General features: G+C 43.5%; 10 protein-coding genes and 1 long non-coding RNA gene across 19 annotated transcripts; 4 read left to right on the top strand and 7 right to left on the bottom strand.

Moving 5' to 3' along the window:
- Nucleotides 1-19,282: 19,282 nt before the first annotated feature.
- Nucleotides 19,283-59,684, bottom strand: LOC120062985 (MLX interacting protein). Its single transcript, XM_039013037.1, has 17 exons — nucleotides 59,026-59,684; nucleotides 38,844-38,950; nucleotides 38,437-38,522; nucleotides 37,863-37,952; nucleotides 37,561-37,602; nucleotides 36,736-36,976; nucleotides 36,487-36,576; nucleotides 29,457-29,551; nucleotides 28,693-29,302; nucleotides 28,186-28,292; nucleotides 27,997-28,069; nucleotides 27,594-27,709; nucleotides 27,318-27,425; nucleotides 26,892-27,019; nucleotides 25,832-25,955; nucleotides 22,868-22,997; nucleotides 19,283-22,019 (listed from the first exon to the last, which is right to left on the bottom strand). Exons 1-17 carry the CDS (start codon nucleotides 59,340-59,342, stop codon nucleotides 21,898-21,900), a joined length of 2,586 nt encoding a protein of 861 aa, XP_038868965.1. The 5' UTR covers nucleotides 59,343-59,684; the 3' UTR covers nucleotides 19,283-21,897.
- Nucleotides 59,685-60,524: 840 nt separating this feature from the next.
- Nucleotides 60,525-67,946, bottom strand: LOC120062986 (B-cell CLL/lymphoma 7 protein family member A-like). Of its 4 annotated transcripts, none has more exons than XR_005478449.1 (7): nucleotides 67,699-67,946; nucleotides 66,766-66,847; nucleotides 66,433-66,526; nucleotides 66,165-66,344; nucleotides 63,627-63,730; nucleotides 61,544-61,754; nucleotides 60,525-61,397 (listed from the first exon to the last, which is right to left on the bottom strand). XR_005478449.1 is itself a non-coding variant. In XM_039013038.1 (6 exons), exons 1-6 carry the CDS (start codon nucleotides 67,788-67,790, stop codon nucleotides 61,335-61,337), a joined length of 651 nt encoding a protein of 216 aa, XP_038868966.1. In that variant the 5' UTR covers nucleotides 67,791-67,899; the 3' UTR covers nucleotides 60,525-61,334. The 4 variants fall into 4 exon arrangements, 2 of the variants coding, with proteins under 2 accessions (XP_038868966.1, XP_038868968.1); XR_005478448.1 differs by having other exon boundaries at nucleotides 66,433-66,562; nucleotides 67,699-67,896; XM_039013038.1 differs by lacking the exon at nucleotides 61,544-61,754 and having other exon boundaries at nucleotides 66,433-66,562; nucleotides 67,699-67,899.
- Nucleotides 67,947-67,996: 50 nt separating this feature from the next.
- cfap251 (cilia and flagella associated protein 251) lies at nucleotides 67,997-78,818 on the bottom strand. The gene is made up of 21 exons (XM_039013036.1): nucleotides 78,645-78,818; nucleotides 77,926-78,211; nucleotides 77,690-77,830; nucleotides 77,395-77,504; nucleotides 77,194-77,302; nucleotides 73,166-73,246; nucleotides 72,970-73,047; nucleotides 72,833-72,877; nucleotides 72,520-72,722; nucleotides 72,150-72,338; nucleotides 71,804-72,054; nucleotides 70,911-71,062; nucleotides 70,610-70,783; nucleotides 70,285-70,472; nucleotides 70,050-70,164; nucleotides 69,746-69,909; nucleotides 69,575-69,665; nucleotides 69,309-69,452; nucleotides 68,895-69,123; nucleotides 68,602-68,703; nucleotides 67,997-68,491 (listed from the first exon to the last, which is right to left on the bottom strand). Exons 2-21 carry the CDS (start codon nucleotides 78,190-78,192, stop codon nucleotides 68,343-68,345), a joined length of 2,982 nt encoding a protein of 993 aa, XP_038868964.1. The 5' UTR covers nucleotides 78,193-78,211; nucleotides 78,645-78,818; the 3' UTR covers nucleotides 67,997-68,342.
- An 80-nt stretch (nucleotides 78,819-78,898) lies between these two features.
- On the bottom strand, nucleotides 78,899-81,951 carry LOC120062987 (26S proteasome non-ATPase regulatory subunit 9-like). Of its 4 annotated transcripts, none has more exons than XM_039013041.1 (6): nucleotides 81,791-81,951; nucleotides 80,160-80,259; nucleotides 79,798-79,991; nucleotides 79,547-79,648; nucleotides 79,277-79,365; nucleotides 78,899-79,110 (listed from the first exon to the last, which is right to left on the bottom strand). In XM_039013041.1, exons 1-6 carry the CDS (start codon nucleotides 81,899-81,901, stop codon nucleotides 79,083-79,085), a joined length of 624 nt encoding a protein of 207 aa, XP_038868969.1. In that variant the 5' UTR covers nucleotides 81,902-81,951; the 3' UTR covers nucleotides 78,899-79,082. The 4 variants fall into 4 exon arrangements, with proteins under 4 accessions (XP_038868969.1, XP_038868970.1, XP_038868971.1 ...); XM_039013042.1 differs by having other exon boundaries at nucleotides 80,160-80,255; nucleotides 81,791-81,905; XM_039013043.1 differs by having other exon boundaries at nucleotides 81,783-81,897.
- A 230-nt stretch (nucleotides 81,952-82,181) lies between these two features.
- Nucleotides 82,182-86,990, bottom strand: LOC120062982 (rab5 GDP/GTP exchange factor-like). Of its 3 annotated transcripts, none has more exons than XM_039013034.1 (9): nucleotides 86,863-86,990; nucleotides 85,590-85,771; nucleotides 85,347-85,477; nucleotides 85,003-85,154; nucleotides 84,708-84,777; nucleotides 84,354-84,489; nucleotides 84,097-84,191; nucleotides 83,669-83,925; nucleotides 82,182-83,551 (listed from the first exon to the last, which is right to left on the bottom strand). In XM_039013034.1, exons 2-9 carry the CDS (start codon nucleotides 85,745-85,747, stop codon nucleotides 83,126-83,128), a joined length of 1,425 nt encoding a protein of 474 aa, XP_038868962.1. In that variant the 5' UTR covers nucleotides 85,748-85,771; nucleotides 86,863-86,990; the 3' UTR covers nucleotides 82,182-83,125. The 3 variants fall into 3 exon arrangements, with proteins under 3 accessions (XP_038868962.1, XP_038868961.1, XP_038868963.1); XM_039013033.1 differs by lacking the exon at nucleotides 86,863-86,990 and adding an exon at nucleotides 86,452-86,833; XM_039013035.1 differs by lacking the exon at nucleotides 86,863-86,990 and adding an exon at nucleotides 86,548-86,833.
- A 15,300-nt stretch (nucleotides 86,991-102,290) lies between these two features.
- Nucleotides 102,291-108,170, top strand: LOC120062980 (translation initiation factor eIF-2B subunit alpha-like). The gene is made up of 9 exons (XM_039013031.1): nucleotides 102,291-102,664; nucleotides 102,886-102,987; nucleotides 103,188-103,324; nucleotides 103,517-103,633; nucleotides 103,748-103,860; nucleotides 103,970-104,038; nucleotides 107,010-107,085; nucleotides 107,203-107,328; nucleotides 107,425-108,170. Exons 1-9 carry the CDS (start codon nucleotides 102,652-102,654, stop codon nucleotides 107,578-107,580), a joined length of 909 nt encoding a protein of 302 aa, XP_038868959.1. The 5' UTR covers nucleotides 102,291-102,651; the 3' UTR covers nucleotides 107,581-108,170.
- On the bottom strand, nucleotides 107,838-111,508 carry LOC120062981 (transmembrane emp24 domain-containing protein 2). The gene is made up of 4 exons (XM_039013032.1): nucleotides 111,212-111,508; nucleotides 110,543-110,735; nucleotides 109,107-109,214; nucleotides 107,838-108,904 (listed from the first exon to the last, which is right to left on the bottom strand). The coding sequence occupies exons 1-4, from the start codon at nucleotides 111,389-111,391 to the stop codon at nucleotides 108,780-108,782; spliced, it is 606 nt and encodes a 201-aa protein (XP_038868960.1). The 5' UTR covers nucleotides 111,392-111,508; the 3' UTR covers nucleotides 107,838-108,779.
- Nucleotides 111,509-118,857: 7,349 nt separating this feature from the next.
- LOC120062979 (vacuolar protein sorting-associated protein 33A) lies at nucleotides 118,858-135,951 on the bottom strand. Its single transcript, XM_039013030.1, has 13 exons — nucleotides 135,815-135,951; nucleotides 135,509-135,574; nucleotides 135,220-135,347; nucleotides 126,698-126,884; nucleotides 126,449-126,565; nucleotides 123,350-123,524; nucleotides 122,978-123,174; nucleotides 122,012-122,138; nucleotides 121,690-121,757; nucleotides 121,381-121,518; nucleotides 121,126-121,263; nucleotides 120,648-120,816; nucleotides 118,858-119,798 (listed from the first exon to the last, which is right to left on the bottom strand). Exons 1-13 carry the CDS (start codon nucleotides 135,914-135,916, stop codon nucleotides 119,611-119,613), a joined length of 1,800 nt encoding a protein of 599 aa, XP_038868958.1. The 5' UTR covers nucleotides 135,917-135,951; the 3' UTR covers nucleotides 118,858-119,610.
- Nucleotides 135,952-150,934: 14,983 nt separating this feature from the next.
- On the top strand, nucleotides 150,935-159,937 carry LOC120063492 (rabphilin-3A-like). Its single transcript, XM_039013871.1, has 16 exons — nucleotides 150,935-151,014; nucleotides 151,235-151,364; nucleotides 151,551-151,634; nucleotides 152,182-152,368; nucleotides 152,973-153,017; nucleotides 153,696-153,881; nucleotides 154,010-154,192; nucleotides 157,590-157,669; nucleotides 157,831-157,905; nucleotides 158,175-158,284; nucleotides 158,484-158,610; nucleotides 158,711-158,767; nucleotides 158,946-159,100; nucleotides 159,343-159,424; nucleotides 159,604-159,700; nucleotides 159,807-159,937. The coding sequence occupies exons 1-16, from the start codon at nucleotides 150,986-150,988 to the stop codon at nucleotides 159,935-159,937; spliced, it is 1,758 nt and encodes a 585-aa protein (XP_038869799.1). The 5' UTR covers nucleotides 150,935-150,985.
- Nucleotides 159,938-180,410: 20,473 nt separating this feature from the next.
- Nucleotides 180,411-254,863, top strand: LOC120063491 (probable E3 ubiquitin-protein ligase HECTD4). The gene is made up of 76 exons (XM_039013870.1): nucleotides 180,411-181,054; nucleotides 200,735-201,181; nucleotides 201,215-201,291; nucleotides 208,851-208,940; nucleotides 209,049-209,176; nucleotides 214,271-214,379; nucleotides 216,283-216,421; nucleotides 216,534-216,704; nucleotides 216,804-216,996; nucleotides 219,347-219,505; nucleotides 219,620-219,733; nucleotides 219,839-219,979; nucleotides 220,140-220,372; nucleotides 220,455-220,597; nucleotides 220,731-220,801; nucleotides 220,932-221,037; nucleotides 221,273-221,393; nucleotides 221,528-221,656; nucleotides 222,025-222,149; nucleotides 222,405-222,558; nucleotides 222,746-222,846; nucleotides 222,996-223,200; nucleotides 223,329-223,553; nucleotides 223,677-223,840; nucleotides 223,999-224,244; nucleotides 224,363-224,555; nucleotides 224,637-224,741; nucleotides 224,829-224,917; nucleotides 225,031-225,197; nucleotides 230,183-230,318; nucleotides 230,444-230,585; nucleotides 230,703-230,869; nucleotides 230,978-231,124; nucleotides 231,290-231,474; nucleotides 231,949-232,102; nucleotides 232,247-232,527; nucleotides 232,611-232,800; nucleotides 232,891-232,972; nucleotides 233,103-233,305; nucleotides 235,315-235,450; nucleotides 235,605-235,787; nucleotides 235,982-236,146; nucleotides 237,019-237,188; nucleotides 237,328-237,443; nucleotides 237,577-237,680; nucleotides 237,828-237,989; nucleotides 238,130-238,278; nucleotides 238,411-238,490; nucleotides 238,673-238,836; nucleotides 238,926-239,163; nucleotides 239,801-239,937; nucleotides 240,056-240,182; nucleotides 240,397-240,534; nucleotides 240,785-240,921; nucleotides 241,020-241,180; nucleotides 241,261-241,442; nucleotides 241,987-242,192; nucleotides 242,306-242,436; nucleotides 242,570-242,775; nucleotides 242,915-243,094; nucleotides 243,298-244,679; nucleotides 244,795-245,002; nucleotides 245,099-245,322; nucleotides 245,479-245,624; nucleotides 246,036-246,139; nucleotides 246,331-246,454; nucleotides 247,041-247,231; nucleotides 247,419-247,565; nucleotides 247,775-247,894; nucleotides 247,985-248,140; nucleotides 248,245-248,348; nucleotides 248,916-249,137; nucleotides 249,485-249,651; nucleotides 249,862-250,057; nucleotides 250,827-251,049; nucleotides 252,729-254,863. The coding sequence occupies exons 1-76, from the start codon at nucleotides 180,908-180,910 to the stop codon at nucleotides 252,863-252,865; spliced, it is 13,302 nt and encodes a 4,433-aa protein (XP_038869798.1). The 5' UTR covers nucleotides 180,411-180,907; the 3' UTR covers nucleotides 252,866-254,863.
- Nucleotides 185,478-190,566, top strand: LOC120062978. The gene is made up of 3 exons (XR_005478447.1): nucleotides 185,478-188,028; nucleotides 188,241-188,435; nucleotides 188,895-190,566. It is a non-coding gene; the product is annotated as an uncharacterized LOC120062978 (long non-coding RNA).
- Nucleotides 254,864-256,897: the final 2,034 nt, after the last annotated feature.

Genomic DNA, 256,897 nt, shown 5'->3' with positions numbered 1-256,897 from the left:
AGTTTGTCACTTCCATGAGAGATTACAAATTGTGTAACATCACCTCTTTCCCCCCTTTCTTTTCTGTTGTAGATGTGGTCATTGGCTGTTCTCCTGAAGGGGCAGGCCATGAGAGGACCTAAAAAAAGCCAAATAATAGTCAGATAACAATAACTCAATCCTCACAAGACATCCATGCATCAACCTAAACATAAATCTATGCATCTAGAGGACTCAGTATGTGGGTGTGGGAGTATGTGAACTGTCTTTGTTTGCATGGTGCGGAGTGTCTATTTTGTTCTGTACCTTCTCCTCCTCCACAGTCAACCAGAGCCCACGAAGGACAAAGGACTTGAAGGACCCCAGGTCACCAAAACTATGCACACTTGTGTGGTCATAGTCCATGGACTCTGCCCATGCCAGCTTATGTGTGCTGTTCATTATCACTGCAAAATGGGGGCAGTGAGAGAGAGAGAGATAAATAGTTGTTACTAACTAAAGACACAGAGTGATTTTATAGATGACAGAGGATGAGATCAGTAAAAGCTCAGGTCAGGCGATGGAGGTTTCAAGAATCACCTAGTGGAATCAAATGAAAAGGCATCCTAAGCACGGTCCTGCTTCCCTCAAATATTAATCTAGGGATAGTGTGAGATTTTGGTAATAATTTTCTACTTACCCAGAGTCAGATGAACTCATGGATAGTAGTTTTGTGTCTGTGCGTGCAGTTTGAAGGTAGTTGAGCAAGCCATGCTAACTAGCATTATCGCAATGACTGGAAGTCTATCTTCACATCACAGGCCTTTCTGTAAAGCTTGTATTAAAATTGTAGGAAATTGTAAAAAAACAAGATTCAGTTAACATTTCTGGACAATATCCCTTTAATTAATGTTCCTTGGCCCTTAACAACTCTGCATAGTGTTCTCTGATACTTGGCAAAAGTTATCATCATGATCACACTACCTTAATTTATGATGAGAACCTGCAATACAGGAAGCCTTCTGCTCAGGAAGCCTTCTGTGTGGTAGTTAAAGTACTCATACCCTTTGACACATTTTGTTGTGTTACAGCCTAAACATATATTTAATCCATTTTCTTTTTCTTTCACCCATATACACACACACAAAACCCCATAACGACACAGTGAAAACATGTTTAGAATGTTTTGCATATTTATTGAAAATGAAATACAGAAATATCTCATATACATACCCCAATACTTTGTAGAAGCACCTTTGGCGGCGATTACAGTTTTGAGTCATCTTGGGTATGTATCAGCTTTGCACAACTGCATTTTGAGATTTTCTCAAGCTCTGTGACGTTAGATAGGGCGCAACAATCATCAAGTCTTCTCACAGATTTACAATGGGATTCACGTCTGGGTTTTGGCTGGGCCACTCAAGGACTTTCACATTCTTATTCTGTAGCAATTACAGCATTGCTTTGGCTGTATGCTTGGGCTCATTGTCCTGTTGGAACATAAATCTTTGCCCCAGTCTAAATTTGTTTGCACTCTGAAGCAGGTTCTCATCAAGACTTTGCCTTTATTTGGCTCCATTTGTTGTTTCTTCTATCCTTACCAGTCCCTGCCGCTGAAAAGCATCCCCATAGCATGATACTGCCACCACCATGCTTCACTGTAGGGATGGTGTTCGTCGGGTGATGAGCTGTGCCTGGTTTTCTCCAGACATAGCGCTTTGCATTCAGGCCAAAAGGTTAAATTTTTGTCTCATCAGACCACAGAATCGTTTGCCTTAAGATCTGAGAGTCTTTCACATAACTTTTTGCAAACTCCAGGCGTGCGGTCCTGTGCCTTTTTCTCAGGAGTGGCTTCCATCTAGCCACTCTCCCATAAAGCCCAGATTGGTGAAGCGCTGTAGAGACATTTGCTTCTGGCAGGTTCTCCTATCTCAGCCAAGGAACTCTGTAGTTCTGTCAGAATGGTCTTTGGGTTCTTGGTCACCTCCCTGACCAAGGTCCTTCTTGCCCATGTGCTCAGTTTGGTCGGAAGGCCAGCTCTAGGCAGAGTCTGGGTAGTTCCACATTTTTTCAATTTCCTAATGATGGAGACCACTGTGTTCTTGGAAACTTTCAACACTCTAGAAATTGTTTTATACCCTTCCCCAGATATATGACCACAAGCCTATCTCGGCGCTCTTTGGACAGTTCCTTGGACTTCATGGTATAGTTTCGGCTCTGACATGCACTGTCAAGTGTGGGACCTTATATAGACAGGTGTGTTTCTTTATAAATCATGTCCAAATAATTGAATTGGCTACAGGTGGACTCTAATCAAGTTGAAGTGACATCTCGAGGATGATCAAAGGCTATTGGATGCACCTGAGCTCAATTTGGAGTGTCATAGCAAAAGGGTTTGAATACTTATGTAAATTAATTATTTCTGTATTTAATTTTCAATAAATTTGCAAAGATTTCAAAAAATATGTTTTCACTTTGCCATTATGGGTTGTTGTGTGTAGATGGGTGAGAGAAAAAAAATCTGTTTAATTAATTTTGAATTCAGGCTGTAACGCAACAAAATGTGGAATAAGTCAAGGAGTATGAATACTTTCTGAAAGCACTGAAAGTTGTTTACCATCAATGGAACAATGGTTAGTTTCCAAACTCTCCATTGTCCTGGCTGGGGTGTCTGGTATTGGAGTGTTGGTTGTTTCCTCCTCACAGTTCTCTTTTGGTGTCTGATAGATACCAACGATGCCCCCATCCATCTTCTCCGCTATGTGTGTCATTGGATCAGATGTGGATGCAGTGTCACTGCCAGCCTGCTGTGACCAATCAATAACTAGATTGTAATATGACAATGAATTAAGTTGAATGACTAAACAGAAAAATGGGATATCATGCCTTGTTGCCAGGGGGTGGTTGGCTGAGGAACTCATAGTTGACAAAGTAGCTGTAGCTGACCACAGGGAACTCAGGGGCACTCTCATCCACAGTCAGCAGTGGGTCCGGGACACCCCTGATCCTTCGCACCGTCACTGTTGCCATGGCCTGGTCCACTATCCGGTCTGTGGATGGAACATAACCATCTTACTCTTCAAAAGCAGGCTGATGCATTTTCCCAAGGTTATTTTATTTGGCCCCCCAAGTTTCATTATTTTACTTGTTGGACATAAAAGACTGTAAAACCACCAGCAAATCAGCTCCAAGGGATTTCATTTTGGTAAATCTGTTCCAAAGTATTCCCACATGCATAATACAGAGATACAGTTGAAGTCGGAAGTTAATTTAATGATGGAGTCATTAAATCTCGTTTTTCAACCACTCCACAAATTTCTTGTTAAACAAACTATAGTTTGGGCAATTCGGTTAGGACATCTACTGTGTGCATGACACAAGTAATTTTTCCAATAATTGTTTACAGACATATTATTTAACTTATTTCAACTCAGTGCCTCTTTGCGTGACATCATGGAAAATCAAAAGAAATCAGCCAAGACCCCAGAAAAAAAGTTGTAGACCTCCACAAGTCTGGTTCATCATTGGGAGCAATTTCCAAACGCCTGAAGGTACCACGTTCATCTGTACAAACAATAGTGCGCAAGTATAAACACCATGGGACCACAAAGCCGTCATTCCGCTCAGGAAGGAGATGTGTTTTGTCTCCTAGAGATGAACGTACTTTGGTGCGAAAAGTTTTAATCAATCCCAGAACAACAGCAAAGGACCTTGTGAAGATGCTGAAGGAAACAGGTACAAAAGTATCTATATCCACAGTAAAACGAGTCCTATATTGACATAACCTGAAAGGCCGCTCAGCAAGGAAGAAGCCACTGCTCCAAAACCACCATAAAAAAAAAACGGTTTGCAACTGCACATGGGGACAAAGATTGTACTTTTTGGAGAAATGTCCTCTGGTCTGATGAAACAAAAATAGAACTGTTTGGCCATAATGACCATCGTTATGTTTGGAGGAAAAAGGGGGAGGCTTGCAAGCCGAAGAACACCATCCCAACCGTGAAGCACGGGGGTGGAAGCATCATGTTGTGGGGGTGCTTTGCTGCAGGAGGGACTGGTGCACTTCACAAAATAGATAGCATCATGAGGACGGAAAATTATGTGGATATATTGAAGCAACATCTCAAGACATCAGTCAGGAAGTTAAAGCTTGGACGCAAGTGGGTCTTCCAAATGGACAATGACCCCAAGCTTACTTCCAAAGTTGTGGCAAAATGGCTTAAGGACAACAAAGTCAAGGTATTGGAGAGGCCATCACAAAACCCTGACCTCAATCCCATAGAATATTTGTGGGCACAACTGAAAAAGCGAGCAAGGAGGCCTACAACCCTGACTCAGTTACACCAGCTCTGTCAGAAGGAATGGGCCAAAATTCACCCAACTTATTGTGGGAAGCTTGTGGTAGGCTACCCGGAACGTTTGACCCAAGTTAAGCAATTTAAAGGCAATGCTACCAAATACTAATTGAGTGTATGTAAACTTGTGACCCACTGGGAATGTGATGAAAGAAATAAAAGCTGAAATAAATAATTCTCTCTACTATTATTCTGACATTTCACATTCTTAAAATTAAGTGGTGATCCTAACTGACCTAAGACAGGGAATTTTTGCTAGGATTGAATGTCAGGAATTGGGAAAAACTGAGTTTAAATGTATTTGGCTAAGGTGTATGTAAACTTCCGACTTCAACTGTATATAGTGCCTTCAGAAGGTATTCACACCCCTTGACTTTTTCCACATTTTGTTGTGTTAACAGCTTGAATTTAAAATGGATTCAATTTAAATTGTGTCACTAGCTTACACACAATAGCCCATAATGTCAAAGTGGAATTATGTTTTTACACATTTTTACAAATTAATAAAAAATGTAAAGCTGAAATGTCTTGAGTCAATAAGTATTCAACCCCTTTGTTATGGCAAGTCTAAATAAGTTTAAGGGTAAACATGTGATTAACCAGTCACATAATAAGTTGCATGGACTCACTATGTGTGCAATAATAGTGTTAAACATGATTTTTGATTGACTACTCCATACATACAATTATCTGTAAGGTCCCTCAGTCAAGCAGTGAATTTCAAATACAGGTTCAACCACAAAAACAGGGAAGGTTTTCCTATGCCTCGCAAAGAAGGGCATCTATTGGTGATGGCTAAAAATGTAAAAAGCAGACATTGAATATCCCTTTGAGCATGGTGAAGTTATTCATTACACTTTGGGTGGTGTATCAATACACCCAGTCACTACAAAGATACAGGCGTCCTTCCTAACTCAGTTGCCGGAGAGGAAGGAAACCACTCAGATGAGGCCAATGGTGACTTTAAAACAGTTACAGACTTTAATGGCTGTGATAGGAGAAAACTGAGGATGGATCAACAACCTTGTATTTACTCCACAATACTAACCTAAATGACAGAGTGAAAGGAAGGAAGCCTGTACAGAATACAAATATTCCAAAACACATGTTTGCAATAAGGCACAAAAGTAAAACTGCAAAAGAAATTAACTTTATGTCCTAGGGCAAATCCAACAGATAACTGAGTACCACTCTTCAAATTTTCAAGCATAGTGGTGGCTGCATCATGTTATGGGTATGCTTGTCATCGGCAAGGACTAAGGAGTTTTTATTTTATTTTTTAAAACCCGGAATAGAGCTAAGCACAGGCAAAATCCTAGAGGAAAACCTGGTTCAGTCTGCTTTCCAACAGACACTGGGAGAAAAATTCACCTTCCAGCAAGACAATAACCTTAAACACAAGGCCAAATAAACACTGGAGTTGCTTACCAAGACGATATTGAATGTTCCTAAGTGGCCTAGTTACAGTTTTGACTTAAATCGGCTTGAAAATCTATGGCAAGACTTGAAAATGTCTGTCAAGCAATGATCAACAACCAACTTGACAGAACTTGAATAATTTTCTTAAGAATAATCCAGTTGTTCAAATCTCTTCGGGACTTACCCAAGAAGACTACCATGTATTGACTAACATGTCTTGATTCGGGGGTGTGAATACTTATGTAAATGAGACATTTCTGTATTTAATTTTCTAAAATGTCTAAAACCCTGTTTTCGCTTTGTCATTATGGGGTATTGTGTGTAGATGGGTGAGAAAAAATCTATTTAATCTCAGGCTGTAATCTCTTTTGAATTCAGGCTGTAACACAACAAAATGTCAAATGAGTAAAGCGGTATGCATACTTTCTGAAGGCACTGTATGTGATCGGCTGAATCTAGTTGATTTTTTGGCTAGGGTACTTGGCTCTCATTGATGATGAAATGCACAGGCCTAACAGAGTGATGAGAACACAAGCAACTGCTGGGAAATGCCTGAGATAAAGAGGAAGATAATAACTGGTTTAGTGAGTAGAATGCACTGTCAAGAATCACTGTAAGGCAGGCTCCTTCAATATGAAAATACACTATGTGTCCACATCATTGAACAGGTAAGGGGTGCTGATTCATGCCTGGCGAATCCGATGTACAATCAGATCAACTATCATTTACAACTGCCAGGTCGCAGTTGTAAATGAGAACTTGTTCTCTACTGGCCTACCTGGTTAAATAAAGGTGACAAAAAAAAAAACCAAAAATCTTGTGTGATTAGTGCATTGTTATGTCAGGTGGAGTCACTACTACACAACGCTCATCCCTCAACCGATCAGCGCAGACGTAGTTGTCACACTATAGAATGTAAGACAATGGTGATAGTGTGGTGATTGATAGCTTAACCTCTCATCTTGGCCAGGCCTTCAAAGCGATGGTGATCATCCGGTGTAACCCGTGTGGCGTCCAGGTAGAGCAGCCGCGGGAGGCTGTCCAGGATGAAGCCTGGGTAGGAAGGGGTGAGGGTAAGGGGGTTGCCCTCCAGCACCAAGGTCCTCAGGCAAGGCAGGGTGGCCAGGGCATCCACTAGGGCACGCTGTCCTTGGAAGTCAGACCAGCTCAGGTCCAGAGATACCAGTCGTGGCCTGAAGAGGGAGACAGAATGCAAGGGCTGAGCTGACAACTGGTGAGAGGAAGCTGTGGAACTGCCTCTGTATGTATGGGATCTGTCTTTTCATCACTTATAACAAAATCAAACAACCTGAACAGGCATGGTAAAAAATTTAAAAAGTATGTTTCTCATATTGGGACTAGATGGTATAGCGACTAAATAAATATACACGATAGCTAGTTCATATTTTTATGAAAATAGTATTTTAGTAACTATAATATGTTGTGGCCCTTATAGATAGGCGGCAGGTAGGTTTCGGGCACAGCGTTGGGCCAGTAACCAAAAGGTAAAAATCTGTCGTTCTGAGCACACTGTTCCCTGGGCGCCGATGACGTGGATGTCGATTAAGGCAGCTCCCCGCACCTCTCTGATTCAGAGGGGTTTGGTTAAATGTGGAAGACACATTTCAGTTGAATGCATTCAGTTGTAGAACTGACTAGGTATCCCCCTTTCCTAAGATCCTCCATTTCACCCGCAAAGGTTACTTTTGTTAGAACTTTTATTTTATGATGTGCATAACTTTGTTACTTGAATTGAAAAGCGCTATACAATGAAAGTTATTATTATTCATATGACTGCTAGGGAATGTAATGTCCCTTCCTATTATTGCTAGAGTCTGTTGTCATCTGCTGGTGATTGTGAGCAAGTGCAGATGAGTATTGAAATTGTACTGTTTGTCACTTGCCCTGTGTGTGAGCACTTACCATAGAGTTCCAGTGAGGTACTGGATGTCTGCGGGGGAACCCAGCCTGTTGCAGCCCAGACCCAGATGCTGAAGGCAGGGTAGAGGCTGGCTGATAAGACCTTTAAGGCTAGAAACCTGGTTGGCGTAGAGCTCCAAAACCTTTCAAACGAACACATACAATGGATTTAATTGAAGGACTGTGCAGTGATATCAAAGACGATCACTATATGCATCAGAGTGTTCATAAAACATCCCAATGATATTAAAAGTTACCCTACCAATGTCATGAATAATAGAAAAAGTAATATGGCCTACTTGTTTGAATGTTTTTAGTGATACATCACATCAACATCTGTGAATTTTCTAATCAATTTGACCAAACCCTAGATTCATGTCCACACCGCAGTTGAACCCTAACCCTAGCCATAACCCTAACCCTAACCCTGACCCTACTCCTTACCTTAAATTCATGTCCACACCCCGGCTCAACCCTAACCTTAACCCACCCTAGCTTCATGTCCACATCCCGGCTCAACCCTAACCCTAACCCACCCTAGCTTCATATCCACACCCCGGCTCAACCCTAACCCTAACCCTAACCCACCCTAGCTTCATGTCCACACCCCGGCTCAACACTAACCTTAACCCACCCTAGCTTCATGTCCACATCCCGGCTCAACCCTAACCTTAACCCACCATAGCTTCATGTCCACACCCCGGCTCAACCCTAACCTTAACCCACCCTAGCTTCATGTCCACACCCCGGCTCAACCCTAACCATAACCCACCCTAGCTTCATGTCCACACCCCGGCTCAACCCTAACCCTAACCCACCCTAGCTTCATGTCCACACCCCGGCTCAACCCTAACCATAACCCACCCTAGCTTCATGTCCACACCCCGGCTCAACCCTAAACTTAACCCTAACCCACCCTAGCTTCATGTCCACACCCTGGCTCAACCCTAACCTTAACCCACCCTAGCTTCATGTCCACATCCTGGCTCAACCCTAACCCTAACCCACCCTAGCTTCATATCCACACCCCGGCTCAACCCTAACCCTAACCTTAACCCACCCTAGCTTCATGTCCACACCCTGACTCAACCCTAACCTTAACCCACCCTAGCTTCATGTCCACATCCTGGCTCAACCCTAACCTTAACCCACCCTAGCTTCATGTCCACATCCTGGCTCAACCCTAACTCCACAGAATCACTCCTCCTACTATAGTTCAGTGCAGACGAATGGCGCTCTGAGTGTCCCTGTGGTGGGATTCAATGAGACATGGGTTGATGTGCCACAGCCCCTCCTCTCCCTGTGTTGTGTGACTCACTTGTAAAGTGCAGGGCAGGTACTCTGCTTGTAGTTCAGAAATTTTGTTGGCACTCAGCACTAACTCTCTTAGATTGGAGAACCTGAGCACGCCATCATCGACTATGGAGACCTGATGCACACAAAAATACCCATTCACTGACAGTATGAATTCACATTCAAATAGATAGGAACATATGGGGGAGGGTCTTCCTCTATATAGCTGGTCTTTTGAAAATGCGAGATGACACTGCTGGGACTTATCAAATAATGCATTCATCACACATGGTTTTCATATGCAATCAACCTTGTGCCTGCCCTGCTCAAAGTGATGGCACTTCTTACTATAATTGCCGATTACTGTACAAAATAAAATGTTGGATGAATTGTTTATTTCAGTAGGACAGGTATATAAAGGCTGGTAATATAAACGGGAGCCAAAAGATTTCTCAACAAATAAATCAAGGCTTGTGAGCATTGGCTATCAGACAGCTAAGATACTCACACCCTTGTCTACAATACGTAGAGTGTTGAAGTGGCTGAATATGAAGTTGCCATGGAGAAGTTCAGGTGTTCGCACGGACAGCTCTCTCAGTGTTGGGGCTTGGGGGCTCCATGACCCCTCATGTCGCCATGGGGACAGTGGACTGGTCAAGTGCTCCATAAGGGCCTCCTCCTCCTCCTTGGCTGCACCTTCTCTCCCCTCGTCCTGCTCGCTGTAGCCCCAACTATGTTCCTCAAAGATACTCCCTCTGGATTTGCTCTAAACACAACAGCACAGGAACATGCCATTGAGGTAAAAAGCATTCCATTTCTGTTAATCAATGGTATTTTGGACCACCTCATTCATATCCACTACTTGTACATGAAAAAAGTAGGAAACCACCAAGAGGTGACCTTGCTCGCTGGATGGCACCATCAAGAGCCATGTACTATATATATATATATATATATAGCTCTGGCACCATCCATTACATTACATTGAGACTTAGGATCTTTGAGTGAAATCACACAAGTTTGTCTGCCCTCTTTTGCACCAACCTGATCTGATGTGTGGCCAAAAAAGCTTCATACATAAATGGCTTGTGGACTCACCCAACAGCCATGCCCACATGGAAAGTCCTTCAGACAGAGGCTACGAAGCTGCTCCTCCACAGCCAAAGAAAGTGTCCGAGAGCCCATCCTAAAGCATTAGGGTTGTAGATAAAGAAAAAAATAACAGACCCATTAAAGGGAAAGCCAATCCCATAAAATGGTGTGAGAACCACAGGATCAAACTAATTTACTTTTGAGTTTTTGGTAGAGTTTTTTCAAGGCCCTGTTGCTGGTTAACAATCGCTGCATTTGGCTGTGGAGCCTTCTGAAAGGTTGCCTGGCAACAGTTGACAGAACACATACCAGAGATCTACATTACACCACTTTCCTGTTGTGGGAAGGTACAGTGGCAAGAAACAGTATGTGAACCGTTTGGAATTACCTGGATTACTACATAAATTGGTCATAAAATTTAAAGTCACAACAATAGATCACCACAGTCTGCTTAAACTAATAAACACACAAACAATTATACATTTTCATGTCTTTATTGAACACACTGCGTAAACATTCACAGTGCAGGGTGTAAAAAGTATATGAACCCTTGGATTTAATAACTGGTTGACCATCCTTTGGCAGCAATAACCTCAACCAAACGTTTTCTGTAGTTGCGGATCAGACCTGCACAACGGTCAGGAAGAATTTTGGACCATTCCTCTTTACAAAACTGTTTCAGTTCAGCAATATTATTGGGATGTCTGGTGTGAACTGCTCGTGGTCATGCCACAGCATCTCAAATCGGGTTGAGGTCAGGACTCTGACTGGGCCACTCCAGAAAGTGTATTTTCTTCTGTTGAAGCCATTTTGTTGTTGATTTACTTCTGTGTTTTGGGTCATTGTCCTGTTGCATCACCCAACTTCTGTTGAGCTTCAATTGGAGGACAGATAGCCTTATATTCTCCTGCAAAAGGTCTTGATAAACTTGGGAATTCATTTTCCAGTCAATGATAGCAAGCTGTCCAGGCCCTGAAGCAGCAAAGCAGCCCCAAACCATGATGCTCCCTCCACCATACTTTACAGTTGAGGTGAGGTTTTGATGTTGGTGTGCTGTGCCTTTTTTTCTCTGCACATAGTTTTGTGTGTTCCTACAAAACAGCTCAACTTTAGTTTAATCTGTCCACAGAATATTTTGCCAGTAACCCTGTCGAACATCCAGGTGCTCTTTTGTGAACTTCAGACTTGCAGCAATGTTTTTTTTGGACAGCAGTGGCTTCTTCAGTGGTGTCCTCCCATGAACACCATTCTTGTTTAGTGTTTTACGTATCGTAGACTCGTCAACAGAGATGTTAGCATGTTCCATAGATCTCTGTAAATCTTTAGCTGACACTAGGATTCTTCTTATCTCATTGAGGATTCTGCATTGTGCTCTTGCAGTCATCTTTGCAGGATGGCCACTCCTAGAGAGAGTAGCAACAGTGCTGAATTTTCTCCATTTATAGACAATTTGTCTTACTGTGGACTGATGAACATCAAGGCTTTTAGAGATACTTTTGTAACCCTTTCCAGCTTCATGCAAGTTGACAATTCTTAATCTTAGGTCTTCTGAGATCTCTTTTGTTTGAGGCATGGCTCACATCAGGCAATGCTTCTTGTGAATAGCAAACTCAAATTTTGTGAGTGCTTTTTTATAGGGCAGGGCAGCTTTAACCATCTCAATCTCGTCTCATTGATTGGACTCCAGGTTAGCTGACTCCTGACTCCAATTAGCTTTTGGAGAAGTCATTAGCCTAGGGGTTTACATACTTTTTCTAACCTACATTGTGAATATTTAAATTATGTATTCAATATAGACAAGACAAATACAATAATTTGTGTGTTATTAGTTTAAGCACACTGTGTTTGCCTATTGTTGTGACTTAGATGAAGATCAGATCAAATTTGATGACCAATTTATGCAGAAATCCAGGTAATTCCAAAGGGTTCACATACTCTTTCTTGCCACTGTACACTGAACTCTTAAATGAAGTTCCTTTGGCACACACACAGATGGTCTAAAGATATATAGTGTCTTCAAAAAGTATTCACACCCCTTGAATTTTCCACATTTTATTGTGTTACAAAAATGGATTTAATTGTAATTTTCTTGTCAACGATCTATTCAAAATACTCCGTAATGTCAAAGCAGAAGAAAAATTCTAACATTTTAAAAAAAAGAAAGGGAAAATAAAACACTAATTGATTAGACAAGTAACCCCGAGTCAATACATTTTTAGAATCACCTTAGGCAGTGATTACAGCTGTGAGTCTTTCAGGGTAAATCTAAGAGCTTTGCACGCCTGGATTGTATAATATTTGCCATTTATTCTTCAAAAATATTCTTCAAGTCTATCACGTTGGTTGTTATTCATTGCTAGACAGCCATTTTCAAGTCTTGCCATAGATTTTCAAGCTGATTTAAGTCAAAACTGTAATTGGGCCACTCAGGAATATTCAATGGTAAGCAACTCCCGTGTATATTTGGCCTTGTGTTTTAGGTTATTGTCCTGCTGAAAGCTGAATTTGGCTCCCAGTGTCTGTTGGAAAGCAGACTGAACCAAGTTTCTCTAGGATTTTGTCTGTGCTTAACTATATTCCATTTCTTTTTATCCTGAAAAACTCCCTAGTCCTTTCCTCTGACAAGCATACCCATAACATGATGCAGCCACCACCATGCTTAAAAATATGAAGAGTGATACTCATTGATGTGTTGTATTTGCCCCAGACATAACGCTGTATTACTTTAATGCCTTATTGCAAACAGGATGCCTGTTTTTGAATATTTTTTATTGTGTACAGGCTTTCTCTTTTCACTCTGTCATTTATGTTAGTATTGTGGAGTAACTACAATGTTGTTGATCCATCCTCAGTTATCTCCCATCACAGCCATTAAACTCTGTAACTGTTTTAAAATCACCATTGGTCTCATGGGGAAATCCCTGAGAAGCTGTATCTTTGTACTGACTGGGTGTATTGATACACCATCCAAAGTGTAATTACTAACTTCACCATGCTCAAAGGGATATGTCTGCTTAGGTTAAAAAATGATCTACCAATAGGTGCCCTTTGTGACCCGTTGGAAAACCTCCCTTGTCTTTGTGGTTGAAATTCACTTCTCGCCTGAGGGACCTTATAGATTTTGTTTTGTGTGGGGTACAGAGATGAAGTAGTCATTTAAAAATCATGTTAAACATTATTGCACACAGAGTGAGTCCATGCAATTTATGTGACTTAAGCACATTTTTACTCCTGAATTTATTTAGGTGTCACGGTTTTCTAAAGTAGAACCCAGAAGCAGACCAGGACAAGGAGAGTAAGACGAAGGTGAGTATTTATTTACAAGTTTAAATGTAGTGATAGAAAAATCCAAGTGGCGGAGCGGGCAGCGGAGGTGAGTTGATGGGATTGAATAGGCAGATCCAAGGAAGTAACTGAAGTCACCGACGACCAGGTAGGGATGGGATGAGTGTTCCGGGTGAATGACTGTAGACAGAAAAAACGGAGGTGAGTTCAAGGCAAGCAAGACGTACAAAACAACAAAACAAACTCTATCAAACTGGAGGCTGATACGCTGGCACAACATACTGTTCATGGCTAACGATCCGGCAGGGAATGGATGTCAGGTCAGCGCTTATGAAGTGGAGGGGTGATGATCAGGACCAGGTGTGCAGATAGCTGATGGGATACAGGTGCGGGTACTCAGAGATCCTCCAACTAGCTACGTCGCCCGGCAACCAGACAGGGTGCGTTCCAGGACACCGGAAAAAACACTCCAGGACAGAACACAGGCAAAAACAGACTCAGGAAGCGGGATTCGTGACAGTAGGTTTGCCATAATAAGTTTTCAACCCTTTTGTTGACTCAATACATTTCAGTTTTTCACTTGTAAACATTTCTAAAAACATCATTCCACTTTGACATCATGGGGTATTGTGTGTAGATCAGTCACACAACATTTTAATTTGATCCATTTTAAATTCAGACTGTAACACAACAAAATGTGGGAAATGTCAAGGGGTGTGAATACTGTATGAAGGCACTGTATGTGTTCCGTGTTAATGTTATCACCTGAACTTGTGACTAATGGGGAAATTAAACCGTGAAGGATTTCTTTTTACAAAATGTGCAAGATTACATCTCACATTACACTTTTTCTGTGAGTGGTTTTATTCTAAAATGCCTTATATTTCTCATATTCTAGTGGACATGGATGCAATGCATTATTTGTAATGCATGCAGTTATTCCTATTCAACCATGCTCATTGGTTTGATCACCTGATTCATCAACATCACATTTGCAATGATCATGGAGGAAAGTAGTAACCTAGTCATACCTTCCACTTGCAAACCCAAGTCTGCTGGTAAACACTACGCTGCGATAGGAAAAATTACTACAAGATTGTTTAGTAGATTATGGGATTGGAGTCAGAAACTAAAAAAAACAAAAATTCCATGTAGGTACATTTCCATGTTTGAAATAGACATTAGTCTCATTAATTCAAAAACTGTCAGACATCACTAGACAAGCACTCATTAACACATCTTCAGAAACTTGTGCCATGCATCTCACTCGAGGTAAGACACTTAACACCACAGTCACCTACATAATATAGTTGCCGCAAACAACATTTTTTATTTTTTATTTTTTACAAAGAATAAAAACAAACTAATCTAAGAGAGTATTCATGGGCAATTCATAGACTTTACAAAATGTCTCTAAAATCCTGTTTTGGTAGGATATGTGGAAGTGGATTCAGATAAATTTTTATTTCATTAAAATGGACAAGCCATGCAAAGAGTGACATCAAATGTTCACCTGTTTGTAGTAGTCAGTTAAATCTATTCCAAAAAGGAATGCATTAGGATTTTCATAGTTATTTGATTTACCTCATTGTTGAACAGCTATCTTTCTATGTGAGTTTTGTTTAGGACTACCAATATCTTTCATTGCAACGTTGTTGATCGTCAGCACTGCCTCAAGGCCAATGGGCCAAAATCACCTGAAAAAAGCTGCAAAATCCAAAACTCTGAACTGGCTTGCATCTCGAACACAACACCTGCTTAAAGAATATGTAAGTAGTGGACATCAAATGTTATTTGTCACATGCGCTGAATACAACATGTGTAGGTAGACCTTACCGTGAAATGCTTACTTACAAGCCCTTAACCAACAATGCAGTTCAAGAAATATGAACTACGGACATGGTTATTATATTGTGTAAAAGTGAAATAATGGAAAGAGCTTAGGCCTATACATAATATTTGGTAAAATGATTAGACAAGAAAGAAAACATAAGCTCTGAAAAAGAAAGACTGTAAAATGGTGCTTAAATCCTAAATGTATCTTCTCATTAGGTTAACAGCAATTTCCAGGGAGAAGACCCACAACTAAATTTGACCATTACAGACATCATTCTGCCTGTGACGAGTGTATCTGCCGTTAGATCCTCCTGTGCCATCAATGGATACCTTGGACAACTGAAACAAATGATTCAGCAAGATGATTTGACTGGAGACTCAGAGAGATTCATATCTCAGACTGAAGTCATCAGGAGCCAGTTCATAGCAGCCATGGATAATCAAAACTGTGTGAAACTAGATCTGGAGAAGCCAGGGGACAGTTCATACAAGAGGAAATTAATGGGTTACAAAATCCTTGATAACGTCTACAAGTGGCTGAAGGGATACTAGCAAAACACAACAAGCGTCCTTAGACTAGTCTTGTTCTTTGGAGGATAAATGATAAACTTGATATATGTATTTATTAATTTCAATCTATTTATTAATTAATATATGTATTACTTTTTCACTTGTTTACATAGCATATTTATTTATTTGTTCATGAACCTATAGTAAATTATCCTGTTCAACTGACCTCCCTGCACTCCATTCAAAAAGGTCCAGTTAAGTGCACAGGGGAGCAGCGGCTGCATAAGGTTTTCCCAAAAGTTTTTTATTGAAACTCATTTTAAAACCCATAGTCCATTTGTTCACAAACCATTTGACTGTCATGCTGCTCTTGTATGATTTTGTGTGCAAAATAAATATGTTTTCTTTTATTCAAAGGAAAGGCCATATGTGTTCCCAATTTAATAATTTTGTATCTGAAGGATTGAATTACTTAATTAAAGGAAAAACGCAATATAGATAGCCATAGGTTTTCACATTTTAGAAAAAGGAAATATGATCAACTTAAGCAAGAAACAGGTTGACTAGGGTAGGCCATCATTGTAAATAAGAATTTGTTCTTGACTGACATGCCTAGTTAAATAAAAAGGTTAAATAAAACATTTAAATATGCTAGAAGAAGTTTCAAAACGTATTAGCACAATGTGATCCCGATATGACTGTGAAGGCAAGGGTGGGTTGTGGTTGTTTAGGGTTATGCTATAATGTTGAATAAGTAGTATGGCTTCATATTGTCCAGGACATTTTAGACGAAAATGCATAGTTTGAATTCTGAACATACCAGTTCTACTGGTCGTGAAAACTGGAACCACATTAGTGAAATATTGCAAAATAGTCCTGTTTATGCCAGAATAATTGCACAATAGTTTGTATACTCAAGTACCAGCAACAATGTGAATATCTCGTTCCATACCTTCCAGTCTATTTATTGGGAATGTATTAATTTATTAATACATACATTTATTTGCATTTCCTCAATTTGCATTCTGGGATGTGAATTAGGTTTATTCACAGTACTTTAAGGATATATTCCTTCCATTGACATACTCCCTAGACTTGTGACATGTGCCGTCGGGAATGTAAGAAAGTAGGATATTGAGGTTACCTAAAACACTGTACACAACAAAAACACAAACCATGTAGGAAAAAAACTATTTTCTTTACTTCATAGAGCAAGAAAGAAAATATTTACAACACTTACTTATCTCAGAGGGAACAAACATAGATGATGACTTCTCCCCCGATTGCTCAGTTTGGCCGGGCGGCCAGCTCTTGAAAGAGTCTTGGTGGTTCCAAACATCTTCCATTTAAGAATGATGGAGGCCATTGTGTTCTTGGGGACCTTCAATGCTGCAGACATTTTGTGGTACCCTTCCCCAGATATGTGCCTCGACACAATCCTGTCTCGGAGCCAATGGACAATTCCTTGGTTTTTGCTCTGACATGCACTGTCAACTGTGGGACCTTATTTACAGTAGACAGGCGTGCGCCTTTCCAAATCATATCCAATTAATTGAATCTACCACAGGTGGTCTCAAATCAATTTGTAGAAATATCTCAAGGATGATCAATGGAAACAGGATGCACCTGAGCTCAATTTTGAGTCTCATAGCAAAGGATCTGAACACTTATATAAAGCTATTTATGTTTGTTATTTAAAAAAAATGTGCAAACACTTCTAAAAACCTGTTTTTGCTTTGTAATTATGGGGTATTGTGTGTAGACTGCTGAGGATTCTTTATTTTTTAAATCCATTTTAGAATAAGGCTGTAATGTAACAAAATGTGGAAAAAGTCAAGGGGTCTGAACGCTCTCCGAAGGCACTGTATATATTCCATAAACGATCACTCAACCTTTGCCCTTATGAAATGATTCACAATCACTGATATTTCTCCACAGGGTCATATTTACTAAATCTGTGTGTGAGATTTGAGTTTTCAGAAAGCCTGTGCCAAATACGTTATTCCTACGACTACATTTTGAATCAGGACAGCCCCAATATCTGGTGAATAGTCAGGGAAGCCCCAACATCTGACACTGAAGTTGATCAAATTACACATCTCATTTACTCTCAATGGGAGTAGTGATTACTCACACGATAACAAAAAATGACAATAAAGCAATTTCAATATGCATTTTCGAAAGAAAGAGGAAAGAAAGCATATTGGATGATCTTTATCTCAACCTGCACATTTATAAGCAAAGGCCTTTGCCACTTTGACCAGATCTACACAGCTATTTGACATGGGACTCTGTGGTGGTGAGAACTGAACGTTTATTTTTAACACTATGTTTTGCTTGAGAGGAATTTATATATTGGACACTCAATAAAGATGTAATCTGCAGTCTCTTAGACAAAACATTGCACAATATTGTTTGATCTTATAGTGAAGATAACATGGGTGGTGTAAGTGACTATAGTAGAAATATTCATGGACTTTTAAGGACCAATAGCATTTTGATGATAAACTTACAGGTCAGATATGGGTTGTTTTGGGGACTAACTTGAGTGCTCTCTTTCAGTGTTTTACCTGTTCCTGTGCCTTACTTCACAAGTAGCAGCCTTCCAATGGACACAGATGGCAACATATATGATGTTGCATCATGGACAAAAAGAGTTGGACTACTTGGTATGTTTAGGAGCCTTTTCCTGAGGGTTAAAAGGTTAAGGAAACTAAAACTCCATAAAGAAAAGCAAACAACATTAGCACTGATTAACTGTAAATCATTGCCTTCATCATAAGTGCAATCAATGATGATTATATTGACACTGTAGAACCTTTAAACAGTAGAAAATGACTTCCATTTCTCTTTCATATTCCACTAGAACCAGCCCGGGATTCTTCCCCCTCATACTGGGCCCAACCAGGTAGGCTGGATCCAGGAGCCGAAAATGAACGAGAAGATCACCGGAAAACATCTTTCTGCCTTTCTTTGTTATATGAGTGAAGCTGCCAAACTGAACATGGAAAAGAGGGTGATCAATGGACTCAATGAGGCCTGTCAACATATCAAAGACCTGAAATCCTGGATGTGCAACCACCAAGACTGCCAAGAAGTGTGCCAACTCCCTTTTGATGTGAACGACCACCACGAAACTCTTATGTTTGTGAAGGGGCTTCTCACCCTCTACACAAAATGGTTGATTAAAGGAACAGAGTAATATACAATATGCCTACTTGAAGTCTAGCTTTATTAATAATTCATATATTTATTTATGACAACATTTATTTATTCATCAGTGTACTGATCAGTGTCTTATCAATTGAACACTCTTATTTGGTTCCGGGTCACATTGAAAATACGTTTTTTTTTTGTCAAAGAATTGGTTGTATCATTATGTTATCGTTTGTGTCATACAAGAATGTTACCAATTGTTGGAAATGCCATGTATTGTACCTGATGCACATTAAGTAACATGCAAAAAAATACTACGTTCCATTCATTAAAAATGTTTCCGGAAATTGTACCGTTTGACATACTTCCTAGACTTGTGACATGTGCCGTCGGCAACGTAAGAAAGTAGGATATTGAGGTTACCCAAAACACAGTACACAAGAAAAACACAAACCATGTAGGAAAAAACTATTTTCTTTACTACAAGAAAGAAAATATTTACAACACTAACTTCTCAGAGGGAACAAAAAGGACTTCCAAAAAGTAATCTCATAAATGAAATCTTCCTTAAACAAAATTGTTAATACTTGTTTTATAACTTAAACCATATCATGATTCTTGACAGAGGAATATTTCCCACATGGTAACTGCTTTGCAAACAAAAAAAGTTTAAATCATCATGACATCCATCTGCTCTTGCCCTTTGAGTATTTGCATAGCTCCAATTCCCTTTGAATGGAACAGAAATAAAACTTTTGATCTGAATGACGATAGATGAATGTTAGTTGTGATTAGCCCTAATGCTGTCTGATGTGGACAATAATGTACATGTGGGGCTCAAAATCTTGATCTGTAACAATAACATAGTCCCCAGTCATCGGGTAAAGGGGACTCCACTCTTAGAGTAGCAAAGGGTGCAAACATTAAGTGATCACAGTTAAGACATGTACTAAGGCCTCTCAAAAAACACACTATAAAACCCCCATAAAATATACATTCATGAAATAAACAACCAATGCTGCTAGATTTGACATCATTCAAAGTAAACTGTTGTTGTGCATCAAGTAATAAATACAGAAAAATCATTAGACTGCCTGAGGAGAGTTAACACAAAATGTGCTAAGACATAAAAAATAAAAATAAAAAAATATCACACTGCAACAGTAATACAGTATCCATGCATGTACTGTTCTGGGGTGCATTTCTCATAAAGGAGTAGTCTCTCTAGACAGATGGGATGCCTCCCACAATGTGACAACGTAGGTTGGTGTTTCCAAGACTAATAAAGGAGAGGGGTGTAAAATGTATGTTTCTATATTCATTTCAATATGGCCTATAAAAGTTGCATCTTCGACAAATAAGATCTGAACTAGGAGAGACATGCATCTTTGAAAGGCTAGCATAACAGCGTCATAAGCATGGTTTGATTATGAGAAACAAAAATAGAACATGCATACGCTATGTAACCTGTATGGTTATGACTGACGCTTGTCTTCAGCTTAAAGTATCCTAAATGTGTTTGTTTGGTTAAAGGGTACAGCATAAACACTCACCAGCGCCTCCCTTAGCGGAACAAGAAGAAAATAGCAACATTCACCACATAATGTTTGAATGCTCCTATAACACAACGTTTCTTTGTTTAATTGACTGAATGGAAGGTAGGCTGCAGCGTATGATGTTAAATGTACAGTGAGTGTAGTGTGTGCCCCAAGTGCTTCGCATCGGTCTTCGGACCACTCAGGGTCCATTCCGTAAAACTGCATTTTCCTTAAGTGAAAGGTGAATACTTTTCCATGGATAGCCTTTGGCTTAATATTATCTGAGGATATGAGACTTCTGGTATAATTTGAAGAGTCCAACCCCCCAAGAAAAGGGTAGAATACCCAGGATGTCTGTCCACAAAGGACTGGGACACCCTCCCTCCCTCCCGCTGCATGGACAGAAGAAAACTGTGCAAGAGTTTGAGACCCCACCAGATGCATATGAGCTGAATGATGAGAATGAAAGACCAGTAGCAAATAGTTACTGTTGAAGGCTTTCATGGTACTCAAAGCATACTGCCAATCAATGCTAAGCTTTTGGTTTGTTTTATAGGCTTTTTGATGGCAAGCTCAGTGTATCCACACTCATCGTCATGCAACAGAGTAAACAACAGAACCAACTGAATCTCACTCAACTCCTTCAAGAGATATTTCCCTTTTAAGACAGTTCATAGGCCATCTTATACCTTAAATAATTTAAGAGCTGAATAAAAACAAAAACAAAAAACAAAAATGAGCAAGTATGCTAAATGGTTGAAGCGCCATGTTATTTGCCTGCTGAAGTGAGCCTGAAAACAAGCTGGGAGTTCCCCCGTCAGCAGTGTTGAAGGTTACATTAACAAAGAGCAACAAGGGCAGCAGGTCGCCTAGCGGTTCAAGCTCTGGGCCAGTAACTGAAAGGTCGCTAGATCGAGTTCCTGAGCCAACAAGGTGAAAAAAATCTGAGCAAAGCACGTAATCCGAATTGCTCCAGGGTTGCCTTTTACAATGGCTGAACATGGCCATGACCCCACTCTCTGAGGGTGTCCCAGGGGGAGTTGGGATATGCAAAAAACACAATTACAATTCACACATGCGTATAATACACACTTGTACATGTGTGAAATAGAACAAATATAAGCACCCACATTATTGCTGTGTTCAAAAGATGCTGTAAAGTTGTTCTACGGGTTGTGTGTATCAATCTTCCAAAGTAATGCACCGAGCCTGGGTTGTTGACAGCAAAGCCCAGTCGATGTGTAGGAATGATAGGTCAGTGAGCTGGATAAGGTCACGTATAAAAAGACCCTAAACATCATGTCCTGTTCTGAATGGTAATGGATAGGGTGGAAGACAGAGTAACCTCTTTGGATTACCTTTAAGGCGAACTAGTGCTGGTGCTTTTCCATATTATTGTTTCAAGGTGTTTTTCAATCTGGGGAGGTTAGAGGAGTTTGTGGTAGGGGCCCTCAGTGGAGGGCTCTACTAGAGGGTACTATGACCATGCCCTCTATCTGAACCCTTCTTCCGCTTCCTCTCCGCTGAGGGTGCGGCTAGGAGTCTGCAGAGTGCCTGTGAGTGTTGGTGACAGCCTGGGTAGCTTCCTCAGGCAGCAGGTTAGGGTCAGTAAGGACAGATGTGCTCGTGCTGAGCTGCCGGAGAGTGCTAAGGACCACTGGACAACAGAAAGACCAATCAGCTATACATTCATCAGAGTTGACATTTTGTGTGACAACAAGTTACACAAAACAAGGTCGAATTTTAAATTTCTCTCTCCATAAAATGATGTATGAAACAATCATGAATGAATCGTGAAGTGATAAGTGAGAAAGTTAGAGGCATAAATATCATACCCCTCCACAGACGGTCATGCGCTAGCTGTCTAGTCTGTGTTTTATAAAATGTGCAATAAGCATAACAATATGCATTTATATGAGGAATGACACCAAGATGAAGACAAGGAGCTAGCATGCCTCAGTAGGGCTTCAGATTGTGCAGCTGACTCTTCAGGATCCTACTTCCTGCAGCATGCTAATCAGACAGTAGTAATATAACCTAGTGAACTGAACGGTCTCCAGCAAAGATCATCTCTGACGTCAACATCCCTCCCTCATATCATGAGATCGCTCCTCTGAGTGCAGGAGACAAAGGTTGGCCAAGACACTGAATGTGTTCTTTCTTGTAAATAAATTACAGGAAAAGATTGTGAGTGATAGAGGTTGACAGATCATGACACACCATGACGCCAAACTTTCCTTAGAAAGCAATGGGGGTGGAATGGACTTTTATACATTCTAAAGAAGGAAGTATAGCATAACGTCACACATTCAATCTAACACCTACAGAAAGACAGTCATTCAAGTAAAAATCATAGTGAACTGCCATAATGGAATCATTAGCCAGCTGTGCCTTCTCTACCCACCACCTCCTCACTCTCCTACTCTGACACAGCTACCATTTAATTGAAAACAACAAATGTGTGGATGTGTGAGAGGTTTGGGGTGCTGCGTGGGGTTTACTTACTGGGCCTCAGCACAGGCAGGGAGCAGTGACAGTCCAGCCATTGCAGTGTGGTCTCGCACAGCTCCCCTTTGCTTGTGGTGGAGACCGTCCCATTGAAGGACTCAAACAGGGGCTTAATGATGATGCTGAACTAAGGATGGTGGGTCAAGGGTCAAACACACTATTGAGAAAAAAGATCTGAATTTGCATCCTATTCCTTTCTCACACTGACAAACAAGACAGATATACTCAGATGGCTCATGGAACTGCAGTCCTTCAGTTAGGTCCAAAAGTATTTGGATAGTGACATATTGTTGTTGTTTTGGCTCTGTACTCCAGCACTTTGGATTTGAAATGATACAATGACTATGAGGTTAAAGTGCAGACTGTCAGCTTTAATTTGAGGGTATTTTCAGTCATATCGGAAATTACAGCACTTTGTACATAGTCCTCCATATTAGGGAACCAAAATTATTTACACAAATTCACTTATATGAGTATTAAAGTAGTCAAAAGTGTCGTATTTGGTCCCATATTCCTAGCATGCAATGACTACAAATCGTGTGACTACAAACTTGTTGGATCCACTTGCAGTTTGTTATGGTTGGTTCAGATTATTTTGTGCCCTTATAGAATTGAACGGTAACTAATGTATTGTGTCATTTTGGAGTCACTTACAGTGTAAATAAAACATAGAATATGTTTCTAAACACTTCTACATTAATGTGGATGCTAGCATGATAACAGATAATCATGAATGAATCGTGAATAGTGATGAGTGAGAAGTTAGAAGCATAAAAATCATATCCCTCCAAAAATGCTAACCCCCCTGTATTTGGTACTGGTGAGAGGTTAGCATGTCTTGGGGGTATGATATAAAATGCTAAACCCCCTGTTATTGGTACTGGTGAGAGGTTAGCATGTCTTGGGGGTATGATATAAAATGCTAACCTCCCCTGTTATTGATAATGGTGAGAGGTTAGCATGTCTTGGGGGTATGATCTTTGTGCCTCAAACTTAGTCACTCATCATTATTCACAATTCATTCAGGATAATCCATAATAATGGTAGCAATCACAAGTGTTCAGAAACTAGGGCCTCCCGAGTGGCGCAGCGGTATAGGGCACTGCATCGACCCCAAAATGACATCTCATTTACCATTTGTTTCTATTGGGCCAAAATAATCTGAAACACAACCAAAACAAAGTACAAATGCATCCAAAAAGTTTATCAAGCTTGATGTAGTCATTGTGTGGTAGGAATATGGGATCAAATACTAAACTTTTGACTACGTTAATACATACAGAGCATTCGGAAATTATTCAGACCCCTTGACTTTCTCCACATTTGGTTACGTTACAGCCTTAATCTCTAAAAATTGATTAAATTGTTTTTGACCCTCAATCTAAACACAATACCCTATAATTACAAAGCAAAAACAGGTCTAGACATTTTTGCAAATGTATATTTAAAAACAAATGAAATATCATATTTACATAAGTATTCAGACCCTTTACTCAGTACTTTGTTGAATCACCTTTGGCAGCAATTACAGCCTCAAGTCCTCTTGGGTATGACGCTACAAGCTTGGCACACCTGTATTTGGGGAGTTTCTCCCATTCTTCTCAAGCTCTGTCAGGTTGGATGGGGAGCGTCGCTGCACAGCTATTTTCAGGTCTCTCCAGAGATGTTTGATCGGGTTCAAGTCCGGGCTCTGGCTGGGCCACTCAAGGACATTCAGAGACTTGTCCCATAGCCACTCCTGCGTGGTCTTGGCTGTGTGCTTAGTGTCGTTGTCCTGTTGGAAGATAAACCTTTGCCCCAGTCGGAGGTCCTGAGCGCTCTGGAGCAGGTTATCATCAAGGATCTCTCTGTACTTTGCTCAGTACATCTTTCCCTCGATCCTGACTAGTCTCCCAGTCCCTGCTGCTGAAAAACATCCCCACAGCATGATGCTGCCACCACCATGCTTCACCGTAGGGATGGCGCCAGGTGTCCTCCAGGCGTGACACTTGGCATTCAAGCCAAAGAGTTCAATCTTTGTTTCATCAGATCAGAGAATCTTGTTTCCCATGGTCTGAGAGTCTTTAAGTGCATTTTGGCAAACTCCAAGCGACCTGTCATGTGCCTTTTACTGAGGAGTGGCTTCTGTTTGGACACTCTACCATAAAGGCCTGATTAGTGGATGGCTACAGAGATGGTTGTCGTTCTGGAAGGTTCTCCCATCTTCACAGAGGATCTCTAGAGCTCTGTCAGAGTGACCATCGGGTTCTTGGTCACCTCCCTGACCAAGGCCCTTCTCCTCTGATTGTTCAGCTCTAGGAAGAGTCTTTGTGGTTCCAAACTTCTTCCATTTAAGAATGGCCACTGTGTTCTTGGGGATCTTCAATGCTGCAGAAATGTTTCGGTACCCTTCCCCAGTTCTGTGCCTCGACGCAATCCTGTCTTAGAGCTCTACGGACAATTCCTTAAACTTCATGGCTTGATTTTTGCTCTGACATGCACTGTCAACTGTGGGACCTTATATAGACAGGTGTGTGCCTTTCCAAATCATGTCCAATCAATTGAATTTACCACAAGTGGACTCCAATCAAGTTGTAGAAACATCTCAAGGATGATCAATGGAAACAGGATGTACCTGAGCTCAATTTCAAGCTTTGTCATTATGGGGTATTGTGTGTAGATTGATGAGGATTTGTATTCATTTAAACAATTTTAGAATAACGTAACAAATGTGGAAAAAGTAAAGGGGTCTGAATACTTTCCGAAGGCACTGTACTCTACACTTGTAACCTTTCACAAGTCTGAAACCTGAGGTTAGGGTGCTTTCCAACAGTCAAACGGTGGCTCTTCTTTGCTGATATAGAGCATCTTATCTAGCCTTCTGGTCTAAATAAAATGAACCAGCATAATATTAAAAGTAGCCTGATTGAATCTTATATTATTACGACAAAGTTATGTTCAATGTCAAGGATAAAAGGATACAATCCAAAACTTCCAGTTCTGAAGTGTGCGGCTCTTCACATACTCATCAAACTTCTCCCGCATGTGGTCGAAGCGGTGGCGTGTGATAGGCACTCCCGTAGCAGGCAGCTGCTCCTGACACACACTGTGGCACAGCAATAACGTACAGATCAGATTACTATGTAATGTATACTGACACATGGTATCATCACATATGGTAGGGTGTACACCCACTCTGCCCAGATGCACTTTGGTGATGAAATTTTACTTATATTATAAAATACATTTTACAGAGACAAAAAGTATTATTCATGTTCTGAATCATTCAGTGGGGTCTTTAACATATCATTAACAGTATATCCAAAAAGTCAGATTTTGCAATCTAATACATCCAATAACAAGCCATGAACTCTTGACAAAGCTGTGCAGGTTTCTCTGAACAACGTGAGGATTTTACATTTTGTGGTCGTTCTTCAAAGTTGTTTCCACAGGTCGCAAAAAACTAAATTAGCATGACACGAGTCAAATTAAATGTAAAAGACTGAAAATTAAAAAAAACTTGGTATACGTTCAGTGCTCCGTTGACATTTCACAGAGACACGCTTGTTTTTGTGAGAAATCTTTGGAAAATTACAGGAATTTAGAGTAAATATGAAAAGCTTATACTAAAATATGAAAATACTACGTCTCAAAATCAATATCCATTTTACCTCTATATTGTTTTATGTCCTGCGGATTCGAGAAGCAAGATGAGCTCAATGGGAAAGTAGCGATACAATTTTCTCAATTTTTTACCACTATTTTTCTCTGGCCTCCATTAATTTATTCACCTTAATTCTGGCCACCCTGCAAGGGTACACACTCCAATAACGTTTGAATGTATTATAATAAGAGACATGGGGTTTGGACCATTGGTTTTCTTAGAGGACTATATATACAATTAACATATTTTCCCCATTGGTCAAAAGATGCGTTTTTGATTGGACACCCTACATGTGGCTGTGTACCAATAATGAAACTGTTTCATGAACTCGTCTCCTCAGAGGAGAGTAATAACAGATAACAGTGAGGCAGTACGTACTTTATGGAGGCATTGATCTCCTCAATCTCCTCCCGTAGCCTCTTGGTCTCTTCCTGCATTTGCTGCCTCTCCTGCTGCAGCTTCGCAATGTAGTCAACGGTCTTCTGCAGCGTGCCAGCATTACTGATCTGGTATTAAACACAACAAGAATGGGTGCCGATATTGGGAAGGTCATGTAGAAATATATATATTTTTTTAAATAGTTGAAATAGAAGCTTTGGGGTGCATGTTGGAACATTCAACAGTGTGAGGGTATCCATCTTTCTTTCATTACTTTACTATTTGTACCCTGCATCTGAAAATAACAGGATGTGCATACACAATGCTTCTGAACTGAACTTTAAATAAAAGCCATCAAAAGCTAGATTTGGAAGATATGAGTATGATGACTCAGAAGATGGATGACAGACAAGATAATGGCTTTACATTGGACTGGGACTTGAGAGTGGGAACCAGGCTGCTCAGTGTTTTGAAGCCAATGTTGATGTTAAAGCGCCTCTTCTGTTCAGCAGTGATGTGGGTCACCCTACGGCTCTGGAACAGATAGGGAGGAGAGACAAGTATCATCACAATGATCAGTGTCCACAATGCTTCTACGGCAGGCACACTCAGCACCAGACCTGCTTGAAAAAGCTGAATTTATACAGTCAAAGAAACGCACACAGAGACAGAGAGAGAAGCAGGCATGTGGGCTGATGATACCTGGTTGGACTCGTTCTTAGAGAGGGCTGTGCTGCTGCTGCTGAGGGGAGACTTAGGACTGGAGACCTGCTCTGACCCACACGGTGACCCCTGACCTGAGCCACGCTCCTCATGCCCTGGGAGACACAGATGATCCAGAGTTGCCAAAAACCATCACAACAAAGACTGCTACACCAGTGAGCACCAACTCACAAAGACAAATCAATAATGTTATGGAAAGCAGAAGTGCTGTAAACATTCCAAAACAATGTGTATGAATGTTACCATGCCACATTCTGTATGCATATGTAAAGTTATTAGATCGATAGCTTAGGTTAGACAGGAGGAAAGTACCCTCGGACACTTGACTGAGGTTAGTGTACATACAACAGAAAAAAATAAGGGCTTGGCGTATGTCACTCACCAGTACAGTCCTCTTTATTGATAATGAGCTGGGGAGACTTTGGAGTCTGTGGAAGGATATGAAATCCAGGAGCCTGAGAGAGAGAGGGGGATGGGAAGAAATAAAACACAAATTAAATGAAAACGAACTAACATAAAACTGGGTTCAGTGTAAAGTAAGGCAGGCCCTTCAGAGCAGACACGGTCTTACCCTTGATAGGCTTGAGGAGGCGATGACCACGCCAGTTGAGGGAACCACGTCTGCTTTCAGGGGAGTTGGAGTAACAATCACTGCACTGGTATGCCCTGGGAAGGGGGCTGAGACAGCAAAATATTTGACATTACAACAGTCACAGAATAAATGCTGATTTCCTCTCATTTATTTCATCTCTAATATTGAGCTTGGATGTCATTGATGATCTTTGCTAGGATCATCTGGGCTCAATTGCTTGCAAATATTGACTAGGTTTCATTCAGTTTTTCTTTACAATAGTCTTTACTGACTATAAAAATGACAAACAGTATTGCCACCTTGTGGTGTGATCACAATATGAGATGGCTCTCTAGTGAAGCAGTAATCCCCCACTTCAATAAATGGTAGTGTTTTGGGAGTAGCACCTGCTAGGCATGCATTAATTCAATATTACATTCAATATTAATATCAATACACCATTCTCATCCATCAACAATTAAATAGTTTGGGATGTGATTAACTCACTTGTTAGGATGAGGTGAGATGAGGGGATGGGGTTGGCAGGAACTATCCTTTGCACATGGCATGTCTTTTTGCTGGAGCAAGAAGGCTGGATGGGTCTGGGCAGGGCGAAAGTCTGGGGGTGTTGGAGGGGGATGGCAGGTGAGGGTGCCAGGGGCTGGAGGGGGGGTGGTGGTGGTGGAGGAGCCCGGGTTAAGGAGCTGACCTCAGAGCCCTGACTGAAGGTGGTGGCAGCCTCACTGGGTGTAACAATGGAGGAGGCAGTGTGTGTGATGACAGATGGGGGTGGGGAACCGTCCAGGCTTGTGGCATCGTCCAGGGGTGGGGGGGCTACTGATGTTGCTGTGACAGCACCTTGGCAGGGCTGGGTGTGTGGCAGTGTGGGAGGGGCTGAGGGTTGCATGAGGGAGGAGCCTCCAGCCTGACCACTAGGTGGCACTGGCGCAGTGAACAGAGGCATGTAGTTCTGTACATAGGAGGAACCTTCACCGGTCCCACTGGTTTGATTGGCCATGAGGGAGGAGATAGGCAGGGGGGCTGCGGAGACGAGTCTGTGGTCATGACTGATGGACGGTAGGTCAGCTGAGAGGTGCATGGAAGAGAGAAGCTGGCCCTGTCAAGTCACAAGGACAGGAGAAAAGAAAGCACATTTATAATGTTATCAGTTAGTCAAATTATGTGAAAACATCTAAGAATAAAGGCAGGAGTGTGTTAGGTCTGGGGGTATGTTAGGGCTGAGGTTCACAGTGACTGGGCCTAGGGTTTACCTGGGATTGAGAGCTGCTGCTGGGTAGAGGAGTGACAGATGAGGCAGTGAGGGAAGCAGAGGGGAAGATGGGCTGACGGAGGCTGTGAAATAAGTCTGGGAGAAGTCTCTAGGTTAGTTAAAATTAGTATAACATCCACTCCACCAACATAAGTGTTAGGATATGCCACCTGCTGTATTACAGTCAACAGCATGGGACTAAGAGGTTAGGCAGACATCACGCAATGATTTGGAGCACAACTCAGTACATGAATGCTTTTTGTGTTTTTTCGTCACAAAATAGGTGGCCTATGGCACTTGCAACGCAGATTTTCTCTGCTCAAATTTTGAGAGGGAACGTATTATTCCTTCCATCACGGTGCGGGCACTGTTGTGTAGATAGGGAGGCTGTATTTTACCAACAAACTTGCTTGGTTGAAACATTTATTTTGGTCCTCTTTCTCTTCTGGCACAATGTTGTTTCACAAAAGAATGAACTCTACATTATAAATTCAAACTACTGTAAAAAAATAAGCAACAGTAGCTAACCAATTTGGCGAAAATATTCACATTTTCCCACCAGGTGTGTTTTTCCACCAAACGGACTTATTGCAGATAAAAATCAGTGTGTGATGAGGTAGTGCACACAAAATTATATTTTTTGTTTAAGTTTTCATGTATTGAATAAAACTAAAAGGTTCAATCTGTTTCCATCACATTTCAACTCTACTGTTGTGTTAAATTGCAAATGTTCCTACTATGGTCTTGGCAGATGCATTCTAGCCAACAGCTCAGATATATTGCAGGTAGGCTAGTCTACATGATGAGATTATTATGGATAAGAGACAGAATATTTTGTATTTGTCAAACGCCAGTCAAGCATCGATCATCATGTCACCAGAATAAGGCCCTCTGTATTTATTAGAAAAGAGCATCAAGCTCATCACTGTGCACTTTCACCACACTGTGAAGTTCATTATAACTTATTTCATCTGTAGCCTAATAAACGGCTTGGTTTCCCGAGTCATAGGACCACAAACCATATCATCGCGTGACTCCCAAGTTTATTTCGATATGATGGTTATTATATCAATATTTGCGCTTAAGCCCCCTAAGGTCGATGTCCGCGCCCCCGAGGAAATGTAATTAGCATAATACAAAAAATCCCTGTAAAAATCAGTCAGTTTAAGCTAGAGATATGTTGTTGTTTTTTTACATGGGATGTGACTCATTCCAACGCATCCGTCTATGTCGCACTTCCGCATCAGCAGTGAAAGGTGACAGAGCTAGAGCTGCGAGACATCCCGAAGATCCGTCTTCTCACAAAATCGGCTATAGCGTTCGAACGGTTTGGCCTATAAACTATGAACCCTCTGTGGAAAGATGAGACGCTCACGAACACGATCGTGTTCTCCATCTTTCTCCACGACCCCCACAAGAGTCTTGGGACACGTCTGAAGTAGGTACAGCTGATTGGTCAACTTCTGTCTGTAGCATCCAAACAGTATGGGTTAAACACTGTGCAAAGATGGGACTCTCACGAACACGTACATGCCAGTTGTCTCGCTCTAAGATGCCCACAGGCCTCGCAAGACTCGTCTGAAGGTCCCACGGTACCAGGTGGAATTTAAAAAAATGGAAGTACACATATAGTGTGTGTATATACACTGCTCAAAGAAATAAAGGGAACACTAAAATAACACATCCTAGATCTGAATGAATGAAACATTCTTATTAAATACTTTTTTCTTTACATAGTTGAATGTGCTGACTACAAAATCACACAAAAATTATCAATGGAAATCAAATTTATCAACCCATGGAGGTCTGGATTTGAGATTAACTCTCAAAATTAAAGTGGAAAACCACACTACAGGCTGATCCAACTTTGATGTAATGTCCTTAAAACAAGTCAAAATGAGGCTCAGTAGTGTGTGTGGCCTCCACGTGCCTGTATGACCTCCCTACAACGCCTGGGCATGCTCCTGATGAGGTGGCGGATGGTCTCCTGAGGGATCTCCTCTCAGACCTGGACTAAAGCATCCGCCAACTCCTGGACAGTCTGTGGTGCAATGTGGCGTTGGTGGATGGAGCGAGACATGTTGTCCCAGATGTGCTCAATTGGATTCAGGTCTGGGGAACGGGCGGGCCAGTCCATAGCATCAATGCCTTCCTCTTGCAGGAACTGCTGACACACTCCAGCCACATTATGGTCTAGCATTGTCTTGCATTAGAAAGAACCCAGGGCCAACCGCACCAGCATATGGTCTCACAAGGGGTCTGAGGATCTCATCCCGGTACCTAATGGCAGTCAGGCTACCTCTGGCGAGCACATGGAGGGCTGTGCGGCCCCCCAAAGAAATGCCACCCAACACCATGACTGACCCACCGCCAAACCGGTCATGCTGGAGGATGTTGCAGGCAGCAGAACGTTCTCCACGGCATCTCCAGACTCTGTCACGTCTGTCATGTGCGTGTGAACCTGCTTTCATCTGTGAAGAGCACAGGGCGCCAGTGGCGAATTGCCAATCTTGGTGTTCTCTGGCAAATGCCAAACGTCCTGCACGGTGTTGGGCTGTAAGCACAACCCCCACCTGTGGACGTCGGGCCCTCATACCACCCTCATGGAGTCTGTTTCTGACCGTTTGAGCAGACACATGCACATTTGTGGCCTGCTGGAGGTCATTTTGCAGGGCTCTGGCAGTGCTCCTCCTGCTCCTCCTTGCACAAAGGCGGAGGTAGCGGTCCTGCTGCTGGGTTGTTGCCCTCCTACGGCCTCCTCCACGTCTCCTGATGTACTGGCCTGTCTCCTGGTAGCGCCTCCTTGCTCTGGACACTACGCTGACAGACACAGCAAACCTTCTTGCCACAGCTCGCATTGATGTGCCATCCTGGATGAGCTGCACTACCTGAGCCACTTGTGTGGGTTGTAGACTCCGTCTCATGCTACCACTAGAGTGAAAGCACCGCCAGCATTCAAAAGTGACCAAAACATCAGCCAGGAAGCATAGGAACTGAGAAGTGGTCTGTGGTCACCACCTGCAGAACCACTCCTTTATTGGGGGTGTCTTGCTAATTGCCTATAATTTCCACCTGTTGTCTATTCCATTTGCACAACAGCATGTGAAATTTATTGTCAATCAGTGTTGCTTCCTAAGTGGACAGTTTGATTTCACAGAAGTGTGATTGACTTGGAGTTACATTGTGTTGTTTAAGTGTTCCCTATATTTTTTTGAGCAGTGTACATATATATACACACATAAGTGTGGACACACCTTAAAATGAGTGGATTCAGCTATTTCAGCCACAGCCGATGCTGACAAGTGTATAAAATTGAGCACACAGCCATGGAATCTCAATAGACAAACATTGGCAGCAGAATGGACTTACTGAAGAGCTCAGTGACTTTCAATGTTGCACCGTCATAGGATGCCATCTTTCCAACAAGTCAGTTCGTCAAATTTCTGCCCTGCTAGAGCTGCCCCGGTCAACTGCAAGTGCTATTATTGTGAAGTGGAAACGTCCTGGAGCAACAACGGCTCGGCCGCGAAATGGTAGGTCACACAAGCTCACAGACCGGGATCGCTGAGTGCTGAAGCGCATACAAATTGTCTGTCCTAGCTTGTAACACACAACCAAGTTCTAACCTGTCTCTGGAAGCAACATCAGCACAAGAACCATTTGTCAGGGAGCTACATGAAATGGGTTTTCAAGGCCAAACCGCCGCAAACAAGCCTAAGATCACCATGCACAATGCCAAGTGTCAGCTGGAGTGGTGTAAAGCTTGCCGCCATTAGACTCTGGAGCAGTAGAAACGCGTTCTCTGGAGAGATGAATCACGCTTCACCATCTGGCAGTCCAACGGATGAATGTTGGTTTGGCGGATGCCAGGAGAAAGCTACCTGCCCGAATGCGTACTGCCAACTGTAAAGATTTGTGGTGGAGGAATAATGGTCTGGGGATGTTTTTCATGGTGATTTGGTGAAGGGAAATCTTAACGTTACAGCATAAAATTACATTCTAGACGATTCCGTGCTTCCAACTTTGTGGCAACAGTTTGGGGGAAGGCCCTTTCCTGTTTCAGCATGACAATGCCCCCGCGCATAAAGCGAGGTCCATACAGAAATGGTTTGTCAAGATCGGTGTGGAAGAACTTGACTGGCCTGCACAAAGCCCTGACCTCAACCCCACCGAAGACCTTCGGGATGAATTGGAACACCGACTGCGAGCCAGACCTAATCACCCAACATCAGTGCCCAACCTCACTAATGCTCTTGTGGCTGTATGGAAGCAAGTCCCCACAGCAATGTTCCAACATCTAGTGGAAAGCCTTCCCAGAAGAGTGGAGGCTGTTATCGCAAAGGGGGGACCAACTCCATATTAATGCCCATGATTTTGTAATGAGATGTTCGACGAGCAGGTATCCACATACTTTTGGTCATGTAGTGTATATATGGAGACTGTTTCGTGCTAAAGTAAGGGACCAAAAAAACACTTCAGAACAAACTTCCTTTATATTTTTTGTTGGGGGGAACAACACTACATGTTGTTCCATGTAGTGAATCTGTTATTCAATGTGTTTGTATGGGCTAATAACAGTTTTTAATCAAATAATTGTTTAATATTTTGGGGGGATACTTTAAGGGGTCTTAAAATTCTAAATCAAATAGCTAAATTATCCTTGGTATGACCTTCTTAAAACAATTCCATATAGCTTAGTAGAACCCCCCCCCGGCTTAGACATACGGTTTAAAAGCGTTTCCACCTCTATTTCCCGCATAAAATTGTACCGAAACTTCCTGTTTCCATCACTGCTGTGGTTATTTATTTTTTATACGGTGTGACTTATATGGTGTTCCCAAGAACAATAAGGTAACCTGCCTAAATGACTACCGACCTGTAGCACTCACGTCTGTAGCCAAGTAGTGCTTTGAAAGGCTGGTCATGGCTCACAACACCATTATCCCAGAAACCATAGACCCACTGCAATTTGCATACCGCCCCAACAGATCCACAGATGATGCCGTCTTTACTGCACTCCACACTGCCCTTTCCCACCTGGACAAAAGGAACGCCTATGTGAGAATGCTACTCACTGACTAAAGCTCAGCGTTCAACACTATAGTGTCCTCAAAGCTCATCAATAAGCTAAGGACCCTGGGACTAAACACCTCCCTGTGCAACTGGATCCTGGACTTCCTGACGGGCCGCTCCCAGGAGGTAAAGGTAGGTAACAACACATCCGCCACGCTGATCCTCAACACATGGGCCCGTCAGAGGTGCGTGCTCAGTCCCCTCCTGTACTCCCTGTTCACTCATGACTGCACGGCCAGGCACAACTCCAACACCATCATTAAGTTTGCAGATGACAACAGTGGTAGGCGTGATCACCGACCAGACAGCCTATAGGGAGGTCAGAGACCTGGCCTTGTGGTGCCAGGACAACAACCTCTCCCTCAACGTGATCAAGACAAAGGAGATGATTGTGGACTACAGGAAAAGGAGGACCGAGCACACCCCCATTCTCATCGACGGGGCTGTAGTGGAGCAGGTTGAGAGCTTCAAGTTCCTTGGTGTCCACATCACCAACAATCTAACAAGGTCCAAGCACACCAAGACAGTCGTGAAGAGGGCACGGCAAAGCCTATTCCCCCTCAGGGATGAAAAGATTTGGCATGGGTCCTCAGATCCTCAAAAGGTTCTACAGCTGCACCATCGAGAGCATCCTGACTGGTTGCATCACTACCAGGTATGGCAATTGCTCGGCCTACAGAGGGTAGTGCGTACGGCCCAGTACATCACTGGGACCAAGCTTCCTGCCATCTAGGACCTCTACACCAGGCGGTGTCAGAGGAAGGCCCTAAGAATTTTCAAAGACTCCAGCCACCCTATTCATACTGTTCTCTCTGCTACCGCACGGCAAGCTGTACCGGAGCGCCAAGTCTAGGTCCATGAGGCTTCTTAACAGCTTCTACCCCCAAGCCATAAGACTCCTGAACATCTAATCAAATGGCTACCCAGACTATTTGCATTGCCCCCTCTCCTCTTTTACACTGCTGCTACTCTCTGTTGTTATCATTTATGCATAGTCACTTTAATAACTCTACCCACATGTAGAGATTACCTCAACTAACAAGTGCCCCCGCACATTGAGACTGTACCGGTACCCCCGTGTATAGTCTCGCTATTGTTATTTTACTGCTGTTCTTTAATTAATTGTTACTTTAATTTCTTATTCTTACACATTTTTTAATAAAAAAAATAAGCATTTCACTCTAAGGTCTACAGCCGTTTTATTCGGAGCATGTGACTAATACAATTTGATTTGATTTACTCGCATAAAAACAGTGGATGGAAACTTGGATAGTGTTGCTATAAATCCATGAATACAAAAGTGATGAAAGCATAACCGCCGTTCCTTGATCTGACCTATATGCTATGCATCAAAGTAAATTATTTTGAAGTTATAAACATATATAATCTCAGCAACTGTTCAAACAATATACCAAACAACATTGTAGCCTAATTAGATATTATTTAATTATAAATCAGATTATTTGACATGGGGGAGATGTGGGAAGCTTAAAGGCTAGCTTGCTTGCTAGCGGAGTAGCCTACAGCCAACTGGCAGGCACAAAACGAGGTAATGTAAAACAACACTAAACTTTCATTACATGTAGCTATTAATCAAATATGCAGGTGTTTCTCTTAGAAATGAGCTAACACTGGTGATAATGTTCTATTTGATTTCTAGTCAATTTACCACACCATATGAATCATGACCTTTTGGGTCAGGTGATAGGAGCAGAATTGCAAATTAACCACTCAAGCTATTCGGGGGTCTAGGTACACATAGATGGGCGAGGGTATCATTTTACCAAAAGGTGCACGTTGCTCCCCCCCCAAAATATGACTCCACCCAAGCGAACACACAGTAAATGATGGAGTGATCTGTGGATCGGCCTTAACATGGTGCTACGAGGTCCTGTTAAAGTTTGTGCAAGTGACATTATTTTGGAGTTTGTCGCTGTGGTAGAGTGCATTGTCATTACCTTGCAATGGCTCAAAGGAGTCCATAAAGTCCAGGTTGGGCTGTAGGGGGATGAGTCCAGGCTGGATCATGTCTGCGTTCCCTGCATGAGCTATGGGGAACAGGTGGACACGAATGGGGTGTGAAAAAAAAGTTGTTGAAAAGCAAATAGATTTTTCCAATAGATCTGGTTGAAGGAAGGCTTGGGTGGATCTGAGTAAATAGAAACAGGCTTGGTGTATGGAATGGGATGTTGGTGGCGGGCCCTCACCTATCTCCCTCGGATTGGGCCAGGCCATGGGCTGGTGGGAGGCCAGCGTGGAGAAGAGTGTGTCAGAAAACTCTGACATCAGCACGTCCATGTCAAAGAGTGGGTCCATCTCCATGGGGACAGGAGACTCACGGCTTTTGCGAGCAACTCGGCGCACGGCCATTTCCTCATCCTGACAAAGGGACACACGGAATGTGTCTGGAAAGATCTCCCCAAACAGCAAAAACTGCTCCTCTGGCCCCTTAGGGTGTTCAAAATGCAACAAGCCAGCCAGTCAGTTACACAAAAAACATGCAGTGCACATACTGTACAAACCATATCAAATCATAGAACTAATCTATTTAACAGTTACGAAACATGCAGACTACATACTCAAATTGATTAAAATCAGCCTCTTCAATAAAACACATGCCTCATAACAATCCAAATACAGACCAAGCAGTGTTTGTTTGCACAATTGAAGTAGGGGGGGTGTAACTTGTAACATGTAAAAGTAATAGGAATGTGGATCTGTGTTTGTGTTATTACTTTGATTTTGTTGTTTTTCAAAAATGTCTGTTTTCACATTTCTTAAGGACTCTTGGAAGACTAGCCCTTGGTGAGCTAAGAGATCCTAATAGCATAAATCAAATCAACATAGCCTACAGCTTTCCTACCCACATGTAGTAAATGTATTCTTTGTGCATTAATGGCCTATTCTTTATTTTATTCTTTGTCATTTTCACAGATGTCAAATGTAGTGATTATTTGGGTGTTACCCTTATTTTTTCACTCACACTACTTTATTACCTAATTTGAATCGAGGAAGCACACAAGAATGCATACCTTGAGAAGGCTTGAGAGATCGTCATCCTTGTGCTTCTGTAACTGTGACAAATTGGAAAATCAATGTTATGTGGCAGATTCATATATTGACATAAAATTATAACATGGAGTAGAGCATAGTAAATGTAGTACATTCATCAACTAGTTGCCTCACCATTCAGTTATAGCAACTGACAAGAACCTAATATCGGCCTAATGCTGCTCAGTCTTGAACATTAGCCAACTTTGTTTAATTGGAACATTAATATATACATTTATTTTTTAAAGGCACAATCTGGCAATAACAAAATCCATTACCCTACCCTTTTCTTGAAATATGTCCTCCACTTGTGATACTCTCGAATTACAATTTCAATTCTTCTTTTCCAATATTTCCCCTCTGTGGCTATTGCCTATGGAAGACAAAGGGAGAGGGAGAAAATAATGTGGGGATTGGTTTAAGTGGTAAACAGCAAGGAGAGGAGAGAGACAGAGTGGAACAGAGGAGAGAGAAAAAAAATCATATGATAGATTATGAAGAGGGACATGCAAAGGAGCAGGATACACACGGGATAAAAAAGTGGTCACAGAGAAGAGTTTGGTTAATAGGGTGGAGCAGTGGTATGGTATGGTGCTGCATATTATTTTCTGTGATTTTGTTATTGCCGGGGCGGCAGGTAGCCTAGCGGTTAGAGCGTTGGGCCAGTAACCGAAAGGTTGCTAGATTGATTCCCCGAGCTGACAATGTAAAAATCTGTCATTCTGCCCCTGAACAAGGCAGTTAACCAACTGTTCCTAGGCAGTCATTGTAAATAATAATTTGTTCTTAACTGACTTGCCTAGTTAAATAAAGGTTAAATAAAAAAAATATCCCCCCAATCCACTGCCCTTTCTTACCTCCGCCGGACGATGGTCTTCTATGTCCATGGTCCCATCCAGAGGAGTGACAAAATGGCAGACAGGGTTGTCTCGCTTCTCCACATCTGTAGAGTAGAACACATGCAAGAGCTACCAGTTGAGCAAAAAGAACACACCCCCTATACTAACATAGTAGTGAATAAGATTTTTTTTTATTTTTTTTAAGAAAACATTAAATAGGATTCATACACTGTAGACTATAGTTCTCAATCATAAGGGGATTCAAGTGCCATTCAGTGGCTCTGCAGACCCAACCCTGGAGCAATCGTTAAATCAAATATTTCTTTCAGCCAAGTTCAACCTAGCGTTTATACTATGTTACAACAGTGAGGTTGCTGTTTTTACTGAGAGACAATAGAATATGAAGCTGTGCGTGGAGCTCTTACATTGCATGTACCAGGCCCTCCAGATAGCGTTGTTGAGCCGAATCTTGTCTCTCCACAGCAGCTTTAGGCCTTTGAAGTTCTTCCATTTTGGTGACACTAACTTGCCGCTGAAAAGGCAGAAGATAACACAAGCCTCTTAATGACCTACTCAAGCGGGAGAGGTGCAGATTGGCAAAATGAAGAGGTGATTTTAACAGTTAGGTAACCTCAAACTGATCAGATTCCTGGGGTCGGCAGGTAACCTAGCAGTTAAGAGCGTTGGGCCAGTAACCAAAAGGTGGCTGGTTCGAATCCCTGAGCCAGCAAGGTGGAAAAATGTGTCGTTCTGCCCTTGGCCAAGGCTGTTAACCACCAACAACAACTGCTCCCCGGGCACTGATGACGTGGATGTCGATTAAGGCAGCCCCCCCTGCATGCAGAGCGGTTGGGTTAAATGTGGAAGACACATTTTGGTTGAAAGCATTCATTCAGTTGTGCAACTGACTAGGTATGCCCCTTCCTTTTCCCCTTTTCCTAGAACAATTGTGGAAGTCACCCCTGATTTCAGACAGCTCAACACTATCCTAAGTGAAGGCTACAGGGATGCCTTAACAGTAGACACATAACTCTGAAAAGGGTAACATAACCACTATGTATTTGAAAATCCTAAAATACAGTGCATTTTTATATACAAATAAATACTCCCATGCATTTGAAACCAGGTCTGTTTGTTATTTCATAAAATGTATTTAGAAATAAGTATTTTAATAGGAAATTATTTGAAAATACTTCCAATAGAAGTAGTTCATGATTTGGTCCACATGATTTGAAAATACTAAAAATACACAGAAAAAAGGTAGGCCTATTTAAAGAACAAATAATCAAATACACATGTATTTCAACCCAGGTCTGAACATAACACCTGCATCCATAAAGGGACTAAAGCGCTGTTCACACTGGCAGTTTGAAAAAAAAATTGCACATTCGATTGTGATCTTTTTCCTGGAGTCTGAACAGCCAAAATATCCATGGAATTGGATACTTCAAGACACATTTCAAACCACATTCATAGGGGATTTGAAATCAGATACAAAATCAGATTCATGGCCATGCGACTTTTGTCTGAACAGTTGAATCTGATTTATTTGCCCTCGTGTTTTTTTTTTACTGTTATTTGGCATATCTTGTTGCTTGCTAGTTACTCTGTTGACAGTTTGGCAAGAACATGTGGTAGCTAACTAGCAATTGTTAATTGTTTACAATGAACTTAGTGAATGTGTGCTACCACCAAAAATAACTTATTTTGAAAGTTGGATCGTCTTATCTTTTGAAGCTTTAAAAGTGTTTTTACACTACGATTTCGAACATTCAAAGCAACATTAGGCCGATATGATCTGTTGTCTTTGACTGTAATGAAGGGAATCTGCGGCATAGAATGACATGATACTTAAACTTAATAAATCATAGCATATGCCAAGAGGGACTACCTAAACGAATCGAGGGATCAAATAGATCCCTTTCGGTGTTTGCAAACATTACCGCACGAGGGGATGCGTGCAAGTTGGTGGCAGAACAAGGGTGAGCTCTTATAGAATGCCAGCAAAAAAAGCCCCTATTTACATGTTGCATATGGGTGCATTTCACACTACTTCTGGATTACAATTGGATTTTAATACTCGTATGAATGTCCTGCTTAATATAATGTTTGTGTCATCATTACAAATCAACTGCATTATACTTTCTTTTTTTAAACACTTAAACTTCAACCAGTAAAATGGTTCTTTGGCTAGCTTTTGCAACAGCCTATATCAATGAGCGTTAGCATTCTAGCTAACAACTGCTGCATCCAAAAAAGTTATTTTTGCAAAGACCAAACATAATCTAAGCGACTGTTCAAGTGAGAATTTAAAAAAATATTCTAAGTGTATGAAAACCCCAACAAGTTTTTTTGTTTACAAGTAATAGAAACTTAAAATCTAGGCTGTGTTGAATAGGCGCAGATGGTGATGGCTTTCTTACTCCCACCAAGAGTCGCACACGTCAGTGTGTCGTGTACTGCAAAAGGGTCTATACCGTTCTACTTCAAGCAACCACAACGTTATTATGGCCGTGTCCACAAAACTTTTAGCAGATGATAGCACACAGCCTAGTAATATAATCTGTTTACTGTAAGTAAATGGGCAGTTCATAGGGCTGAGGCGAACCAAGGAAGACAAACTATCAACAGGACAAGAAAAACAAGAAACAGGACATTCAATTTGAAGGACATGTTGTTAATGGCCAGTGTTTAGCTAGCCTAACCTATATCAAATGACCCAATGGATTCACACCCCTTGTCATTTTCCACATTTTGTTGTGTTACCTCCCAAATTTAAAATAGATTAAATAGAGATTTGTCATCACTGGCCTACACACAATACCCCATAATGTTAAAGTGGAATTATGTTTTTACAAATTAATAAAAAATAAAAAGCTGAAATGTCTTGAGTCAATAAGTATTCAACCCCTTTGTTATGGCAAGTCTAAATAAGTTCAGGAGTAAAAATGTGCATAGTAAGTTGCATGGACTCACTCTGTGTGGAATAATAGTGTTTAACATGATTTTTGAATGACTACCTCATGTCTGTAACCTACACATACAGAATTGTAAGGTCCCTTAGTCAAGCAGTGAATTTCAAACACAGATCCAACCACATAGACCAGGGAGGTTTTCCAATACCTCGCAAAGGGCAACTATTGGTAGATTTGATAAAAAAGCAGACATTGAATATCCCTTTGAGCATGGTGAAGTTATTAATTACACTTTGGATGTTGTGTCAACACACCCAGTCACTACAAAGATACAGGCGTCCTTCCTAAGTTTCCGAATAGGAAGGAAACCGCTCAAGGACTTCACCATGAGGCCAATGGTGACTTTAATACAGTTAGAGTGAAAGGAGAAAACCGAGGATGGATCAACAAACATTATAGTTACTCCATAATACTAACCTAACTGACAGAGTGAAAATAATGAAGCCTGTACAGAATACAAGTATTCCAAAACATGTATCCTGTTTGCACTAGGGCACTAAAGTAATACTGCAAAACATTTGGCAAAGTAATTCACTTATTGTCCTGAATACAAAGTGTTGTATTGGATATGCCCCCAGCATAACATTATTGAGTACCGCTCTCTATATTTTCAAGCATAGTGGTGAATGCATCATGTTATGGGTATGCTTGTAATCGTTAAGGACTGGAGAGTTTATCCAGGTAGACAAAAACCTGGAATGGAGCTAAACAGGCAAAATCCTAAAAGAAAACCTGGTTTAGCCTGCTTTCCACCAGACACTGGGAGATTAATTCACCTTTCAGCGGGACAACCTAAAACACAATGCCTAATCTACACTGGAGTTCCTTAGTGGCTGCATTACAGTTTTGACTTAAATCTACTTGAAAATATATTTCAAGACCTGAAAATGGTTGTCTACCAATGATCAACAACCAATTTGACAGCGAGAGTTTTGAAAAGAATAATAGGGAAATGAAGCACAATCCAGGTGTGGAAAGCTTTTAGAGACTAACCCAGAAATACTCTCAGGTGTAATCGTTGCCAAATGGTGCTTCCACAAAATATTGACTCAGGGGTATGAATATTTAAGTAAATGAGACATATTTGTGTATTTCATTTTCAATAAATTTGACAACATTTTTAAAAACATGGATTTTTTCACTTTGTCATTGTGGGTTGTTGTGTGTAGACGGGTGAGAAAAAAATAAATATTTAATCCATTTTGAATTCAGGCTGTATCACAACAAAATGTGTAATAAGTCAAGGGGTATGAATACTTTATGAAGGTGCTGTATATATTTTGCATAGAAATAAAAACTAAATTTCTTCTGCCCCCTGACTAGTGAACTGAAACTATCAGTGGGTTGAGGACATGTCTTTCCACTGAAGCCAAGATGATGGAGCGGGTGATTCTCACGTAATTGTCATTTTAAAAAGGAGCTCTTTGGAATTTTTGAGAATAAATTGACTACCACATTTTCATTTGGAGCAAAAATAGTAAGTTCTAACATCATTATAAATGTTGATTTCAAAGAGTTTAGTCAATGTTTATGTATTTTATAGCATTTTTCACAACTGATTGAAATTTCACATTACCACAACACTAAATATCGAGAAAAGAAGAAACGGATGATTTTTCCATGTTTAAAAAATATATATTGGTATACCACAGAGCAAATCTAAGTTAGATATACAGTTGAAGTCGGAAGTTCACATACACCTTAGCCAATTACATTTAAACTCAGTTTTTCACAATTCCTGACATTTAATCCTAGTGAAAAGTCCCTGTCTTAGGTCAGTTAGGATCACCACTTTATTTTAAGAATGTGAAGTGTCAGAATAATAGTAGAGAGAATGGTTTATTTCAGCTTTTATTTCTTTCATCACATTCCCAGTGGGTCAGAAGTTTACAAACACTCAATTAGTATTTGGTAGTATTGCCTTTAAATTGTTTAACTTGTGTCAAACGTTTTGGGTAGCCTTCCACAAGCTTCCCACAATAAGTTGGGTGAATTTTGGCCCATTCCTCCTGACAGAGCTGGTGTAACCGAGTCAGGTTTGTAGGCCTCCTTGCTCACACACGCTTTTCAGTTCTGCTCACACATTTTCTATAGAATTGAGGTCAGGGCTTTGTGATGGCCACTCCAATACCTTGACTTTGTTGTTCTTAAGCCATTTTGCCACAACTTTGGAAGTAGGCTTGGGTTCATTGTCCATTTGGAAGACCCATTTGCGACCAAGCTTTAACTTCCTGACTGATGTCTTGAGATGTTGCTTCAATATATCCACATAATTTTCCATCATCATGATGCCATCTATTTTGTGAAGTGCACCAGTCCCTCCTGCAGCAAAGCACCCCCACAACATGATGCTGCCACCCCCGTGCTTCATGGTTGGGATGGTGTTCTTTGACTTGCAAGCCTCCCCCTTTTTCCTCCAAACATAACGATGGTCATTATGGCCAAACAGTTCTATTTTTATTTCATCAGACCAGAAGACATTTCTCCAAAAAGTAAAATCTTTGTCCCATTGTGCAGTTGCAAACTGTAGTCTGGCTTTTTTTTAATGGCGGTTTTGGAGCAGTGGCTTCTTCCTTGCTGAGCGGCCTTTCAGGTTACGTCGATATAGGACTCATTTTACTGTGGATATAGATACTTTTGTACCGGTTTCCTCCAGCATCTTCACAGGGTCCTGTTCTGGGATTGATTTGCACTTTCTGCACCAAAGTACATTCATCTCTAGGAGACAGAACGCATCTCCTTCCTGAGCGGTATGACGGCTGCGTGGTACCATGGTGTTTATACTTGCTTACTATTGTTTGTACAGATGAACATGGTACCTTCAGGCGTTTGGAAATTGCTCCCAAGGATGAACCAGACTTGTGGAGGTCTACAATTTGTTTTTTCTGGGGTCTTGGCTGATTTCTTTTGATTTTCCCATGATGTCGAGCAAAGAGGCACTGAGTTTGAAGGTAGGCCTTGAAATACATCCACAGGTACACCTCCAATTGACTCAAATGAAGTCAATTAGCCTATCAGAAGCTTCTAAAGCCGTGACAATTTTCTGGAATTTTCCAAGCTGTTTAAAAGGCGCAGTCAACTTAGTGTATGTAAACTTCTGACCCACTGGAATTGTGATAGTGAATTATAAGTGAAATAATCTGTCTGTAAATAATTGTTAGAAAAATTGTGTGTCATGCACAAAGTAGATGTCCTAACCGACTTGCCAAAACTATAGTTTGTTAACAAGAAATTTGTGGAGTGGTTGAAAAACGAGTTTTAATGACCCGACCTAAGTGTATGTAAACTTCCAACTTCAACTGTAGTAATGAACAAATGACTTATTCGTAAACAAATGTTATTTTGAAGATCTCATTAGCGAAAAACAAAGATCTGAGTCATGACATTTGTGATAATATAACGTAAATTATCTTAACACATTTTGCTGAATAACTACCACAATGTAACTCCTAGTGTTTGCCTGTACTATGGCAAACTAGATAAACAATTAAATAATGAATTGACAATTAATTAAAGTGTTTCAGTAATGATAAGCAGGTTGCGGAAAAGAGAATGAATATTTCGGTAATGAGCATTACTTTTTTGACCAAGAAGTTTTAAAAACATAACGAGTATGCAATTAGCTTTTACCTATGAACCGTAAAAGGGTCAATAAAGAATTGTTCTGAAATATGAGGAATGGGGTATGAGCTTCAAGTACAATTAATCAAGGATAACAATAAATGATCCAAGATATGAGACTTAAACATCAAGATAAAATGAATTAAAATACATTCACAATGTTGGACAATGGTTGTGAATAGGGCTGTTGCGGTGACCCGTATTACCGCCACACCGGCGGTCACGAGTCATGAAGGCAGTCAAATTCCATGTGACCGTTAAGTCACTGTAATTAGGCTTTTCCGAGCTCTGATGCTGCTGATGGCCATTAGTAGTCTACCAAACTTGCTAACGGCCTGGTACTCAGCACTCTATTGTCCCTCTAATCATTCTGACATCGATGCAAATGTAATAGAAAATCTAATCAAAGACTTCATGAGAGCCCATGAGCTCATGTTGCGCAACATTTCTTGTAGCCTGTGAGAAAGACCCGATCACGTGATGGAGAGCCATGTGAGTGAGAGGTGCTCCGGAGCGCGCAGCACCCAGGGAGAAGGGCACAACGGCCACTGGACGCAAAAGGCATGGATTTCTTTTAGGGTGTATTACAGCCACACAAAGGGGATGCCGCCGTGAAATTTGATGCATTATCAAGTGCAATGGAAATAAGTCCCAGACTTTATTGTGTGTTATCCTCGATGATTTTATTAATGTGCATGTATGGCTTTTAAGTTTTATGTGTGCTTGTTTTTTTTAAATGGTCGAATTAATAAACTGTCAAATTGTGAATAAGAGACTGATAGATTATGTACAGCCTGCGCAAAAAACAAAGCAGGGCTCATACCTTTCATCGTTAGAGTCACATCATGCAGCCGTACAATGTATTAAAAATCAAAACCTATAGCCCAATGTTTGTAGAACAACTAAAATTACATTAATCAAGGCTGTATCACATCTGGCCATGATTGGGCGTCCCATAGGGCGGCGCACAATTGGCCCAGCGTCGTCCGGGTTTGGCCAGGGTAGGCCGTCATTGTAACTAAGAATGTGTTCTTTACGGACAGAGATGCTTGTTCTAGGTCCCAAGAAACAAAGAGATCTTCTGTTAAATCTGACAATTCATCTTGATGGTTGTAAAGTCATCTCAAATAAAACTGTGAAGGACCTCGGCGTTACTCTTGACCCTGATCTCTCTTTTGACGAACATATCAAGACTGTTTCAGGGACAGCTTTTTTCCATCTACGTAACATTGCAAAAATCAGAAATTTTCTGTCCAAAAATGATGCAGAAAAATTAATCCATGCATTTGTTACTTCTAGGTTAGACTACTGCAATGCTCTACTTTCCGGGCTACCCGGATAAAGCACTAAATAAACTTCAGTTAGTGCTAAATACGGCTGCTAGAATCCTGACTAGAACCAAGAAATTTGATCATATTACTCCAGTGCTAGCTTCCCTACACTGGCTTCCTGTTAAGGCAAGGGCTGATTTCAAGGTTTTACTGTTAACCTATAAAGCGTTACATGGGCTTGCTCCTACCTATCTTTCCGAGTTGGTCCTGCCGTACATACCTATACGTACGCTACGGTCACAAGACGCAGTCCTCCTAATTGTCCCTAGAATTTCTAAGCAAACAGCGGGAGGCAGGGCTTTCTCCTATAGATCTCCATTTTTATGGAACAGTCTGCCTACCCATGTGAGAGACGCAGACTCGGTCTCAACCTTTAAGTCTTTACTGAAGACTTATCTCTTCAGTAGGTCATATGATTGAGTGTAGTCTGGCCCAGGAGTGTGAAGGTGAACGGAAAGGCTCTGGAGCAACGAACCGCCCTTGCTGTCTCTGCCTGGCCGGTTCCCCTCTCTCCACTGGGATTCTCTGCCTCTAACCCTATTACAGGGGCTGAGTCACTGGCTTACTGGTGCTCTTTCATGCCGTCCCTAGGAGGGGTGCGTCACTTGAGTGGGTTGAATTACTGACGTGATCTTCCTGTCTGGGTTGGCGCCCCCCCTTGGTTTGTGCTGTGGTGGAGATCTTTGTGGGCTATACTCGGCCTTGTCTCAGGATTGTAAGTTGGTGGTTGAAGATATCCCTCTAGTGGTGCGGGGGCTGTGCTTTGGCAAAGTGGGTGGGGTTATATCCTTCCTGTTTGGCCCTGTCCGGGGGTATCTTCGGATGGGGCCACAGTGTCTCCTGACCGCTCCTGTCTCAGCCTCCAGTATTTATGCTGCAGTAGTTTGTGTCGGGGGGCTGGGGTCAGTTGGTTATACCTGGAGTACTTCTCCTGTCTTATCCAGTGTCCTGTGTGAATTTAAGTATGCTCTCTCTAATTCTCTCGTTCTCTCTTTCTTTCTCTCTCTCTGAGAACCTGAGCCCTAGGACCATACGTCAGGACTACCGGGCATGATGACTCCTTGCTGTCCCCAGTCCGCCTGGCCTTGCTGCTATTCCAGTTTCAACTGTTCTGCCTGCGGTTACGGAACCCCTACCTGTCCCAGACCTGCTGTTTTCAACTCTTAATGATCGGCTATGAAAAGCCAACTGACATTTATTCCTGATTATTATTTGACCATGCTTGTCATTTATGAACATTTTGAAAATCTTGGCTCTCTCTAATTTTCTCCTTCTCTCTTTCTTTCTCTCGGAGGACCTGAGCCCTAGGACCATACGTCAGGACTACCGGGCATGATGACTCCTTGCTGTCCCCAGTCCGCCTGGCCTTGCTGCTATTCCAGTTTCAACTGTTCTGCCTGCGGTTATGGAACTGCCACCTGTCCCAGACCTGTTGTTTTTCAACTCTTAATGATCGGCTATGAAAAGCCAACTGAAAATTATTCATGATTATTATTTGACCATGCTTGTCACTTATGAACATTTTTGAACATCTTGGCATAGTTCTGTTATAATCTCCACCCGGCACAGCCAGAAGAGGACTGGCCACCCCTCATAGCCTGGTTCCTCTCTAGGTTTCTTCCTAGGTTTTGGCCTTTCTAGGGAGTTTTTCCTAGCCACCGTGCTTCTACACCTGCATTGCTTGCTGTTTGGGGTTTTAGGCTGGGTTTCTGTACAGCACTTCGAGATATTAGCTGATGTACGAAGGGCTATATAAAATAAACTTGATTGATTGATTGATTGTCTAGTTAAAAAGGTTAAAAAAAATGAATAACTCTAAATTAACCATATAGGAGTACCTATTTCTTTGTTGCTAAACACAATAGCAGCATGTGCACACTCCCTCAAATAATAAATGTGTCTTTGAAATAATGGTTATACCATGTAATTCAAAAATAATTTTTTACTCAAATCACCGCCATCGTACAATGCTGGTTTCATGAGAATCACCCGGGTACATACAGTGCACTCGGAAAGGCTGTTATCACTGCCAAAGGTGCTTCAACAAAGTACTGAGTAAAGGGTCTGAATTCTTATATAAACGTGATATTTCCGGATTTTTTTTATTATACATTTGCAAAAATGTATAAAAACAGTTTTTGCTTCTTTCATTATGGGGTATTGTGTGTAGATTGATGAGGGGGAAAAAAACATTTAATCCATTTTAGGATAAGGATGTACCTTAACAAAATGTGGAAAAAGTCAAGGGGTCTGAATACTTTCCGAATGCACTGTAGCTGCCTAAGCCTGTTGCCTGTGTTCACAAACATAGCCACTGCATGAGGGATCCCTGGGGACACCAGGCTGTAAAACCTCTCCATCTAAGACAGGCTATATGAGGACACTCACTGCCCTACCAATCCCCCCCACCCCCCACCCGCAATTGAAAGGCAACACGCTGCTACTGAGCAACGGTGCGGGTGGGTGATTTATATGCGCTGTGTCATACCATTTGAATGAGTGCCGAGGCTAAGAGAGGACTTGAATATGGTAGACTGGCCCAGTTTAAGGAACCACAACAATTCTTTCAACCTTTTGCACTCATAGTAGTTCCACACTGACTGGGTGCGTCTTTAATTGCAGTATGTTGAAAAAGTGGAGTGAGTTTGATTTTATCGTGGATTCTTCAGGCTATTGTGTTGTAAAAGAGGGTGTAGCTAGATCATCTACAATGTAGTGCACTTTTGTTGCTTTAAGAGAGAGCCAAAGTGCTAAAGGACTCCAGGTTATGGAGCATGTAGTAAAGAGTAAGAGGTAGATATAGCAGACCTTATCTGACATGTCTGAGGAATTAACTTAGGTTAGGAGAATGGAGGTGCACGAAATGCTGCTGATTTGATTGCCCAAGATTATATTGTGTACCTGCACCATGGCCCTACCACCTACATTTAGTTCAGGTTCTCACCATCGGTTATCATTCACTACATGTTGTCCACAGTCAAAGGAAATGATCGTGGACTACAGGCACACCCCCCTTTACATTGTCGGGGCTGTAGTGGAGGGGGGTCGAGAGCTTTAAGTTCCCCGGTGTCCATATCACTAAGGATCGATCATGGTCCAAACACAACAACACATTTGTGAAAAGGGCACAACAACGCTTCTTCCCCCTCAGGAGGTTGAAAAAGATTTGGCATGGGCCCCCACAGCTGCACCATTGAGACCATCTTGACTGGCTGCATCAACGCTTGGTATGGCAACTGCTTGGCATCCGACCACAAGGCGCTACAGAGGGTGGTGTGTACAGTCCAGTACATCACTGGGGCTGAGCTCCCTGCTATCCATGACCTCTATACCAGGCGGTGTCAGAGGAAGGCCAAAAAAAACAACTGTCAAAGACTCCAGCCATCCAGTCATAGACTGTTCTCTCTGATACAGCACAGCACCGATGCACCAAGTCTGGGACCAAACAGGACCCTAAACAGCTTCTACCCCCAAGCCATAAACGGCTAAATAGTTAGTTTGGGTATCTATTTGGTCAACTATTTATCCTGTTGCCTAGTAATGTTATTCCTAGTCATGTGTATATACACTACATGAACAAAAGTATGTGGACATCTGCTCTTCAAACATCTCATTACAAAATCACGGGCATTAATATGGAGTTGGTCCCCCCTTTTCTGCTATAATAGCCTCCACTCTTCTGGGAAGGCTTTTCACTAGATGTTGGAACATTGCTGCAGGGACTTGATTCCATTCAGCCACAAGAGCATTAGTGAGGTTGGGCACGGATGTTCCAATTCATCCCAAAGGTCTTCGATGGGGTTGAGGTCAGGGCTCTGTGCAGGCCAGTCAAGTTCTTCCACACCGATCTTGACATTTATGTATTGACCTCGCTTTGTGCACAGGGGCATAGTCATGCTGAAACAGGAAAGGGCCTTCCCCAAACTGTTGCCACAAAGCTCAAAGCACAGAATCGTCTAGAATGTCATTTTATGCTGTTGCGTTAAGATTTCCATTCACTGGAATTAAGGGGCCTAGCCCAAATCCTGAAAAACAGCCCCAGACTATTATTCCACCTCCCCCAAACTTTACAGTTGGCACTATGCAGTCGGGCAGGTAATGTTCTCCTGGCATCTGCCAAACCCAAATTCATACTTCAGACTGTCAGATGGTGAAGCGTGATTCATCACTCCAGAGAACGCATTTCCACTGCGCCAGAGTCCAATGGCGGCGAGCTTTACACCACTCCAGCCGAAGCTTGGCATTGCGCATGGTGATCTTAGGCTTGTGTGTGGCTGCTCGGCCGTGGAAACCCATTTCATTAAGGTCTCGACGAACACTTATTGTGCTGACGGTGCTTCCAGAGTCCGTTTGGAACTTTGTAGTGAATGTTGCAACCGAGGACAGACGGTTTTTATGCGATACGCGCTTCAGCACTCGGCAGTCCCGTTCTGTGAGCTTGTGTGGCCTACTATTTCTTGGCTGAGCCGTTGTTGCTCCTAGACGTTTCCACTTCACAATAAAAGCACTTACAGTTGACTGCACTTACAGTTGACTGTAAGACAGTCGTGAAGAGGGCACGACAAAGCCTAGTCGCCCTCAGGAAACTAAAAAAATTTGGCATGGGTCCTGAGATCCTCAAAAGGTTCTACAGCTGCACCATCGAGAGCATCCTGACTGGTTGCATCACTGCCTGGTACGGCAATTGCTCGGACTCCGACCGCAAGGCACTACAGAGGGTAGTGCGTACAGCCCAATACATCACTGGGGCTAAGCTGCCTGCCGTCCAGGACCTCTACACCAGGCGGTGTCAGAGGAAGGCCCTAACAATTGTCAAAGACCCTAGCCACCGCAGTCATAGACTGTTCTCTCAACTACCGCATGGCAAGCGGTACCGCAGTGCCAAGTCTAGGACAAAAAGGCTTCTCAACAGTTTTTACCCCCAAGCAATAAGACTCCTGAACAGGTAATAGAATGGCTACCCGGACTATTTGCATTGTGTGCCCCCCCAACCCCTCTTTTTACGCTGCTGCTACTCTCTGTTTATCACATATGCATAGTCACTTTAACTATACATTCATGTACATACTACCTCAATTGGGCCGACCAACCAGTGCTCCCGCACATTGGCTAACCGGGCTATCTGCATTGTGTCCCGCCACCCACCAACCCCTCTTTTACGCTACTGCTACTCTCTGTTCATCATATATGCAGTCATTTTAACCATATCTACATACTACCTCAATCAGCCCGACTAATCGGTGCCTGTATTTAGCCTCGCTACTGTATATAGCCTCGTTACTGTTATTTTTCACTGTCTTTTTACTGTTGTTTTATTTCTTTACTTACCTATTGTTCACCTAATACCTTTTTTGCACTATTGGTTTGAGCCTGTAAGTAAGCATTTCACTGTAAGGTCTACTACACCTGTTGTATTCGGCGCACGTGACAAATAAACTTTGATTTGGTACCCTGTGTATATAGCCAAACTATCCTTAATCATTGCGTATTTATTATTACGCGTTTTACTTTTCTATTATTTCTCCATTTTCCTTCTCTGTGCATTGTAGGGAAGGGCCTGTAAGTAAGCATTTCACTGTTTAGTCTACACCTGTTGTTTACGAAACATGTGACGGATAAAATGTGATTTGATTTGATCCACTAAGTGTAGTCTGCAGTAAAACTGGGGCAAAGGTTGAGGGATGGGCGATGGATAGTTCCAACCCTTGGCAAGCATAGAGCTGTAAAGGGGATGCGATTCTTCTGACACAGGTGTCCTATCATGTGTTGACAGGGGTTGAGGGGGTGCCAAGGAGGAGCAACAATTACTTCTATCGCAAAACCCCTGTCAAAAGTGGTGCTCAGGCTGTTTGCATTGCCTGGGCATCTGGTGTCAAGTGTCCTTCTCCAGACTCAGCACATCAAGCATGGCTAAACAAAGGCTGTAAAATCCCAACTGTTGATTTGAGCAGCAATGCATCAGTCTACTCTAGGCTGATGGGGAGAAGGGGATATTATGGGTGTGTAGCCCCTGCTCTAAAAATACCGGCTGCCCCAAGTTAAAGTGTTGCCTGCAATTTACAAATGCATGTGGAGACCCTCTTGGAGCAGCTGGCCTTTCACCTAAGAGGTTAAGAGAGACAAGCACAGCAAGATGAGCCTCTAACACAGGGTTTCTCTGCTCTGTTCTAGGGAACCTTCTGTGTACATCATTTTCCTTTCTTCAACTAGGCCTATTTCAGATTAGACAGGGTTTAAACATATGATTTGAATAAATCACCAAATTGCTGTAGCTAAATTAGGTTTAACTGTCAAACTGCTAAGCAAACTTTGCAAAGTTACCCAGACCAGACCTGTCCAGTAGCACAGGACCATATTACTGCAACAGCAGACTGTTGACCTTGGGACCACTTCACAACACATTATTTAAAAATGCCTATTATCGCATACCGCCCAAACAGATCCACAGATGGCAGTGCAATAGAGATTGTGTCCTTTCCCACCTGGACAAAAGGAACACCTACATGAGAATGCTGTTCATTGGCTACAGCTCAGCATTCAACACCATAGTGCCCTTGAAGCTCATCACTAAGCTGGGAGTGAACACCTCACTCTGCAACTGGATCCTGGATTTCCTGACGGGCCGCCCCCAGGTGGTGAGGGTAGGCAACAACATATGCATCACGCTGACGATCAACACGGGGGCCGCTCAGGGGTGCGTGATTAGTCCCCTCCTGAACTCCCTATTCACCCACGACTGCGTGACAGTGCACGACTCCAACACAGTCATTAAGTTTGCAGACGACACAACAGTGGTAGGCCTGATCACAGACGACGAGACAATCTATAGGGAGGAGGTCAGAGACCAGGCAATGTGGTGCTAGGGCAACAACCGCTCCCTCAACGTCAGCAAGACAAAGGAGCTGATCGTGGACTACAGGAAACGGAGGGCCGAGCACGTCCCCATTCATATCGACAGGGCTGTAGTGGAGCGAGACGAGAGCTTCAAGTTCCTCTGTGTCCACATCACTAAGGATCTATCATAGTCCAAACCAGGGTTTCCATTAGAAAAATGTTTTTTACCAGCAGCTAGGGATGTTAACCGCTAATTTGACCAGTCATACTTATCGGTCTATAGGGTAATTAGCATAATCTTCTGGAATTCAATTGGTGCGTGTGTATTTTCATTAATCGTCATGCATAGGGCTATGGCAGTCACAACATTTCGTCAGCCGGTGATTGTCAAGCAAATAACTGTCGGTCTCACGGTAATTGACCGTTAATTAACGTAAACACATTTATCATCTCCTGGCTTCCACACAAGCCACTGGTTCTGACCTTTGGAACATCTAAAATAGAAAAGGATATTTTCTCCAAACGATTTGAGGGAGTGCGCACATGTGGCTATTCTGTGTTGAGCAGTTAACAAAGAAATAGGTACTTCTATATGCTTAATTTAGAGTTATTAATCTAACTTTAGTTGTGATACAAACGTTGGGTTATGTTTTGATTTTTAATACATTGTAAGGCTGCATGATGCGACTAATGATGATTTGAAAAAAGTCACTTGAAAGGCATGAGCTCTGCTTTGTTTTTTGTACATACTGTACAGGTTATTCATACTACATCAGTCACGCATTCACAATTTGACAAGCACTTGATAATGCCTAGAATTTCACGGTGGCATCCCCTTTGTGTGGTGGGAATGTACCCTAAAAAAATGAATGCCTTTTGCGGCCAGTGGCTGTTGTGCCCGTATCCCTGAGTGATGTGCGCACACACACACACGGCTCTCCCATCAGGTGATCGGGTCTTTCTCATAGGCTACAAGTGAAGACACATTGGGGATGCAACTGCGTGCATCCTTATCCAAATTCTGAGGTGCATATTGAAGATATTGGAAAAACTGTTCACATTTACTTTGTCAGCCAACAAGATGAGTAGGCCTAACAAACAGCAAAAGCACAAGCCTATGTCAATCTACAATCCCCCATAGTACAAAAGTTGACCTATTCTATTCTGTGCGAGAAATAAATATTCCAAACCGTCTGGGACAGTTGTGGGATGCGATAGATCCCAAATTAACACAACCACTAGCATCAAAAATGTTTTTTTTATGCAATGTGGCTGACAAAACAGATTAATGTTTAGCCTAATAGTTTAACAACATTTTAAGCTATTTCTTCACATTATAAGTGCAGCAATGCGTACAAGGTGGTAGGCCATAAGCCGAATGTTCCATTAGCGGGAAAACACCTTTATAAAAAGTGACCACAAATGCAATTATGCATGTAAAGCTTTTATTATAAAAGGTGCATTTTTATGGTGAAAATTATCTTCCCAAACTGGAAACTCTAGTGCTGTTTATGTATGCCAGTTAGGCTCTACACCCCTTGTAAAGTGGATTAATGTGCTTAGTTTTAAGAAGTTATTTTGGCCACTTCAGTTGTGATACAAACCTTATCAAAACATATAGGCCTATGGTCTAGGCTACATGAGGTGTGTGACTATGATTAGAAAAAGTTGCCAAAAAAAGGCAACGTTTCTTATGCTGGGCTAATATTGTCACCCATCAGACTATTCTTGGTTTAATCTTGTCTTTACATATACATGTTATATTTCTTTTGATATAGAACGGACCATTAGCAAGCATCTGTCTTAAAACAGGGGTGCGGAAAATACATATCTATGCACTTAAATAGCAAAGGGAGGATGCTTTTCTCTGTGGTTTATTTTCATGCCAGCCAGGTAGGCTATACTCCTGTTAAAAAATATAAGCAATGTGCTTAATATTAGGAAAGTTTAAAAAATTAAATGGCCTAGCCTATAGAAAGCTTTAGGCCATCACTCTGTTTTCTCACGCAATTGCATGTTACGCAACATGAGCTCTTATGAAGTCTTTGATTAGATTTTCTATTACATTTGCATTGATGTCAGAGTGACTGGAGAGATAATAGAGTGTCGAGTACCAGGCAGTTAGCAAGTTTGGTAGGCTACTAATGACCATCAGCAGCATCAGAGCTCAGAGAAGCCTAATTACCATGACTAAACGTTCACGTGGAATTTGACTGCCTTCATGACTAGTGACCGCCGGTGTGGCGGTAATACGGGGTCACCGCAACAGCCCTAGTCATGCATCTTATTTATCACACAGGCACAGCATACAGAGACTAGTTTGAGGAGCAGAATAGCCTACCACCTGTCAGACAGCACGAGAGTAGCTCGTCAAAAAGTCTCTAGGCTACTGGAGTGAAACCTGCTTTTGTAAGCCCAGTCATTGCGCAACATAATTATAAATGCAATCACGTGTTACTTGTGGCCATGATAAAAATTTGCTATTTTTATTTCTCAATCTCAACTCGTAATTAAAGCGCACCTCCCATTCGCCATTCAGGTGTATAGGCCATAGTCTGCCTACCATTGACTATCAGCGAGTAACCCACCACTTTGCAATGTGAGCTTGAGGCAGTATAATTGTTTGAAAACTGAAAGTTTTATTTTACTTCAAAATAGCCTTGCAAAAATCCATCCGTAGAAACGTGAAGGCAATTATTTTTTAAAGACTTCCTCATGCCATTAACCAGCATTTCTCCAGGTCTAGTGTTTTTAATATCAACTCTTTTGTTGTCCAGAAGCCAAAGGCCATTATATACAGATCTCTGATAGTATTTTCTGTTGGTCACCAAATTTTACTGTTTGGATTTTTTTTTAACTGTTTCTTGACCGGTTAATGAGGGTCAGTTAGTCGGCAGCAAAATTTACCAAAATATGCATTCCTACCAGTAGCATTTTTATTTACCGGACATTTGAGAAATGTACCGGACTCATATGCGTAGGGTGCATAACCTGATTAGGGCGTCCATTCACGGTGCTCAGAATGACAGAAATCACATTTAGATTATGGTCATTCATATTAACAGAACATGCAAGTCGAGGATGCAACGATGTGCGGTCCTTCTTACCAAATTCTGATGCGCACTTTGAAGATGTTTAGACTAACTGTCCACATTTACTTTTCCTCAGCCTACAAGACGAGAAACAAACATCAAAATCACTACCTTATGTCAAACTACTATCCCCTTTAGTAGAAAAGTTTACCTATTCTATTGGTCAGCTTGTCGAGAAAGAAAGCCTATTCCAAACAGACTCTGGGACAGTTGTGGGACGACAGATCCCAAATTCATACAACCAGCAAACCTAGGCTATGTAAAAACAACTTTAAAAAGCAATGAGTGATGCATCAGTTTAGAACGTTTAGGTTAAAATGTTGAAAAACGAATTCCTAGTGCGCACAGCAATGCGCACAAGGCAGTAGGCTACGCTCGAACGTTTGCTCCAGAATGCAATTAGTTGGAAAACACTTGTCAAAAGCCCACCACACATGCATGCGGTTTAATGTGACAGACTAAATATCTGTTTGAAATCTAGGAAGAGGGGAGATCTAATAGGCAACAACTAGCATGGGTTGCTAATATGACTAGGATTGTGCCTTCGGCTACTGGACAATGAAAGTTGATATAAAATAATTGCCTCCACGGATATGGTCTGATTATTGCTAGGGTACTTTGAAGCAAGGTAAGTATACAGACCCCTTGACTTTATCCACATGTTGTTATGTTACAGCCTTACTCTAAAATTGATTAAATTGTTCCCCCCCTCATCAATCTACACACAATAATGTAAACAGTTTTAGAAATGTTTGCAAATGTAATAAGAATTAAAAAAAAACTTTAATATCACATTTACATAAGTATTCAGTCCCTTTACTCAGTACTTTGTTGAAGCATATTTGGCAGCGATTACAGGAGATGGGAGAACCTCCCGGAAGGACAACAATCTCTGGAGCACTCCACCAATCAGGCCTTTATGGTAGTGGCCAGACAGAAGCCGCTCCTCAGTAAAATACACTTCACAGCCCGCTTGGAGTTTGCCAAAAGGCACCTAAACGACTCAGACCATGAAAAACAAGATTCTCTGGTCTGATGAAAACAAGATTGAACTCTTTGGCCTGAATGTGGAGGAAACCTGGCATCATCTCTACGTTGAAGCATGGTGGTGGCAGCATCGTGCTGTGGGGATGTTTTTCAGAGGCAGGGACTGGGAGAATAGTCAGGATCTAGGGACAGATGAACAGAGAAAAGTACAGAGAGATCATTGATACAAACCCGCTCCAGATCGCTCAGGACCTCAGACTGGGGCGAAGGTTCACCGTCCAACAGGACAACGACCCGAAGCACACAGCCAAGACAACGCAGGAGTGGCTTCGGGACAAATCTTTCAAGGTCCTTGAGTTGCCCAGCAGAGAGCCCGGTCTTGAACCCGATTTAACATCTCTGGAGAGACCTGAAAATAGCGGTGCAGCGACACTCCCCATCCAACCTGACAGAGATTGAGAGGATCTGCAGAAGAATGGGAGAAACTCTCCAAATACAGGTGTGCCAAGCTTGTAGCGTCATACCCAAGAAGACTCAAAGCTGTAATCGCTGCCAAAGGTGCTTCAACAAAGTACTGAGTAAAGGGTCTGAATACTTACGTAATATTTCCGTTTCCCCCCCTCCCAACAATTTCTAAAAACCTTGTTTTTTTTGTCATTATGGGGTATTGTGTGTAGATTGAGGGGGGGAAATAATTTATACATTTTAGAATAAGGCCGTAACGTAACAAATGTGGGAAAAGTCTGAAGGGGGGGATCTGAATACTTTCCCAATGTACTGTATCAACTAGCTATAGGACAAACACTTCAAAACCTTGTTTCTTATGCTTAATTGTTTTACTGTCATTCTTCTACGCTTCCAGTGCTTAAGTTTTGTTTTTGGATATTTTACTTTCGGTTTTGAGCACCAACTTCAAACAGCTGAAAATACAATATTTTTATTTATGGAAAATATGTTTCACAACGAGTTAGATGGTACAATGAATCTACATTATACTTGCTTGTTTTGTCACAAACTGAAATTAGGCGAACCATCCACCCTACTCGTTTTTAATTTAAGTAACCATCTGTAACCATACCAAACGTAACATATACTAATTTGAGCCACTCGGATTTACATTTACTATGTTACTTCTAGTCTATGAGACTATATTATTACGCGTTTTACTTTTCTATAATTTCTCAATTTTCTCTCTGCATTGTTGGGAAGGGCCCCTAAGAAGGCATTTCACTGTTAGTCGACACTTGTTGTTTACGAAGCATTTGAAGAATATAAATGTATTTGATTCTCATCTGGCATTGGACTCCACATGCAACTGTTGCAGTTATTGGAATTATTACATATCAAGCATTAGACTGTATGCGGCTTGTTTTATGGCACTACTGTAGCCTATACTATTTAGAAAATTGTTCTGGAAATGTAGACTCGTGACTAACTACACCTCATGCTTTGTCTTTGGGCGTGGATTCTGATGCTCGAGACAGATACTGGAAAAGTAAATACTCGTCCAATTTGTGTTTTGCTTAAATAGAAAACAAAACAACTGCTAACTTGGGATAATTTGGTAGCTAGGTATTGAAAACCCTTAATTTAATAAACACAATTTTGAACCCAAGTCATAGTTCAAAATGTAGCCCATCTTTAAATGCCATGGTGGTACATGCTTGCATTGTTGGCCTTTCAAAAGCCAGGCAGCTAACTTGATATCTAGTTAGCTAAAGTTAAACTTTTAGTTTATTTACGATGAGAAGCAATGAAGACACAAACCTGTATGCAAGGGTCATGCATTCGAAAAGTTTTGTTAAGGACGCGTCAATGGAGAGATGTGATGTGCTGGTCTTCCCGAAGTGATACGTCCGACAGGTTTGTTTGTTGACTGTGTCAAAGTCGTAGCCTTTTTTTGGTGGGTGTTCAATGTGCGGCGAGGACACCATGAAATGACCACTGTGGATTATCTGTGACTCTCGTCCATCCGATTTCTTAATCCCCAAATTAGACTCCTCCGTGTCCGAGTCATCGTCCTGCTCCTGTTTGACACTCACCGTGGAACGTCGGTATTGTCTTAGCTCCCTAGTGGTAGCCATATCTTAGCTAGCTGTTATTCTGGACCTATTTGCTAGCTGTTCTCATAGTTCGCGAGTTAAAAAAAAGAAAAGTGAATATTATTTATGCATGATACTTTGCTCGTTCGAATACATTTTCCCGTGTTGTTTGACCCTTTGAGATATACACGTTGAATTGTTGGCAGCCAGTCTTTGGAGTATATCCTCTTTTTCTGGTAGGCTAGCATCAGCTAACAAAAGTGTTGCTAGTGTCGAGGGATTTCCAGTGGGACCAACTGCTCCGTCATGTCTGCAAACGTGATTGGATGGAGTCACAGAAACACCCTCCACTCGAGAGCAGCAGGCTCAAAATAACTAGCCTGGTTGCCAGTCTCTGTTCAGCTAACCTAACGTAGCAGGCGTAAATAGCTAGCTATTTAATTCCACCCCATGTCATGTTTGGCAGACATGGAATACAAACAGTAGAATGTTACAGAGACTGGTACCCAGACTAGGAGTATCTGACTTTCGTTGTTTGTAAATTGCATATGTTCAGGTTTAATCTTGATTGCTTTATGGACATAGCTAAATACTTGTTTCATGTGTGTACATCAGGGATAATCAACTAAATTCCGATTTTTTTCTTGAGCGAATGGTCGGGACATAATTACAAATAATTTGACTGCAACAGATATTTGACTAAAACAATGTCAAACCTTGCTTACGTTTGAATACGATCACGTGTCTCTATTTCCAAAATGAAAATAACTTGGTGCTGATTTCCTGGTGTTTTTACAGTCAGGTCCAGCAAGGAAAATTCCGTATAAGTGCACTCGGAAAGTATTCAGACCCCTTCACATTTTGTTACGTTCCAGCCTTTTCCTAAAATTGATTAAATACGAAATGTATTTTTTTTCCTTAATCCATTTTACAATAAGGCTTTATTGTATAAAAATATGGAAAAGGTCAAGGGGTCTGAGTACTTCGCAAATGCACCGTATAAAATTGTTTTGTTTAGAAAACTTCTGGGACCAAATAAAACTACCTGTGAGGCAAACTCAGCCTGCCAGTTGGGGAACCTTGGTGTACATGATATGGCAACATGCTGCCTACACTCTGCATTGTAGCTGTGTAACAGGTTTAAATACATTTTTACATTGTGGAATAAATAGGCTAGTTAGCTAAAACCAACTGAAATGTATGTACAATAAAATAACATAAGGGTCCCAAAAGACAATAGTCAACATTTGACTTTCTGTAGCCAGGCTATAATTTAAAAAGGCATTTTAGTTGGGCAAAGGCTAACGAGGAAACAACTATTTAGGCTACTTACATTTTGCAAATAAAAGGTTATACTTAGTTTAATAATCTATACATAGTGTTGCCAGCACTGCTGGACTCCAGTGAGGTATTCAAAGAGCCATCTATAACCAAACAGCCTACATATACACTGAAAAATGCTTTACAGGTTAACGAAAACTGAGCACTTGTTATACCAGAGTGAAGTATACATACGATTTAAACAAATCAACACGTTTTTCATTATTCTGGTAATTCAAGGTACACAACTAATCTGGTAGCAGGACTATGCTACAAGTGAGTTTCCATAAGAGGAGAAAAGGAAATAGATATGCGACTGACTGAGTGGCACTAAATATGTAGGTGTTGTCTTTAGTTAAATTAACTAAATGTTTTACTGTCAAAGTAATAAACAGAACAGCAGCAGAACCAACAGATTTGAAGAGGATTCAAACAGTGTGTTGACCCGCATGAACAAAAACTAAATCTAAATATATGTACATATACTTAAGAACAAAAATAGCGGATGTGTGGCAAAATGAGATTTAGCTGCAGTTTAGGTCGACACTGCCCCATCCAGCTGATCCTGGTTTAGTTTAAGTTTTAAAGTCTTTTTTGGGGTAGAGGTGGGTGCTGGACTCCACTTGGACCAATTCAGAAGAATAAAGAAATTAAGACACAGGAGGGCTGAGGACATGGCAACAGATCAAGGAATTGGTGATGGTAAAAGATAAGTTAGCTACTTTTGAGGAAATCCAACTTCCCCTTCTTATTGGGAGGAGTGCCATCTTCAGATTCCTGCAAAAATAAAAAATATTTCAAGAAACATTTAAGCTTCTCATATTAAAATACTAATGTCAAAATTAGTTTCATTATACTGCATCAATCACATTTCTAATTGACTAAAACATACAGTTAACTGCCAAAATAAAGGAAACACCAACTTAGTGTCTTAGGGTGTTGGGCCACCACGGCCTGCCAGAACAGCTTCAATGCGCCTTAAAGTTCCAGACACTTGTAGAATGTACGCTATTGGAGGTGACACCATTCCTCCACGAGAAATTCCATCTGGTGTTTGTTGATTGTGGTGGAAAATGCAGTCTCTGGCACCGCTCCAGAATCTCTCAAGTGTTCAATTGGGTTGAGCTCTGGTAACTGAGACAGACACACCCTTTAAACCCCCTAAAAGTCACAGATCTCTTCTAGCCATGGTAATCAAAATAATAGGCAACTGGGCATTTTTATACATGACCCTAAGCATGATGGGATGTTAATTGCTTACTTAACTCAGGAACCACACCTGTGTGGAAGCGCTTGCTTTCAATATACTTTGTATCCCTCATTTACTCAAGTGTTTCCTTTATTTTGGCAGTTACAGTGCATTCAGAAAGTTTTCAGACCCCATGACATATTCCACATTGTTACGTTACAGCCTTATTCTAAAATGGATCAAATAGTTTTTTGCCCCCCATCAATCTACACACAATACCCCATAATGACAAAGCAAAAACAGGTTTAGACATTTTTGCAAATATATATAAAAAAAAACCTGAAACGTCACATTTAAATAAGCATTCAGACCCTTTACTCAGTACTTTGTTGAAGCACCTTTGGCAGCGATTACAGCCTCGAGTCTTCTTGGGTATGACGCAACAAGCTTGGCACACCTGTATTTGGGGAGTTCCTCCCATTCTTCTCTGCAGATCCTCTCAAGCTCTGTCAGGTTGGATGGGGAGCGTTGCTGCACAGCTGTTTTCAGGTCTCTTCAGAGACGTTAGATTGGGTTCAAGTCCGGGCTCTGGCTGGGCCACTCATGGACATTCAGAGACTTGTCCCCAAGCCACTCCTGCCTTGTCTTGGCAGTGTGCTTAGGGTCGTTGTCCTGTTGGAAAGTGAACCTTCGCCCCCAGTCTGAGGTCCTGAGCGCTCTGGAGCAGGTTATCATCAAGGATCTCTCTGTACTTTGCTCCATTCATCTTTCTCTAGATCCTGACTAGTCTCCCAGTCCCTGCCACTGAAAGAAAAAACACAGCATGATGCTGCCACCACCATGATGCTGCCACCACCATGCTTCATTGTAGAGATAGTGCCAGGTTTCCTCTAGACGTGACGCTTGGCATTCAGGCCAAGGAGTTCAATCTTGGTTTCATCAGACCAGAGAAACTTGTTTCTCATGGTTCGAGAGTCCTTTAGGTGCCTTTTGGCAAACTCAAAGCGGGCATTTACGTGCCTTTTATTGAGAAGTGGCTTCCGTCTGGCCATTCTACCATAAAGGCCTAATTGGTGGAGTGCTGCAGAGAAGGTTGTTCTTCTGGAAGGTTCTCCCATCTCCACAGAGGAACTCTGGAGCTCTGTCAGAGTGACCATCGGGTTCTTGGTTACCTCCCTGACCAAGGCCCTTCCTCCTCGATTGCTCAGTTTTTGGCCGGGTGGCCAGCTCTAGGAAGAGTCTTGGTGCTTCCAAACTTCTTCCATTTAAGAATGATGGAGGCCACTGTGTTCTTGGGGACCTTCAATGCTGCAGACATTTTTTGGTACCATTCCCCAGATCTGTGCCTCGACACAATCCTGTCTGAGCTCTACGGACAATTCCTTCGACCTCATGGCTTGGTTTTTGCTCTGATATGCACTTTCAACTGTGGGACCTTATATGGACAGGTGTGTGCCTTTCCAAATCATGTCCAGTCAATTGAATTTACCACAGGTGGACTCCAATCAAGTTGAAGAAACATCAAGGATGACCAATGGAAACAAGATGCACCTGAGCTGAATTTAGAGTTTCATAGCAATGGGTCTGAATATGTAAATAAGTTATGTTTCATTTTCAATAAATTAGCAAAAAATGTCAATCTGTTTTTTCTTTGTCATTATGGGGTATTATGTGTAGATTGAGGACATTTAAAAAATATATAGAATAAGGCTGTAATGTAACAAAATGTGGAAAAAGTCAAGGAGGCTGAATACTTTCCGAATGCACTGTACCTGTACAAAGACATTCTAGTCTTGGATGGTGGTGGAGGGGAGCACCTGAGAATCTTGAGGAGAGTCCGAGGATGGTTCATTCCTTCCTGTGGACCTTCGGTCTCTCTTAGGTGTGCTTGTGTTTGAAAATGCTGAGGGGTGAACATTTCCTGCAATACCAGAAAGTCTGTCTCAGTGAATAACCATGGGAGACAAGATGTTTTCTTATTCTATTTGCTTAAAGCAAGACAAGTGTTTGTATACTATTCCTACTACTTCTGTAACAGTTCTGATTAAAAGAGAACATAAAATTCCAATAAGGGGCAACAAAGTGAATTTGCTGTGTTATTCACTTTCCACAATAGTTTCAACTTCAGAGTCGGCAATCAGTGACCTTGCTTGGTGTGTATTATCGCAGGACTTGGTAGACAAGGCCTGTTTGCGAAATGTCCCAGGAAGATTTATTAACCTGTATTTTCTCCAAAATGACATGACCAATTCTGGGTGATGACACAAATACCCTATTGTAGCTGACTTCAAAGTCTACATTACAGCACCATCTTGTGGCAAGAAAGACAATGTGGAGTCACATCCAGGTACAGAACAAAGGGTTGATATTGGATTATGCTAAATACTCTTTTCAAGGGTGTTTAGCTTATGACGTGGTAATAACTGCATCAATGACAAGTGGACATATTGTAGTTTGAGTTTTGAACTCTGTCCTCAAACGGCATTAGCATGGCAGACCGTTTTAACAGCTCATTACTACAGAAACTACAGTAAGCCTTAGTGAAATCCTTTGTTCAAGCCCACAAGAGGAACCAACAATCTTCTCGCCAGTCTAGTACATAACAGCTAAACTGTTCTCCAAATACACGACATGACCAAGAGTATATGGACACGTGCTTGTTGAACATCTCATTCCAAAATCATGGACATTACTTTGGAGTTGGTTCCCCTTTGCTGCTATAACAGCCTCCACTCTTCTGGGAAGGCTCTCCACTAGATGTTGGAACATTGCTGCGGACTTGCTTCCATTCAGCCGATAGAACGTTAGTGCAGTCAGTGTTCCAATTCATCACAAAGGTGTTTGATGGGGTTGAGGTCAGGGCTCTGTGCAGGCCAGTCAAGTTCTTCCACACCGATCTTGACAAACCATTTCTGTATTGACATCGCTGTGTTCATGGGGGCATTGTCATGCTGAAACAGGAAAGAGCCTTCCCCCAACTCTAACTGTTGCCACAAAGTAGGAAGCACAGAATCGTATAGAATGTCATTGTATAGTGTAGCGTTAAGATTTCCCTTCTCTGGAACTAAAGGGCGTAGCTTGAGCCATGAAAAACAGCCCCAGACCATTATTCTTCCTCCATCAAACTTTACAGTTGACACTATGCATTATGGAAGGTAGCGTTAGCCTGGCATCCACCAAACCCAGATTCCGCCATTGGACTGCCAGATGGTGAAGCGTGATTTATCACTCCAGAGAATGCGTTTCCACTGCGCCAGAGTCCAATGGTGGCGAGCTTTACACCACTCCAGCCGATGCTTGGCATTGCGCATGGTGATCTTAGGCTTGTGTGTGGCTGCTCGGCCATGGAAACCCATTTCATTAAGGTCCCGACGAACAGTTATTGTGCTGACGGTGCTTCCAGAGGCAGTTTGGAACTCGGTAGTGAGTGTTGCAACCGAGGACAGACGATTTTTAAGTGCTTCAGTACTCTGCAGTCACGTTCTGTGAGCTTGATTGGCCTACCACTTCGTGGCTGAGCCGTTATTGCTCCTAAACATTTCCACTTCACAATAACAGCACTTACAGTTGACCGGGGCAGCTCTATCAGGGCAGAAATTTGACGAACTGACTTGTTAGAAAGGTGGCATCCTATGACGGTGCTAAGTCACTGAGCTCTTCAGTAAGGCCATTCTACTGCCAATATTAATCTATGGAGATTGCATGGCTGTGTGCTCAATTTTATACACCTGTCAGAAACGGGTGTGGCTGAAATAGCTGACTCCACTAATTTGAAGGGGTGTCCACAAACGTTTGTATATATAGTGTATTTGACCAACTCTTGTTGCTCAAAGTACATGCTCAGACTTGAACAAATCTCGCCGTAGATGCCCTCTTTTACAATACTGCCATGTTTAGCATTTAATTATATATTCTATAACCTCATCATTGATTATGGTTTGTCAATATGAATCTTTAGATGAAATATTTAAACAAAAACTTGCTCAATGTTTTCAAAGCCATTCTCTGTATGGTGATGGGTTAATTCTTAGAAATGTTGCTTGACATTGGTGAAGACTGAAGAACATTTTGTTCGCCTAATGTTCTTTATGAACCTCATCACTACAAGCCATAACATGTACCCTTTTGACCTTGAGACAGCAGTGCAATTCCGGGATTATGAGGGCTGGGTGAAAGCAGTCTGCCTGTCAAGTTAAACCATATTTTTTGACAAGTTGGCACTACTCTTAGAAAATACCTCGAGGTAAGAACAAGAGCAGGGCTAATGAGGACAAGTTGCAGTTTGTATATGGTATGGTTTAGTTGAAACTAAGGCAGCGCTCTCCCTTTCTGTGCTCGGTAGCATATATACTGACCACTCTTGCTGTCTGTGCTCTTCAGCTGCTCTTTGCCAGGGGACTGACTCTGGTCACTCTTGGCCTCGATGCTGTCACTCTGGGAAGTTGCCATGGCCTCTTGGGTAGGGCTGGCACTGTTGCTGTTCTCCTGCTTCATGGGAGAGCAGTCAGCAATGGAGCTCTGGTTACTGTTATCATCTGAGAGATACAGAAAGTGACAGATGAATTTACAACTATTATTGAACCAAAGAACATCATTTAAAGTATTTTGCCCTTTTTAGCTTACCATGCATATCCATCATTCCGGGAGAGGAGCTGTTTTCTGGTGTTGTGATCTCCGACCCATACTTGTCATTGTTGGCTTTCTTCTTATTTTTGCTCTTTTGCAAGATAGCACATACAATGCTGAAGTGGCGCTATTTATTACAGATTTATTAAGAATTACATAATGATGTACTTTATCTCAATATAATAGATAATTGTGGACCAGTTTGTCATTAGGAATTGGAAAAGACATGAGGAAAGGAAGCACATGGATCTGCAAAAACTATTAAGCACAAGGATCTGCAAAAACTATTAAGCAAATGTGGTGCTCCCAAACACCCTGTGGACGACTTACATCATTTGACTTAGGTTCGGTCACAGGCACCCACTTGTAGATTCGCAAGGATGTGTCGCCGACAGTTACCCATTTCTTCTCCCTGCATTAGTTACACAAGGAATTAATAACACTTGTTTGCAATTGATGTATTCAATTTGAAATGTCAACAAAACCCAATATTTTAGTTAACTATCAATTTAAAAATTACAATTCCCAATAGAAAATGTCATGATACATTTACTTTGGCAAGTTCATTTGAGGTTTAGGAATTTGTTGTTACTTCTTTCTAGACCCAATGACTGCCTATAATAGCCTCAAATCAATTATTTCGGCTAAATTTAGTGGTGATTATACATTTAGGCTACTTGTAAGCAAATCCACATGACAGTAAACTCTATAAATTTCAATTTAATTGAACTATAGGGGCCTATTATTAGTCATGCAAAATAAAATTGTAAAGCAATTCGGGTTTTGCACAGTTCGTGTACCCACCACCACCGCACGCGCTCCCTCTATTTGGAGGACACAAAAGAACGAACCTCTCCAAGCGCTAAATTTAAAACCCCGCGAACATAAACTATTCTCACTATACCGCTGTCGTCGAACTACGGCTCTGAAATTAATATTGATACCATTTGAGCGGTGAAAAAGCAGTAATCTACCAGGCTTCTAGTGCATTACAGAATGCTCGAACAGCAAAGGCTTCATCTAACTGGAACGAAATGGCTTCTAGGTTCAACCCACATTTTTGTATGAATAGATGTAATATTCCTACATTATAATTGTTTTAAGCGGCGACCTCCTCCCAGATCAAGGCGAGAGGGTGCAATACACCTGAGCCGAGGTATCATCCGACAAAATTTGATTTAGTGTGTATTTCGTTCTTTCTTCTCCTGGTCTCTCCTCCCCCACTAGCATTGCTGCTCTCTTAGATAACGCGTTCCCTCTTACCAATTTCGTACTTTCTCAACAGCAGCCATAACCCGCTTGATGTCATCTTTCGCCCTACTCCGTGTCTCCGCGCGGACCGACCTGCCCGACATAGCTGCTATTGGTAAAATATTTTGTTAAACTCGCCGGCAGTTTAGACACAACGCAAACACACCGAAGAGAGCTCTAGGAGGAAGTAACGCGCCTGCGCCGTTAACAGCGCAAAGCGCTTCTAGTTATTTTATTGCTCAATGGCTTGCACGCACACTTTTTGGGTGTTTTTGTTGACAGTCAGGAGAGAAGTTGCACTATTTCAGACGAGTTTTTTGGCATTTATTTTGAAAGTCTCCCAGAAAGTTAGTTAATGCATAGGCTATTAGGCTATTAATTATACTTTTTTACTTGACACAATAAGGTAAACACTGATAGCGGATTAATAAATTAAATACATTTGCAATTAAATGTTTATAAATTTTTAATATATCATAATCTGATGTTTTCAATTTATCTTTATTAGCAAATTATATCAAATAAAAGGTCATATCAAACTACACCCATAAGGAAACGGCTGTCAATCATGTTTGTGGGTGCTTCATGAACTACAATCTTCCCATGAGTCTTTTATAGAATGAGCCCCACACTCTCACATGGAGTACATGTAATTCCTATACAACTTCTGATCCTGAGGGGGACAACATTCCCTCTTGGGAGTGAAGAATATCTTTAATATAAATGGGGAATCCCAGGATATCACTTGCAAATGTTTCCATGGAAATCTTCTCTGGGATCTCACTCTCCAACACATCTTCTGCATCTGTCCAACACACACACACAGTTTTAATGGTAGACTATCATAACCGTGTAATTTCCGTCTCATTATGAGATTTTTAGATACTACTCTAAACTGAACATGGTGATACATACCATCACATTCAAAAGCTCCCAGCTCAGCCCCCCCCCCTTCTGGATTTAGTCCTACCAGTGTGGTGAAACATTCTGCCAGCTCATTTTCAGTCATGTGTTCCCCTGAGGCAAAAACAGGGTTGACATGTTATTAGAATGAAATCCCATCACTGACACCGAACAAAGGAACATAAGTACATAACGCTTGCAAATTGTAGATACTGACACTACCCTGCATAGAATTATAGACACAGCAACCAGAAATGTGTGGGGACTAAGAAGATGCAGATTTACAGGCAACTACACTAGCACACCTCTGTCCTGGAGGAGTTCCAGCAGCTCGTTCTTGTTCACCACAGGCTCTCCCATCACATAGGAGTCACCCAGGACCTGGAAGGTGTGAAGCAGTTCCTTCCTAGAGATGCCAAACGCTGGCCGGTGGTTGACGTAGAGCTTAATGAACTCCTCCAGGTCTACATTGGTCACATATCTCCCAGACTCAGCATACCTGCTGAACTTGACTTCGTTCTGCATGTCCTCCAGCTGGATAGAGTCATGATCAACAAACATTACTCTTTCTATACTGAACTTAACTCATTGTTAGAACTGAAGATGTTATTATCACTGAAAAACAGGTAAGAAAACAGAAAATGATCAAAGACATAGATTGATCAATCGTTTCCAAATTAGCCTAGTCATCACATTAGTCCTCATTGAGGACTTTGTACCTCTTGCTCAGTGGGGAAGAAGCCCAGAGCCCTCATGACAAAGGGGACCTCTGCTAGGGGGATTCGGGTGGACACCTGTCGCATCTCCATGGAGTCAATGCCTTGGTTACGCAGCTGACAGTAATAGAAAAAGTCCTCCATTTCCTAAAGAGAAAAATGAAAATGTCAGAACAAACAAGTATTGCGCAGCCATAACAACTGATGTACCCACTCTATACAGTTATGAATATTGATGGTTACATGATAAATATATCACTTTAACCTACTCTAAAGAGTTCCCCATCTCTCCCTCCATCCAGGAGGCTGTAGAAGGGGATCAGCTCTTTTCCACCCAGGGATGCAGCAGCCTCTAATGCACTAAACACACAACAAGAAATAACGATTCAGTTCAACAGGACAACTCAAGGGTCTATTCAGTGAAGGGTCTACTTACTCACTTTAAACTAATCTCCCATGAGAGGACTGTGCAGTCAGACCCCCCAGCAGTGAAGACATATCGACTGTCATAGGAGCAGGCCATAGCAGACACCCCTGTTGGGTGGCAGATTAGAGCAGAGGACTTGTGGGGGTTCCCATCAATGGGCAGAATCTGGACACCCACCTTGAAAAATAACAATGACAAGTTACACTGAAACCAGTATCTCTTCATTAGGCAACAAATCTGGCCCCTTAAATTAAGACATATTTGATCTAACTTAGGAGAAGGTGGTTTGATATGATTGGGAGTGAATCAACATTTACCTTGTCTTTTGTGATGTATGCCATGTAATGAGCACTAGGGTCATGGTCCTTAGAAAATGGAAGCACGGTCATCTTTTCAACTGGAGACCCGTATGTGGGGCCAAGGAGTGTCTTTCTGCAAGAGAAACCAGAAGTATTCATTTGTGGCCTTCATACTACACCCCAATGACACAGAGATGGCCAAAAATAAGAGTACTAATCATGCTTTTACAGACTATGTTATTTGGCCGCTGACCTGCACATTTTGGTGGTGCTGTTGAAAAGCTTCATTTTGTAAAGGTCCGAGGTGGTGAGCAGGAAGTCCTCTGTGGTGAGGGGTGGATACCAGGCCATACAGGTGGGCACAGCGCTCTGCTCAATGCGCTCAGAGCTCAGGATCAGCAGCTCATCCTTGACTTTGCTGTTCTGCAGGTCATACTCCACCTGGGCAATCACCACCACACACCAAGGCAAAGTTATCCAAAGTGAGTCAGCATGTCTAGTGGTTCAGCATGTGAAGAAACATGGCATGTAAGTAAACCAGAGTCCTCCTATAATAAGTGTGAGGGATTGGGACTCACCAGCCTGCGGTCCATGCCCAGGGAGAGTAGTCTGGGTTGGGTGCTGTCCAGGTACACCCCAAATAGGAGGTCCCTGATGGGCTTATAGTGGGAGTGGTGTCTCCCCAGGTATTTCCAGCGCTGCATGCTCTTACCGGTGTACAAGCAGAACACCATCACCGCTCTTCCAGCATCCTGACAGTAGCAACAAAACAGGAGGGGAAAATGCAACTTCAGTTTGATTATAAGGCTTCAAGGTAGAGGCCTCAAACCTGTTACTTTCCCTATCCCAATGCCAGAACCACATAGTGTGTCTGCTCACCGCTGTGGCCAGGTAGAGGGAGTCTGGAGAGAAAGTAATGTGAGTGATGCAGTCTTGGCTGAAGTTGAAGCGCTCCTCTGCCTCACTCAGCAATGTGCAAGCATCCAGTATATGGACAGATCCACTGGCAAAGCCAACCGCCAAATAAAATCCTATTCACACACAGTGGTGGAAAAAGTACCCAATTGTCATACTTGAATAAAAGTAAAGATACCTTAATAGAAAATGACTCAGTAAAAGTGAAAGTCACCCAGTAAAACACTACTTGAGTAAAAGTCTAAAAGTATTTGGTTTGAAATATACTTAATTATCAAAAGTAAATGTAAAAGTTTAAATCATTTCACATTCCTTGTATTAAGCAAACCAGACTGAACGTGTTTTCTTGTTTTATTCTTTTACGGATAGCCAGGGGCACACTCCAACACTCAGAAATAATTTACAAACGAAGCACTTGTGTTTAGTGAATCTGCCATATAAGAGGCAGTAGGGATGACCAGGGATGTTCTCTTGATAATTGTGTGAATTGGAAAAATGTTCTGTTGTGCCTTCGAAATGTAACTAGTACTTTTGGGTGTCAGGGAAAATGTATGGAGTAAAAAGTACATTATTTTCTTTAGGAATGTAGTGGAGTAAAAGTAAAAGTATAAATAGTAAAGTGCAGATACCCCCCAAAAATACTTAAGTAGTACTTTAAAGTATTTTTACGCCACTGTTCACACACACAAGATAGCCTGGTCAAAGCTGAGCCAACTCACACACGGACAGATATGTTCTAAGGGGAGTTATCCATACACCACAGATTGAATTTGAGAAAATGTGAGATCTTTCTACGTATGAATATAATTTTACTGTATAGGAAATTAAACAGACAAAAAAAGCCTCTGCTGGGTCACCTTGGGGGTCATAGGTGATGCACTGAATATGCCTCTCCTTCTCAAAGACCCTGCTGCAGATGGACACCTTGCGCTCATAGTCCCACACCTTCAGGATGCCACTGTGGCTACCCATGGCAACAACTGGTTGCTGGGGGTGACAGGCCACAGCATGCAGTGCCTCGCAATGCTCGCGCAGCAACGTCTGCAGCACACCACCCTGTGCATTCACATGTACCACCGTCGAGCTGACTGTAGACAGGACAAAGTTCCTACAGACGAGAGGGGGGTTTAGAGGGGGAAGGAGGACAAAGCAAATACGTTACACATACACTGGGGCACAAACTGGCATCACACTGATTCTCACCGGATAACAAACATCTTGGCTTCCAGAGTGCAGTCATCCAGATAACCCTGGCTGCTGTTGGGTGGAACTTCCTTGGAGAAGGAGATTGATGTGATTGGGTCCAGGTTGAATTCACTGTACCAGCTGATGAGCTTGAAGTTCTCATCATAGAATTTCACATGGCCCAGAGTGTCACCAGTCACAATGAAGCTAAGGAATCAAAGACCATGGGGATATACAAGGAGAGCAACAGTTAGAGAACAACAGCTACACATACCAGGCTGCAATACAAATAACAATACTTCAATAATGGTAAGGGAGTTGAACTCCAAGCAGAAAGATAAAGCTCCTGTTTCAGCGTTGTTTGAAACCTTAAATGTTGCATGTTCACCTGTCAGTCAGAGTGAGCACGGTAATGCCATCCTTCTGGAGGGGGATGAGCTTGCTGGCTCTCCTAACGAGGGGTCTTGAGGTAGAGGAGGCCCTAACCATGTCCCACAGCACCAAGTTGCCTGCGGAGGTGGCCGAGAGGGCCTGAAGCCCCCTCCAGTGGAACACAGACTGGCTCAGCATGCCCACAACCTTGTTGAAAGTCTTTGAAAAGATGGTAAAACCACCAGAGAGTGAAAGGTGAGATTATTACATGATTATTACAATGACATGATTACAGGTTCTATAAACAACTAAACAGGTAGCGTCCTTACCTTGTCCAAGAGCTCTGGGGCAATATAATCAAGGTTCTGTTTGTCCTGAAAGATATAACTGACAATCATATACTGTAACGCTAGCTGATAACTGTAGCAGTGTTAAACCCAGAGCAAAACAAAACTGTGGTACTTGCCCTGGTGTAAAATAAGACTTGGCTCTCACTGTTGCTGAGCAGCTGAGTGATGTCGTTGGGATTAAAAATTATGTGATTCTGAAAAGGAATTTAAATCAGAACATGTTGTAAAGTCATACATTATTGCAGATATTATCAAATGAATGTATTCAATTATATACACTATCTTAAATATAGTGAGACCATAAAAGCTTACCTGAAAACCATACTCCGGGTTGAGGTCAGTTACACACAATGGATCCTCTGTCTCATTTGTCCAGTCCCATATACAAACTCGCTGTGAACAGATCAGAAAGTCCTGTCCACTGTTTGTGTGTTTAAGTTCAATTAACAACATACACCTAAACTAGAGGTCGACCGATTATGATTTTTCAACGCCGATACCGATTATTGGTGGACCAAAAAAAAGCCGATACCGATTAAAATCGGCCAATTTTTATATATATATTTGTAATAATGACAATTACAACAATACTGAATGAACACTTTTATTTTAACTTAATATAATAGATAAATAAAATCAATTTAGTCTCAAATAAATTATGAAACACGTTCAATTTGGTTTAAATAATGCAAAAATAGTGTTGGAGAAGGAAGTAAAAGTGCAATATGTGCCATGTAAAAAAGCTAACGTTTAACTTCCTTGCTCAGAACATGAGAACGTATGAAAGCTGGTGGTTCCTTTTAACATGAGTCTTCAATATTTCCAGTTAAGAAGGTTAAGGTTGTAGTTATTATAGGAATTATAGGACTATTTATCTATATACCATTTGTATTTCATATACCTTTGACTATTGGATGTTCTTATAGTATTGCCAGCCTAATCTCGGGAGTTGATAGGCTTGAAGTCATAAACAGCGCTGTGCTTCAAGCATTGCGAAGAGCTGCTGGCAAACGCAGGAAAGGGTTGTTTGAATGAATGCTTACGAGCATGTTGCTGCCCACCACCGCTCAGTCAGACTGCTCTATCAGATATCAAATCATAGACTTAATTATAATATAATAAACACACAGAAATACGAGCCTTAGGTCATTAATATGGTCAAATCCAGAAACTATAATTCCGAAAAACAAAACGTTAATTCTTTCAGTGAAATACGGAAACGTTACGTATTTTATCGAACGGGTGGCAACCCTAAGTCTAAATATTGCTGTTACATTGCACAACCTTCAATGTTAAGTTATAATTATGTAAAATTCAGGCAAATTAATTACGGTCTTTGTTAGGAAGAAATGGTCTTCACACAGTTCGCAACGAGCCAGGCGGCACAAACTGCTGCATATACCCTGACTCTGCTTGCACTGAACGCAAGAGAAGTGACACAATTTCCCTAGTTAATATTGCCTGCTAACATAAATGTATTTTAATTCGGAACGAGCCAGGCGGCACAAGCTGCTGCATATACCCTGACTCTGTCACGCCCTGACCTTAGAGATCCTTTTTATGTCTCTATTTTGGTTGGTCAGGGCGTGAGTTGGGGTGGGCATTCTATGTTGTGTTCTATGTTGTCTAGTTCTATTTGTTTGGCCGGGTGTGGTTCTCAATCAGAGGCAGCTGTCTATCCTTGTCTCTGATTGAGAACCATACTTAGGTAGCCTTTTCCCACCTGTGTTTGTGGGTAGTTGTTTTCTGTTTTGTGTGTATTACCTGACAGAACTGTTTCATTTTCGTTCTTCCTCGTTGTTATTTTGTTTAGTGTTCAGTTTTGATTAAATTTATAAAATGAACACTTACCACGCTGCGTTTTGGTCACCTTCTTCCCAGGACGATCGTTACAGACTCTGCTTGCACTAAACGCAAGAGAAGCGATACAATTTCCCTAGTTAATATTGCCTGCTAACATAAATTTCTTTAAACTAAATATGCAGGTTTAAAAAAAGATATACTTGTGTATTGATTTTAAGAAAGGCATTGAGGTTTATGGTTAGGTACATTAGTGCAACGATTGTACTTTTTTCGCGAATGCGCTTTTGTTAAATCATCACCCGTTTGGCGAAGTAGGCTGTGATTCGATGATAAATTATAAAGGCACCACATTGATGTGCTGTGATTCGTTGATAAAGGCACCGCATTGATTATATGCAACGTTGGACAAGCTAGTTAAACTAGTAATATCATCAACCATGTGTAGTTAACTAGTGATTATGTTAAGATTGTTTTTTATAAGATAAGTTTGATGCTAGCTAGCAACTTACCTTTGCTCCTTGCTGTACTCGCGTAACAGGTGGTCAGCCTGCCACGCAGTCTCCTCGTGGATTGCAATGTAATCGGCGTCCAAAAATGCAGATTACCAATTGTTATGAAAACTTGAAATCGGCCCTAATTAATCGACCATGCCGATGAATCAGTCGACCTCTAACCTAGACATTATAAATTGGGACACACACTTATCCGAACATTCAAAAAAGCACTGGTAGATTTCACAATTTATGTTTCCCCTCAACTTTAACATGGGCCTTAAAAAAAAAGAGCAGCTCGGCTGGTTCAGTTGAATTACACATTATTCTATCTAACTACACTCCCATATGCCATGTCTGGAAATATGCAGACAGATGGATTAAAAGTAAGTTTACATTGTAATACTTCTGACAGCCCATTTCTAGCTCCGCCTACAACTTCTGGACTTTATAGCATTCCCAGAAAGCATGGATTATTGAGTCATTATTAGTCTTACACTTGAGACATGACTCTGCCCTTGTGCTTTAGAATGTGTGAATTTTGTCTCTTATATAATAAATTCTATACATTAGTTTGTAGTGGATTATGCATGCATTTTCATTAACTGTAATTTCGTTAGTTATGCTCCAACTTTCCCTCCATCCTATGTCAACATCAACTCTTTTTATAACTTGGTTCCAGTAGTTTGTATTTTTTTAATAAGAGATTGTTAGTTGGATATGCTCTCTGCAAAGGTCTGGTATATATATTCCCTATCATATGAACATCCTTTTCTGACTCAAATAAGATTCCCTGAAGGTTGCTCTGATGTTTCAAATCGACATTTCGTGATATGTGTAACGGCAGCCCTCCTCCTCTTCGTCTGAAGAGGAGGTGTAGCAGGGATCGGACCAAGACGCAGCGTAGCTCGTGTTCAACATGATTTTAATAAACAAGACAAAACTGAACACTTACAAAATAACAAACGTGGCTTACCGATACAGCCCTATCTGGTGCAGAGAAAACACAGAGAAAGGAAACTACCACCCACAAAATCCCAACACAAAACAAGCCACCTATATATGATTCCCAATCAGAGACAACACAAAACATCTGTCTCTGATTGAGAACCATATTAGGCCAAACATAGAAACAGACAAACTAGACACACAACATAGAATGCCCACCCAGCTCACGTCCTGACCAACACTAAAACAAGCAAAACACACAAGAACTATGGTCAGAACGTGACAATATGTAACTTTTAAGTTGTGTGTATCTAATACTATCTACATTGGTCAGTTCAAAATGTATTTTTAATTCTGTCATGGAAATACATGTATTTCCTGTTACCAAGTCATTGACGGTTTCTGTGACTTTAGTTTTCCATGTAGCCCAATTCATCGATTCATTCTGAAAAGCTATCCAAGGATTGTTCCATAAGGGTGTGTTTTTGGGAGTGATATTGTTTTTTGTAGAATCCATTTCGTTTTCTCCCATACTTTTATAGTGTTCTTCACTATGAAGTTGTTAATGTTCTTAGCTTTATCCTTTGAAAATAGACACGTAAAAAGATTCTGGGGATGAGCATGCACATCTTCAATATGTACCCATTGCTCCTCTTCAGTACATTTAACTATATGTTGCAAGTAAAAGCCTTGGGTAGCGAGTTGATACAATTCCAAGTCTGGAAGGTTAAAACCACTCTCAGACTTAGGAAGATGTAAAACTTTCCTTTTTATTCTATGAAATGTATTTGCCCATATAAAGTCTGTTATGACTGAGTATACATTTTTAAGGAATGTCTTCGGTGAGGTAATTGGTATTACTGAAAATAAATACTAACTTTGGCCGGCATGCTATTTTAAAGAGGTTTTAGATTTAGATATGATACTTTTTCACAAAGTAGTTTGGATGTAGTGAACTACTTTTTAAAAGTAACTTTAGTTAAGTAAACTATATTTTTCTTTAGGGTAGCTTTGTTTAGCTTAACTTCTTCCAGTGTGAAGTAATTGGTAGTTTGGTAAACTATATTTCCATTGTAGGTTCCCCAACACTGAGCTTACCTGAACATCTCCAGCTCCAACTGTTACCAGGTATTTGGATTCCTTTGACAGTGCCAAAACTGCAACACCGCCCTCAGGGTGACTGTCAAATAATGTCCGCACAGGAATCCTGAAACACAAGCCAAACAACCACTGTTTCAGAATAACAAATTGAAACAAATACATCAAAAATATAAATGTACTGCTAGAATATAGTTCTACCCTGAAAAGGAGTCCCAAATGATCACCAGACTTTCCTGTCCTCGGTCTGCTGTCACCAGCCAGCGCCTGTCCTCACTCACGCACAAACACGAAATGGGGCTGCTGTGACCCTGTGGAAGGTGACCTTCAAGTTTATGGCAATACTATTTGCCTTGAACAGTTATTATTGGCTTTACCTTTGCCATTGAACACTGGCATTCCTAACAGCATAGACATAGCACTCACTCCCTATACCCACAGGCTTTTGCCTAATTCTGACCTTTGTGAGTGCATTTAGGCAACTGCTGGGCCTTACCTGAAGGACATGTTGTGAATTTGATGTTTGGTCGTACATGACGGCTACATTGGTGCAACCATACAGGATCACCAGTTGATCCTGGTCCTGAAGGCTGAAGACAGGAAGAGCCCTGTTCATCCCAAAGGCCCACTCCAGTGTCTGTCAAACACATTACATTTTTCAGATATTGTGCTTTTTTTCTTAGATATATAGTTTAATAAAAATGTGTATGATAAAAAGCTAATTTCATTTACCAGTGCATGGGTTTTTACATGAGGGGACTTGGGTAACAGTGTCATTTTAGTGGCTGTGTAGACTTGAGAAACAGTTGGATTCTGATCATCTGTCTTGGGTTCCCCATGCTGTCCACTGACACAGTCACTCATTTCACCCTCCCCTTTACTATCCTCCTCTTTTCTCTGATGTAGATCCTCTTCACCCTTGTCGAGGCCAGTTCTGGCCTGCTGCTCCTCTGGAGGGCTAGGCAAGGGGTCACTGCTCTCGGTTCCAACACCTGACATGACTCAACTCATCACAGGCCTGGTGTATTTTCAGAGAACAGACAAATGCAATTTGAAATGAATGGGTACCATGAGGGCAGTAGCTAGCAACAAAAAATAAACGATTGGAGCACAATGTGCTTAGTTGTCAGTTTGTTGATGAAAAATATCTAAATGTATTACGCCCCCAATCTAACTACGTTTAATAGCTATTTTCTGCAAGTCTAATTTGAAACCTACTTAGGTTCCTACTTCTACGAACGTTAGCAAGGTATGACAGTGTTCAATAATAAATTGGCTAGCTAGATAGCGTAAGCTAACTAGCTAGCTATTAGCAAGTGGACTGTTTCTTTAGAGGTGCAGCAAGTTGTTTCACAACGAAGAAATAAGACGAATAAACAATGTAAAATATAAATGCCCTGTTTTAGCTAAATATTTAATAGACAGTTGTAGTTGATCAGCAAAATACTCACTTCAGAAACGCATGAACCTACAGCACTGTCTTGTATGAAAGCATCTTGTTGCTTGGATACGCTTGCTGTACAGAGAATGGAGTGGCCAGAGCAAACACGTGCCAGACAAGATGTCTGGGGCTTCTCACTTTTTTCATATTTTGGCAATGAATTTGTTGTAACATGTTTCTTCCGGTGAATAGTTTGGCAAAGGGGAATGTCATCTGAAGAAAACAATTTTCACAATGAAAGCAAATGTAAACTCACACAGAAAATAACCTTAAACAATACTTTTATTAGAACATGAAATTAACATTAAATCAGTTGAAAATGGCAGTCTTCGAATCTATGGGCTCAAACATGTAATTAACTCATAGCCACCCTGTGGCATACCAAAGCACAGCTAGTGGTAAGGTTGACCAGAAGATCTTTATGATCCTGCTGGTCACATTGTCCTTATCATTTTTGGATGGGCACAATGTTGCATCTGTTGGAAAAACAATTAATAAGCAGTCAATAGTCAATCTCTCTTAGATATATATGCATCTTGGCATGGCATGTATTTTAACATCCATGCTATCAAATGTGAACTACAGTAAAATTAGATAAAATAGAAATCAGTCTAACATCCAGCTCATAGGTAGGAAACTCACCCCAGTAAACCTCTCCCTGACCACTGCTGTGGGGTAAGGCCCATTTGGGTTTTCTGGCCATTTCGAATCACTGTAACGCTTAATGGTTTCTACGGAGAAAATGGAAAGACAACATGTCATGCCTGGTAAGTTATCACTGTAGTGACTGCATTTCATATTGCTTTCATCATGATACGTGAAATGATCATGATAATGATGAGGTCATTTGGCATATGAACAATAAAATAAAAGCGGTTATAACAAGATTATTCTGATCAGACTGTAACATACCCCTTCACTATGCTGAACCACCGAGGCAATATTCTGCAGGTTCTGGAAGTTCCTTGTGTTGACGGATCCAAACGTTATGATTTCATCATTAACTCGCAGGCCCTATGGGGAAGAAACATACATTTCTCACAACTGAAAACAAAACCACCCTTAAATATCCCAAACAAACACACTAAGTAAATACCCATGCCAGTGTTGTAAAAAAAAATCTAGATACGTTTTAGGTCAATCTAGGCACTGTAAACACTCACAGCCTGACAGGCAGGGGAGCCTTGTGAGACAGCATCCACACGGGCGAAGGGAGAGGGCAGGGTGACCTCCTGCTCCATGGACTCAGCCTGGGACTCTGCCTGGTCCTGGTCCCGCTTTGCCTTCTCTCGAGCATGCAGCCTGTGCAGGGCCTCCTCAATTTCCACCATGATGGCTTTGTGATCATTCTGTAGACCTGCCACGTTGACAAGGTGGTCATAGTAAGCAGAGAAAATCCAGTAGGCAGTAGCACGTGAGCATGGGAACCCTTTACACATGCCAGAAGCAACGTACCGCATCACTGTAAATTGGTTGTCTAACTGTTGTCAAGTAATGTGAAGAGCAGTGCTCTAAGCTCTCTTACAAGAAATACTGTGCCTTGCTGTTCTGATCTGGTACACATTAACATCTGCGCGAGGGAAGCCTTCTGCATCAACTAGAGGACCTTCCATTCCAACATCTTGCTTAAAGAGAACACACAAATGATTAATGAAGGGAAAACATATTTCTTGCAGAATAGATGTTTTTGAACCTTTACTTAATTAGGCAAGTCAGTTAAGAACACATTTCTATTTACAATAACAGCCTACCAAAAGGCCTCCTGTGGGGACAGGGGCTGGGATTAAATATAAAATCAAAATATAGGACAAAACACACATCACAACAAGAAAGACACCACAACACTACATAAAGAGAGACCTAAGACAACATAGCAGCAACAATATTATAGCCCCACAACACGCATGCACGTTGTTTCTTATGTTAGATAAGCAGTGATGTAAAGTAACTAAGCAAAAATACTTTGATGTACTACTTAAGTCGTGTTTTCGGTATATGTACTTTACAATTTATATTTTTGACAACTTTTACTCCACTACCTTTCTAAAGAAAGTATGTACCTTTTACTCCCATACATTTTCCCTGACACCAAAAATACTTGTTAAATGTTGAATGCCCAGGCAGGAGGGCAATATGGTTCAATTCACGCACCTATCAATATCATCCTACTGGCTCTGATCTGGCGGACTCACTAAACACAAATACTGTGTTTGTAAATGATGTCTGAACGTTGGGAGTGTGCTCCTAGCTGACCGTAAATTAAAAAAACAAGAATATCATGTGGTCTGGTTTGCTTAATATAAGTAATTACTTTACTTTGTCAAGTATGACAATTTAGTAATTTTCCCACCGCTGTACCTAAGTACATTTAAAACCAGATACTTTTACTCAAGTAGTATTTTACTGGGTGACTTTCACTTGAGCCATTTTCTAATAAAGTATCTTTACTTAAGTATGACAACTTAGTACTTTTCCCCACTACTGCCGAGAGTGGTGTAAAGTACTTAAGTAGTTTTTTGGGGTATCTGTACTTTACCATTTATATTTTGACAACTTTTACTTCACTACATTCCGAAAGAAAATTATGTACTTCTTACTCCATACATTTTACCAGACACCCAAATGTACTTGTTACATTTTGAATCCTTAGCACAGGAAAATGGTCCAATTCACACACTTACCAAGATAACACATGGTCATCCCCTTTGCCTCTGATCACAAATGTACACAAATATATATTTTGTAAATTATGTCTGGGCGTTGAGTGTGCCCCTGGCTATCCATACATTTTAAAAACAATTAAATGGTGCTGCCTGCTTTGCTTAATATAATGAATTTGAAATGATTTATACTTTTGATACTGAAGTATATTTTAGCAATTACATTTACTTTTGATAGTTAAGTACATTTCAAACCAAATACTTTGACTTTTACTCGGGTAGTATTTCACTGGGTGACTTTTACTTGAGTAACTTTCCATTAGGGTATCTATACATTTACTCAAGTACGACAATTGGGTACTTTTTTCCCACCACTGACTGTTGATAAGACAGACTGAATAAAAGCAGCATTGACTGACATACAACATATTGGAAAAATAACCTAATTTGAGCTCGCTAACGTTAGCTGGTCCAGAATGTAAACGTACCAACTTACATCTTCCAAAACGTCGTAGTAAGCTTTAATTTGTTCTTCCATATTGTCTTTCGTTTTTATAAGACTTTGGACCGCTTCCATTGTCGAATTTCCATTGTTTTCCTCAGTCATCTTTATGATCCCCTCTTGTCCGGAAAGAACTACAACTACGAGTCGGCGAATAGCAAATAAGTCCCAGAACGCGCGAAGTAAGAATTCTTAGGTGCAGTCACTATTTCCGGTTTCTATGTGTTGCAAACAGTCGTAAAAAAAAAGTGTAATACTGTTTTCAATGGGAGACAGAGGGCAGAGCTAAATTGCCTATAAACATCAAAACGTATTTACAAGAAAATCAGCTTCTTGGTTAAAGCAAAATGTTTCCATGGATACAGAAGACAAAAATAAAGTCCACTTTCCTTATGTTTTTTTCTTTAATTAGAGGTTCTGCTGTACATTCACTAACAATATTTCTTCATGATCTTCAGAAACTTTATTTAAAACATGTAAACAAGGTTCTTCACAAAAGTTAGTGCTATTAATGAGTAGAATGATTACATGGAATATAATCAGCTTTTAAACAAGAACAGGTATTGTAACTGTACCTTCAACAGTCTAATATTGGAAAGTAAGACGTAATCCATAATCACAAACATTCAAATGAAGTATTCTACTTTGACTGAGCTACCTCTACTTTACAGGGTTCTACAATAACAGGTTTCACATTTTATTCACAATCTTCATTACTAGTTTTTGCAAAGGCACTTGGGTTTATCTTAATTGAGTAATCTAAGAAATATGATAGCAGCAATCAATAGTAAGTCTGCTCACTACCCCAGTAAGTGCTAAATTACAAAAATAATTGTCCTACTGTCCTGATATTTAACAAACTTCAGGGTGCAAGACATAGCTTTTCTTTGACAGCATATAAGAGCACATTTCTTATAGATAAGAGAGTACTGTACAAACAAATAAGAGAACCGTAGAAACGTTAAACAAGGTCAAGAATGTAAACAGATGACAGCACTTTGTGACCTGTTAAACCAAATAGCAAAAATAATTGCTTGTGTTAACAATGGTTTCAAGATCAGCATTTGTCATCAGGTTGTGCTTTTGGTGTGCAAAGTTGGCATCAAGGAATGTTGAGGTCTGTTTTTCTTTGAGGATCCCACCGAACCAAAAATGTATGCCCTTATTTGGTACCTCCTCTGCTATCAATTAAGCTACTTCCTATAGTCCCACATAAATACTTATTTTAGCCGATCACCTGCAACTCACTAATATTTACCCCACAAAGCTCACACAAGCATGACGAACCAGGGTAAAAAGGTTGCCCACTGTACCCCAGTCTTAATATGGCTAACATTCTGCCTCTGTTAGACAAGTGTTGTTGTTGGACTCTTGACCATCAAGCAACAGCACCGACTGGTCTTTGACATCATCTGCCTGTGTTAGAGTAGAGACAGATTGGCTTTGCAAAAACTCTGACTGGGCTTTAATTTCTTCTTGTGCCAGAGCAGACTGGGATTTTACCTCATCTATCTGTGCCTTGACCGACTGTACCCAATGCTGTAGCTGCTCTTTGAGGGCATTTATTCCTTGGTCCACCTTCTCCTGTCGACCCTTCAGGTCCTCTAGTTGGTCTTGCGTCTCCCTGGTCATCTTTTGCCTCTCACTGCCCCTCTTTGAGGGAGCACGGCGACCCTGCATGTACCCCTCAAACTCCTCTGGGCTTAGGTTGAGTGCTGGCCCATCCAGCTTCTCAATGAAGGCCACTGCGCAACACTACATTAAAACAAAACGATAACATTACCAAAAACAGGCTGTAGTAATCTCAGCACAAGTCATTCAAGACTATTTACAATCAACTAATGTACAGTACGCATGTACATATTAGCTCACCAAATTGGTGAAGTAGTAGCCACTCTCTCCTGCCATCAGGCTGTGAGGGAGGCCGAAGCGGATCACATACTGCATGTTGGAGTGAAGCCGGGGTGGGTTGGCCTTTAGTACTACGTAAATCAGGCCAGACAGGTAGTCGTCAGCATTTGCTGGCTCACTATTGGAAGTGGAGAGAGCCTGGAAGACATTCTGACTGCACTTACATACGCATGTAAGCTTGTCCTGTGGCGCTCGCTTGGCATCCATCTCAATTATGGCTGGGGATTGTGAGTGTAACAGTTAGTACACAGGTGGAATTTGAAAAGGTCTGGAAATGTTTTAGTAAAACTAATTTAGTCATTTGGCTTTCTTCATAATGACATTTCAGTGTTGCTGGTGTCATCTTTCATCCAAATAAAGGAACACTGTCTTCCTTTAAAATAAGTCACCTGTTATAGCAGGCAGAAAGGGATCGCTGACAACCTCAGCCCTCTCGTCAGGGAAAGGCACCCTCAGCATGTGGGGGGTGACCCAGTTTAAGGACCTGTCGAAGTTAAATTCAAATTAAAAACAATGGTGAACTAAGTTGAATCACAATACTAGTCATTAACATTGCTAAGATAGTGTATCTAGCATCACCGAGACCTATGGTACGGGGAGGGGGTTTGGTAATAATGTTACACAAGGTTATGCATGGCAGTCTGACCGTATCCTCCTCTGGAGTGCCAAGTCTTTCACTTCATCGTCACAGCTGTCATGGCAGAACACCCACTTGTGCAGACGCGTCATGATCAGCTTCTCCATGTGCTCCATCATCTGAGAGACCTGAACCTCTGAAAGACCTACCAATACAGCAGACACAGTGAACAAGTATGTGAAGTTGGGGAATAGGGTAGAGTGAAGTGTTCAGTGCAATATGTTGTGTAATGAGACTGATATTCAAGGACGAACAAAATTCTTGTCTATATGTTAAGTAAACAAACATTATAGGCCCACAATAATTAACATCAAATGGGAACCAACACAGCAGCTCAAACAGAAAAATGGCCTCATTACTCACTACTGAAATGCACAGCGATGTTTTGGTAAAAGTCTTGAACAAGGTCAGATTGCTTCTGCACTGGCAGGCCCTGCAGCAGGGAAAAAAAATATAACAAGAAAATGAAATAAGAGAGGCATTATTCGAACTTCAAATATCAAGATAATAGAAAAAGCAGCACAAGCAGCAGGCAATGGAAAGGAATCTGAACTTGACAATTAGAAAAGGCAGTTGTGAGTGCCGTTAAAAAAAGAAGATGAAAGAGAAAAGTAATTTCAGAGATAAGTCGTGGATAAAGAGGAAGGAAGCACATTACGTGGTAAGCCTCCATGGTGTTTAGGAAAGCAGTGCAACGCGACTGCAGACGTTGAGAGGATGGGTTCCTCAGCAGCTTCAGGAAGCTGGTAAAATCCCCTGGCTCAATGCTCTGATAGGCTTTTAATGTAGCCGCCTGGCCCTCTGAAGACTCTGAAAGAGCATAAGGGGTCTCATAAGATCAGCTATTACGGTGTTAGCTAAACATGTTTTTGCTTCGTATCACTTCAGATTATAGCGTAATCCTACCAAAAAAAATGCACATTAAAATAGTCATACAGTTGTGGAAATTACATTATAACCGTTTTCAATGACTGAACTGAGAGGAAGTGCAGAGGGAATCACCTGTGCGTTTAGGAGGGGACGGTCCACCCCAGAAGAGCCTCCTCATCGTATTCACTTTGCGGCCCTTCTCCATATTCTTCTTCTCCTCGAATTTAGAAAAGGTGAGGGGAGAACCTGCATCATTGTGGGGCCTGACAGCAGGGAACAAAAGAAACATTTTTAATATTTCCCAGATCAAAAGACATGATCAGTCTCTGGTGGACTTGTTTTGTCAATATTTATGAACGACAATAAAACCATTACCCAGTCTCCTGCCTGTCCGCCTCTGCTTTGCGGGTTCGTTCTCGCCAGCACTTGGAGCAAAAGCCCTGCCATGCAGGGTTGCCATAATAACCACACACATCCTTGCAGAGAAGCTCTGCTTGAGTGACTCGGATCCCTCTTTGCTGCTCCGCCGCCATACTTCAGCACTCTTTTACTCCCACCTGGTGACATAGCAAACACAATTGTTTAACTGTTTTGAACAACTCATAGACAAAACATACATAAATAATGTAAATACAAACGCAGTAGTGGAAATAAATGGATTTGTTACATAGCATAGTTGCAGTTTGAGTCAAATCTCCCCCTTAAAAATGTGGACCTCCACTTAACTGTCCAGTTGTAATTCTGTTTGTGGAATATCCTAAATTGTTGTAACGTTAGTTAGATCCAATCGTAACCCTGAGTAATATAACGAGGATCAAGTAGCTAGATTTAAAAAAATCCCAATAAAGGTTACCAGTAAATGATACCATTTAATCGAGCACAACCACTGGTTCTTAGCTACTTTTAGCAACGCAGGTGTACTTACATACATTAGCGTTACTTTCAATTGAATTGTTTTGCACAAACACAGACCGCAGGAATACAGAAGTTAAATACAATTGCATTTCAACTTAGTGTCGATATTTTGTCTCAAATTCCCTTCGTCAAAATGACCAACCGTCCTGTCCACAGGCACAGTAAGTTAACGTCACGTTGAAATTGAATTGCATTTAACTTCTGGCTTCCCGCGGACTGTTTTTGTTCAACCTAATACAGTTGAAATATGTAAAAACACGCGTTGTTAAAACCAACTGATTCAGACGTCTTTTCTGACAGTAAAATAAAACATATTCCTTACTTAGCGAAACAAATTATTGTTCAGCAAAGTAACGTTAGTCATATTCCTGGTAAGATAAAATAATGTGTCGCACTTCAGCAGTTGTCCTAACGTTACCATTACTCCAGCTATAAAGTTTAAGATAGCCCAAATTCAAAACCTAGTCATCTAATACATTAAATACAGACTCTGAGAGAAAGCTAACTTGGTTAGCTAGCTAACCAAGAAATTACATGGTGAGCTCACATCTGGTAGCTAATTTGTTGTGCTAACGTTATCTAGCTAGTTCGAGAAGGCTCCAAAAGACTAGAGAAATTAGCTACTTATATAACATGCAAACATTTTAATGACGCAAAACCGAAATTGTTGATATAGTTCGATTTTAGTAACTATAGCTAACACATTTTGATAGCTAGCAAGAAAACGACTTACCTTAGCAGGTTCACTTGGTTGACCGACGTGACGTGTCATCAGCTGCCTGTCTGATGACCCCATAGAATTAGAATACTAGAATGTACACGAACCTTCTTAAGGTGGGATAACGGTCAGCCATGTTGGTCAACCATGGTTTGCCAGTGCTGTGATATTGGGCGCTTTCCAGCGGATCACTTTTGTCAAGAGTTGACCAACGTCTTTCAAACATTGTCTGACTTGCGACTAAATGTCTACTGCATTAACTTTACACAAATCATGTGATCAGGTCATACAGTTTTTGATGAGATCGCCTTCAAGTTGCTTCTCACCAACTGCACCATGCAGCCATCAACTGCATTGTGGGAAGCACTATTTGTCAAACAATCATAAGGGTGTTTTTGTTTGACCCATGCGAACATGGTCAAAGAAAAGACAAACAGGTACCAACTTTTCTGCAATTCTAAAGCTACAGGGGATAGAAGTCAAATGTATATTTGAGACCTCATTTCTAACCAATTAATTGTACACACAAGTTATGTTTTCAGTTCGTGAGTATGTGATATGGGGATATAGAAAAGTTGATTTCGACATTTTATACAGAAATACTTTTATAAACAGTAGCAGCTGTGTTGACACTGCCATGTTGATCTGAGCATTGATGTTGGAAAACTACTAGTGTCTGACTTTTGGCTGTCGCAGCTGCACCTACCACAACTTCACTCTCCACCTTTTGTCTACAGTTGGCATCCTTAGGCTTACCGCTGGAAGACACCCATTGTCTTAAAGGTGCACTATGCAGAAATAGCACCCCCATTTCCTGGTTTCAAAAAGTCTAATAGTTCGCCTTATTTCAGTTTGTGTGTCAAACAAGCAAGTATAGTGTAGACTGTAGAGAATCATTGCACAATCTAAACCGCTGTGAAATATTTTTTACATAACCAAGAATATAGTATTTTCAGCTGGTATAGAAAACCGAAAGTAAAATACAAAAACGAAACTTAATGGGAAGCATAGAAATAGTGTACATAGAATAACTACCGATTCATTGACTTGCTTTCAATAAGAATGACAGATCTATAACTCAGCTACATATTGCAGCTTTAAGTAGTTGAACATGTTATTACTCCAACCTCTCGTGAAAGTGACAAACTGACATGTTTTAATTTGTCAAAAACAACTTTATATATCAAAGGAGTGCCTTTAATTTGACGCCCAGCAGTTCAGCACGATTATGTGCTTCTGCATATGAGCTTAGCTAGCCAACCTCGCCATGACATCGCCTACAAGTGTGATATGGGATTTCTATTGGGAAAAGCCGTTTCTGCCTATCTTCCACAGGAGGCTGCTGAAGGGAGGACGTCTCATAATAATGGCTGGAATGGAGTGAATGGTATCAAACGCATGGAAACCATGTGTTTGATGTGTTCGATATCATTCCATTAATTCCGTTCCATCCATTACTATGAGCCCGTCCTCCCCAATTAAAGTGCCACCGGCCACCTATGCTATCTTCATACTGTACTGTATATGGTGTAATCATTACTCTGATTCAGTCACTGTCGTCCGCTCATTGTTTTCAATCTACTCACGTTTGCATACACCATTTCATGGACCGTCAATATCCGGGTAGCATCTGGTTTATATGGCCCAACTACACATGACAATAGCACTCAGTGTTGCCAACTATTTTTCAAGGAAAGTAGCTGTTGGTTACTCCATTTGTTGCTAGATGACGCGCATGCATGTGCATTACATTTCTATTAAAAACCTCAATACAAAAAAATAAACACCATCTGCTGAAGACATTTCAGGCCCAGTTATCACTCTCGCTTCGCCTCTTCCTCTCTGTTATTAGAGCGGAGAGAGGCGGGGGAGAAGAGCGAAGAGATGCGGGGCTAGGGGTGCAAGTGATGGGTGCACACCAACAATGTATACAGTGCCTTCGGAAAGTATTCAGACCCCTTGACGTTTTCCACATTTTGTTACGTTACAGCCTTATTCTAAAATAGATTAAAATTGTTTTTCCATCTACACACAATATTCCATAATGATAAAGCAAAAGAACTGGTTTAGAAATTTACATAAGTATTCAGACCCTTAGTCCTTTTTTGAAGCACCTTTGGCAGCGATTTCAGCGTCGAGTCTTCTTGGGTATGATGCTACAAGCTTGGCACACCTGTATTTGGGGAGTTTCTCCCATTCTCTACAGATCCTCTCAAGCTCTGTCAGGTTGGATGGGGACCGTCGCTGCACAGGTATTTTCAGGTCTCTCCAGAGATGTTTGATCGCGTTCAAGTCCGGGCTCTGGCTGTGCCACTCAAGGACATTCAGAGACTTGACCTGAAGCCACTCCAGCGTTGTCTTTGGCTGTGTGCTTAGGGTCGTTGTCCTGTTGGAAGATGAACCTTCACCCCAGTCTGAGGTCCTAAGCGCTCTGGAGCAGGTTTTCATCAAGGATCTCTCTCTACTTTGGTCCGTTCATCTTTGCCTCGATCCTGACTAGTCTACCAGTCCCTGCCGCTGAAAAACATCCCCACAGCATGATGCAGCCACCACCATGTCTCACTGTAGGGATGGTGCCAGGTTTCCTCCAGACGTGACTCTTGGCATTTAGACATTTAAATCTTTGTTTCATCATTCCAGAGAATCTTGTTTCTCATGGCCTGAGAGTCTTTAGGTACCTTTTGGCAAACTCCAAATGAGCTGTCATGTGCCTTTTACCTGAGCAGTGGCTTCCGTCTGGCCATTCTACCATAAAGTGCAGAGATGGTTGTCCTTCTGGAAGGTTCTCCCATCTCCACAGAACTCTGGAGCTCTGTCAGAGTGACCATCGGGTTCTTGGTTACCTTCCTGACCAAGGCCCTTCTCCTCCGATTGCTCAGTTTGGCCGGGCAGCCAGCTCTAGGAAGAGTCTCGGTGCTTCCAAACTTCTTCTATTTAAGAATGATCGAGGCCACTGTGTTCTTGGGGACCCATCCCCAGATCTGTGCCTCGACACTATCCTGTCTCGGAGCTCTATGGACAATTCCTTCAACCTCATGGCTTGGTTTTTGCTCTGACATGCACTGTCAACGGTGGGACCTTATATAGACAAGTTCTTCTGTTCACCCAACCTAGAATTCCTTACAATCAAATGCCAGCCATTTTACCTACCGAGAGAATTCTCGTCAGTTTTAGTCACAGTTGTGTACATTCCCCCTCAAGCGAACATCAAGACGGCCCTCAAGGAACTTCACTGGACTCTATGTAAACTATGTATCCGGAGTAGAGGTCGACCGATTATGATTTTTCAACGCCGATACCGATACCGATTATTGGAGGACCAAATATTAATCGGCCGATTTTTTTTTTTTTTTTTTTAATTTGTTATGACAATTACAACAATACTGAATGAACACTTATTTTAACTTAATATAATACATCAATAAAATCTATTTAGCCTCAAATAAATAATGAAACATCTTCAATTTGGTTTAAATAATGCAAAAACAAAGTGTTGGAGAAGAAAGTAAAAGTGCAATATGTGCCATGTAAGAAAGCTTACGTTTAAGTTCCTTGCTCAGAACATGAGAACATATGAAAGCTGGTGGTTCCTTTTAACATGAGTCTTCAATATTTCCAGTTAAGAAGGTTTAGGTTGTAGTTATTATAGGAATTATAGGACTATTTCTCTCTACGATTTGTATTTCATATACCTTTGACTATTGGATGTTCTTATAGGCACTTTAGTATTGCCAGTGTAACAGTATAGCTTCCGTCCCTCTCCTCGCTCCTACCTGGGCTCGAACCAGGAACACATCGACAACAGTCACCCTCGAAGCAGGGTTACTCATGCAGAGCAAGGGGAACAACTACTCCAAGTCTCAGAGCGAGTGACGTTTGAAACGCTATTAGCGCGCACCCCGCTAACTAGCTAGCCATTTCACATCGGTTACACCAGCCTAATCTCGGGAGTTGATAGGCTTGAAGTCATAAACAGCGCAATGCTTGAAGCATAGAGAATAGCTGCTGGCAAAACGCACAAAATTGCTGTTTGAATGAATGCTTACGAGCGTGCTGGTGCCGACCATCGCTCAGTCAGACTGCTCTATCAAATCATAGACTTAATTATAACATAATGTGAACGCCGCGTGTAACACATCCGGTATCAGGATAAATAAAAAGCAAGGTCTGCTAACTTTCTTTAATTATGTTTAATTACCGCAAGCAATGAATGGCAAATGCAATTTTCGTATATACGGGTTCACTGTATCACCACGCAGGGTAAAGCAGGGAACTGGCAGGAAGTACGTAAACAGCTGTTCTTATACCGTGATGACGTAGTTCCAACGCGTCTGTTGGCCTATCACAGTAGAGGCTGAGTGCGGTTTAGACTTTGCCCCGCCTTTGCTGGCCCTCGGACTTGTCCAAGTCCCTTAGTGCTTTCCTTCGTCCACATCTGGTTGCTGGGTAGATTAGATCCGTCTTGTGTCTGTCGATTCTACACTGAAACAGTTCCTAATATGGTATTGTCCAGTGCCCTAACTCCCTGGTTGGCCTAGAGATATGCACCCCTCCCCTCTCCAGATTGACCACAGCTTTTATGGCCTGTCACTCTATGTTGGTCAGTCTTTACACACCTACACACACACACATCTGTATTGTTTGTGTGTGTGTGTAACAAAACAATATTCATCTTCAAACAATATGCTAGCGGGCTATAGTGCATAAACATAAATCCTAACAATTTCCCCCTTTTTACACCCTCATGGGGTGTAACCAACTTATATATCCATTTACTGGGTTGTCGTTGAACCCAAGAACTTGAAACCTTCAACCTAGGAGGATAGTTATTTTCATGAAATGTATCATTTTTATGCAAAACAATATACAAAAAAAACATCGGTGGGGTTTTCGATTCCCCCTTTTGACACCCCCAAGAGTGTCATCACAACAACATGATTACATACAGAATATATATTTAAAAAATTAAACCCTCTGGTCTCTCCCTCTATACATCTTGTACCAGGTGGGCTCCTTGCCACCCGGGAACTTCAAACCTTCACAACAGGGAGGACAAACGTAATAACCTGGATAAAAAGTATATTGTTTCTTTTTATTATTATTATTATAATTTTTTTTTTCTTATACGACAACCTCACCCACAGCAAACCAAGGGTCATCCTCAGTCAGACCCATCTTTCTCCTGTAGTTTGACTCAGTATCAGCATCTCCATCCGAAGCATCAAACAAAGGCATCATACCAGCAGCCTTCGCTACATCTGTAACAGATTTCTTCAAACAAGGTATGATGCAAGCAGCACAACACATTAACATAAGGAATACAATTACTAGGGTCAGAAATCCAGTAACCGTCAATGCAGTGTACTTACCAAACCAACCACCCAGCCAGGGGAACCGTCCACCCTCCTCCACACCTGCAAAACCCTTTATCTCAACAGATAACTTTTCCAATCCGCTCAGAGCTTTTGAAATGCTCCCATCCGGACTGGTATTGTTAGGGATAAACGTGCAACATTGTTCTCCAAACATTTTACATACACCCCCCTGATTAGCCAGGATCATGTCAAGGGCAAGCCTATTCTGCCTAGCTGTCCTGGAGGTCGCCTGCAGTTGTTCAGACATGCCTGTTAGTGCGGTTCGGGTGTAGTTAACAAAACGTTGCTGGTTATAATAGATATAGTTAATCCATGAGGTCTGCCTTGCATCAATTATGACTGAACCAATAAGTGGTAACAAATGCCATAAACCATCATTCCTGCTCAGTGCCTGGAACTCAGGTGGAACCCCTATGGGGACTCCCAGGAGGTTGGTATGGATGTTATCAGTACCTTCAGTCCAGGGTGCGCTATGCCTATGCCTCCCTCCACGCTGCTCCTGGGATCCCCCCTGAGTGAAACCTAGTAGCTGCTCAGCGGTAACATCAATGATAGTTAGAGGAACTATTATACTAGTCAGTGCACACGTGCCTTGCCAATCTCCTTTAAGGATAGGGGTTAAACGTCTGTTAGGACCACACATCCACCAAACATCGGCTACTCCCCTAGTTTGATTTAGGCCATATACCGGCCAAGTGCCATTAATGGTCACATTACTGATACAATCCGCCTCTGGCAAGCGCCCATAGTCAATTCCTCGCCCTATACCAGTAATGCAACTGTAATTACCTCCATATGCCTTGACACCCCATGGTGCTTCCTGAGGAGAGACTTCCGGGAATACCAGTGACAGGGTCTTACAAAGGGAGGAGTTGGGTTTGACATGGTAAAAACTCTCCATTACACACCTCCATCCTTCCCCACTACCTAGAGCAAATGGATGTGTGGCTAGACTAGGCCTAGCATGACCGCAGATGACACAGTCCTGTTTTTTCAATGTTTTAGCGGTATACCTCATATAAGCCAACCACATGTTTTCTCGTCCCTGATATCCTGTTTCAGTACCTAACTGTTCGCTATCCGTCATATCCCTAATGTTAATTACCTGTACAGGGTTAAAGGCCTGAGTGGGTGGGGCTGAAGTGGGTCCTGGAGTGGCGGAGGAGTGTGTCTGGTTCTGGCTCATCTGGGATTGCTGCGGTGGTTTTGGCAACACTTTAATAGAAAACACACCCATCGTATCGGCTCCGGCTCTGTTCTGTCCTAGGGTGTAGAGACCTGCATCAGAGAGCTTAATGGATTTGATGGTTAGTAGGATTTCATCACCTTTACAGAAATAGTCCCTTCCAGAGGAATTCCAAATCATCGAGAATCTCTCAGTTTTAGACGGATCCCCAATTTTATATGGGTAGCCTCTCCTCCATTCCCAAAACTGTCCCACATTAGTTATCATATAGTCCCAATAGGGACACCACCTCCCATTACACAGATAAGTTGGTCGTTTCCTAGCATAGGACGTCAATACATTGCAACCCCCTTGAATGTGTATCGGACAGATATCCCCTATCCTCCTAGCCCCATTTCTCCATGTCCATATCTTACAGGGTTCTAAAGTTAGCACCTGAGATTCCCCTTCCTCTAAATTGATAACTATGCTCCCTGCCGAGTGGGTTACTAGCCCTGACAGTATGGAGATCAACAGGAAGCTTGAGCATCCCATATCCTATGGTTGTACTTTGGCTAGGTCTTCACCTACTTGATCTAATGTTCTTCCTGGGGCTGAATCCCTGGCACAGTGAGTTCGGTGGTACCACGTGTCTTTATGCTCAGTGCTTACCCTCAGGGAATGACTCGCTACCTCTTTCACCTGGAACGGGCCTTTCCACCTGGGCTCTGTCCACTTCCTTGAATGCACCTTCACTCTCACCCAGTCTCCCACCAGGATGTCTCTGTTCTCGTCTGTGGTTTCAACTGCAGTAGTTCGGACCTCCACCACCTGTTTGGACAGTCTTTTGACAAGAGAGGTTAGAGCCTGCATATAGTCTGAGTATCTGATTTTAGCAATGTCTAGTCTAGGCAAACTCATGTTATCAGCAGGCGGACCTGGCATTCTTCTCCCTGTCAACAGTTCATGTGGTGTAAGGTGTGTGTCTGACCCTGGTGAATTTCTCATGGACATTAAAGCCAGAGGTAACGCGTCTACCCATTTTAGCTTCGTTCCTGCCATTATTTTGGCCATTTTTCGTTTCAGAGTCTGGTTGGCTCTCTCTACGAGGCCCTGAGATTGGGGCCGATATACCGACCCAAACTTATGGGTGATCCCCAATGCCTGCTCGACCTCCTTCAGGTGTTTGTTCTTGAAGTGGGACCCATTGTCGGATCGGATCATTCGAGGGACCCCAAATCTTGGAATGAGATCCCTCCTTAGCCACTTGATGACTGCCTTAGCATCCTCTCTTGCAGTTGGAATGGCTTCCACCCATCTGGTGAACCTATCCACCATCACTAACAGGTATCTTTTCCCTTCCACTCGGTTGTCTTGTCCCATGTCCGTGAAGTCAATGCATACGTCTTGAAAAGGTGCATCTGGTATGGGAAAACTCCCAATCACTGCTCCCAGTGCAACCTTGTTGTTATAACCTTTGCAGATTTCACAGCTTTCTGACACTTCTCTTGTCATGTCTTGCATGTGTGGATGCCACCACACAATTTCCAGGGCCTTTGCCACGCTCTTCCAACCCCCATGTGCTTTGTTGTGTTCCTCCCGTATCATTGACCTGAGCAGCTTAATGGGGGCCACCGTTTTCCCATTGTGTGATCTCCAGATTCCTTGGTGATCTCTTCTGGCTCCATGTCTTTTCCACACAGTTTGTTCATACACATCTGCTGCCTCCTGTAACTGTCTCACAGTATCTATGGCTAATTCATCTTGGGTCTCTTCAGTCCGTTGTATCATCTGTTGGGTAGTATAACCACCTGCCTCCTTCGCCACTTGATCTGCCCTGTCATTTCCTTCCCTGATCTTTGTGTTTTCCTTGCTGTGTCCTTTACATTTCATGATGGCCACACTTGTCGGTAGTTGGATTGATTCAATTAATCTCTGTACCTCTTGTTTGTGCTTTATGGGTTCATTCGAGCTAGTCAGATAGCCCCTCCTCATCCATTGTGGGCCATCAATGTGTGCAATGCCGTGGGCATATGCAGAGTCTGTGTAGATGTTCACTCTTTTTCCTTTGCTCAGTTCCAATGCTCTCCTTAGTGCTCTGAGTTCGGCCAACTGGGCTGAGGCCTCAGATGGGTCCAATTTCTTTGCTTCTACCACCTCGTATGTTCCTGCCATTCCTCCTTGCTTCACCACTGCATAGGGTGCTATGTTACCTTCTCCTGGTGTCTGTGACCTGTAACAACAGCCGTCCGTAAACAGGGTCTCTGCTGTTCCTTCCAATGGGACATTCTGTAGGTCCATTCTGACCTTTACTTGTTTTGCTGCCCTGTCCTCACAAATGTGTGGTTCCCCGTTCCCCATTCCATCAGTCATGTTGGTCACCTCTGTCACATAGGTGATGTGTTTGGCCGTTATCATTTTTGTGATATTTGATTTCCTTTTGCTCGATAGGGTGAACAGTTTAGAGCCAATAAATGCGGTCACTCCATGATCTGTGTTGATTTCCAGAGGGTGTCTCATAACGATATGAGCAGTTTTACCAATTGCCTTTGACAGGGCAGCAATGTGTCTTGCACAATCAGTTTGGCCACATTCAATGTTGTCTAATTGTGCACTGTAGTAATGTAACACTCTTCTCTCCCCCTTTTGTTTCTGATAAAGGATGGAATGAACATACCCATCCTGTTCGGAAACATCCAACCTAAACGGGATGGTGTAATCAGGCAGGGACAGAGCCTCAGCTTGGGCAAGGGTTTGTTTCAGTGCAATGAAAGCCGCTTCTGCTTCTATGGTCCAAGTGAGCTTGGCTGTTAGGTTCCTGTTATCTGCCTCCCGGAGTATGGCCCTGAGTGGTTCAACTTTCAAGCAGTATTCTGGTACATGAGTTCTGCTATACCCAGTGAGTCCAAGAAATGACAAGAGATGTTGTACAGTTGTGGGCTTTGGGTGCTCCAGGATAGAAGTCCTCTGGGCTGATGACACAGCCTGACCTCTTCCAGAGAGTACTCTTCCCAGACACTGAACGGTTCTTCTACAGCATTGAACTTTTTCTCGTTTCACTTTGTATCCCTTATCGGACACATGTTTTAGAAGGAGCTCAGTTGCCTGTAGACAGGTCTCCGCAGTTGATGCGGCCAACAACAGGTCATCAACGTATTGGAGAAGGGTGACCCCTTCTGGCAAGGTGAGTTCTTCCAGGTGCTCCTTTAGGATAGAATTGAAAATTCCGGGGGAGTCCCAATATCCCATTGGCAATCTGGAGTAAGTAAGACATTGATTTTGATAGGTGAAAGCAAACAGAGGCTGTGAGTCTTCATGGAGTGGGATACAGAAGAAGGCATTGGCCAGATCAATAACAGAGAACCAGTCCTGGGTTGGAGAGATGTTCTGCAGTGCCAGGTAAGGATCGGGGACAGGTCTCACGTCTGGAATTGTAACATCATTTATGGGCCTGAAATCTTGAACCATCCTCCACTTACCCATACTTCCTTTTTTAACAGGTAAAATGGGTGTATTCCAAGGTGACGTAGTGTGGAACAGCACACTACTATTCTGTAACCCAGCAATAGTAGGTTCAATTCCTCTCACCTTCTCCTCGCTCAAAGGATATTGAGGCCTGTAGACAGGAAGGTGGGCAGGAGTATCTGTCCTAACCTGGATTTTAATAGGCTCCACATCCACCAGACCCACATCTTCTGGACTGGTGGTCCACAGCCTATCAGAAATCCTAGAGAGCATGTTATCCGTGTCTGGATGAGCGGTCATTTCTCTCCCATGGAAACGAGCCCGTCGTACCACTTCAGGGATCGAGGTGTCCTCTACGTTGATCCTTATTGTCCATACCTGGGTTTCCCCCATATGGGCCGTGGACACGTTAGAGATATTCGTTTTAGTCCATGTCAGGGTCTCAGCCAGTTTGATTGCAGGACCAAGAGAACGAGCTTCATATCCGAACCCAACCATCAGCGTAACATGTGGGGCCGAGTCTGAATCCATTGTAAACCAGTTGTCACGGAGATCCACGTCACCATCCATCATTACACAGTTGGTGGCCACTCCCTCCTTGAGAACGTATAAGTGATTGCTGTGCACCGTAGGGCATCTGTCAACCATGTCTTCAAACCATGCCTCATCGTATATTTCATCCTTGTCCATAGAGTAGTTCATTGTAACATGTGGGGGGTCATCCGGTGGGTAATAGGCATTCAGAGTTTGTATCCATGGTTTCCACAGTTGGAACGTACGACACACCCTTGGGGTGTCGGGATCACAATCCAACAGTTTTAACCAGTAGATGTAGGTTTCGTTATCCAGATCTTCTTGTGCGTCCCCTAGGTATAGCATCCTGGGTGGGTCTGAAAACTTTTCCGTCATAAGGATTGGCATGAGTTCACGAGGGGAGATGGTGGTGACATGGAAACCCCTTGCATTGCAATATATGCTGCAGCCCAACTTAGAGAGCAGGTCTCTACCCATTAAGCCAATTGAACACTCATGGTTGTATAAAAATTGGTGAGTGACATTCTGTCCATCCCAGCAGACATCCAGTGGTACTGTAAAAGGCTTTCTCATAATAGTTCCCGAGACCCCTGAGAAAGCTTGTATTTTGTTGGTAAGTGGGTGTTGTGCCTGAACGGATGACCAGGTACATCCTGTGTCAATTAGCATGTGTTGTGGTTTTCCTCCAATTAGGCAATTAACTATCGGTTCTTCACTCGGTGGGAACGTGGAGATGGTGGCACTGGAGGGTATTTGGGTCTCTGGGCGGCTTCATTGGTATGGTTCGGAATGTTGCCCTAGCCAAGCCATGCTAGGGACAAGGTTAGGGTTCGGGACTTCTGGACCGGACCCCACTCCTGGGTTGTGTTGCTGCTGGTGGTATTGCTGTGGCTGAGAACCCCCTTGTTGTCCATACCAGTTACCTCTGCCTCTCGGTGTCCACTGACCTCTAGGTGCTCCCCATTGGCCACGTCCCCGCTGAGGCCCATAGCCTCTACCCCTTGAAGGGCCAGTCATCATTGGCTTGCTTCTACAATGCCTAGCCCAGTGCCCCTGTCTACCACAGTTGTAACAGGAGTAGTCTGTTGTCCACTGAGTCCAGGGCTCCTGACCTTCGGGCCCTGCATATGCATTTCTTTGTAGAGCCATCAGCCCCGCCATATTCTGCACCACAGCTGTAACTGTCTCAGTAGCTGTTGCGTCAGTTGTGGGTGGCTGGGGTGTGCTTACAAGAGGCATCTGTCGGGAGGTTTTTTCCTCCTGAAGTTGTTTTTTCAGGACTTTCTTCTGAAGTTGTTTAAGCTCCTCCTCCTCCTTCCTCCTGCCTTCACGGTACCGTTCCACGTGGTGTTGAGCAATTTCAGTGAATTCCATCACACTCTTTGCTGTTATCCCCACCACCTTCTCACATTCAGCGCGGACATGCTCTGGAAGAGTCTTCAGGCACTGATCCAGGAACATGTGTCTCGTGTTGGTTTTATCTGGTTCGTCTTTCCAAGCCTGTCTCCATAGTGTCCTTGCCTTTTTCATATATAATGGTATGCTCTCGTTCTCTTCTAGAGTCAAAGTTCTCATAATCTGGGGCCTTGACTGTGTTGGGTATTTTCTCCTGATTGCTGCCCATACTTAATTTCGGTATGGGTCGAATCGGGTTTGAATAGGGTATTTACCACTCAGGCCTCCATCCGCCATCAAGTCTTTACATTCCTGGTCTCCCATGCACCTGTTAATGACAGCCACCATGTCTCCCATGGTGAGTTCATCAGAGGCGGTTAGACTCTCAAAGGTCTTCTCCCACCTACATCCCGACTCCTCAGGTAAAGGTAGGGCCTCCACCAGGGTCAATAGATCTCTGTGGGCCCATGGTTTATAAATGGGTTGTCCACCAGGTTGTTGTCGCAGGGGCATCATGTGTCCTTTCAGCCCCCCACCCGCTTTACTACGTGTGTTATGTGCAGGTCCAGTTAGTGAATCATAGAGATCGCCCTCGAATTTTACGTTCAAGTACCATACTCCATCACTTTGGCAGCTGGGCTCCTCCTGTTCCTCTGCTTCATTGCTGTTGTGGCCCAGCTGTATGCAATGTCCACCCTGTCTCGTTGCTTCATCTTGTTGCTTCCTCTTTTCCTCTCTTAGTCTTTGTTCCTCTTTCTTTTGTTCCTTGTCCATTTTATCCAGAGTGTGTTGCATCATTCTCAGTTCCTCCTGGTCTCGTCGTGCATTCAACTGCACTTCATCCCAGAGAATCTTCTGCTGCCTTTCTCTCTCGCGTGCTTGTGTCATGCTGTCTTCTTTCCACATCTGACCCTGGCTCTGTATGCTGTCTTTATCCATTTCCATGCTACATGCACTGGTCACACTTCCTTCTCTTTCATCACTCACATGTATCCTACTTAGTTCTGCCATTCCTTCCTTTAGTGCACGGGCTGTTACCAGTAGGGCCTCAATCTCGTTTTTCCGGTCCTGCGATATTGGGACCCAATCCGTGTCTTGGCTACCTTCTGGCCTCTTATTATAATTAACTGTGGCACTCACATCCAGAACGGGTGCCATCATCTTCGGACCATCGTATGGTGGTGGTGCACTAGGTTTGGGCAGTTCGGGATAGAGTCTCATTGATTTCTGGGTTCGGGGTGTCCCTTCACTACACATTTTGCGCAGTTTTTCCAGCATAGCCAGACCGATCCTTTCTTTCAATTTAGCCTTTTCCATGACCTCTTTTATCTTGCCCTTACTGGGTTCACCACCTTGTTTCCATTCAGTGAGCGCCTTGAGTGTTTTGCGTTTTAATGCATCTAGTATTCTTCCGGGCTCCCCCTCGACGGGGAGACCCGTGGGTGAGATGATACACCCCTCCTCAATCCATTGTTTGTATAGTTTTTCTCTCCGTTTCTTCCAGCCAATAGTTATTTACAAGAGAACTGAATATCCAATATAAAATTAACTCCACCTAGGTGCCGAACCATATACCTACCGGCTCTAAGTCAGGTAAACAATACTTCCTGTGGATATTTTTTCTCAAATTTCGAGCAGCTGATGTACAAACCGTATAGACAACCAGTAGAGTATGTTTAAATGTAATTTTATTCAACATTCAGGCTTGTAAGGAACATTTACATGATTTCGAAGCCATTAGTGTCCGGCTGTATATACCAATTAATTGTTTATTACAGCCTGATTAATCAGACTAAGGAAGATTATGCTGCACTTACTTCTTAACATGAGGTCATTGGCAACTGACAAGATCTCATACTTGCCATCCCCATTTGTTGATGCATTGACGTCCCCATTACCATCTCCAGACTTCTAAAGCTTACAAGGATACAGAAAATGACTGCAGCATATGACGAGGAAGAGATATTTGTTATTAGTTTGGAACATACTATCACTGGATGAAAACCAGCATTTAAACATTTTCTGTGTATCTACTAACAAGTGACAAGGTTGATTACCTTTCCTGACAATGGCTGGCAATTATAGCCAGCTTGTTGGTCCTAGTCATGACTAAGAGGGCATTGCTCATCACCATGACAGCATCCAAACACTTGGACAGGGTGCACTAAGGGAAGGAGAAAGACAATCAAGCAAATTTCAGTCTAACTGGCTCTTTGAAGTGGAGGCTAGCTCAGATATTTGCACAGAGAATAATACTAGTTAAATATCTGGGGTTCTCTATTAGCTCGCTGGCCCCACCATATGAGATTTGCATCCACAACAATGACCAGAAGAATGACTTCATCCTCTGCAGAAAAACACAGAAGTTAGCTTAACAGCTATAACAGGTGGTGAAAGAGATTTGCGTCAGTTCAAATCTGGTATCAGGACAAAATGTGATTCAGAGTCACCGAATATATTTTAAGTATTTTAATTAAACTCAAGCGATAAATGGTAAATGCAATTTTCGTATATATGGGTTCACTGTATCTCCGCGCAGGGTAGAACAGAGAACTGTGGAATGTACTCAAATAGCAGTTTTTATACTATGACAGCTTTAGTTCCAACTCGTCCGTTGGCCTATCATAGTAGAGGCTGAGCATGGTTTAAACTTTGCTCAGCCTATGCTGGCACTCGGACTTGTCCAAGTCCCTTAGTGCTCTCCTCTGTCCACATCTGGTTGTTGGGTAGATTAGATCCGTCTTGTGTCTCCCCCGATTCTACACTGAAACAGTCCCTTATTTGGTATTGTCCAGTGCCCTAACTCCCTGGTTGGCCTAGAGATATGCACCCCTCCCCTCTCCAGATTGACCACAGCTTTTATGGCCTGTCACTCTATGTTGGTCAGTCTTTACACACCTACACACACACACATCTGTATTGTTTGTGTTTGTGTGTAACAAAACAATATTTATCTTCAAACAATATGCTAGCGGGCTATAGTGCATAAACATAAATCCTAACAGTGGCTATTGTTGTTATGACAATAATGAACTGTTATGCCTATTCATCATGCATTTATGTGATATCAGTGATAAACTGTAGTAGGCCAACCTTACTGATTGCTAGTTAACGTTAGCTAGCTAAATTAGTAACAAAGTATACAATGTTAGCTAGCCAGCTATAGTAGCCATTTAATTCCTTCATAAAACTAATTCAAAGCAAGCTTGTAAGCAATTGTTTTCACTAGATAAATGGTACACTCCCAATGTTTAAAAATCAGAATTATTGTTTGAAATTATGATTTATTAAAGTTAATCTTTCCACATACCCGAAGCCATCCCTATAACACAAACAGCTAGCTAGTTAAATTATATTCTAGCGTGCCAAAATTAAAGCCCTGCACAAAAAATAATAATACAATATTGCATGGCCAGGTGCACCTGCTGAGTGGATTTATCTTAATCACCAATGGAATGGTCTAAAATGACAACACTCCGGGCCATGTGAAACGAATTTGACCAACGATAACTATACGTCATCAAATTGCGACATTAGCTACACCATACCAAAAATGAGCAAACGTTTACCTAAAAATCTGTAGCTGTGAAAGTGACAGGATTAGCTAATACACTTATTTTGTCTGTTCTCAGTCCAAAACATAAGAACCAACTCTTGAAATAGCGTCATCCGCGTCAGGAGGAAAAACGTGCTGTTTCATCAGTTCGAGCAAGGTAACGTTACATGGTAGTTAGCCAGCGTAGCTACGTTAGTTGTTAACAATAATCCTTCTGGCATTTACTAGGTTAGCTGCATAGAAAGTTTAATCTGTTCAAAGGTGTCATCTGGCCTGCTTCCTGCTTTTGTTGAGGTGTCGACTTGTTTGACAGAATGGACAAAGATGGTGAGTTGAAGTCTCATTGATGAACTTGATGAGTAGACATGCTAGTCCCAAATGGCCATAGATTTCTGCATGATCTTATAGTTGCTTTCATGGGGGTTGTTTCCATACATGCACACCACTATCCATACAACTCTAAATAAAGGATAAGGTTTTTAGTGAGAGTGTAATCAAGTATAATGTTTCCATTTGACTTTGACTTGCCCATGGCCATTTCCTTTCAGAGCTGGTGGAGTACTTCAGGACACAAGTGAGACAGGACCCTGAGGTTCCCTCTGCTGTGGCAGCTATCCGCACTCTCCTGGAGTTCCTCAAAAGAGACCAAAGTCAGATTTTAATATTTTTACTTTTCTACTCTCCACTTGTTATGCTGATATCTAGTGAATCAGAAGGCTTTTTGTCTGATGATTACTGAAATCAAAATACTTTCATCATTACTGCTGAAGAGTTTGCACTCGATTTATAAATTATTAGCAAACAGACAAGTTGTGGTATTGATTGGCTTATGCTTTATGTCCCTGAGCAGGTGAGACCATCCTGGGCTTGAGAGAGAACCTGACCCAGACCATCAGGCGTCTGGAGGAGGCTGACTCCTCTGTGGCTGTCTCGTCTGGTGGCGAACTGTTCCTCCGCTTCATCAGCCTCACATCGCTGGAGCACCCTGTGAGTAGAGAGAGGGCCCTCACCTATCCTCCTCACTGTAACGCCAAGGCTACTCTTATATGCTCCGAGCCCACTTTAAAGTGATATTACATGTATTCAATACGTGAGAGTAGCTTGAGTTGTCCAGCATACCATCATGATTTAAGATGCCATTTTCAGAAATATTAAGTGTTTTCTTTGTCCCTCAAACAGGATCTCTCTCAATGCAAGAAAGTGATGGTAGAGAGAGGAGAGCTCTTTCTTAAGAAAATCTCCCTTTCCAGGAGTAAAGTAGCAAAACTCTGCCATACCTTTATCAAGGATGGTGCTGTAAGTAATTCTATTGAATTTTTTTATTTTAATGAAGATTCCAAAACTCACTCCACTGGGACACTCATGGTGATTCTGCCTCGAACGAACACTGTTCTCTATTGTCATTCACAGAAAATACTGACACACTCCTCCTCCCGGGTGGTTCTTAAGGTACTGGAGAGTGCAGCAGCTGACAAGAAACGCTTCACTGTCTATGTCACTGAGTCACAACCAGACTCTGCAGGGTGTGTGGTCAACACAAACACATGCGTATGTCTAATGTCAAACTAAGTAAGCAAGCCCTAAAGAGGAACTTGAAAGACTATTCACAAGTGTACCCTTTTCTCTTTCCAGAAGACAAATGGCTGACAAATTACGGAATCTAAATATTCCGGTCACGGTGGTTCTTGATGCTGCAGTGGGGTAAATACCTAAACATTTTCAGTTGATACATGAAAGCCCAGCTCAATCGCACCATGTTTCTTCGAAAGACCATACAGTGCCTTTAGAAAGAATTCATACCGCTTGACTTATTCCACATTTTGTTGTTAGCCTGAATTCAAAATGAATTACATTGAAGTAGTTTCTCACCCATCTACACACAATACCCAATAATGATAGTGAAAACATGTTTTTAGAAATGTTTGCTAATTTATTGAAAATTAAATACAGATATCTAATTTACATAAATATTCAACTCCAAATTGAACTCGGGTGTATCCAATTGCCTTTGATCATCCTTGTAATGTCACTACAACTTGATTGGAATACACCTGTGGCCAATTAAATTATTTGGACATGTTTTAGAGAGAAACACATCTGTCTATATAATGTCCCACAGTTGACAGTGCATGTCAGAGCAGAAACTAGAACATGAAGTCCAAGGAACTGTCCGTAGATCTCCGAGATATGTGCCTCATCACAATTCTATTTGGGGAAGGGTATAAAAATGTATATAGTGTTAAAGGTTTCCAAGATCACAGTGGTCTCCATAATTTGGAAATTGAAAAAAATATGGAACTACCCAGAGCTGGCCGTCTGACCAAACCGGGCAAGAAGGACCTTGGTCAGGGAGGTGACCAAGAACCCAATGACCACTCTGACAGAACTACAGAGTTCCTTGGCTGAGATCAGAGAACCTGCCAGAAGGACAAGTCTCTACAGTACTTTACCAATCTGGGCTTTATTGGAGAGTGGCCAGACGGAAGCCACTCCTGAGAAAAAGGCACGTGATAGCACGCCTGGAGTTTACCAAAAGGCATGTGAAAGACAGATCATAAGGCAAATGATTCTGTGGTCTGATGAGACAAAAATATTCATTTTTGGCCTGAATGCAAAGCGCTATGTCTGGAGAAAGATGGGTGATAAGCTGTGCCTGGTTAACACCATCCCTACCGTGAAGCATTGTGGCGGCAGCAACATGCTATGTGGATGCTTTTCAGCGGCAGAGACTGGTAAGGATAGAGGAAATAATGAATGGAGCCAAATACAGGCAAATCCTTGATGAGAACCTGCTTCAGTGTACAAACGACCTCTAACAGGACAATGACCCCAAGCATACGGCCAAAGCAACGCTGGAATGGCTTCAGAACAAGAATGTGAAAGTCCTTGAGTGGCCCAGCCAAAGCCCAGACTTGAATCCCATTGACAATGTGTGAAAAGACTTGTCAATGGGACCACTCCCTATCTAACTTAACAGAGCTTGAGAAAATACCCAAATCCAGATGTGCAAAGCTGATAGACATATCCAAGATGATGCAAAGCTGTAATCGCTGCAAAAGATGCATCTACAAAGTATTGACTCAGATGTGAATATTTATGTACCATCTAAGGTGCGTACGCAGTAGACCCCGAGACTGCTGCGCAGCTACACCCTGGGACAGCCCTGCAGAAGAAATATCAGCCCACGGAGAGAAGCACGAGATTGAACTTCACTTTTTTTCCCCCGTTAGATAACACTCAACGTTTCCCTTTACTGTGGCAATTGGGATCGAATCGACACAATTAGCCACTTTCAATGCAACATACTGAAACAACTAACTATGCAAGAGATTTTGTTGTAGGCAGAATGCATCGGAATAGGATTCTATTGCATTGACATGCACGACTCAGTCCGTACTATATACACAGACCGGTGCGACATAACCAATCAGAGCTGCACTAGGCCTATATGCAAAAAGACCATTGCCATATATGGATGTGCCATTTACTTTGAACTGGACTGTTTACAGCATGAGCGGTCGTAGATGCGCTTGTTTTGAATGTAGCCACGTGTGCACATTTTGTTAATATCCTTTGCTAGTTAGTGAGTTATTAGCCCAGTTATAGATCATTTGTAGTCAGCAATAGGGGAGTGATTGCTTCCTACAAGAGCACAAAACATGTACATCTCTAGATATCTTTGAAAAGCTAGTCAGGTAAAAAATTGCTTTTTTGTCTTAAATGGGCAGTTTTGTGAGACATGCTTGAATAAGCTAAGTAGTCAATAGGCAGAGGGTAGCATAATTTGTCTGATTCTCTAATGGTAGGGGAATAATAATGATTTCTTTTTTGTAAAATGGTTTCTTGCATCAAACTTTTTTTCAGTCACCTTGTCTGAAAGACAAGTGGATAAACAGGTACATGTTTTTTTCAAGAATCTCATGGAATGTAGGCCACCATTGGCTGCTACTGTAAGCTGAATGATGGAACAGCTATTTCCATGTTAAATTGTTATGGGATGCATTTTCTCCATTGTTTTTGATGGTAGGCCTACATTATGATCAAATAGCCACATTAGGCTACTTAGCCACTGTTAAAACTAACTTAAAGCAGGTACAGCCTCAGTGTTCACAGTAAAGTGCTGAAAAAAATGAGGGAACATTGCTTATGTACGCTGAACAAAAGTGCTGAGGAGTATTTCTGTCGGTAATAAAGTCCTTTTGTGGGGGGAAAAACTAATTCTGATTGACTGGGCCTGGCTCCCCAGTGGGTGGGCCCACACCCACCCATGGCTGCACCACTGCCCAGCATATCTGTGAAATCCATAGATTAAGGTCTAATTTATTTATTTTAGTTGACTGATTTCCTTATATGAATTGTAACTCAGTAAAATCTTTGAAATTGTTGCATTAATATTTTTCAGTATATGAAATATTTCTGTTTAATCAATACATTTGCAGACATTTCTAAAAACATGTTTTGACTTTGTAATTGTGTGTGTGAGAGAATCTATTTTGAATTCAGGCTGTAACACAATGTGGAATAAATCAAGGGGTATGAATACTTTCTGAAGGTACTGTAAATACCCTGTTTTACCTGTACCCACTTTTTGGATTTGTACAGGTAGCCTAAATTAACAAGGCAGTCAGTGAAATCTGTATTTTATTACAGTACTGAATCTTTTTTGTTAAAGGTATATCATGGAAAAGGTGGACCTGGTGATTGTGGGTGCAGAGGGAGTGGTAGAAAGTGGTGGCATTATCAACAAGGTATATTATGAATTGGATAACACACCATTCAGACAGTCTTATGTTGATGTCCTATGACGTTACTATTTACAACACGTAGCGGTTTACCTTTTATTCTGCATGCAATTCACATGACAGATTGGCACCTATCAACTGGCTGTGTGCTCCAAGGCTCACAACAAGCCTTTCTACGTTGTGGCAGAAAGCTTCAAATTCGTCCGACTCTATCCTCTAAATCAGCAAGATGTCCCAGAACGATTTAAGGTAATAGCACCAAAATATGATCAATTGGCAATATAGTGATATTTCTATAGTTATGATGTCCTAACTAGTGGTCTCACTTTGCTCTCTGTATCTCAGTATAAAGCAGACACACTGAAGGCAGTGGAAGACCTAGCAGAAGAACACCCCATGATTGACTACACACCGCCATCGCTGATTACACTTCTTTTCACAGACCTGGGGGTCCTCACTCCATCAGCAGTCAGTGATGAACTTATTAAGCTGTATTTGTAAACCACCATCAAATGAATGACCTTGATGCAGAACTTGATCAAGTCACCGTTCAATACGCATTTCATTAAAAATGTCAGTCCCCCAGGGAATCTGCCTTAAACAAACCAAAAACACTTCTGTTGTGTGACTATTTACCCCCTACTTGTTTTACTGGAGTTTGAAAGCTTATTCTGACCCATACCAGACTCTGTAAAAACCAGCAATCATAGCGGAATACTGTGTGAGTAACTTATTGCAAATTAGAAGTAATCAAAATCTCAAAAGGAAAAAGGAGACACTTTATTATGAACATCCATAGTTTAACTTCTTTGAAAGTTTGTCTGAGCTCTCAGGTGTGTTGGCTCAGATTAGTTATTCACCCTCTGTACCCAAAATAACACATACCAATACAAACTATGAAGAAGTCTGTAGGAAATTGTCCTCATTTGATAAATAGAAATGCTCAAGTGACTACTTAAAACTGGCAACAGCTCCCATACCAAAGCTTTTTTGTACTGCCCTTGCCCCAAAAGGTAGAATCATTACTACAAAGTATTTGCCATTTCTTTGTATTTTTACCATTAAAATGTGCATACTGTGACTGATTGGCACGGGAAGTGTTAAAAGTATTTGTTTATCAAGAACCCCCCAAAAAATACAAGCTGAACAGTTTTATCTAACTAAAACAAATTTAGAAAGAATAACAGATCAAATACAACACTGGGCTTGGAATGATGTGGCTCAGTTGGTAGAGCATGGTGCTTGCAACAGCAGGGTTGTGTGTTTGATTCCCATGGTGGACCAGTATAAAAAATGTATGCACTCACTGTCGCGCTGGATAATGGTATATGACTATGTAAAAGCAAACATTTCCACCACCTACTCATTCTATCCACAGCTATAAGATGAGAAAAGCTCATCATTCTGGCATCCAGCGTTTTGGGGCGGTGGCTTTGAATGTGCAAATACTCAAACCTTCCTTGATCAAAAATTAACAATACCCTCTTCAGTGCTATTGATGTCAGAGTCTGAGGAGTCAATGCAAAGACAGTTTTCCACGAGTGGAAAAACATGCATATGTACCATGGCCTGAAGTACACGAACAGAAAAACAGGAGATTGGACAATAAAGTCTTTGTTGTTTGATTTCCAATTTTGAAGTATGGTGTGGCTAATAGCTCAAGTGAATAGTAAATAATTTGAGGGGGGGGGAAACCTGTTTTACACAACTCTCCGCACTTCGAAAAATCTCTTCAGGTAGTAGATCTGTCCAAGGGTCATGGCTACCAGCACAAGAGCTTCAAAGAAGGACCAAAGCACCACTCGGCTGTTTGTGTTGTCATTAACTGGAGGGGAGGAAAACACAGAATAGTACATTAAACCACTACTGCCACTGAAGTATTTTCACTAAGCTGTCAAAATTGGGTGTTCTTGACAAATGCTATGCAGTTTGAGATAAGAGGTTAGGTCCGTATGTTATTCATTTTCTATGGAAATAGCACATTATACATGGCTGTTATTGAAGTAGCAGCACAGAAGTGGTCTTACTTGCTCTGTGTATCCTCTCTCGGACCTCCATGTATTCCTGCTCGTGTTTTACTGCTGTCATGGCAACTGCTAGCTCATTAATCATCTCTTCCAGCTTGTTCTGGTGGGCTGTGAACAAGAATGGAAAATTAACAAGTAGTACAGTATACAACATTTTGCAGAGTTAAAGAAACCCCAACAAGTACAGGCACATCAAGTAAATCAGGTACAACTTACATCACAGTGATTGGGGTGGCAGGGTAGCCTAGTGGTTAGAGTGTTGGACTAGCAATCGAAAGGTTGGAAGTTCAAATCCCCGAGGTGTCATTTTCTGTCATTCTGCCCCTGAACAAGGCAGTTAACCCACTGTTCCTAGGCCGTCATTGAAAGTAAGAATTTGTTCTGAACTGCCTAGTTAAATAAAGGTAAAATAAATAAAAAAGGTTAGGTTTATTGTAGATGCTGTTCAAAGTAATGAAATGTTCATACATCAAACAACCAGTAAACTGGTCTCCATATCTCTACCAAAGCTTGGGTATACCCATTGTGCAAAACTTTTAACAAATATTTACACTAACCTTACAAATACATTGTCAGATAGCGTGAATGACTTCAATGTGTCTTTAGTGCATCTAACATTAAATAACATCTGCTGTAACACAGCAAACTTGGATTAACATAAAACTAAAGGCACCATTTGAGCTGGTAGTGCTGTGCAAACTGCTGCATTGACTGGACACAAGTGTACTGATTTGATGCAAGATGTATTATTGAAACTGACCAACCAACACTTTTGAAAAACTGAGGGCAAAAGTAATTGACCCAATTTGTTTCATGAATGCCCATATGGCAGAAGCTGAGGGGGGTATAAATTCCTAAATCCATTCACCCACCTCAAGTCATTGCCAGGCAGCAAGTGAGTGTCCATAAAGCAAAAGAAAACAGCACAACCCAGGCAATTAATAAGACTAACTATGAAAATGGTACTATTTAAATTCACTCTGTTAATTTTGTAATTCAGTACTTGGGGTAAGCAACACTACAGAGAAGAGTCCATTTTCTCCAAGGGCATTGAAGAACGACCATCTCTGACCTCATGCAATAGTGTTAACCTACCATCCCAGGTGTCTCCACCACCTGATGGAGGGTGGAGAGCAGAATGAGAAAAGAATGAATATGTAGGTTCTCTGGGAACCTACAAACATATGGTGAGATAATATTCCCAACATCAGTCAGTGTGACCAGAGCTCTACAGTGCAACCATTTTACTTGAATGTGTGCCTAAATATTTTGCTGTGCAATCTGGAATTTTAATTTAGGAGCACCAGTGTGCCTAGAAAAATTAAAGATTCTTGCTTTATTACCTGAAATATTTTTATTAGGTGCACACTTGCTCCTTGTAAAAAAGGTCAGCGTTGAGCCCTGGTGCCCATTGCTGCCTCTTCACCCCAGTTTACCTTCTGTCTCCATGCCGTCTCCCTTGGGGGCCTCTCCAATGTCAATGGTGAACATGACGATCTTGGGTGTCATGGTGGACATCTTATTGCTGAAGCAAAACTTGTATGTGCCATCCATATGGGCAGCCACCGAGTACTTCCCACTGGATTCTCGGTCTCCTTTGTAAATCTGCTTCCCATCTGGACCTGTGATCTGCAAATGAAAAGTACCTACATAGTCATTGACAATCTATTAAACATTAGGCATAAGGTAGCTAGTTACCCATGTTTTGACTGGACAGCATCAGATATACAATAAATGCTCCACAACACCACCATCAGTACAAACTCAGATATGATCAATGGCCCTAACATGAAATCATCCCTTGGCTCCTGATAATTTTTTTTAGAATATAATCTCGCACTGTCAGTCAACCAAGAGAGTTTAGCTAACGAACGTAGCTAGGTATAAAGCTTGCTCGCTAGCCATATGGCACAATTTGAGGGACGTTTGGAAGCATAGCTATCTAGAAGAACGACGTTAACTTAGCTAGCTACTTACCTACATTGTTAATGTTTAGCTAGTTAGGCCCATAATTTGCCAAAGCTAGCTAACAGCTGGGGGGGGGGGGGGGGCTTTCCACGCAATAAGATTAAGAAAGAGGGCACCTTTCACAACTCAGACTTTACCTCCACATCGATGTCTAGGAAACCTCCTTCGGCCACCTCAAACATGAGGCCCATCTTGGTACCAGAGTTGACTCGTTCAAAGAAACACTCTTCTGCATGAGCGTCGATGCTTACGAAGTAACCTGACGCTGTGGCGGATAACATAGCTAAAATTACCATACACTCCGAGAGAGTAAACATGATTGCTGTTGTTTTTCGCTACTGTCTAGCTATGTGAAAAATAAATTTGCAAACAAAACGCTCAGCCGCCGACTTGCGGAGGAGGAGCCAGCAGTAGAAGGGGGACGCAACTTCCTCGAAAATGCTGCCACGTAAAGACGGGAAAACGAGCCGCGTCGAGGTTCAAAAAGCCAATCGATTGTGCCCACTCAAATTGACCTCAGGCCCCTGGTCCAAGACCTGGGTGTATTCATTAGGGCGATTCGGTTGCAAAACGTTTCTTAAACGGAAGCAAACAGAACGAAATGGGGAGGGACCTACCTGAATTTGGCCAATAGAAACTCGTTTTAGTAATGCAACTGTTTTGGACTAATGAGTCAGTGGCGACCCGTCATTCAGTGCAGGTGGGGCTCTTATTATATATTTTTGGTCTTTTTTGGGGGACTTGCCTGTTTTGCATGTTATTTTGGCATTAATATGTGTCACATATCAGTTTGCAAACAATGTAAACAAAATAAAGTATATATCAATGAGTTAATAAAACCGTATACAAACATGGTCTCTTTTTTGTAAGGCAGCTCCAAAATGCAGGTGTTTCAGCCTAGCTCATTGCTTTCTGTGGTGGTGGGGCAGGCCAGCAGAAAATACAGAGCGTTGCGCCATGATTGGCTCAGTGTTCTGTCACTCATGGGGACACTACGTCACCGCCAAGTCTAAGGGTAGAGCTTGACAATTCAAGCCCCTTGAGTGCTGCTATAGATAAAATGCCCATCTGCCTCACACTAATAATTTGGTCCATTCACCTGCCCTGAATGACGGGTCGCCACTGCCAGGGAGATATGTATACTGTAGCTAATACTAAGTGTATGTTGTGTAATAAGCTCTTTGTAGCCCATGTGCCTCACCCTAATAATTTGGTATATTTTCACCTCTTAATTTTGCCTACTGTCCTGACTTGGTGGTGCACATGTAGCCTATAACCTTTTTGAGAAATGTAATCATCGAATATTGTAAGAGCTTTCATTGTCTGCTTATATTCCCCCTTTATTTATCCTACGGTTCTGACTTGGTGTACAGGGAGAAACACTGTAAGAACGGCCCATGTTCTGAATTCTGTCATAGTCTGGGTAGCCATTTGATTAGCTGTTCAGGAGTCTTATGGCTTGGGGGTAGAAGCTATTTAGGAGCCTCTTGGACATAGACTTGGCGCTCCGGTACCGCTTGCCGTGTGGTAGCAGAGAGAACAGTCTATGACTAGGGTGGCTGGAGTCTTTGACAATTCTTAGGGCCTTCCTCTGACACCGGCTAGTAAAGATGTCCCGGATGGCAGGAAGCTTGGCACTGGTGATGTACTGGACCGTACGCACTACCCTCTGTAGTGCCTTGCGGTCGGAGGCCCGAGCAGTTGCCATACCAGGCAGTGATGCAACCCGTCAGGATGCTCTCGATGGTGCAGCTGTAAAACCTTTTGAGGATCTGAGGACCCATGCCAAATCTTTTCAGTCTCCTGAGGGGGAAAAGGTTTTGTCATGTTCTCTTCACGACTGTCTTGGTGTGTTTGGACCATGATAGTCATTGGTGACGTGGACACCAAGGAACTTGAAGCTTTCGACCAGCTCCACTACAGCCCGTCGATGAGAATGGGGGCCTGTTAGGTCCGCCTATTCCTGTAGTCTACAATAATCTCCTTTGTCTTGATCACATTGAGGGAGAGGTTGTTGTCCTGGCACCACACTGACAGTTCTCTGACCTCCTCCCTATAGGCTGTCTCATCGTTGTCGGTGATCAGGCCTACCAGTGTTGTGTCGTCAGCAAACTTAATGATGGGGTTGGAGACATGTTTGGCCACGCAGTCGTGGGTGAACAGAGAGTATAGAAGGGGACTAAGTACACACCCCTGAGGGGCCCCAGGGTTGAAGATCAGCATGGCAGATGTGTTGTTGCCTAACCGTACCACCTGGGGGCGGCCCGTCAGGAAGTCCAGGATCCGGTTGCAGAGGTAGGTGTTTAGACCCAGGGTCCTAAGCTCAGTGATGACCCATAGGGTGATGAACACTGAGCTGTAGTCAATAAACAGCATTCTCACATAGGTGTTCATTTTGTCCAGGTGGGAAAGGGCAGTGTGGAGTGCGATTGAGATTGCGCCATCTGTGGATCTGTTGGGGCGGTATACGAATTGGAGTGGATCTAGGGTATCCAGGAGGATGCTGTTGATGTGAGCCATGACCAGCCTTTCAAAGCACTTCATGACTTCCGACATGAGTGCTACGGGGTGGTAATCATTTAGGCAGGTTACCTTCGCTTCCTTTAAATGAGGCTGAATGAACTGTTTCGCTGCCAGACAAGGCTCTGCTGATAGCCAGGTGTAACTGTGGTATAGTGCAATTAATGTACTGTTTAGTGTTGTGTAGTGGCTTTGCTGGCATGCATCTCACATTTTTTTGTTTGTTGCCCCACCAAGATTTACATGCTAAAATCACCACTGTTGTCCCGTGTGCTCCCTCTCCGGCCTCTAGGTCACCAGGCTGCTCGTTATGGCGCACACCTGTCACCATCGTTGCGCACATCTGCATCGTCAGACTCACCTGGACACCTGGATCACTTCCCTGATTACCTTCCCTATATATGTCACTCCCTTTGGTTCCTTCCCCTGGCGTCATTGTTTCTGTTTCATGTCTGTGTGCTGTTAGAACATCCAACTACAAGCACCCTGATGTGGGTCTGTGGCTGCGCTGCATGAAGCCCACCATGGCATTCTTTTGGTATTGTTCTTAATCCCATTCCCCTTTCCCTAAACTTTAAAATTGTACATTTATAGACCCAATTCCAGCAAACATGGTGTAGTTCGTGGGTGGGCAATTTACGGCCCAAGCCCATTCAATCCAGCCCGGGGGAGATTTAAGTAAAAATAAACAAACACTCCAGGCCACTCTTGAACTTCTAAAACTAGATTCAAGTATGTAGAAAATTATAAGGGACCTATACGTTTTCAAATAACCTAATTGCCCTTTTTCTGGGCCATAAATAGCTTTATACAGTATATAGGTTACTGTGGTGCAGACTTATTTCCCGGTCACTACATAGGCCTAATTTGGAGTACTTTGGACAGGATTCGGGGACATTTGTGGCCACGCATCTGATTCACTTGGAGAGCACTTTGCAAATGACTTCCATGCATAGATACGATTCCAACACTGTGCATCTATTTAGAATGTTTAATGTTGAGTACTTTGAATTTGCACATAAATCCATCCTCTTAGAAACATGGCCAAGAAATAAGCTTACAACATGATCATGACGAAAGCTAAAAAGGACCAGTGCATTGATTAACTGTGATGGGGACTTCTTCATTCTACAGGGGAAACTAAAATAACACAAAGATAATAGATCAATAAATGTTCTACACAATATCACACAACAACGTTCTGCTACTATCTGGGAACATGCCGTTATAGCTTTATTATTTGGTAACATATTTGTCCCAGGTCATGTTGAACACATGCACTGTACAGTGTGGCTATTTCAACAACAGTACACACATTATTTTATAATAGCCATTCTATAGCCTAATAAAGCAACTCATAAAGTTCCCCTTTTTTATTTTGCAACCATGAAGTATGTTGTCCAGCCTGCTAAGAGCAAAGCACCTAACAGAACTGTGTAACTGAAGAGAACAAATTTCAGAAGTTCTTTGAAGGTCCGAAGAAAGCGGATAGACAAGGGCTCCATCTCGTAACGGTATTCCATTTCCCAATGAGTGATGTAGTTTGCAGGATCTGTCTGCTCTGCAATCACAGGCCCTGAAAAGATGAAGGATTTTAATTTGTCCCCCCCATTGGGTATATATACAGTAGAGCCTACAGTGCATTTGGAAAGTATTCAGACCCCTTGACTTAATCCACATTTTGATACGTTACAGCCTTATTCTAAAATGTATTAAATTGTTTCCCCCTCCTCATCAATCTACACACAATACCCCATACTGACAAAGCAAAAACAGGTTTTTAGATTTTGTTTTGCAAATGTATACAAAAAAATGGAAATATCACATTTACATAAGTATTCAGACCCTTTACTCAGTAGTTTGTTGAAGCACCTTTGGCAGCGATTACAGCCTTGAGTCTTCTTGGTTATGACGCTACAAGCTTGGCACACCTATATTTGGGGAGTTTCTCCTATTCTTCTCTGTAGATCCTCTCAAGCTCTGTCAGGTTGGATGGGGAGTGTTGCTGCACAGCTATTTTCAGGCCTCTCCAGAGATGTTCTGTCCAGGCTCTGGCTGGGCCACTCAAGGACAATCAGAGACTCGTCCCGAAGCCACTTCTGCATTGTCTTGGCTGTGTGCTTCGGGTCGTTGTTCTGTTGAAAGGTGAACCTTCGCCCCAGTCTGAGGTCCTGAGCGCTCTGGAGCAGGTTTTCATCAAAGATCTCTCTGTACTTTGCTCCGTTCATCTTTCCCTCGATCCTGACTAGTCTGACTAGTCTCCCCTCACTGAAAAACATCCCCACAGCATGATGCTGCCACCACCATGTTTCACCGTAGGGATGGTGCCAGGTTTCCTCCATACGTGACGCCTTGCATTCAGGCCAAAGAGTTCCATTTTGGTTTCATCAGACCAGAGAATCTTTTTTCTCATGAAGAGAAATCTTGTTTCTCATGGTCTGAGAGTCCTTAAGGTGCCTTTTGGCAGACTCTAAGCAGGCAGTCATGTGCCTTTTACTGAGGAGTGGCTTCCATCTGGCCTCTCTACCATAAAGGCCTGATTGGTGGAGTGCTGCATAGATGGTTGTCCATCTGGAAGGTTCTCCCATCTCCACAGAAGAACTCTGGAGTTCTGTCAGAGTGACCATCGGGTTCTTGGTCACCTCCCTGACCAACGCCCTCCCCCCCCGATTGTTCAGTTTGGCCGGGCGGCCAGCTCTAGGAAGAGTCTTGGTTGTTCCAAACCTCTTCCATTTAAGAATGATGGAGGTGGCCTCCCGAGTGGCGCAGCGGTCTAAGGCACTGCAGTGCTTGAGGCGTCACTCCTGTGGCGGCCGGGCGCATGCACGCTGACATGGTCGACAGTTGTACAGTGTTTCCTCATACACATTGATGAGACTGGCTTCCGGGTTAAGCGAGCAGTGTGTCAAGAAGCAGTGTGGCTTGTCAGGGTCGTGTTTCAAAGGACACATGCCTCTCAACCTTCGCCTCTCCCGAGTCCGTACGGGAGTTGCAGCGATGGGACAAGAATGTAACAATTGGATATTACGAAATTGGGGAGAAAAAGGGGTAAAAAAAAGAATGATGGAGGCCATTGTGTTCATGGGGACTTTCAATGCTGCAGAAATGTTTTAGTACCCTTCCCCAGATCTGTGCCTTGACACAATCCTGTCTCGGAACTCTACGGACAATTTCTTCGACCTCATGGCTTGGTTTTTGCTCTGACATGCACTGTCAACTGTGGGACCTTATATAGACAGGTGTGTGTGCGCCTTTCCAAATTATGTCCAATCAATTGGATTTACCACAGGTGGACTCCAATCAAGTTGTAGAAACATCTCAAGGATGATCAATGAAAACAGGATGCACCTGAGCTCACTTTTGAGTCTCATAGCAAAGGGTCTGAATACTTATGTAAATAAGGTATTTCTGTTTAAAAAATGTAATACATTTGCTAAAAACATCTAATAACCTGTTTTCGCTTCGTCATTATGGGGTATTGTGTATAGATTGATGAGGATTTTTATTTAATTTAATCAATTTTAGAATAAGGCTGTAACATAACAAAATGTGGAAAAAAGTCAAGGGGTCTGAATACCTCCCGAATGCACTGTATATCAGCAACATATATTTACAGCTGAAGAGTGCATTAGTAAAGGCATTGCGACCTATAATTGTAGTTTATGAATAATTCATTTGTCAATTGCTCCAAATGCTTTTGGCATTGATCTCGCGCTTAGCAAATGGTCAAACATTTACTTCTGACACAGTTACAAGCATAGCTAGGCTAGTCTGTAAATCGTATTTGGTAATTAAACTATTGAAATATACCTATTGATATTTGAAGACATAAGAATGAGAAATGTCTAAAATAGCTGTTACTTTCGTATCAAAAGCCCTAATAATTATTTGTAGAGATAAGAAATATTTTTATATTTAGCTTCAACATCCGAACCAATAACAAGATTAGGAAGAAGCTGTTGTTTGTAAACATTGAAGTGCTGGTCCACACGCTCAGACAGGTAAGCAACTTTATCGACAGAAATTATGTTAAAATGTATTTATTTTAAAGTATATAAAGGAACTAAATTCCATTACATATATCTATCGTATACATGTGGACATGTACCTAGTGCACCTTCAAGCTAAATAATGTAATAGCCTATAACAAAATAGTAGCAATAAAATATATTTCTCCAGACGAAATATTTCACATTAGTTGCACAAAAACAGCCATGCCCCACTTTCGCAACTCAAAATATATCTTTCACTTTGATAACCTGCAGTAGGACTGCAGTAAAAATTATTAAATTGTTTAACTATAACCTACTGTTACTGTTGATGTTATATGATTTCATGCTATTTTTCTAGTATCTGAAAGCTCTTAAAATGTAAGCGCATGGTGGATACATAACCTACTCACTGGGCATAGGGCCTATAACGTTACAACGTTTCAATATTTATAAACTGCTTAAATTGGTTACTTACCTTGTCGGTTTATATGAAGGATTTTCAACCTCTTTTAAAATTATTATGTTTAATATACTCTCTGTACACGGGTTTCAATGTGCTGCCAGGAATACAAGGTGATGTCCGTTGCCACAAGTCCTAATGGCAAAGGAGGGGCCAACAACAATTACATTGATTACAAGAGTCCTGAGACCCATGGGGTTTTCCTAATGGAAAATTAAGCCACGTCCTACACCCGCTTCTCTGAGGCGAGACCTTGCCAAATACACAATAGGCTATGCATTTTCTATTGTTTTAGCTCTGAAAATCCTCTGGTGCATGCAAGAACCGCTCATTTCATTTTCCACTCTTTATAAAAATGGTCTTATTATATGTGTAATTGTTAGCATTTAACATACCAAAAGGAATGCAATGTCACATTAATATATCTTCATGAGATGTGATATAGTGAGTTCCTCGCTGTTGGTTCACTAAAATCTCCGACTGCTGTCAATACCCGTCCCCCACTGAGTACAAGACCCAGCTGTCCACAGCGCAGGGCACGGACAAGCCATCGATCAAACCGGAGATCAAACCAAACTCCAACGCACGTATCCTCTACCGGAACATGGAGCAAATAGCCTCCTAATTCAATCAGCGTCCAGCGCTGTCAAATCAGGGGCCCTTATGGGGTAAGATCTCCAGACAGCAGAGGGCCATTATCGGCTGATAGGTAGGCCTGTTATTGGGCTAATTGCTCCTCGAGAGAGCAGGACTGCTGACGGCTGACTGGGCTCTCAACCTTTCCTCTCCACGCCACTCCTCCCTGCCTGCATCCTTTGGTACCATCTTTATTTTCTTCTACAGGATAAACAACTCATTAAGTAACAATACATGTGGCCTAATTCACTGTTATCAAGGCTTTTAGATCCTATATGTTGAAGGTGGAAGAAGGGGGAAAAGGGATAGTGTAATGGAGGTACAGTACAACTTTACATCAGACTTTTTAGTTTCGTTTTCTAAACCAGAAAAACATTTAGCCATATTGTAGAGTGTAAGGATTTTTTTTTTTAAATGGCCAGTTTTTTAGAGACCTGACATTGACTCTGGTTATAAAAGCAGTCAATTACACATTTTATTTACAGGACTACTTTTCCCACAAATAAAGGCAAGCAGAGAAAAACCCTATACTGTATAACACAAAATATAGGTTGAAATCACAAAAATAATAATACAAGCATCTACCTTTCAGCCTTTGTGTTAATACAGTATATATATATTTTTTACAATGATCTTAAAACCTTCCGTCATGCCACAAGTAAGATGATATCTTCTCAGCTCCATACAATGACCAAAGCAGGTGGCAATGGAGATGTGCATTTAGCAAGCTGTTAGAGTTGCAGGCAAAGGACAGGGAGAATCGAGGAGCTGACTCCTGGTCACCTCACACTGACAGTTGCTGAGATCAATCAGACACACCTGCAGGGCGCTGGAATATGGACATTAAAAAGAAGCGGCAAGGTCTTTTGTTCTGACTGTTTGATGTGTCTAGCTGTGCATCTGTTCCCCGAGGGGGCGGGCAGCAGGCTCAGGGGGCCTCCGGGCGGTCCATCAGAGACTTGATCCAGCTGGTACCATTGATGAGCTTGGTAGTGGCAATGATGTACTCTGTGCCACCATCCTCCATCTGAGACAGGAAGCGCAGGGCAGCAATTTCCGCATAAGTCACCCCTCCCAGAAAGAACACCAGGGTGGTCCTGTTCTCCCCCTGCTGGCCTGTGGGACAGAGTGGGGAGAGAAAACAGTCAAACAGGGTGAAGTTCACAGGGTGCACCACTCTCCAAGGGTGACTCAAGGGGAGTTGGGATATGCAATTTGTTATTTATTTATTTCACACACAAATATAAGCACCCACCAAATTATTAATATTATTACTTAGCAGATTGTTTGTTTTGAAGTGAGGTTACTTTAACCTCAAAAACTGATATTAAACATGTAAACACACAAAGAAAGTAAGAGACAGCGCCTCGAGTCAACCCCCATCTACCCATGTCCCCACCCACACACTATTCTCTCAAACAAACTCCGCCCTCTTCCTGCTACAACAGGCTCGTCTATTGTCAGTCTTCCATTATCACCTTTCTACAACAAAGATATGGCAGACATGTAAAAACAAGTCAACTGTCTAATACCCAAACTCACAGTTGTAATTAACACATTGCATGGTGTAAATAAAATCTCATCAAATTAATTATCCTCTTGTCAATGAGATGTCCAAACTGACCCTGGAGTCAGCAACGCATAGTTATAACGCTTAAGATGAGGATATTCAACTCCCTGGTCTCTGAAAGGTCAACGGTGCCTTTGCCTCTCCTCTTTCATACACAAATACATGTACACAAACAATCACCCAAACAGACCCACACTTAACGGTAATGTACAGTTTTGTTCACTGTGTACAATAAATCAACTGCTGCTCGAAGACATTTGGCACGGCAGGGACAAAGCCAGCTCTTATCTACAGCCAGCAGATTACCACACAGGTCATCATTCACCCAGCCTTTCAATAGCTCAGCTTGTTGTGCAAGAGAGCAACCTGCTGCCTTGGTCTCCTGCTGTCCTTACGTTTCTTATGGAGACCAGCAGGCAGCTGTTGTCTCTCCTCAAAGTGTGGACCAGGGAGCATCTTCAGAACTTCCTCGATGCTGCGCCAGCCGGGCCTGGCCAACACCTGGGTCAGACGGATGCTGAGAGGAGCATAACCACTGTACACATAGGAGATGTCATTGGGGTTCTGGAGGAAGATGACACATACACAAGTTGGGTATCAGTACAGACAATACTACATACAAATCCAACTCTCACAGTTGGAGAAAAAAAGTATGTACGTGAGTTTTGGTAAGGTTGTTGTTACATTTGGTTAATGCTTTGAGCTTTTTTTCTCAACTTGCTTAATAAACAAAAACAACCCAACTCCATTATTGTGCAAATACAAAGCAATGACCAAATTGTCACTACAATACTAACAGTATTATTACACAGGTGTAAGTGTTACCCTCCCCCTCCCAGACCACATTATGTCTCCCTCATGGGATTCATTCACCTGTTCGTTGGCATCCTCCATCCAAAGTTTGAGTGTCTTCCTGATGGTGGGGTAGTTATTCCTGGTGCTTGTCTGGGGCTTCAGAAGACCTGTCTTCTCCAGGTTGTTGAGGGTAAGCATGTGTTCGTATCCATAGGTCTAGAGAAAACAGCACAGGTCAATCATGTTGCCACAGTAGCTTTCATCACATCTTCAAATGACCATCACTAGTATTAAAACACTGACTTATTGTAATGTAATCAGAAAAAAATGCACCTGCAGGATCTCTCTCTTGTAGTAGTCCAATATCTTCTGCTTGAGGCCATTGTTGCAGACTGACTGCATACAGACCAGCCGCAAGATTTTGATCAGAGGATCCTTCTGGGCAATACAGTCCTCAATATATGTGTTAACCTGGACAATAGGAACAAGGGGCCTTTGGTCAGCAAGCCATGAAACATGAGCACACACATACACACAGGGACTAAGCAAAACATTCTGTTAATAGTTTTAAGCTTCTTCAAATATTATCAGAGCCAACCTCATCCACACTACAATCTACAAAGCATTGAAAACCTTGTGTACCTTGTCTGTGTCAACTCCAGTCATAAACTCCTGCTCCACTGTCAGGTTATCAAAGAAGGCCTCTGAGGCTGAATTAGAGCGAGAGAGAAAGAGAGAATATCCATTTACCTCTGTCAAAGAGTATCAACAGTAGTCTTTCTCTAAACGATATGCCACACATTTGACAAAGTCAACTACATTAAATGTCACCAAGATCAGATTGTATCAGTTTTTTAGGGTGGAGGGCATGAAGAAAGACAGATTAAGACAGAAGGAAGGGATGATGAATGGAGAGTTGTTAGTTGGACATGAAAGGAGAAGGAGTAAAGGCTGTTCTTCTCACTGGTGATGTCCTTGATGAGTTCAGCTATGGAGGTGTGATTGGCCAGCGAGCTCCGTGCTGCCTGCATGTGGGGCAGCTGGGACACAAACTGCTTTATCTCGCCAACTGTTTTGGCATTATGTCGCTCCTGCAAGACAAAAATCAACAAACTAACATTAACACTGGAAAAAAGAGACTGTGTAGTGTTACGTACAGATGTGAAATGTGAGAGCCGGTTGAGGGATTACTAAAAATCTCCTAGGAAATTACAAAAAAAATCTACTTCTCAATTACACATTAAACAGACACTAAACTCAACGTAAATATGTGGAAATTATTTCAGATTAAACATACAGTATGGAATGCTGTCATGTAGGCATAACAGTAGTAAGAAATTGTTTGATGCCTAGAGAACAGCTGATGCTCTCACTGATATGGTCATCCATCAAACTAGAGAAAATGAACTTTGATTGGGAACAGGTCTGGGCAATACAGAAATGTAAAAATACATAAACTGAAACACCCACAGGTGTGGGACTTTAGTCTAATTATCACATGCAAAGCATCCAGTGACAGTTATGATGCCAAAAGTGTAGGCCTGTAGGGGATGCATAACAAATCATCAGTGGGAGATTACGCATGAACTAAAAACAGTTGCTTTTATCTGCCACTCCTTTATCGTAAAAAGTGTGTTTACTGTCTTGATCGATAATACTAATTGTCAGTTGGCTTTACTTTTTGCCATTGGAAAACCACCTCCTGAAAAGTCTCCCTGGCACATAGAAGGTAATCAATAAGAACACCAATTGATATGATTAGAGAAAGCGGTAGCTAATGTAATTGAGCGGTCTGACATTCGGATTTATCTGAGATTGTAATCCCCAGTTTGTGAAGTGACATTTATAACACATTAACAAAGTGATTTGGATCAAATTAGACAGGAGTGGTTACAAGGAGTGTCTGTCTGTCTGCTTGGATGAAGCCAACCTCAAAGGCAGCAGAGATGATCTTGGCCTTCTTGCTCAGTGCAGCCCCTATGGCGTTGAAGTTTTTGTCCCGTATCTCAGCATACAGCTCCTCCGCTGAGTTGAGCTGCATCTTCTTGGGCTCCGTGGGCAGGTCTTTACCCACCTCACCCTGCTTCTTTTGGGCAGCAAACTTCTCCGGAGGCAACTTCACATAACCTGTTTGCAGACACATGCGCACAGAATAGATAAACAAGCACACAAAGGTCCAAAACCCCATACACAAATCAACAGAGATCCCTCAAGATGTCTTTACGTCAATCAATATGTGATTAAATATGTCTGTATTTAGCTTGCATTGTGTTTTCATGCATTAACAGAGGCCCATCCTCACCGTTGGTGATTCCATAAACTTCGTCAATGAGGCCCTCATAGGTGAGCTGTGTGGCCAGAGGAGTAAGCAGGTCTATGTTGCGGTCCAGCAGCAGCAGTGAGTCGAACACAGGCAGGATCTGAGTCTGACTGCCAGCAAACTCCCTCTTCATCCTAAGCATCATATTAGCTACATGCTGGCCATTGAGAAGAAATCAGGATTTTATTTCTAACACAATTAAAGCATAAATTTACACTCCACATTACTCCGTTACTCATAAAAGTAATCTGATTTAAGTAGCATGTTACTTTTTCAAATTGGGTAATATTATTAGTTACGTTGTCAAACAACACGTGCGCTACTTTCAGAATCATATCTCTACCGGGCACGTGCTTTCATGATCCGATCTCGACTTGTTTCCTCATTTAGTTCTCGAGCGAGTGGAGAAAGGCTGCTTGGAGAAATGTCATCACAGCTGCTGGCCATAGAAACATATAGAGGGCACATCTCTGATATTTGCCATCAATTGCTTCTGTGATAGCAAAGCCCATAGTGGGCTTTCCCATCTAGTGACAAGTGTATACCCTCTATACATCTCTATGGGTCCGTGTACGTGCGGTCTACAACTAGAACCTGTGGCTCAAGAGAAATATTTTGAATGAAAAGATAGGAAATCTGTACAGATTTGCGAAAAGTGCAAATCAATCCCAGAACAACAGCAAAGGACCTTGTGAAGATGCTGGAGGAAACAGGTACAAAAGTATCTATATCCACAGTAAAAACAAGTCCTATAACGACATACCCTAAAAGGCCGCTCAGCAAGGAAGAAGCCACTCCTCCAAAACCGCCATAAAAAAGCCAGACTATGGTTTGCAACTGCACATGGGGACAAAGAATGTAATTTTTGGAGAAATGTCATCTGGTCTGATGAAACAAAAATAGAACTGTTTGGCCATAATGACCATCCTTATGTTTGGAGGGAAAAGGGGGAGGTTTGCAAGCCTAAGAACACCATCCCAACCGTGAAGCACGGGGGTGGCAGCATTATGTTGTGGGGGTGCTTTGCTGCAGGAGGGACTGGTGCACGTCACAAAATAGATGGCATCATGAGGGACGAAAATGATGTGGATATATTGAAGCAACATCTCAAGACATCAGTCGGGAAGTTAAAGCTTGGTCGCAAATGGGTCTTCCAAATGGACAAGGACCCCAAGCATACTTCCAAAGTTGTGGCAAAATGGCTTAAGTACAACAAAGTCAAGGTATTGGAGTGGCCATCACAAAGCCCTGACCTCAATCCTATAGAAAATTTGTGGACAGAACTGAAAAAGCGTGTGCAAGCAAGGAGGCCTACAAACCTGACTCAGTTACACCAGCTCTGTCAGGAGGAATGGGCCAAAATTCACCCAACTTATTGTGGAAAGCTTGTGGAAGGCTACCCGAAACGTTTGACCCAAGTTTAACAATTTAAAGGCAATGCTACCAAATACTAATTTAGTGTATGTAAACTTCTGACCCACTGGGAATGTGATGAAAGAAATAAAAGCTGAAATAAATCATTCTCTCTACTATTATTCTGACATTTCACATTCTTAAAATAAAGTGGTGATCCTAACTGACTTAAGACAGGGAACTTTTACTAGGATTAAATGTCAGGAATTGTGAAAAACTGAGTTTAAATGTATTTGGCTGAGGTGTATATAAACTTCCAACTGTACATTCAAGCAGCTTATTAAACCGGGATAACATTTTAGGTTACATCGGCTAGAACACAAACATTTGCCAGTGCATATTATTTATTTATAAATCTGATTAGCTTCCCACATCGCCATGTGAAATAATCGACTTGAAAATCACTTTACTATCTTGGTTTAGCTTGGCATTAAATAAGCAGCCTACTTTGCATTGAAAACCAAATATCAGTGACTGTTCAAACAGTAAACCAACAATATTGTAGCCTTATTAGAATCCCTCAAAAATGGTTTTTGTTTAGAAGTGATAATGTTATTCTAGGCTATTTTGAAACGCAAAAACAGATAGCCATGTGCTTGTTTTTCTCCATGACTAAAAATCATGACATTCTATTTTAGTTGATATGAGAGTGAATACATTGACGCAGCATATCAAATTAGGATAATGTTGTAGGTACCGACAAGTATAAAAATATTTGCCAGAGTATATTTAATTATACATCTGATTATTTCACATGGCGATGTGAGAAGCTAATCAACTTCAAAATCCCTTCAACTTCAAGATTGCTGTCTTAGTTTAGCTTGGCATTAAATAAGTGGTCTATTTTGCATTAATAACCAAATATAATCCCAGTGACTTTTCAAACAATAAACCAATCAACATTCTAGCCTTATTAGAATCCCCCACAAATGTATTTTGTTAAGAAGTAATAACTACCTGATTGACTACCTAAAAACAGCCCCAAGCCCTGTGCTTTATTTTTCTCCATAAGCAAAAATGATGGCATTCTATTTTTAGCTGATATGGGAAGTAATATATCCAAGCAGCATATTCAACTGGGATAATGTAGGTTACACTAGCAGGTATAAGAATACTTGCCAGGGCATATTATTTCATTATAAATCTGATTATTTCACATGGTGGAGATGTCGGAAGCTAAAAGGCTAGCTTGCTGTCTTTTTAGCTAGCTAGCAACCTGCTAGCGGAGTAGCCTATAGCCAACTGGTAGTCACAAAATTAGGTAATTTATAACAAACCTAAACTTTCATTACAAGTAGCTATCAAATACGCAGTTGGTTTTCATTGAAATTAGTTAACAGTGGTGATGAAGTTTCACACGTGAATCTTCTTTGATTTTATGACAAATGGAAGATAACAAGAAAATCTATGCTATCACACCCTTGTGTATGTTACTATTAGGGAGTCTAAAAACACATGGACCAGCGAGGGTATATTTTTCATGAAAGTAATGCCAAGTAATATATCACGTTACTTTCCACACAAATTAATATTGTAGAGTAACACTTTACTTTGTTAAATGTAACGAGTAAAATGTACTATATTACTTTCCCAAATAACTAATACCAACACTGGCGCCAATATGGAATTCTAAACCTAATGAAGTCCCAAGTGGTTCCCAATACTCACCCGTGCACACTCCCCTTTCCCAAATATCTGGGGGATGGTCCCATACAGAGCCTGAAGAGTCATAAGGCCCTTGGCGGTGTGGTACAGACTTGTCTGGTCACTTTCTAGATAGCATTCCTAAAAGAGCCAGGGCACACGGGTTATTACCCCATATAATACAAATCATAGCTTTGTACCTGAGCCTTACTGGGCCTATACATACACTGGGACATGTGTAGTGTCTTTGTGCATGTCCCTGTCCTAACCTACCCTGAAGGCCCCCTCAGACTCCATGGAGAGCAAGTCTCCATCATAAGGGATGAGGTCTAGGATGTACTCGTCTATGTTGATGAACGAGCCCAAGACCCCCTGCTCCTTCAGCCGCTGCTCACAGAGCATGCTCCGCCGGGGCACAAACAGGATGTGGAAGTCACGTGGGGAATGCATCTTATCCTCACTGCAAGAACACACATTGAACACAAGAGATGCACTATAAGGGGGAAAGCAAAACCCATCCACACCCACATGCAATACTGGCTGCAGCATTACTCCAAAAACAAGGACAGTGTTTAACATAGGGATGTGACAAATATAAAAATGTTCTTATGGTTTATTTTTTTTTTTTTTTTTTACATCAGAAAATGACCAGTTAAATGTACTACAGTCCTGGCTACCTACCAGCTAGACCGCATTCACCTTATCGCTATCCCCCACCTACTCAAATCAAAGATGGTATTAAATGATGATTTATTTTTTTACAACCAAATCTCTATTTTTTACATAAATGGCATGTTATAGAAGGGTCCAGGTATGTTTTTGTGAAACTTAGCCCAAACAGAAAATCACTTCCTCATCCTCGTTGTGTAGTATGGGGGCCCGAAAAAACATGAACAAAGGCTTAAAAAACACCCAAATACGTCTATTAGAAACAGCAAAGCTCTCAGTATAGTGATGAAGGAATATAACATTGCGGATAAAGTTCGGAATGACAACTTCATGTGTACAACATCTAAAGACCTGCATCACTATAGGGAGAGCTTTCCTGTTTCTAAAAGGATGTATTTGGGTGTTTTTGTAGCCTTTTTTCATTTTTTTAGGGGCCCACATACAACACAGGGATGAGGAAGTGATTTGCTGTTTGGGTCAAGTTTCTCAAAAACGTGAAATCACAAAAAAGGTGTCTGGACCCTTCTATAAGATGCAATTTAGATCAAAAGTTGAAATTTGGTTGTAAATAAGTATCCTTTAATGCTGTTTTAGGTTCTCTTTTGTGTGCCTCTCCTCCATGTTCTCAGTTGTCAGTACATGGGACCTTCATGTCACACTTTTCACATCAATGTGATGGCTCGTTGCAGTGATGTATGACAGTGTGTTCATTTCTGTAAAAATGGGTTGGGTCTCACGGTGCCTCCCTTTCAGCATTGCACCTGTACTGCAAATGTAGCTCAATTCCACCTCGCAAAGTTTACATTTCATCATCTTCTCATTTAACTTCTCAAAGTATTGCCCTAGAGGACTTCACTGCTGTCACTTCCCTGACTCACTTTGCCATTTTTCCAACTGTGAGCGATGATGACGTGCGTAGCGCTTTTTATCAGTGGCAAATCATTTGAAAGATGCATATCTCCTACTTACAGCATTGTTGCATTAGGCATTTGTTGAATTTGTATTTTTGCCTTTATGATGATGGGGACCTGTTAGTGGTAGTTTGGTGATAACTGCACTGTGACTTTAATTTGGTTAAAAAAAACATTAACGAGACCACATTCGTTTAAACATTACACCCCTAATGCCAGTGAGATAATGTGATGTTGACCTTTTTCTTCTTGTCCTTCTTTGGGATTGGGTTGGCGGATCGCATCCAACACCGCCACCTACTGTACTGGAGTGTGAGGCCAGCTACGGCCTACCTACATTAAATCCTCTTCATTAGTCCTGTTCCTTCAAGAAAGTGAAATAGCACCCTAGATACACCACTTCCCTCCCCCCACTACACCACCCATACCCCAACCCGGTCTAGCCTCCCTAACCCTTTCACACAATCTCTCCCTATCTACAGTACCAGTCAAAGGTTTGGACACACCTACTCATTCCAGGGTTTTTCTTTATTTGAAATAACACATATGGAATCATGTACTAACCAAAAAAGTGTTAAACAAATCAAAATATATTTAATATTCTTCAAAGTAACCACCCTTTGCCTTGATGACAGCTTTGCATACTCTTGGCATTCTCTCAACCAGCTTCATGAGGTAGTCACCTGGAATGCCTTTCAATTATCAAGTGTACCTTGTTAAAAGTGCCTTGTTAAAAGTTAATTTGTGGAATTTCTTTCCTTCTTAATGCGTTTGAGCTAATCAGTTGTGTTGTGACAAGGTAGGAGTGGTATACAGAAGATAGCCCTATTTGGTAAAAGACCAAGTCCATATTATAGCAAGAACAGCTCAAGTAAGCAAAGAGAAACAACAGTCCATCATTACTTTTTCAGTCAATGCAGAAAATTTCAAGAACTTTGAACGTTTCTTCAAGTGCAGTCGCAAAAACCATCAAGAGCTATGATGAAACTGGCTCTCATGAGGACTACCACAGGAAAGGAAGACCCAGTTACCTCTGCTGCAGAGGATAAGTTCATTAGAGTTACCAGCCTCAGAAATTGCAGCCCAAATAAATGCTTCATAGAGTTCAAGTAACAGACACATCTCAACTGTTCAGAGGAGACTGCGTGAATCAGGCCTTCATGGTCAAATTGCTGCAAATAAACCACTACTAAAGGACACCAATAATAAGAGATTTGCTTGGGCCAAGGAACACGAGCAATGGTCATTAGACCGGTGGAAATCTGACCTTTGGTCTGATGAGTCCAAATGTGAGATTTTTGGTTCCAACCGCCGTGTCTTTGTGAGATGCAGAGTAGGTGAACGGATTATCTCTGCATGTGTGGTTACCATCGTGAAGCATGGAGGAGGTGTGATGTGTGGGAGTGCTTTGCTGGTGACACTGTCTGTGATTTATTTAGAATTCAAGGCGCACTTAACCAGCATGGCTACCACAGCATTCTGCAGCGATATACCATCCCATCTGGTTTGTGCTTAGTGGGACTATCATTTGTTTTTCAACAGGACAATGACCTAACACACCTCCAGGCTGTGTAAGGGCTATTTGACCAAGAAGGAGAGTGATGGAGTGCTGCATCAGATGACCTGGCTTCCACAATCACCCACACTCAACCCAATTGAGATGGTTTGGGATGAGTTGGACCACAGAGTGAAGGAAAAGCAGCCAACAAGTGCTCAGCACATGTGGGAACTCATTCAAGACTGTTGGAAAATTATTTCAGGTGAAGTTGGTTGAGAGAATGCCAAGAGTGTGCAAAGCTGTCATCAAGGCAAATGGTGGCTACTTTGAAGAATCTAAAATCTGAAATATATTTTTATTTGTTTAACACTTTTTTGGTTGCTACATGATTCCATATGTGTTATTTCATAGTTTTGATGTCTTCACTAGTATTCTACAATGTAGAGATTAGTAAAAATAAAAATAAAACATTGAATGAGTAGGTGTGTCCAACTTTGACTGGTACTGTATACAACAGTGTTTGTCTATCCGACCCCCAATCACATCCTGCCACTGCCCTCATGAGGTTCAGCACCTTCCTACACTTAATTTCAATATGCTCAACATGTCTCTTCCACGTAAGCCTCTCACTAAACCACATAACTAAATAATTAAAAACTCTGACACCCTACTTATATCTGTATATTTGCAGCCTAACATCTTTAACCTTCTTCCTAGAAAACACCATAAAGCAGGACTTGGTCACAAACATCCTAAACCCCCATGTTAAGAGACCAATCTTCCACACCTTCTTGCATCTTCCACATCACAAATGTTACATTCCCACCTCTGTTCCCCCATCATCAGCATACCAGGCCATACACTCACTCCCTGTCCCACATCTAAATGCATGCTCTTCAACCGATCACTGCCGCACCTGCCCGCCCGTCCAGCATCACTACTCTGGACGGCTCCGACTTATATGTGGATAACTACAAATACGTAGGTGTCTGGTTAGACTGTAAACTCTCCTTCCAGACTCACATTAAGCATCTCCAATCCAAAATTAAATCAAAATCGTCTTCCTATTTCGCAACAAAGCATCCTTCACTCATGCTGCCAAACATACCCTCGTAAAACTGACCATCCTACCGATCCTCAACTTCGGCGATGTCATTTATAAAATAGCCTCCAACACTCTACTCAACAAATTGGATGCAGTGCCATCCGTTTTGTCACCAAAGCCCCATATACTACCCACCACTGCGACCTGTACGCCCTCGTTGGCTGGCCCTCGCTTCATACTCGTCGCCAAACCCACTGGCTCCAGGTCATCTACAAGTCTCTGCTAGGTAAAGCCCCACCTTATCTCAGCTCACTGGTCACCATAGCAGCACCCACTCGTAGCACGCGCTCCAGCAGGTATATCTCACTTGTCACCCCCAAAGCCAATTCCTCCTTTGGCCGCCTTTCATTCCAGTTCTCTGCTGCCAATGACTGGAACGAACTGCAAAAATCACTGAAGCTGGAGAGTCATATCTCCCTCACTAGCTTTAAGTACCAGCTGTCAGAGCAGCTCAGAGATCACTGCACCTGTACATAGCCCATCTGTAAACAGCCCATCCAACTACCTCATCCCCATACTGTATTTATTTATCTTGCTCCTTTGCACTCCAGTATCTCTACTTGCACATTCATCTTCTGCACATCTACCATTCCAGTGTTTAATTGCTATATTGTAATTACTTCGCCATCATGGCCTATTTATTGCCTTACCTCTCTTATCCTACATCATTTGCACTCACTGTATATAGACTTTTTTGTTTTATTTTTTCTACTGTATTATTGACTGTATGTTTTGTTTATTCCATGTGTAACTCTGTGTTGTTGTATGTGTCGAACTGCTATGCTTTATCTTGGCCAGGTCGCAGTTGCAAATGAGAACTTGTTCTCAACTAGCCTACCTGGTTAAATAAAGGTGAAATAATAATAAAAAATAAAAAAATATCCTGAAATATGTCATCTATCATCAGGGTGAACAACACCAGACTAACCACACTTCCCTGAGGAGTACCATTGTCCACTTCAAACCGCAATGACAATTCTGACCCCAACCTCACCCGTATAACTCGATCGAACAGGAAGTCCATGATCCAGTTATACAGATGTCCCCCAATGCACTCAACTTGATCAACAACCCTTCCCTCCACATGGTATCATAAGCTTTCTCAATGTCAAAATACACAACACTCATCACCTCTTTTATTGTCAGGGCCTTGGCTATCTCTGTAGTAACTGTCACCAGGGCATCAATGGCAGACCTCCCTCCTGAACCTACTCTGTGCTACACTAATCAAACCTCTAACTTCCAAGAAATACATCATCCTACTCACTATCATCTTTCCAATCAACTTACACATGTTGGATGTCAACACGATAGGCCTATAACTGCCCGCCCAAGCGGGATCTTTACATAGTTTTACGAACGGCAACACCACCGCACTGATTCCCGCAACGTCTCCACCCAGCAGGAATCACTGCAGTCCTACACATCTTATTAAACAAACCTAACACTGCTTCCAACACACTGTCCGGTGCATGCTGAAACATCACATAACACATCCTATCTTCACCAGGAGCAGTCCGCCCGCAGCCCTCCAACGCCATTGTCATCCCAAACATAGAAAACTCTGCATCCATAGCTTCTCCTGACTCGCCTTTTTTCTTTAAAACATCTCTATGCTCCTTTAGCTTCCCTCCCTCTTACTCTCATCACACAGGTGCTCACATCTATGAACCACTGCAAATTCACAACCTATGACATTTGCCTTTTCTGTACTTGACACAGCTGTGACGTTTCCTTCTACCAACACTGGAATTGCAGCATTTTTACCCTTCCCCATCATATTTTTTAAAACATTTTCCAAACTACACCAATTTTGGTCCCTCTACCAATAGTGGAGCAAAATTTCCGCCATGCCTCCCTTTTCGCTGTCTTAATCATTCTTCTGGCCGTCGCCCTCTTCCTTTGATTCTCCATGAGATTCCTTCCTGTCAATCCATTCCTTCCGTAGAGCTATATCCATTTCCTGCACCACCTTTGAGCCCTCATCTGCCCACCATGGCACCACCCTGCGTCTTCCTCCCCTGAATGGTCACATTTGCAGCTGATATAATTACAGACGTTACTGCCTCATCGCACTCATCCATCGCACTCTTCCACAGACCTCTCCAATGATAACTTTTGTCCTGCCCGCTCACACAGGTACTTGAACATCTTCCAGTTAGCTTTCTCAAAGCACCACCTCATGTTATTGCCTCTACACCCATATTGACCTTACATCGAACTGGAAAATGATCACTCACTACTGTGGTTTCTCTCATCACTTCCCATTTACACTTCCCTGCCACAGATACCAATGTTTAGTCTAAGGATGACTCTGTACCCCTCGCCACATTGATTCTCATTCCCCTCCCATCATTAACACACACTAATCATAAATTCTTCGACTATACTCCCATTGTTATCTTAATGCGTACTTCCCCAGATTTCTTTATGGGCATTAATAACACCACACCATATTACCTTCCTATCAATACACGTCCTATTAATCCCTTCTACAGTTGAAGTCGGAAGTTTACATACACCTTAGCCAAATACATTTAAACTCAGTTTTTCACAATTACTAACATTTAATTCTAGTAAAAATTCCCTGTCTTAGGTCAGTTAGGATCATCACTTTATTTTAAGAATGTGAAATGTCAGAATAATAGTAGAGAGACTGATTTATTTCAGCTTTTATTTATTTATTCACATTCCCAGTGGGTCAGAAGTTTACATACACTCAATTAGTATTTGGTAGCATTGCCTTTAACTTGTTTAACTTGGGTCAAACGTTTCGGGTAGCCTTCCACAATAAGTTGGGTGAATTTTGGCCCATTCCTCCTGACAGAGCTGGTGTAACAGTCAGGTTTGTAGGCCTCCTTGCTCACACACACTTTTTCAGTTCTGCCCACAAATGTTCTATAGGATTGAGGTCAGGGCTTTGTGATGGCCACTCCAATACTTTGTTGTACTTAAGCCATTTTGCCACAACTTTGGAAGTATGCTTGGGGTCCTTGTCCATTTTGAAGACCCATTTGCGACCAAGCTTTAACTTCCTGACTGATGTCTTGAGATGTTGCTTCAATATATCCACATCATTTTCGTCCCTCATGATGCCATCTATTTTGTGAAGTGCACCAGTCCCTCCTGCAGCAAAGCACCCCACAACATGATGCTGCCACCCCCGTGCTTCACTGTTGGGATGGTGTTCTTTGGCTTGCAAGCCTCCCCCTTTTTCCTCCAAACATAATGATGGTCATTATGGCCAAACAGTTCAATTTTTGTTTCATCAGACTACAGGACATTTCTCCAAAAAGTACGATCTTTGTCCCCATGTGCAGTTGCAAACCATAGTCTGGCTTTTTTATGGCGGTTTTGGAGAAGTGGCTTCTTTCTTGCTGAGCGGCCTTTCAGGTTATGTCGATATAGGACTCGTTTTACTGTGGATATAGATACTTTTGTACCTGTTTTCTCCAGCATCTTCACAAGGTCCTTTGCTGTTGTTTTGGGATTGATTTGCACTTTTCGCACCAAAGTACGTTCATCTCTAGGAGACAGAACGCGTCTCCTTCCTGAGCGGTATGATGGCTGCGTGGTCCCATGGTGTTTATACTTGCGTACTATTGTTTGTACAGATGAACGTGGTACCTTCAGGCGTTTGGAAATTGCTCCCAAGGATGAACCAGACTTGTGGAGGTCTACAATTTTGGCTGATTTCTTTTGATTTTCCCATGATGTCAAGCAAAGAGGCACTGAGTTTGAGGGTAGGACTTGAAATACATCCACAGGTACACCTCCAATTGACTCAAATGATGTCAATTAGCCTATGACATAATTTTCTGGAATTTTCCAAGCTGTTTAAAGGCACAGTCAACTCAGTGTATGTAAACTTCTGACCCACTGGAATTGTGATACAGTGAATTATAAGTGAAATAATCTGTCTGTAAACAATTGTTGGAAAAATTACTTGTGTCATCCACAAAGTAGATGTCTTAACCGACTTCCCAAAACTATAGTTTGTTAACAAGAAATGTGTGGAGTGGTTAAAAACTAGTTTTAATGACTTCAACCTCAGTGTATGTAAACTTCCAACTTCAACAACATAAGAGCTTTGCAGGGGTTATAGAAATGAGCTATTACAATTGTTACTTCTATCCCCACACATTCCAGTATCTCCAATACTCTGTATGTCATCCCCTCTTTAACGAACGTAGCACAACCCCGACACCTCCACTCTATCACACTGTACCAAACTGAGTCCCGGAATCACAAACTCCAGTTGAGGTTTGAGCCATGCCTCTTGTACACACACTACATCTGGTACTACCTCCATGTCATCTACACACTTTTAAAACTCCTGCCCATTAGCTATTAAGCTTCTAGCGGTAAATTGATGGATTGCAAAAACCATACTAAATAGTTTGCTTTTGTAATTCCCAGAAAATCTTTGGCTGCGCGTACCACCACATCTATGCGTGCAGACTTTTTCTTAACCTGATCACTCATATTCATCACAATACACATGAACGCCAAGAAGTCAACCCTGTTCACCACCAACGACCGCATACTGATGGACACATTCCATGGAGACCCCAGTTTGTGCTACTCCCTCACCTCCCCCTGGGATGCTGACCTGATGACATTCTCAGCTATAATATCCATCAGTTCCAGTCTGGGACGGACAAAGAAGATTATATTTTTCACGTCAGCAGCAGGAAGACGCCCCCCTTTGAGGGTGAACATCTTCTCCACCTCATGTTCCTGGAAGATATAAAGAAGACAGATCTGTCAACAACCAGCTTGACATATTGCTATTGCTGTAATGTGCGCCTTTGAAAACACAACGATTAATTGTTGCCATTCTGTCAGACTCGCTTATAAAAAAGTCTACACACCGAAGTACACATTTGAGTCAGTCTTACCTTCAGCAAGGAATATTGTGCTATCAATCCAAAGGGTCCAGTCAGGTATTCATCCCACACAATAGCCTAAGAACAGTCAACAACAATCAATTTTAGTCACATAAATACTACGAGTTCTAAAGTTGAAACTTAAATCGACTGCATCTATTTAGCTACTATGTGGATGACTATGTACCACAACAACCCAATTATTGTTTATGATAGCCTAGATAGCCTAGAATGCTAGCTAGTGTTGAACAGACATTTCGGATTAAAACAAGATAAAAGGGTTTGTAATTTTTAAACGCTTTAATCCAGGCGTTTTACCTTGCTTCCTGCACATTTGTCCAAAAACTCACGGAGTTCCTTCCGCGCTGCTTCCCTCAAAATGTTTAAATTTACTCTTCCATAGGATAAGTGCGCAGACATTTTTGCTCTGACAGTAGGGAGTATCAGGTGACTGCTAGCGGGTGTGCATCATGTGACCAAACAGCGAACTTCTTTGAGTTATAATAAATATTCTGTCCGAAAGATGGCGCTATATCTCCACAATGAACACCCCAGTTATCCCGGAACTGTGAGGTCAGATGCCGAGAAAGGCATTTAGAGATGGGCGGTCCATTTAAAATGAATAAATAAATTAAAGACAAAAAATCGAGGACAACGTGTGGCAATAGTATTAACGATATGCCTCTGGCAACACGTTTTGTAGATGACCAGGGCAAGTTTGATGAAGCCTATAAAACACAGACATGCAATGTGACCTTTTCATGGGGGGGCAGAAACTTCATAATGCTACTCCGACCAGGAGGCGGATTGAGCATCCAAATCCAATCAAATCAAATCCATTAAAATAAGGTTCAATGTTAAAAGTCTAGGCTATTGGAAAGTAGTTTTTTACTTAAAGTGTTTAGTCTACTTTCATTCAGCTAGTGTAGCCATTCAATTAAATTGTAAGTTGCAAGAAAAATGTAGAACCAAGAAACCAAGACAAATCTAAAGTAGAACCAGGCAAGAGTCCACTTGAGCATCAATGGAGGCTACTTGGATGCAGGGGTCTTCTTCCCAGAGTACCAAGAGCTTACCACAGAGGAGAGAGCCCACGCAGGGCGCATTGTGTGGAGATCAGCCCCTAGCGACCGTGTTATAAGGAATTGAAAACGAAGCACCCCTCTTGGCAAAAATATTGCTCGTGACAGGCGTTGCATGCGCAATGAACGGTTTTGCTGTTGATTCCAAGTAGCCTACAGTATAGAATGAGTCCGCGTCATTCCCTGACATCTTCCTTCGAGAGAGGGCTGGAATCTCAGGTAGGCTTGCTATGGTTTTCTAACGGTCTGCATCTATTGTGAGCATTAGGCTGCATTTCACTTCAGTGTGCTTTTATTCAATATTTTTTCCACAACTGCAGTTGCATGAATAAAGGAACATTGTGCACACATATGGGAACTAGCTGATTCTGTCATGAAACATTGATGGAGCGCTCGCTGCGCTTCAGTTTATCTGAATGATCTCAATGAACATTTATTTGAATTCGAAAATTATATAATTATTACATAGACCTATGGTATGCAATAGGATGCTATTTCTGTAAAAGGACCCAATGGAACATAGTTTTTATCTACCTTATGTACGTGTTGAAGATGAAACCAAGTAAATAGATAGCATATTATGTTCAGCTCTAACAAAAGCTTTGAATGAGTGAAATTACTTGAATACCAATAGTATGTATACTGTGCCATACAGCCGACTAAACAGTAAGGTACAAGCTTTACTGACGTCATTTTATGTTTAGCATAAACCAATGCTTCTATAAAACTGATATTAGGCTACAGTCTGTTGTAAAATACAGCGTCATATGTATGCTGATTAATTGGTATAGGCTCATGATTCTTTGACATACTTCAATTTATTATCCATTTCATTCATGAATAATGTGGTCCATTAATAACCACTGATTATGGCAAAGCTTCATGCAGTCTCCATTCCTCCACCAACGTCTCTACACACCCATGTGCATTATGTGCCTCTTTACAATGAGATTGGTGGCAGACTTCAATTCATTCTCTCAGGTCTGGATGATTCCTTGTTGCAGTTGTGTTGTGGGACAAGAGCCCTGGTAAGTCATTTGGGAGATGCTGTGGTTGCAGTAAGCTTCCTCTCATCTCATCCCTGGGCGTTGCTGCAGGATTTGAGAGAAACACATCAGTGTTTGATGTGCTTCCACTCCAGACCTGACTCAGGCAGATTGATTCTAAATGATTGCTTCAAGTCTATGACAAGAGTTGGGGATGGTGGTATTGGGAGTACTATCATAATTTCAGGTTCTCTCGGTATAGTCAGTGTTTCGCCTCGATTATTCCCTAGATTAGACTTGCCTGAATAATGGACCACAGGACCAGTCTATGGTTGGTTTTGGTTTTAACCTCAACATGGCTGTGGTTCAGATACCCATGGCCCCCCACCCCTGTTCTCAATATGCCCTGAAGAGGAGGTTGAGGCATCACATACCAAACATCCCCTGACCAATAGAACAATGGCACAACCATAAGGCTTATGTTTTCCTGATGGTTGTGCCATTGTTTTATTGTTGAGGTTAAAAGCAAGCATGGACTGGTCCTGTGGTCCATTTACTCAGGGAAGCCTAATCTAGTGAAAATCTAGGTGAAACACTGACTATACTGAGAAACCCTGAAATGACCATCTCAAACTCTTGCCATAGTCCTGAAGCATGGCGATTACATGGGGGAGGGGAGATAAGACTGAATGAACGGCTTGCGATATCTGCAGTTGCCTCCTCTCACATGAGCAGCTACTGTAGCGATTGGTCAACACCCTTGCACCCTCTCGTTCTCTTTCTCCCTCTCTGCTTCTCTCTCTACCATGCTATCTATGTACATCAGCTGCTGTAGAGAAAGAGAATGGAATGGCGAGAGAGGAGGAAAAATGTGACCATGTGTGTCAAGAGACAGGGGGAGTGAGAGGGGGAGGAAAAGATGAGCTTCACACCATATACAGTATACACTGAGTGTACAAAACATTAGGAACACCTGCTCTTTCCATGACAGACTGACCATGTGAATATAGGTGAAAGCTATGATCCCTTATTGATGTCACCTGTTAAATCCACTTCAATCAGTGTAGATGAAGGGGAGGAGACAGGTTAAAGAAGGATTTTTAAGCCTTGAGACAATTGAGACATGGAGTTTGTATGTGTACCATTCAGAGGGTGAATGGGCAAGACAAAATATTTAAGTGCCTTTGAACGGGGTATGGTAGTAGGTGCCAGGCGCATGGGTTTGTGTCAAAAACTGCAACGCTGCTGGGTTTTTCAAGCTCAACAGTTTCCTGTGTGTGTCAAGAATGGTCACCACCCAAATTACATTCAGCCAACTTAACACAATTGAGGGAAGCATTGGAGTCAACATGGGCCAGCATCCCTGTGTAATGCTTTCGACACCTTGTAGAGTACATGCCCCAACGAATTGAGGCTGTTCTGAGGGCAACGGGGGGTGCAACTCAATATTAGGAAGGTGTTCCTAATGTTTGGTATATACAGTATATATACAGTTGAACACACTAATCATAAATTCTTCGACTATACTCCCATTGTTATCTTAATGCTTACTTCCCCAGATTTCTTTATGGGCATTAATAACACCACACCATATTACCTTCCTATCCCTACACGTCCTATCAATCCCTTCTACAGTTGAAGTCGGAAGTTTACATACACCTTGGCCAAATACATTTAAACTCAGTTTTTCACAGTTCCTGTCATTTAATCTTTGTAAAAATGCCCTGTCTTCAGGTCAGTTAGGATCACCACTTTATTTTAAGAATGTGAAATGTCAGAATAATAGTAGGGAGAATGATTTATTTCAGTTTGTATTTCTTTCATCACATTCCCAGTGGGTCAGAAGTTTACATACACTCAATTAGTATTTGGTAGCATTGCCTTTAAATTGTTTCTCTTGGGTCAAATGTTTCAGGTAGCTTTCCACAAGCTTCCCACAATAAGTTGGGTGAATTTTGGCCCATTCCTCCTGACAGAGCTGGTGTAACTGAGTCAGGTTTGTAGGCCTCCTTGCTCACACACATTTTTTCAGTTCTGCCCACAAATTTTCTATGGGATTGAGGTCAGGGCTTTGTGATGGCCACTCCAATACCTTGACTTTGTTGTACTTAAGCCATTTTGCCACAACTTTGGAAGTATGCTTGGTGTCATTGTCCATTTGGAAGACCCATTTGTGACCAAGCTTTAACTTCCTGAGTGATGTCTTGAGATTTTGCTTTAATATATCCACATCATTTTCGTCCCTCATGATGCCATCTATTTTGTGAAGTGCACCAGTCCCTCCTGCAGCAAAGCAACCCCACAACATGATGCTGCCACCCCCGTGCTTCACGGTTGGGATGGTGTTCTTCGGCTTGCAAGCCTCCCCCTTTTTCCTCCAAACATAACGATGATCATTATGGTCAAATAGTTATATTTCCAAAAAGTACGATCTTTGTCCCCATGTGCAGTTGCAAACTGTAGTCTGGCTTTTTTATGGCGGTTTTGGAGCAGTGGCTTCTGAGAGAGGTGGTCATGAAAGAGGTAGAAAAAAAGATTGGAAAGAGACAGATAAGTGCTCTGCAAGCGAACTACATAATTTAAGGCTGGAAGGCAGATGTACCCATATTCCAGTATCTTTGGGTTTGTTTCCTTAGACCATGCTTTCTTAAGGGACTGGTTCTTGTTCGATTCTACTTCTAGGACTGAAGGAAGGCCATCAGGCTGGAGGCATTATTAAGGGTTGAAATTCAGGCTCAGAGTTTTCCCAAGCACACGAGTCATTAGTAATTAGTCATGTGTTTTGTACCCCTATTTATTTTTCCTCTGAAATTAGATTTAACGTGATGCACGCACACATACACTCATGCACACACACACACACACACACACACACACACACACACACACACACACACACACACACACACACACACACACACACACACACACACACACACACACACACACACACACACACACAGTATTTTATCAATCTGATTTTCTTCTTCTGATCTCCTTGTTACCATGGTCACAGATGGTAAAGGTAGTTCTGTTCCTCTTCTTCATGTTCCTCGGAAATCCATATTTGGGGAAAAGATAAAAGCCTGAACTGTATCATATTGTATTTGATTTCTGAGCATGAATTTGTGTATTTTTACGTACATGACTGCTGTACACAGTTTGTTGATTGTATAGCTATATGAATGTTTATGTGTGTGTTGTGTCTCCATGTCCAAAGGGAGTGAGATGTTTTTCTTTGTACTCCTCTAAGGATCATCAAGGCGTGGGATCAGGATCGATTGACAGAGTGGGTTCCCCTGGACACTTGTTATCACAGCTCTCCAAAAGCTGCTGTGGTGATGAAGAGAAGGGCCATTGATGAGACAATAACTCCACAGTCCACCCAAAAGAGAGGTTTAGAATCAGAACTGGCCATATCTATAGCCTGGCTTTGATGAGGGTTGAATCTGTGACAAGTGGCTCACACCCCAATAGAGAGAATCAACCGCAGACTCAGTCCAATAGATAAGATTGTTCTAAAATTAACGGAGGATAACAGGCCCTCTTATGTTGCCACTGGCAACCCTTTAGCAGCATAGACAGACCAACCTAAGCTGTGGCGATGGAGAGGACCACTGCTGATCCCACTACATCACCAAGTGGCAGGTCATTAAGACAGTTGGCTCATCAAAAGCCTTTCCTAATGGGGTAATTGTAGAGAGGGAGTGAGTGTTGAGTGGTACTGCCTAAGCTTATCATCAAGTCAGTCACCAAGTGGTTTCCCTTCTAATCAAACTGCTGAACCTACCTTTTTTTAATCAAAGCGTGTCCTATCACGGGTCATTAAATGTTCAAGAAAAGCTGACTGACAACCTCACCCAAAATTGCCAAATCCAAATAAATAAATAATCAATCTTTGCATGTGGAATCTATTTTTGGAATTGATAATTGAAGCAGATCGCAATCCCTACCAGTTTGTCAATACACTGCTTCAGTGCACAAATGATGTATTCATCATCCTGCTGTATGGTTGAGGCTGTTTGATGGGAGGAAGCTGAGGAGTGAGTACATGCAGTATTTAAGCTGTACTTAAACAGGTTGAACATGAATGTCAGGAGTCAGGACACAACATGTCACATCAAGAGGAATGCCTCAGGGTCAGAATTGAGGCCAACTGAATTGAATTTCTTCTGAACTGACTTGCCTAGTTAAATAAAGATTCAACAAGCCACTTAAACTTTAACCTAGACACCTGTCCCTCCTATCTGAATAGCTGAATTCTAAATCGTCTTTCAGTGTATGTTTTTAAAATGTATTTAACCTTTATTTGTTGATTAAGGTTAAACTGACTTGGCTAGTTAAATAAAGGTTAAATAAAATAAACATTTAACTAGGTTAGTCTCCTTGAGATGAAAATCCTTTTTTCAAGAGAGACCTGTGGGTGCGAGGGGGCTCTTTGTTTGCAAACAGGGATCTGTTGAAAAACACTCAGGGACATGGTACCTGCTAGTTTTCTGGCGGGGCCAGAGGGAGTGTCAGATAGCCAGCAGCTGAAGTGTGCCAGCTCCTCATGGCTGATTTCCAGCAGAACAGCCGGGGGCCCACCAGAGGCATCGCCATTATCCTCAGAGAGACAATAGAGACAGAAAGGGATGCGATTCTATTTCCCTCCTCCGCTTAGGCCATGTACAAACATGTCTAGTTTAATAGCCATATTTCAAGGCTTGTGAGTAACAATATAAGCCATGATATTTTGACATTGGAAGATGCGTGGTTTAATGTAATGCCCCATGCACATCTGATTATGCCTGTCTTCCTGAGATGGAGAGAGGTAGTGAGGAAATGAGTGGAAAATGACTCGCAACTCTAGAGTTTAATCTCCACGTCCCTCTTCTCACTTCTGGGGTACGGCAAGGATGAGTCACCAGACTATGAGCTGGGAGCACATGAGGGACGAGGAGCCCATCCTGAAATATAATCCGGTGGATGCTGCCTTTATGATGAATGGTGTCTGCATAATGCTTGCATTTTCAGGTTGCCAAAGTCAAGATTGCAATTGTTCAATGACTCAATTTAAATTGGCCTACACATGCAACAGATAATGTTGGAATTAAATAGATTTTTGCTGAAGATGCCTGTAGATTTGTATTTGTTTTCATCATGCTAAGAGACCATAGGTACAATTGCATCCTATTTATGTGTGAAGTGTTGTTTGTACAGTATGTGTGTGAGTGTGTACTTATCCTTTGTATGTGTTTGTGTGCCAGCCCTCTCCAGTCCCCTCTCTCATTGGCTCTATTTGGATGAAATTGCCGTGTCTGCAGGGTAGCGACAGCGCAAGTGCTTGTTGGTCACAGGAGGGTCTTTCCTGTTTGTTACCCAAAGGGGCTGAATCTGGAAATATGCCTCCCTAGAGGAAGTGGTGGTGGCTGTGAGACCTAGGGAGGGCCATCCTCTCTCATCCGAAGCGAGGTGAAGCCGCCTCTTTGTTCCTCACAGATGGCCACACAGATGGTCCTTGCTGACCCGTTCATATGACTGAAAACAGGGCTAATACTGTATGGCACATTTCCATACAGGATTTACCCCAGTGCTTTACCCAAAAGGCTCAAACTTTCCATCTACGCAGGCCGGCAGCCGTGTCTAACTGGGCCATGGCTCCGGCGGACATGCTCTCACTTTGAGCCAAAGCCAGGCCACTTGTAGTTTTCTGATGACATTTACATAAAAATGGCTAACTGTGAACTTTAACAGCTTCTCACAAAGCAACCGTTTTGATTATGCAGAGGTTGTTGATTCTGCTCTTTTTATTTTAATTTATTTAATTGAATCTTTATTTAACTAGGCAAGTCAGTTCAGAACAAATTCTTATTTACAATGACTCTCTTCACAAGTCTCAGTGTCAGCCCTAGCTATGGAAACACTATTTCCCTATTATAACATTTGGGTGTATACAGTACACTAGTGTAACACTGGTGGTACGGTCGAAGAGCACCATATGTGACATGTAATGTATGTCCTAGACCTGGAAGAGCCCCTCCCCTCCGTTAAACCACAGCCACATCTCTCACCAACAGGCATACCAACAGGCTCCCAAAAGAAGCCCCTTTCCTGTCCTCCCCCATCCCTCCTTCCTGCCAAGCTCTCCTTTATCGCATAATTTTTTCTCCTTCTTCCTTTCCCCCCAGAGCCCACTGTACGTGTTCAGACACACAATGTCTTGCAGATAGAGTAATGAATAACTAAAGTGCACACTAAGGCCTTAAAAAATGAGAACGAGAACCCGCTTCACTGGAGTGAGGAGCAGTGGAGGATGGGGTGGGAGTTGTAAATAATTAAGAAATGCTGAGCGAAGTTTTCGTCCTGCAGTAGAGGGTTACTTGGTGCAGTGCTTTACAGTTCTGTCCATATGTAGGCCTCAGGGTTGCTATCTCACCATCTCACCCCCCTCTTCTGCTGGGCTGACGGAGAATGGGCCTTTCACTCAAACCAATGGCCTCCCCAGTCCCCTGCCCATTTCCCCAGAACACATTAATGCCAGAAGCACTCTTTGATCCCAATGACAAAGATACAATTTTGGAATGCGGCGTTTCATCGGTTGTAATGAGAAAGTTGATTAGATTTAAGGATAACGTAGGGAGTGGAAGTTAGAGGATGAATGAGCCAAAGTGAGTATGAGCATGGGAGAGTGACTCTGACCATGTAAATCATTCATCAAACCTCATAAAAATATTCAAAATGTAATTTCAGCATCAAGTAATGGATGTAAGCATAACCACATTCAGTTGCCAAACACTGAAGATAAAAATTCCACGAATAGAGTTGTTCTACATGTCGGAGAGGCATGTTCGTTCCACATGTTGTTATATGAAATTGTTTCATTGATAATCTGATAGTTAAGAAAGCCCAAAGAAAAACTTCCCAAACAGAAACCACTGCTTTGTTGAAGAGTAGGAAAAAGGTTATTTCAGAGTACCTTTCAAGGAAATACCATGACTGATATACAAACACTTCTGTAAAGATTGCTTTTAAAAGATTGGCTGCATCAGCCCATTGCCCGTTGGATGCTTCAGTGCTTCTTATCACTGAAATATAATTATGTTTTTCGCCAGAAACTTTCATATTCTGAAATGGAAATGTTCATTTCCATGAACGGAGCATTTGGGTCAGAGTATCCATGTGTCTTTATATACAAAGTGTGTGAGGGCAAACAAGACAAGGAGTGGAAGGGCTGTATTCTAGCCAGGTCTCTCTGGGCTTCTAGACATAACACCATCTTCCACTCTCCATCGGTGCACACCCCAGGAGTCCTGACTACCTCCCACCTACCCACACAGATCAGTGATGCCGAAGGCTCTGGTCCAGGACCCCACTACCAAGCATCTCTGCAGCTGCGCTTACTACTGCCAACAGACTCTTTGGCAAAAGCGTGAGCTTTTTTTTAAATGTAGAGAATTGGCTGGTTGAGTCCTCAATCAGTCCCACTGCTGAAACCAGCAAGAATATTGCACCACCCCAATAAAACATTCCTACCCTGGCCACTGTAACATGCAGAATGGTTCGGTTTGATAGTGGGAAAAGGGTTTAATAAGGGGTGGGCTTGGGGGACTTGTCAGCACTGCTACACACAAGTGGTCTTTACAGGGCAACATCCTGTGCCAACCAATCAGGGTGTTTTTTTCCTAATGGCTTTTGTTAGTCCTCTGCTAACATTATTTCCAGGTTTTTATGGCTAAAAGGCCAGTTCAGTTCAGCATAAGGAGGGTGTGGTTGACAGACAGAGGCAGAGCAGAGGCACAAGCCCTTCAGCAGCTGGTTCTGAGGTAGACTTACTGAAGACTCTGAGAGCATGGTGGTCCTTTCTAAGCATATAGCAAATTAATGGCAGAAATGTAATATGTCATGTGGAAAAGTGGGCTTTTGTGCTTCTCACATCAATATCTGTTGTGTGTGTAATGTAAATTAACTTATGGTTATAATGTGATAATATAATCTTGGTGGAATGATGACACAAAGCCCCTTGAACAGAAGAGTGATTAATGCATCAACTTGCCACCAATAGGGATTCAAAAGGGATTGGCTGTGGAGCTCAGCAGTACAGCCCTTTTTTGTCACATCAGCCCTCAGGGAGACAACAACAGCCAATGGCAAGCCATGTAGGTAGGTGGGTGGCGGCTGGTGGCTGTAGCAGCAGTGCCATGAAGCCGGACACAGGCTTTTTCAAGCTCCACCCCTAAATAACTTTCAATTCTGTGAGTCACAATAGGAACACTGCCCCGATGAATTATTAATTAAACCAAAACCAATCGTGGGAGTTTACATTGATCTCAGAGTCTCATTAACCCACTTAAGACATTTCTCTCTTGTCTCAGAGCAGGGCAGAGGAATTCTTACGCTGGAAATTCAGTGCAGAAGGACTCCTGTAATGGTGTATCTCCATTAAAAAATGATATAAAGGTGGGACATAACCCAGTGCCATTTGGAAATGAAAGGAAGTGATTGTGGTCATAATGGTCTTGATATTGTCCTGTGTGCTGTAATAAAAAGATGCAAGGTAGTCAGCTCCCTGTTATATATGAGAGAGAGAGAGAGAGAGAGAGAGAGAGAGAGAGAGAGAGAGAGAGAGAGAGAGAGAGAGATTGAGAGAGCGTCCATTGCAGTCAGAGCTTCAGTAAGGGTACTTACTGTATGACGCCTCTCATGTCTCACCCTCCCCAGTTTTTAAAGATCAAAGCAAGTTTTATAGTCAGTGTCCAATTCATACTACAATGGGAGGGAGCAAGCTAGTCATTCTATACCTAGTAGTGTTTGAAATCTTTTTTTTCTTTGTTTTACAATTTTTTATAATTCAGGAACACCATTGGAACATTGCTGGAAACACGTCTTTATCTCTCCCCTGCGAACAGGTTGGGTTGGAGGAGACGTGAGGCTGGGGTCCTAAATGACACACACTAGTAGGCTTATGGACTATCCTGTTAGTCACTTGATTGAGACACAGGTTTCTAAATGGGTCCTTTCCACCTCTGTATGAGGGGATGAGTGATGGTAATGACGAAGGAGACAACGATGTTGGTGCTCTGGTTTCCTCCATGTCTCCGTCTCTCTTTCTCCTCCCCCATCTCACCCTCTGTCTTCCATTATTCTTTTCTGGCATAGCTTCACATGGTTCTGCATGGTTGTTTCTCCTGTCCCCGGGCACCGCTGTGCTGTGCAGTGCGCAGTGCTGGCTCTCAGACCCCCGTCATTTGGAAAAATGCAGGAGAAAATGCCAGCTTCTTCTCAAGGCACAATACACAGCCTGACTGACTCACTTGAATGAGATGAATGAATGACGAGCTGGTTGACTCTCCAACACTGAATGAGATGAATGAATGACGAGCTGGTTGACTCTCCAACACTGAATGAGATGAATGAATGACGAGCTGGTTGACTCTCCAACACTGAATGAGATGAATGAATGACGAGTTGGTTGACTCTCCAACACAGTATGAGGGTCATAGTAAAGATGATGCAGACTAAGTGCCAACCCTGCATCATACTTATTGAGACTAATCTAATTTAACTAGTCTAATTTAAAGAGAAGGCTGTTGAAGGATGTTGACCAGCATGTCGTGTCCTTTCTCTGAATCAGTCCCCTGAAGGTCTCTGGTAATGAGCTCCATGTAGCCAGCACTGACAGGAAACCTACTTCAGCTGAGGCGTTTTCTCTTGCACACTCACCCCAGTGACGCAACAGTGTCTATCTGCAGCGATACAAAGCTTTGTCTGGGTGAGAGCTGCTCATCCAGTGTCTGTGTAGTGTATGTCTGAGTATCTCTCCACCTCTGCTCCCCCTCCTCTCCTCTCTCTCTATCTGCCTCCCCAGGATAACCATCCTGAACAAAAGAGGGATGATTAATTTTGTGTGCAGTGAAGGAGAATCATAGTTGTGAGACTCAACCTATGGGATGTATATAGTGTTATACATTTATGTTGTTCCCTTCGCGAGCTGGACAGTGGGAAATAATGAATGAATGCTGAGTGTACTTACTGTACTCTACATTTGCATAGTGTGACAGGTTCCAGGCTAATACAATAAGGCATCCTCCCACATGGAAATTGTTGTGCATTCTGCTGGTGATTTCAATGAACAAGCAGTATCAGAATAAGTTGGAGTGTTAACCTACAGGAGTTAATACTGCAGATCAGCATTACCCCCCACCTTTCTCTCTCTCTCTCTCTCTCTCTCTCTCTCTCTCTCTCTCTCTCTCGCTTCTAGCTATGTTCTGCAGTGGTCATCTGGAGTTCTGTGGAGTAATCAGAGCAAACTGAAGACAAATTAGATTGAATGATTTTCCTTTTTCCTCCTTCCTTACACTTTCTTTATTCTCTCTCTTTTTCTGTCTCACCCTCGCTCTCTCCAATCACGCCACATCACATCTCAGTTCCCTGCAACCGTCAGCCTTGGAAGGAGGAGCCTCTAAAACGGAGACAGGCTGCTGTGGAAAGAGGATTGTTGACCCTCCCCACCCTGCTCATTCCCTGAGGACCCGCCCTGTTGCTGGTTGGGTGTCGCTCCTCGCTCTGCCTGGTGGTGGCCCTTAGGAGTTTTGAGTCTTATGAACGTGCACCTACACACACCCGGTGTGTACAGGTACATTCAGTTCACTAAACTCCGATTGATTTCTGCAGGTATCTTTTGTCACTTTGCTCCATTGGATTTAATTGCTCAGTGGTTGCATCACTGTGGCGCATAAACATGGATTGTACTGTAAGAATTGGCTAGACATTGGGAGACATGGTTTATCGATTGTTGCCATAAGAGTTTACACAGATCACGGCTGATATGATTGTTATTCATAGCCCTTGTTGGTATTGTAATGTACTGTATCAGTATCAGACTCTTACATCAATTAGAGTAAGTGTGTGTTGTGACAAGCCAATTCAAGGCCATTGCAATCCTGGCCCACACACTTGGAGCAGACAGAGGGTTCTGCCTGCTGATGAGAGTGCAGCAATATTAGTGCTGAAGTCAGTGCTGCATAAGCAGGGGAGATTAAATGTGACCGTCAATAAATTGTGTCAATTGACAGTTAGTTATTCTTTCCTGCATGGATTTCATGGATTGATATGAGTGGTGGTAAATATGAGATAAGATAACTTTGAATAAACAATTCAGCGTAATAATCTAACAATGTGTGACCCATATTGATTTCATGTGTGACGAGGAGAATGTTGTTTCCAATGAAGATATCACAGAACGTTATTGCACATCTTAAGATACAGCCTAAGTGATTTAGGGCAATGAGTCTCTGTAGCTACACTGAATAAAAATATAAACGCAACATGCAACAATTTTGAGTTACATTTCATATAAGGAAATCAGTCAATTTAAATAAATAAATTAGGCCCTAATCTATGGATTTCACATGACTGGCAATACAGCTATGGCTCTGTTGGTCACAGATACAGTACCTTAAAGAAAAGGTAGGGGCGTGGATCAGAAAACCAGTCAGCATTTGGTATGACCATCATTTGCCTCATGCAGCGCAACACATCTCGTTCGCATAGAGTTGATCAGGCTGTTGATTGTGGTCTGTGGAATGTTGCCCCACTCCTCTTCAATGGCTGTGCGAAGTTGCTGGATATTGGCAGGAACTGGAACACGCTGTCGTACACGCTGTCGTACACGTCGATCCAGAGCATCCCAAACACGCTCAATGGTTGACATGTCTGTTGAGTATGCAGGCCATGGAAGAACAGGGAAATGTTCAGATTCCAGGAATTGTGTACAGATCCTTGCAACATGGGGCCGTCCATTATCATGGTGAAACATGAGGAGATGGCTACATATGAATGCCACGACAATGGGCCTCAGGATCTTGTCACGGTATCTCTTAAATTGCCATTGATAAAATGCAATTGTGTTCGTTGTCAATAGCTTATGCCTACCCATACCATAACCCCACCGCCACCATGGGGCACTCTGTTCACAACGTTGACATCAGCAAACCGCTCACCCACACAACGCCATACACGCTGTCTGCCATCTTCCCGGTACAGTTGAAACCGGGATTTATCTGTGAAGAGCACACTTCTTCAGCGTGCCAGTGGCCATCGAAGGTGAGCATTTGGCCACTGAAGTCGGTTACAACACTGAACAGGCTGGTTGGACGTACTGCCAAGTTCTCTAAAATGACATTGGTAGAAAAATTAACATTGAATTATCTGGCAACAGCTCTGGTGGACATTCCTGCAGTCAGCAAGCCAATTGCACGGTCTTTCAAAACTTGAGTCATCTGTGACATTGTGTTGTGTGACAAAACTGCACATTTTAGAGTGCTCTTTTATTGTGCCCAGCACAAGGTGTACCTGTGTAATTATCATGCTGTTTAATTAGCTTCTTGATATGCCTCACCTGTCAGGTGGATGGATTATTTTGGCAAAGGAGAATTGCTCACTAACAGGGATGTAAACAAAAGTAGTGCACATTGTTTTAAAGAAATACGCTTTTTGTGCGTATGGAACATTTCTGGGATCTTTTATTTCATCTCATAAAGTTTATATTTTTGTTCAGTATAAGAAGTTATTCTTGTATGTAGCATTTATCATTTAACTGTGTGTGTCTCATCTCTGTGTGTGTCCACCTGCAGAGTGCTATAGTGCAGCAGCCATGACGAACGCAGTGATGGGCGGTAGCTCGGACCGCTGGGTACCCAACGACAGGCAGAGGAGCATGCATGCCAAGTAAGAACTGGTGGCAGAACAGCAGGCACACTGGGTACACTAAGCACCCTGCGGGAATCGACGGGTACAGCTGCCTGCTGCATGGTGCAGTTAACCCTTCATGGTGCTGTTAACACTTCATGGTGCTGTTAACACTTCCATGCCTTCCCAGGCAATAATCAATGTTTTCCTCTCCTGTCTGTTTTCTTTTCATCTCTGCCCTGGCTGGGACTCAGTGACAAGGAACAGTAAGTAGAAAAGCTCTCACTCCATCTCTCTTATCTTCCCCCCTCTGCACTGCTCCAATCTACTATTATAGTGTGTGTTTGTGTATGTAAGGTATGTTTATAGGTAAGTGTAGATTCACTCGTGAATGATTGTATGTTCACATATGTTTCGGACACAATGGCGGGGTGTTTGTACAATGTGCAAATGTGCATTAGGCCATTATGGTATTATTTGTATTAAGTCCTGTCTCTTTGTCTATTGCATACTGCTGTCTATTTGTCCACTCTTCTGTTTGAGCGTTATTTTGCATGTGCATTTGATTTCACACTGTATGTCTGAGGGTTTGACCTGGACTAGCAAACCATGCATGCCTCAGCCCCAGACAGTTTTCCTGTGTGGTTGTCAGGGGTAACTGGACTAACCAGGTCAGGCCTGGTCCCGGCGCTCCGGACCTGACTGACGAGGAGAAGGAGATCATTAACGGTGTGATCGCCCGTGCTGAGAAGATGGAGGCCATGGAGCAGGAGAGAATTGGGTGAGAACTGAAGAGACATTCTAAGCTAATAGATTGGAGCTCCATTGAATTGCATACCTCAGTGTTGTTACATTTTCAGCTCTGCAAAAATGCAGCACAAGATGATAGAATTACAGACAACATTATTCAATCAGTTGGACTATCATTACCACATTTACCCAACTGAACTTTATGTTCTACTGGTAATTGGCTGTAATGAGAGTTGTCCCAACTGCTGCAGGCGCCTGGTGAACCGTCTAGATGACATGAAGAAGACGGTGTGTGGGGACGGGGTGAACCGCTGTCTGCTATGTGGGGAGCAGCTGGGTGTGCCAGGGGTCAGCTCAGTGGTGTGTGAGGACTGCAAAAAGGTATGTGCAGCACGGGGTTGGAAAGATTGGTTTTTGGCCCATCCCTAGAAGGCAAAGGCACTAAAGCTTTTGCTGTGATAGGCTATTATGGACCACGTTAGGCCACAATAGATCCTGAGAAATGAAATGGTACAGTAATTTATGACATTGGGACCTCTTTGTGAACCTGTGTCTCCTCTACTGTAGCACATGTGCACCAAGTGTGGAGTGCAGAGTGGGAGCCGGCCGTGCTCTGTGTGGCTCTGCAAGATCTGCAGCGAACAGCGAGAGGTGAGTGTTTATGTGAAACACATGGTGACAGGGATATGTCATAGCGTGATGTTACACTATGTGTCATAGTGAATTAAAAGACATGGTGGGTGAAAAATACAAAGTGACGATTCACTTCAAGCGAGACATGGGATCAGGGAGATTAACAGTGAGTGTACTCTCTTACAAAAAAGGCTTCCAAAAGGGTTCTTCAGCTGTCCCCATAGGAGAACCATTTTTGGTTCCAAGTAGAACCATTTTTGGTTCCAGATAGAACTCTTTTGGGTTCCATGTAGAACTCTCTGTGTAAAGGGTTTTACATGGAACTCAAAAGGGTTCTACCTGGAACAAAAATTGGTTCTACCTGGAACAAAATAGGGCTCTTGCTATGGGGACAGTCGAAGAAACCTTTTAGGTTCTAGATAGCACCTTTTTTCTAAGATTGTAGGTGTCAGTGTTAAAGCTTGTATGACGCAGGCCATTCTTTTTGGACCCCAGGAGACTAGCTGTTGTCATGGCGTCAGCTATTGGGGATCTGAAAGATGAAAGATTCTTCATCATCTCTTAGGTGTGGAAGCGATCTGGTGCCTGGTTCTTTAAAGGCTTCCCCAAGCAGTTCCTGCCCTCGCCCATGCCCATCTCCAAGTCCAGAGAGTCAAGCGCCCAGCGGGCCTCAGAACCCCAGGAGCCAGCAGCCTCTGACCCCAGGGCTGCTGGTGATCAGCCCCAGCCACAGGCACAGGCACAGGCTAGAGGTAACCAGGCCAGACAGAGCTGTGAGAGTTGTTTCAGGTTGATTGCTTTCTTGGCTTGTGAGAGTGGCAAAGTAGATACAGACTTGGTCTGTTTTCATTAACTGGCCGGCAGAATGAAACAGATTCAGCCAACTAATTATAGCTAAATGGGAATGATGTTGCCCTGAACTCAATATTACATTCTAAAACGACTTGAAAAAGAAAGCAACGGAAAGCCTGAATTGTATCTACAATGTTCTTTAGCCATGATGTAGACTGTGATTTCAGATTTCTAAATTTAGCAGACCTATTTTGTATTTTGTTGGCAACGTATCCCAGTGGGCAATGTACACACAGGAGAGGTCCTAATTCATGAACATGTACCACAGGCGGCTGGTGGCACCTTAATTGGGGAGGAGGGGCTCATAGTAATGGCTGCAATGGAATAAATGGAATGGTATCAAAAACCATTCCATTTACTCCTCTCCAGCCATTATTATGAGTCATCCTCCCCTCAGCAGCCTCCTGTGGTGAAGTCGGATACGAAACATTACAGAAGACCAAGCAGAAGTAAGAGTTTGTAGGGGTGAGAAAGACTCAGTGTCCTGTGCTGCATATCTCCCAGGTCCAGAGGAGAGTCACGCTCCTAGTTATGACCAGCAGGGAGCAGGTGAGTCATTCAGTCAACCCCAGTATTACTTCAACAGAACCTAATCATGCTACCACCCTAACCCAATCCTCGACCCAGTACTGTACATTAGAGTACCATACTTGCCCTATAGCCACCCTCTCAAAGCACCATCTCTCCAGTTTCATCAGACAAACATCATCAGATGTTGGGAACTCCCACTGGCTTCCAGTCCCTCCAAACATTTATTTATGTTATTCATTTCTCATCATTACCATGAAAGCCCAGATCTGTTTCACAGAATGGGAATTGCCACCTCCTCTCAGACAGCCAGATCCAGGAGTGGGTGGTTTCAGTTAGGCAGTGGGAAGTACATGCTGGGGCAAGCCAGGCACCTCCAGGGGGCCCTGGCAATCTGCTCCCACTTGCAGCAGTGTCATTGCCATTGTAGTGAGATATCCTCATAAAAGAAAGTAAGGGGGAAAGGTAGAGTAAAAAGCCAGGCTTCATGATGTGATCAAGGTTGCCTGCCACGGCTTGTTGTACTGTATGTAGGTCAATGCCTGTGCATTGGAAAAACTGCAACATCAAAAGGATTCACAGAGACTAGGGAGAATTATGGATTCCACTGCAGCGTAGTCTCAGTGATACACTGACGTGTGAGTGTGTGTGTGTGCCTATATGTGTGCACGCTTGTTCATGTGTGCATGTGTGTTGCAGGACCAGAGGCACAGGGGCGCGCTGGCAAACCACCTGTGGCCCATAAGCCGACAGAGGTTCGCTTTGCCGCTGGTGGGGCTAGTCCTGGCTACTCTGAGGGAGGTGCCCAGAACAGCCCAGTGGTGCTGCAGAAGGCTGTTACAGTCCAGAGCTCCAGCCCCCCTTCAGCAGCATCAGCTAATCAGGGTAGGGAAAAGCTGGACTCACATCACCAGACCAGCCTTGACACTGAAACACACTTTTCATTCATAGAGGATGGAATTATGAGTGACCAACGCATAAAAAACAAATCTTTACCTTGTATGTGCTTGTAGCTCCACTGGAGATGGAGGGAGGTGGCTACTCCACTATCATTGCTCCAGAGGAGGATAGAGTGACTCCTGCAGTGCGGGAGGAGAAGAGACAGCCTGCCGCCTACAACTCCCCTCCTGCTCCACAACAAGCCCCCCCGCCTGAGGAGGAGGAGGATGCAAACAGCTGTGACTCGGATGAGGCCAGTAAGTGACCATCTTGTCCTTCCAGCTTAGACCTCTACCACATGGGCTCTGTGTCTGTTGCTTCTGTGATCTCTCTCTACGTATTCCAGGCTGTTTTAAGTCAACATATGAAGACTCTGCTCTTTGCATTTCTATTTGTTTACATAGTCATTCAGCAGACACTTTTATCCAGTCTGTTGTAACATCTCCGTGATTGATCTCTTACTCTTTTGAGTCGGTGGTCTTTGTAGCATTCTAAGCATATGAATCATCTAATAATACTAGCAGCCAACGTGTATCCTTCTAGTAGAATTCATGGAGCTCTATTGGAGATGATATACGATACCCACCATATGTTATCCAAGCATGTGAATCAATATCTTGGAAGTAAAGTATAAGAGGATGTAAAACGAGTCAATAGTGAGTCTGTAATGAGAAACTGTAATGGAACCATTTTTTTCATGTCTCCCTTGAGTGATGGGAATCGTGTCATGCCAGTCGTACGTCATGTTCCATCCCTCTAGCGGTGAATAGCCTTTCCTCTCTCCCTGGGGGATGGGGCTTTAATTTACTTTGAGGTCTGGGAATTTAGCACAGAACCCATTATTTGTGATACGAGAGCTCTGACGGGATCTATTTTTCCCTTGTGTTTGATTAGTTCCAAAATGTTACAGCAGAAATGGCAGAAATAGCAGAAGCTTCATTGGTTGTAGTTATCTATGGAGTGGGCAGTGCTAGGACAGTCAGGTCCTGTTGTGCAGGATCAGTTACTCAGAGATGTCCTGGTTCTGTATGCTCAATGGTATAAAGGGTTGGTAGTAGTAATCATTTGTTTGCATCTACAGTGCCTTCAGAAGTATTCACACCCCTTGACTCTTTACATTTTGATGTGTTACAGCCTGAATTTAAAATGGATTACATTGAGTTTTGTGTCACTGGCCTAAGCAATACCCAATAAAAGGATAAAAAGGAAGAGCTGAAATGTCTTGAGTCAAAAGTATTCAACCCCTTTGTTATGGCAAGCCTAAATAAGTTCAGAAGTAAACATTTACTTAACAAGTCATATAATAAGTAGCATGGACTCTGTCTGCAATAATAGTGTTTAACATGATTTTTGAATGACTACCTATTCTCTGTACCCCACACATACACTATTATTGCAGACAGAGTCCATGCTACTTATTATATGACTTGTTAAGTCAATTTTTACTTCTGAACTTATTTAGGCTTGCCATAACAAAGGGGTTGAATACTTTTGACTCAAGACATTTCAGATCTTCCTTTTTTAATATATTTATTAATTTAAAAAAACGGACATTATTGGGTATTGCGTAGGCCAGTGACACAAAACTCAATGTAATCCATTTTAAATTCAGGTTTTATATGTAAGGTCTCTCAGTCGAGCAGTGAATTTCAAACACAGATTCAACCACAAAGACCAGGGAGGTTTTCCAATGCCTCACATAGAAAGCACCTATTGGTAGATGGGTAAAAATAAAAAGCAGACATTGAATACCCTTTTGAGCATGGTGAAGTTATAAATTACACTTTGGATGGTGTATCAATACACCCAGTCACTACAAAGATGAAGGCGTCCTTCCTAACTCAGTTGCCGAAGAGGAAGGAAACCAATCAGAGATTTCACTATGAGGCCAATAGTGACTTTAAAACAGTTACAGAGTTTAATGGCTGTGATAGGAAAACTGAGGATGGATCAACAACATTGTAGTTATTCCACAATACTAACCTAAATGACAGAGTGAAAAGAAGGAAGCCTGTACAAAATAAAAATATTCCAAAACATGCATCCTGTTTGCAATAAGGCTCTAAAGTAAAACTGCAAAAAATGTGGCAAAGTAATTAACTTGATGTCCTGAATACAAAGCATTATGTTTGGGGCAAATCCAACACAACACATCACTGAGTACCACGCTTTATATTTACAAGCATGGTGGTAAACATTTACGGAAAAGAGCTAAGCACAGGAAAAATCCTAGAGGAAAACCTGGTTCAGTCTGCTTTCCAACAGGCAATGGGGGACAAATTCACCTTTCAGCAGGACAATAACCTAAAACACAAGGCCAAATATACACTGGAGTTGCTTACCATTGAATATTCCTGAGTGGCCCAGTTACAGTTTTGACTTAAATCGGCTTGAAAATCTAAGGCAAGACTTAAAAATGGCTGTAGCAATAATCAACAATCAACTTGACAGAGATTGAATAATTTAAAAAACAATAATGTGGAAATATTGTACAATCCAGGTGTGCAAAGCTCTTAGAGACTTACCCAGAAAGATTCACAGCTGTAATCATTGCCAACGGTGATTCTAACATGTATTGACTCAGGGGTGTGAATACTTGTAATATGTAAATTACATATTTATTTATTTCATTTTCGATAAATTTGCTAACATTTCTAAAAACATGTTTTTACTTGATCATTATAGGGTATTGTGTGTAGATGGGTGAGAATTTTTTTTATTTAATCCATTTTGAATTCAGGCTGTAACACAACAAAATGTAGAATAAGTCAAGGGGTATGAATACTTTCTGAAGGCACTGCAGTTACTGGAGATGGCATTATATCATACAAATTACATTTGTGCATTTTCTTTTGTCTGTCTGTACTCTTAATGTTTTCCAGCCATTTGAAATTGTATTAGCTCGGGATGTGTAAGGGCTGGTAGGAGTTACTACTACTGGTAGGAGTTGCTACTGGAGTTGCAGGTTTTAAAAGCTAGCCTTCCAACCATTACAATGTGGTGGTTTGGAGCTGTTGGGGGTTTACTGTTTTAAATGAAGGGATGATAGATTTAAACCTATTGATTATCAGTATCATCACAGTTTTGTCCTCCCTTAACATCTATGTATAGACTCCCATTTAACTGCTCTGTAGCTGAATGTCCAGTACTTTTTACTCTTATCAGTCCATTTTATTTACATTTTTCATATTCTGTTTGAATTGGGGTATTTCTGTCTTTTTAACTAGAACATTATTTTCCTGAATGTGTTCCTTTGTGAGTCATATTTTTAGTTTCCTTGATATTACAGTAATATTTTGCTGCTTTTTAATGGAATTTTCTATTAATATGTGGACGGATGCATAACGTATTTAATCTGTTTACAGACCATTTAGGCTGCAGATTCACTGTTGGATTATGCATTTCTCCCTCCTTTATCAGTTCACCGCTTGATCTTCTGTTCTTTTGTCTGCCCTCTGGCGTGAAGCTCATGTCTCTATTACTGCCGGCAGTCTCAATGTTTTCTGATACTTTGAGAATCTTTCCTAGTCTAGACTCTCTTTACAACTCAGTGCCTTTTGTCTTAGATGTACTGCTAGTGTCTGTGTTCCAGTGCAGTCAGAGTAGACACCCTGTCTGTTATCTGATCTAATGACTGCCCTGGATGTTTTTCAGCCACTCTTGGCGCGCTGGAGTTCAGCTTGCTTTATGAGCAGGAGAACAACAGTCTCCACTGCAGCATCCTTAAAGCCAAGGTACCACCTATTGCACTCATTTACTCACCCTGAGACAATTACACTGAAGTGGCCTGTGTTTAAAAGATGCTGCCGCAGTAGTTCAAATTTACAGCGACTCCTTGTCCCTGCTGTCCTGTCTGGTGACATAAAGAGTATGTGTTGTCTTGTCTTTCCCTCAGGGACTGAAGCCCATGGACTCCAATGGACTGGCTGATCCATATGTCAAGCTGCATCTGCTGCCAGGGGCCAGTAAGGTGATGGAATTCACCTTCCTTATTTTCTACCTGGGGGTTAACATATGCTTGTGTATTTATTATGGTATGTGTCATGATTCAGAAAAATCTGAGAATGATGTCTGTGATGCTATGATACATGCCCATTAGCTCAAGCCTGCCACCTTGTGGCATAAGGATTATCCATTGTACTATATACGAAGCTCCATTGCCTCTATCCAGCCTCAGATATAAGTGCTGAAGTCAAGTTCCTTATCTTGATCTCTTGTATCTACTCTCATGTGCTGCAGTCCACCAAGTTACGCACCAAAACCCTGAGAAACACCCGTAACCCAGCCTGGAACGAGACCCTGGTCTACCACGGACTCACAGATGAGGACATGCAGCGGAAGACTCTCAGGTGGATACTGGAAGCAGAGAAACAAAACACAGGGTTCACTAAACACCAAGACAACACTAAACCACAACACATTTAATTCCTGTCTTGTTGTCTCCATTTGTTGACATTTTATCTAAGGGCTGAATTGTTTTACTTTCCATGATTTCTTCTATGGATGTTATGATCCAATATTATTGATGTCCTGTATGGGTTGATGCAGGATCTCTGTCTGTGATGAGGACAAGTTTGGACATAATGAGTTTATTGGAGAAACTCGCGTTGCACTGAAGAAACTGAAGATCAATCAGAAGAAAAACTTCAACGTGTGTCTAGAGAGAGTTGTCCCTGTAAGTAGTATATCATCCTGCTTCACACATTAAATATACAGTAAGAGTCCCATTTGTTTCAATGTCTGATTGGACCACCCATATCCATATCCATCCACAGACAAAGAAGACCGCAACAGCTGGAGGGGCTCGAGGCATTTCGCTCTATGAGGATGAGGTATTGGTGTATGACCAGCATGCGTAGGCATGTGGACTACCACTACGTGTCCTCATACAAATCATGTCTTCATGATATGATATAAAATGTCACTCTTCCATTCTCTCTCACCCATCTTTCGCTCCCTGTTTTCTCTTTCTCTCTAACCTCCCCACCTCACCCCCCTCGCTCTCTCCAGGGTGGAAAGGAGGGTGGAGATGTGGAGGAGCGTGGTCGTATCCTTATCTCCCTCGTGTACAGCACCCAGCAGAACCGCCTGCTTGTGGGTGTGGTGCGCTGCGTTCACCTGGCCTCCATGGACGCCAATGGATACTCTGACCCATTCGTCGAAATGTCCGTGTCTGTTTCACTGTGATTGCTATCAGGAGTGATTACAAACACACGTTCTTCTCTAACACTTTTCCAGTGTTTAGATGATGAAGTATTCACTTTTCTCTCAAATATCAAAACAAATTGAATTATGTCAAAATTATTCATTTGCACAGTAGAATACATCTGTTTTGCAATTTACTTCCTATCCCCAAATGCAGGATGACAACATCAAAATATGTTTGTCTTGTTTGTGACGTGTTTAGATGCCTGAAACCTGATATGGGGAAGAAGGCCAAGAACAAAACAAATATCAAGAAGAAAACCCTGAACCCAGAGTACAACGAAGTCAGTTCCCTGTTGGTGTCTTGCAATAATAATACAAGACAGAAGTAACCATCTGACAGCAGTACTTTGATTGTGCTTTTAATATTAAATGTCTGTCAATACCTCAATGTATTGATTTGTGTACTGATTTAAATTCCATTTATTGGAGATCGTGAGACTTCTCACTTGTTGTGTTACAGGAATTTAGCTATGACATCAAGCACAGCGACCTGGCTAAGAAGACCCTGGACATCTCAGTGTGGGACTACGACATTGGGAAATCCAACGATTACATCGGTAAGATCCATAGGAGATGCATTCGAGATCTACTAGACCTCGTTGAAATGTTCCATGTTGTACCAGTCCTCTCACCCTCCCCTCCCTATCTGTTGGTCTGCTGTAGGTGGGTGCCAGCTGGGCATCACAGCCAAAGGGGAGCAGCTGAAGCACTGGTATGAGTGCCTGAAGAACAAGGACAAGAAGATAGAGCGCTGGCACACCCTGTTGAATGAGAATCCTGTCAACAGCAACTAACCCCCACCTTGCATGAGCTAAGTCCTCTCCCTCTACACTCAGCCCCCTCTCCTCTCTCACATTACCCTGTCTAACCTCCCTCCACACCTCCCCAATAACCTTCATTTTAGTTTTAGTTTTATTGTACTTACCGGTAGTCTTCCTGTCTGGCTGTCTTCATTCTTTCATGCCCTCAACCCAACCCACCACATGCACCCTTCCCATCCTCCCCTGTTTTCCCAGGTGTGATATTCCCTTCTCCAATCTCAACCCCCTTTACTGAGACTTATCTGCCAAGTGGACTCCCCAAGAGGCAAAACATGGTATACTTTAAAATCATCCTTCAAAATCAACAATTTAAGGCAAAAAATTATGTTAATGTTTGACATTGAAGTATACAGTTGCATTGAGACGATCATGCCTGTTGAAGGTGTTATTGAACTTGACACATCCCAAACGAAATAAAAATACATTTGAAATGCACTAGCACAAAAGACGACGAAGCAATATGTTATGGCATTCTATGTGGGATAACATCTGCAGCACCCATTGAACAATGAAGTTCATTAGACTGGCAGGTTGTAATCCTTGATTTCTGGTAAAATGACACCATCGGTATTATTACCACTTGTATGAGAACGCAAAACCACATGAAAACACTCTGAGGACACACAGCTGTTTATTTAATGATATCTAATTAATATTATGGCATTCTCATGAAGAAGTTTCACATGTTGCTGATCTTCTGAAATTGAGGATAAACATATTCTAGACTATGAAAAAGGGCATGATTCACAAATCAATTCAAATGACATTTAGTTTGGAGAGTATATTTCTTAGTTTTTTAATGTATTACATACAAAAATTAATAGGCAATTTAAGTGACTCATATTTATTAATTTCAGTATCAGTTTAAAGATTTTGAATGATAGCACTCCTGGTAGAACAAAATGTACTCACTTTCTGTCAAGTGTTCACTTTTAGTCCTTATTTGAGTCCTGTTTATAGCACACTGGTCTCATTAACTAGACTTAACATAGTACATGTAAATCCAGGACACTCAAATGAGCATGATATGGTACGTTTGGCATGGTTACATAAGACAGATGGTTACTTAAGGTAGAGTGGGGTGGGTCAGCGTATACCACAAATGCCTAGCAACCCAAAGGTTGCGAGTTTGAATCTCATCATGGACAACTTTAACATTTTAGCTAATTAGCAACTTTTCAACTACTTAGTACTTTTTAGCTACTTTGCAACTACTTAGCATGTTAGCTTCCCCTTCCCCTAACCCTAACCTTAACCCTTTTAGTTAACCCTAACCCTAACCTTAACCCTTTAACCTAACACCTACACTTAACCCTAACCTTAACCCCTAGCCTAGCTAACGTTAGCCAGCTAGCTAACGTTATCCACCTAGCCACCTAGCTAGAATTTTTAACATATCATACGTTTGCAAATTCATAATATATTGTACATTTTTGCAAATTCGTAACATATAATAAGAATTGTAATTTTTAACATATCATTCGAAATGGGAGATGGAAAACCACAAATGAATATATACCATACAACACGTAACATATCATACTGAATGGAGTGTCTCGGATTTACGTAAAGAAAATACAAAATGCTCTGAGACCAGGTTGGTTTATAGAGGTAGTTCGAAAATGTAAAAAAAAATTATGAGATTGTTTGCACTGAAAAGTTGACCATCTGATTCAGGTCTTTGTTTACGGTGAAGGGAGAGGTGAGACAGGAAAAAATATTATTTCCCTGGCTAGTACATGTGTGTACTTCTCTAATGCACATGGTTTACAATGACAGCTTACAGAGGTTGTCTACTGACTGACAATTTTTACATTGAATGCACATTATCAGATTTTTCACTGACACTTAAAGCCTGCTCCACCTTAGACATACTAAATAAGACAATGTAAGGCTGTCATAAGAGAATGTGCTGCTTAACTTGCATGCACTGTGTTCGTGACCCCTGTGTTTTCTGTGCCTGGAGCAGTCACACACCCCCACCCCTTTTACCCACACTGGGCCCCTCCCTTCCTTCCCCATCCTTTTCTGCTGCACCAATCACTCAAAGCTTTGGCGTGTGGCTGTTGACCAATTACCGCAATTCAAGCAAAGCACACCTTATACAATGGAATGACCTCAATTTATACAGCTGTTTGCAAGTTTCCCAAAAAACCCTATGCATGAGACGTCTTGTGGTTCATGATATATACATAGACTTTTTAAGAAACAAATTCTATTGTAATTTGATGGTTTACGTCTCTAACCCTCAACATTGTTCCAAATGCTTTTTTTTAAACACTGAGGCCACCGCAACATACATTAATTTATGCTGCATGAGTATTAGGACTATTGCTGTTATCATTTGGTTTCCAATGGATTATAAATTAGTTGATGTGACAGGCTACTTTAGCCTCTCTTCGGAGCATACTCAGCTTGGTAATGTGACAGGGATGAGAGCACAGCTAGGACCCTGTACCCAGAGCTCAGATAACACTCAGAGGGCACATTAACAAATGGATCTCACCGACTAGTTCCTGAAGGCAGAATATTAATGGAGATTAATCTCATCCATAGAGTGATGCCTTTTCACCAAGTGCTCTGTCTCCTCCTTTGATGGGTGAAACCAGGGGCTCACGCAGTAATGAGAGCCTGTCTGAACTGTGTTGTCTTGCTGTCCACCAGTGGCCACAATTTCAACATTATTTTGTTGCGTATGCACTTGATTTTCACTGGTTCTACAGTACTACTGTAGCCTACCTATTCTGTTCTGGAACCAGTTCAGTGGTCTTTAACCTTCATTAGTTTCTATTTTCTCTTCTAGATAGTAAGTATCTCTAAACTTAAAGAGGACACAACTGTTCTCTATTTTTTTCTGCCTACTGTATTTAATGAAATGATTTGTTGGTTTTATTTATGTAACTGTAAATAAGTAGTGCATGCACTGGAGAGAAAATAAATATAAATATCTATGTATGTTTGCAAATGAATTTGCATGTAAAGATTTTACAAGGAGTTAGGTTTACACAGATCAATAAAAGCTATGTGAAATGGACAAACTTGAGATCATTATCTTGTGTACTGTCTATGGTCTTTGTGGTGTGATAATAAGTAGGTTGTGTTTCTTTGTGGTATTGATGCTACTTGCTTGTCAATTTTTCTTTTGCATCAGGTCTCAAAGTGTTTACCCTACTTTTTACCATGTGAAGACAAGGATTTGGAATCCGAGTGATAAAGTTGTTACATGCAAACCAGAGGCGGCAGGTGGGAGGAGCTATAGGAGGACGGGCTCAAATGGAATTAATGGAGCGGTACCAAAATCATCAAACATATGGGAACCATTAATTCCATTCCAGCCATGACAATGAGCCTGTCTCCTATAGCTCTCTTCACCAGCCTCTGATGCAAACTTATTTACTTGATGTGGTGCCATTAGTGGGGATAATTAGTATGTATTATAAAATATACAGTATTTGAATACAAAAATATAAATATAATATAAAAATATAAAAACAAAAATGTAAGTTACATTTTCCGCTTAAAAAATGCACTCATAGTAAAAGTATTTTTAATGTAGCCTATAAATGGTCTTGATTCCCCATATGACTTTCACACCCCAAATAATACCTTGAGTGTTTGAAAAGGTTAAAACCATACCCGTCATTTGAAGGCAAGTTTTTTTCAGTGTTGTGTCACTGCGATCACAATTATTCTGGCACTTGCCTCTGGCATTGAAATCAAGACAATAATTTAACATCAAGACCGCAATTAAAATATCAAAGGAAACTTTTAGATCCCATGAAAATAAAGGCTGTTGATTACAAATATAGTAGGTCTATTTTTTTGTATGGTAGCCTATGCAGGTAGGGACAGGTTGAATTTAAATGTTCCATTCCTTGAAGATGATGTAGGCTACTAAGTAGGCTACAACCTCTTGATGACAATTGGAGTCAACTGTATAGGCTACTGTACTGTACATTCATACCATTTCTCTTATTTAATCATAAAGTGAGGAGGGTGTGTAATTTTAATACATCACCGATCACCTCACCTTACATCTGTAGGCTTCTCTGATTTCTCCAACCAGTGGTGACTTCTTCCACCCCAAACTCTTGTTTATTGACTTCATTCTAAACTACCATGTGAAGCAAGTCGACAAGGCTGCTGTATCCGATTTGTTACATGTGCATTCAGCCTTGTCTCATAGACTAGACGTAACATAGTAAATATAAATCCGGCACACTGACATTAGTATGATATGTTATGTTTGGTATGGATACATAAGACAGATGGTTACTTAAGGCAAAAACTAAAGTAGGGTGGTTGGTCGGGGGTGGGTTGTACAGCGCAAATGTCTAGCAACCCAAAGTTTGTGATTTCAAATCTCATCCCGGATAACTTTAGCATTTTAGCAACTTTTCAACTAGTTACGACTTTTTAGCTACTTGCAACTACTTAGCATGTTAGCTAACCCTAACTTGAAACCTTTTAGCTAACCCTTCCCCTAACCCTAACCTTAAGCTAACGTTAGCCAATTAGCTAGAATTCGTAACATATAGTACGTTTCACAAATTCGTAACATATAAAAGGAATTGTAATTCGTAACATATCATACGAAACAAATTAATACATACCATATGAAACGTAACATATCATACTAGTGTCTCGGATTTACGTACAGAATAATACGAAAGTGTTTGAGACCTGTCTTCCATTTTTATGGAAAATTATATAACCCCCATGCATAGCCGCAGGAAATATGGTGCTGAGGGCGCTGCAGCACCCCCTAAGGTCGATGTCCGCTCCCCCGTGAAAATCAAATTAGCATAATACAAAAATCACTATAAAAATCTGTCTGTTTAAGATAGAGATTTCTGTTTTTTTTTGTTGCATTGGATCAATCCACCTCAACCGCCTACATCAAGTTTCCGCATCTGCTGTGAAAGGTGACAGAGCTAGAGCAGTGTTTGTCAGCTGACTGAAACTGACAAACTGAAGTCAGTTAGGAGACCGAACTGCAGTCAGGTCAAGACCTTGGTGAGGATGACGGGCACGCAGATGAGCTTCCCTGAGACGGTTTCTGACAGTTTGTGCAGAAATTCTTCAGTTGTGCAAACCCACAGTTTCATCAGCTGTCCGGTGGTCTCAGCATTGGATGCGTCTCAATCCACCGCATCCGCCTATCTCACGCTTCCGCATCTGTGGTGAAAGGTGACAGCGCTAGAGCGGTGTTTGTCAGACCATGAGACATCACGAACACTTACATGTCGGCTGTTTTGCTCACCCACAGGCTTCACAAGACTTGTCTGAAGGTCCACCTTTACCAGTTAAAATAATGGAAGTATATATGAAGACTGTTTAGTGCCAAAAATAAGGGGTTAGATACATGTAATTTGGGGAGCTGGTGACCGTTTTCTCAGTGCTCCTGTCCAGGGTGAACAATTTACTATTAATACTTTACCAACTGTGTTACTTTTGTAACATTTAATTAGGAATCAAACTCAATTCACTAATTTGGCAATTTTTTTCAAAACTTTTGGCCTTTTCATCATAAATGTCGAAACAACAACGGCCACGAGACACAAAAGCCTAGGGCTCACCGAACACTGACACGAACTCTGAACCCCCCGACCTAGCCAAGGTAATGGTGGCTATCGTTAAGTCTGAACAGATGGTGCTGGCTAAGGTGGAGTCACTATCCACTGACCTATCCACACAAATAGCCACTCTCGCCACTGAGGTCAACACAAAGATCGACTTCGTTAAAGAAGACTTGGTGAAACAGAACACCCATCTGAATAGACTGGAAGGCGGCGCAAATACTTACTCTGACAAAGTGGTGACACTGGAAGAGAAGTCAACCGGCTATCATCAGATGTCGTCAAACTTACTTCCAAGGTGGAGGACTTTGAGAACAGGCAGCACTGGGGGAAGGGTTGCATTTTCGGTGTGAGAGAGGGACTTAATCCGTAGGCGGATTGCAGCCTACCCTGTTCATAGCTAAACTGCTGCAGGAAATTCTAGGCCTTGATTACGCCCCCACCCTTGACCGTGCGCACAGAAGCTTACAGTCCGCACCGAAGAACGGGTAGCTGCCCATTCTTCTGTGCTGACAAATTCCATTACCTTCAGGAGAAGGAGGATGCTCTCCGTAAGCCTACATGAGTGGCTCCCATCACCTACGACAGCCAGAAGATTCACATTTAACCTGGACTACACAGCGGCAGTCATGAAGAAGAGGTCAGCTTTCAACGAGGTGAGGGGGCTCCTACATCGCTGTCTGAACACCCAGTTTTGCATTCTCTACCCAGCAGTGCTGAAGATCACTACTCCCTCCGGCGAGCAGAACACATTCGTGGACCCTACCAGGGCCAAAGAATACATCATTGCACACCTACATCAAATCAAATCAAATTTTATTGGTCACATGCACATGGTTAGCAGATGTTAATGCGAGTGTAGCGAAATGCTTGGTCTTCTAGTTCCGACAGTGCAGTAATATCTGACAAGTAATCTAACAATTTCACAACAACTACCTTCTACACACAGTGTAAATAGATGAATAAGAATAAGTACATATAAATATATGGATGAGCGATGACCGTGCGGCATAGGCAAGATGCAGTAGATGGTATATAGTACAGTATATACATATGAGATGAGTAATGTAGGGTATGTAAACATTATATAAAGTGGCATTGTTTAAAGTGACTAGTGATACATTTATTACATCCAATTATTAATTATTAAAGTGGCTAGAGATTTGAGTATGTATGTTGGCAGGAGCCTCTCTATGTTAGTGATGGCTGTTTTAACAGTCTGATGGCCTTGAGATAGAAGCTGTTTTTTAGTCTTTCGGTCCCAGATTTGATGCACCTGTACTGACCTCGCCTTCTGGATGATAGCGGGGTGAACAGGCAGTGACTCGGGTGGTTGTTGTCCTTGATGATCTTTTTGGCCTTCCTGTGACATCGGGTGATGTAGGTGTCCTGGAGGGCAGGAAGTTTGCCCCCGGTGATGCGTTGTGCAGACCGCATCACCCTCTGGAGAGCCTCACGGTTGTGGGCGGAGCAGTTGCCGTACCAGGCTGTGATACAGCCCGACAGGATACTCTCGATTGTGCATTTGTAAAAGTTTGTGAGTGTTTTCGGTGACAAGCCAAATTTCTTCAGCCTCCTGAGGTTGAAGAGGCGCTGTTGCGCCTTCTTCACCACGCTGTCTGTGTGTGTGGACCATTTCAGTTTGTCCGTGATGTATACGCCGAGGAACTTAAAACTTTCCACCTTCTCCACTACTGTCCCGTCGATATGGATAGGGGGGTGCTCCTTCTGCTGTTTCCTGAAATCCACGATAATCTCCTTTGTTTTGTTGACATTGATTGTGAGGTTATTTTCCTGACACCACACTCCGAGGGCCCTCACCTCCTTACTGTAGACCGTCTCGTCGTTGTTGGTAATCAAGCCTACTACTGTAGTGTCGTCTGCAAACTTGATGATTGAGTTGGAGATGTGCATGGCCACGCAGTCATGGGTGAACAGGGAGTACAGGAGAGGGCTGAGAACGCACCCTTGTGGGGCCCCAGTGTTGAAGATCAGCGGGGTGGAGATGTTGTTTCCTACTGTCACCACCTGGGGGCGTCCCGTCAGAAAGTCCAGGACCCAGTTGCACAGGGCGGGGTCAAGACCCAGGGTATCGAGCTTAAGGATGAGCTTGGAGGGTACTATGGTGTTAAATGCTGAGCTGTAGTCGATGAACATCTTTCTTACATAGGTATTCCTCTTGTCCAGATGGGATAGGGCAGTGTGCAGTGTGATTGCAATTGTGTCGTCTGTGGACCTATTGGGGCGGTAAGCAAATTGGAGTGGGTCTAGGGTATCAGGTAGGGTTGAGGTGATATAATCCTTGACTAGTTTCTCAAAGCACTTCATGATGACAGAAGTGAGTGTTACGGGAAAATAGTCGTTTAGCTCAGTTACCTTAGCTTTCTTGGGAACAGGAACAATGGTGGCCCTCTTGAAGCATGTGGGCACAGCAGACTGGGATAGGGATTGATTGAATACGTCTGTAAACACACCAGCCAGTTGGTCTGTGCATGCTCTGAGGATGCGGCTAGGGATGCCGTCTGGGCCAGCAGCCTTGCGAGGGTTAACACGTTTAAATGTTTTACTCACGTTGGCCACGGAGGAGAGCCCACAGGCTTTGGTAGCGGGCCGTGTCAGTGGCACTGTATTGTCCTCAAAGCGAGCAAAGAAGTTGTTTAATTTGTCTGGGAGCAATACGTCGGTGTCCGTGACGGGGCTGGTTTTCTTTTTGTAATCCGTGATTGACTGTAGACCCTGCCACATACGTCTCGTGTTTGAGCCGTTGAATTGCGACTCTACTTTGTCTCTATACTGACGCTTAGCTTGTTTGATTGCCTTGCGGAGGGAATAGCTAAACTGTTTGTATTTTGTTTGTATTCATGTTTCTGGTCGCCTTGCCATGATTAAAAGCAGTGGTTCGCGCTTTCAGTTTTGCGCGAATTCTGCCATCAATCCACGGTTTCTGGTTAGGAAAGGTTTTAATAGTCACCGTGGGTACAACATCACCGATGCACTTGCTAATAAACTCGCTCACCGAGTCAGCGTATACATCAATGTTGTTGTCTGAGGCTGCGGAACATATCCCAGTCCACGTGATCGAAGCAATCTTGAAGCGTGGAATCTGATCGGTCGAACCAGCGTTGAACAGACCTGAGCATGGGCGTTTCCTGTTTTAGTTTCTGTCTATAGGCAGGGAGCAACAATATCGAGTCGTGGTCAGATTTGCCGAAGGAGGGCGGGGGAGGGCTTTGTATGCGTCGCAGAAGTTAGAGTAGCAATGATCCAGAATGCTGCCAGCTCGAGTTGCGCATTCAAAATGCTAATATAATTTATGGAGCCTTGTTTTCAGATTAGCTTTGTTAAAATCCCCAGCTACATTAAATGCAGCCTCAGGATATATGGTTTCCAGTTTACATAGAGACCAGTGAGGTTCTTTCAGGGCCGTCGAGGTGTCTGCTTGGGGGGATATACACGGCTGTAATTATAATCGAAGAGAATTCTCTTGGTAGACAATGCGGTCGGCATTTGATTGTAAGGAATTCTAGGTCAGGTGAACAAAAGGACTTGAGTTCCTGTATGCTGTTATGATTACACCACAAATTGTTAATCGTAAGGAATACACCCCCGCCCTTCTTACCAGAGAGATGTTTGTTTCTGTCGGCGCGATGCGTGAAGAAACCGGGTGGATGTACCGACTCTGATAACATATTCCGAGTGAGCCATGTTTCCGTGAAACAGAGAATGTTACAATCTCTGATGTCTCTCTGGAAGGCAACCCTTGCTTTAATTTCGTCTACCTTGTTGTCAAGAGACTGGACATTGGTAAGTAGTACTCGGGAGCGGTGAGCGATGTGCACGTCTACGGAGCCTGACCTGGAGGCCGCTCCATCTGCCCCTTCTGCGGCGCCGTTGTTTTGGGTCGGCTACTGGGATTAAATCCATTGTCCTGGGTGGTGGTCCAAACAGAGGATCCGCTTCGGGAAAGTCGTATTCCTGGTCGGAATGTTGGTAAGTTGACGTTGCTCTTATATCCAATAGTTATTCCCAGCTGTATGTAATAAGACTTAAGATTTCCTGGGGTAACAATGTAAGAAATAATACATAAAAAAACAAAATCCTGCATAGTTTCCTAAGAACGTGAAGTGAGGCGACCATCTCTGTCGACGCCATCTTGTAGTTCATCCACAGGAGGACAGGCAACATATGACTAACTAGCCATTGTAGGCCATCACTCTGCCCCTTACCCTAGGGGGTATCTACCTCCTTTTTTAATATATTTTTTTTATTATCCTTCAAATATGCATATTGCATAAGATACATTAGAGAACTGAGGTGGTTCCCTCCAGAATCCCTTCCCTATGTGTAAACTTGATTATGTTTGCCCTGGATAGAGCTCTCCTGATGTTTGGTTTAACATGGTAGTATTTTGCTCTAGTCTATGAGAGGTAGATGCAGCCTTCCAGCAGTGGGAAGGCCAGCATAGGGGTCCAAGGTTTTCTTCTGGGTATTTTGTTTTTAGCTGTTTTAAAAATTTTCTTTATATTTTATTACTCTGACATTTTCAACATGTCCCTGATTGAGTCTGTAATACCAACATGTTTCAAACAAGACCACCATAGACCCTGTGCCCAAGATCACAAAGGCAAAATGACTACAGACCCGTAGCACTCACGTCCGTAGCCATGAAGTGTTTTGAAAGGTTGGTAATGGCTCACATCAACACCATTATCCCAGAAAACCTAGACCCACTCCAATTTGCATACTGCCCAAACAGATCCACAGATGATGCAATCTCTATTGCACTCCACACTGCCCTTTCCCACCTGGACAAAAGGAACACCATGTGAGAATGCTGTTCATTGACTACAGCTCAGCGTTCAACACCATAGTACCCTCTGCAACTGGATCCTGGACTTCCGGACGGGCCGCCCCCCAGGTGGTGAGGGTAGGTAGCAACACATCTGCCACGCTGATCCTCAACACTGGAGCTCCACAGGGGTGCGTTCTCAGTCCCCTCCTGTACTCCCTGTTCACTCACGACTGCATGGACAGGCACGACTCCAACACCATCATTAAGTTTGCAGACGACACAACAGTGGTAGGCTTGATTACAGACAACGACGAGACAGCCTATAGGGAGGAGGTCAGAGACCTGGCCGTGTGGTGCCAGAATAACAACCTATCCCTCAACGTAACCAAGACAAAGGAGATGATTGGGGACTACAGGAAAAGGAGGACCGAGTACGCCCCCATTCTCATCGACAGGGCTGTAGTGGAGCAGGTTGAGAGCTTCAAGTTCCTCAGTGTCCACATCAACAACAAACTAGAATGGTCCAAACACACCAAGACAGTCGTGAAGAGGGCAGGACAAAACCTATTCCCCCACAGGAAACTAAAAAGATTTGGCATGGGCCCTGAGATCCTCAAAAGGTTCAACAGCTGCAACATCGAGAGCATCCTGACTTGTTGCATCACTGCCTGGTACAGCAATTGCTCGGCCTCTGACTGCAAGGCACTACAGAGGGTAGTGCGTGCGGCCCAGTACATCACTGGGGCTAAGCTGCCTGCCATCCAGGACCTCTACACCAGGCGGTGTCAGAGGAAGGCCTAACAATTGTCAAAGACCCCAGCCACCCTAGTCATAGACTGTTCTCTCTACTACCGCATGGCAAGCGGTACCGGAGTGCCAAGTTTAGGACAAAAAGGCTTCTCAACAGTTTTTACCCCCAATCCATAAGACTCCTGAACAGGTAATCAAATGGCTACCCAAACTATTTGCATTGTGTGCCCCCCCCAACCCCTATTTTTACGCTGCTGCTACTGTCTGTTTATCATATGTGCTTAGTCACTTTAACTATACATTCATGTACATACTACCTCAATTGGACTGACCAACTGGTGCTCCCGCACATTGGCTAACCGGGCTATCTGCATTGTGTCCCACCCACTACCCGCCAACCCCTCTTTTACGCTACTGCTACTCTCTGTTCATCATATATGCATAGTCACTTTAACCATATCTACATATACATACTACCTCAATCAACCTGACTAACCGGTGTCTGTATGTAGCCTCGCTACTGTATATAGCCTGTCTTTTTACTGTTATTTTATTTCTTTACTTACCTATTACTTACTAACACCTTTTTTGCACTATTGGTTAGAGCCTGTAAGTAAGCATTTCACTGTAAGGGCTACTACACCTGTTGTATTCGGCGCACGTGACAAATAAACTTTGATTTGATTTGAAGTGATGAAGCAACTCTGGCAATCCAGTCCATGCATCCTGGGCTTGACGACTTCCCTATTGAATTTTATAAAGCATTCTCCTCTAAACTATCCCCTATCCTCAGCTCAATGTAAAATTAAATCCATTCTTGTCAGAAACTGCCCCATACACTTACCCAGGCGACTATTTCGGGTTTTGCCTAAAAAGGACAAGAATCTGACTGTGGCTCATACCACCCTATAAGCCTTTTGTGTTGCGATTATGAAATTCTCACTAAGGTCCTATAGCGCCGCTTAGAGACAGTGATGCATAATATAATTAACTCTGACCAAACCGGATTTATCTCAGGTAGTCAATCTTTCAATAATTTGCACCGGCTATTTAATGTTTTTTATTCTGCCCACTCAACTCGACAACCAGAGGTCGTCATCTGATGCTGAGAAGGCTTCCGACCGGGTTGAGTGGGAATATCTATTCACAGTACTAGAGAGATTTGGGTTTGGCCCGTCATTCCTTTCCTGGATTAAGATTTTGTACTTGTTCCCAGTGGCTTCTGTTCGCACCAACAATGTTACCTCCAGCTACTTCCCTCTCCACAGGGGGACAGGCAGGGTTGCTGTTTATCCCCTTTTTTATCCCATTGCCATGGCAGCAGCTACTCTTCCTGGGGTACAAACATATTAAAGCACTTACATTGCAACCTAACAAAATATGTACTCCCCATTAATCAGTTAGCAGAAGGTATTGGGTTTGCTAATTTCCCATTTAAGGTGGAGCATCAGGTCTTCACTTATTTGGCGATAAAGGTCATACGCTCATTTAAGGCTCTGTTTAAACATAACTTCAAAACACTCCTGGATCGCTCTAAGCAGGATTTCATAAGGTGGTCGTCTCTTCCCATTTCATTAGCAGGTCGCATTAATTCTGTTAAGATGACTGTACTACCTCGGTTTTTGTACTTATTCTAAATGATCCCCATTTTTCTGCCAAATTTGATGTTCAAACAACTAGACAGCTACATTTCCAACTTCATTTGGAGTAAGTCAAACCCACGAATGAGAAAGGTATATCTAGAGAGACCAAAGCCTGCAGGCGGGTTGGGTCTTCCCAAATTTTTACACTACTACTGGTCAGCTGTAATGATGTGCGCTGAGAGTCGGGAAGCAAGTTCAGGGAGTGATTGTTTTAATAAATAAACACAACATAATACAAAACAAGAAACACAAACATGAAACAGAAACAATAACACCTGGGGAAGGAACCAAAGGGAGTGACATATATACGGGAGGTAATCAGGGAAGTGATGGAGTCCAGGTGAGTCTGATGACGCACAGTGCTCGTAAACGATGGTGACAGGTGTGCGTCATAACGAGCAGCCTTGTGACCTAGAAACTCAGCAAAAAAAGAAACGTCCCTTTTTCAGGACCCTGTCTTTCAAAGATAATTCGTAAAAATCCAAATAACTTCACAGATCTTCATTGTAAAGGGTTTGAACACTGTTTCCCATGCTTGTTCAATGAACCATTAACAATTAATGAACATGCACCTGTGGAATGGTTGTTAAGACACTAACAGCTTACAGACGGTAGGCAATTAAGGTCACAGTTATGAAAACTTAGGACACTAAAGAGGCCTTTCTACTGTCTCTGAAAAACACCAAAAGAAAGATGCCCAGGGTCCCTGCTCATCTGCGTGGACGTGCCTTAGGCATGCTGCAAGGAGGCATGAGGACTGCAGATGTGGCCAGGGCAATAAATTGCAATGTCCGTACTGTGAGATGCCTAAGACAGCGCTACAGGGAGACAGGACGGACAGATGATCGTTCTCGCAGTGGCAGACCATGTGTAACAACACCTGCACAGAATCGGTACATCCGAACATCACACCTGCGGGACAGGTACAGGATGGCAACAACAACTGCCCGAGTTACACCAGGAACGCACAATCCCTCCATCAGTGCTCAGACTGTCCGTAATAGGCTGAGAGAGGCTGGACTGAGGGCTTGTAAGCCTGTTGTAAGGCAGGTCCTCACCAGACATCACCGGCAACAACGTCGCCTATGGGCACAAACTCACCTTCGCTGGACCACAGGACTGGCAAAAAGTGCTCTTCACTGGTTTCGTGGTTTTGGGGTGAAGGTCGGATTCGGGTTTATCGTCGAAGGAATGAGCGTTACACCGAGGCCTGTACTCTGGAGCGGGATCGATTTGGAGGTGGAGGGTCCATCATGGTCTGGGGCGATGTGTCACAGCATCATCAGACTGAGCTTGTTGTCATTGCAGGCAATCTCAACGCTGTGCGTTACAGGGAAGATATCCTCCTCCCTCATGTGGTACCCTTCCTGCAGGCTCATCCTGACATGACCCTCCAGCATGACAATGCCACCAGCCATACTGCTCGTTCTGTGCATAATTTCCTGCAAGACAGGAATGTCAGTGTTCTGCCATGGCCAGCGAAGAGCACGGATCTCAATCCCATTGAGCACATCTGGGACCTCTTGAATTTGAGGGTGAGGGCTAGGGAAAATTCCCCGCAGTGAAGGGACGGGAGGGAGGGGTGGAGGGATAGAAGGAAGGGGAGGATGGAGGGGTGGAGGGATGGGAGGGAGGGAGGGGGGGAAGGGGTTGTACTGTTTTTCTGTTCTCATATCAAAAATCTATAAATATATATATATTTATTTATTAAGTTACACATATTTTTTTTTTTTTTACAAATGACTCCTTATCTTTCTTATATCTCACAGATAAAGGACAGACACTTCAGAACAACCTTCCTTTTCATTTTGTGGGGGGACTATCTGTTGCTCCATGTAGTGAATCTGTTATTCAATGTGTTTATTGCTCGAATGAACAGCAAACTTGGTTTAAAAAAACAGATAAAGCAACAACTCACAGCACAACGTCTCTCCCCTATTTGACCTAGATCGTTTGTGTGTATATATTGATATGTAGGCTACGCGTGCCTTTTTTTAAATTGATGTAGTTCTGTTCTTGAGCTTTTCTTGTATATTAATGTTCTGTATTACGTCATGTTTCATGTTTTGTGTGGACCCCAGGAAGAGTAGCTGCTGCTTTCGCAACAGCTAATGGGGATCCTAATAAAATACCAAATACCAAATTGTATGGGCTAATAGCAGTAAGGCCAAAAATATATATTTATAATATATAATTCAAAATCAAATAGCAAAATGATCCTTGGTATGACCTTCTTAAAACAGTTCCATATAGCTTAGTAGAGCAGCGCGGCACATCTCCTTCGCAAAAAAATCAATGGTTAACCACCTAACTGAGGAACTCAATTTAACCTTGCGTAATACCCTAGATTCAGTCGCACCCCTAAAAACCAAAAAACATTTGTCATAAGAAACTAGCTCCCAGGTATACAGAAAATACTCGAGCTCTGAAGCAAGCTTCCAGGAAAATTGGAACAGAAAAGGCGCAACACCAAACTGGAAGTTTTCCGACTAGCTTGGAAAGACAGTACCGTGCAGTATCGAAGAGCCCTCACTGCTGCTCGATCATCCTATTTTTCCAACTTAATTGAGGAAAATAAGAACAATCCAAAATGGGTTTTTGATACTGTCGCAAAGTTAACTAAAAACCAGCATTCCCAAGAGAGGATGGCTTTCACTTCAGCAGTGATAAATTCATGAACTTCTTTGACGAAAAGATCATGCTCATTAGAAAGCAAATGACGGACTCCTCTTTAAATCTGCGTATTCCTCCAAAGCTCAGTTATCATGAGTCTGCACAACACTGCCTGGATGTAGGATCAAGGGAGACTGTCACTCCCTTGACCGGAGAGAGCCTTTTTATTTCTCGATTTGGTTAGATCAGGTTGTGATTTGGGTGGGCATTCTATGTTCTATATTTCTTTGTTTTTGGCCGAGCGTGGTTCCCAATCAGAGGCAGCTGTCTACGCTCAATGTACGCTCACCACGCTGCACCTTGGTCCGGTCATTTCCACGACGACAGCGATCGTGACAGAACATCCCACCACAAACGGACCAAGCGGCGTGGCCGAGAGGAGCAGACAGAGTGGACATGGGAAGACATTCTGGAAGGAAAGGGACCCTGGGCGCAGGCTGGAGAATATCGTCGTCTGAAGGAGGAGATGGAGGCAGCTAAGGCGGAGCGGCGACGTTACGAGGAGTTGGCTCAACGAGGAAAGCACGAGAGGCAGTCCCCAAATTAGTTTTTGGGCGGGGGCACACGGGGTGATTGGCGGAGTTAGGGTTCAGACCTGAGCCAACTCCCCGTGGTTACCGTGGGGAGCGTGGTACTGGTCAGGCACCGTGTTATGCGATGAAGCGCACGGTGTCTCCAGTGCGTGTTCACAGCCCGGTGCGCTCTGAGCCAGCTCTCTGCATGTGTCGTGCTAGAGGGGGCATCCAGCCAGGACGGATTGTGCCAGCACAGCGCTCCTGGTCTCCGGTGCGCCTCTTCGGCCCAGGGTATCCTGCGCTGGCTCTGCGCACTGTGTCTCCGGTGCGCTATCACAGCCCAGTGCGTCCTGTGCCTGCGCTCCGCACGTGCCGGACCAAAGTGGGCATTCAGCCAGGATGAGTGGTGCCAGCTTTAAATACCAGATCTCCAGTGCTCACCCACAGCCCGGTTCGACCTGTGCCTGCTCCAGGGACCATGCCTCCAGTATGTCTCCCCAGCCTGGTGAGTCCTGTGCCTGCTCCCAGAACCAAGCCTCCAGTAGGTCTCCCCAGCCTGGTGAGTCCGGAGCCTGCAGCGACGGTCTCCAGTCCGGAGCCTCTGGCGACGGGCCCCAGTCCGGAGCCTCCGGCGACGGTCCCCAGTCCGGAGCCTCCGGCGACGGTCCTCAGTCCGGAGCCTCTGGCGACGGGCCCCAGTCCGGAGCCTCCGGCGACGGTCCCCAGTCCGGGGCCTGCGGCGAGGGTCCCCAGTCCGGGGCCTGCGGCGACGGTCCCCAGTCCGGGGCCTGCGGCAAGGGTCCCCAGTACGGGGGCTGCGGAGAGGGTCCCCAGTCCGGGGTCGGCGACGACCCCGGGGTTCTTGGGTTCGTGCCGTGGAGTTAATCTTCGTGGGTTATACTCGGCCTTGTTTTAGAATAGTAAATTGGTGGTTGAAGATATCCCTCTGGTGGTGTGGGGGCTGTAATTTGGCAAAGTGGATGGGGTTATATTCTACCTATTTGGCCCTGTCCGGGGGTATCGTCGGACAGGGACACAGTGTCTCCCGACCCCTCCTGTCTCAGCCTCCAGTATTTATGCTGCAATAGTTTATGTGTGGGGGGGGCTAGGGTCAGTCTGTTATATCTGGAGTATTCCTCCTGTCTTATCCGGTGTCCTGTGTGAATTTAAGTATTCTCTTCTCTCTCTCTCTCTCTCCCTCTGTCTCTCTCTCTCTCTCTCTCTCTCATTCATTCATTCATTCATGCATTCATTGGAAATGGTAGGTTGCTAGTAGTTTGTGGTAGCCAGGCCTAGCAAGAGAAGATTCTGAAAATGGAAAAGCTTAATTTGACGAAGATTAAAAGCCATGTCCCTTGTACATAGATGATATTAAAGAAAATGTGAAGGGAGGAAGAGTGATTGAGGAAAAAAGGTTGATCAGTAGGAAAGAAGATCAAAGAAGTGAAAGCCTATCAGTGCTGCTGAGGTTTGAGAAGGTTGTGCCTGGGAAAGTACAGCTAGGATTCCTTAGTTTCAATGTCAGAGAATTTGTCCCATTTTTTTAAATGCCAAGGAAGGAAAGATGTGTCAAGTGTGGAGGGGAACATGATTATGGTGAATGTGGGAGCAATGTGAAGGTTAAGTGTTGTAATTATGGGGGGAACATAGTGCAGCATTTGGTGGATGCCAGGTGCAGAGAGAGGCTCTGAGATATGGAATTAGTCATGATGTATCATATGCAGAGGCTGTAAGACAGATTGGTGGAACTACAATGTGGAATGATGGAGCTTCCATGGCTGCTCCTGTAATAAGTGGACCTACTGTCGGGTCTAGTGTTTCTGCTGGTCCTGGCATGGTTTGGAGGCCTGTTCAGAAATCTTGTGCTCATGAATGTGCGGTGTCAAAGGTCACTTTGATAATGAATAAAGTTGACTTCATAGCTTTTATTGGTAAGGTTATCAATATGACTTGGGTTGTGGAAAGCAGAAATGCCAGGTTGAAGATTATTGTGGAGACTGCAAAATAGATATTCGGGGTAACAGATGTTGCTGTTGAAATCGTTGTTGACATACTGAACAATCCCAAGGGTGGAGTGTTTCAGTATGATATAGATCAAGTTTAGGGGTTTTGGGGGGAGTGGGTTAGTAGGGATTAGTAGGGATTTACATTTTTTTAATTCATGGTAGTACAGAATTCGGCAGATCATGTTTGATTGTACATTCCAGCCCAGTAGGTGGCGGCATGCACCTAAACGATTGTTTGTGTGACCGCCATGATATCATAGAAGAAGATGAAGAATACTACATGGATTGCATGTGTGTGCCATTCAGACTGTGAGGGAACAGAGTTGCTGAAGCCTGAAATATTTTTTGTTACATTTCAGTGTCATCGCCCAAATGACATGTCTGTGTGCTCTGAGGTTACGAAATAGAAGAAAGCCGTAAAGAAAGTAGTTTGAATAGTTAGGGTCCATAGCATGGACAATATTATAACCAAGAAAACCACCTGATCACAAACAGTGGTTTTGTGTTGTGAAGTATAATACAAACTGCCTTAGTAAAAATTCAGCCATGGAGGATAACAAACGATGTGGCTTTGTCTATATAGATATATAGCAGTATGGATCCGATTGAAGGGAAAGGTCGTAATTGTGTAATTTATCAGTTATATCATCATGACTCATGTAGCTACAGCATGTTCTGTTTATTCTCTGTTACAGATAGCCTGCTCCTTTGTGGGACCTTCAAGCATTTGGATGAATGTAAATACAACATTCCCCCTCTGGAGAAGAGAGATGATCTTCACAACATGGAATCAAAGACTGTAACATTGTGATTTTACCCGCAGGTGAGACAGTAGCCGTATACCGGTACATACAGTATAATCTTGCACTCTGGCACATTTGTGGCTCTATATTGAGCTCTTTCCCTCTTAGATTTACTGTGATTAATTAAGAGGATCTGCTCTAACTTGCAGTTACCTTCCTTTAAATGGATTAGATAACTACTTTATGCATTAACACATCTCTTACGCACACACGCATGCATACACACACACGTATGTATACACACACACACCAGCAAACTGTGTCCCCCCTATTTCCTTTCTGAAATTGTTTGCGTATTTCTCTTAACATCTCTTAATTCTTATCCACTTACTGTCTACTTGGATATTCGTTCTCCTCTGTCCCTCCATCTTTCTCCGCTTCCTCCACCACATTGCTGGCTGGTCAGATCAGATACTTGGAGAGGACCAAGATTCTCCTATCCGTCCTGCAGGACTTTTTGTCTCTATTCTGCCTCGATGTGTGAAGTTTGAAAGACTGTCTTTGGGGAAAAGGTTGGCTCAATTAAAACATGTGATATATTTGCAAAGAGCCACAACTGGCTCTTAGACTTTTTAATGTGATCTCTTCACAAAGCTGATATTGCTAATTGTTACACGCAATGTGTCACTGTCCTACCTAGTGCCAATGTGATAACAATAATAAATAGGCTATAGCAGTATACTGTATACAGTTGAAACAGTGCTTGTGGGATCTAGTGTTAACATATAATATTTATATTTTATTTTAAAAAAAATATATATATTTTTTGTGGGGGGGCCTAATTCAAGTATTTTAAAACATGGAGGAAAGAGGAAGACAATGCTCAGGGCACAAGTAAAGATACAAAAGAGGGACTCCTGTTCGCCTCTATAAACTATGTCTAAGGATCATTGAGCCCAAAAAAACCTAGGCTGATGTCTCCCAAACATCAGCACCCTTACCAGTTACCAGAATGGGAATCATTTTGTATCGTGTATACAGTATGCAATACATCTGTCTAACATCAACCTGTACGTTTTGCAAGCCTTGTGCAAAACGGACTTGAGTTGCTGCTCGAAATACCATCCTGATCCAAACCCTAAACCTTTGATCTCAACTGTAAATAATGATAATAACTAGATAATAACTAAATAATAACTAGAGTTGTGAGTTCATTTAATATATTTATATGAAGTCTGTGTACTTCTCGATTAAAGCACTTAAATATAACCAATCTCTGTTTTTCGTTATCTCAGATTACAAGCTTCCCTAATGTTGTGAAGGTGCACTATCTTTCAGCCAAGAGCCTTAAAAAATGCTCAGGAGGTGGCGCCCCGTACCTTTAACAGTAAGGGGATTGACCTTTACACATATTAATTAATAATGGTTTCTTAATTTGAGTGTCATCAGTGGATAATGTTGAATTGTGTAGTGTAAACAGTGTTTCACTTCATACCTAAAGGCTTTTGCTTTGAATATTGTGTCAGATCATCATAATGTACCTACATTGTCACCGCAATCAGAAAATGTACAAATGAAACCATGAGTATTAAACAAACTATGACGATACATACATACAATCTTAGTATTGATAATAAATTTATATTTTGGGGGTTAAATTTGTTGACATGTTTATTGTAGGCTAAAGCACAATGTATGCTGGGAACAGTAACTGTTGGCCTAAGAAACATGGCGTTTCACCGACAGCTGTGGGGTTTCCATTATCTGTCCGGCCACTAATAATCAGTTGTTGGACCACCATCGGAGCCGTTTTTCCTGCATTCTTATCGTGTTTTGGTTATGCTCAGACTTCGTGTTCAGCTGGAGAAGTCAGTCAATTACTAAACTATGCTCTAAATATTACGGTTTAGAGACAGCGTCACGCCCACTGCTCTGTAAAGACAGTACGATAGGCTCAATGGTACAGTTGGTAGCTGAAGAAAGAACCTGCCCCACACAGTGCGATCAGCTGGCCGACCTATGTTCGCTAGCAAGCCTCGATAGCTAGCACCCGTAGCAGCAAAGTGGTACCCACAAATATTTGGTTGTACGATTGGCGTTACCAAGCTACCTAGCTGGATCGGAGTAGGTCTGAGTTTCTCATCTGACTGACAGCATGTCTGTCGGGTAGTGTTGTTGTCATTTCGGATTTGATTTGTTTTAATGATCGACCTTTCTGGCATTTTTCTCGGAGGAGAGAGAGATGGGCTCCGGGGCCGTGGATTCGTCCCAGTGGTTGTCAGTGAAGGAAGAGACTATTTTCCTTCACGATGGACTGATTCGGGTCACGGATCTGGCTGAACTGCCCAGTGAAATCGGTGTGTCTGAGCAGGGGGACACTGAGCAGGAGGTGAGTACTGTTAGTCTGCATCTCAATGGTTGCATTTCGAATGTTTTCTTGGAGAAAGCGAACACAGCTAACGTTAGTTAACTTAGCTAGCTACATTGTCAAGCGCTAGCTACCTACCTACCTGCTCAGCATTAACTAGTAGGGATTGCCAAGCAGCAAGTTATATAATTCCAAATGAATAAAGTCACATTAATAGCAACACACTTTTAGCTAGTCATGTCCATGTGTAACATTAGCTAGCTAAGGACGCCAACGTCTGCTTGACGAGGAGCATGACATGCAGATAACTAGCGTAGTTATTGGTTAGCTAACTAAAGAGAACATTGAAACATAACGTAGACCATTGTTTACAGTAACAGGCTAGTTAGCAGGCAGTCTACATTTTGAAGAAGTAGATAATGTTAGTTGCTATATGAATAACACTGTGTAGGCATGATGACTCACGACGTAGCTAGCTAGCAATGGTATCATGGCCTTTAAATCCCCACCCTTTGTGGGAACCGTGTCCCCTCTGGTCCAGACATTGGGTGCTCTTGAGTGGTGTTGTTGTTGTATTCATCAGCTCACCCAAGCGCCACTTAAATTCTTCAAAGCACGGCACACAAACTGGACAAATACAATAGGAAACGGTAAATTCAGCGTTCTTGAAAGCTCCTCAAGCCAGTAAGTAGCCAAGAGGTCTTGTTCAGCACAGAATGCTTCATCATTGGCACGCTTGACAGTGCCTTTAGAAAATATTCATTTTTCCTTTATTTAACTAGGCAAGTCAGTTAAGAACAAATTCTTATTTACAATGGCGGCCTAGGAACAGTCTAGGGACAGAACGACAGATTTTTACCTTGTCAGCTCGGGGATTCGATCTAGCAACCTTCCGGTTACTGGCCCAACACTCTAACCACTAGGCTACCTGCCGCCCCTTGACTTATTCATACCCCTTGACTTATTCTATATTTTGTTGTTACAGCCTGAATTCAAAATTAATTACAAAGATTTTTTTTCTCTCACCCAATCTACAGTGCATTCAGAAAGTATTCACACACAGCTTACTTTATGAAATCCTCCTTCAGTCACATGCAGATAAAACATTTAGATTTCTATAGTATCAGAAAGAGCATGTTCTGCAGTTTCTAGACACTTACCTTCATCAAATATCTCTCAAAATTCAAGATTTCCAAATGTAACTTTTTCCAAGAATATCTATGCTGCCCATGCATTCAGCACAAGACCACTCTCACGGCAGCATTGCTCTGGCTACTAAGCAAAAAAGAGTAACATACTAAACGTACAATTAAAATATTCTATTCTGTTTTTAATGGATGAGTGGGCGATAGAAATCAGATAGGAACAGATAATGGTGCATGTGACTTCAATGAACTGAATGATGAGGAGGGTGAAAAGGGTGATTGAATTTGATCTGAATGATGAGGATTGAATTTAGAACAATAGTGTAATGATGATGAAGAATTGTGTGTGGTCTAATTATTTTATTATGAAAGGCTGGAACTGGTATATAATTTCCCCTCTTGAGAGTCAAATCAGACACTGAGTACAAAATAAAATGTGTGTAGTTCACAATGGCAAGCCGAAACAAACTAATGTACGCACTGACGGCATTGCAAATGCTGCAGCATTTAGATAAGTTGGAGTAGGATGGAGGATCGGATATTGAGCTTGAAATCGATGTTGCTGATGAGTCTTCATCTGATTCTGATGTTCACTTCGATCCTTCGCCTCCGATCCTTCGCCTCCGATACCTGAACCTCGCCGCAGAAAAACCAGAACAGAGCCAACTGAGATAGTGATCTCAAATGCCACGATGAGACTGGAATTGGGGAGGGATGGCACGGTTTGGGAAGAAAAGAGTGACGAGTTTACGGTATGTGACGTGTAGATGTTGCAGCACATCAGCGATTGTACTGTTGCTCATGCGCACAGAAAAGGAAACAGTATGTGGGACATGTCTGGACTTAAAGCTTTTATTGGACATTTATATGTCTGCGGGGCACATGGTGGAAGAGCGTTGATGTGGAGTCATTTTGGTCTGATAGGTATGGGGTGGAGCATTCCACGCAACCGCTTAAGAAAGATTATGCGACACCTGCGGCAGGTGCACACGAAACAAGGCCCATGAAAACTGTGGACACAATACAGTGTCCGATACAATCAACAAATGACTTTTTATGTCTTGTCATGAATATATTAACAAAAATATTTCTTTATGCTATTTATCCTTTACAATTGTTCATGCGCTTGTGCTTTTGTTTAGGAAAATGGCAAACAATTTCACCTGTGCACCTGGCTGGTTATATTATTATAATATTTTTAGTTTCTACTTTGTCAAAAATAAGCTGTAACTGGACTTCATTAATTACTGTAACTCTATTACTAATCAAATCTACAAATAAAGTTGATCAAATAGATTACATAATTTTTTATTGTAAGGGAAATGAAAATAGGCTATAGGCCTATGTTTTTTTCTAGGACTTTGTAGAATTATATAAAACATATCCTTTTTAATGTTTATATTTCTTCATTCAATTCATCATTTACAATAGTTTATGCACTATTTATCAAGTGTTGGTGCTTATGTTTGTACACCTTGCGGATTGATATGCAGCTGATGCATATGCTAAATGGAACGCCCAGCGATGTTCTCTAGTGGGTACTTGAAGGCTGAAAGGCCAGGTGGTTCTAATGTTAAAAGGCCCTGTCCAGTCAACCCTGATATCATCATGGCTCCGGACTAACATTTTTCCCTGGTGTCACTAACTTTTTCAGTTGGTGGGACTAGCCCATGATTTGGTGGCACCCCAAAAATGTGTTTTGCGGTGTCGCACAATATAATTAATTTCATTCATCTTACAAAGTCATTCACAATACTTTAAGAAGTCTAATAGACTACGGAGATGGTATTAAGTAAATAAGTTGTTACATCTAACATTTCCAAGCAAGAATGCTTGATTAAAAATATTTTGTTGTGCAACTTAATCCAGTGATTGTCATGAATTTTGGGTTGACAATTAGGCTATTTGTGTTATTTTACTGTCAAAATAGGGTCTGATTTGTTTGTTCAATAGACATGAATTTGCCTTCATGTTTATATGCATTAATATTATATAGGCCTAATTCAATTGGTGCTCATTCACCACCTGAGGAAGTGGAAACTCAAAACACATTAGCTCGATCACTAACTCTTTAACACCTAATGCTAGTAGCCATGTATTAATCTAATAGTAAATGTAATGTCCTAAATAAACTTTGCAATGAAGCCAATTTTTGCACGCTCCTTATTTTAAAGCCATATCAGTGATGGTAGACCTAAACACAGACAAATAAATGGGACATAGATTGATTGATGGTAACAGACAGATGGCATGCTACAGATGAATAATGAGAATGAATCAACCTGAGAGGACTAGACTTCACTACGTACACCTCCTGCTTCTAAAACTTTATGATTTTTCGCTGTGCTAGCTAGCCATAGACCTGTGCCCCAGGTGCAATAGTGTGACATCTTGATTATGCTGCTTCATAGTGGGACTGGATTAGCTCTGGGTCTGACGGGTGGAGATCAAAGCAAAGCCCTTATTGCCCATGCCACTCCTCAGAAGAGAGCAGTACCATTGGTTCAATGGCAGTACAGGACAAGTATGTGTTGCTTGTCCTCTCTGCAGTGGAAGTATGGATGGAATGTAACCTGAGCATCTGCAGTGTCTGGTTATTGTACTGTCACCACTGTCCACCTTCCCCCTGCTCTCACTAACCTCACTCTTATGTGAGAAGGAGGTAAACAGGGCTGCACGAATCAGTGTATAATGAGGTGGGTCCCCCCCACATGAAATGCATGTTTCGGTTCTACCTCCGAAGAATAATAAAGGCTACTTATTCACGAATTGGGTGTGATAATTTCCATGTGGAGTTGATAAACATCAACAAATAGGGCAATGACAGCTGTCAGGCTAGCTAGCTAAGGTTAGCATGCTATATTGCTAACCTTATCTAGCTAGCTAATGTTATTGGTTGCTTTTTATATATTTTTTTGTACACCGTATTCAAAAGATTAGCCAGCTTGCTCTATAGCCTTGTTCACACTGCAGGCCTTAATGCTCAAATCAGTTTTGTTTTTCAAATCTGTTTTGGAATAATGACTGTCCAAACAGCAAGTTACAAGTGACCAAATTGGATTTGTGTGTTCAGACAGCAGTCATTTGCTGTCATGGCTACGCTAGTTGTTATCGTAACTGTGGGTGTGTGTGTGCTGTGGTGTAAGCTGCTTGGTGGTACTCATGCTTCCTATCACTTAGAAGTTATTTAGCAAGCTAAGGTGACAACAATGCCTGCCATGGACATTTCTCATTTGCTTTGAATGTTCAAAATCATAATGTAAGAACACTTTTTAAAGCCTCAAAGGATAAGATGATCCAACTTTCAAAACGACTCCTTTTTGGATAACCACAGCAGTCACTTAGCTAGCTAGGTAGCTGTTTAACTTTCTTACACATTCACACATTTGTTTTGTAAACAAGCTAGTAAGCTAACACATGTTCTTCTCAAACTGTTAAGAGTAATGTTATATAGCAAGCAATAAGATATGCCAAATAAGTCTAAAAACCACTTGAGGGCAATTCAGATTTGACCATTCTGACAAGTCGCATGGCCAGGAATCAGATTTGTATCTGACTTCAAACCACCTACGAAGGTGGTTTGAAATGTGGCGCGAAATATCTGATACTTTGCTTTTTTGCTGTTCAGACTGCAGGAAAAAGAACAGAATCGGATATGCAAAGAAATTGGATTTGAGTTACTTCAAACTGCCAATGTGAACAAGGCTTATGGCTGGTTCTCGAGCTGGATAGTCATAAGCTTTGATTTAGAGAAAATGTCGCCACAGATGGGAACCACTGGCCTGTCTTTGACTTCGCCATCTATTATTATCTCAAGTTTTGGCATCTTCCATAAATTGTAGGGATGCACGATATATCGGTAAGCATATCGGAATCGGCCGATATTAGCTAAAAATGTCGGCATCGGCCCGATGTCTAGTTTAACGCTGATGTACAAAACCGATGTCAAGGCTGACGTGCATACCTATATAACGTAGGTAGATAACGTAATGACGCCACGGAAAATACAGCACTACATGTACAATACAGCATTCCTAACCTAGCCCACAATGTCTGCTGTGTGGAACTATTTTGAAGTTTCGAAGGAAGATAACAAAAAGGCCATATGCAACGTTTGTGCTGCTATTATTTCCAGAGGGGAGAAAGTGAAATCTTTCAATACCACAAACCTAATTACTCATTTGAAAGTGCATCACCCCCAGACGTTCAGCGACTACATAGAACAAAAGCAGAAAAAAACTAAACAAGTTCAAGTCGAGCAGTCATTTGAAAGAGTAAGAGAATTTCAGTGAGACAACTCAAAGGCGTAATCCATTAACGCCAAGATAATGGAATTCATTGCCCTTGACAATCAACCGTTCTCTGTTGTGGATGATGTTGGCTTTTGCTGACTGGTCGAGCACCTCGAGCCCCGGTACACACTAGCAAGTAGGCGCAATTTTTCAGATGTTGCCCTACCGTAGTTACACAGTATTGTTGAAACGCACATCCATGAGCTACTTGCTATTGGCCTCACTGCTATTAGCTTTACGACTGACATTTGGACCAGCAATGTCAGCCCCATGAGCAGGGTCCGAAATGAACACCCGCCAAGCACCAAATGCGGATAGATTTTCCATTTGGCGAGAATCTCAGAAGGCTATCCGCCACACTGGCGGGTAAATGTTTGTACCAAAATTGTCATGTAATAAGATATCTGGCATGATTGCTCGGAGGAAATTACTTATGTTTGCCAGCTTACCACAGACCATCTCTAGTGCTCCTAGTTTCACGGCACTGTTTACCGTACGGGACATCGGCTTCTCGACATCGTTCACTTGCCACAGGTCTGCTGCTAGCTACCGTTCATTAAATAGCTGTTATGTGGCGACATTTACTTGGAGTAAGCCAACCTTTGAAACGAAAACCCACCGATGAAAAGGAGGACGAATCGCATAAAGAAAGTTTTATGAGAAATGGAGGTTTGGAGATAAAGGAGTTTCAAGAGGCTGGCTACAGTATGATGCGGAGGCTGTGGTGATGAGTTGTTCTGTGTGTCGCTAGTATGCTAAAGATAAAAGCAGAAACAACTAATTTGTCATCAGAAATAAAATTATGAAGCTGGAGAACATTTGTGACCATGCACACAGCAAGTGTCACATTGCCTGCGTGTCTATGTCCCGGCCTCAATCGCAGCCTCTCCTCTTGACACCCTCTGTGATGGCGCTAATGGCAATGTCAGAGCAGACCAGCACGAAGATGAAGATACTGTTTAGGACTGTACATGCCATTGGCAAGAAGGCGAGACCACTTTCTGACTTCGAGTGGATGTGTGAGTAAGTGAACATGTTGTTACTCTTGTAGCTTGACTAGTACTTTTTGTAGCGAGTTTAAGTCTATTTAGCAGACGTGGTCCAGTATTGTAGGTAATTTCTCACCCGTTGATAAGCTTTGGTTCACCTCAAAATAGTGTATAAATACCATAAAATTATAGGCCTACTGATGCTGACATGGATCTCCATGCTTTCCTATGACATTCTATTTTGTTTGTCTCCAGAGACTGTTTACATTTTAAAGCATTGTGGCACAATTGACTTTACTAGCCTTATCGTGTTGATTCTTAAGTAAACAAAGGGTAGAAGGCTAATTTAGCACAATCAACTGCCAGCTGTATTGGATAACATGATTGTATATTTAATTATTATTGAATTAATTTGATGTTTAATTTTTTCAGTTTGGATGAGAGAAAAAAAGGAATCACTGTGGGCTCAACATATAGAAATGAGAAGCAGGCCAAAGAGTTTACACCTGTTGCGTGCACTGGACCACTTCCTGCGAGGTTACCAGGGGCTTGTCCAGCACCTGGAACAGGTAGTGGCTCTAGATTGCTATGCTAAGTACTCAAAGTCATCATCAATATGTAGTGTCCAGTAAATAACAACAAACACGGTTACATCATGTTTCAATGCTTTATGCACTGATAAAATGTGTCATATCTAATATAGTTTTTTTTGGACAGCAATTTATTGTCTATTTGTTCTTTATGTATTTCATATTCAATCTGCTGATGCCCAAAATGCCAGAGGTGTCCAGCAGGCCAAGGCCAGGAAATACTACAGTACTGCGAGGGAGGCTGTTGTTATCCGCTTCTGTGGCTTCTTGCATGACACTCTAACACACCTGAGCAACCTGTCTGCCTGTCTGCAGAGGTCCACCATAGCAGAAGCCCACAGCTCCTTGTGCTCAACACAGGCAGTACTTAAGAAGTACAAAACCAGGTATGTTTATTTAAACTGCAATAAGAAATACTTAACTTAAGAAAGGATTATGTCAATAAGAGCAGGAGAGAGAGTGAGAGTGTGTTGTAAAGGAAAATTCTGAAAGGATGGTAAAAGGAGCCTTTTATCATCAGAGAAGGGCCCATGATGAAGGCCACAATGGCCAACAGATATGAGGGAATTTTGCTGACCAGAGGTGACAGCAAGACCCTCATCACATCACAGGATAAAATGCTTGACAGGCTAGTCGAGAGTATGACTGACAGGTTCCAGGATGCCAGTGTGAGGGTCCTGTGTGCCACCAGCTTCACCAACTGGCCAGAGTCAGGAGATGCAGCAGCAGGTTACTTTGTTTTGTATTACCGGTCAGTCAGGTTAGGTTCAGGTTCATGATCATATTTTTATAGTTTGAGAATTAAAACTGCATGATGCTTGTTGTAATGTATTTAATTATTCTAGATTTTGGTGACACTGAACTGGAAACCCTGGTGGACCACTTCAAGCCTGTCCTGGAGACCTCTGGCATCCATGTTGAAAGGATCCCTGACCAGTGGACTGTCCTGAAGGTGCTGATGTACCAAGAGTCCAGGTCTGCAGAAGATGTCCTGGTTCCGTGTCAACAGGAGCCATCAGCATTCCTGTCCTGATTTTCTGGCATTGGTTGACCTGGTCCTGTCCTTCCCTGCCTCCACAGCTGAATGTGAAAGAGGTTTTAATACCATGAAACAGGTGAAAACCGATTGGCAGTCCAACCTAAAGTCTGACTCACTGTCAGATCTCCTTATGGTCCAGCTGTCCTCTCCAGAGATCAGGGAGTATGATCCGTTAAAAGTTGTGATGCTGTGACACCAGGACTTTGTCAGGAGCAGGAGGGCAGACTTCATGGACCATGCACGGTAGAGGGTAAGGGGTGAGGAGTCTGAGGTTTAAGTTGATTAAAATGATTAAGCATCTGATAGGTTTACAAAACCTTCAAATTTAGTTTTATGTTTGATCCTTAAGTACATTTAATAGCAAATACTTCAGTAGAATTTTGAGTTCAAAACTTCTTCAGTTGTATTCAGGCTGGGAAATTAAATCTAGCCACAGCCAAAATTAGCCAGCATCTGATAAGCCTCTTTTTTACCTGTATTTAATCAGGGTATTTCTACTCAAAGTAAAGGATTTGTAGACCTGCTTCCCCTGTTTCCCCTTTGTATCAGGAGAGCACCAGTTCACTGCACTTCTCATAATTGTATTTTACCATTGCTGTTGCCCTGTTTACACATCTATGTACTCTTATTCATTGTATCTGATATGTTTTGTTTATTTCATTGTGTGCCCAATGTTTAGCGTTTTTGCACTCTGTACAGCACTTTTGGTCAACTACAGTTGTTTTTAAATGTGCTCTACAAATGAACTTGATTTGATTAACCGTTGATCAATATATTACAATTGTTTCAAATTTTGCTCTGGCTTCTTAAAGTTTGTATTCAACATGTACTGAAATGAATGTATTTGTGACAATTTATTATTTTGCCTGGTAAAAAATATGCTTGGCTGGTGGATTTTTTTCATCTACCAGTCCCCTTGGCAGTTCAGACAAAAAGTACATTTTGGACACTGCTCATGAGCATGCTGAGTCTGACAGCACAGTGGGTCGACGAGGATTTTGTACAACAAAACTGCCGACACAGACCGCGGGGTTAAAACTTGCAAAAGTACTCTACTAGAGGCTGTGAACAAGTGATTCAGTGGTATTCTCTCTGAGCCTCGATACTGTCGCCACTATGCTTGATGCTAGGTACAAGGACTGCTACTTCAACGCAGACAAGAAACAGGGTTTATGTGAAATGTTAGACAACGCTAGACAAGATGGAAATGGACACAGTGACAGTGCGCACAAAGGAAGAGGACCCACGACTTGTATTGGACACGGTGCAATCTTGTGGTAGGCTGCTAGCAGTCTTCAGCTGTGGTTACAGCAAAGCCAAGTCAGCCCATGCTCATGATTCTCACAAGGGAAGTGAAATGATAGGCTAAAATTACTTTGATCAGGACATGTACAGTTGAAGTCGGAAGTTTACATACACTTAAAAATAACAAAAGTCATTTTTCCAACAATTGCTTAGACAGATTATTTCACTTATAATTCATTCACTGTATCACAATTCCAGTGGGTCAGAAGTTTACATACGCTAAGTTGACTGTGCCTTTAAACAGCTTGGAAAATTCCAGAAAATTGAGTCTTGGCTTTAGAAGCTTCTGATAGGCTAATTGACATCATTTGAGTCAATTTAGAGGTGTACCTGTGGATGTATTTCAAGGCCTACCTTCAAACTGAGTGCCTCTTTGCTTGACATCATAGGAAAATCAAAAGAAATCAGCCAAGACCTCAGAAAAATAAATTGTAGACCTCCACAAGTCTGGTTCATCCTTGGGAGCAATTTTCAAATGCCTGAAGGTACCACGTTCATCTGTATAAACAATAGTGCGCAAGTATAAACACCATGGGACCACGCAGCCATCATACCGCTCAGGAAGGAGACGTGTTCTGTCTCCTAGAGATGAACGTACTTTGGTGCGAAAAGTGCAAATCAATCCCAGAACAACAGCAAAGGACCTTGTGAAGATATTGGAGGAAACAGGTACAAAAGTATCTATATCCACAGTAAAACGAGTCCTATATCGACATAACCTGAAAGGCCGCTCCACAAGGAAGAAGCCACTGCTCCAAAACCGCCATAAAAAAGCCAGACCACAGTTTGCAACTGCACATGAGGACAAAGATCGTACTTTTTGGAGAAATGTCCTCTAGTCTGATGAAACAAAATTAGAACTGTTTGGCCTTAATGACCATCGTTATGTTTGGAGGAAAAAGGGGGATGCTTGCAAGCCGAAGAACACCATCCCAATCGTGAAGCACGGGGGTGGCAGCATCATGTTATGGGGGTGCTTTGCTGCAGGAGGGACTGGTGCACTTCACAAAATAGATGGCATCATGAGGGACGAAAATGATGTGGATATATTGAAGCAACATCTCAAGACATCAGTCAGGAAGTTAAAGCTTGGTCGCAAATGGGTCTTCCAAATGGACAATGACACCAAGCATACTTCCAAAGTTGTGGCAAAATGGCTTAAGGATAACAAAGTCAAGGTATTGGAGTGGCCATCACAAAGCCCTGACCTCAATCCCATAGAAAATGTGTGGGCAGAACTGAAAAAGCGTGTGTGAGCAAGGAGGCCTACAAACCTGACTCAGTTACACCAGCTCTGTCAGGAGGAATGGGCCAAAATTCACCCAACTTATTGTGGGAAGCTTGTGGAAGGTTACCCAAAACAATTCACCCAAGTTAAACAATTTAAAGGCAATGCTACCAAATACTAATTCAGTGTATGTAAACTTCTGACCCATTAGGAATGTGATGAAAGAAACAAAAGCTGAAATAAATCATTCTCCCTACTATTATTCTGACATTTCACATTCTTAAAATAAAGTGGTGATCCTAACTGACCTAAGACAGGGAATTTGTACTAGGATTAAATGTCAGGAATTGTGAAAAACTGAGTTTAAATGTATTTGGCTAAGGTCTATGTAAATTTCCGACTTCAACTGTAACTATAAGAGCCTTGAATTTTCTTTCGTGGGTGACTTTTCGCTATCTGGATAAACACTTGTTGTTTCTAGCTAATGTTACACCAATCAAAGCAGTGGAGCATGTAGTGACTCAAAACTTTAGTGGACAAAACCATTCATCTTGGGGTGACGGGGGGGAGCAGGTTTGCAAAAGGCTATCATATCACGCAATTATACCATTTCTAAAATGTTCAGAGATTTATATTGTTAATACAGACTGAACCAATTTTTTTTGTAACTGTACAAATTATCCAATGGATTATGATAATTTTCTGTTTTATTTGCGCCGTGGCCAAGTGGACACACGGCTGTTTGACTCATCTCATTCACAAAGAGGAATAACTTTGCAGCTGTTTCTGATTAGTAAACAATGCCATGCTGTTAGGTGGGAACATTGAAATAAAACCCAGCCCTGAAACGAAATGTAGGCTGAAAATAATTTGTATGTAATTTCACATGAAAGACACCTCTTTCACACCGATATGCACGAAGTGGGTAGTTCGGATTTTTCACCTCAAGCCCAAATAAACTCAGCAAAAAAAGAAACATCACTTTTTCAGGACCCTGTCTTTCAAAGATAATTCGTAAAAATCTAAATAACTTAATATATCTTCATTGTAAAGGGTTTAAACACTGTTTCCCATGCTTGTTCAATGAACCATAAACAATTAATGAACATGCACCTGATGAACGGTTGTTAAGACACTTACAGCTTACAGACGGTAGGCAATTAAGGTCACAGTTATGAAAACTTAGTACACTAAAGAGGCCTTTCTACTAACTCTGAAAAATACCAAAAGAAAGATGCCCAGGGTCCCTGCTCATCTGCGTGAACGTGCCTTAGGCATGCTGCAAGGAGGCATGAGGACTGCAGATGTGGCCAGGGCAATAAATTGCAATGTCCGTACTGTGAGACGCCTAAGACGGCGCTACAGGGAGACAGGACGGACAGCTGATCGTCCTCGCAGTGGCAGACCATGTGTAACAACACCTGAACAGGATCGGTACATCCGAACATCACACCTGCGGGACAGGTACAGGATGGCAACAACAACTGCCTGAGTTACACCAGGAACGCACAATCCCTCCATCAGTGCTCAGACTGTGCGCAATAGGCTGAGAGAGGCTGGACTGAGGGCTTGTAGGCCTGTTGTAAGGCAGGTCCTCACCAGACATCACCGGCAACAACGTCGCCTATGGGCACAAACCCACCGTCGCTGGACCAGACAGGACTGGCAAAAGTGCACTTCACTGACGAGTTGCGGTTTTGTCTCACCAGGGGTGAAGGTCGGATTCGTGTTTATCGTCGAAGGAATGAGCATTACACCGAGGCCTGTACTCTGGAGCGGGATCGATTTGGAGGTGGAGGGTCCGTCATGGTCTGGGGCTGTGTGTCACAGCATCATCAGACAGCTAGTTGTCATTGCAGGCAATCTCAACGCTGTGCGTTACAGGGAAGACATCCTCCTCCCTCATGTGGTACCCTTCCTGCAGGCTCATCCTGACATGACCCTCCAGCATGACAATGCCACCAGCCATACTGCTCGTTCTGTGCGTGATTTCCTGCAAGACAGGAATGTCAGTGTTCTGCCATGGCCAGTGAAGAGCCCAGATCTCACGTCTGGGATCTGTTGGATCGGAGTGTGAGGGCTAGGACTATTCCCCCCAGAAATATCCTAGAACTTGCAGGTGCCTTGGTGGAAGAGTGGGGTAACATCTCACAGCAAGAACTGGCAAATCTGGTGCAGTCCATGAGGAGGAAATGCACTGCAGTACTTAATGCAGCTGGTGGCCACAACTGATACTGACTGTTACTTTTGATTTTGACCCCCCCTTTGTTCGGGGACACATTATTCCATTTCCGTTAGTCACATGTCTGTGGAACTTGTTCAGTTTATGTCTCAGTTGTTGCATCTTGTTATGTTCATACAAATATTTACACATGTTAAGTTTGCTGAAAATAAATGCAGTTGACAGTGAGAGGACGTTTCTTTTTTGCTGAGTTTATATCATACTTTGACTAAAATGATGACTTAACATTATGGGTAAGCTCTGGCCATCGTCTTTCCGCTTGAAAAAGTGGATTTCTACTGTGGGCGTTTAAGTCTGTTTCCCTATGTCATGTGACCTTATGGTCTAGTGTGGATTATTAATACCTGCCTCTCTATTTGGGCTAACTTAGCCAAACTCATGATTGAACAGGTCATCCAGCATCCCATCAGCCCATGGTGCTTAGATGCTGGCTATTTATATCAATATCAGGGAGTAGAAGCCCTTCTGCAGAGCAAGGTGGAGAAGGTCGGTGCACAATCCCAGCCTCCAATGAATGAATGTTACTGTAACATTAGTCTATCTGAAATTGAATCAATAAAAAATGTGCCTACTAAATGGTGTAGTGGAGTCTTGGGCTACACACTGTAATAGATACATGGCCGAAGTGCTGCCTAAGTGCAGAGGATGCACAATATTGGTATTTTTATCTCCTCTGAAATAACCCCACAATCTCTCAATTTTTCACACCACTTATTTAGAAAAAGTATGTAATGTTGTATTTGACTGTTTCTCTGGGTAAGAACATCTGCAACATGAATACAATTGTATTGTAAAATTACTGTGGGTTAGAAATTCAACAAGGAGTAGTTTATTTCCACACTAATGTATTCTGATTCTTTAATATATATCATTGGATTTAAAGGGTCTAACCTCTTCCTCCCTCATATATTCAAGTTAGCAACACATTTAAACAGCACATTGATAACTTGACCAAGAAACTGAAGTTGAAATTGGGTTTCTATTTTAGGAACAAACCTTGCTTTTCAATGTCAGTCAGAAAGGATCTTGTTCAAAGCACTTTTTTTTTATCGTGTGGATGATGGTGATATTGTCTATATGCAGGCCTCAGCATGTACCTTAACTCTGGACACAGTGTATCATCGTGCGTTAAGATTTATCACAAATTCTAGATCACTCACCCATCACTGTGATTTGAATGCCATGATGCAATGGATCTCTCTCTACACCAGGAGGCTAAAGCACTGGTGCACTTTTGTGTACAAAGCATTGATAGGACAACTCCCTCTGTTCCTTACTGACCAGATCAGTCACTCAATACAGTCTTCTTTCACAGTCGCTGCTGTCCTTGTCTGTTCCTAAGGCTAGAACTGAGATGGGGAAACAATGTTTTTCCCATAATGCCCCTTCATCCTGGAACATGCTGCCATAGATATTACAGTTAGGGGAGTTAGCGTACTTGCCTGTTTAAGACTCTGATCGACGGCACTGTTTTTGATGGATGCAGTTGTTTCTAATCTTTAAATGTATCTGTAAGTTGTGACACTTTGTCTTTTGTGTGTATTTTTTGTTGTAAGATTTTATGTACACTCTTATGTGTAGTTTTCCATCTTGCCTGGTCGCCCTCGCAAAATAGGTTTTAACCTCATTGGGTCTATCCTGGTTAAATATAGGTTAAATAAATACAAATATTACACTGCTGCTACTGTTTATCCATCCTGTTGCCCTATCGCTTTACCCCTACCTACAATGCATTCGAAAAGTATTCAGACCCTGTGACTTCTTCCACATTTTGTTACGTTACAGCCTTATTCTAAAATGTATTAAATTGTTTTTTACCCCCCTCATCAATCTACACACAATACCTCATAATAACAAAGAAAAAACAGCTTTTTAGAAATGTATTAAAAATAAAAACCTGAAATATCACATTTACATAAGTATTCAGACTCTTTACTCAGTACTTTGTTGAAGCACCTTTGGCAGCAATTACAGCTTCTTGGTTATGACGCTACAAGTTTGGCGTACCTGTATTTGGGGAGTTTCTCCAATTCTTCTCTGCAGATCCTCTCAAGCTCTGTCAGGTTGGATGGGGAGTGACGCTGCACAGCTATTTTCAGGTCTCTCCAGAGATGTTAAATTGGGTTCAAGACCGGGCTCTGTCTGGGCCACTCAAGGACATTCAGAGGCTTGTCCCTAAGCCACTACTGCGTTGTCTTGGCTGTGTCCTTAGGGTCATTGTTTTGTTGGAAGGTGAACCTTCACCCCAGTCTGAGGTCCTGAGCGCTCTGGAGCAAGTTTTCTTTTTTTCTCTTCTTTTTAAAAAATAAATAAATTTTACCCCCTTTTCTCCCCAATTTTCGTGGTATCCAATCGCTAGTAATTACTATCTTGTCTCATCGCTACAACTCCCGTACGGGCTCAGGAGAGACGAAGGTCGAAAGCCATGCGTCCTCCGAAGCACAACCCAACCAAGCCGCACTGCTTCTTAACACAGCGCGCCTCCAACCCGGAAGCCAGCCGCACCAATGTGTCGGAGGAAACACCGTGCACCCGGCCCCCTTGGTTAGCGCGCACTGCGCCCGGCCCGCCACAGGAGTCGCTGGAGCGCGATGAGACAAGGATATTCCTACCGGCCAAACCCTCCCTAACCCGGACGACGCTAGGCCAATTGTGCGTCGCCCCACGGACCTCCCGGTCGCGGCCGGCTGCGACAGAGCCTGGGCGCGAACCCAGAGACTCTGGTGGCACAGCTTGCGCTGCGATGCAGTGCCCTAGGCCACTGCGCCACCCGGGAGGCCCTCTGGAGCAAGTTTTCATCAAGATTTTCTCTGTACTTTGCTCTGTTCATCTTTCCCTCGATCCTGACTAGTCTCCCAGTCTCTGCCGCTGAAAAACATCCCCACAGCATGATGCTGCCTCCACCGTGCTTCACCATAGGGATGGTGCCAGTTTTTCTCCAGACGTGACGCTTGGCACTCAGGCCAAAGATTTCAATCTTGGTTTCATCAGACCAGAGAATCTTGTTTCTCATGGTCAGTCCTTTAGCTGGTTTTTACTAAAGAACTCTTGCTCTGACATGCACTGTCAACTGTGGGACCTTATCTAGGCAGGTGTGTGCCTTTCCACTCAAGGATGATCAATGCGAACAGGATGCACCTGAGCTCAATTTCGAGTCTCATAGCAAAGGGTCTGAATACTTATGTAAATAAGTATTTCTGTTATTTTTAATACATTTGCCAACATATTTTTAAAAACCTGTTTTTGCTTTGTCATTATTGGGTATTGTGTGTTTTAGAATAAGACTGTAATGTAATAAAATGTGGAAAAGGGGAAGGGGTCTGAATCCTTTGCGAATGCACTGTATATGTACAGTGACAAAGTATTCAGACCCCTTGACTTATTCCACATTTTGTTACGTTACAGCCTTATTCTAAATGGATGAAATAGTTTTTCTTCCCACCCTTCTACCCACAATACCCCATAATGACAGTGAAAACACATTTTTAGATATTTTAGCAAATGTTTTGAAAATGAAATTCAGATCTCATTTACATTAGTATTTACACACCTGAGTCAATGTTACAATCCCCCTTTGGCAGCGACTACAGCTGTGAGTCTTTCTGGGTAAGTCTAAAGAGCTTTGCACACCTGGATTATGCAATATTTGCACAAAATTCTTCAGGCTCTGTCAAATTGGTTGTTGATCATTGCTAGACAGCCATTTTCAAGTCTTGCCATAGATTTTCAAGTAGATTTAAGTCAAAACTGTAACTACGCCACTCAGGAACATTCAACGTTGTCTTGGTAAGCAACTCCAATGTTTATTTGGCCTTGTGTTTTAGGTTATTGTCCTGCTGGAAGGGGAATTTGTCTCCCAGTATCTGTTAGAAAGCAGACTGAACCAGGTTTTCTTCTAGGATTTTGCCTGTGCTTAGCTGTATTCCATTTATTTTTATCAAAAAAATCACCTTAGACCTTGCCTCAAATGTTTGGCACAGCAAATTTCAGGTCTGCTGAGCGCAAACTTGAATGTTGTGAAAATTCTGTGCAAGTTCCAGCGCATGTTTACTGGTTGGGATATGTGCGTACGGTCACTGTGGGGACGTCGTCGTCGATGCACTTATTGGCGAAGCCGATGACTGACTGAGGTGGTATACTCCTCAATGCCATTGGATGAATCCTGAAACATATTCCAGTCTGTGCTAGCAAAACAATCCTGTAGCGTAGCATCCGCATCATCTGACCACTTCCGTATTGAGCGAGTCACTGGTACTTCCTGCTTTAGTTTTTGCTTGTAAGCAGGAATCAGGAGGATAGAATTATGGTCAGATTTGCCAAATAGAGGTTGGGGGAGAGCTTTGTATGCATCTGTGTGTGGAGTAAAGGTGGTCTAGAGTTGATTTTTCCCGCTGGTTGCACATGTGACACGCTGGTAGAAATTAGATTTGGGAAGCTAACACACGTCTTTAGTCTCCAGCAAGGTTAATCAAAACCACCTCGGTCACATTTCACCTCCCTTTGACCTCATACTCAGAGATCACAGCACCAATATAACTGACTGGGTTTGAAATCAGGCCTACTACTCAACAACCACAGTTTCTGTGGCAAAAAGAAACGGACAGATCTGTGCACCCCATTTATTGGGAGAGGCAACAGAGGTGGTTTGGTTATCCATCCATGTGATGAGTAGCCTCGTAATTACCAGACTTATTATCGCGTGTAGCGGAACAGCTAATCAAATGGCTATTTATAATCTATGCATAGTCACTTTAACTCTACCTACATGTACATATTACCTCAATTACCTCGACTAACCGACGCCCCCCGCACATGTGAAACTCACTCCTCAGCCTGGAGTGTCGCCCCTTCTGCATTTGAAGAAGGCCTTTTTTAATAGCATGATGGTTTGGAATGCTTCTGGAGGGCGGTCACGTGTGTTTTCAAGGCAGAAGTCCTGAGTTCGAGTCTCCGTATGAGCTGAATCAGGGGGATGCGGTAGGCTACTCACTAAGCAAGTAGTGTGTCGTCCTTTACATGCACTTCCTGAACTTATCCCTGTAGTCTTTAGCTAAGTGGGCTAATAGTCTTGTGACATACAGGAGACCTGGTTTGAACCCAGTCAGTCACAAGAGCAAGATTAAATAGAGTGGAAAGGCTATTCTTAGAAGGTTATGATAGGGCTATTCAACTATATCCACATTCTATCGTGTCCTGCTCAGCCTGTGATCATCATGTCCATGTTCCAGAGTGTCTTTGCTATCATGAATGGGATCATAATAGCTAATAGCCAAAATGGTTTAAATGCTAGAGCCAAATTCATAGGAAGAAAATAAATTCAGAAACCGCTAGAATCTACTGTTTACCACAGAGAGCGTTGGATTCTATCTGGTTTCCTTTACCTTTCCTTGCTGGCACAGTACCGGGATGCTGTCTCTGGGTTTTATTCTGAATTTGGAGAACTGAATCTGAATACATCTGAGAAGTTGAATTTAGGAAACTTGGATCAACTCGAAATTATAGTTTGTAAAGTAGATACAAGAAAAATGAATGCAATATCTACCATATTGAAACCAAATATATAAATATTTAATATGCGTATTGAATTGAAATTGAATTTTAAAACTGAATGCAATATTAATTCAATTAAATTTCAAATCCTGAAATACATGTTCAATTCATTAATTGCATTACAAATTAAAATAATATTACATTCAAATTCAATATCCCAATACAAATAAAAAATAATGAAATTCAAAAATAATTTCTGTTGGTACTGAAATCGCTCCATATATAATTCCACTTTTACATTATGGGGTATTGGGTGTAGGCCAGTGACATAACTACATTTTAAATTCAGGCAGTAACACAACAAAATGTGGAAAAGGTCAAGGGGTGTGAATACTTTCTGAAGACACTATATATATCTGCCTCAATTACCTTGTACACCTGCGCATCGACTCGTTACTGGTACACCATAGCCAAGTTATCGTTAATCATTGTGTATTTATTCCTTGTGTTGTAATTGTTCTATATTTTTCTCTCTGCATTGTTGGGAAGGGCCCTTTTTTTTATTTTTTTTTATCCCATTTTCTCCCCAATTTTCGTGGTATCCAATCGCTAGTAATTACTATCTTGTCTCATCGCTACAACTCCCGTACGGGCTCGGGAGAGACGAAGGTCGAAAGCCATGCGTCCTCCGAAGCACAACCCAACCAAGCCGCACTGCTTCTTAACACAGCGCGCCTCCAACCCGGAAGCCAGCCGCACCAATGTGTCGGAGGAAACACCGTGTACCTGGGCCCCTTGGTTAGCGCGCACTGCGCCCGGCCCGCCACAGGAGTCGCTGAGACAAGGATATCCCTACCGGCCAAACCCTCCCTAACCCGGACGACGCTATGCCAATTGTGCGTCGCCCCACGGACCTCCCGGTCGCGGCCGGCTGCGACAGAGCCTGGGCGCGAACCCAGAGACTCTGGTGGCGCAGTTAGCACTGCGATGCAGTGCCCTAGACCACTGCGCCACCCGGGAGGCCCTGGAAGGGCCCTTTTAAGTATGCATTTCACTCTTCGTCTACACCTGTTGTTTACAAAGCATGTGACAAATGAGATTTGATTTGACATCTCATATTGAAGCAGTGCTCTGTTGTAAATTGGATTAAGAGGTAGCCAGACCCCAGCTAGATGGTGATTTACAGTCCGTGCACTATACTGGATGCGGTCATCACTTTGAGATCTCTACCCATTGTCTCCCCAAGGATTTGTACTTTCTCCTGTTGGTTATAGATCTCCATGACTATTTTATGTATCCCTCACACATTTTCTCCTTCTCTCGGTCTCTCTGTCTCTCTGTTCCCCTCTCTCGCTCTTCCTCTCTCTTCCTCTATCTCTAGATCCTCACATTCGAAACGAAGAACCCTGCGGAGCTGGCTGAGCGTCTCCGTGCCGTCTGTGGTAACCAAAGCAATGCGTATGCCCGCCTGTTTGAGTACCGTTTGAATGCGCTGCGGGGCCTGTGGGGGGCCCAGCGTCAGCTGGCCCTGGAGGAACAGCAGGACCGGGAGGGGGCCGGGGGGGGAGATGAGGAGGCCCTGGCCCTGCTAAAACGACAGGGCCTGCTGCAGCAGCCTGAACAGGCGCCTTTCACTTCCCGTGTGGGCCTGCTACTGGTCTTCCCCCTGCTGCAGTCCCAGACACGCAGTGACCCAGCGCTCTGTGGGGTCACAGCGGAGGTGCTGCTGTCTTGCCTGCGTGACTGCCAGCCCCTCAGCCTCAGCAAGGAACCCGCAGACTGCCTCAACGGCCTGGAGGGGCTGCTCTGCTCCTGGCTGGAGGAGGGGGTCCAGCAGACAGCACAGACCCAGCAGGGGCAGGCTCCGACGTACATGTTCCATGCACACAGGCAGAGGGAGAACGCCGCCGCTGCCCTGGTAGCCCTCGCCTGCGCCAGGTGAGACCACACCCGTAACACCAGCAGACACCACAAGTGACTAAAATGTATTTTGTTATTTTATTTAACTAGGCAAGTCAGTTAAGAACAAATTCTACCCCGGCCAAACTCTAACCCAGACGACGCTGGGCCAATTGTGCGCTGCCCTATGGGACTCCCAATCACAGCAGGTTGTGATACAGCCTGGAATCGAACCAGGGTTTGTAGTGATGCTTCTAGCACTGAGATGCAGTGCCTTAGACCGCTGCTCCACTCTGCTTACCTGTCTGGCTCATTTACTCCACCTTCAAAATACTGCCCAGATGGTGATTATGCAAGCCGTATAGTGTCATCCCATTTCTGTTTTCACTTTCTGTATCCTAGCTAGCCCTGTCAGTGTCCTAGCTAGCCCCTGTCAGTGTCCTAGCTAGCAACTGTCAGTGTCCTAACTAGCCCTTGTCAGTGTTGTAGCTAGCCAGTGTCGTAGCTAGCCCGTGTTAGCCCATGTCGTAGCTGGCCCGTGTCGTAGCTGGCCCGTGTTGTAGCTAGCCCGTGTAGGTGTCCTAGCTATTCAGTGTCCTAGCTAGGGATGCACCGATACAACATTTTTGGCCGATACCGATATCCAATATTTTCCTTGTCAAAAACCTGATACCGATATTTAGAATTTTAGCTAACCTTTAAGCGTTCTAGTACAGTTAAATAGTTGAAACAACACACACACACTGACCAAAAAGTTATTACCAGTAAAACATAATCAAAACCTATTTCTTTCACTTACTTGCTGTGCTGTTTCGTTGTTCGGTCATTTCATTCTCAACCAGGATTTCGTCATACATGTCAAGCAGTGAAGTTTCAGCTTTGTCTGTCTCTGGCCTCTCTTCCTCGGTGCGCACTGTCACTGTGTCCGTTCCCATCTTGTCCAGCTGTGTCTGTAACATTTCACGTAAACCCTGTTTCTTGTCTGCATCGAAGTAGCGGTCCTTGTACCTAGCATCAAGCATGGTGGCGACACAGTAAAGAGGCTCAGAGAGAATACCACCGAATCGCTTGTTCACAGCCTCTAGTAGAGTACTTTGCAAGTTTTAACCCCACGGTCTGTGTCGGCAGTTTTGTTGAGCAGGCGTTTCAATGCCATGACAGAGGGTATCACGTCTGCTACAGACGCAGTTGATGAGCTTATTTCTCGAGTCAGTTGTTCGAATGGCGCTAGGAGTGTGTTCATGTTTCCAAGTTTCAAATATGTTCTCAAATGCCATTGAAATGGCAGCAGCGGTATAAGAACCAGCATGTTCTTGAGCATGCAATACGGCTTTCCTCAGTATGAAATCCTCGTCGACCCACTGTGCTGTCAGACGCAGCATGCTCGTGCGGCTGACATCGCTGGTCCAAATGTCAGTCGTGAAGATAATAGCAGTGACGCTGATAGCAAGTAGCTCATGGATGTGTGTTTCAACAATACTGTGTAACTCTGGTAGGGCAACATCTGAAAAATAGCGCCTACTTGGATTTCACCTTTGAGTTGTCTCACTGAAATTCTCTCTTTCTTTCAAATGGCTGCTCGACTTGAACTTGTTTAGTTGTTGGAAGTGTGCGCTTAGTTTTTTTTCTGCTTTTGTTGTAAGTAGTCGCTGAACGTCTGGGGGTGATGCACTTTCAAGTGAGTAATTAGGTTTGTGGTATTGAAAGATTTCACTTTCTCCCCTCTGGAAATAATAGCAGCACAAACGTTGCATATGGCCTTTTTGTTATCTTCCTTTGAAACTTCAAAATAAATCCACACAGCAGACATTGTGGGCTAGCTTAGGAATGCTGTATTGCACGTGTAGCGCTGTATTTTTTGTGGCGTCATTACGTCATCTATCTACGTTATATAGGTATGCACGTCAGCTTTGACATCGGTTTTGTACATCAGCGTTAAACTAAACATCGGGCCAATGCAGATGTTGGCATTATTAGCTAATATTGGCTGATTCCAATATGCTTACCGATATATCGTGCATCCCTAGTCCTAGCTAGTCAGTGTCCTAGCTAGCCAGTGTCGTAGCTAGCCAGCGCCTGTCGTTGCCAGCGGCGCCTGTTGTTGCCAGCAACATTTGAAAAAGGTCTTTCAGTTATTGTGTTTGCTTTGTCAGTGATGCTTGTTGCACTGGGGTCTTGTGTGTTTCACATAGGAAAACACACTTTTTCACTGGCTGCGGCCCGGCTTCTGCTGTTGACAACTGAGCTTGACTTGTCAAAACCAGAACCATCCCCCCTGTGTGTCCCCTCTGTAGAGCCTGAGAGCCCATTGTGTCAGGGAACCATCCAGTCCTAGTGCTCGGTCTTCACCAGTGGTGGCTAGTTAAAGAGCTAGGCTATCCTCTGTCTTCCCCTCTGATGGTATGGGCGTGACGTATCACTGCATTTTTTTTGTGTGAGCTGCATAGGCTAACTGTTTCTCATCAGTGTGACGTCACCAGCTGGTGAGAATGATGTGTTAGTGTAACGTGGTCTGCGTTGGGGAGGTTGGGTGCTGGTTCCAGGCTGAATCATCTGTTGTTTATTACATGTGGGAGCCAGCAAGACTCATGTGAATACAGTTACCTAAGCCACACTCACAGGCACAAACAAAAACACTGACACACAATGATAACTTCAATGTCTTTCAAATACAGTGCAATGTCTTTCAAATACTCCTTGAATTTTTCCACATTTGGTTACGTTACAGCCTTACTGTAAAATGTATTAAATATATTTGTTCCTCATCAATCTACACACAATACCCCATAATGACAAAGCAAAACATAATTTTTTTAAATGCAAATGTGTACAAAAAATAAATGGAAATATCACATTTACATAAGTATTCAGACCCTTTACTCAGTACTTTGTTGAAGCACCTGTTAGTGTTCGTTCCTTTCCTCCTTCCTTGTTAATCATTGGGTCATTGGTGAAATTAGCATTATGACTATCTTTAATTAAATCATTCAAAAACCTTTATGAATGCAATTGCAGACAGAAATTGACAAACAGGAACATAGCACGCATGTTTCTGAGTATGTTCTGCATCAAACAAAAGGTCTCAAGTTGTTTTATTAAACCGAAGTCCCGCCTTAGTGATGTCACTGACTACGTCATTACCTTTTTACTCCTGAGACCAAAACCCTGCATCCATGGCTATACAAACATAGAGTTTCAGTGTTTATCTAAAAGCTAGGCAATAAATGTCCCCTCCCCTAAGTTGATTTATTGTGGAATGTCTGACTAGTCTCTTATCTCCCACACTCCCCTGCAGAGTTCTGTCTCAGTCACACAGACAGAGAGACAGAGAACAACGCTAAAACTATATAATTAATATATATATTGTTAATCTATAGACTAGGACCCTATACATGTAAGGAGGGAGGGGTCTTATAACCCCTCCCCTTATATTAATATAACATAAGCATAATCAATTATTCTAATACATCAAACATCTGTACAGCCCCAAATCATGACCGTTAGGTGAATCCTGACACACCTTTGGCAGCAATAACAGCCTCGAGTCTTGGGTATGACGCTACAATTCTCCGCAGATCCTCACAAGCTCTGTCAGGTTGGATTGGGAGCGTCACTGCACAGCTATTTTCAGGTCTCTCCTGAGATGTTCAAGTCCGGGCTCTGGCTGGGCCACTCGAGGACATTTAGAGACTTGTCCCGAAGCAACTCCTGCATTGTCTTGGCTGTGTGCTTAGGGTCGTGAAGGTGAACCTTCACCCTAGTCTGAGGTCCTGAGCGCTCTGGAGCGTGTTTTCATCAAAGATCTCCCTGTACTTTGCTCTGTTCATCTTTCCCTCGATCCTGACTAGTCTCCCAGTCCCTGTCGCTGAAAAACATCCCCACAGCATGATGCTACCACCATTATGCTTCACTGTAAAAATGGTGCCAGGTTTCCTCTAGACGTGACGCTTGGCATTCAGGCCAAAGAGTTCCATCTTGGTTTCATCAGACCAGAGAATCTTGTTTCTCATGGTCTGAGAGTCCTTTAGATGACAGCCTGCTTGGAGTTTGGCAAAAGGCATGAGCCTTTTATGGAGGAGTGGCTTCCGTCTGGCCGCTCTACCATAAAGGCCTGATTGGTGGAGTGCTGCAGAGATGGGAGAACCTTCCAGAAGGACAACCATCTCCGCAGAGGAATTCTGGAGCTCTGTCAGAGTGACCATCGGGTTCTTGGTCACCTCCCTGAACAATGCCCTTCTCCCCTGATTGCTCAGTTTGGCCAGGCAGCCAGCTCTAGGAAGAGTCTCTGCATTTCTGAACTTCCATTTAAGAATGATGGAGGCCACTGTGTTCTTGGGGACCTTCAATGCTACCGAAATGTTTTGGTACCCTTAGACCAGATCTGTGTGTCTACATAATCCTGTCTCGGAGCTCTACGGACAAGTCCTTCAACCTCATGGCTTGGTTTTTGCTCTGACATGCACTGTCAACTGTGGGACCTTATATAGACAGGTGTGTGCTAGGGATGCACGATATATCAGTGAACATATCGGAATTGGCCGTTATTAGCTAAAAATGCCAACATCGGTATTGGCTGATGTCTAGCTTAACGCCGATGTTAAAAACCGATGTCAAAGGTACCGTGCATACTTATATAACGTAGGTACATAAAACTTCGCACAACATGTGCAACACAGCATTCCTAACCTAGCCCACACAATGTCTGCTGTGTGGATCGAGCAGTCAACAAGTCGAGCAGTCATTTGAAAGAGTAAGAATATTTCAGCGAGACAACCCGTGACAATATACCGTTCTGTTGTTGGTGATGTTGGCTTTTGTCGAGTGGTCGAGTACCGGTACACACTACCAAGTGCGCTATTTTTCAGATGTTGCCCTACCGGAGTTACACAGTAATAGCGTCACTGCTATTAGCTTCACAACATACATACTATGGAACGCCGTTTGGGTCTTTGCGTGTCAAAAAAGATACAGTAGCACTGCCACAGCTGTACAAAAAAGTCAGCAAACAAGCAAGCACCGGCAACGTACGACATGTTGGTAATAAAGCATCAGTTGTTCGCCCGCAACTTCTGGGGGTAGCTAGCTTTAGCTTGGTACCTAGCTATCACCAATACAACCAGCCTGAAAACAATGACCATAGAAACTGCAATCATTTTCATTATTCTTAGCAATGATTTAGGAATCCATGTGAGTATTGTTGTTCGCCTATTGAAATTGAACTTCAGTTCATGAAAATAAATAGCTAGCCAGCTACTTAACCCTGTTGCCCAAAGCTAACATTATAAGCAGCCAGCTAGCTTCATCTGGCTCGTGGGGCTTGACTGGACCGGGTTATGTGTTGTGAAGCTAGCCACAGTAAGGATTAGGCACAATAGTGGAATTTGCTGTTTGCTTCAAAATAAAGGTATGTCATTGACAGTGATGCATATGAATACAAATAGTAGTATTATGCCATACTTTTATTTTGAAGGCTAACCGCAAGGTCCACTATTGTGGCTAATCCTTATTGTAGCTAGCTTCACAGATTGGTCGGACAACCATTCAACAAATAAGAACTGTCTTATAAATTAGGGTTAGCTAACTATAGCTACTGAAACAGATTATGTCGTGTTATTTGATGTGTATCTTTTTTGACACACAAAGACCCAAACGGCGTTCCATAGATATCCTGGTTGAGAATGAAACGACTGAACAAATGAACAACGGAACAGCACAGCAAGTAAGTGAAATAAATAGGTTTTGATTATGTTTTACTGGTAATGGGGACATACTTAAATGCCAACAAAATAACTTTTTGGTGTGTGCGTGTATGTATATATATATATATATATAACACCTTTATTTAACTAGGTAAGTCAGTTAAGAACAAATTCTTAAGGCTGCTAAAATGTTAAATATCAGTTATCGGTATCGATTTTTTTTGGCAAGGAAAATATCAGTTTTGGCCAAAAATGTCATATCGGTGCATCACTAGTGTGTGCCTTTCAAAATCATGTCAAATCGATTGAATTTGCCACAGGTGGACTCCAATTCAAGTTGTAGAAACATCTCAAGGGTGATCAATGAAAACAGGATGCACCTGAGCTCAATTTCAACTCTCAAAGCAAAGGGTCTGAAAACTTATGTAAAAGTATTTCCGTTTTTAAATTTGAATACATTTTCAAACTTTTCCAAAAACCTGTTTTCGCTTTGTCGTTATGGGGTATTGTGTGTAGATGAGGATTTTCAAAATGTAATCAATTTTAGAATAAGACTGTAAACTAACATTTTGAAAAAGTCAAGGGGTCTGAATACTTTCCGAATGCAATGTATATTCTATAAATCCTATGATTCTATGTGGACGACACTGAGTCAAAGTACACACATTATATTATACTGTACTATCCTAGAAGCACGCACACACACACACACACACACACACACACACACACACACACACACACACACACACACACACACACACACACACACACACACACACACACACACACACACACTGTAACGGTTTTGACTTGAGGTTATTATTTATAGGGGTGCCAAGTAGGTTGTGCCTACCAGAGAAAACATTGGTTTCTCCTTTTGGTTTGGGAGGGAATGAGTCCCATCTGGTCCGTCAAGTCTACACCAATACAAAGGACTTGTGTAAATGTCAGGATGGAAATACACTTTTCATAAACCCTTAAAACATTGGAAAGAACTTCAAAAACAACTGTATTCTTTTGCGTGGGTTGTATTAACAACATAAATGATCACACACACACATAACAATATAACAAATAAAGAGCTCTGGTTCCTCCAGAAATGTCCTGTACCTCGGGCCTAAAAAGAGTCCAGCCCGGTAAAGAAGTTCAGGGACTCAAGTGACCTTAGTCATGTAATGTTGGTCCGTAGCGTAAACCCAGTATTAATCATACAATCAAAATAACACTTATTTTACAACACAACTATAAAGCGTATCAAAGACTAATACGTCCTCACTTACAACTAACTACATAAATCACAGTATACATCACCCCAAAACAAATGAAGTACCGTGTACAAAAAGGTTGTAGTCAGTCGGTCAGTCAGACAATCCGAAAAGGCCACGAAGAACAACGGAGAGGTGTAGTCCACAGACGCAAAGAGTGGAGCCGATCCTGGGTAAACTAGCTATTAGGCTACAAAACACACTTTAAGGCAACAAAACAAACAGAATAGCGACGCTTCAAGAACTGAGGGTTGAACACATCCTCATTCACGTCTCCATCACAACCCCACTTTTGCTCAGCTGATGCTGGCTATTTAATTGGGAATTAAAGGGGAAGCGCCCTATTGGAAAGAGAAGCACTATTTAATTGGGAATTTAAAGGGGAAGCGCCCTATTGGAAGGAGAAGCACTGAGACGGTTCAGAAGCATTCAGGGCCGTCACAACACACACACACACACACACACACACACACACACACACACACACACACACACACACACACGACACAGCTGAAGCATGGAACAACATTCCCTCTAGTGCACACAACTAGAACTACCTGAGACCTCTCAACTGCACTGACTGTCGCTCCCTCCATTTCCCTAGTTTAACACATGTGCTTTGTGTTTCCAGGGGGTCCTTAAAGACCTTTATCCACACTGTTCACCTGCTGCAGAAACAGACAGACCTGGGCCAGCTCCCTGTGGCTGATGTGCTCTACAAGTGAGTCTAGTATCCTTATGTCTGGATGTGCTTGGTGAGACACCCTTGTGTCCCTTCCCTGTCTTGCCGTGGTTGTGACCTCTCTCTCTCCCTGTCTGTCCCACCCAGACTCCTAGTGCTGGAGGGGGGGCCAGGCTCCCCGTCCTGTCTGCTCGGGGGCAAGCACAGTGTTTCCTGGGGCTTTGAGGACATGCTGCCTACACCTGACAGCAGCAATGGAGGGGCAGAGACTAAAGGTAATCAAATCAAATCAAATGTTATTGTCACACACACATGGTAAGCAGATGTTAATGCGAGTGTAGCGAAATGCTTGTGCTTCTAGTTCCGACAATGAAGTAATATCTAACAAGTAATCTAACAAAGTCACAACAACTACCGTATACACACAAGTGTAAAGGGATGAATAAGAATCTGTACATATAAATATATGGATGAGCGATGACTGTGCGGCATAGGCATGATGCAGTAGATGGTATATAATACAGTATATCCATATGAGATGAGTAATGTAGAATATGTAAACATTATTAAAGTGGCGTTATTTAAAGTGACTACTGATACCTTTATTAAGTCCATTTATTTAGGTGGCCAGAGATTGAGTCTGTATGTTGGCAGCAGCCTCTCTATGTTAGTGATGGCTGTTTTAACAGTCTGATGGCCTTGAGATAGAAGCTGTTTTTCAGCCTCTCGGTCCCAGCTTTGATGAACCTGTTCTGACCTCGCCTTCTGGATGGTAAAAAGGTGAACAGGCAGTGAATCGGGTGGTTGTTGTCTTTGATTATCTTTTTGGCCTTCCTGTGACATCGGGTGCTGTAGGTGTCCTGGAGGGCAGGTAGTTTGCCCCCCGGTGATGCGTTGTGCAGACCGCACCACCCTCTGGAGAGCCTTGCGGTTGAGGGCGGTGCAGTTGCCGTACCAGGCGGTGATACAGCCCGACAGGATACTCTCGATTGTGCATTTGTAAAAGTTTGTAAGCTGTTGCGCCTTCTTCACCACGCTGTCTGTATGGGTGGACCATTTCAGTTTGTCCGTGATGTGTACGCAGAAGGAACTTAAAACGTTCCACCTTCTCCACTACTGTCCCGTCGATGTGGATGGCGGAGTCCACGATCATTTCTTTTGTTTTGTTGACGTTGAGTGAGAGGTTTTTCTCCTGACACCACAATCCGAGAGCCCTCACTTCCTCCCTGTAGGCCGTCTCGTCGTTGTTGGTAAAAAGGCCTACCACTGTTGTGTCGTCTGCAAACTTGATGATTGAGTTGGAGGCGTGCTTGGCCTCGCATTCATGGGTGAACAGGGAGTACAGGAGAGGGCTGAGAAAGCACCCTTGTGGGGCCCCAGTGTTGAGGATTAGCGGGGTGGAGATGTTGTTTCCTACTGCGTGTCTTTGACTATGCCAGATTAATTGCTATGACATGCTATTCTATAAAATAATTTCTCCGTAATTAATATTACCTGATTGAACTAATCATGTAAATATTAATTAACTAGAGAGGGACACCACAAAATAATATTTATAGAGCTGTTATCTTCCGAATAAACTCTTAAAGATTTAGTAATATTTTACATCCATAGCAGTCACATTAATCGTCATTTTATTCAGTCTCATCTGAAAGTGGTAAATCCTTTGTTATCTGCAAGAATCCTGGCTAACAAGTTGAATCAGCAATACAAAATTGGGTTTAATTATTTATTTACTAAATACCTAACTAATCACACAGAAACACACATACACAATTAAATCATAACTTGATTACAAAGTGCCGTCATAAAGAAAAACGTCCCTAGCGGGCGGAATAGATATGACAGCTTGTTACACAAAGAAAAGGGGCTGAGTTTTAGTGAAAGGGCGGGAGACTGGGACAGGGCCGAAGCTGTGCTATCGTAAATACAGTATCTTATGCATTCTAAATTACCGCCCATTTGAAAAAGGAAAATGCAATAAATATTTACTCTGAGCTGCGCTTCAGTAGGTTGGTGGTAGATGGAAGGCCGTCTTGCCAAACCGAGTCCTCTGTCCTTTGAAGAATGTCTCCGGTGGTCACTGGATACGTTGGAGTAGCGTCGATGTGTAGTAGACGGGATACTCTGACTGTCCTTCCTAACCTGCGTTTGTAGCAGCTGTTGCTAACTCAACGGCTAGGAGGTATCACTTCTGTAGTGAATACGAGTTCAAAGTTCATACCATTTGCAACCAAAGTCCATGCTGATGTTGGCTTAGTTCTGTAGTTATTATCCGAACCATTCTGACATTGGATCGTCATCCTAAATGTACCCGGAACAGGAAGTTATATTTTTGTCAATGGCTTTTATAGTGGAGGGAGAGGGGTGTGTCTGAAAAGTTTATAACCCATGTCTCTTCACAGGGGCGGGCCCCTAGTTGAGCAGAAGCCCAAATTTATGAAAATCCAAATCTCTCATTTGGAAGCTAAAATTACATTTAATCTCTTCACAAATAATTTCATATTCAAACATTTGAATTAAACAACAATTCCATGTGAATCCGATACCTCTGACGTTTAGACTTTCCACAGTAGAGTTTATGTCATTCTATCATTGATGAGAATGTGTCAGAGGGCAACCGAACTGACATAATATACCTTAAGTACCACCGCATATGTTCAGTTGGTCGGATTACCAGAATATAGTTCATTTCCCCCCCCAACTTCTGATGTTCTCAGAATCTCTATGTTAACCAATGGGTTTTCTTATGTCACATCAGTTATAGTAGGTAGAGAGAAAAAGGGGGAAAGAGGTATTTATGACTGTCATAAACCTACCCCCAACCCAACGTCATGACACTACCTTCACCACCTGGGGGCGGCCCATCAGAATGTCCAGGACCCAGTTGCACAGGGCGGAGTCGAGACCCAGGGTCTCGAGCTTAATGATGAGCTTGGAGGGTACAATGGTGTTGAATGCTGAGTTATTGTCAATGAACAGCATTCTTACATAGGTATTCCTCTTGTCCAGATGGGATAGGGCAGTGTGCAGTATGATGGCGATTGTATCATCAGTGGACCTATTGGAGTGGTAAGCAAATTGGAGTGGGTCTAGGGTATCAGGTAGGGTGGAGGTGATATGATCCTTGACTAGTCTCTCAAAGCACTTCATGATGACAGAAGTGAGTGCAACGGGGCGATAGTCATTTAGTTTGGTTACCTTGGCTTTCTTGGGTACAGGAACAATGGTGGCCATCTTGAAGCATGTGTGGACAGCAGACTGGGATAGGGATTGATTGAATATGTCCGTAAACACACCAGCCAGCTGGTCTGAGCATGCTCTGAGGACGCGGCTAGGGATGCCGTCTGGGCCAGCAGCCTTGCGAGGGTTAACACGTTTAAATGTTTTACTCACGTTGGCCACGGAAGAGGGCCTTGTCAGTGGCACTGTGTTGTCCTCAAAGCGAGCAAAGAAGTTGTTTAATTTGTCTGGGAGCAAGACGTCGATGTCCGCGACGGGACTGATTTTCTTTTTGTAATCCGTGATTGACTGTAGACCCTTCCACATACGTCTCGTGTTTGAGCCGTTGAATTGCGATTCTACTTTGTCTCTATACTGACGCTTTTTTAAAGTATGTATGTGAGAACATTAGCTCCATTGGCCTTGGGGGGGTTGCTTTTTTTGAAAGCTCAAAAGATATTCCGGTCTATTGAACTATGGGTCATTTTTGGGCTGTCTTGAGTATTCTTTCTCACAGTACCATTATAGAATAATTTGTATGGGAGTGCTCTGTATGTGCAGTTAGGTGTGTTTCCTTTTTTGTGGATACAGGTAGTGAATAGGCCTAGACATGTTTATTTTGTGTTTTAACTGACAAGTCTTGTTGGAGTGGGGTGACTCTGCTGGCCCTCAAAATCCTCGCTGCCTCTTATTATGATTTATCTGTTCACCTCTTTAGATCTTTTATATTTGGTCCTTTGTCTGCAGCCAGTTAGAACTCCAACATTTAGCCAGAGAGGGAGACATGGAGTCATCATGCTGATTTCATTCTGTCTCATTGGCTGAGGCTGCTGAGGATGGCATCATGTGTTGGTTATAGGGCAGGGTGGTGACTAGCTGAAGTTAAGGGGCGAAAGAGGAAGAGAGGGTGATGGCTTGTTTCCTCCACTCGATGGACTGACCTTGGAGAGCCCTGTAAGGCTATAGGACCTCAGCAGCTCCCCCTATAGGAGGCCAGTTGAGAGGCATAGACATGGCAGCAAGAGAATGTATTAGAACTGGCTGGCTGGGGGACTTAATTAACCCTTCTGTACATAAAATGTCTGCATGCATGACTGTAAGTCACTTTGGATAAAAGTGTCTGCTAAATGGCATATACAGTACTTAAGATGCTTATTAAGGGACAACAAATATATGAAGATAACTTTATCCCATTATTCAACAACATGAAAACAACAGATTTATTTAAATAGAACAATTTTCCCTTAAATCTTACAGGTAGAATAAACCTTTTTAGAAGGGCATGGCTCCCAAAGTTTTTAGATTTATTTTCGGTAATAGCAATTACCCCACCGAATATTTTTTTTTTTAAAGTATACTTGGTCATAAGTCTTTATATAGGTAAATGAAACTCCGAGAATAAAAAGGAAAGTTTTACATCTTCCTAAGTCTGAGAGTGGTTTTAACCTTCCAGACTTGGAATTGTATCAACTCGCTACCCAAGGCTTTTACTTGCAACATATGGTTAAATGTACTGAAGAGGAACAATGGGTACATATTGAAGATGTGCATGCTCATCCCCAGAATCTTTTTACGTGTCTATTTTCAAAGGATAAAGCTAAGAACATTAACAACTTCATAGTGAAGAACATTTTAAAAGTATGGGAGAAAACGAAATGGATTCTACAAAAAACAATATCCCTCCCTAAAACACACCCTTATGGTGTCCTTGGATAGCTTTACAGAATTAATCGATGAATTTGCCCACATGGAAAACTAAAGGCATAGAAATAATATATGACGTGGTAATAGGAAATACAATTATTTCCATGACAGAATTAAAAAGCTTTTGGTCATGTAGTGTATTACTATTATTATTATTATTAGTAGTAGTATATGTAAACACAAATTATCAATCGGACAATTAGGGCTATACTATGACTGTCACTGCTGTCTGCACCATGGTTCCTCACACTGGCGGGAAGATGTGAGAAAGCAAACGGATGGACATCGTCTTGTTGCCTCACCCCTTTCACTGTTGTTGTCCCTTGCTCTCTATACTGTCCTGACTCTTTCCCCTCCTTCCCTGTTTCTTTACCCCTCCTTCCATTTTTCTCCCTCTTCTGCTGTTTCTCACTCCGTCTCTTCCTCCTTCCCTGCTGTTGCAGACACAGACCTGGGGCGCTGTCTGGCCACAGACGGGCTCTATCTCTACACCACTAACTCCTTTGGGAGAGGAATCAGCAAGCTGGGCTCCGGTTTGCACGGGACACTGAGGTAACATGGCACCCCTGCTTTCATATGCAGAGGGAGCGATAATGCAGAGGGAGCGATAATGCAGAGAGATAATGCAGATCGGATGATAATGCAGAGAGATCGATAATGCGGATGGAATGACAATGCAGATGTAACGATAATGCGGAGAGAGTGATAATGCAGAGTGAGAGGAAAATGTATGTATATGCTGGAAGTAGAAGCCTAAGAGTTGTTGTCCATTAGTGTATGTATATATATATACACACACACACACACACACACACACACACACACACACACACACACACACACACACACACACACACACACACACACACTACCAGTCAAAAGTTTGGACACACCTACTCATTCAAGGGTTTTTCTTTATTTTTAAAATGTTCTGCATTGTTGAATAATAGTGAATCAAAACTATGAAATAACACATATGGAATCATGTAGTAACCAAAGAAGTGTTAAACAAATCAAAATATCTTTTATATTTTATATTTGAGATTCTTCAAAGTAGCCACACTTTGCCTTGATGACAGCTTTGCACACTTGGCATTCTCTCAACCAGCTTTACCTGGAATGCTTTTCCAACCATCTTGAATGAGTTCCCACATATGCTGAGCACTTGTTGGCTGCTTTTCCTTCACTCTGCGGTCCAACTCATCTCAAACCATCTCAATTGGGTTGAGGTCGGATGATTGTGGAGGCCAGGTCATTTGATGCAGCACTCCATCACTATCCTTCTTGGTCAAATTGCCCTTTCACAGCCTGGAGGTGTGTTTTAGGTCATTGTCCTGTTGAAAAACAAATGATAGTCAAACTAAGTGCAAAACAGATGGGAAGGCGTATCGCTGCAGAATGCTGTGGTAGCCATGCTGGTTAAGTGTGCCTTGAATTCTAAATAAATAACAAACAGTGTCACCAGCAAAGCACCCCCACAACATCACCCTCCTCCTCCATACTTCACGGTGGGAACCATACATGCGGAGATCATCCGTTTACCTACTCTGCGTCTCACAAAGACACGGCAGATAGAACCAAAAATCAAAAACTTATCCTCTGCAACAGAGTTAACTCTGGGTCTTCCTTTCCTGTGGCTGTCGTCATGAGAGCCAGTTTCATTATAGCGCTTGATGGTTTTTACGACTGCACTTGAAGAAACTTTAAAAGTTCTTGAAATTTTCCGCATTGACTGACCTTCATGTCTTAAAGTAATGATGGACTGTCGTTTCTCTTTGCTTATTTGAGCTGTTCTTTCCATAATATGGACTTGGTCGTTTACCAAAATAGGGCTATCTTCTGTATACCACCCCTACCTTGTCACAACACAACTGATTGGCTCAAATGCATTAGGAAGGAGAGAAACTTTTAACAAGGCACACCTGTTAATTGAAATGCATTCCAGGTGACTATCTCATGAATCTGGTTGAGAGAATGCAAAACTGTCATCAAGGCAAAGGGTGGCTACTTTGAAGAATCTCGAAAATTTAAAATATATTTTGATTTGTTTAACATTCTTTTGGTTACTACATGATTCCATATTTGTTATTTCATAGTTTTGATGTCACTATTATTCTACAATGTATAAAATAGTAAAATAAAGAAAAAACCTTGAATGAGTAGGTGTGTCCAAACTTTTGACTGGTACTGTATGTGTGTGTGTATATGTGTATATAGACACACACACAAACAAATGTATGGGGGATTGGAAATTATGCAGACAATTACATTGATGGAAGCCACAATCTATCTGCAATATCTACCCTCCCAAAAAGTGAGAGTGCCACACTAAAATACCCTTACCACAGGGACACCTCCTGTTCCCTTCTTCTGCCCTACTGGAAATCCCCCTCTGATTTCACTTTCTGAGCAAAATGTCATAGGAAATGGAGAGCCTGGTTTTGTGTTTGTGCAGGGGGTTTGTGTACTGTCGGAATGAGGAGTTTGAGGCGGGCTGGGTGGTGTTCAGCAGCGGCCGCCTTCTCCACCGCCCCGCCTCCTTTGATTTCAAGCCCCATCAGCTGTGCCACGTCATCGACCCCTTCACCCTTCAGGTACGCCAGCTGGCATCTAGCAACAGACTTCATGACGTCACTTATGATGACTCAATTACACAGTAGTGTATCTCCACTAAAAGACTGACTGTGCTCTTTCTACCCGTCTCAGGCGTGCCAGATCGTGTCAATGCCAGCCCACCACTTCCCTGTGGGCAGCAGCGTGACCACGCTGCACCTGTGCTCAGATGGAACCTACCTGTACTGGGTGTGGTCTCCCGCCAGCCTTAACGAGAAGACCCAGAAAGGCCACTCCATCTTCATGGATGTCTTTCAGCTGTCGGTAAGTGAGCATGCTTCATCTAGCCTCTCAACAATGCTTAGCAAAGCTCTTCCCTCGTTCCCCTCTCTCACCCCCCTGTCCCTCCTCCCCCCGGTGCAGCTGGAGACAGGGTTGTGTGTGGCAGACGTCCTGCAGGAGAGGGTGATCCTGACACGGAAGGAGGGCGAGTCTTCCAAGTGTCTAAACGAGCTGCTGCTGAGCCGCATGTCGCGCTTCCGCGCCTCCCACTCCGCCACGCTGGCCGCTCTCACCGGCTCTGCCATCTCCAACACTGTCAAGGAGGAGCAGTCCGGTAATACTCACACTCACACTCAATACTCATAATACACTCACACTATTTAGATATATATACACAAATCAAATGTATTTATATAGCCCTTCGTACATCAGCTGATATCTCAAAGTGCTGTACAGAAACCCAGCCTAAAACCCCAAACAGCAAGCAATGCAGGTGTAGAAGCACGGTGGCTAGGAAAAACTCCCTAGAAAGGCCAAAACCTAGGAAGGAACCTAGAGAGGAACCAGGCTATGAGGGGTGGCCAGTCCTCTTCTGGCTGTGCCGGGTGGAGATTATAACAGAACATGGCCAAGATGTTCAAATGTTCATAGATGACCAGCGTGGTCAAATAATAATAATCACAGTAGTTGTCGAGGGTGCAGCACCTCAGGAGTAAATATCAGTTGGCTTTTCATAGCCGATCATTAAGAGTATCTCTACCGCTCCTGAGGTCTCTAGAGAGTTGAAAACAGCAGGTCTGGGACAGGTAGCACGTCCGTTGAACAGGCAGAACAGTTGAAACTGAAGCAGCAGCAATGCCAGGTGGACTGGGGACAGCAAGGAGTCATCATGTCAGGTCGTCCTGAGGCATGGTCCTAGGGCTCAGGTCCTCCGAGAGAGAGAAAGAAAGAGAGAAAGAGAGAATTAGAGAGAGCATACTTAAATTCACACAGGACACCGGATAAGACAGGACAAGTACTCTAGATATAACAAACTGACCCTAGCCCCCCGACACATAAACTAATGCAGCATAAATACTGGAGGCTGAGACAGGAGGGGTCAGGAGACACTGTGGCCCCATCCGATGATACCCCCGGACAGGGCCAAACAGGAAGGATATAACCCCACCCACTTTGCCAAGGCACAGCCCCCACACCACTAGAGGGATATCTTCAACCACCAACTTATCATCCTGAGACAAGGCCGAGTATAGCCCACAAAGATCTCCGCCACGGCACAACCCAAGGGGGGGCGCCAACCCAGACAGGAAGATCACGTCAGTGACTCAACCCACTCAAGTGACGCACCCCTCCTAGGGACGGCATGAAAGAGCATCAGTAAGCCAGTGACTCAGCCCCTGTAATAGGGTTAGAGGCAGAGAATCCCAGTGGAGAGAGGGGAACCGGCCAGGCAGAGACAGCAAGGGCGGTTCGTTGCTCCAGAGCCTTTCCGTTCAACTTCACACTCCTGGGCCAGACTACACTCATTCATAGGACCTACTGAAGAGATGAGTCTTCAATAAAGACTTAAAGGTTGAGACTGAGTCTGCGTCTCTCACATGGGTAGGCAGACCATTCCATAAAAATGGAGATCTATAGGAGAAAGCCCTGCCTCCAGCTGTTTGCTTAGAAATTCTAGGGACAATTAGGAGGCCTGCGTCTTGTGACCGTATCGTACATGTAGGTATGTACGGCAGGACCAACTCGGAAAGATAGGTAGGAGCAAGCCCATGTAACGCTTTGTAGGTTAACAGTAAAACCTTGAAATCAGCCCTTGCCTTAACAGGAAGCCAGTGTAGGGAGGCTAGCACTGGAGTAATATGATAAATTTTTTTGGTTCTAGTCAGGATTCTAGCAGCCGTATTTAGCACTAACTGAAGTTTATTTAGTGCTTTATCCGGGTAGCCGGAAAGTAGAGCATTGCAGTAGTCTAACCTAGAAGCAACAAAAGCATGGATTAATTTTTCTGCATCATTTTTGGACAGAACATTTCAGATTTTTGCAATGTTACGTAGATGGAAAAAAGCTGTCCTTGAAACAGTCTTGATTTGTTCGTCAAAAGAGAGATCAGTGTCCAGAGTAACGCCGAGGTCCTTCACAGTTTTATTTGAGACGACTTTACAACCATCAAGATTAATTGTCAGATTTAACAGAAGATCTCTTTGTTTCTTGGGACCTAGAACAAGCATCTCTGTTTTGTCCGAGTTTAAAAGTAGAACGTTTTCAGCCATCCACTTCCTTATGTCTGAAACACAGGCTTCTAGCGAGGGCAATTTTGGGGCTTCACCATGTTTCATTGAAATGTACAGCTGTGTGTCATCCGCATAGCAGTGAAAGTTAACATTATGTTTTCGAATGACATCCCCAAGAGGTAAAATATATAGTGAAAACATTAGTGGTCCTAAAACGGAACCTTGAGGAACACCGAAATGTACAGTTGATTTGTCAGAGGACAAACCATTCACAGAGACAAACTGATATCTTTCCGACAGATAAGATCTAATTAAATGTGTAATAACCAGGCAGTGAAAATTATGATTGAATCCATTATCCTCATCACATTGTGCGATTCACACTTCACGTCCCTTAGTCCTGTATATTTATGTTGTGTGTTGAAGCATGTCTTTGCTCCTCTTCCACAGCAGTGAACACTAGCTGTGGCCTCCCTCTGAAGACTCTGAGGAAGACGCCCATGTATGTGTGTGGGACCTCTCTGGTGATGCTGGCATCTCCGCCCGGCGTGTCTGGCAGTTCTACCACACGCTCCCTGTTTGGAGGCACCAGCGGTCTGTCCTCCCTGAAAAGTAAGAGCAGACATGTTCATCTTCACTGGGAATCTCTGTTGTGTTTTTAAGTCTCTTTTCTTTCTACTGTCAGTGGCATGTTTGTTGACTGCTTTCCTCTCTTTCTCTGATCAGTCCTCTCCTCCAGTCTGGTGTTCAACCTAGCTGATGGTCAGTTCAGCAGCCGGGCAGACCTCATTGATGCCCCTGGCAGTTCTCTGGGCAGGGGTGCCCAGGTGGCAGGGCTAGGTAAGCTCCTGTTCAGGAATTAGTTTTTTTCTGTGTGAGCTGAAATGTATAAAGTGCAGCACTTATTTGTGTTGTAACCCCTGCACCCTTTCCTATGTGCTATAGGAGCCTGCTATGACGCCCTCAACAACTTGATCTGGACCTGCTCCAGTGACTACATGGACCAGTGGTGTAACCCTGGCAACCAGGCCTTCCATCACATGTGCCATAGGCTTGGCGTCAGCAATGTCATCAAAGAACCCAAAGGTAACCAAAACAGCCCTAATCCTGTTTGTCAATCGACGCTGACCTCAAGTGATGTGCTGCAGAATCATAGGCTAAATAGTGTCTGAACCAGCTTCTTCATTCACGTCAGATCAGGCAGTTAGTAGTTACTACCCTCCCTTCCTCTTTCTCCCTGCTGCAGAGGAGACCGTGGCCACCGGTGAGGTGATCAACCAGCTGCTTCACCATGTGGGCGCTATGTGCATCCACCAGCTCAACCTGCTGGCAGCCAGCAGTAGCCTGCCCCTGGGCACCCTCCTGGGCAAGCAGCACCCCATCGATGCTCGCCACTTCAGCAGCATATGTGACATCATGGAGAAAGCCATGGTCAATGGGGACAGCTGCATCATCCGCTGCATCCTGGTGGTGTTCCAGGTATGGTGGAGCTGGAGATCCAGCCTGGAGTCCAACTGACGTCTAAATCACTCATATTTACACGTTGGTGTTTGTCGTTCAGGTGGTGTTCAGGTTCTTCAACCCTCAGTCGGAGCAGAACAGGGAGAGCGTGCGGCGTTCAGGTCTGCTCCTGTGGCAGCTGCTCATGGCACCGGTGGATCAGATCGGACCAGAGATCCAGGCAGAAGTGTGCCTGGCTATCAGGTAAACACAACTCAGTACAGCACAAATCCATAACCATAAACACAGGACACACATAAAGACCTGGACTTTGAGACAACTATCGGTCCCTTGATTGACATCTACTGTCTCGGTCTCTATCTCTCCCTCTCTGTAGCTCGGGTTTGAATACCTTGTATCAGGGGGAGTCTGAACTCAACAACCTGCTGAAGCTGGTCCTGACAGAAGGTGATAGTTGCAACCTACTCATTGGGCTTTATGTACACTCTTAACACATTCTAGTCATCTTCGTATAGGGCTTGTATCTGGTACAATGTAATCGCTGAATGTGGTCTGTGTGTATCTGTGTGATCTTTAGGGGAGAGGAACAGTGGTCTGTCTCAGCTCCGTGATGTCATCCTCACCAACCTGGCTGACCAGCTGCAGAAAAATCGATTTGGGAGTGACGAAGATGACCACTACAGGTAGAGCACAACTATTGCAGAGATTTGCTCAACACTTTGCAATTTCATGCATTCCTGCTTGAAAAATAACTCCCAATTCCTCCCCTAACCAGAGCTAAAGGGTTTCACTGAGTAACCTGATGCCATAAAATGTTCTATCCCATTAATAATAATGCAATATGACACTGTCTCTCTGTATTTGAGGGTTGTTCAGCTGAATCAGTCTGAGTATCTCTCTCCTGTGTTTCCCCTTCAGACTCAGTGATGAACTCCTGCACAGCATCCTGAAAACCGTTGTCCGTGAATCCTGCCGTCTTATCACCAAATGTCAGACTGTCGCCAGGGACGACTTCCAGAAGCTTCTCTCCACTGTGCCAGTATGTGTCTCTGTCGCTGCTCAACTACACCGAGGATCAACTGGGCTTTGTCTGGTCAGACCGTCCATTGACTAATCAGCAGTAGATTGTGTGTTGCCTCTTGCATACTGACTTCCCTCCTCCCCTTCTACCAGGTGGCCTCATCAAGCCTGCGCTACCTCATGGCCATTCAGAACCACCTGCTTAGCAACACTGTTCTGATCTGCCCCGACGACAACGACGACAGTGACAACTCCCTACAAGGGGAAACAATGAAGGTACAGGTAAACACCCCCTTTAAATACCCCTACTGCTGTCTGTCCATGTGGAGTCCATATGTCCGCCCCTCTCTTCTCTTCCTCTCTCTCTCGCTCTCCCTCTCTCTCTCTCTCTCTGAGCGGGTCCTCAATTGCTGCAGCAATGGAGCAAGGAAATGTTCAATCATGACACAGCATAGCCACCCCATTTAGCATATTCAACAGTAAGCCCTTTTTTCTTAGTGCTTTTATCTATGGGTGTTTGTTTTCTTACCCACAGGCACATAGTATAGCTGCGACTGTACATTTTTTTGGAATTCATGTAGTTGTTTTTCCTGTTGTAAGCAAGTAGGCACTGTTACGGAAGCATTGCCTTTTCTGTGTGTGGTTCCCAGGAGCTGCAGACCAGCATCCTGTCGCTGGCCACCAAGATCCTGGTGGGGTGTGACGAGGTGCTGGAGAGCCTGCAACAGGTGACCACTGCCCTCATCAACAGTGACATCACCGACCGAGAGACCAGGTGACCATCACCACTCCCTACCTGTCTACCTGTTGCCTGTCTACCTGTCATTTTACCTGTTGTCTGCTTACACCTAGCCCTCAACCTGTTGCCTGTGTATCTGCATGTTCCCTTTCTGTCTGCCTCTTCTTCTACATACCTCTCATCTCACATTTCTCTCTCATTCTCTTTCCTCCTCTTCCTCTCTCCTCCTTGTCCCTACTCTTCCTCTCTCCTCCTCCCCCTCTCCCCTCTTCCTCTCCTCCTGGGCCGCAGGCTGAAGGGCTTGGAGCAGATTACCAAGGCTACAATGCTGGGGCACCTGCTGCCGGTTCTGCTCACCTCTCTGATGCACCCCAACCTGCAGACACTTGCGCTCGCCGACACCCTCATGCCCCAACTAGTGCAGCTAGTCCTCTACACCAGCCAGGTGGGGGCACTCAAACAGTCTCACCTCAATGCAGATATTCTTCTCTGGTTTAGAACTTGTGGCCGTCATCTCTAGTTTCTGTGTTGGAATATGGGTAGACATATGGTGATTGTTAAATGAAGGTTGATGATAATTTGGAAGGAGAATGAGTATGTATTTATATGGGTTTCCTCTGGTCATTTCCCAGACTGCTCTGCTGCTCAAGACCCAGTCTCCTCTCTTCACTGACAGCACTCCATTGGTAGGAGGGCCGCTGGGCCAAAAGACGCCTGCTGCTGCTGATGACAGGTAAGTGCACACACGGTCGTCTGTGTAGGCCAGGTTTATCAGGACCATAAGCCTGGTTTTCCAAGTGTGTTTGTGTATCTGTCCCTGACGACTGTTCCTCTGTCCCTGACGACTTTCTCTGTCGCCGATGACGGTCTGTCCTTCTCCAGCTTTAGAATTCTAGATGAGCGGGAGGAGCCAGGCTTCCTAACAGGCCTGAAGATCCCTGCGCCGTGGGCTGCTGGGAAGACGGTGGAGACGGTCCACCCGGTGCGAGACAACTATAAGTTCAAAGAGACGGTACACATTCCAGGAGCACGCTGCCTTTACCTGCGCTTCGACTCCCGCTGCTCCTCACAGTACGACTACGACAAGGTGACCAATCCCTGCACCTCTACACCCCACATCATATTTCCTTGGTAAAGCTATGGCATAACATGTGAAGTATTGCAAAGCTCTATGAGGAAGAGTATTTACTTGATCTTTTCTCTCTGATGTTCCAGTTGGTGATGTATGCCGGGCCCAACACTAACAGTCGCAAGGTGACTGAGTATGGAGGCAACACTCTGGGCTATGGCAGTCGCAGTGTCCTAGGGACAGGTTGGCCCAAAGACCTGGTCAAGGTGGAGGGGGACACAGTGACATTCTCCTTTGAGATGAGGAGTGGGCGCGAGCACAACACCCCAGACAAAGCCATGTGGGGGTTCTCCTGCACTGTCCGAGCCCAGGTACACACAGCTGTGAAGTTGTAAAATACCGCATGAGTTCTGGCATGTTGCTGCCATGTTGGACATACACACCCAGACGTTGTTACAGTGTTACATTGAACTGTCTCTGTTTTCCCACTCCAGGAGTCATCGGAGGATGTCTCTGGGGGTCTCCCCTTCCTGGCAGACCTGGCGTTGGGTCTGTCTGTACTAGCCTGCTCCATGCTCCGCATCCTCTACAACGGACCTGAAGTAACCCGAGAGGAGGACGCTTGCCATGACCTGCTCTGCTCCAAGCTGCTCCAAAGGTGACACAGCATAAATGGAGAATGATACAGAGCACATCCTATAGATAGCGCAAATGCACTGCAATGTAGAAGCACAGTCGTATAACCACTGTAATAAGAATAAATTAGTCAAATGACGTGTGACACAGCAGAGACTATCTGTTTTGTGTTTCCTTCAGGTGCCAATGGCAGGTGGAGGCTAATGGTGCCCTCTCTCCAGCCCTCACCCCCAGCCCCTCACCCTTACCCCTCACCATCGAGGAGGACCAGGAGTTCACCTACCCCTCTGATGTCCTCATCCCTCCCCCGGGCCTCATGCCTGGGGCCTACTTTGACCTGCCCCGTATCCGCCTGCCTCCAGGAATCATGGGCCGGCTACGAGAGGTGTCCGGCAGGGGGCGACCACAGTTCCGTCCCAGCATCAAGTGAGAAGGGGTGACGATATATACGGCAGGCTTGCACAACTGCCATCCTAATTCTATTTTAACCAGTCATTACTGTCTTTCTTTTCCTCCCCCTTTCTCTCTGACTTGCCCGTGTCAGGGAGGTGATCAGGCCAGACGTTATGGAGGAGGTCATAATGTCATGTGTGATAAAGCATCTGACGCTGGTGGATGCTCTCCAGTCACTCGTCAACTTCCAGTACCGCGAGGAGCACGCTGAGGAGTACGACCTGCTCTGTAAGATCATGGCCGAGACTTTCAAGAAGATCAACGCCATGGAGCGCCAGCTGCAGGTACACAAGTGGCACAGTTCAGCTTTTCCCTCTCCAAGTGTGTGTATGTGTGTATAACTTTGTCTGTTGCCCCCCCCTCAGAGTGTAGCAGAGCTGGAACAGAAGTGGCAGAACGAGGTGGAGGAAGCTCAGCAGGGAAAGCTAGAGAACAATACTCCATTCTTCCATGACTACCACTTCTTTGAGGTACACATCCCTCTACCTCTAATTCTCCACAGATTCTCTTAAAATTGTTCACTGTTCAGCTCACATAATTTGTTTTTGTTTCCCCAGAACAAAATGAAGGAACTAGAATTGCTGTGTTCACTAAAAGAGGTCCCACTGGACTGCAGTGATTTGGAAAACGTTGTCCTCACGCTGAGGTAAGAGAAGAGAGACGTGACAATACAGATGTTGACAGATGAGGTAACATCTACACTGCTTTCGAAGACTCCATGTTGTCTTCTGGTTTGTGATCATCTGAATTTGTCCACAGGGAGAAGTTCTTCCAGGAGGTGAACTCTGTCCACCTAAAAGGTGCTGTGCCGCTGACCAAAACCAAAGCCCTGGTGAAGAGCCTGATGAACCGCACAGAGCTGCTGCTCCACGTCACCATCGCTCCTCACTGCAGGAGCCTGAACACCACGCCTGCTGGCACGCCAGGTACAACTCAGCTTACACCTTCCTACATTATACCTCCCCAGCCTACTGCACCTCCCCAACCTACTGCATCTCCCCAACCTACTGCACCTCCCCAGTCTACTGCACCTCCCCAGCCTACTGCACCTCCCCAGCCTACTGCACCTCCCCAACCTACTGCACCTCCCCAACCTACTTCACCTCCCCAACCTACTCCACCTCCCCAACCTACTGCACCTCCCCAACCTACTGCACCTCCCCAACCTGCACCTCCCCAGCTACTGCACCTCCCCAACCTGCACCTCCCCAACCTGCACCTCCCCAGCTACTGCACCTCCCCAGCCTACTACACCTCTCCAACCTGCACCTCCCCAACCTACTGCACCTCCCCAACCCACTGCACCTCCCCAGCTACTGCACCTCCCCAACCTACTGCACCTACCCAACCTGCACCTCCCCAGCCTATTGCACCTCCCCAACCCGCACCTCCCCATCCCACTGCACCTCCCCAACCTGCACCTCCCCAGCCTACTGCACCTCCCCAGCCTACTACACCTCCCCACCCTACTCCACCTCCCCAACCTACTGCACCTCCCCAGCCTACTGCACATCCACAACCTACTACACCTCCCCAACCTACTGCACCTCCCCAGCCTACTGCACCTCCCCAACCTGCACCTCCCCAGCCTACTGCACCTCCCCAACCTACTGCACCTCCCCAGCCTACTACACATCCCCACCCTACTCCACCTCCCCAACCTACTGCACCTCCCCAGCCTACTGCACATCCCCAACCTACTACACCTCCCCAACCTACTACACCTCCCCAGGCTACTGCACCTCCCCAACCTACTGCACCTCCCCAACCTGCACCTCCCCAGCTTACTGCACCTCAACAACCTACTGCACCTCCCCAGTCTGCTGCACCTCCCCAGCCTACTGCACCTCCCCAACCTACTGCACCTCCCCAACCTACTTCACCTCCCCAGCCTACTCCACCTCCCCAACCTACGGCACCTCCCCAACCTGCACCTCCCCAGCTACTGTACCTCCCCAGCCTACTACACCTCTCCAACCTGCACCTCCCCAACCTGCTGCACCTCCCCAACCCACTGCACCTCCCCAGCTACTGCACCTCCCCAACCTACTGCACCTCCCAAACCTACTGCACCTCCCCAACCTGCACCTCCCCAACCTGCACCTCCCCAGCCTACTGCACCTCCCCAACCTACTGCACCTCCCCAGCCTACTACACCTCCCCACCCTACTCCACCTCCCCAACCTACTGCACCTCCCCAGCCTACTGCACATCCCCAACCTACTACACCTCCCCAACCTACTGCACCTCCCCAGCCTACTCCACCTCCCCAACCTACTGCACCTCCCCAGCCTACTGCACATCCCCAACCTAGTACACCTCCCCAACCTACTGCACCTCCCCAGCTACTGCACCTCCCCAGCCTACTGCACCTCCCCAACCTACTTCACCTCCGCAACCTACTTCACCTCCGCAACCTACTGCACCTCCCCAACCTACTGCACCTCCCCAACCTACTGCACCTCCGCAACCTACTGCACCTCCCCAACCTACTGCACCTCCCCCACCCACTGCACCTCCCCAACCCACTGCACCTCCCCAACCTACTGCACCTCTCCATCCCACTGTACCTCCCCATCCCACTGCACCTCCCCATCCCACTGCACCTCCCCAGCCTGCACCTCCCCAGTCTACTGCACCTCCCCAACCTGCACCTCCCCAGCCTACTGCACCTCCCCAACCTACTGCACCTCCCCAGCCTAATACACCTCCCCACCCTACTCCACCTCCCCAGCCTACTGCACCTCCCCAACCTACTGCACCTCCCCAGCCTACTGCACCTCCCCAACCTACTACACCTCCCCAACCTACTGCACCTCCCCAGCCTACTGCACCTCCCCAACCTACTGCACCCCCCCAAACTGCACCTCCCCAGCTTACTCCACCTCCCCAACCTACTTTACCTCCCCAGCCTACTTCACCTCCCCAACCTACTGCAATTCCCCAACCTACTGCACCTCCCCAACCTGCACCTCCCCAGCCTACTGCACCTCCCCAGCCTACTGCACCTCCCCAGCCTACTGCACCTCCCCAGCCTACTACACCTCCCCAACCTACTGAAACTCCCCAGCCTACTGCACCTCCCCAGCCTACTGCACCTCCCCAGCCTACTGCACCTCCCCAACCTACTGCACCTCCCCAACCTACTGCACCTCCCCAACCTACTTCACCTCCCCAACCTACTCCACCTCCCCAACCTACTGCACCTCCCCAACCTGCACCTCCCCAGCTACTGCACCTCCCCAACCTGCACCTCCCCAACCTGCACCTCCCCAGCTACTGCACCTCCCCAGCCTACTACACCTCTCCAACCTGCACCTCCCCAACCTACTGCACCTCCCCAACCCACTGCACCTCCCCAGCTACTGCACCTCCCCAACCTACTGCACCTACCCAACCTGCACCTCCCCAGCCTATTGCACCTCCCCAACCCGCACCTCCCCAACCTGCACCTCCCCAGCCTACTGCACCTCCCCAGCCTACTGCACCTCCCCAGCCTACTACACCTCCCCACCCTACTCCACCTCCCCAACCTACTGCACCTCCCCAGCCTACTGCACATCCACAACCTACTACACCTCCCCAACCTACTGCACCTCCCCAGCCTACTGCACCTCCCCAACCTGCACCTCCCCAGCCTACTGCACCTCCCCAACCTACTGCACCTCCCCAGCCTACTACACATCCCCACCCTACTCCACCTCCCCAACCTACTGCACCTCCCCAGCCTACTGCACCTCCCCAGCCTACTACACCTCCCCAACCTACTACACCTCCCCAGGCTACTGCACCTCCCCAACCTACTGCACCTCCCCAACCTGCACCTCCCCAGCTTACTGCACCTCCCCAACCTACTGCACCTCCCCAGTCTGCTGCACCTCCCCAGCCTACTGCACCTCCCCAACCTACTTCACCTCCCCAACCTACTTCACCTCCCCAGCCTACTCCACCTCCCCAACCTACGGCACCTCCCCAACCTGCACCTCCCCAGCTACTGCACCTCCCCAGCCTACTACACCTCTCCAACCTGCACCTCCCCAACCTGCTGCACCTCCCCAACCCACTGCACCTCCCCAGCTACTGCACCTCCCCAACCTACTGCACCTCCCCAACCTACTGCACCTCCCCAACCTGCACCTCCCCAACCTGCACCTCCCCAGCCTACTGCACCTCCCCAGCCTACTCCACCTCCCCAACCTACTGCACCTCCCCAGCCTACTGCACATCCCCAACCTACTACACCTCCCCAGCTACTGCACATCCCCAACCTACCTGCACCTCCCCAACCTACTGCACCTCCCCAGCCTACTCCACCTCCCCAACCTACTGCACCTCCCCAGCCTACTGCACATCCCCAACCTACTACACCTCCCCAGCTACTGCACCTCCCCAGCCTACTGCACCTCCCCAACCTACTTCACCTCCGCAACCTACTTCACCTCCGCAACCTACTGCACCTCCCCAACCTACTGCACCTCCCCAACCTACTGCACCTCCGCAACCTACTGCACCTCCCCAACCTGCACCTCCCCAGCCTACTGCACCTCCCCCACCCACTGCACCTCCCCCACCCACTGCACCTCCCCAACCCACTGCACCTCCCCAACCTACTGCACCTCTCCATCCCACTGTACCTCCCCATCCCACTGCACCTCCCCATCCCACTGCACCTCCCCAGCCTGCACCTCCCCAGTCTACTGCACCTCCCCAACCTGCACCTCCCCAGCCTACTGCACCTCCCCAACCTACTGCACCTCCCCAGCCTAATACACCTCCCCACCCTACTCCACCTCCCCAGCCTACTGCACCTCCCCAACCTACTGCACCTCCCCAGCCTACTGCACCTCCCCAACCTACTACACCTCCCCAACCTACTGCACCTCCCCAGCCTACTGCACCTCCCCAACCTACTGCACCCCCCCAACCTACTTTACCTCCCCAGCCTACTTCACCTCCCCAACCTACTGCAATTCCCCAACCTACTGCACCTCCCCAACCTGCACCTCCCCAGCCTACTGCACCTCCCCAGCCTACTGCACCTCCCCAGCCTACTGCACCTCCCCAGCCTACTACACCTCCCCAACCTACTGAAACTCCCCAGCCTACTGCACCTCCCCAGCCTACTGCACCTCCCCAGCCTACTGAACCTCCCCAACCTACTGCACCTCCCCAGTCTACTGCACCTCCCCAACCTGCACCTCCCCAGTCTACTGCACCTCCCCAACCTACTGCACCTCCCCAGCCTACTACACCTCCCCACCCTACTCGACCTCCCCAGCCTACTGCACCTCCCCAATCTACTGCACCTCCCCAGCCTATTGCACCTCCCCAACCTACTGTACCTCCCCAACCTACTGTACCTCCCCAACCTACTGCACCTCCCCAGCCTACTGCACCTCCCCAACCTACTGCACCTCCCCAACCTGCACCTCCCCAGCCTACTGCACCTACTCCACCTCCCCAGTCTACTTCACCTCCCCAACCTACTGCAATTCCCTCAACCTACTGCACCTCCCCAGCCTACTGCACCTCCCCAGCCTACTGCACCTCCCCAGCCTACTACACCTCCCCAACCTACTGAACCTCCCCAGCCTACTGCACCTCCCCAACCTACTACACCTCCCCAACCTGCACCTCCCCATCCCACTGCACCTCCCCAGCCTACTGCACCTCCCCAGCCTACTGCACCTCCCCATCCTACACCTCCCTAGCCTGCTGCACCTCCCCAACCTACTGCACCTCCCCAGTCTACTGCACCTCCCCAGCCTACTGCACCTACCCAGCCTACTGCATCTCCCTAGACTACTATAGCTTACACCTGCTCCTCTATAGCCCTCCCTGATTTACTTTGACTGCCTGCATGTAGTATGATGAAATAGAGGTAACCAATACTGGCTTTTTGTTGTTGCAGCCTGTAAGTCTGTGTCAGACACTAAGACGGTGGTCCCCGGGGTGAAGCAGCCAGTCTTCCTGCGCAGCATGTCTGCACCCTCCGACCTGGAAATGATTGCCAACCAGGACCTGGAGTTCACACACAGCAGCCAAAGGTTCTCTGTACACTGAACTGTTTTTGATGACACCAAGAAAGTGGATTACAAGCGTAACTACACTAAGTTGATGAATGGAGAGAGTACTCACCCCTCCACTTTGTTGTCCACCCCTACTGTAGGAGGCGACACCACCCTACCAGTCACCGCAGCAGCTCCTTCACACTGCTGCAGTCTCTAGCCATGGAGGACTGCCGGGACAAGCCAACGTACAGTGTGCTGCTGGGACAGCTCTTTGCCTTCATTGGGACCACGCCCGACCAGTCAGTAAGTCCAGCCCTCCGCCACAAAGTCACTGCACATACACACTGTAATTGTTTTTGGTGCCAAATGATTAGAGAAGATGAGTCTACTCATATTTTACCCTAATTCTTCCTCCTCCAGGTGTCCAGCAGCAGTTTCCTGTCTGCGGCTCAGACACGGTGGAGGCGGGGCAGCACGAGGAAGCAGGCCTTGGTTCACATGAGGGAGCTGCTCACCGCCGCAGTCAGGGTGGGCGGGGTCACTCATCTGGTGGGCCCTGTTACCATGGTGCTGCAGGGAGGGCCCAGGTAAGGGATGTACACATACACACTCACACACAAACCTACCATCAATTAACATTCTGAAAGAAAATGTAGTTTTCTAAATGTATGTGTATCTGTGTGTGTCCTCTGCAGGATCGAGGAGCTGACCTGTGGGGGAATGGTGGAGCAGGTGCAGGATGCCTTTGGGGAGACCATGACGTCTGTAGTGTCACTATGTGCGCGCTACCCCATCGCTTGTGCTAACAGTATCGGCATGCTCTGCACCATCCCCTATACCAGGCAAGAAAATTATTCTCCATCTTCCTCATGCTACTCTTGGGAAACTGTTTTGTAACTGCTTTTGTAACAAACAACTTAACTCATTCTCCTGGCACCCAAAAATGCCTGGCTTCCAATAATTGCCATCCTCCAAACCCCAACCCGTGTGGTCCTGTGTTCCTGTAGGAGTGAGGAGCAGTGCCTGGTGCGCAGTGGTCTGGTCCATCTGATGGACCGCCTGTGCAGCCTGAGTGGCCAGAGGGACTGCAGCTCCAATGAGAAGCAAACCAAGAAGCAGAAGGTGGCCACCATGGCCTGGGCTGCCTTCCAGGTGCTGGCCAACCGCTGCATTGAGTGGGAGAAGGTGGAAGGTATGCAATATAGTTTTTTGAGGGTGGGGGACTTATCAGCTTGTGAAGCAGGTAGCTCACTCCAAGAAATTAAGAGAACTTCAGCACTCAAGCAGAACATGTAAGAACATTTCAGTTTCCAATATCTTGATATTGCACTGTGCCTTTAGCTGAAGAGGAAGGTTTGAAAGACGGTCTTAATGTCTTCAGGGTCTACTATCAAAGTGAGGACAAGATGCAGAAGAATAGTTGGAGGTAAAAGTTAGGCAAGCTTGGCAAAAGTTGAATTAGGTTACTAATTCAGAAACCAGGTTAAAGATGGGTGGATTTAAAATAGCTTATGTTCAGAAACATAAGTATGACTTCATCTTTGAGGACCTTTGAATACAGATAATCAGACTTTAAGATGCAACCTCACATCAGTGTTTTTTTACAATAATAATCAGTGTGTGGTGATTCTAGCTACTACAGAAATCCCTCTACCCCTTTCTAAAGGTGGTTCTACAGATGCGGTGCACTCGGGTCTGGCCCGGCAGGTATCCAGCCTGCTGACCAACCACCTGGCCAGAGCCACAGAGTGCTGTGGGAACCAGGCAGCAGGGAACGACGCCCTGCAAGATGTCCTCAGCCTGCTCAACGACCTGTCCAGGTAAACACCACCAGACAACAGGACAACACCTTAAACAAACTCCTATCAACATGAGGGCTCAATGTTATTTTGTGTTCTGTGTTTTAGAAATGACTGTTAGGTTTTCGTCTTCTAATTATTCCTGACTGTCTGTTGCTTCTCCAGGAGCCACATAGGGAAGGCAATCCTGAGCCAGCCAGCCTGTGTGTCCAAGCTCCTGTCCCTGCTGCTGGACCAGCGGCCGTCTCCCAAGCTGGTGCTGATCATCCTGCAGCTGTGCCGCGCTGCCCTGCCCCTGATGAGTGTGGAGGACTGTGGCAACGTGGCGCTGCCCGCCTGGAGCTACTCCATCAACACCCTGGATGCTGAGCAGCAGGACGCCGCCGACCCCGCCTCGCGCATTGCAGCCCTGCTGCTGGCCAAGCTGGCTGACTACGTAGTACCAGGTAGGAGCCTTTGGTCTCGACATGTTGGTCAGGAGATCTCTGGTCTCAGTTAGTGATCTTTCTAACACCATGTCCCTCACCAGGCTGCCAGACCCTGCTGTCCCCCAGCTCCTCAGAGCCAGACACCAGCCTGAGCCGCTCCAGCCCCAAGGGAACCCTGAAGTCTGATAAGGACGCTGGGGAGGAGAGCGAGGCTGTGGATGGCAAACTGTCCATATTTATCCACAAGAGGGAGGACCAGTCCTCTCATGAGGTGCTCCAGCCACTGCTCAGGTAAGACTCATCATAATACCTCCTGACACCTTTTTGTGTGCCAAACCATCCATAAAGTTTCTCTGACACCTTCTTTCTGGTGGCCTGCAGCAGTTCAGAGGGCCGGCCATTCCGCCTTGGAACTGGAGCAAACATGGAGAAAGTGGTGAAGATGGACAGAGACATGACCAAGGTGAGGCCTGTTTAATGTGACTTCATATGTCATTTGGCTGTCACTAAGTGAAAGAAAATGTTTAACTTGTGAAGGCATGTTCATTAATCATACCATTATTCCTGGCTGATCTGCTCCTTCACCCCACCAGAGTGGTAGCTGTGAGGTAATCACAGAGGAGGCTGCAGCCGCCCTGAGGAAGGCCAATAAGTGGGCCCAGTCTGGGCTGATAGTGAGCGTGGGCCCGCCTGTGGAGGCTCTGGCACAGGAGGCCGCTGGAGGAGTCACCACGGGGGACAAGAAGAAGACCGCTCAGACCGCTGTGTGTCGGGACAGGAACTCTGAACTGGCCCGGTCAGTCTGACTCGAGCTGTGCAAACGTTAGATTATGCATTTTTCATAACAGTAATACTAGTGGATTAGAAACTATCATAACACTGTTCCATTAGTAATACTAGTAGAACATAAGAAAACTGTCACATATAACTGCATTCCTCTGTAGGGCTTCATTTATTATTACCCCACTAGATATTACAGGTGCAAGTACAATATTTCATTTTTTTATTTCGAGAAGCATCCAACCCTGTTATCAGAACTTGACTGTAATGTCATCTTCACTGAAGACTATGATAATATCCACTTAGGATAATGTTTGTATTTATGTTATGAGAGGTTGACTGCTGATGATTAACTACTAATGGCAATGAACTCTTTCTAAGTGGGCAAATTATTATTATTTTTTTTACAGAAATCAAAGAACCTTTGCTTGCATGCTTTTTCATTTGAACAGGGAGAACTATCGACAACCCAAAGAGAGGGCCTGGTTACATTACTATTGGAGCATGAGGCAAATGGCCAATATAAAAGCCCTGTACACCTCAACTGGAGACCTCTCGCTTTATTGTGCTGTGACACCCGTATTCTATCAAAATGTTAAGCACTTAGAATGGTGCACCTCAATATTAGGAAGCTTTTCCTAATGTTTTGTATACTCAGTGGAGGTACAAATCATAAGTCAAATCAGTTACTGGCAGCAAAAGAATACGATCCTTGACTTTGGCGATGTCATTTACAAAATAGCCTCCAACACTCTAGTTAGCAAACTGGATGTAGTCTATCACAGTGCCATCCGTTTTGTCACCAAAGCCCCATATACTACCCACCACTGCGACCTGTATGCTCTCGTTGGCTGGCCCTCACTAGATATTCGTCGCCAAACCCACTGGCTCCAGGTCATCTATAAGTCTTTGCTAGGTAAAGCCCCACCTTATCTCAGCTCACTGGTCACCATAGCAACTCCCACCCGTAGCACTCGCTCCAGCAGGTATATTTCACTGGTCACCCCCAAAGCCAACACATACTTTGGCCGCCTTTCCTTCCAGTTCTCTGCTGCCAATGACTGGAACGAATTGCAAAAATCACTAAAGCTGTAGTCTTATATCTCCCTCTCTAACTTTAAGCATCAGCTGTCAGAGCAGCTTACCTGTACCTGTACATAGCCAATCTGTAAATAGCACACCCAACTACCTCATCCCCATATTGTAATTTATCCTCTTCCTCTTTTGCACTTCAGTATCGCTACTTGCATATTCATCATCTGCACATCTATCACTCCAGTGTTAATGATAAATTGTAATTATTTCGCCTCTATGGCCTATTTATTGCCTTACCTCCCTACTCTTCTACATTTGCACTCACTGTACGTAGAATCTTCTATTGTGTTATTAATGGTATGTTTGTTTGTGTAACTCTGTGTTGTTGTTTTTGTCGCACTGCTTTGCTTTATCTTGGCCAGGTCGCAGTTGTACATGAGAACTTGTTCTCAACTAGCCTACCTGGTTAAATAAAGGTGAAATAAGATTTTAAAAATTCCAACGGAATGGAAGAAAAAGTTAAGAGAAAGAAAATAGAAACTGTTTGTAGGCATATTAAATCTCAGATGTTTAACGAGAGAAAATTAGTAAAGATGTATCATTTTGATACTCCCTTAGAAGCAGGTTTTTGGTTTGATTTATAAAACATCATTCGACTCCACTATCTGAATGTTTCAATTGAAGATATTGTACACATTTTTGGCTACTAACAAGATGTTACTGTCACGGATCCCTCTGGAACTTTCATTGATCACACCTGTCCCCTATTCCCACTGATTGTATTTGTATATATGTGCCCTTTGTTCACCATGGTGCTGTCCATTATTGTTACAATGTCCGTTGGTGCGTGTGAGTACCTGTGCTGTGTGTTTTGGGCTTTCGTTTTCACACTTTCGGCTTTCACATTTTTAGTCCCCAAAATGTGTCAAGGTAAAAAACACCGGGGAGAGTGGTTCTGAGCGGTCTCCTCTCTCTCCCTACACTGTTCAGGTCCGACCCAATCAGGCCCTTCATCAGTGGCCATGTGGCCAACAGTATGGCTGCTGAGGTTATCGCCCTGCTGCACAGTCTGCTCACAGCACCTGAATCCAACACCGCCCAGATCTGGACCAGCACTGCAGAGAAGGTAAAGCACCATCAGAATGCATAGGTTTTTGAGGCAGCTGCAGCCATTTTAAGATCTACTTGGCAATGCTAGATCCATGTAATTCTAAGAATATACTGTATATGAAGGTCATAGTGATAACACATGGATTTAACGCTGCTGATGACTGTGCCAGGTGCTGTCCAGAGCACTGATGTTCATCCCACAGCTGGGGAAGTATGCTGAGAGCATCCTGGAGAACGGTAGCAGCAGCAGCAGGAAGCTGGCCAAACTCCAGGCCATCGGCAGGCAGGCTGTAGCGGCACTCTGCGCCCTTGGAGGCTTCAAGGAGACCATCAAGATCGGCTCAGAGGTCCAGGTGGGTTAGGAGATGAGCAGAAGTTGATAGATCCATTAGTAGACTTAGCAATACAAATTGTACCTGTCTCTGAAATGCACATGCTGTCTGCCAACAACACTATACAAGGCCAATAGTGCTGTGGGCAGAAAGATCTATAGTAGTGAATGGTCTATCAGTGAATGTTTCTCTTCATGGTCCCTCTGCTTCCTCAGGTGGTGGGTAAAGGAGTGCTGGACAGCGTGGGCCTGGTCATGTCCATCAATGAGCAGGAGGGCCTCGCCACAGTAAAGTTCCCTTCCTGCGAGTACAAGAAGGCCTGCAAGGCCTCCGACATCCTGACGGTGCCCATCTCCCGCCTCTGCACTCCCCGCTCTGAGGTAAGGACAGGGAGGGTTAGAGAAGTTACACATGCAACTAACACATTTAACTAACACATACAACTAACACGTGTAACTAACACATACAACTAACACATGTAACTAACACATGTAACTAACACATACAACTAACACATGTAACTAACACATATAACTACCAAGTGTAACTAACACATACAACTAACACGTGTAACTAACACATGGAACTAACACATACAACTAACACGTGTAACTAACACATGTAACTAACACATGCAACTAACACGTGTAACTAACACATGTAACGAACACATGTAACGAACACATGTAACGAACACATGTAACTAACACATGCAACTAACACGTGTAACTAACACATACAACTAACACCTGTAACTAACACATACAACTAACACGTGTAACTAACACGTGTAACTAACACATACAACTAACACATGTAACTAACACATGTAACTAACACGTGTAACTAACACATGTAACTAACACGTGCAACTAACACGTGTAACTAACACATACAACTAACACATGTAACTAACACATGTAACTAACACATACAACTAACACATGTAACTAACACATACAACTAACACATGTAACTAACAGATGTAACTAACAGATGTAACTAACAGATGTAACTAACACATACAACTAACACATACAACTAACACATGCAACTAACACGTGTAACTAACACATAAAACTAACACATGCAACTAACACATACAACTAACACATAAAACTAACACATGCAACTAACACATGTAAATCGACTGGAAATGATGCAAGTGCACATAAGGCTTTAATGTATGATAGCAGTAGACTCATTTAATGTTCTCTTCTCATCAATGTCCCTCTCCCCCTCTCTCTCCCAGGCGCTGCCCCTCTACAAGCTGTCTATCACAGAGAAGGTGGTGCAGGCGGTACAGTCCATGCTCCTGCCACAGGAGGGTAGTCTGTCCATCCACACCTCCCTCCCCGCCTCAGGAGATGGCTCTAGTCCTGTCATGGCCGCTGTCCGCCTGCTGGCTGAAATCAGGACCAGGTAAATCACTAATGAGGACATTACCTCGGTCAAGATGCTTTGCTGCTCCGCCAAATGTGTGTCTGCACCTGTATGTCATACATTTGTTTTGCTTAGTTAGTGTGGAGGTTTAAATGTGTCTGTTGTGTTTGGCTCCCAGGGCATGTCTGGTGATGGCCCAGCTCCTGGAGGACAGTTCGTTCTGTGAAGAGTTCATTCAGCAGTGTCCTGCTGCTGTGGAGGTGCTTAACCTAGTGGCCCAGGAGTGCAGTCCTGGTGAGTGACCACCCACTCTCACCCAGTAGCATAGTGCTCAATGATGACACAACTTCTACAATGCAGCATGACTGTACTTTTACTGGCCATATTTTCTCTATGACCGTAGTATTGATTCTGCTGTGTTGTGCAGGGGAGCGTCTGGGCATGGTCGAGGCACAGTGTGAGCGAGTGAGGATGCTGTACCGAGACTGCGCTCGACCGCCACCCCCTCCCCTCCAGACAGACAGGTGCCAGGTGGGTGTCGCTGTAGCCTCTACTCATTGATCTACTGATCGAATAACTGACATAAAACCATACTAGGATTTTTTGAGGGATGAAGGGATTCAGTTTAAAGTTTGTGGGGCCTTGTAACGCTCTCTGCTCCGGTCTATATCTCCCTAGCCCAAGGAGATTACATGGAGTCCAACCAGGGTATTCCCTCCAGTGCGTGCCTGCATGTTCTCATCCCGCCTTACCTCCGTCACCTTCCTGGCCGACCCCAGCGCTGGAGGAGGCCTGCCCAGGGGAACCTTCATCTATGCCACCTCACCTGTACCTGTTCAGGTGGGCACCCCTACACTTACTGGATGTCTTGGGAATGGCACATGCTAGGTTTAATATTAATGATAATTCAGTTTTGCATGCTTATGAAGCAGGTTGACTCATTTGGAATCTTTAAATTCCTCTCCCTCTTTTTCCTGTAGGCTCCTTCCTTTTACTGGGAAATAGAGATTGTCTCCTATGGAGACTCGGAAGACGACAGCAGCCCTATTGTGTCTTTTGGTTTTGCCACAGAGGCGGAGAAGAGAGACGGAGCATGGACCAATCCTGTTGGCACCTGCCTCTTTCACAAGTATGTGCTCCTATGGATTTGACATATGTAATCTCTGTGAGGTTTCCCACTGCCCTGTCTGTGACTGAGTGCTGACTTTTCTTTCCTGTCTTTTTCATCCTCCCCCTCGGTCTCTGTGTTTCTCTCTTTCAGTAATGGTAGGGCTGTGCACTATAATGGCTCCAGTCTGCTGCAGTGGAAGAGTGTGAGGCTGGACGTAGCCCTACTTCCTGGTGAGATGGGAAACAATCCTCTCATCTAGTTTCATAATATCACCTACCTCCTATTTTTCCATCATTCATTTGACTTTTTTTTGCTTATGGAACCAATGTGTATTGCATATTTATAACATTTTGGTGAAACATCTGATTTTGAACTGTATATTGGATGGTGACCATTCTCTTCCTGCTTACAGGGGATGTGGCGGGCATTGGCTGGGAGCGCTCTGAGGGCACCCCTCCACCCCCTGGCCAGGTCTCTAAAGGGCGGGTCTACTTCACCTACTGTGGCCACCGCCTCAGCCCCTTCCTGGAGGATGTAGCAGGGGGCATGTGGCCTCTGGTGCACATTCAGAAGAAGGTGGGTAAAACAAGATAACAAGTTAAACAAGATAAAGCCTAATTAATGCAGCTTGTATGTCATCATGGTATGTTTTGCATTTTGTTTAGAACACAAAGATTCGTGCCAACTTTGGTTGCCGGGCATTTGCGTACGCAGAGGGCCAAGCACACCGCAATGCTGCTGACTTTTGTGTTGACCTGGCAGAGGAAATCAGTGCCAACTTCGAGGCCCTCCCCTTCGCCATGGCATCCGACAGCGACAATGATGCGGGTGCTAGTGTGGCATCTGACTCTGGATCCCACGGACCTCCCTGTCGGATCGCCGCGGTAGCAGTTGCTCAGCAACGTATGTTCCTTTCACTTTCCCCTTTCACCAAATGCATGTGTTTCAGTTACCTTCCGGTCACGTAACCTAAAATGTGTTGTTTTACTTCAAGGCCCAGTGCAGTCAAAAAGGTGATTTTCCTGTGTTAAAGGTTAAATAATACTGTGAAATTGTGTAAATGATGATGATCCTTTTAGTGTAAGAGCTGTTTGAAAAGACTGTCTGAAATGTCTGCCTGTTTTGGTGGGAGGGAGTATTGGCCTACCTAGTGACATCATTTGGCGGTAAATTAGTTAATAGACCAACAAGAAAAGAGTTTCAAACCGCTCTGCCAGTAACAGCAACTTTTCAGTTTTCTCCTCCCCACTCCCAGACAGTCCTAGCAAAATTATTTATTGAGAAATCTTTTGCCATTTTTAATTGAAAACAATCACAGTAAGGTACTTAAATGTTCCCCAGAAATGATTTGATATCGAAAACAGCTGCATTGGACCTTTTAACTTGGTGTGATTTCAGTCCTCGGTTGCGTTTGCTGTTTGGTCAACCCCAACCCCGCCCCCGCAGTCCTCACCCTCACTGTCTGGTCTGTGTATATGTCTCCCAGTTGGTAACGTTTGTAAGAACTGGCTTTGTTGTTTGTCCTCCCCTGTCGGGACAGAGTACAACAGTGACTCGTCGTGTCTCTACAAGGTAGAGCTGAGCTACGAGAACCTGGTCACCTCAGGGCCTGAAGCACACCCCCCGCCTATCGCTGACGATGAGAGTGATGACGAAGATGATGACGATGTTCCCAGGGTGAGTTGAATATCTTTCTGGTGCTTATGGTTCTGAGAAGAGCCTTCAAATAACACATTCACTTTTTGGTATCCTGGTTTTTCACTGTTGGCATGAGTGTACTGTTTCACCCACCCAGGAGGACCACTATGCCCTGCTGGTGAAGGCCTGGGAGACCAAGGTGTTCCCCACCATCCGCCGTCGCTTCCGCAATGAGGCAGAGAGGAAGTCTGGTCTGGACCAGATCAAGGGAGCACTGCAGCTGGGTGAGGATTTATGTTCAGTCTCTCGTTTCTGCTCCTCTGCTCTTTGAGCAGCTTGGGACACTCGCTCGCTGAAAACCAGGTGGTAAGAGGTGGTCAACCCTGTAGCTCTGTTTAAAGAGCAGCTCCCCATTGACTCCACTGTTTGACTTTTTTGAAGGAATGCTTTTTGAAGTTTGTTCTTTGTGGTGTTTTTATTGCTTGAAATGTTGTGCAGGCATGGTTGACATAGCCCGGCAGACAGTGGAGTTCCTGTATGAAGAGAACGGTGGCATCCCCCGGGACCTCTACCTCCCCACCATCGAGGACATCAAGGATGAGGCCAACAAGTTCACCATCGATAAAGTCCGCAAAGGTACCCTGCACTTGCACCCACCACCATGCCAGAGACCTCGGTTATTGAACCGTTATTGTTTTCATCACCTTTGACCCTCACTGTAAATACATTAGTAAACACAGGAGTTTTCCTGATAGCTGGTTTAACAATTACTGAAGCACTATTTTCTTTGAAGATTTTTTTGTAATGATCATTATCATTATGAACATATAGGCTGTAGTGTTACCCGGCTTTGCCCTTACTTATACAGTATGTTTCCTCGTCTCAGGTTTGACCGTGGTCATCCGCTGTCCAGACAGCAACAACACCAACAGCACCACAGGCGGAACAGCCCTGCCCAAGTTTGCCATCCGAGGAATGTTGAAAACCTTCGGTCTGCACGGAGTGGTTCTGGACGTGGACTCAGTGAGTGTGGAACACTTCACTTCAGTCGTCATAGAAACAAAGCGAAAATAAGTTAAGCTTTGTCTCTTGTTACTTACTGTGTGTGTCTGTGTTTTCAGGTGAATGAGCTGGTACAGGTAGAGACGTACCTGCGCAGTGAGGGGGTGCTGGTAAGGTACTGGTATCCCATTGAGATGCTGGAGCGTCCCCCTGTTGGATCCCGCCGTACTGCTGCCAATGGCCTTGTTAATCTCGACAGCAGTAACATCCAGATCCATAGGTAACTAACACACACACACACGCTGAAATAACACACTGCTATGAACTGTAAATCATCCCCCGTGGCCTGCTGTGTTTCAGGGAGCTTCTGCGCTGTGAGAGTGCCCTTGCTCGGCTTTACTGCCGCATGGCGCTACTCAACATCTTTGCCCCCAAGAGCCCCCACACCTTCACCCGCCTCCTCCACATCCCAGCCATTAGAGACATCACTCTGGAACACCTGCAGCTGCTGTCCAATCAGCTGCTAGCTCCGCCTCTGCCTGGTGAGCGGACCCTCTCTGGATGACATGATGATCCACGGAAAATAATGGGTTAAATAGAATGAAGTTAGAAAATGGACTAGACTGAAATAACACATGGATTTTTAGGTGTACAATTGACTGAATGGAGTGATTTGGAGTCTGCTTTTCCCCTAGCCTCTAAGAATCTGAGTGTAGACTGGACAAGCATCCACTATCGTCTCCAACATTTAGATTCCAAAATTCCAAACAGTCCCTTTACAAGTCAGAATGTTGAATATATTCACCTGTTGTCCACTGATTTTGTCCTGCTGCCGGTGGAAATTTATGACAAAATATCCACAGGAAATATTATTAAACCGACTTCAAAACGCAGGTCTCTGTGTGTGGCTATCACGATTTGTTTGCTCATCACCTAAGGCATGCGACATTCTGGCTTGTAAGAAATCTTTCAAAATGTTTGCAGTGCTTTATTTCAGACTGTGTTACCAGAGCTGGTATCACAGACTGATTTATTAGGCAACCTTTCCATGATCTTTGTGCTGAGTGTTCTCTGTTTGTCCTGCAGATGGCACCATCAGCTCCAGCGCCATCCTGCTGGCCCAGTCTCTACTCCACAATCTGCAGGGCCAGAGCTGTTCTCCCACAGAACTGTTTTACCAGGGCAACGCACAGCCCATCCGGGAGTGGCTCACCGTGGCCATCACCCGCGCCCTGCACCAGGGGGAGGAGAGCCTGCTGGAGCTCACCAAGCAGATCTGTTGCTTCCTACAGGTCTGCACAGGGTTAACTAATGACCCGAATGTGGCTGAATGTATATTTCCCCAGGGACGGAGATCTTTTGTTTTAATATGGTTCATCTTTATTTCCCTTGTTCCATTATGTAGAATGCACCAGAGCAGTTCACTTCAGAGGACTTCCCGGTATCAGAGTCAAAGGTCAGCATGGATGTCAACTTCCCGGGTGCTGCCTTCGTGATCGTCTCCTGCAAAGAGAGCCAACTAGGCTGCCGCAAAGAGTGAGCTAATTTAACATACTTTTTTGTATCCAATTACCTATATCTAAGTTTAACCCATGACCCTTGACCATCCTAGATGTCTTACAGTGCTCCCATTTTCTGCCTCTCTCGCGTTTCCTCTCTTCCCCACTAGCTCCTCCCTGTACAAAGCCCCATGGGCGCGGGTTATGGTTTATGGCCTTGGTCACAAGGTGCGCAGGAACGGCCAGCTCAACCTGATGGAGGCGGTGTGCTACCCTCTGGATGCTTCACCCTCCAACACAGGCCTCACCCCCCCTCCCACTACCAACCAGTTCCCCACTGTCATCATCCCCACCGACAAAGTGCACATCAAACTGGGTGAGTGCTTGATCTCCCCTAGTCCTGGCTTACAGTAATAACTATTTTCAGCATATATATGTTAATTATGTTTCTCTCTGTTTCAAATGATTAACATGTATTTATAATAGCTTGGTTTGTTTCACTGTCTCTCTCTCAGGGGTGTCGCCCCCTCCTGGCGCGGTGCTGGTGCTGCACTCCCTGCCATTGGAGTTCCCCCTGGCTATGGCGTTTGCTGAGCAGCTGCTGACGTGGAAGCTAGGGGAGAATAATGAGCACTCTGAGGAGGAGCTGGACACTGTGCCCTCGTCTGTGCTGCTGCAGGTGGTGGAGCTGCTCGGTAGGTGCTACACTTCCATAAAATCTTTGAAATGTCTGCATCCATGGCGATCCATGAGGTGTCCAACGTCTACATCTTTTCCATAACCTTCAGTCACTCGTTGTATGGGACTAATATTGCATCCTGTTTTGTGCTGACAACAAGTTGGTCACTATTTTCTAAGAGTTTATGTTCCCTCTCTCTTCCTGTCTGTGACGTTCTAGGTGGGCTGTTATGGACCACAGATCTGGCCCCCTGCATCAAGGAACTCTCCTTCCACCTGCTGGCTGAGCTCTTCCGTAAGATCCACCACCTGGAGCAGCGGAAAAGCCCTGCAGGCCTGTCCAGCTCCATCGCTCTGTTGCTTAACCCCTGCCTGGCCGTGCTCATGGCCCTGCAGACAGAGCTCCGCAAGCTGTATGACCGGGAGACCCAGGGCTGGGTGGCTGCAGGGGCCGGAGCAGGGGGCTCCTCCTCTGGTGGCAGTGGCCTGGCCCTGGGGACTGAGCAGAGCAGATTCTCCACCTACTTCCACGCCCTGATGGAGGTGTGCCTGGCTGTAGCTGAGGTCACCGTCCCCCTCAACATGGGGTGCTCAGGAGTGGGAGCCCTGTCCTCCACCAGTGCCCCTAATCTCAGCGACTCCTCTTCATCCTCCTCCTCCTCCCCAGGCCAGACCCCCCAGAGCCCCAGCCTGCTCTCCAAGCGTAAGAAGGTGAAGATGAAGAGGGAGCGTGCGGCAGCAGCAGTGGCCGCAGTGGCCTCAGGGAAGAAGGGTTCTGCTGGAGGGGCTCGTCTGTCAGAGAGCGACAGCGCCCTGCTCAACATGGCCGGTAGTAAACCTGAGGACATGCTGTGGTTCCACCGTGGCCTCACCCTGCTCATGATCCTCCGTCACCTGGCCAACAAGGATCCCCAGGGGCTGAGTGTGACAAGTGATGCTGTGACGGACGCCTGCCAGGCCCTGGTGGGACCTACCGCTCACAGCCGTCTGCTGGTGCTCTCTGGCATCCCTACCCACCTGGAGGAGGCTGTGGTGCGCAGCGCCATCCGCAGAGCCTGCCATGCCCACGGGGGACTCTTCAAGGACGAGATCTTCATCCCCCTGCAGGAGGAAGAACCTAAGAAGCCCAAGGCAGGAGCCGGGGTGTCCACCCCCCTGGACGGCAAAGCAGCCCCCGAGCCTGGGCGCCCCTTCCCCAGCAACGAGAGCCCAGACAGCTCCAGCAGCGTGACTCCAGCCATGAGTGTCTCGGCCTCGGCCTCCACCAGCCAGACCTCCATCTGCAGCTCCTCTCAGGGGGGCGTGACCCGCACCGCCAGTGAGCTCTCTGTGGACCAGGAGCTGCTGGCTGCCCCACCTCTCACCCCTGTGGCTGCAGCCTCGACCGTCCCCTCCCCACAGCAAGCGCCCCTGGATCCCCACACGGTGTCCAGCCAGGAGAGCCTGGATATCTCCCTGTGTAGCACGGGGAGCCTGGGCAGTCTTGGCAGCCTGGGGGAACCTCTGGACAACGCAGAAAGAGCCTCTGTGTCAGACGGGGGCTCCATGTACTCCAGCACCTCCATCTTGGCCCGGCCCATCAAGGGCTATGCTGTCATAGAGGTGGGTCACAAGTGCATTTTACAAAGAACTTGATATTGTTGATTAATATTTTTTTTTTGCTTTGATGGAGACAGACTTGCATGTCCTTCATCTGTTTTGCACATCCTGAATGTAGGTTCGCGCCCGAGCCAAAGTGGAAAAGATCCGCGCTAGCCTCTTCAACAGCAGCGACTTGATTGGCTTATCCAGCCTGGAGGGTGAGGAGGAGCTGATGGAGCTGACCAATGAGGAGATCCTCACAGCCTCCAGCGTCAACCAAAGCTTGTTTGACACACAGGGTAGCTCCGCCCTTGAGGACTACTTCCTGAACAAGTCTCTCAGAGGCAAGTAGTTTATGGCTCAGTCATCTGTACTCTGTATCAATACAGACAAAAGTCCTACATCTGGAGGGGTCTTAATCTTTTCTCCTATGTTCCCAGGGGACAAGTTGGTTCCAAGTGCACGAGACGTGCTGATGGACATCTTCAAGAGTTGTGTCCACAAAGAGCAGATGCTCAGCCTCACACCAGCCAAGCCTGTCAAAGTGTCAGACATCTACTTGAGCAAGGAGCAGATCACCTCCCAGACCACTGGAAACCTCCTCCACGTCTTCTTTACTAATGTACGGCCGCCCAAGAAGGTGCTGGAGGACCAACTGACGCAGGTTGGTACACCCCCCCCATCATGAGTGTTTGAAGACAACAAAATAGATATATGCTTAATTGACCCTGCCTCATCCACCTGATTTTACAAACACACACACACTCATCTATATGCATCTGCAGCCATGTTTGTCTGAGCAGTGTTATATGTTCCACAGATTCTGCGTAAATATGGCACCCCCAAGCCCAACAAGAACAAATACAGCAAGGCGGGTAAGGAACAGCACGCAGGCAAGGTTGTGAGCACCAAGAGACCAATCACCAAACCACCCAGCAAGGAGAAGTCTGTGCTCAACAGCGTCAGGTGAGTTTTGTCCCTCACCACACACACAATGCCACCCTAAACACCATTTTCTTAAATAGTTTCCACCCCCACCTGTAATTATGGAAAGTAGTGGGTTTCAAAATTACACTCCCCCTAAGAGCCTTCTCTCAATGCTTCCCACGCTCAAATGTGTTACTTAAATAGCGAGTCTTTCGAATTAATTTCTCATTTTAAGAAACAAAAAAATAGCAATAAAAACTGTTCTCTGTGGATTCTTTATCCACTTACAGAAGAAAAATGGAGAGTGATTAAATGTTGCTTATTATGCTTAATCATCAAATCAAGCCTTGTTTAGTATGCTGTTATTTCAGCCATGACATTCGTCAGTACTCATTTGGACAGACATTTTCCATTGGCCCCTGTTCCTGACCTTTTCCATGTCTCTATCAGGACTGCACTGAGTGAGAAGAAGACTGTACTGAAGCCCAAGTCCCCTGAGAAATCCAGGCCTGATGAGAAGGACACAGAGAAATCTCCTGCCAAGAAGCCTGAAGGTACCACTCTGTACCCTCTCATGTTACCCATCTGTCTAGCCAATATCTCTCTGGAGCTGAGGGAACAGTTCCCTCCAGTTAGAATGTAGATGACTAGATGGAAACTGAGAGCATAAAGTCCATGCATCTGTGTGTCTGACTGTTAATGTATTTATACATGTATTGTCTCCTCCCTCACCCCTCTCACGTAGTCCCAGAGGAGAAGTACTTGACTCTGGAGGGCTTCCATAAGTTTGCTGTGGACCGGGCCAAGCAGGACATCCGTAGCGTGTGGAGGGCCATTCTGGCCTGCGGTTACGACCTTCACTTTGAAAGGTGAGCCTGGCGACCCGCCCCCCTCCAGTCTCTGCAGTCAGCCTTCACATTCCGAGCAGAGTGTGGAACGGAACACACATGACTGGAGCAGGTTGTAAACATTTAGAGCATGGAACACACTGTGATTGTTACGTCAACACACATCACACATTTACACATGATGTACGCTAAGAAATGTCACGTTTAATCATCTGAATCACACACTATACTGCACTGTACAGTACATGTAATCTCTGTAATTAGAGAAAGCCAGCTGGTGCCAGATTAAGCCATATTATACACAGATGTAGGATCTTGATTTGAGCCAGTTTTCAACAGGAAATATGGATTATAATTCATTGACATTTTTGTAAGGGTTGATACATTTTTCGTTAGGGCAAATCAAGTCCGACATTTTAAAGTGGAAATTACAAACTTTAGAAGCCTTTTAAACATCAAATATACTACACGTTTGGATTTCCTGCTGTGCAGAAAAATTCTCAGCAACAATAGTGATCAAATTAAGATCCTACATCTCTATTAAGAGGATCTGTTCATATGTAGTGGTTTACCATTCTGTTGTATTCCCTCTCCTCTGGTTTTCCAGATGTACCTGTATAGACACGCGGCATGCCCAGAAGGCCTGTAGGAGGTGGAGTCTGGAGATGGACGTAGCGTTGGTTCAGTACATTAACAGGCTGTGTGGTCACCTGGCCATCACACCTGCCAGGCTGCACCCCCATGAGGCCTACCTGGAGCCCAGTGACGTCGCTGACCCACGCGTGGCCTGTCTTCTTAGTGTGTGACCTACTCACTGACATACCACGTCATTAGTTTACATACACAGTCTATTTTTACACGTGTTTGTGTGGTATTGGACATCAGTAATCATGAGTGTAAGCGCGTGTTAGTGAGTGAGTGGGTGGGAATGTGTATTTGCTTATATGTGTTTCTGTGTTCACATTTCCCCTGTGTGTGTGTGTAGATGTGCCTGTGGAGAGCCTGCGTCTGCGCTTTGCTCTACTGCAGTCTCTCAACAACACCCTGGAGAGTTTCTTCCTGCCCCTGGTGGAGCTGAGACAAACACACACCTACCAGAACAGCATCGCAGCACTGCTCTCTGGGGCCAAAGGTGACACACACACAAAAATGACATATCAGAACTGCTCCATCAGGTCAATGACACACAGCAACAGTGTGCTGTATGGATCATTAAGGAGTGGTGTTGTGTCAGGGAATTGACTGGTTGTTAAATCGTTTAAGCTGTAGGTGGGGCATATGAACAGTATTAAAACAGTCTTGCTGACCTACTCATTCTACCTCCACCCTATCTCTATGCAGGCCTGGTGTTCTATGATAACAAAGTGATAGTGATGAACCAGGTGTTGAACGCCACAGTACAGCGGACTGCAGACCACGCTGCCCCCGAGATCACACTGGACCCTCTGGAGATTGTTGGAGGTGAGCTCACAGGACAAGGCCAGAGCCCTGTTTTACGTTTATTCACGTAATGCCCTCTACGTTGAGTGTTGATGGTGTGTGTTCCTCCAGGAGAGATCCGTTCCTCAGAGAACACCTACTTCTGCCAGGCGGCACGCCAGCTAGCCTGTGTGCCCTCGTCCCAGCTGTGTGTGAAGCTGGCCAGCGGAGGAGACCCCACCTATGCCTTCAACATCCGCTTCACTGGAGAGGAGGTCCACGGCACCAGTTAGTATCAACCTTCTTCTCCCACCTTTGTCCTATAGGAATAAACTCTGTTTGATAAGACTGAAACTGTCTAAGTTGACCCCTGACTTCTGTGACTCCCCCAGGCGGCTCCTTTCGTCACTTCCTGTGGCAGGTGTGTAAGGAACTCCAGAGCTCCGCCCTCTCCCTGCTGCTCCCCTGCCCCAGTGCAGCAGCCAACCGCAACAAGGTACAGTGTTCCCCCCCACCCCCATCTGCCTTCACCGCAACAAGGTACAGTGACCCGCCCATCTGCCTTCCCTGGTTGCAGCACCATTTTAACACCAGGAACGATGAGAATGTCTCAATAGTTTGTGTACATATGTATTAATCCTACTCCCCACAGTATATACTTAAGCAGTAAGGCCCGAGGAGGTCTAAGGGCTGTTCTAAGGGCTGTTCTTAGGCACGACTTAGGCACGACGCATTGTGGAATGGACACTGCCCTTAGCCGTGGTATATTGGCCATATATCACAAACCCCTGAGGTGCCTTAATTGCTATTATAAACTGGTTACCAATGTAATTAGAGCAGTAAAAATAAATGTTTTGTCATACTCATGGTATACGGTCTGATATACCATGGCTGTCAGCCAATCAGCATTCAGGGCTCGAACCACCCAGTTTATAATAGGAGTGTAAATCGTGTCTGGATTGCAAACCAGTTGAGCACTACATGGCAAGTGATCACTGTTTACTGATAGGCAAGAAGAGTCTCTAACTTGATTGTGTTGCTTCTGTGCTGTTTTGTTCCAAAGGGGAAGTATATTCTGACGCCCTGTCCGATCAGCTATGCGGAGGAGCAGCTGCTGCAGTTCTTTGGCCAGCTGTTGGGCATCGCCATCAGGGCAGACGTGCCCCTGCCCCTGGACCTGCTGGGCTCCTTCTGGAAGAGCCTGGTGGGCGAGCCTCTGGACCCAGAGCAGGACCTGCAGGAGGCCGACCTGCTCACATACAACTACGTCAAGAAGTTTGAGGGTGTAAGAGACAGTCATTTAGACATGCATATAGGTCATGTTTCTGGAGAAGTTGATGTGATATTGAAAATGAAAGGAGGAACTGACTTACTCCCTGACTCCCTGGAAGTTTTGAAAGCTCTGACCAGAAACAAAAACAAACCAGAAACAAACTGGTGATGCTGTATGCAGATTTTCCATGGTTCGGCCAATAGCTAGCTTATTGACCAGTCCCTTTCTATTGTAAACTCCATACAGTCACTACTGACTTCTGCTTTCTACAGTTCAAACCCAGACTGTAGTTTCACCTTACCACTTCCCACCCTTGTTCCCAAGAACAGTGTTCCTGACCCTTTCCCTCTGCAACCCAGGTGAGTGACGAGGACGATCTGGAGGCCCTGTGTGCAGAGATCTCGACCCAGCACCACTCAGGAGAGAGTCCTGACTCCCCCAGCCGGCCCTGCTGCACCTTCACCTACATCACTATGACTGGAGAGGAGGTGGACCTGTGCCAGGGGGGTCACAACCTTGGTGTCAGGTACAGTGACATTCTGCCTCTATGGCCCAGGGACTTGTTTAGTTCATATGGGTCTCTGTTGATGTTTTCTATTCCCTTTAGTCGTCAGTTTTTCTCTCCAAATCATTTTGTCCTTTCAGTACAGTAATTTCTGACTTTCACAGAATGTGCTATCTCTGTTTAACCCCTCTATCCCTCTACACTGTCTGTCCTGTGTGTGTGTGTTTGTAGCTGGCAGAATAAGGATGTGTATGCGCGAGCAGTGCGGGGCCTGCGCCTGCGGGAGCTGCAGAATGTGGAGTGTATGACAGCGGTGCGTGCGGGCCTGGGCTCCATCATCCCCCTGCAGCTCATCACCATGCTCAGCCCCCTGGAGGTGGAGCTACGAACCTGTGGCCTGCCCTACATCAACCTGGAGTTTCTCAAGGTAGCTAACCTAACGTAGCAGGCGTAAAAACGCCTTAGCGGAGTCCCCACATCCGTTTTTCAGGGGAAACGGAAGTTAGGTTGAAAATACTGTATCCATGAAAACCGAAAACATCCGCTTTCTTCCAACCCCGCAGAGAGTGCGAGGTAGCTAATACATATACCCCACCCTCCCTGCCACCTCACACCTACTGTACACATCCCCTTCTGAAACCCTAGGACACTCACAGCTACTGTACACATCCCCTTCTGAAACCCTAGGACACTCACACCTACTGTACACATCCCCTTCTGAAACCCTAGGACACTCACAGCTACTGTACACATCCCCTTCTGAAACCCTAGGACACTCACACCTACTGTACACATCCCCTTCTGAAACTCTAGGACACTCACACCTACTGTACACATCCCCTTCTGAAACTCTAGGACACTCACAGCTACTGTACACATCCCCTTCTGAAACCCTAGGACACTCACACCTACTGTACACATCCCCTTCTGAAACTCTAGGACACTCACACCTACTGTACACATCCCCTTCTGAAACTCTAGGACACTCACACCTACTGTACACATCCCCTTCTGAAACTCTAGGACACTCACACCTTCAATCATCACTACACCGTCCTCATCCACCACTAAGAAGTAAGAGTTATAGTATAGAGTAATGAGAAGATAATATTTATTAATAGTGAATGTCTTTTGCCTAGAAGAGTCCCATAATTGTCCCTGTTTTGCATGAACCCCTGTTACCTCTCTCTCTGTAGGCTCACACCATGTATCAGGTGGGTCTGATGGAGACCGACCAGCACATTGAGTTCTTCTGGATGGCGCTGGAAGTGTTCACTCAGGAGGAGCTCTGCAAGTTCATCAAGTTTGCCTGCAACCAGGAGCGCGTCCCCTTCACCTGCCCCTGCAAGGACGGGGGCCCAGACACTGCCCACGTACCCCCCTACCCCATGAAGATCGCCCCTCCGGACGGGGGAGCAGGTAAGTGCCTGGAAAAGTCAGTGGTGTGTGTCATAGGAGATTGTAGTGGGACAACAGACACACGAGTCAAAGCCACGCGGGTTACTAAGTGCTTGATGTCCTCTGTGCTGTTTGTGCACAAACTCTTGGGAGGATTGTGTTTATCGTCTTATTGTGTTTTGTGTTTATTATCTTATTAGCTCACACTGTCTTAAAACTTGGACGGACTTTGAAACATTTATTTTCTATTTTCACTCTTCCTGGATGTATTGTGTGTTAATTAGTAGGGGATGTTCTATGGGGTGTCGTGAGTTTAGGGTTCGTTGACTTTTTAGACCTTGGCTGCAGCTTGGGTCACTTAGTCTGATCTGTTCATTCTTAACTCGCATGTCTTATACCCTCGGGTCAGAAGTGGGCGTAACCGCCTTTAGGGCAATTCTCTGGGCGTACCAAGTTAAGAGGCAAGGTCTAGATTTTACTCAAATCCAATTTTAGACAACTAACTTCACATTTCATCTTTACCAAAACATTCTCTTTGATTTGGACATTTTCCACACAACGTACAATGTATAAACATCAAGCATATCCTAGGAAAACTCTTACAGTTACAATGTTTTTGTAATAACGTCATCTATTAACCTTTAATAACAAAACAAAAATGACATACATTTTCATATTCCATCTATCGTCATGACCACCATTGTGGCTGACGGAAACCATTGTTCCAAAGTCCCTTTATTGCATGTTTAATGTTCTGAGGCTGGTTCTCCATAGTGAGAGGACAAAGGAATGTTGTCTGTGGCGTAAGATTTACCATGGGCGTGAGGGGTCATAAAAACCCCACATCTTCAGACCCCTAGATCTCTCCTCCTCTGTTGGGGTGAGAGATAATCTGTAGGGTTGTGGTCTCCTGTAACCTGACCTGATCAGGACAGTCATGACAGTGGAGAAGATGCAGAGCTGTTATTTTAAAACGAATGACCACATACCTTATGATCAAACTCCAAATAATATTTAGAGTAGACCAAAGTGTCAGAGCTGCTCAAAGGACTTTTTACCACAACTATTTATATTTTAGACAACAAAATGTTTTAACCAATGTCAGACTCCAACCACAACAGTATGAACAGTAAAACTAGATTGATGAGTACAGTAGCTTCCATAGATTAGAGGTTAGTGTCCCTAAACAAGACAGCCTGCTTCTGTTCCAGGCAATAACAATCATACTATGGGCCATTATTGACATGGAGAACAGGGAATTGATGGAAAATTACTTTCCAGACTGCACAGAATACTCTCAGCAGAACAGAATTTGAACATAGTAGAAGTGCAGTGACTCTTTCTGCAGATGTTTAATGTTTTAAAGGTTATATTATACATGTAACATTTCCACCTGCAATTAGTGCCAAATGTCAATTACATACTAGTAGTAGCAAAGGATTAGAAACACGAGTAAAACATATCTATGTTTTACCATGACTAGCCGATCCGGCTGTTGTATGTACAACTTCACAAGTTCACAATAGCAAAAACATAAGCAATACAAAACTTCTTCACGTCCTAGCAACTGATGTTTTTTTCATTATGATAAAGTAAGAAGCCAGTGTCCTACAAAAAAAACTAAAATGTAATTATTACATTTAATGTTTTAAGATTATTTTTCTTCATACAGTATGTTTACCTATTTGTGTGTTTGCCAGGTTCGCCAGACTCTCGCTACATCCGGGTGGAGACCTGTATGTTTATGGTGAAGCTGCCCCAGTACAGCTCCCTGGATGTGATGCTGGAGAAGCTGCGCTACGCCATCCACTACCGTGAGGACCCTCTCAGCGGCTAAAGGGACCTGATGGATGGAGTACACCACCTCCATATAAATGCAGCTTCAACACCAACTCTACTATTTATTACCAATACAGCCCCACCTTCTCAACCCCTCTTCTGCCCAACTTTACTTTCACCCTCTCCTGGAACTACTCACAGAACAGAAGGCCAACCTGCTTCACCAAGAAGACACTGAAGCTTTTCTTTTTTCTACTTGTTTTATGTTTGGCTTTGTGCCCGTGCTTCATTTCAAAAACATTCTAATCAGGTTGAGCATTTCAGGAGTGTGTTTTGACTATTTTTTTCAGAGCTGATGTAGGGGAGTTCAACCCCACTTTCCTTGACACTAACGTTGTTATCTCTTCTGTTTTGGAGTGGCAGTGAGCTGACTGATCACTACACACATAGTGGGAGGGACCTGTGACAGGGCACATACCCTTTTTGATTATAGGGAAAGTTACTCTCTTCCACCTTATTTCCCCTCACTTTTCTCCCCATCCCTCTTTCAGAGGACTTGGTGTGGTCTTCTAGTTAGTTCTTACTGCTTCCCTCCCACCCTTCCAGAGGGTACTCTTTCTAAGGCATGCCTTTACCACAAGCACCTCCTCCTCAAGAAGGGGAGAGGGAGGCTCTGTGTGAAAAGGAAACTCAAAATATTCAAGGCTTGTGCATTGTTTGATGTTTGACATAGAAGTCCACTTAATATCTAAAAGGAACTCTACGAATTTTTTACCAGGTCAGCTCTCTGCAGTCAAAACGTTGACAAGCACTCTATATGATATTATATAGTTACTGCCTGTAAAGATGGACTGCTAAAAGACATAACTAACTATCAGCCTATATTTACAGTGAATATGGTTTATTTAAGTCTATAAAGAGGGTATGTATATAAGTCTTGTAAAAAGTCATATTAATCTATTACGTGAGTTTGCAGTTTTGAGTTTTGAAACTATCCTAGTAGCCGTGGCAGCAGGGTAAGGTCAGGTACACTGAAGTTGGACTAACAGACTAAAGCTCTACCTGGTTGTCAAGTCTGGCTTTCTGGGTTGCCAGGTCTGCTATACTTGCATTTCAGGTTGTGAAACTTGTGTTGCTTTGTGAAATTTGAGGGAGATGTTGTTATCCCGAGCTGCCCTCCCACACTGCTTGTGTGCTACTGAATGTGTTTCCCGAATCCCCCCGCCAAACACACACAATCCACTCACCAGGGGGTCTAGCCTTTTTATATATTTCCTGTGATGAATGAGCAGTGGTTCTGCTGCTTTTTTGTTTGTTTTATTTGACCCATAACCAAAATGTTTTAGCTGTGTAAAGACTTCACTAAAGGAAACATGTAAATAGACTTCTACATTATATTTGATGGCATTTTTTTATTTTATTACTGCTTCACTTCAACAATTAATTTTTGTTTTGTTTTGTTCTGCGCTATTCTTCCAGGGAAAAAATATGATTATAATGATATATCTAGGATATTCTTTATTGGATATCCAGTTTGTTGGGTTTTGATTTTTTACCAATTTTGAAATGACTAGTTATATGTCACCTTAATGTCTTGGAACTCAGATGGATTATATCGCTCATTCCCTTCTACTCCATGGTGAAACGTTTTCTTGTGTGAGTTAAACAGCCATTTGACTTGGATGGGACTTGAAGAACACAATGAGAGCTACCACAAAATATTTAAGATGGATGTTTGGATTGCTTGCCAAATTAGTTTGGTTTTGTTCTTTTAAAGGGTAAATCGCTGCTAACAAGGACACTCTCTTGCTGTTCTTACCTCCTTTTGGAGGATTTGAATAGACCATTAAAACGGACATATTCATACAAAGGGGTGTTGCGATAAGAAAATGTGTGCTGTACATTTACTTGATATTTATTACAATTATTTATGTTTGCATTAACTTAACTTTTACTGTCTTACCTCTGCACATCAGAAACATAACACAGATCTCTAAATGGATTATAGAGGGGTAAAGAATAAGATGGCGTTTGAGATTTCTGTGTCACAATAAAACATTTCTTGATGTAAGCGTCTTGTTGTTCACTTATTTCTCTTGTGTCAGGAGACACACGCAGGAAAAACACATGGTGGACGCCCTATGCGCCCAAGGAGGCTAAGCGGAAGGATTTAGTCACATCAATATTTTATATTTTTTTCTGTTTGAGGGTCAATATCACAAAACTGCCATTTGGACCATGCAACATTTTTATTTCAGAATTTGTATTCCTTTAATGTTTTACTATAAAAAGGAAATATTAGACTTGTAGAAAAACATGTTGGCCAAGCTCCAGCACTTAGAGTTAGATCATTATAAACACATTTTCAGTGAATCAGCCATATATGTCCACCCTGTTACAGACATGCACTTAACTGTCTTTAATTACTTTCATTGGACTATTTTAATAATATGTACATTTTCATAAAGCTTTTGTCAACCCTGTCCATTTGTTCAGGTCAAATTATAAAGAAATAACAGATTTTGTATACAATGTGTGGTTTTATATAGAACTTCATCTAATTTTCACCTTATCTTTCTAAATTGAGACAGTTATTAATTATATTTTATCCACGTTTATAATTGTGTGGTGTTGGCCGTGTCTTAAAATACATGACACAAATTCTTGATATTTGACAATGTAACTGAATTAATTTGAACAAGATGCCAAGGTAACAGGGTGGACAGCTATAACAGGACAGAACATGAATTAAACCCTGAATAGACATCTACATAGTAATACATGTCGTAACAACACTGGAACTGCTATTTAGTTACATATTCATTGTGAAAAACAACTCAAAAATACATTGCCAGTACAAAATAATTGGAATTAGCATTAAAACACATTCCTGTCCCTCTCTTCCTCTCCCCCTCTCTTGCTCTCCATCTTTCCATCTCTCCCCCCTTTCACCCCAAATGCTCTTCCACATACTTCCAGGTGGATTTTTCCATCTGAACAGAGCATTTATTAACAGCCTGTGGCTCTGGCATCAGACAAATTATCTGTCCATCAGTGCCAACAAATATTTTCCTTTGGACTTGATGCACTTCACCTTAATGTTATGTTCCTCTACATCCATGATGACGCCAGGGTATCCTTCATGGTCATAATTGACAACACAACACTCCCCTACGTGATTAAGTTCAATAGAGCCAGGTCGCCATATGGTGTCATGCTTGTCATGTGATGCAGGGAGCTGGTTAGACGCTGCAGGGTCACCCAGAGTTGCCTCTTTGAGCTGAAAACAAAGACAGTCCAACATGCTATTATCCTTCTTGCACAGACAAGTAATGTCCCTGTATTTTATCTGGCCTGGTGAGACACTGATAACCTGATGAATCTTCATTGTTCCTTTAATGGCATCTAAGACAGGCATCTGAGGTGAGAAGAGATAGCATATGATAAGATATAAAGAGTAACAAACACCTTATACATTTCAATACTCAACCAGCTACTGTACAATAAAAATGTATGTATGTGTGTATAGGGAGGAAGGAGGGTTACCTCTGCTCTTGCCTCAACAACATGAATAACATCTCCACAGAGGAGTTGGGGCCCTTTAGGACAGTGTACAGGGCCTGTGCATCTGGGATATCCTTTCCATGGTGCACTGCTCTATCTGCAGATCTCTTGAGGGCCCCTCGACCCCCATCTGGTGCCCCCTTGCTGTGTCTGGCCTCAAAGAAATTACAGTTGACCTCTTGAAAGCCTTGTTTATGTGGTTCTGTGGCAATTAGGTAGAAGTTCCCTTTTTGCTTGTATTGTGTAGATGGCAAGTCACTAAAGAAATTAAGCTGGCTGACTTCAGGGTACTTCTGCTTCAACATAGCAAGAACCGGATCAAGGTGGGCCCAAATGGCAGGTGGATCATGTCTCCATGATGGTGAAATGGAGCAAAAAGCAATTGGTGGTTGATATGTAGCAGTGTGGAGCACTCCAGTGTGGAGAGTGGCTTGCTGGTGAGATCCTCCAAAATGCACGGACTGGATCTCTTGACTGTATTTGCATGAATAGTTTTTGCTGAAGTCAATGTGCAACAAGCATTCAT

Source organism: Salvelinus namaycush, chromosome 18 (genome assembly GCF_016432855.1).
Source record: "Salvelinus namaycush isolate Seneca chromosome 18, SaNama_1.0, whole genome shotgun sequence".
In the NCBI taxonomy this organism is placed as follows: Eukaryota; Metazoa; Chordata; class Actinopteri; order Salmoniformes; family Salmonidae; genus Salvelinus; species Salvelinus namaycush.
The sequence above is the reverse complement of the archived record's forward strand: the minus strand, read 5'-3'. Positions and strand labels throughout refer to the sequence as shown.

Excerpts from the sequence above, each read along its gene's own strand:
- LOC120062985 (XM_039013037.1), bottom strand. The coding sequence starts at position 59,342 with ATGGCTACCACTAGGGAGCTAAGACAATACCGACGTTCCACGGTGAGT. Across the intron at positions 38,523-38,843 it reads GAGGGCCTGGTACATGCAAT|ATGTGGAGAAGCGAGACAAC; the intron begins GTAAGAGCTCCA and ends TCTACTCTACAG. Across the intron at positions 36,977-37,560 it reads ATCTCTCAAGCCTTCTCAAG|GGGCCAGAGGAGCAGTTTTT; the intron begins GTATGCATTCTT and ends GAACACCCTAAG.
- LOC120062986 (XM_039013038.1), bottom strand. The coding sequence starts at position 67,790 with ATGTCGGGCAGGTCGGTCCGCGCGGAGACACGGAGTAGGGCGAAAGAT. Across the intron at positions 66,563-66,765 it reads CCGAACCTAAGTCAAATGAT|CGCCACTTCAGCATTGTATG; the intron begins GTAAGTCGTCCA and ends TGTAATAAATAG. Across the intron at positions 61,398-63,626 it reads ACTCTCCTCAAGATTCTCAG|GAATCTGAAGATGGCACTCC; the intron begins GTGCTCCCCTCC and ends TTATTTTTGCAG.
- cfap251 (XM_039013036.1), bottom strand. The coding sequence starts at position 78,192 with ATGTCAGGTGTTGGAACCGAGAGCAGTGACCCCTTGCCTAGCCCTCCA. Across the intron at positions 77,303-77,394 it reads ATTTGGGACTCCTTTTCAGG|GATTCCTGTGCGGACATTAT; the intron begins GTAGAACTATAT and ends CTTGTGTTTCAG. Across the intron at positions 69,910-70,049 it reads CATACATCACAAAAGACAAG|GTGGGTGTCCAGATTCTGCC; the intron begins GTAAATGTTGAT and ends TTATTTTTCAAG.
- LOC120062987 (XM_039013041.1), bottom strand. The coding sequence starts at position 81,901 with ATGACTGAGGAAAACAATGGAAATTCGACAATGGAAGCGGTCCAAAGT. Across the intron at positions 79,649-79,797 it reads GCTCCCCTGCCTGTCAGGCT|GGCCTGCGAGTTAATGATGA; the intron begins GTGAGTGTTTAC and ends TCTTCCCCATAG. Across the intron at positions 79,366-79,546 it reads TGGTTCAGCATAGTGAAGGG|AAACCATTAAGCGTTACAGT; the intron begins GTATGTTACAGT and ends TTTTCTCCGTAG.
- LOC120062982 (XM_039013034.1), bottom strand. The coding sequence starts at position 85,747 with ATGGCGGCGGAGCAGCAAAGAGGGATCCGAGTCACTCAAGCAGAGCTT. Across the intron at positions 85,478-85,589 it reads GCGGACAGGCAGGAGACTGG|GCCCCACAATGATGCAGGTT; the intron begins GTAATGGTTTTA and ends CCCTGCTGTCAG. Across the intron at positions 84,192-84,353 it reads GCACTCCAGAGGAGGATACG|GTCCTTAAACTGGGTCACCC; the intron begins GTCAGACTGCCA and ends TAACTTCGACAG.
- LOC120062980 (XM_039013031.1), top strand. Across the intron at positions 103,325-103,516 it reads TCACATCGCTGGAGCACCCT|GATCTCTCTCAATGCAAGAA; the intron begins GTGAGTAGAGAG and ends TCCCTCAAACAG. Across the intron at positions 104,039-107,009 it reads GTTCTTGATGCTGCAGTGGG|GTATATCATGGAAAAGGTGG; the intron begins GTAAATACCTAA and ends TTTTTGTTAAAG.
- LOC120062981 (XM_039013032.1), bottom strand. The coding sequence starts at position 111,391 with ATGTTTACTCTCTCGGAGTGTATGGTAATTTTAGCTATGTTATCCGCC. Across the intron at positions 109,215-110,542 it reads AGACGGCATGGAGACAGAAG|CCCACCAGAACAAGCTGGAA; the intron begins GTAAACTGGGGT and ends TCTTGTTCACAG. Across the intron at positions 108,905-109,106 it reads AGAGAGGATACACAGAGCAA|TTAATGACAACACAAACAGC; the intron begins GTAAGACCACTT and ends CCTCCCCTCCAG.
- LOC120062979 (XM_039013030.1), bottom strand. The coding sequence starts at position 135,916 with ATGTCTGCGCACTTATCCTATGGAAGAGTAAATTTAAACATTTTGAGG. Across the intron at positions 135,348-135,508 it reads CACAATATTCCTTGCTGAAG|GAACATGAGGTGGAGAAGAT; the intron begins GTAAGACTGACT and ends TATATCTTCCAG. Across the intron at positions 121,519-121,689 it reads CTGGAGTTGACACAGACAAG|GTTAACACATATATTGAGGA; the intron begins GTACACAAGGTT and ends CCTATTGTCCAG.
- LOC120063492 (XM_039013871.1), top strand. The coding sequence starts at position 150,986 with ATGGAGGCCATGGAGCAGGAGAGAATTGG. Across the intron at positions 151,635-152,181 it reads TCTGCAGCGAACAGCGAGAG|GTGTGGAAGCGATCTGGTGC; the intron begins GTGAGTGTTTAT and ends ATCATCTCTTAG. Across the intron at positions 157,670-157,830 it reads GCAGCATCCTTAAAGCCAAG|GGACTGAAGCCCATGGACTC; the intron begins GTACCACCTATT and ends TCTTTCCCTCAG.
- LOC120063491 (XM_039013870.1), top strand. The coding sequence starts at position 180,908 with ATGGGCTCCGGGGCCGTGGATTCGTCCCAGTGGTTGTCAGTGAAGGAA. Across the intron at positions 222,150-222,404 it reads ATCACCGACCGAGAGACCAG|GCTGAAGGGCTTGGAGCAGA; the intron begins GTGACCATCACC and ends CCTGGGCCGCAG. Across the intron at positions 232,103-232,246 it reads CTGCTCAACGACCTGTCCAG|GAGCCACATAGGGAAGGCAA; the intron begins GTAAACACCACC and ends TTGCTTCTCCAG.